Source organism: Malaya genurostris, chromosome 2 (assembly GCF_030247185.1).
Source record: "Malaya genurostris strain Urasoe2022 chromosome 2, Malgen_1.1, whole genome shotgun sequence".
Classification (NCBI taxonomy): domain Eukaryota; kingdom Metazoa; phylum Arthropoda; class Insecta; order Diptera; family Culicidae; genus Malaya; species Malaya genurostris.
In genome coordinates, this window is record NC_080571.1 from 201,322,946 (window position 1) to 201,611,303 (window position 288,358).

At 37.9% G+C, this 288,358-nt stretch overlaps 6 protein-coding genes and 1 non-coding gene across 9 annotated transcripts; 3 read left to right on the top strand and 4 right to left on the bottom strand.

Moving 5' to 3' along the window:
* Positions 1–892: 892 nt before the first annotated feature.
* LOC131427050 (translation machinery-associated protein 7 homolog) lies at positions 893–1,444 on the top strand. Its single transcript, XM_058589940.1, has 2 exons — positions 893–1,026; positions 1,085–1,444. The coding sequence occupies exon 2, from the start codon at positions 1,090–1,092 to the stop codon at positions 1,282–1,284; it is 195 nt and encodes a 64-aa protein (XP_058445923.1). The 5' UTR covers positions 893–1,026; positions 1,085–1,089; the 3' UTR covers positions 1,285–1,444.
* On the bottom strand, positions 1,433–2,210 carry LOC131427049 (dynactin subunit 5). Its single transcript, XM_058589939.1, has 2 exons — positions 1,763–2,210; positions 1,433–1,704 (listed from the first exon to the last, which is right to left on the bottom strand). The coding sequence occupies exons 1-2, from the start codon at positions 2,108–2,110 to the stop codon at positions 1,489–1,491; spliced, it is 564 nt and encodes a 187-aa protein (XP_058445922.1). The 5' UTR covers positions 2,111–2,210; the 3' UTR covers positions 1,433–1,488.
* A 27,379-nt stretch (positions 2,211–29,589) lies between these two features.
* Positions 29,590–31,271, top strand: LOC131427052 (zinc finger protein 391-like). Its single transcript, XM_058589942.1, has 2 exons — positions 29,590–29,790; positions 29,845–31,271. The coding sequence occupies exons 1-2, from the start codon at positions 29,680–29,682 to the stop codon at positions 31,168–31,170; spliced, it is 1,437 nt and encodes a 478-aa protein (XP_058445925.1). The 5' UTR covers positions 29,590–29,679; the 3' UTR covers positions 31,171–31,271.
* LOC131427053 (DNA-directed RNA polymerases I and III subunit RPAC1) lies at positions 31,269–32,453 on the bottom strand. The gene has a single exon (XM_058589943.1). The coding sequence runs from the start codon at positions 32,284–32,286 to the stop codon at positions 31,291–31,293; it is 996 nt and encodes a 331-aa protein (XP_058445926.1). The 5' UTR covers positions 32,287–32,453; the 3' UTR covers positions 31,269–31,290.
* A 189-nt stretch (positions 32,454–32,642) lies between these two features.
* LOC131427054 (leucine-rich PPR motif-containing protein, mitochondrial) lies at positions 32,643–44,778 on the top strand. Its single transcript, XM_058589944.1, has 5 exons — positions 32,643–32,845; positions 32,985–33,166; positions 40,691–41,036; positions 41,101–42,943; positions 43,028–44,778. Exons 1-5 carry the CDS (start codon positions 32,709–32,711, stop codon positions 44,636–44,638), a joined length of 4,119 nt encoding a protein of 1,372 aa, XP_058445927.1. The 5' UTR covers positions 32,643–32,708; the 3' UTR covers positions 44,639–44,778.
* A 42,582-nt stretch (positions 44,779–87,360) lies between these two features.
* On the bottom strand, positions 87,361–242,058 carry LOC131427060 (ras-GEF domain-containing family member 1B). Of its 3 annotated transcripts, none has more exons than XM_058589958.1 (11): positions 241,376–242,058; positions 215,523–215,947; positions 205,749–205,853; positions 147,707–147,820; positions 147,392–147,588; positions 147,179–147,302; positions 146,827–147,102; positions 133,305–133,448; positions 131,821–132,068; positions 106,254–106,417; positions 87,362–88,088 (listed from the first exon to the last, which is right to left on the bottom strand). In XM_058589958.1, exons 2-11 carry the CDS (start codon positions 215,676–215,678, stop codon positions 88,018–88,020), a joined length of 1,599 nt encoding a protein of 532 aa, XP_058445941.1. In that variant the 5' UTR covers positions 215,679–215,947; positions 241,376–242,058; the 3' UTR covers positions 87,362–88,017. The 3 variants fall into 3 exon arrangements, with proteins under 3 accessions (XP_058445942.1, XP_058445941.1, XP_058445940.1); XM_058589957.1 differs by having other exon boundaries at positions 240,965–242,058; XM_058589959.1 differs by lacking the exon at positions 205,749–205,853 and having other exon boundaries at positions 87,361–88,088; positions 240,965–242,058.
* Positions 242,059–272,912: 30,854 nt separating this feature from the next.
* Positions 272,913–273,031, bottom strand: LOC131433210 (5S ribosomal RNA). The gene has a single exon (XR_009230055.1). It is a non-coding gene; the product is annotated as a 5S ribosomal RNA (ribosomal RNA).
* Positions 273,032–288,358: the final 15,327 nt, after the last annotated feature.

Genomic DNA, 288,358 nt, shown 5'->3' on the forward strand with positions numbered 1-288,358 from the left:
AGGTGGTAATGTTGATCTTAATTCATTGTGCGAAAATAACCTGGAAATAACAAATAAAGTATCCAAAATAACTAGTACTCGATCGCTATACATTCTAGTACTCGAGAAATCAACATTACACTGGTTTCTGTTTAAAAAAATGTTGATCCGAAAAAACCTAACCTTACCCAATTTCACACATTTCTGAAGATGTTCCATGTTTAATCGTAGTAAAAAAGTAGTAGTAATCACTTTGAAATCGATTTTCTTCTACTCCGAGTGTACTTTTATTGCTGATATCTATTTGTACTATTGAATAAACGATAAAAATGTTGCAAATCACTACTGCCGATATGAAAATTTCCGAAAGAATCCTCCTTTTCTTGGTTTCATTTTTCATTGGCAGGTGTCGCTACCCATTTTTCACTCGCAGGTGTCAAAAAAAAATTTTTGGTTTGTGATCTCGAAGGGCGGCTTTTTATCGTTATCTGGTCGTATCGCAATCTTTGGTAGCCGCCGGTAAAAATTACAATATCTGTGTTAGGATTATTCAATTTTCACGAATGGTGAGACCCAAATTTAAGTAATTTTCGATAAGCGTGTTAAGACTCATTGGTCGACCCCTTGGGGCTTGGTAACAGCGCTGCCAACTATACCGATTTCTCGGTATTTATACCGATTTTTGGACTCGATACAGGAATACAGATATGCTCTCTCAAAATACCGATATTTCAATTTTCATACAGATAAATACCGATTTTCTGTTTTTGTGTTAGATTCCATAGGGGTAAACCGACCGTTTTTTTTTGGTCGCAAAATCAGTTTCCGCACTAAATCGATGTTTGATTTTTCGAGAAAGATATATTATATATTTTTAGATATATTTTCCCACCAAATCCAGATTTTTGGAAAAAAACAGTTGACAGCACTGCTTGGTATACTTTAACATTGTCAAAAATCATATGGCGTCCGCAAAAGCATAAAATTGTAAGAAACTTAGTAGGAAATTGGTTTTGGTACACATAGGAACAAACGGTTTCATTTAAGGTATTTTTCTAATTCAATTTAAATATAGATATGTTATTGGTATCTCTTGTATTCGTAGTTAAAATGACTGGACGCGAGGGCGGTAAGAAAAAGCCATTGAAGCAGCCCAAAAAGGATTCAAAAGAAACCGATGAGGAAGATGCGGCTTTCAAACAGAAACAGAAAGAACAGCAAAAAGCGCTTGAAGCTGCGAAACAGAAAGCTGCCAAAGGTGGACCATTGGGTGGAGGAGGTATCAAAAAATCCGGAAAGAAGTAATCCATCCTTTTAGATTAATCAAGGACCTCGTGATGTGACAATCTAACCTATCACGAAAAATGTGTGCATCTATTAAGCGCAGATTTCTTCAATTCCATAATGTTCTTTATACACAGCGTCAATAGATAACAAAATAAAACGGAATGCGTCGCAGTTTTAATGAATTTGTTTAATAAATATGTTTAACATTCTTAAAATAAAAATTTAGGCACCGGTAGCCGGAATGAAATGTTCGTAGTACGATTTGGTATATTCGACCATTAAATCCTGCATAGAATGTGGAACGTAATCCGGATTTCCCTGTCCTCCTTCAATTTTACCATCCGCTGTATATCGCATGTAACTTGCCAGCGTAGTTTCTGGAGGTAAGATGGCACCGTCTTCTATAATGCAGTTATCTTTAAGGACACATCTCCGACCCTAAAAATTTAAACGTGTTTAAAATTTATCTAGTATGATTCCGGTACCTAGTACTCACAACGACAGCATCCTTCCCAATGTAGACATATGATCCTATGGATGCAGCAGAAACTATTGCACCTTCGCCAATGAAGACATGGTCTCCGATTTGTAAGGGAAAAAATGCTACACCTTTACTAAATTGCTTGTACGGTGGCCGAACAACCGATCCTTTCGATATCACACAGTACCGTCCTGTTCTGACAGCGGCCAAGTCTCCGCGAATGATAGCTCCACTTTGGACGATAACTTTACCATGGAGAACGATATTCTGCGAGCCACAAAGGATTGTCTGTCGACTGACCTTATTACCAGAGGCAGTTTCGACATATTCATCCTTATTGTAATACGTGTCTAAAACGTCCATATTACCTTTCTGTGGATTTTCGATCGGTTTATTAATTTTATTTACAATCGTTTATTTTTCCACCATTGAACGTCGTTCAAGGAAAAAGGCTGTCATCGAATTTATAGTAATTATCCAGGGGTCGAACAATGGATATTACGATATCATTACCGAAGCCTATTGAACGGTTAAATGAAACAACCTAGAATCAAAGTTTAGTTCAACTCAAAGGAACTACTAAACTAATGATCCTAAAACCAGAGAACAGAGGAGTGAAAAATCATAGATCTGGCAACAAGATACCCAAGTAACCATACACTCAAATAAAAATTCACGTTCGATTTACTTGAAAAATCACGTAAAATGGTTTCAAATGTCAAATTGAATATTTTACGTGACGAAAATGAATGTTATACGAACACCCCCTAAAATGCATACAGTCATTACATAAGGGTTACGTGAATTAACAAAACGTCAAACAATCTACGTGAATTTCCGGTGTGAAAAACACGATTTTGAAAATGACGAACAGTGTAAGTAGTGTAAATATTTGCGAGAAATGTTATTTAATTACAATTTTCTACTACATCGACCGGACCATTCCAGTATAAAAGTTTCCATTTGTTCGACTGGATCCAGTGCGTGCGTGAGCCCGGAAGTGCGCCCGCTCCTGCCGAATGCTTTAATATCGGTAGGAAGCTAGAGACACTGGACCCAAGTAACAATTCGAATGCCTTATGGTTTTGATTATAATTTATAGGAGTTTTATAATTGATTTTTCAATCACTACCTGTTTTATGACAACTATAATAAGTGTCTCTTTTAACCAGTAATATCATAGTTTTCAAAGCTTCTATAAAACCCTTTACCTACACTAACAACAGAACTAAAAATAAAACAATTTGTACTAGAATAAAACCATGCATACACTCTTAATATTGCTTTCAAACATTTTCTTTAAAACATTATTGTCCGTTAAATTCTTTCATAAATCTAGTTTTGTGTGTGTGCGTGTTCATTGGATAACAATTTCACTCAGAGCAAATTTGAGGGTTTTAAAGTACATTTATGACACATTAGTTGTAGGCTATTTAATTTATTGCTTCTTAGGTTAAGTGTAATTTGCATTAAAAGAAATTTCATGGCCGCCATTATGATGTTCTATCCCGTAGCATTTATTGACATCAAATAAATTTCGAAATGCAAAAACGAGGGAATATGATGGACTTTCATGATTCGTTTTCAGAATATATGCACAAGTTTTAACGCCACGAAATAGTTTTATACAAAAATGACGATGAAGCACAAAAAATAATTTTCATAAATCATGAAGACTTTCGCATAAAACGCATTTATTTCAAGGAGATTAGTTATAATTCTTATTTTTATCCTTACATTCACGATAAAAATAAAAGCGCATGAAGTTTTTATGTTCGGAAAAAGCTTAAAACTCGTAAAAAAAAAGTCTAATATATTCTTACTGATTGCATTCAAAGTAGACATGACACAAACATAGTCAAGAAAAACATTATCAAAACGTCAGTTTATTCATAGCCGAATTCATTCCATCCAAATAAATTTAATGTTGATCGTAAAGCTGGTTTCAAAGTTTTCTTGAATTTGGAGTTTTAAATCAGGTTTATGCTGATTCTTCATTTTGATTTATAAACCTTATGAAGAATGGTCCACTTGGCAGGAACATGCTCTTATAGAGGTTTTCAGTAGGCTCTCGTGGAGTTTAAAGTTTTATTGCAAGATTTATTATGTAGCATGGAAGACAGCTACAAGTATTTATTAATATTAAAAATGTTACTTGGGGACTCATGTAATTGTGGGAGTTCTCGGATCTCGACTTCGATTTCGGTTGGATGGCAGTGACAACAAAAACGATTTCTGGCAGCTTGTTGATTCGAGATCCCACGACGTTATCAGTTGCTTTTTATTTTCAGCCATTGCAATTCCATGCTGATTTTCTGAAATAAATGTTTTATTTTTCATAGTATTTTTCATTTCATAGATTTATATGAAAACCTTAAATATCTTCCTTTTGACTTCAACCAATATTAAATATTAATTCTCTGGTGTCTAAATTTGATATGAACTGATAGGTAAATGTGATATGAACACTACATTACATTTTACCTATGAAACACGTAACTCTTACTGGATTATGCATGAAACAGCTTTTAAATGCCAGTCCATTAAAACCTACGTGGAAAGTAGGGCGGAAAATATTCACATAACTTTTCACGTAATTTCAACATGATTATTATTTTGAGTGTATGCATTATATCACTGCACATTTACAACTCTATTTTTACATTGCTAATGTATAATTACACTAATCCTACATACTTTAAAGTGATGTGCATTAAATTTGCGTTCAAAATGTAACTGAGCACCTTCCGCCGTGCTATATATCGACATTCAATGCTATATTTCGAAGCAACGAAACTTTAATAATAACAGTGCAATGAAATTGAATAGCTGCATTAAATCAATCTCTTGGTATTAATAAAAAGTGGAGTAGTTCTATAATTTAAAATTAGTCTAAGTTTTCCTTTATTTATCAATATGTGTCGATAGTACAGAAGTAAAATGGATTACCGAGGAAAATTAGCCTTATTTTTACTTACTTCGAAACATTCGAGAAAAAAAACATTGTAAGCATTCTGCAGCGTTATGCATTTGTAACATGTAAACATGTCAAGTGAAATTGTGAAAACACAATAATGCTATTAGTGATAAAATAAGATTCTTATCTGCGAACAAAAAATGTCAAGGTTCCAGGTGAAAGGTGCGAATTACGAAACCAGAGAGCCACGGTTCATGGGTTCAAATCAAAATAAATATAAAAATAATACGCCTTAAACAGCATTAATTGTGATCTTCATTCATCCATGATGAATATTAAATATCTTTTTCAATTTTCATTCGTAACTCCTTATTTAAGCACTCTTATTGCCTTGTGACATTTATAATCTACAGTTGAAATTGTTATCATCGATAAAGTAGATATTTACATTATAACTACTTTAATAATGTGCAATTCCTGCTTCACCTGTCAGATCCTAGAAGAGTCTAATAATCGCCATTTTCAGCTTTATAATAGCATTGTAAAAACATGTATAACTCCGCTGCATTTAATCAATTTATTTCCGCGAATTTTTAAAGCTGAAATAATTTTGAGTTATAATGCGTCGTGGTTACTTGGGTAAACATATCAACAATTCTGACTCCGCTAGCATTTGTTTTTGTGGGCGAGCGACTTTTTGAATGGTCGGATTTGTTTCCTTGTAAAGTGTAACGCTTCAAGCAAAATATGAAGTGCATCTATCAGTTTTGCTTAAATTCAGTGAGCATTTGTTAATTGGCCTTTCTGTTTCAACAGACTACGCAGTCGATTCTTAGCGTACAGGCATGGCTACCCTACTGAAACTATGAATCCATTCTGGTCGTGGTTCGAACATATGACAACTGGCTTGTAAGACCAGCGCCGTATGCATTGAACCGCCAACTCGGGTTGGTAGGGATTGCAATAAAATGTACTTATTTTTCAAATGTTTTTGGATCAATTTTATAAAACATCATTGGGTTAAATAATATTGGGTGCTTTCCACTCTTTTACAAATGTCAACAAAAGGGAGTAAGTTCTACTCAAATTTTGCGAAAGGCATATTCACCCAAAATTGCGTAATACCTATTGTAGGGTAACAGAGGTATTTTGGCCATTTCATATTAGGTTTTTTATCGTGACGACACAAATGAACAAGTATTCATCCTTGACAGTTCAGCGGTACTGTTTACAAACAAGCTTAAACAAAAATCGAAGAGCACATCTAAAGCAATCATCTTTACACTTTGCAACTAGTTACTTTTATTTTATAAATATCAAAAACGAACCGTATTCAATCGTGAACAAATGTTTTAAAACTTTATTTAGGCGATACGGACCGTAAATGGTCTGATCCAATTTGTCAATAAACAAACAAAAGAAAATTTTGTTTACAAACAGTACTGCTGGACTGTCAAAAAGTGTTCATCCGATTGAGGTTAGCAGTGACGGTAAAAAACCTAATATTATATTACGCGTCTTCAGTCGGTGTTGAACAGTCGTTCGCACCGCACGCGTATAGCTCTTGGCTCCTGGAATTTTTTTCTGGCTACCTAGAGTTTCATTGATTCAAGGCTTCAGTCTTTTTCAAGGCTACCTGAATCACTAACTAAGTGACTAAGTGATACAAAGAGTGATATTAGAGTGACTAAGTGATACAAAGAGTGATATTAGAGTGACTAAGAAATTAATCAGCCTTTTTTAAGGCTAGCTAGGAGTCTAATCGAAGACTAATTTAGCCTAGTTAATTTAATTTAAAATTTCATTAATTTCAAAAATGCCTGCGTCCAACCGGAAAGGCAACAAGCCTAAGGCTAAAAATAATTCAATACGGAATAAATCACAATCCGTTATTCAACATTTTTCTAATAACATTCACGATCTTATAGAATCTGAATGTAAAAATAAAAGACAACGGACGGATTTCCCTTCCGTTGATCCTATGCCGTCTAACAATATTTACGAGATTCTTCCTGAATCCGATTGTAGCGACATAGAAGAAAATTCTTCAAAAATTCCCAAAATGGACGCTTGTCGTTCTGGGAAGAAACATCAATCTATGCCACCAGTGACGGTGATGATTTCCGACTTCAAAGCATTCCGTACTGAGCTTTCTACTTTTCTCCCGGAAGTAAAAGTCTCATTTCAAATCGGACGAAGAGGAGAATGTCGAGTCTTGGTGGATGGATTGGAAGATTACGAACGTCTTATTCGATATTTGTCCGAAAAACTTCATAAATTTTATTCATATTATATAAAATCAGACAGACCCTTCAAGGCTGTCTTGAAAGGATTATCTAATGATCAAAGTATTGATGAAATTAAAAATGAACTAAAAGAATTGCTTGGTTTTGCCCCTTCCCAAGTAATACTTATGAAAAAAGAGCAAATGGTACTTCTAAACCACGCTCTGGAATTTCCCATGAACTTTACCTAATACACTTCAATCGAAGTGATGTAAATAATTTGAAAACTTTAGAAAAAGTACGTTTCATTTCCCACATTAAAATTCATTGGGAACATTATAAACGGCATAATCGTATTGCAAACTTAACGCAATGTCGTCGTTGCCAAGGCTTCGGTCATGGAACCAAAAATTGTCATATGGATATACGGTGTTTGAATTGTGGTAAATCGCATTCGAAAGACGTTTGTCCAATGAATGAAACCACTGATAAATTTTCATGTTCAAATTGCAATGGAAATCATAAATCCAATTATTTGAAATGTCCTGTCAGGGAAAAAATTTTAAACGCTCGTTCGCTTCGACAACAAGTCAAATCAACGACCTTAAATTTACAGAACATACCTGAAAATCAAAAAACCGTTACAAATGCCACGCCTAATTCTTTTAAGGCACTGATTTCTTCGAAACAAAAAACAGGTACGCCTGCCAATTCGTCTTCTAACGAAAACAATTTATTGACAGGTAGATCGACCTCGTCATCATCTTCTTCTAATGTCAGTTATGCTGGTATATTAGGTAGAAATCTATCACCTATTTCTTCTAATGTAAATAATCAAAACACAGGACCGCCTTGCAGTTCTTCTTCTAACGAAAACAATTTATTAATAGGTAGACCGGCCAAATCATCTTCTTCTAATGGCAGTCTACCTACAAATATTCCTTCAATGCCATTCGCTTCTTTAAATGAAGTCGATTTAGGCTATATAACTGAAAATAAAATGATCTACCTACAAGATCAACTTTTTCAAATGATCATCCAAATGAATTCGACTTCATCACTTTTTGAAGCATTTCAAATCGGATGGAAATTTGCAAATAATATTATAATGAATTTAAAATTTAACAGTGATGTTAAATAATTATTTGAATATTTTAAATTGGAATGCTCGATCTTTGAAATCGAGTGAAGATGAATTTTATAATTTTCTCAAAGTTCACAAAATTCATATTGCCATTGTGACAGAAACTTTTCTTAAACCAAATGTAAAATTGAAAAGTAATCCACATTATGTGGTTCATCGATTTGACAGGTTTACTGGAATTGGTGGTGGAGTTGCCATTTTTGTCCAACGGCAAATTAAACATCGAATTTTACCTTCTTTCAGTACTAAAGTTATTGAAAGCTTGGGTATCGAAGTTGAAACCATTCATGGAATTTATTTCATCGCTGGAGCATATTTGCCATTCCAATGCACCGGCGAACAATTAAATTTCTTTAAAGGCGATTTGCAAAAACTTACAAGATATCGATCGAAATTTTTCGTAATAGGGGACTTAAATGCTAAGCATGTTCAGTGGAATTGTAGGCAAAATAACAGTAATGGTAAAATACTTCATAATCAACTCTCAGCTGGTTACTTTACAGTTCTTCATCCCAGTAATCCTACTTGTTTCTCTTCCGTGAAAAACCCGTCTACAATTGATCTGGTTCTAACAGATCAAAGTCACATTTGTAGTGAACCGATTACTCATGCTGATTTTGACTCAGATCATCTTCCAGTAACATTCAGACTTTCCAACGAAGCTATAATTAATCCAATTAGTTCTATTTTCAACTATCATAGAGCTAATTGGTTGAATTACAGATCTCACATTGAAAATCATGTGGATCATGAAACTATTTTAGAAAATTCTGCGGACATCGACACAGCAATTGATAATTTGAATCATTATATTATCGAAGCTAGAAATCTTTCAGTTCCCAAAGCTCAAACTAAATTAAATTCTCCTATCATCGATGACAATCTTCAACTGCTCATTCGGTTGAAGAATGTTCGTCGACGACAATATCAACGTTCTCGTGATCCTGCTATGAAAAACATAGTTAAGGATTTACAAAAAGAAATTAAACATAGATTAACTCTTTTGCGAAATGAAAATTTCGCTAAAGAAGTTGAACAAATTAAACCATATTCTAAACCTTTCTGGAAACTTTCTAAGGTTCTTAAGAAACCTCAGAAACCAATTCCTGCTCTCAAGGAAGGAAATCAAATACTTCTTACAAATGGTGAAAAAGCTCAAAAGCTAGCTCAGCAGTTCGAGAGTGTCCACAATTTTAATTTAAACGTTGTGAGTCCTATTGAAAACGAAGTCTCACTGAAATATGATCATATTTCAACCCAAGTGTTATCACACGATGACATTATTGAGACCAATTTTGATGAAATTAAATCAATTATTAGGAAACTCAAAAACATGAAGGCTCCTAGTAATGATGGAATTTTTAATATTCTTATTAAAAATCTTCCCGATGTTGCCTTGAGACTCCTGGTTAAAATTTTCAACAAGTGTTTTTCATTAGCTTACTTCCCAAAAAGATGGAAAAACGCTAAAGTAATTCCTATCCTAAAACCTGATAAAAACCCAGCAGAAACATCAAGTTATCGCCCAATTAGCTTACTTTCTTCTATCAGTAAACTTTTTGAAAAAATTATCTTGTTGAGAATGATGTCTCATATAAATGAGAATTCAATTTTTTTACCAGAGCAGTTTGGATTTCGTCATGAACATTCAACTACTCATCAACTTGTCAGAGTAACGAACATGATAAAATCAAATAAATCTTCTGGGTTATCCACTGGAGTTGCTCTTCTAGACATAGAAAAAGCATTCGACAGTGTTTGGCACAAAGGTTTAATAGCAAAAATGTCTGATTTTCAGTTTCCTATTTATTTGATCAAAATGATTCAAAATTATTTAACTGATCGTACTCTTCAGGTTAGCTATCAGAATTGTAAATCTGAATTGCTACCCGTACGAGCCGGTGTTCCGCAGGGTTCGAGTGTAGCTCCAATCTTGTATAATATTTTCACTTCTGATCTTGCAAATCTACCCGTTGGTTGTCAGAAATCGCTATTCTGTGACGACACAAGTCTGTTAGCCACAGGTAGAAATCTAAGAGTGATCTGCAGTCGCCTACAAAGAAGTTTAAATATTTTCAGTGATTATCTGTCAAAATGGAAAATTAAACCAAATGCAGCAAAAACGCAATTAATTATCTTTCCTCACAAGCCAAGAGCTTCTTTTCTTAAACCAAACAATAATCACATTCTCAAATTGAATGGCTTGGAATTGACATGGTCTGATCAAGCTAAATACTTAGGTTTAACGTATGACAAAAAACTCACTTTCAAAGATCACATTGAAGGAATCCAGGCAAAGTGTAATAAATATATTAAATGTTTATATCCTCTTATAAACAGAAATTCTAAGCTCTGTCTAAAAAACAAATTGTTAATTTATAAACAAATTTTCAGACCAGCCATGCTTTATGCGGTACCAATTTGGTCAAGCTGTTGTTCCACCAGGAAGAAAACGCTTCAAAGGATTCAGAATAAAATTCTGAAAATGATTCTGAAGCGTCCTCCCTGGTTTAGTACAAATGAGTTACACAGACTCACAAATATAGAACCATTAGATGTAATGTCACATAATATTATAAGCAAATTCCGACAAAAATCGATGCAATCTTCAATTGAATCGATTCGCTCTCTGTATTAGTTAGTAAGTTAGTATATAAGTTCCTTTTCCCCATTACACAATACAAGTAGGTTTAGAATTTTCCCTACACAAAAATCTCAGAATTGCGGAAGCAAATGATGTCTTCATGGTAATAACCAAATCATATATATATATAACAGGGCTGAAAAGTCACCACTTGTGGCTGAACACCCAATTTAAATCTTAATAATTTAATTTTAACTCATATTCCAATAAATAGTTATTAAAAAAAAAAAAAAATATTACGCGTCTTTTTAGAACGGCCAATAAGCAACCTGTCGACTTCCACTTACGAAAGAAATTGCAAGCGGGCTATGAAAGATAGAGTATTAAATTTAAGACCAGACGAAAGACAAAACTTTTTCCTGTCGTTTACTATTATGACTTACTCTCAGCGAGGGCCGAGTCATTCCAAATTACACTTCAAAGTGAATGTTGATGGATGGCTTATTGGCCGTTCTCAAAAAAAGGCGTGATATATAGAATTTTCTATACAACTGGCATCTCTGATGGTTGAAAATAAATTCAGCATAGATACTGTTTACTATTTTTTGTATTCATTTTTCAAACTCATTCTTAGGTGTGGATCCTGGTCCTAGATGGTGATTTCATCGAGGAGGATGACACTTAAAAAATTCACTCTAGATTGAAAAAATATTGGTCGCTTTTTTCAGTTCGCACATTCTTGCTGTTACTAGATTATCTTTACTGAAAATAGTAATGGTTAGTTATAGATCGTCTTTTGTTGGTTTTTTTGTTGATTAGAAGTGTAACCGATATTACGATACTAATAACATTATTAACGTACTTAAATAAAGAAACTATTTTCACCAGCAGAATGCCAAAATTTACAGAACATTTAGTTCATCAGTTACTGCAGTCTGTCGATGAAAATACAGTGAAACATCATTCAATATTGTTCTAGTTTTAGATGTGGTCAATAAATTGAAATTACAATTCCACATTTCCGAATTTTTTCTGGGTTTCGCATCGCAAATCTATGGCCATAAAATTTCAGAATATGCTATTTAAGGGTTGATCACGATCACTACAGCTAAACTTCCAAAGAATCACAATATTTAGATATCAGAAATCCTGAGGTTATATTTTCCCCTGCTTTACATCAACTGGTAGAGATTAAGCCACTAAGCAGACGTAAAGCTTATGCTATTTGCGAAACACTTTTTTTATATTTCACAGAAGCACAATGTCTTTCCTGACGTACCGAAGGCAACGAATATGCAACTTAACTTGTCGACCACAGATTTTGGTTATTTAGGGGTTTGAACTACTGACGAGTCGAAGACAAAACGTAAAGAATAGTAAATTGATTGTGTTCATAGAACAAAAAAGGGCTTCCCTAAATAAATCCCTGAATAATCAACTCACAGGAAAAATATGGTTAAATGGGTTAAATATTAAAGTTGTAAATGTTATGTAATGGTATATGCTCCGATTTTTATTACCATAGATCAAATAAATTCGGAAACGGTTGTTGCATCTGATTCGGAATCTTTTTGGAAATCACGATTTAATTGAGTATATCTCTTAAACAGACTTCCAATACAACTTTTAGAAGAAGCACACTTTGTATGGGTATTGTAAACAAGTGCAACCAGTTTATCAAATTAAACTTTAAACATTTTATTTTTTCAATGATTTATTTTCAAACAAATGAAAATCTGTCTTTTTGTTTAAATCATGAAAATTTATCAATTTTTCGGCAATGCTAGATGGAAAACTTATTGGAAATTGCATACATTTTTAATATTTTTTTAAATTACCTACACTCTCATTGAACATAACTCAAAATTGAGTGACACATCGCTCAAATTCATAAATAGTGCACGTACTCTGAACTTGAGTTACCACCTATCTACTCATTTTTGCGTTAAGGGACGAAATTGTCAAAACTTGAGTAATTTTTACTCAAAATAAGAAAAAATATTTTGTTCAAAATTTGAGTAAGTGCCACTCAAAATTTGAGTTCCTCGCTCTCAAATGATGAAATTTTTCTACGTTAGTTTTCATATACAAAGATATTCTTCTTTCTTTTGAATGCGCAAAATAGTGATTCAAAACCGTTTCCTTTTGAACGGTTTGGAGTAAAAATTGAATTATTTTTATATCCTTATAATATTTCCTTATTTTGATATCTTTATGTTGCACTTTTCACTACTTGCGTGAAAAGCCCTACCTCAGAATCGAACTACCTGAACTATTTAGCCAACTGCTTGCAGCGCCACATGCGGCAAGCATTGCAATTAAAGTGTGAACTCCCCTACCAGACGTTTCAATAGATTGATAACGTCTGGTAGAGGACTTCACAACCCAATCAAAAACGTGAATTCGCCTACCGTATTTTATCTACCAGACATTATCATAAGACTTGCTCAGCAGCTTCATATACAAAACTCTCTTTTTATAGTGTTTCGTAAATCACTGCCTGCACAAATCGGCATACCATCTACTAAAGATTCTTGACTAACCAAAGGAAAGCTAAAAAGAATAGACTTGTTCATTCCGTCGACCGTATTTGGTAGTAATGACGCCTAGTAGATGAATAAAGAATTGATCACATTCATATACTGAGCTCAATATTTCGGATCTCGTGAATCTCTGCCAGCACAAATCGGCATACAATCTACAAAGGATTCTAGAACGGACCCTAAGCAAGCTAAAAAGTATTGGCTTGTTCATTCCGCCGACCGTTCTTGGTAGTAATGACGTCTAGTAGATGAATAAAGAATTGATCACATTCATATACTGAGCTCAATATTTCGGATCTCGTGAATCTTTGCCTGCACAAATCGGCATACAATCTACTAAGGATTCTAGAACGGACCCTAAGCAAGCTAAAAAGAATTGGCTTGTTCATTCCGTCGACCGTTCTTGGTAGTAATGACGTCTAGTAGATGAATAAAGAATTAATCACATTCATATACTGAGCTCAATATTTCGGATCTCGTGAATCTCTGCCAGCACAAATCGGCATACAATCTACTAGGAATTTTAGAATGGACCCTAAGCAAGCTAAAAAGTATTGGCTTGTTCATTCCGTTGACCGTATTTGGTAGTAATGACGTCTAGTAGATGAATAAAGAATTGATCACATTCATGTACTAAGCTCAATATTTCGGATCTCGTGAATCTCTGCCAACACAAATCGGCATACAATCTACTAGGAATTTTAGAATGGACCCTAAGCAAGCTAAAAAGTATTGACTTGTTCATTCCGTCGACCGTATTTGGTAGTAATGACGCCTAGTAGATGAATAAAGAATTAATCACATTCATATACTGAGCTCAATATTTCGGATCTCGTGAATCTCTGCCAGCACAAATCGGCATACAATCTACTAGGAATTTTAGAATGGACCCTAAGCAAGCTAAAAAGTATTGGCTTGTTCATTCCGTTGACCGTATTTGGTAGTAATGACGTCTAGTAGATGAATAAAGAATTGATCACATTCATGTACTAAGCTCAATATTTCGGATCTCGTGAATCTCTGCCAACACAAATCGGCATACAATCTACTAGGAATTTTAGAATGGACCCTAAGCAAGCTAAAAAGTATTGACTTGTTCATTCCGTCGACCGTATTTGGTAGTAATGACGCCTAGTAGATGAATAAAGAATTAATCACATTCATATACTGAGCTCAATATTTCGGATCTCGTGAATCTCTGCCAGCACAAATCGGCATACAATCTACTAGGAATTTTAGAATGGACCCTAAGCAAGCTAAAAAGTATTGGCTTGTTCATTCCGTTGACCGTATTTGGTAGTAATGACGTCTACTAGATGAATAAAGAATTGATCACATTCATGTACTAAGCTCAATATTTCGGATCTCGTGAATCTCTGCCAACACAAATCGGCATACAATCTACTAGGAATTTTAGAATGGACCCTAAGCAAGCTAAAAAGTATTGACTTGTTCATTCCGTCGACCGTATTTGGTAGTAATGACGCCTAGTAGATGAATAAAGAATTAATCACATTCATATACTGAGCTCAATATTTCGGATCTCGTGAATCTCTGCCAGCACAAATCGGCTTATAATCTACTAGGAATTTTAGAATGGACCCTAAGCAAGCTAAAAAGTATTGGCTTGTTCATTCCGTCAACCGTATTTGGTAGTAATGACGCCTAGTAGATAAATACAGAATTGATCACATTCATATACTGAGCTCAATATTTCGGATCTCGTGAATCTCTGCCAGCACAAATCGGCTTATAATCTACTAGGAATTTTAGAATGGACCCTAAGCAAGCTAAAAAGTATTGGCTTGTTCATTCCGTCGACCGTATTTGGTAGTAATGACGCCTAGTAGATGAATAAAGAATTAATCACATTCATATACTGAGCTCAATATTTCGGATCTCGTGAATCTCTGCCAGCACAAATCGGCTTACAATCTACTAGGAATTTTAGAATGGACCCTAAGCAAGCTAAAAGTATTGGCTTGTTCATTCCGTCGACCGTATTTGGTAGTAATGACGCCTAGTAGATGAACAAAGAATTAATCACATTCATATACTGAGCTCAATATTTCGGATCTCGTGAATCTCTGCCAGCACAAATCGGCATACAATCTACTAGGAATTTTAGAACGGACCCTAAGCAAGCTAAAAAGTATTGGCTTGTTCATTCCGTCGACCGTATTTGGTAGTAATGACGCCTAGTAGATGAACAAAGAATTAATCACATTTATATACTGAGCTCAATATTTCGGATCTCGTGAATCTCTGCCAGCACAAATCGGCATACAATCTACTAGGAATTTTAGAATGGACCCTGAGCAAGCTAAAAAGTATTGGCTTGTTCATTCCGTCGACCGTATTTGGTAGTAATGACGCCTAGTAGATGAATAAAGAATTGATCACATTCATGTACTTAGCTCAATATTTCGGATCTCGTGAATCTCTACCTGCATGATGTTCATGCATAATCCTGAAGAAACACAATAAAACGCTTTTTGACATGAACGTAATATATAGAAGTAACAGGAGCGCGGGGATTGAACACACAGCAGGTGCTGCACGGAGAACCCTTCGATCATAAAATACGATATCGCAGTTTTTGATTTTTGCGATAGTTGATTTAACTAATTTCTTTTTGATTCAACCAATATGGTTTTTGATCTGCATATATTCAAGTAGTTGAAAAATATGTTGTCTTGAATGCTGTCAAATGCCGGAGACAGTTGAAAGCAAAACAATAATCGCAATGCAAAATCAACAACGTTTTTAGTTGAAATCTGTTCGCGTCGCTTCAAAATGTCAATGAAAACAACATCGATGGTTAAAGCGTTTACTTAATAATTTCGCTAATTTACTCGCCCCTCCGGGCACTTTTGCTGATTAAAAACGTGTTTCTACATCAATCATTTCCGATCGAATCAGAAGTATTTTTTTAGAATTTAGACCTTTACTGATCTCGATTTGACATGATCATGATCATACAAAAATCAAAATCACTTAGAGATCAGATCAGTTCTGATTTCGTAATGATAATTTATTCCTTGGTTAATATCACTTGAAATCAACAGTGATCGATGGTTTTCCCAGTTCTAATGATATTACATGTCAATATAAAATACTGTTTATATTTTATCAACGATATTTATTTCATGAATCTCAACATACCGAACTTATTTCAAATAGATCTTGACGTGTATCAGTAAGTATATTTTGATTATTTTCGCAAATCAATAGCATGTTTCGAGTTGATTCAACTATTTGCAATGTCTGAAACAAATAAAACTAAAAAGTAATGACACTTTTAATGATCGTGTAAGGTCTGCGAATTCAGTAATGACACGAGTAATGATGGAATTCCGGATTTTCCATCATTACCAACATTATTTCTTCTTCTTATTATTTTGTGGAAGTGCTGAATATCGTCAGTTGTATTATAGATGAGAAAATTTGACAACCATGAAGCAAAACATTCTCTTCAGAAATGTACGTGAAAAAAAATTCTGGAAATGACAAACCTTAACGTTTCAATGGCAAATAAAATTTATTTTCAGCTAAACGAAGATAAAGAATATTGCTAATATTCTTTAATTGCTGAGGGAAAGTTATTCTGGTTACAAGCCCCGTGCTGGAATAGTTACAAATACTCATCATTAATAATGAACGAGTAATGCTAAAAAGTAATGATGTACAGTAATGCAGTAATGACGAGCGTTTGAGCAGAAGTGTCATTACTTAGTAATGACACTTTTAATGATCGTGTAAGGGCCGCTAATAACAACACCACTTATTTCAACTAAAATATTTGTTGAAATTGAAAGGTATGTGTCCTTACTAATTGACACCATTTTTTTTCAAACAGTTAAATTAGTTGTTTCAACCATCGTTTCTGGTAATAGAAAAACAAAAATTACAGTTTAGTTAAAACAACAACCGATTAGTTGTAGCAAATTTTAACCAATCGAGTTCAGAAAATCAACTAATATTCTGGTTGAAATGGGATCGCGGGTGGTTCCGTGTGCGTTTGAATTGTCGTAGCAAAACCTGCACTCATGTTATTTCTGTGTATGATATTCAAGCCTAAGACAAGACCTGACAAATGGCTTCTTATTCTTCCTTCCGAATCATCCTTCTCGTCATTTTCGCCCTGTGGAATAAATACCAACGTATCAGCTACAGTGTAGCTATATTTACAGATTTTTTAATAACTTTATGCTAGGAAAAAATTATTTTTTTATATTTAAATTTTGTCGTGAATACGACTTACTTTACTATGGGGTGCCTTTTCAAAATTAGCCATATGGAAGAATGGGCAGAACTTAATCGTAAATATCTCGACTTGTATTAACGGTAGCTACATAATTCTTTCACTATTTCATCAAAAATATGATCAGGAATTGAGGATAATATTATGAACAGTGTGAGATAACCACAAACAACTCAAAAATTAAGTTTACTCAAACTTTGAAAACAACGCGGAAAACTCTTTACTTTCGTTTGGGTTTTTCGCGCAAGGACGACGATTTTGTGGTAGTCAAGCACATATCATCAACTGACTGCGTATAAAAGGAGAATTGTGGTCAAAAATCGATCATTCCTTCTTGTGCGTTGGACGGAAGCAAACGTCGTGGGACTAGCAGCTTCGGAGAGTGCACCTTCTGCGTGATTAAAAACCTCAAACGCTCAGGTCGCAACTCTCATTTGGACTTCAGTCGTCAGGTGGAGCAGTCGTCAATGAAAGCAGACCTTTTGCGTGGTGCCAAACCTCAAACGCTCAGGTCGTGCTCTCATTTGGACTTCAGTCGTCAATGAAAGCAGACCTTTTGCATGGTGCCAAACCTCAAACGCTCAGGTCGTGCTCTCATTTGGACTTCAGCCGTCAGGTGGAGCAGTCATCAATGAATGCAGACCTTTTGCGTGGTATAAAGCCTCAAACGCTTAGGTCGTGCTTTTATTTGGACTTCAGTCGTCAGGTGGAGCAGTCGTCAATGAAAGCAGACCTTTTGCATGGTGCCAAACCTCAAACGCTCAGGTCGTGCTCTCATTTGGACTTCAGCCGTCAGGTGGAGCAGTCTTCAATGAATGCAGACCTTTTGCGTGGTATAAAGCCTCAAACGCTTAGGTCGTGGTTTCATTTGGACTTCAGTCGTCAGGTGGAGCAGTCGTCAATGAAAGCAGACCTTTTGCATTTTGCCAAACCTCAAACGCTCAGGTCGTGCTCTCATTTGGACTTCAGCCGTCAGGTGGAGCAGTCGTCAATGAAAGCAGACCTTTTGCGTGGTATAAAGCCTCAAACGCTTAGGTCGTGCTTTTATTTGGACTTCAGTCGTCAGGTGGAGCACGCCTGGATTAGATTTGTGCACTTTTCGCTGTGTGAAATTCACGGTAATCGAGATCAAGTGAAGCCTTCTTTGTTTTTGCGAAAAATGTGAAAAAGTGGAATGCTTGCATAATTAATCAATATTGATCACAATTGATCAATTAATTGATATTCGGAATTGTAAGTTGTTTTCGTATTCACGACAACCAGTTATGTCTCTGACATTACCCACTCGCCTTTTTAGACTCGGTTTTTGATTTAAAATAAATATGAAAAATGTTGTGGTGAATGCATTTTTAAATATATAATTACGTGACACCGTAGACACCAGATCAGCACATTATTCCTCGCATCAAACATCGAAGACAGCAAACTCAATCCATGCCAGAACATTATAGCCGGGTCAGCTGCATGCATGTTTTTCTTATTATTTTAATTGTTATTAATCACATATATGCGTTAATATTAATCGCTGGTTTGATTGATATTACTCCGCCAACATGGTATTGGTGAATAAATTTCAAATACATCAAAAAGCATGAAATTCCGATGCGACCGACCAAAGAAACTCATTAAAATTCTTTCGGTCATACTTCTAGTAAAGTGGCTAAGATTTTTCTCAATCGCTGTATCGAGTGCAATCAAAACCAAACACTGATAACAAACTTTCGTACCGGCACCGTGATTTTTCAATACCGTTAAAACTCGTGAACATGTCTATGTGCTCGGTGATGTTTTCAAAACCAAGCTTCGGTATAGGTTACCACCTATCATTAGATTCCCGAAGGTTCCCGGCAATTGGTGCACCCACACACTTAATTTTTTTAGCTGAGTCTCGGCAAAAAAATGCCGAGATTCGCACAGCCGAGTAATCAGCAATCATCTCGGCAAAAATAAAATTACTGAGCGTCTCGGCACCCTAAAATTTGACAAACGTCAAATATTGCCGAAATCGTCAGCATAAGATTTACTGTTTGCTCAGTGAAACGTTCACTGAATATTCGGCAATCCAATAAAACGAAAAAATGAAAAAAATAAATTACCGAATCATCAGTAATTAAAAATCTAGTCAATTAATTTTGTATTTTCTCAACATTATAAACACGCCATTCAGGATAAAAAATTCATTTTATTAACACTTAAAGGAGGCTTACAAATTTGTTGCCAGTAGTGCTTAAAGCCTACCTGAAAACATGTAGCATAAATAAAAAGCGGCGTTTCCAGATGCGGCCATCTTGAGTCGAGCTGGAAATATGAAAATAAAAATATGCATTGATTTTCGGCTTACAAAAATGTTCAATATTTAATGATGCATATACGGATTGTTCAAAGAATAAACTTACTTTTATCTATTGAATTATTCCTTGCATTGGGTTATTTTTTCGCATATCCCCCAAAGTTTTGTCTCGAGGACGCTTTCCACACGGTTCCTCGCTTCTTCGAAGATTCTCCATTTTTTCACTCGAGAATTTCATTAGAAAATAATCGCACAATGCGAAGCGAAAATGTAACGCGGCAATAAATGACAGCTGTCGTGCTGAATCTCGGCAACAGCTAGCGCATATTCCGAAATCTCGGCAAACGTCTCTGCTGATGTCGGCATATCTGTTGTTTACTGATAAATTCAGCAAGCAATTATGCCAAATTTCGGCAAAGTGAAGCATTTTACCGAAATATCAGTGAATGCATTTAACGAAGTTCAGAAACATGCGTATTGATTACTGAGCAATCAGCAAATTTACGTGTTGCTGATCAGTTTCGGCATTTTATTATGCCGAGCTCAAGAAATGGTTTTAAGTGTGCAAGCTCATATAAATTGATTGAAATTACCAGTGCAATTTAAGTTCAACCGTTTCAAGGCATCATTCAATACCCATATTAGGCAAATTTATTAATTTCGAAAGTTTTCTCGCCCCTCCGTGAATTTTTTCTGATCATATCAGAAATTATTTCCTACATCAATCATTTCCGATTGAATCAGTAGTGATTTTTTTAGAATTTAGATCTTTACTGATCTCGACTTGACATGATCATAATCATGCAAAAATCAAAATCACTTAGAGATCAAATCAGTTGTGATTTCGCAACGATGATTTTTTTTGCTAAGATCACTTGTGATGAAATCAGTAGTGATTTTTAATGCATGAGATCAGTGATCTTTATATCAGCAGTGATCTTAGATCACCAATGATTTTATTTTTGGTGTTTTTCCCAGCCCTGATAGAAACATCTTATTTTCAACCTAATACGAAATAAATGTACATAGTGTGATTTTCTTATTTTTCTTATTATTACTAACATGGCTAACGCTGTTGATATTTTATCTTTTTTAGAATGTTATGCGCAATAACATTCAGATGTTTAATTTGAAAAATATGAGGGTTTGAATACAATAGGTACGAATAATGTCTGAAACACATTGGAGTGTTGGTGAGCCTAAAATGAGTTCAATAAATATGTAAATATGGACAATGGAAAAATAAACTATATACGAATCTAAATCTTATAATCAGTAAGAGACCGAAAGTCTTTCGATTAGTTTGAGCCGGGAATGGTCGCTAAGAAACTTCTATAACTTCCGCAAAACACACTCACGCGCGCCTTCGCCTGAACATACGCTAGCACATACACTCACTTACAGTCAGATCTGATCTCGCTCTGTTCAATGCATTAGTTCGGAGATGAAAATTAGATGCGAAACAAAAATCTTTACTATGATAACATTGCAACCAACAAAATCACGTGGTGACTTGAATAATGAGATGACTGTTAGTACAATTGTACATTCTTATTTTCCGAATAAGAATTAGAAGAAAAATAAACTACTACCTATATGTTTTATAAAACTACAAGGATCAGCCCCTGGGGTTGTTCGAGCCGTTGATGTGGAACAAGGCAACCAAAATTTCTAATGATCGATATTTTCAATTAATCGTCAAACTTTTGAATCTGCTTAGTCTGCTTAGATTGATCTTTATTAGGAACCAACACCGAACACGCGAACCCAGAATATAGACTCTAATATTCGTGATTTGTATTTGTTTTGTAGCCGACGAAATTACATCAATAGCCCAAATGTATGCAATTATATATTCGTACATGCTTGCGATACGGATATCGATATTTAAGCTTCTCTTCACCAAGCTTGTGTTCAAGTTTTGTATGCAAACAGTTATTTTTATAGCGTTACTCTACCATTACTATCCTTCTGCGATTTTGGTTGAAGCGGTTATCTCATCATCAATCGAGTTCATCTTATATACATTACAAATTAATCTTATTCACTCAAAATTTACCCTGGGGTAGTTGTCATTTTCTTAGGCGAAACGACATAACATGGAATTTCATCCGTACTTGCATGACACAAGATCAAAGAATACCAGTTAAAGCTTCAAATCGTTTTATGGCACTTTTTGTCTTGCTTTCTAGCAACAACCTACCTCTAGTATACTACGCGTAGGACTGAAACGTTAGCTATAATTTTGCTTCTATTTATAGATTCGCGTGCTTCCAACAGCTTCGCTTTTAGATCGATTGACCAATCAGAGCGATGCTTTCCAATTGATATATCGCTTACTCCTTCAAAACCGTCGACTATGGCAGGGAAATCTGGTATGCCGGAGATTTTTTGCAGATCAAATTGGACACTGCATCAACATTTCAGTGATATACAATTAAAAATACATGGCTATGTACATTCAAATCAATACGTAGAAATATTTCGAATCAAATGGTGACATAATATTAATAATTGATACAAAATTGACTGAGCTGTAATTGTTCAAACCCTGACCACATTTCTACGTGTATTTTTCTTGAGTTTCTAGTTTGCACCTCTATATAGAAAACAAAAATGTGTTCCACATTAATACTCAATTTGAATACATTATTTCTAATGACATAACATATTACGGGATACAACAATAAATCTATTATTTGTGCACAATTTGAAATTGTAATTGTCTGCTTACGTTCAACACACATTACACGTATACAATAGCCTAACAAACGGAAACTTCATAAAAAAATAAAATAAGATTATGTTTCTATCCTTGCTTTTCACTCCCTTCCATGTCACGACGATGGCATCCGCTATTATATCATATCTCTGTTTACCACCTCCAAAGCGAGCTCACTGTTAACTTTTTTTTTTATTCAACAATACACTTTTTAAGGCACACTGCTTAAGCTCTAAGATGCCAAGGGCTTTTTCTAATTTTAAATAACGACTAACTTAAAACGTAGGTAATGTCGTCGATTCGGTAGTATCATTAGGTAATGTCGTCGCAGTGGTCGACTTTGGCAGATTCAGCCTTCAGCTGGCGATCGGAACCGGCCAGTGGATTGAATATATTATGAGAGTTTTCCAGATGACGTTTGTATGTATTGTATCTTGGCCGCATCCTTCGGTCCGTGTGGGTCCGCGGGAAACACCCCCAGGCTACGAATATCCGGCGGGTGGCCCGCATGCTGTATATAGACTAGAGCGGCCTTCCGTGGGCGATGATGGTGATGTTACGAAAGAGAATAAGAAAAAAATATATAGAGAAGTAAATATTGGCGAAAATGGAGTAAAAAGGGGATGTGGGAACGAAATGTCTAAAAACGACAGAGATCTAATTAGTTAACTCTACGCACGACCACACGACATGCTCGATGTCCTGATAACCATCGCCACAAGTGCAGAGCCCGGTCTCCACGATTCCAATACGCCAAAGATGTGCGTTGAATGTATAGTGATTTGACATGAGCCGTGACATAACACGAATGAAATCACGACTCACGTTCATCCCCCTGAACCAAGGTTTCGTCGATACCTTAGGAATAATGAAGTGTAGCCATCGTCCCAATTCGTCATTCGTCCATGAAGTTTGCAAACTTTCGAACGAAGCTTGTGGACTCGTTGATGTGTGATCCGTCAGTGTAAAACACCTTCGTTCGCGTTCGCGGCGGATCGGAAGCAGAAGCATCCATATTCCATTACGGACAATATCGTTGTTTGGTACAGCCTGACCAGGTCTCCTGGGTGGGCACCCCACCATGATCCGGTTATTGTACGAAGAAAGTTGATTCTCTGTTGGTATTTTTGTCGTGAATACGACTTACTTTACTATGGTGCGCCTTTTCAAAATTAGCCATATGGAAGAATGGGCCGAACTTAATCGTGAATATCTCAACTTGTATTAATGGTAGCAACATAATTCTTTCACCATTTCATCAAAAATATGATCAGGAATTCAGGATAATATTTTGAACAGTGTGAGATAACCACAAACAACTCAAAAATTAAGTTTTTTTAAAATTTGAAAACAACGCGGAAAACTCTTTACTTTCGCTTGGGTTTTTCGCGCAAGGACGACGATTTTGAGGTAGTCAGGCACATATCTTCAACTGAATGCGTATAAAAGGGGAACCGTGGTCGAAAATCGATCATTTCTTTTCGTGCGTTCGATGGAAGCAGACGTCGTGGGAGTGGAATCATCAACCAGCAGCGACGGAGAATGCACCTTCTGCGTGGTTAAAACCTCAAACGCTCAGGAACTCCAATGGACTTAATGAAATAATAAAGAAGTTTAATGTAAGGAACGTCACGAAAAGCAAGAATGTCGCGAACTGGGACATTGGATAGTCTACCTTGGGTACGCAAGGAATTTATTAGTTGAGATCTGACATCACGATACTCCACGCATGTCCAAACAACATGGTCAATATCGCGGTAACCTTCGCCACAAGCACAATGAATAGTCTCGGAAAGTCCAATTCGAAGGAGATGTGCATCTAACGTGTAGTGATTGGACATGAGTCTGGACATCACACGAATGAAATCTCTACTCACATCCAGTCCCCTGAACCATGCCTTTGTCGATATTTTAGGAATAATTTAGTGCATCCACCGACCCAGATCATCTTTATCCCAAGAAGCTTGCCAGCTGGCAAGTGTTCTTTGGCGAGACGCGCTGTAGAATTCGTTAAAAGCAATCGGTCTCTCATAAATTTCACCCTCAATAGCACCACATTTGGCTAAAATATCGGCTCTTTCATTGCCTGGAATTGAGCAATGAGCCGGGACCCAAACTATTGTTGTTCCGTAGAACAAGAACGCGGGGCGCGTAGGGATTCCAAAATGCTTTAGCAAATCAAACCACCGTTTTAGTGTAGTTCAATTTTAGCTTTAAGCTGTAATTTATTTTAAATTTAGATTAAGTTTTAGTAATAATTGCAATTTTACTCACACAAATCGGTATGCCTTAATAATTTTACGCAGTCTCCCGCACCTAGTGTAAACTTCTAGCTCTATGTAAGGAAAATGTAGGTTAGAATTGAATTTTTACATAAGTTTCAATTACTTACAATAATCTTTCTTCGTAGATTTAAGCTACCAATAAGTTTTAACTAGGTTCTAAGTTTCAACAAAATTTTAAAGATTGTAACTTTTAATTACTTTTAATATTAGGTTTAAGTTTTAATTCTTCACAGAGATAGCTTTTAATACTCGTGTTCGGTTTTAGATTAAACAATTTCTGACAGTTCTTTTCGTTACACGCTTAATAATTTTCCGCCACTCGCTCGTTAATTGTTTAATCGATAACAGTGCTGCCAGTTTCAACAATTGTGATTTGATAATTATTATTCAATATGACGTTCAGGCACAGACTAACAGACAGGACACTCAAATTAGATTCTTCAATCATCTTAACGGTCATTTCGAATATTCCTTTATTTGGGACAGTACTCACATGTGTCATGATGGCGCCACGTTACCCTATCAAAAACATCCTGTCTGTCATCTAAACTGTGTTTATTTTTTCATTTACCAACAGAGTTGCCGTTCATACAGAATTACCTGTAGTGTATTGATTTGTATATGTCCATGCGAATTTCATGCAGGATTCAGATTTAATACATATTGCCAAAACTATATACATAATTGTGCCTACTTCTCATCCTCCAACGCAATACAAAAACGAACCCTTTTTGTTACAATATTTACAATATTTTCTGGTCTGCCACCACTTAATTTCGAGTGAAAACTACCAACATAATAGAAAATAGTCTAGATGAACAACGTTGAGTCAAATAAACGGCTACCTTCCTACATTGCGAAAAAGTTAAATATATTATCAACGTAATCCAATAATTTATTGTGACGATTCATTTTCAAATATTTTGATGAAATCAGGCATCCCTGCAAGCAGCTGATCGGTGTTGACAAACGAGGGGAAACCAACTAGTAAAAAAACTTTTACATAACACAAGGGGTGTACAGATAGTAAATAGTTCGCGCAGTACAATATAGGTGGAACTAGTGCATCACGAAAAATGATTTTTATAAGAATTTACTCATACTGTCATGTCTGTTAGTCTGTGGTTCAGGCACTGTTTTATTTTGCCTATCTGTGAAAAGAAAACAATGGTTTGGAGATAATGTGACGATTACACTCAAACTATAATGAACTGCTGCTAACTCTGCTATATAAACAGATGCAGGTTCTTGAAGCCTAAATGAGATCGAAACATTATTGTTGAATATACCAAACCCAGTACCCTCTTCAATTCGTAATCCGTCCGTGTAAAATATTTTTTCAGAGTCGATATGTCTGAACTTACTTGTAAATATTTTTGGAAGTTCCAACGAGCGTAGATGTTCCGGGATTCCACGCATTTCGCGCTGCATGGATGTGTCGAAAAATAAAGTTGAGTCAGGGACATTTAGGAGGCTGACACGGATAGGAATACATCTTGAAGGGTTGATTTCCTGTGACATATGGGTAAAATATACTGTCATGAATCTTGTTTGAGATTGAAGCTCAACTAGCCTTTCGAAGTTATTAATAACCAGGGGATTCAGTACCTCACATCTTATTAGCATTCGCGATGAAAGCTCCCAAAAACGATCTTTCAATGGAAGGACTCCCTCCAGAACTTCAAGACTCATTGTATGTGTCGAATGCATGCAGCCTACAGCAATTCGCAAACAACGATATTGAATTCGCTCTAATTTGATAATATGAGAGTTTGCAGCGGAACGAAAGCAAACGCATCCATATTCCATCACTGAAAGTATCGTTGTCTGATACAATTTTATTAGATCTTCCGGATGAGCACCCCACCAAAATCCTGTTATTGTTCGAAGAAAATTTACTCTTTGTTGGCATTTTGTTATCAGAAACCTAATGTGTCCTCCCCACGTGCTGGAAGAGATTCACGAGATCCGAAATATTGAGCTTAGTACATGAATGTGATCAATTCTTTATTCATCTACTAGGCGTCATTACTACCAAATACGGTCGACGGAATGAACAAGCCAATACTTTTTAGCTTGCTTAGGATCCATTCTAAAATTCCTAGTAGATTGTATGCCGATTTGTGCTGGCAGAGATTCACGAGAACCGAAATATTGAGCTCAGTATATCAATGTGATCAATTCTTTATTCATCTACTAGACATCATTACTACCAAGAACGGTCGACGGAATGAACAAGTCAATACTTTTTAGCTTGCTTAGGGTTCATTCTAAAATTCCTAGTAGATTGTAAGCCGATTTGTGCTGGCAAAGATTCACGAGATCCGAAATATTGAGCTCAGTATATGAATGTGATTAATTCTTTATTCATCTACTAGGCGTCATTACTACCAAATACGATCGACGGAATGAACAAGCCAATACTTTTTAGCTTGCTTAGGGTCCATTCTAAAATTCCTAGTAGATTGTAAGCCGATTTATGCTGGCAAAGATTCACGAGATCCGAAATATTGAGCTCAGTATATGAATGTGATTAATTCTTTATTCATCTACTTGGCGTCATTACTACCAAATACGGTCGACGGAATGAACAAGCCAATACTTTTTAGCTTGCTTAGGGTCCATTCTTAAATTCCTAGTAGATTGTATACCGATTTGTGCTGGCAGAGATTCACGAGATCCGAAATATTGAGCTCAGTATATGAATGTGATTAATTCTTTGTTCATCTACTAGGCGTCAGTACTACCAAATACGGTCGACGGAATGAACAAGCCAATACTTTTTAGCTTGCTTAGGATCCATTATAAAATTCCTAGTAGATTGTATACCGATTTGTGCTGGCAGAGATTCACGAGATCCGAAATATTGAGCTCAGTATATGAATGTGATCAATTTTTTATTCATCTACTAGGCGTCATTACTACCAAATACGGTCGACAGAATGAACAAGCCAATACTTTTTAGCTTCCTTAGGGTCCATTCTAAAATTCCTAGTAGATTGTAAGCCGATTTTTGCTGGCAGAGATTCACGAGATCCGAAATATTGAGCTCAGTATATGAATGTGATCAATTCTTTATTCATCTACTAGGCGTCATTACTACCAAATACGGTCGACGGAATGAACAAGCCAATACTTTTTAGCTTGCTTAGGGTCCATTCTAAAATTCCTAGTAGATTGTATGCCGATTTGTGCTGGCAATTCATTCATCTACTAGGCATCATTACTACCAAGAACGGTCGACGGAATGAACAAGCCAATACTTTTTAGCTTGCTTAGGGTCCGTTCTAGAATCCTTAGTAGATTGTATACCGATTTGTGCTGGCAGAGATTCACGAGATCCGAAATATTGATCTCAGTATATGAATGTGATTAATTCTTTTTTCATCTACTAGGCGTCATTACTACCAAATACGGTCGACGGAATGAACAAGCCAATACTTTTTAGCTTCCTTAGGGTCCATTCTAAAATTCCTAGTATATTGTAAGCCGATTTTTGCTGGCAGAGATTCACGAGATCCGAAATATTGAGCTCAGTATATGAATGTGATTAATTCTTTATTCATCTACTAGGCGTCATTACTACCAAATACGGTCGACGGAATGAACAAGCCAATAATTTTTAGCTTGCTTAGGGTCCGTTCTAGAATCCTTAGTAGATTGTATGTCGATTTGTGCTGGCAGAGATTCACGAGATCCGAAATATTGAGCTCAGTATATGAATGTGATCAATTCTTTATTCATCTACTAGACGTCATTACTACCAAGAACGGTCGGCGGAATGAACAAGCCAATACTTTTTAGCTTGCTTAGGGTCCATTCTAAAATTCCTAGTAGATTGTATGCCGATTTGTGCTGGCAGAGATTCACGAGATCCGAAATATTGAGCTCAGTATATGAATGTGATCAATTCTTTATTCATCTACTAGACGTCATTACTACCAAGAACGGTCGACGGAATGAACAAGCCAATACTTTTCAGCTTGCTTAGGGTCCGTTCTAGAATCCTTAGTAGATTGTATGCCGATTTGTGCTGGCAAAGATTCACGAGATCCGAAATATTGAGCTCAGTATATGAATGTGATCAATTCTTTATTCATCTACTAGGCGTCATTACTACCAAATACGGTCGACGGAATGAACAAGTCTATTCTTTTTAGCTTTCCTTTGGTTAGTCAAGAATCTTTAGTAGATGGTATGCCGATTTGTGCAGGCAGTGATTTACGAAACACTATAAAAGGAGAGTTTTGTATATGAAGCTGCTGAGCAAGTCTTATGATAATGTCTGGTAGATAAAATACGGTAGGCGAATTCACGTTTTTGATTGGGTTGTGAAGTCCCCTACCAGACGTTATCAATCTATTGAAACGTCTGGTAGGGGAGTTCACACTTTAATTGCAATGCTTGCCGCATGTGGCGCTGCAAGCATTTGGCTAAATAGTTCAGGTAGGTCGTTTCTGAGGTAGGGCTTTTCACGCAAGTCTTTTCACTAAGCATAATTGAAACCACAAAACATCTATGATTGACGTTGAGTAATGTTTTCAAAACCGGATCTTCAAATGTTTAAAAACTCAACGCTTACTCTAATGTATGAATAAATGCGAGAGAACTCATAGCAACGAGTTTATTTTACTCAAATCCATACTCAAATTTTGACATATTGTTCCAGTTTATGAATTTGAGTAATCGCAACTCAAACCATGAGTTATGTTCAAAGAGCGTGTAGTATAAATTTTAGAAATTCGAGGGGTCCAAGATCTTCATTTATAAATTTATCAATAATATTACAAGCAATTACAGAAAACGTTGAAAACAGAATCTGATAACAGACCATATTTACGAATCATAAGAAAGCAACAAAGCAAAACAAATAGTTTACGAAAGTGATGAAAAAAGGTTCGTTTGAGATTTTCTGTTGTAAATCTAGCTGATAATAAAAATAAAAATTTGCCAATATAATGGATTTCACTAATCGTTGCCGAGGATGCCTGTCGAATGATGAAGAAACTCTGCGACCATTGGAAGAAACAGTAACCATACAACTATTTGAAGAATGCGTTGGTTTGAAGGTAAGTGATAGTACTCGAATGAGAAAGGTGTGTAAATGTTCATAAATTTTGCAGGCGAGCAATAAACTTGGATTCCCCAGTAACATTTGTGGTTCCTGTTATGGGAAATGCATATCCTGGAAAAAGTTTCGTCAGCAATGCTGGGAAACAGATGAGTTGTTGAATTTCAAACTCCATCATAACGAACAACAACAAATAGTCGCAGAAATCTCTTCGGTTCAAAGTTTCGAAGTTATTGAAGATAAAACAGAAATTATTTCTAATGACATACAGAGTAATGTGTTTGAAACGCATGAATATCAGTCTATGCAGTCAGAATCTGCCCCTGGGAAACTTAAATATTGTGAAAGCGAAGAAACATCGCACTTTCTGGAACAAGAGGTGGAAATCGAAGAATTGGTTGAGGAATGTGACACCAAGGAGACCGAGTCAGATGAGGAGACCATGGAAATATTTTTCTTGTCGGAGAATTGTGATGATACTGAAATTAATGAAAGAGATCAAGAAACCGTATTGGAGGTGAGAGTTTCAGAGGAGGCTTCTTCGGAATCTGTAAATGATGAAGAAATTATGAAAGGTAGAGATTTTACCTGTGAACAATGCAAAATGCGCTTTCGAAGTAATGAGCGATATCATGCCCATTTACGCATTCATAAAGGACTCAAACCGGAAGTTTGCACGGTATGCCAAAGTGAGTTCAATAGTTCGAGAGCTTTACGGAGGCATATGCATAAACACTCAGATGGTAAACAATACTCATGCAAGGATTGTGACAAGAGCTATAAATATGCCACCTCGTTAGCACTTCATCGCAAATGTCATAGAGATGTGGAAAGATTTGTGTGTGATCTATGTCAAAAATCTTTCATTAGATCTCACAGTTTAAAGAGTCACATGCTGTCTCATTCTACGGATACTCCGTTCGAGTGTGATCAGTGTCAGAAACGATTTAAAAGTGAAGTTATGCTCAAAAATCACGTTTTCCGGAAGCACGATGGCACAAAAAATTTCCATTGTTCGAATTGTCAGAAAGCATTTACCACGGCTGCGGAACTCCGAATTCATACGCGGAGTCACACAAACCAGAAACCGTTCAAATGCAAGCTTTGTGTGAAGCGATATAAAACTGCAAGTCACCTAGCAGTTCACTTCCGGACAGCCCACACATCGGAAAGACCTCATGCATGTGATTTGTGTCCGCAAACTTTTGCTCACAGTAAAGTGCTGAAGCATCATCGCCTCACGCATACTGGAGAACGGCCTTGGAAATGCGAAATTTGTCAGCGATCTTTCCGCCAGAAAAGCACCCTGCAAGGACATATCAAAACGCATGGCGAAAGAGGAACGATTCTAAATAATGTCAACTCTAATACGATGTAGTTTAGTTAATAGAATATTTGTAAAAAAATGACAACTGGCACAAAAATAATGTAGAAAATATTTTGCAGGGCAGTCATCATACGAATAAGAAAATTACATTTCACGGGCAAAGCGAACACTTTAATTACCTTTTATTTCATCCAGAAAAACCTTGCACTTCTTTTTCAGTACCTTGGCAGCTTCTACAAAAATCACATCCGGTTTCAGGGCTCCTAGCGATTCCACAGTAAATATGAAGTGATTCCGCACTCGGCTGAGCGTCACAGCATCCGCAATCTGTGGGTATCGATACACATTTCGGCTGCAACTGTCATATCGAGCATCTTTCACGTAAGCTTGCTCATCCTTGTCGATTCCTATCACCCCCGGGGAAAAGCATTTCTGCAGCAACAGGGCATCCCTTCCAATAACCGGTCGATTTAGATGAACTTCTGGCAACAGTCTATAGGAAGCAGTCGCCACTGGCGAAAATTTGGCATGATCCTTACCAATTCCTTTCACGGCAAACAATTTTATGTCGAACTCATGTCCAGGACGCATCTTACTGATCAGTATATCGTCATCGATGGGACCTACTTCGGATTCTTTGTAAATCGATGCTTGATTTCCTATTGGAACCCATTTGATCTGGCCAGAATAGATATTGTGATTTTTGTACATATTGTCGTTGTTGGTGATATCTGTCGATTCCTTATTTTTTCTGGTACATTTAACTTTCAGTTCAAACTCCAAAGTATCCAACGCATTTGCTGGGTCATTTTCGTTAGTTTTATACTCAAACAGACGTGGATCGGCCTTCAGTGGTATCAATCCCAATCGATGGGCAAGAACTTCATCCTGAATAATCGAAGTGTTGTTGTATATGTGCACCTTCTCTATGGCCATGCTAGGCACTTCACTCAGCATAAGACGACGGAATGCATTCGCAATCGCTGGACTCACGCCGATCATATCGAATTCCAATTCATTTTCATCATAGCGGACAATCACAACCTGTAGCTGCTGCTTGAAACGCTGAAAATCCCAAAATTCATCCGACAAACCATAATCGTTAGCATCCTGCTTGAGTTTGTGCTCCTCTAGATAGAGTCGTGGTTTTGCTGATAAATTTTCCATTATTTTCTTAACTTGTAAAACTAGAACGTTGAGAAACTCTAATTTCCGGTCTAACAAAAACTGTACCTTAACCCGGCACTTTGTTTACGATTTTCACGTGTTTGGTGAGGCTGATTTTGATTTTCGTTTTAATCCATATTCTCAGTTCTCGCTATCATGTGCTATTTCCAACATAACAAATTAGATTAGCATTTGAAACGCCCCTGGACGCATGCTGGTTGCCAGTATATGGAAAATTTCATAAAAGCGGTGTGAGGGATTTCACGAAACCAATCCAAATAAAAAACCTTGCAATAGTCACATGTTTATTATGCATTACTTTTATTCTCTCCAATACATATACCACCAGAGCAGTTCGTTCTGTCAAACGAATGTAATCGGAGCAGAATCGTTCCTCGCGTTTTTCTCCCGCAACACAAAACATGGCATCGATTCTGCGGTCAAGCAAATTTGTAAGATATTTCGCCGGTTTCGCTCGGAACGTCGTATTCAATACCGTGCGTGAGACTGAAGGAAACCTCGTTCAACAATCGCAGTGTTTGTGTATCAATTCTATCAGGTTAATAGTCGATTTTAGTTGACTTTATCCCAAACTGCTGTTACGCAACTAGCAATTCCGGTTGCGTTATGACTAAAAGCAATATTGATCTGTCAGCCTACACTTAGCTAATAAATATCCGATCATGTTTCACTTTCAGTGGGTTTGCAACGTCGGCTGCAAATTCGGGCCAAGCATTGGATCGGTCCCTGAAACGGCTCGATGACGACGTACGGCGTTCGGGGCGTATTTCTCGCCGTGACATAGAGGATGTTCTGGAAGAGATACGTGTGAATCGATCGGCTACCAGTGCCCAATCTTTGCTGGTAATTCGCTGCTGTGGTAAGTGCTTTCCGTTGGTGTAAAACAACTACTTTCGGTTTTCAACAATATACTGAGTTTGAACAAAAAGCCGGTCTGTACCAATTTTCAAATTGGGTTACGGTAGAGTACAACTATGAGTTGAGTATTTCTGGCTTCCGGGATTCTTCGGACAGTTTATGTGAAAAATATTCAAAATCAAACTTAAATTTAAAATATTTCATGTTAAAAATTTGACTTTAGTACTCTTTTGTTTGTTTCGATTATGGAAGTTTTAACCTTAAGATCATTCGTCTCTTCGGGCCAGAAAAACTCTGACTCTATGTGCGGGGTTGGGAATCGAACATGTATCATATTTCTTCAAAAAATTTCATTTATTTCCTCAGCGCATTCAACTTTTCTCTCCATTCCGACCACTAATTCCACTTTTCAAAATTTCAAATTGATTACCGATCGTTCGGTAATTGCTGAACTGTCAAACAACTACCGTAAACTGTAGACCAAATGGATCAGAATTTTAATGTCGATTATTTCATTTTGCATTTCATTGAAAGAAACTATCAGGATGCTGTACGGGATTGATTCCTGGCTTTCAGAAGGACCAAATTATGGAACTCACTACGATATTAAACACTGTTCGGAACATTGTTCTCGAACGATTTGTTGTACAGCAGCAGATATTTTGTTCTTTTCCTCAGAACCCGTTCTGATTGGCTGGTGTTGACATGGGTCAAATGAGACAGGCTAAATGCGCTGAGAACGAACGAAGCGTAGTACATCAATTTCTGCCGCGGTACATAAATGCGCGAATGAGTTTTTGAGAGCAGCTAATGCTCTTCGCCTGCGCATGGTTGTCTTCTGAGAATGAGAACAAATTTGTCTCGCTATAAAAGGAGCGAGTATGGATAATGTCTGCTGCTACTCTGTGTAATATACAATTCTCACCATTTCGATAGTCCCACGACAAAAGGGCGTAACTGCAAATAAGATCCTCTCTTTGTTTACTTTCTCTTTTGATTATTACGAAGCCATTATTGCAAATTCTCTTAAGTTTGCAATATAAATCGAAAGCTTGTAGTTTTACCTTGAAAGTTTTGCGAAGAGTAAAGCGTCAAATAGAAAAACTGTTCGGTAAATCGTAAAAGAAAAAGTAAACAAAGAGAAACTGTCATTTGCAGTTAGGCCCTTTTGTCGTGGGACGGTCGATTTAAAAACTAAACGTCATTTTTGTTTTGTTACCCAATTTTTTAATTCACGGTGTTCGGTTTTCTGATTCACAATCGGAAATCCTGATTCACATTTTCCTGCGCAAAATGGGCTTATTTCCACCTCTGCCTTGAACCTTAAAAAATTATTACATAATAATAATGTAATAATTATGTAAATAATCAATCATTAAATTATTTATGGCTGTATCGATATTTCTTAAAATAATTTCTGGGTTTACATTGCTTTCGATGTGAGATCTGTATTCTAACCGATTAGTTCTGAGGTGGTAGAATATATAACTAGTTGAACTAATCATTTCTTAATTTGAAACCTTGATTGTTATTGGTAGATGATCTGAATCAAAATCACCATCACTCGCTCCTCAGGAAACACGTGAGAAGACAAGAGAAACAAAATATTTAAGCATATTGCATAAAATGAAGACTATATTTCAAATAAACCGTTATTACAGCTTTAAGCTGCCGCTAATGAAAAAAGGGCTGCTATAAGGATTGTTTGTCCGAAAATCCGAACAACTACAAATGTTACATTGATCTGCTAGAATCAGATCAATTGTAGAAAGATTTCTCGTAGAAGATGAAATAGTTAAGCCATTGGAAATAAAACTAGCTTAAAACCAGTGGAGAGTTCATCCTGAAGAATTCGTACTTTCTGATTACTCTACGAGCATTTAGAATCTTGTCAGCAAAAAATATATCGATATCTTGAGCGTTTTTACAGCAATCATTTGATTTATTTGCTCATTAACGCATTGAAATCTTAAAAATGCTGCATTCCAAAAATGGGATGATATGACTGATGTACCTTAGCTATATGTTCATCTAATGATTTTAAATTGAATTTTGTTACATGAAAATTTAAAAAATTTGGTCTGGTAGGACACTGTTAATAATTGGTTTTATGGTTTCCATCACAATCGTAGCATGACAATACATCTGAGGGTATCGTTCATTGAACAGATGTGCTTGCAAGCGAATTACCACAATTTAAACATCGTATATCCGTATGATAATTTGTTGTACCATGACCGAAGCTCTGGCAATGACGATATTGTGTTAGGTTCCCTGTGCAATCATGCCGTTTATAATTTTCTCACCGAACTGATATTTCCACTTTCACTTCCGGAAGGAGCCAAGAAAACTCTGTATAAAATGCTTTGAAATTGCTTGCATAGATTGTTGTTGTTTTTTCAGAGTAGCAAGTGTCCGGTTTTGGGATTGTTGATCCTTATTGATTTATTTTCAATCATAAAGCCTTGGTATTACATTCCTGTTGTGGAACTTGACCTTCTGTTTCAACAGACTTCGGGGCCGATTCAAAGTGTACAACTGGTTTGTAAGACCAGTGCCCTATGCATTGAGCCGTCAACCCGGGTCATTTTCAATCATATGTATACAATAAATAAATAAATAAATAAATAAAAATGTCAAGTGCACTCGGAAGAAATCGGTTACGTGTAACCAAAATCCCTTCAAGGCTAGAAAAAGGCTTTACACTTTTCTTATATGCACATGTAATAATTAGTATATCCTATTTATACTTCGAGATGCCTGAAAAGTACTTCAATCCTCAATTGGCTGATCGTTTTTGGACACGGGATATCTGTTTAAAGTTTTGTGGGATGCGAACGACGAGTTGCATACCACCCTGAAACGTGGGTAGCGACAGATGTCAAAAAGAGTGAATTACCGCGTGCGCGGAGCTAAGCAAGAGAGAATAAATATTACAGTCTTTAATAGTAAAAACGTCTCTTATTCAACCGGTTCGAAACGCCACATTGGTGACCCGCGACGTCGCGAAACATTGAGTTCGGTTTAAAAAACCCGTTCCTGGCTCGAAAATCACCTTTCGAAGATAGACAAAAAAAATCTAACCTCAAATATGAACGACAACGACGGCCAACCTCAAGCCGCCGCGCTTGCTGCTGTGGTTAGTGTTAAACTTCCGGACTTTTGGAAAACAGATCCGGTCATGTGGTTTGCGCAAGCCGAATCACAATTCACTTTAGCAAGAGTTACGTCCGATGAAACGAAATTTCATCACATTGTGGCTAAAGTTGACCAGTCGGTAATTTGTCACAACGCGGATCTGGTCACAGCTCCTCCGGCGACGAATAAGTACGACACTGTGAAGAAACGTTTAATCGACCGATTTGCTTTGTCTCCAGAAAATCGTTCGGAACGCCTACTCGGGTCGCATGATCTGGGAGACTTACGGCCGACGCATCTGCTATCAAAAAAGCAGGAGTTATCTACCGGTCTAGGAGTAGACGACAGTTTACTGAAGATGCTGTTTATCCAACGATTACCATCAAGCATTCGTTCCATCATCTCTTGCCACGATGGAACGCTAGCCAAATTGAATGAAATGGCTGATAAAATCGTTGACACGATAGGTGGCCAGGCATCTGCAGTCACCAACGTCGGTAAGGAATCCGTCTGTGCAGTGGAGAACAATCTTAAATCGGAAATCGACTTTCTCACCGCTGAGATTCGAAAACTAAAATCATCTGGCCGCTCGCGAAGTAGATCTACCTCAAGGAATCGGTTACTGGCAAGCAGACAATCACAGAATGAAATTTGTTGGTATCATCGAAACTACGGCACTAATGCACGTCAGTGTCGACAGCCATGCTCGTTCAGTTAAAAAAAAATAGCTTCATCCCAACCGGTCTCGGCGGAGGTTGGAGGAGTTCACGATGGCCGCCGTTTAGTTATTCACGATCGCACCACAAACTACCGGTTACTTATCGACACCGGAAAAGAATGGAACGCTCGCTGCACATTCTTTGCACGCTGCAAATGGAACCAAAATCACAACTTACGGAACCAAATTCCTCAACACGGATCTTGGACTTAGACGTCGATTTCTGTGGAATTTTATCATTGCGGATGTAACAATGCCGATCATTGGAGCCGATTTCATTGCCCACTTCGGCATTTCGGTGGATCTGAAACATCTACGTTTGGTAGATGGTCGAACCGGTTTATGCTCTTCCGGAAATGTGACATCACCGGACTTGTACAACGTGACTACTAACAACTCGGATCATCCGTATCGGGATCTTTTATCCGAATTCCGAGAAATAACCCTACCGTCTACGATGCAGTCAGAAATCCAAAAAGATGTCATCCACCATCGTTACTCCTCGTTCAACATCGAAAGCACGACGGATGCATTCCGAAAAAGTGAAAGCAGCTAAAGAAGAATTCCGAGTGATATGTGACTTGGGGATCTGCCGCCAATCAAGCAGCAGCTGGGCAAGTCCGCTGCATTGTGTGCTGAAGAAAAACGGCCAATGGAGGTTCGTTGGTGACTACCGCTGCTTGAACCAAGTCACTGTTTCAGATCGATATCCAGTTCCTCATATTCACGATCTACTGCACTCTATCCACGGTAAATCCATCTTCTTCTCTATAGACTTAGAAAGGGCTTATCACCAAATTCCCGTGGAAGAAGACGACATTCCCAAAACGGCAGTAATAACCCCGTTAGTGTTATTCGAGTTCACGCGAATGCAATTTGGCGTGTGCAATGCTAGTCAAACATTCCATCGGTACATGAACAAAATTTTCGGAGACTTGGATTTTGTGGTGGTCTTTATAGACGACATCTGCATAGCATCATCTTCTCCGTCAGAGCATCGTAAACATTTGCGAATCGTTTTCGAAAGGTTGCATCAACATGGATTGGTGTTCAATGTCGCAAAAAGCACTTTCGGACGCAACGTTTAGAATTCCTCGGCTACCTCATCAGCGGTGTTGGAGTGCGTCCTCTTCCCGCACGGGTACAAGCCATTACAAATTACGAGCTACCTACGTGCGTAAAAGATTTGCGGCGTTTTTTGGCGTTGGTAAATGGATACAAGCGGTTCATAACACACGCAACGGATACACAAACGGAACTTCGGAAGCTGATTCCGGACAACAAAAAAAACGATTCTCGGAAACTGAACTGGACCGAGGCTGCTCGTTCAAGTTTTTAAAAATTGCACACGTTCGCTGCCAGAATCCACGCTTCTTCATTACCCCGATTCAGAAAAACGACTCAGCCTTATGATCGATGCTTCAAAAACGGCTGCAGGGGTAGTTTTGCAACAGCTCAACAACAAAAATTGGGAGCCATTGGGATTTTATTCCGAGAAGTTTTCCAAATCTCAGTGCAATTACTCCACGTTTGGCCGTGAACTGACCGCTATGAAAATGGCTGTCATTTCCTTGAAGGACGGAACTTTACTATTTTCACGGATCATCGCCCATTAACGTTTGCTTTGGCAACCGAATCCTGCTCACGTTTGCCACACGAGGAGCGATATTTACAATTCATATCCCAATTCACAACGGACATCAGGCACATCAGTGGTAGAGATAATATCACCGCCGACGCGCTATCGCGTGTTGACAGTATACTTGCTCCAACGTCTATTGATTTCGGAGCGATTAGTCGTGACCAGAAAAACGATACGGAACTATATGCTTCAATAAAATCCACCAACACATCTTTGAAATTCGAACAAAAATCCTTACCCGACCACAGTAATCAAATATATTGTGACATTTCGACAGGTCGGCTTCGTCCATTTGTACCAAAACCTCATCGCATGGATGTTATGACGCATTTCCATGGGATAGCACATCCCGGAACACGATCAACCAGGAACTTAATAACGCAACGCTTCGTGTGGCCTTCCATAAACTCCGATATCAACAGCTTCGTCAAGCATTGCGTGTCATGTCAGCGTTCGAAGGTACAACGCCACACTACGTCCCCTCTGGGAAAGTTCGATCTTCCAAAGGCTCGGTTTCAACATGTTCATATTGATATTGTTGGACCACTCCCTCCGTCGCAAGAGCATTGGTATCTTCTCACGATGATTGATCGGTTTACTCGCTGGCCGGAGGTTGTTCCACTGATGGACATCACAGCAAACACTACAGCACATGCGTTGTATTAGCATTAGATCGCAAGATTTGACGTTCCAGAAATCATTACAACAGACCAAGGCCGCCAATTCGAATCGGAACTTCCACGAGTTAACTAAAATGCTCGGTGTTCACCACATCAGGACAACTGCGTACCACCCGCAAGCTAACGGAATCGTCGAAAGATTCCACAGGACTCTGAAAGCCTCAATTATCTGCGTGAACCCGAAGAATTGGTACGTCGAATTACCGATGATCATGCTTGGACTACGGGTTGCATTTCGGCTAGACTTAAAGTGTTCGGCGGCAGATTTGGTATACGGTCAAAGTTTGCGCATTCCTGGTGAATTCTTCGATTCTCCTACATCCACAGTTGATCGGACGGATTTTTGTAAACAGTTGCATCGCACGTTCGAAAAGGTGAAGCCACCCAAACCAAGTCGACATGGTCATTCGAAAGCATTCGTCGCAGCAAAGTTAAATTGTTGTACTCACGTGTTTGTCAGAGTGGATTCGGTGAAAAGACCCCTTCAACACCCATACGAAGGTCCGTATCAGGTGGTGAAGCGTGATAATAAATTCATAGACTTGTTGATTTCCGGAAAAATCCAACGAATATCCATTGATCGACTAAAGCCTGCTTTCACATGCAACGCTGATTTGAAGGATTATCCTCCGGACGATTGTAAAACTAAAGTTACACCAAGCGGACACCGTATCAGATTTCTTGTGTAACTGGGGGGGGCTCTGTGGGATGCGAACGACGAGTTGCATACCACCCTGAAACGTGGGTAGCGACAGTTGTCAAAAAGAGTGAATTACCGCGTGCGCGGAGCTAAGCAAGAGAGAATAAATATTACAGTCTTTAATAGTAAAAACGTCTCTGACCTTTATTCAACCGGTTCGAAACGCCACAGTTTTAATTAAAGAATATAAAAACTACTAAAATCTACTCCAAATGTGTAACGATATGTTAGATTTTAATCTGTCTCTGTGGTCGTCTATTTTTCTTACTCGATTTTCTTACCTCGAAAATATCTAGAATTAACAACCCAATTTTAACCTTATAGGAGTGGAAATAACAAGTCTTTTTCACAATTTTTCTCTATTCGAAACTCAAGTTAACTGAAAAAAAAAGAAAAAATTTAATCTAACAATCCAAAATTTTAAAATTTTTAAACTTGTTAAGTAGTTGAAGGAATAATGTATCCAGAATTGACATTCGCCCAACAAAGAATGGGAACCACTGCTCTAGGTAATAAAAATCTGATTATTTCGATTTTAGCACCAGCAAAGTACTCTGAAAATCCCGAAAAAGGAATTCCATCGATAGCAAATTTTTGATTGAGTACTTACTAAAATACACGTTGCCTATCTTCATTCTTCTCAATAGGAAATCTGGTTCCCGAAGAACTGCCAGAGGTACGGACAGCGCTGGTACAGGAAATTTGGAACACACTCAACAGTCTGAATGTGGCGATGGACATTTCCCACTACAATGCACTTCTGCGAGTTTATTTGGACAACGAACACCAGTTTTCACCGACGGAGTTTCTGGCCGATCTGAAGGCCAAAGGAGTCGAACCGAATCGAGTCACCTACCAGCGACTGATTTCGCGTTACTGTCAGGAAGGAGATATCGAGGGCGCCACCAAAATATTAGAGTACATGCGCGAGAAACAGTTACCGGTCAACGAGTACGTGTTTAATGCTCTAATCATGGGTCATTCACAGGCTGAGTAAGTGATCATCGAGAAAGCGTGGGTTCAAATAGATAATATTTTTTTCTGTTACTTATTTTAGTGATCTGGAATCAGCAACGGGAATTCTGGCGGTTATGGCCCAAGCAGGACTGCAACCTACGGCGGATACGTACACTACGCTGTTGTGTGGATATGCTCGAAATGGTGACATAGACTACATTAACAAGGCGTTGGAGACGTGCGAACAGAAGGAAATCTACTTACTCGATAAAGACATACTGGAGATTCTACATTCGTTGGCAACCAATGGCCACGCTGACAAGATCGATCCGTTATTATCGAAAATCAGAAAACAGGCTGGTTATAATCAGGATGCTGTCAACGTCATTCTGCGTTTGATTAACAAAGGTCAAGAGGATGCTGCCTTGAAATTATTAAAGACTATGCCTAGAGCAACGCGAAATGATGGCGAGTTGGCTAACACTGGTGGATTTTTGATTAAACAGCTGGTAAAAGCGAAACGACCGGCCGAAAAAATTCTGGCTATTTGCAAAGAATTACATGATAATGGGTTGAACACAAATGCCTACGTGATTGCGTTGGAGAGCTCTTTGAAGAATGGAATTGTCGATTTGGCCATCCCCATTCTGAAAGCCTTTAACGAACAGAATCAGCCGATTCGTCAACACTACTTTTGGCCATTGTTGTGTGCTAGCAACCAACCTAGACCGGAGGGTGTACTGAATATTCTCAGAACGATGCTGGATGAGTTCGATATTCATCCGAACAGTGAAACTGTGCGTGAATACGCAATTCCCAATCTTGGACTTAGCAACTATGAAGAAATAATCCATTTGCTTCGTAGCGCTGGAATCTCTTCGGCAGTGGCGAGCGCAGGATGTGTTTACTCTGCGCTAGAGAACAACAACCTGAAAGAAGCGGTTAGCATTGCGTCTCGATATAAAGCTTATTATACACCTGGCATTTATCGCAAGGCTCTGGTTTCCGCACTTGTTCACTCCAAAGATTTCAATTCTTACATTCACTTTTCTCGCTATCTGTACGACAATTTGATGAGAATCACGCAAAGAGATGAGGCTAACGATGAAGCCGAAGGTAACGAAATCGACGCTCATAAGTTTCAAGCAGAAGTTCTTGGAATGATGATCTACGACGTACTAGTTTCTTTCAAAACCGACCGAGTCGAGGCTTTGACAAGAGTTCTAACAGGATTTGTCAATCAAGGGCTGACAATAAGTCACTCGCAAGCGGAAAGAATTCAGGAGAAACTTGGATCGGATATGACAACCAAGATCTCGACAATGCTGAGCCGTTTAGCTGGCGGTGATTTGCAACCGGTAGAACTGGAGCCGGCCGTTCCGAGAACAAGAAACGCATGGTTCGACATGTCGATTCCTCAGCTTGAACGATTGATCAGTGATTTGCAAAGTCGTGGTGAGAACACCAATTCGTTGAAAAATCAACTTATTCGAAACGCAATTCGTGCGAACGATGTTGCGAAGACTGACGAGATTCTGAAGCGACTTGAAGAGGAAAAGTACGTGATTCAACCGGGAATTTACGCCCAAATCATTGAGTTGTATGCCAATAGCGACAAATCGGAGGAGGCCTTCGCTCTGTTGGAAAAGGTTAAATCCAATGCACCTGATTTTGAGTTGGACGAAATAAAAATCGTAAAGCTTGCACAAGCTATTCTGAGCCAGGATCGGTTTGAGGACACTTTGAAGTTTTTGGAAGAGAACAAACCTACAACCGCTCGAGACGATAAAGAAGTTGACTTCAATTACAACAGTGTGGTATGGAGGATGCTCAACAGTCTGGCCGAGAAGGGAAATGTAGATCAGGTGAATGCATTGTTTACGAATTTACTGGATAACGGATTCATTACGCCGCAAAATGTTTTTCTGGGTTCGTTAATTAAGGTAATTATTTGACACAGATCTTTCATAGCTATATCCTTCTTTCTATGACTATGTTTTTTTGTAATATTTTTCTTTTACTTCCAGGTACATCTAGTAAGAAACGATGTACAAACAGCGATCAACGTGTTTGAAGATATCTGTCAAAAGTATCGTGCGACTCCGTGGAAAGCCGAACTCACTTCTCGACTGATTCAAGCCGAAGACGCAACAAATTTGCAACGCATAACCGATCTCAGCACTGAGGTACATGGCGAAGTTAACAGTCTTTACGATTTAGTGTTTGCATTTGTTGATTGTGGCCGAATTCGACAGGCCAGGAAGATACTGGAAACTCCTGGCTTGCGCACCAAATACCAGCGTATCCAGAATGCTTGCGAACGTTACCATTCGGAAGGTAAAACACAAAGCCTGGAAGGATTGATGGAAGCAACCAAGGATTTAAACCATATTGATCGAACAGAGATATATCACAAACTACTGAAAAGTTACATCGGTGAAAAGCAACCGGAGAAGGCACTTGGATTGTGGACTAAAATGCAGGAAGAGGATGAAACTCCATCGGAAGCATTTTTAGTTGAGTTGTCTAATTTCCTCAAAGATTCAGGATATGAAGTTCCGTTTGTTGTTCCTACCGACACGGCTACTCCTCCCAAGGTAACGAAAAAAGATCAATCCGCAACACCGAAACGATGGATTTCTCCGACAACTAAAAATTTCAAAGCGGCCATAAAAAGTAGAAATCCCGATCTAATATTGGAAGCAAGCAACAATTTATCTCCGAATGACAAGATTAATCTTACCGAACAATCGATGATTGTCGAAGCATTGGTAAACCGTGATCGCTTAAACGATGCTTCTAAGCTGGTACTGAAACTGCTTGAAGAAAATCTTCACCCCATTCCTCGAATTTTCAAGTATTACCTAAACAAATTAGCTTTGAGTGGCGATGTGGAAACATTCGAACAGATTAGCACGATGCTGCCAGATCAAGTGAAGCGGTTGATTTCCTTCGATAATCGCCTATGTCATGCCAATGTGTCCAGCGGAAAGGCTGAGCAGTACTTACAGCAGTTGGAAGCTACAATCGATGCCGTTTCTAGCAAAGAAGATGCAGAAAAAGTGGCGAAACATTTTCCAATCGGTGGAGCCGCCGGAATTCTTTCACAACATCCGGAATTGCACGACCGGTACCAAAATCTTGCTGAGCGTTACATCAAATGGGATATAATCTCGCCGATCAATGTTTTATGGGCACATCATTTTACTGTTGGCAATCCCGAACAGGCCAAAATTTTGTGGGATAAATATCTAACAAACAGCTCTCGAGTCATGTTTCAGAAAGTTATTCAACATGCGCGAGAAACCAACGACGATAAGCTTGTTCGCCGTTTGATCGATCAGCTGAAAAATTCGAAAGTTACCGAAAACGGTATTGGAATCATGTACAGCTGTTTGATCGACGCATTGATGTCTAAAGGCCAAACGGAAGAAGCTCTCGGAGCGCTTAAAGATGGTTTGAAGGATGTCTGTCTAGAGCATATTAACCGGTCAGCACTGAAAAGGTTAAAGCAAGGCTTGGCAGAAATTGGACAGGAATTTCCATACATAATTCCAGAACGGAATGTAAAACCAGAGGACACATCCAGCAGCAGCAGTAGTAGCAGTAGTGACGACGATGTAGGAAAGAAAAATTAATGTTTCTAGATAATCACATAAATATTTCATTACACGAGAAATAGTCAACATACCTTTGTTTTACGAAACAGTCTTCTCGTCATTAACCATCTCTCGTTACTTTATTGTCATTTATAATTTCTAATAGTTCTACCATGAGAAACAATAAATAAATATCTTTTTTTCTTTAAAATCACATTGCACATTGCAGATACAATTTTTCTATGTAATGTTGTTTATTTGTATAATCAACAGACACATTGTAGTCCTAATGTTAATTTCTAATACTAAGAAAAGAAAAAGAGCTGGCAAATTTCTTGAGTACTCGAACCGGTACGCTCACCGAATCGCAGTAACAATAGTAATCGAAATTCCTTCCTTTGCTCATTCACGTGCTTCCAGAAAGCTTTTGGGTTAGACTTCATCCTATGCTGTACCTTCTTTAAATAATTGGCATGGCAGCGCTTCACGGTTTTCTTGTATAACTTATTTATCTGAATATAATTGTTGCGCAAAACGTAACCTCCATACTTAGAGTATCGTGTCAGAGCAGCTCTTTAGGTCTTCAGAATGTTTCACCTGTCTTCAGATGTTTCAATTCAGCGGTTAGCCACGGCGGATGTTTGGAATGTCGGACGGATCGTTTCGGAACAAAGTAATCAATCGCGTAGATCAGTACATTGGAGAAGGTCTGTAAAGCTGCGTTAACATCATCATTGTCGAGAATGTCATCCCAATCGATACTCATTAGGAAGGCCGTCATGCTATTATAGTCGGCTCTATAAAAAATATAGCTGAGGATGCTGGAGGGGAAGCTGTCATGAGGTAAACGTTTAGTCTCGAGTACGATGTGTAGCGGAGGATGATGTCGAACACATTTTACTAGAGGAGACGGTGCAACGCAAATGTTGGGTGCGATGTCGGTTTTTACTGGAGAAGCAAAGGTCAAGCATTCGGCCATCCTCGTTAACGATGTGGTTAAATTGCCGCAGCAAGTTGAGATTATAACCGTCGAGCAAGGTAGAAATGCTGAAAGTGCGAAATCCATCAGAAGTGGCACACCAATTCAATTTAGGGAAGTTAAAGTCTTCAACAACCAGGATTTCGTCGATGGGCAGCGCTTGATTGGATGCAATTTCATACAATGACTCGATATGTGCCGTAATCAGCGGCACATCACGACATCGATCCGGAGGAATGTAAATCACGCAAATGAAAAGCGAGAAATCAGCCAGTTTAACACGAACCCACACCTGCTCGACACAACGTCCCGGTGTGCTCTCAACCAGTTGAGCTTTTAAACGACGGTGAACCGCGATGAACACTCCGCCTCCTATGCTCTTTGAACTGTTATGGGAGCTGCGATTGGTACGGAAAACATCATAATTTGACCCATATCCTAGGACGGATATCGTATTTTCGTTGAGCCACGTTTCCGAAAGAGCAATGATGTAACAATCATCCGCGCATGCCAATCGTCAATGCATGTATTAACGCCACCTACATTTTGGTAGTAAACATACAAATTGGAAAAACGACTGGAAACGGAAAGCGGGTCAGTGCTGGAAGTGTTCAAACCAGGCTCATACTTGCCGTCAACAGTGGTTTGGAAGACCCCTTCCACGCTCCCACGCACAGGACCGGGACGACTGGTGAACGCAGACTTCAGAGGCTCGACTGTGGAGGGCGTATCGGAGGCTTTCATGAAGCAGATTTCGGTGCGTCCCAGTGCAACATCTATTTGTGCGGTACGCTCAACACTAAAGCAAGACGGCAGCAGATTAAGTACCGGAGGATGACAACTGGAAATGCGAAGCGGGTCAACACTGGAAAGCGTCGTAACTATACTTGCCATGAAGTGATGTTCGGAAGATTCTCTCACCACACTCGCACACAGGACCGGGATGATTGGAGTACGCTGGCTGAAATAGCTCGACTGTTGCGAGGAGCTCGAGAACTTCCACAGTAGCAACTACATCGCGTCCCAGTGAACTCTCCTCATCGTACGATCACAAATCGTTTGTTATTCTAGGTGGTGTTCGCAACAACTACATCGACGGTGAAGAACCGGGCACCATATTTGCGCTTAGCAGTGGGATGAGACAAATCAGTGTTATTGACCCTCTTATCGTTTTTACGTCCCGGTGTCGAAACAGATACTTTGCGGGTAAGACGAGATATTTACTGACTATTTTTCGAAATTTCGACCATCAGCTCAGCACACACCGATTCCATTCTCTCGGAAATCGCCGAGATCGCTTATCCAACAGAAGATATAGATTCCCGGAATCGAGCGATTTTCTTTAATTTGCAACACTGATCACACATCCAAAACAAATTGGGGTTTTCAGAAAGTACCTTCAAGAACGGTCTGTTGAATCCGGCACACTTCATGTGGACCACATGATTGCAAAAACCCGAGCACGAAATGAATTCCTCATCGAAAGTGACGGTTTTGGCACACCGATCACATGCATTGGTCATATCGCAATGATCTGAGACAGATGACATTAAAGCACAGATGGCGCTGCAGTATCGTAAAAGCTCTGGAAACTGGATGTTTTACTGATGTGTTGACTATGATCAGTTATATTGTGCACTCAATGAATCACCAACTGCTACAAAAATGAACGAAAAACACTTTCCAAGCACTGCACTCCAGCACGAGACAGAAGCCAACAAAATCAGCAACCGAGTAGCGCACCACAAACCGAACATAAACGTTCAATAACAAAAAAAAAATAAAAATTTACTAGAGCTCACTGCACAGCAAACGTTGTGTTGTGTTATGTCGTTTTCGCTTGAGAACACTGAAACTGACCCAGGGTAGTTTCTTCAAACAAACACTTTTCACGAAACTGTGTTGTTTTCGCGCTTAGCAACGGCGGTTTGAGCAAACCTGATATAACAACCAGGTTCGAAACTGACTCGATTTTCAGTTCAACAACGTTAAAACTAGGTTCGAAACTAGCTTCAAACAAACGGTTTGACAGCAGTTAGGGTGGAAACTGGGTTAGGTTTGGTATCAAGCGAAAACGACATTAAATAGCTGGTTCAGTCCTCTCAACTTTCAGGTAATGAAGGGTAAAAGGTATAACCACAGACTAACAGACATGACAGTATGAGTAAATTCTTATAAAAATAATTTTTCGTGATGCACTAGTTCCACCTATATTGTACTGCGCGAACTATTTACTATCTATATACCCCTTGTGTTATGTAGAAGTTTTTTAACTAGTTGGTTTCCCCTCGTTTGTCAACACCGATCAGCTGCTTGCAGGGATGCCTGATTTCATCAAAATATTTGAAATTGAATCGTCACAATAAATTATTGGATTACGTTGATAATATATTTAACTTTTTCGCGATGTTGGAAGGTAACCGTTTATTTGACTCAATGTTGTTCATCTAGACTATTTTTTATTGTGTTGGTAGTTTTCACTCGAAATTAAGTGGTGGCAGACCAGAAGCAAGTAAATATTGTAATAAAACGGGTTCGATTTTGTATTGCGTTGGAGGATGAGAAGTAGGCACAATTATGTATATAGTTTAGGCAATATGTATTAAACCTGAATCCTGCATGAAATTCGCATGGACGTATACAAATCAATACATTACAGGTAATTCTGTATGAACGGCAACTCTGTTATTAAATAAAAAAAATTAAACACAGTCTAGATGACAGACATGATTTTTTTGATAGGGTTACGTGGCGCCATCATGACACATGTGAGTACTGTCCCAAATAAAGGAATATTCGAAATGACCGTTAAGATGATTGAAGAATCGAATTTGAGTGTCCTGTCTGTTAGTCTGTGGTATAACCTCTTAGGGCATATTCAGCAGTGTTCTAGTTCTAGATGCATAATTTATGTCAGTTACAAAATTTAAATCTGGATTTTATAACAAGAAAAACTGGCAGCCCTAGCAATGTTTTATTCGTGTTTCAAATATACAAAAAATAGAACGGCATCGTAGACCAGTTTTAAATTTGACAGAAGAACTGGTCGAATAAATAAAACTAGAACGGCTTGCTGGGGACACGTTTGTTCCAGTTTCTGTTCTAATATAGATCTTCCATATAGAACTTTTAACTGCTGAATTTGCTCTTAGACTATGTAATCTTGCGAACTCAAGAAACAGTCACAAGCAGCGATGCCAGATAGTAGTAGTGTCATTTCCGTAGATTGGCATATTACTCGGAAGCTCTCACAGTGAAGTTTTTTTTTGCTCTCCAGACAAAACTAGTTTCCGTAGTTCTCCGTTGATAAATTGTAATTTCCGTAGATTTCCGTAGAAAAAATTCAATTTCCGTAGATTTTGTCTACGGATCCGTAGATCCGTAGAAAATGTTCGAATCCGTAGATCTACGGAGATTTCCGTAGATCTGACATCGCTGGTCACAAGTGTGTACGAGAAGAAGTCTTGGTAGCTGTTCATCAACGACTGACAGCGAACTTAATTTAGATAGTCTGGCTCTTGCGCCGAACAGCTTTGGGTGGGAATTAAGTTAACTTCCTATTCCATTTTCAGCTGTGTGATCTCATATTATATTGTATCATAATTATAAGATTTGTAACTCGGTAGTTGACGAGGATAGTTAAATATAGGCACTCAAAAATGTGTACATCGTAACGTTATACGATGTGCAATATGCGTTCAACTTGTCGTAACCGCAATCGGTGAAGTGCGAAGCGAACAAATGTACGGCGATTCAGACAGCGAGGATTCCAAACAACCGAGCAATATTCGAGAGTTGAACGGACAAGCGAACAGTTAAGGGATTTTTTAACAGTGTACGTCTGGAAATCCTCATTAGAAATCCTAGGCCACAGGAAGCGTTAGTTACGATGTAACTGATGTGTTACTTCAATGTAAGGTGTTCATCGAGACATCATTGATGTATAGTAAAATTATCAACGGTCCAAAATGACTTCCTTGTGCTATTCCGGATGACACGAGGAATTCTTCGGAAGTGTGATCGCCAACTCTAATGGCTAGATGACGACTCTGAGATACGACTATAGTCAATAAAGAATGTTTGAACTGAATCCAAGTCTACCCAATTTAGCAACCGTAATGTCGTGATTGATTAAATTGATTGTTGGATGAAAAACTGACTTTTGATTCACATCGATCACTGATCATTTCAAGAGCATCACGTCAGTTGGAATTTATTTCAAAAAACGCTAAGGATTGCTTGAAGGCATTGTATCGCTCACTCGTTATTCTTGAGAACGCTTCATCAGCTTGGTTGCCGTATCTACTCTAGTTGTGTATGCGAATTAAACGAGTTCAAAAACGGTTTGTTCGTTTAGCATTACGGAACTTACCGTGGAGAGATCCCTCGAAGCTGCCGAAGTTTCCGAATAGATGTCAAGTAATCAGAATCCAATCGCTGCTACGTCGCCATAAAATACAACAGGCAATAGCTATGGCTAAACTGATCAACGAAGAAATAAATGCACTGGAATTGCAATACGAGCACCGAAAAGAATCCTGCGAAGTACACTGAGCTAAATTTTCATTTTCACATTATATGAGAATCTAATATATTTGCACTATTGGAAATAATAATAAAAATTACATGGTGTATCAATATCATGTCAAACATATAAGATAATCATATAAAACATAAAACTTTTCTTAAAGTTATTTTCATAATAATTTCATATAGCGAATGGAATTTTCAGATTCAATAAAATTTATTAGCACCCCCTATAACAACTATTAGACAATCACACAACATATATTAGGACAATTTATAAAGTGCATATTCTATTCAATCAGAATTTATATAGATAGATTCATGTAAAACATATGGCTTGTTGTATAACATTTATAAATAGCCTTTAATGCAGGCCATTATAGTTCCATATACCAGTAATATATAGATCAAATGATTACCATTGAATTAAACAAGTGATGCGAATATGCAATATTGTTAAAAAGAATGGGCTTGTTACATTGAGAGGAATCAAAAGCTGCAATAAAAGGTAGTTGCATTGTTATAAAAACTTTGTTATTTATTTTTATCATTTCATAATAATTTCGTTTTTACACTTACGTCGAACGGTGATTTTCTGTTATCGCGCTGTTCTTTCAGTATTAGAGCTTTACTACTGGTGAATCCCTGGAAGCACTTTTTGATATTAACGGTAAAGATAAATCATTTCACTAGTCAGTAATGAAAAAATGGAACATACCGTATTATTTCATGATTCGTAAATATATCCTTAATGGGAGTTGAAAGAGCTAACGTGTCTGCGATTAGAAATTGCTTTATGATGCAGAAATCCCAGGTAAACTGCCTGAAGCAGCTGATTAATATCGAGGATTCACCACATACATTACGAAATGAGATAAGTTCTATCGAGTTTTCATATAAATTGTGTGTGATATTCTTATCAATTACATTATTGTTCCACTAATTTAGGCTTCATGTACATTCTTCATGAAAAATATAAATTTTCATATGGCTTCAATGAGTTATACGATGCATACGATTCATATGACGAATCTAATGAATATAAAAAAGATTTTTATTTCAGTGTAGTACTATACTTCAGCAAAGATTTTTTAGAACTAGTTTTGGATATAATGAACCGATAACCGCGGCCATTCGATCATTCACTGCTGTAGAAGATCTTTTTGACTGAAGAACCATCCAGTCGCTTCGCTAGCAAAATCAAACGATCTTCTGTGTTTTGATGTTTTTCTAGTCATTACTTTTGTTTTTAATTTAATGTTGCACATATTCTTCGTGTAACTAATTTATTCATCCATCTACGGTGCAAATATCTTATATTACTCACGCCCGTCTCGAACAACGTTGAACAATTCACTGCACGAAAGAGAGAAAGGTGAAAATGAATAAGCAATAATCATAGAGATCCCGAATCTACTAATGCATACAATAATACTCGTTTGTCACTCGTCCATTTACTTAACTCTTCGAATTGTTTCGAATACCGTCACTGCGATGATCGTTGGATTCCATGTAATAAATTCAACATATCTCGTGAGGTAGCAGCAATGGAGGAGTGCTGGGATATTGTTCATCACACACATAAGACTATGGTACTGATACAGAGGAAAACGTTTTAATTTGCTTGTTTCAAAGACAGCATGGACGATCATAGTGAATTAGGTTTAGAGGATGAATATTCGTTCCACATTCGCGTGAAGTCATTCGGGGGTTTGTTCAATGCTAAAAACAATTGCAAGGAATAGATCTTCATGCGAGCAGCGTTGGCTTCGTTCGCACCCGAATATATGGACAAGTCCGAATATCAGAGCGATTATCGAACAAAGGCGAAGGGAAGCGAACGATGATCATTGGCGTTCGTTGCATTTTTGATATTCAAGCAACATTGCTTTGACAGTGTACCACTTCTCCTCGGAAATATGACGGTGTATTCCGCATTATAATTTGTATTTGGTATATCTGCAGGTTAAGCGATTGGTATATTGAATATTAAGTGTAGGAGGCTATCAGGTCATTGTAGACTACGTTTTCAGAACCTGACGTAATTCAAAACAGTTTGTTACATCTTTCGAATGGCGTTTACCACGGAAGAGTTTCCAACATTTAGAAAATCCTCTTATATGTATTTATGTATTTGCCTCATTTGGTATAAACACAATCTTGTACGAAGCTATCGTACAGAATGTTCTCTTCATGGGACCGGAGGAAATACAACAGATGTTGTTGGGCGGCCAGGGATCTTATCATGATCCAAGCTTGTACGACCACCTTTGAAGCGTTTATACCACTAGTATGCCTTTATACCACGATTCACCAAAGGCCTTTTCTAACATTTTCAATGTTTCGAAACACTTAAATCCATTTGCAACACAACATTTGATGCACGCACGTTGTTCTAAATTTTCATCTATTATAAAAATCGCCACACGAAAATTTTTCAACTTCTTTGTATAGACGCCAAACAAAAACTAATCGTACGATATGCGTCAAAATTTTACAGAATGTGAATAAAAGTGTTGCCAACGTTGAGAGAATAAAAGTTTACCGATTGGATGAGCGCGGGAATTTTAAAATGAAAATTCCTGTTCTTTTTTGATCATAAGGTACATTCAGAATATGCAATGAAATTGTGTATAGAAATCTGTAATCTACACACCTAGAAAAAATCGTGTAAATTTCGATCTTCTAAGACCGACATATTCGAGTATCAAAAATGACAAGTCTTCTTGAAAAGCGGTGTATGTTTGACACATATTCAAATCATTCTTGTAAATTTTAGTCATTTTACGAATTACGTTCTTATGAATTGTGTCATATGTGGATTTACGTCACTTGTAAAGTTCATAATTTTTTTTCTTCCGATTGGCATATTGTCGCAAAACTGAAATGTAGAGGCGCTGCTTGTTTAGAGATGATACTTTCAGCAAGAACTGTCAAATCGGTAGGAAAATTTCTAATTACTCCACCTTTTCAACGATTTCTTACGAAAATGGACAAATTCATTTGAAAAATTATATTAGAAGTTGAAGAAAAAGTTTTTACTCTAAGGTGTTAGTTAGGATCTTAGTTCATTGTGCGAATTCTACCGTTTATTCAGAATAGAGCATTAAACTTGGTTTGATACCATTTTTCAAATGCCTGGAAATAACAAATGAAGTATATAAAATAAATAGCAACATTACATTGGTTTCTGTTTAAAATAATGTTGATCCGAAAAAACCTAACCTTACCCAATTGCACACATTTCTGAAGATTTTCCATGTTTAATCGTAATTTACACTAAAAATTACTAAAGTAGTAGTAATCACTTTGAAATCGATTTTCTTCCACTCCGAGTGTACTTTTATCACAGACTAACAGACATGACAGTATGAGTAAATTCTTATAAAAAATAATTTTTCGTGATGCACTAGCTCCACCTATATTGTACTGCGCGAACTATTTACTATCTGTACACCCCTTGTGTTATGTAAAAGTTTTTTTACTAGTTGGTTTCCCCTCGTTTGTCAACACCGATCAGCTGCTTGCAGGGATGCCTGATTTCATCAAAATATATGAAAATGAATCGTCACAATAAATTATTGGATTACGTTGATAATATATTTAACTTTTTCGCGATATTGGAAGGTAACCATTTATTTGACTCAACGTTGTTCATCTAGACTATTTTTTATTGTGTTGGTAGTTTTCACCCGAAATTAAGTGGCGGCAGACCAGAAGCAAGTAAATAATGTAACAAAACGGGTTCGATTTTGTCTTGCGTTGGAGGATGAGAAATAGGCACAATTATGTAAATAGTTTTGGCAATATGTATTAAATCTGTATCCTGCATGAAATTCGCATGGACGTATACAAATCAATACATTACAGGTAATTCTGTATGAATGGCCACTCTGTTGGTAAATGAAAAAAATAAACACAGTCTAGATGACAGACAGGATGTTTTTGATAGGGTAGCGTGGCGCCATCATGACACATGTGAGTACTGTCCCAAATAAAGGAATATTCGAAATGACCGTTAAAATGATTGAAGAATCTAATTTGAGTGTCCTGTCTGTTAGTCTGTGCTTTTATTGCTGATATCTGTTTGTACTCTTTAATAAACGATAAAAATGATGCAAATCACTACTGCCAATACGAAAATTTCCGAAAGAATCCTCCATTTCTTGGTTCCGTTTTTCATTGGCAGGTGTCGTTATCGGTAAATCAGCTTTGCGACAATGTCCCAATTCGACGTGAACATTTCATAAGGGCACATAAACCAATGAGAGATTCTCTTTGTTTACTTTCTCTTCTGTTAATAACACCTAAATTTTCACGTTCAGCTACCAAATTTGCACATAGAATGAAAGCAAATATCTCCAGCTTTGTAATAGTATCATACACGTAAGGAGCAATTGCGTAATAACGCAGATATAATCGAAAGAGAAAGTAAATAAAGAGAATCTGTCAATTGTTTTAAGGCCCTTTTGAAATGTTCACGTCGAATTCTCGGGTAATTTTTCAAAAGGGCGTATAAGCAAGTGACAGTTTCTCTTTAATCACTCTCTCTTTCGATTATTGTGATGTGATTAAAAAGATTTTCTATGATATCACTGTTCTGTTTGAAAGTCGAATGTTTCGGGTATCATTTCGTGCAAAGAGTTGAGTGATAAACGTGGAAACCGCTTGGCAATTAATAGAAGAGAAAGTAAACAAAGAGAAACTGTCATTTGCTTATATGCCCTTCTGAAAAATCAACAGAGAATTGAGGTTCATAGCTATACACTTAAGATAATAATCATGTTATAGTTACGTGAAAAGTTATGTGAATATTCTCCACCCTACTTTTCATGTAGGTTCTAATGGAATGGCATTCAAAAGCTGTATCATGCATAATCCAGTAAAAGTTACGTGTTTCATAGGTAAAATGTAATGTACTGTTCATATCACATTTACCTATCAGTTCATATCAAATTTAGATAGCAGAGTATTACTATTTTATATATTGGTTGAAGTCAAAAAGGAGATTTCAGATTTTTATATAAATCTATGAAATGAAAAATACCATGAAAAATAAAACATTTATTTCAGAAAATTAGCAGATAATTTCAATAGCTTAAAAAGCAACTAATAACGTCGTGGTATCTCAAATCGACAAGCCTCCAGAAATCGTTTTTGTTGTCACTGCCATCCAACCGCAGCCGAAGTCGAGATCCGAGAACTCCCCCAAAACTACCGATGCAGTTTGATGTCGCATTACATGGTTTCAGTGTCTCTAGCTTCATGCCGATTTTGAACTCGTTTTTCGGTGGACCAACGGCATTTGAAGCATTCGGGCAGAAGCGGGCAAACTTCCGGATTCACGCAGGCACTCGGTCCAGTTGAACACATGGAAATTTTCATACTGGAATGGTCCAGACGATGTCCGTAGTGAAAAATTGTAATTAAATAACATTTCTCTCAAATATTTACACTACTTACACTTTGAGAGCCACTATTCGCCATTTTCAAAATCGAGTTTTTCACAATGGAAATTCACGTAAATTGTTTGACGTTTGGTCAATTCACGTAAACCTTATGTGATGACTCTATTCATTTTAGGAGATGTTCGTCTAACATTCATTTTCGTCACGTAAAATATTCAATTTGACATTTGAAACCATTTTACGTGATTTTTCAAATGAATCGAACGAGAATTTTTAGTTGAGTGTAGTATCAGGATTTGAAACTATCGAGTACCGGTTTTAACATTTAATATGCTTGTTCAAAATCACCAACTACCTATTTGATACGCAAAAAAATCGTTTTTTGGTTGTAATATCGTTATAAGTCCTTTTTTTTTCTTTTAAGACTCACCGTCGACTTTAGCAGAAAACCAGGAGGAAACTTCAAGCAGCAAAACGGAACGGAACCAAAGAAGATCCCAAATCCGGAGACACCAGAGAAGCAGGATTTCGGAGCAGGGACAAAGCACAACTTAAACGTTTAAAGATTGGAACTGAAGAGAAGTTCCAGTTTCCAACTTACTTTTTTTTTTCTTTGTATTGTCTTGATAGACGGCTAAGACTGATCACGGCCGATCTTGCCCCTATAGTTTTCGTGATGTTTTGCAGTTTTCCTTTGTTGTGCTTTAGTGGTTATTTAGATGTGTAGGTTTGTTGCTTTAAGGTAATGTACGATTTGTTTTAGTTCGTTTTCGTTGTTCTCGATGAGTATGTCAGTCAGGGGTTTGCAGTATTCCAAAATGGGAATCTTTTTGCGTTGTACTTCGGACAGTAGAATAGTAAATGGTTGAGGTTTTCTGGTTTCTCGCACTAGTCACAGTTGGAATCGGATTCTAATCCCCATTTGTGCCTTCTTTCTTTGCTGTTCGTGTGTCCGGTTCTAATGCAACTAATAGTAATTTTTTCTTCGGTGTTTAGATCTAAGCCTTGGAACCAACTGTATTCTGTCGGATCTTTCATTAGACAGAAGTGCCATGTTCCTATTTCCGCCGATAAATTTTTGTAGGCGAGTTTTCCATTCCTCAGTGGTTTCTGTTTTGGCTAGCGAGATTGTATCTGATAGCGTTAGAGAGTTGAACATGGTTTGTGGTCCACGCGTCGCGTTGATTTGCTATTTCATCTGCTATTTCATTTCCTGGGATGTTTTGGTGACTTGGTATCCATTGCAGTACAACACTCTGATTTTTTATCTCTTTAAGTATTATGCGGATTGTCGATGCTATGTAGTTTTCATTGCTCTTCGCTTTATTTAGTACTGTTTGACAAGCTCCTCGTGAGTCGGTGAATATGACTGCTTTCCTGTATTTTTAATGTGGAACACATTTTTGTTTTCTATATAGGGGTGCAAACTAGAAACTCAAGAAAAATACACGTAGAAATGTGGTCAGGTTTTGAACAATAACAGCTCAGTCAATTTTGTATCAATTATTAATATCATGTCACCATTTGATTGGAAATATTTCTACATATTGATTTGAATATTCATAGCCATGTATTTTTAATTGTATATCATTGAAATGTTGATTATTAGATAGCAGTGTCCTATTTTGTCTGCAAAAATCTCCGGCATACCGGATTTCCCTGCCATAGTCGACGGTTTTGAAGGAGTAAGCGATATATCAAAGGGAAAGCAGCGCTCTGATTGGTCAATTGATTCAAAAGCGAAGCTGTTGGAAGCACGCGAAGCTATAAATATAAGCAAAATTATAGCTAACGTTTCAGTCCTACACGAAACTTGCTAGAGGTAGGTTGTTGCTAGACAGCAAGACAAAAAGTGCCATAAAACGATTTAAAGTTTTAATTGCTATGCTCTGATCTTGTGTCATGCAAGATTGGATGAAATCCCATGTTATGTCGTTTCGCCTGAGAAATTGACAACTACCCCGAAGTAAATTTTGAGTGCATAAGTTTAATTTCTTATTTATATAAGATGAACTCGATTGATAATGAGAAAAAGTTTATCGCTTCAACCGAAATCACAGAGTGGTAGTAATGGTAGAGAAACGCTATAAAAATAACTACTTGCATACAAAACTTGAACACAAGCTTGGTGAAGAGAAGCTTGAATATCGATATCCGTATCGCAAGCTTGTATAAACATATGATTGCATACATTTGGGCTATTGATGTAATTTCGTCGGCTATAACACAAATACAAATCACGAGAAATAGAGTCTACATTCTGGGTTCGCGTGTTCGGTGTTGGTTCATAATAAAGACTAAGCAGACTCTCGTGCATTTGCGGATTCAAAAGTGTGACGATTAATTGAAAATGTCGATCATTAGAAATTTTGGTTGCCTTGTTCCACATTAATGGCTCGAACAACCCCATGGGGCTGATCCTTTTAGTTTTTGGTTTGAATTATTTCTATCGCTGGCAGGATTGCCAGTAATTCCGCGTTTATGATGGAATAATTGGAGTTAATTTTTTCTGAGACTGTCTGTTTGTCTGTGGTATCGTATATTGCCATAGCAGTTAGGTTTTGCACGATGACCACTCGAATGAACTACCAATGAACTGCCGATAAATCAAGTTCACCTTTTGACAGCTATCAGTGGTTTGTTTACATATCTATTAACACGTATTCAAATTAGAATGAACGCAATGAACACATAAACAAACCACTGATAGCTGTCAAAAGGTGAACTTTCATGATTCATTTTGTTCATTTTTGTGAGGTTATGTTATATTCGTGCAAAACCTAGTTCCCGTTGACGTTTTGGAGGCATCTGTGTACAAGTGGTTATATTCCCGATAGTTGAGTTCTTTGATTTAGAGGAATTTCTGTTTCCAGATCTCTTTGCTGTATACCGTTTTTTTCAACAAAATGTTGGTGGCGTGATGTTCATAATGACATCCAGTTCATTCAAGTAATTACTTTTGTAACAGAAGCGACTTTCGTAATAAGAACCTACATTCACTTCACTTGATTTCCACCGTGAAGTGATACCCATAATAAGGGTCACAGTCACTTCACTTGGTTTTCACCGTGTAGTGACACCGGTAATAAGGGCCACCGTCTTTCGTTCATTTCCTTCGGAAAGGTGTTGCTTGATGTACCTGTATAAGTTTCGGTCCGAGTATAGAAGTCTGTCACAGCGTTACATAAATTGTGTAAGCTTTGCGTCTGCTTAGCGGTTTAAGTTGAACTGCTAGGCACGAGATGGCAGTTCAATTTGAACTGCTTTAAGCACTGACGAGCCGAAGGCGAAACGCAAAGAAAATTGAAACAAAATATGTGCTTTTTGCACAAAACAAAAAAACCCCAAATGTTCAAATCTCTGCGGCGACCAGTTGCCAGTCGTCATTCGTTTACGCCCGAGACGTCAGAAAGGATATTTCACTTCTGTGTAATATCCAAAAGCGTTACATAAGTTGTGTAAGCTTTGCGTTTGCTTAGCGGTTTAAGTTGAACTGCTAGGCACGAGATGGCAGTTCAATTTGAACTGCTTTAAGCACTGACGAGCCGAAGGCGAAACGCAAAGAAAATTGCCACAGAATGCCAGTGAATGGTCCTTCGGGTGCATCTGGCTTAATATGTAGTTATACTTCGTGGCTATCTATGTGAGGAAGGTTCCGTTTCCTGAGCCGTTATGGATAGCTTTCCCAATGAATTCTTGGAGTTGATTGCTGTGGAATGAGCTTTTCAAAGCTTCTTTTAACGTGAGCCATTATCTTCTAGCATCCAAATCCAAATCCATCCCGTTTCGGCCAGCATGACGTGGATCGGTGTTGACATCATGTAACGCATTGCATTCCTGAGGTAGCTGTTGTGTACGGTTTGGAGTTTCTGAAGGTTTGTTATAGCTGCGCTACCGTAGATCTGGGCACCGTATTCCAACCTGCTGCGCACGATCGTATTTCCAATTTTTATGAGAGTATCAGGATTGGCATTTCTGTTTCTTTTGCCAAGAAGTTGATTATGTTCAATTTTCCGGCTGCTTTGTTTCTCATCTCTTCTATGTGTTTGCGGTGAGTTACTTTTGTTCTGGTTATGTTTTTTCTCACTTCTTCGGGATGACATTTGTATCGAAAGTGCTCTAATATGCACTGAGTTGAAAGAACTTTTAATTTTCATATTAATTGTACATAACAGCTCTTCGCCTTTTGGAAGTTCATTTTATAAACTATAAATTCAAAATTTCGAGCGAATTCATATCTATATATATATATATATATATATATATATATATATATATATATATATATATATATATATATATATATATATATATATATATATATATATATATATATATATATATATATATATATATATATATATATATATTATTTTTTTTAAATATATCTACTTTATATGTTATATAATATATATAAACTTAATCTAGTGGATCTCGTCGTGTTTTCCGGAAAACAAGAATGGTTCCTCGTCGTTTTCTGCATTTGCATTTCTTTCGGAAATTCCGACCGATACTCCAACATTCGGCCTTGAAAAACTAGTTTCGTTAACCATCCTCAGTTACGTACGATGTGCCATTAGCACCACGCTTTCAACCGTAACCTGAAATTTATTTTGAGAGTACTTTATTAAGATTTAAGATCTTTCAACCATCTAAACTGATTGCGGGGATCGTGGTTCTTATACCAGACTACATCTCTTGCTATCAGTTCGTTCAAGGGGTCGCTTTTAGTAGCATTCTCTTTTGGACTGTTACTTTTAGCATCATTCGGGATAGTGTTAGTAAGTTTCGTTTGAAATGCTTTTTTGGATGTAAAAGGTCCAATAATGTGAATGAGAAAATTTTCTCTGGCGGAAATTTACCGTCCTTCGTCATACTGTTATTTCTATAGTTTAGTAAAAACATGTTTATTAAATCTTCTATTTCTAAATTTGAATATATTGGTTCCATTAGGAACTTCTTCAAAACTTCTTTGACTGTTCTAACTAGCCTGTCCGCCTGTCCATTACTCGGGGGGTTATAAGGAGGACTCTTCATTACTTTTATTCCTTGATTTTCCAAAAATTTCACAAAATTATGTGAATTAAAAGGTGGACCATTATCCGATACCACAACGTCTGGCAACGCAAAACGAGCAAAAAATGATATTATTTTTTTAATTACTTCAGCACAATCCGTACTCCTCATGTACTCTACGTTCACCCACTTTGAAAAGCTATCCACTATTATAAGTAAATTATAAAATGAGAAATGAAAGAAGTCTATATGTATTCTGCTGAAATGTTTTGTGGTTGGAGTCCATTTAGATTCTATACTTCCAAAAATTCCTACAAGAGGTTTGTGGTCTGTATAAACCAAGAACTTTTTCTAATAAAGGAACTTATGAATTTTGTTGTGAATACGACTTACTTTACTATGGGGCGCCTTTTCAAAATTTACTCTCTGAGAGAGTGATAAGTTTTTGATCGTGAATATCTCATGTTATATCTAATGAATCAACATAATTCTTGCTACACGCCATCGGAAATATGATCACAATTTTATAATAAAATTTTCAGTTGTGTGACATATTCTCAAATAGTTCAAAATTAAACTTTTCTGAAATGTTTGGTATAAACGAGTATCAAAGAAGATAATTCATAAGGCGCGTTTGCCTTTCTCGTATTTTGAAAGCTCATAGCTCAGTGATCTGTAGAAGGATTTATATAATCTAACTACCAATAGAATCGAAAATTTTCAACTTGAACGTGTATTGCAACAACATTGTAGTTTTTCAATAGTACACTATTGAAAAACCTGTTTGATTTAACTCATGACTGCACCAGCCAATCAGAACGCGAGACGTCTGCTTCTGTACAAGAGCATCCATATAAAAGTTGAGTGATTCATTTTTCCTAGCATTTGCTGAACAACTGTTCCCGAAACAAGACACACGAGAGCAACATCAAGGACCTGTCGTGTCACAGTTTCCCGATCTGAATGCACGAGACACAATGACACCGAAAATCGGTAGAAAGGCAGCCAAAAAGTCCAGAAAGGCCCATTGCCGAAACAAGACACACACAAGAACCATCTCAGATCTCAATATTTCCTACCAAAAGATTCATCAAGATGGAAGTTAAATTAATTTGCACCGTCACTAACACATTCAATTACGAACGGCAATGCGAAAGCGAAAGTGATCTTTATACTAGTATACAAATATGCCGTGCGAAACAGAGTTGAACAAATTGAACAAATCGAAGAGATGAACAAATTGTTAGAACAAATGTTTGCGCATTCTACTTTCCAGGCGTATCAAAACTGGCTAACCTTAAAGCAATCCTAAATATTTCTTTATCATAGTGATGTGATCGTCCTGAAAAGGACGGGGTTTTCATCTCCTCGTCGTTATGGATGGCCAGCTGCAGATGGCGAGGGATGATTTTCGTTTTCTTGTTGTCACGGGCAGCATTACCGACCAATTCCAACACTTCGGCAGCCAAGTACTCCATCACTGCTGCCAGATAGACCGATGCACCGGCACCGACACGCTCTGCGTAGTTTCCCTTCCGGAGCAGACGATGGATTCTGCCAACTGGGAACTGCAGACCAGCACGGTTCGAGCGGGACTTTGCCTTGCCCTTAACTGTTCCTTCTGTGTGCGTGTTTCCGCGTAAAAATTCCACAAGATGCTGTTAACAGTTAGACAGCCAATTCAGTATTACTGACTGCTGCTCATGCATAAATATCTGGTTATGTTTATTAATCTTATTTTTGTGTATTACATCAACATTTTACAGTACAAGTGTTTTGACCCTTTGGCCTTTCATCTTTGTTGTTCATACGATTCGTTATTAATATTAGATGTTTTAGTTACTCTTGTTTTACATACTAATGTTTAATCATAATATTTATTTTAATTATTTATAAAATGTCTACCTACTTATAACTATCCCTAACCTAATACGTACAAATTTTGAATTATTTGTATTTCAGAGATTGAGCACCTCTCTTCAAATTTCGTGCAGTATTGTTCGAATTTTTGTTCTAGTATATCCAGGAAGGCCATCTCATGTACTTCACTAGTCCTTGTCCAAGGGGGTAGATTTAGAATCATCTTTAAGATCTTACTTTGAATGCGCTGAAGCCTAAGTTTGTGTGTTCGTGCACAGCCCCGCCAAACAGGGACTGCGTATTCAATTGCGGGGTAGATGATTTGTTTATAGACAGCCATCTGATTCTTCAGGCACAGTTTAGATGTTCTACAAATCAGCGGATACAGAGACCTAATGAGTATGCTGCATTTTTGAACGATTTTGTCAACATGTGACCTGAATATCAGATGTCTGTCAAAGGTGAGTCCTAGATAGATAACTTCATCGGACCATTGAATGACCTCATCACCGAATCGTATTCTGCATTCGTCTGATGGAACAAGTTTTGGAGATCTTGAATGTGGAAACAAGATGACCTGAGTTTTTGCTGCATTGATCACAATTTTCCAGCTTGTAAAATATTCCGTTAAAGCGTCCAGACCTGTCTGTAGTTTATTCATCAGAGCATTAATGACACGACCTTTGTAAAGAATGGCAGTATCATCAGCAAATTGTGACAGAACACCACCACCCGGAAGAGGTGGGATGTCTGATGTGAAAATGTTGTATAGAATGGGACCTAGGATACTTCCCTGGGGTACACTAGCAGGAATAGTAAATCTTTCTGAAAGTGCATTATTCAGAGAAACCTGGAATGCTCTATCTGCAAGATAATTTTTGATAATTTTAATAAGATACATGGGAAAATTATACCTATGCAGTTTGAACACCAGTCCATCGTGCCACACATTATCGAATGCCTTTTCAATATCCAATATTACCATGGCAGTCGTTTTGGACACTGATTTGTTTTGCTGGATGACGTTGTTAACCCTTGTGAGTTGGTGGATGGTGGATCTTCCTTTCCGGAACCCAAACTGTTCTTCCAGAATTATATCCTGTTCATCTGCGAAAGCAAGAATTCGCCTTTGTATTGACTTTTCAAACAGCTTGGATAGGGCAGAGAGTAAGCTGATGGGCCGATAGCTCTTGGAAAAGGAAGGATCTTTCCCTGGTTTCAAAACTGGGATAACTTTAGCTAACTTCCACATTGAAGGGAAGTAACCAAGCTCCCAGCACCTGTTAAAAATTTTAGCTAAGGAGACAAATGAGCGAATACTCAAATGTTTCAGTTCAATGTTGAATGTGTTGTCGAAACCGGGTGCCTTCATATTTTTGGATTTTTTCACAAAAGCCATCAGCTCATTCGCAGTGACTCTACTTTCCTCAGGAACCAAGCTGTCTGATTGGTCAACCTCAGCTACGCTATCAGCAACGGCTCTTTCATATGGACTAACAATGTTGAGTCCTAAATTGTGAGAACACACAAACTGCTGGCCTAGCGCATTTGCCTTCTCTACTGGTGTGATTAAAGGTATTCCTTCAGCTGCGTCCTGGGGTGACATCAGAGGAGGAATAGGCTTCGGTTTTTTCTTAAGCACCTTCGTTAAGGACCAGAAGGGCTTTGAATGTGGGAGAATTTCTCGAAGCTTTTGCTGGAAGTTCCTGTTGCGAAGCTCAGATATCCTTTCCTGGATTATCCTAGTTAAGTTGTTATAAGTAGTCTTCCTATCTAGGATGCCAGTTCGTTGATACTGCCTCCGGTAGATATTCCGAAGTCGGATGAGTTTCTTGGTGACACTGTCGATTTGAAGAGAGGAACTCGGCATATGTTGTACTGGAACCGTCCTATCACGAGCGACTGTGATTGAATGCTGGAAGGAAGATAGGGCTGCATCGATTTCCATCGGGGAATCAAGTGGCAAATCGATATTAATAAGTTGGTCGGCGATATGTTGAAATTGGACCCAATCGGTGCGATAATAGTTCCTCCGAGGTTGAATAGGCACTGTTTCTGGTGAAGATCCCAACGTCAATATTACCGGAAAGTGGTCAGAAGAGAGCTCGTAGAAGACAACCGGAGAGCTGTCTATGGCGATGTTGCTGATGAATATATCCAAAATGGAATGAACTCCCGATCTGGAAAGTCGCATTGGTTGATCCGGAGCGAAGATGTTGTATTGTCCAGCTTTGTAATCTTCGGCAAGTACGAATCCGTTTCGATTCTGTCTTCTGTTTCCCCACAGCTCATGCCGTGCGTTCAGGTCCCCAGCAATGATGAATTTGTTCTGTCGTCGAGTGAGCATAGCCAGATCTCGCTTCAATGATGCACACGTACCATCTCGAAGATTGGTTTGTTTGGGGCAGTACGCTGCAATGATGATGATGGGTCCCATCGTCGTTGTAATCTCAATTCCGATGGCTTCTATGAGTTGCAATTTAAAGGCTGACAGAAGCCTGTGCTGAATGGATCGTTTAATGGCAATGGCAACTCCCCCTCCTCTGGTAGTTGCCCTGTCGAGCCTGTGAATCCTGTAATTGGAAATAAAAATAGAAATTTCAGGTTTAAGATGAGTTTCAGTTAAAATAGCAATATCGGCATTCTTTTCTTGAAGAAAGTCGGACAATTCAGCAGTTTTGCTCCTGAGTGAGCAAGCATTCCAATTTACTATAACTAACTCATTATATTGCATATTCGATGATGAATTTGCCTAAGGCGTTGATTTGATCTAACCGCGTTCTGCAGTTTCGTAGTTTTGTTGTCATTGTTTCAAAAATGATGATCAGTTGTTCAGCAGAAAATAAATCACCAGAGTCATCCTTTGCTTGTGGTTGATTATTGCCCCATCCAGGAGGGATTTTTGAGGAAGATTCTTTTTGTGATCCAGCGGCTGAATCTTTTGGATTGCTGCGAGGAAGTGGCGGCAAATTCGGAATATCCCTCTTCGGTGGGAGCCGTGGGAAAATAACTTCATCCTTCTGTGGAACATTCTTGCGCGTTGATTGTTTGCGGGACGCCTGTTGTCGAATTTTTGTGAACTCAGCACGTTTGGGGCACGATTTGCTAGTAGATGGATGGTCGCCATCACAGTTCACACATTTTACAGCGATGTCATCTAGTAGGCAATCGTTGGTATTGTGTGGTTCGGCACATTTCCCGTACCGACTTTTCATGTGGCAATTCCTCGCTCCATGGCCGTAGTTCAAACAGTTCGTGCACTGTGTGACATCCCGATGTACCGGTTTATACTTTTGCCATTCGATAATTATGTGAAATAACGATTTAATCGTTTTCAGTTGACTCATGGTGATGGAGCCCTTCTCCAGATGAATCAGGTACAGTTGATCTCTAAACTTTTTGTCCGTATTATGTCGCTTCATTTTAAACACCATCAAAGGCTCAAGTCCAGCCTCCGACAGTGCCTGCTTTAGTTCGGCTTCCATCATGTCGGGTAGTCCTCGAAGTACAACCTTCATAGGTTTGTTGGCGGCAGTATCGTGTGTGAAGTATTCCGCTTTTGTCTGCTTCAGATAACATTCCACTCCTTTGTAGTGGTTCAAAGCCGGAACAGTTATTTTGTAGCCTTCAGTACATAAACGGATTGTTGCCTGTAGCCCTTTGCTGATCAGTGTGTTGAAATCCGAGCGTAGAATTGGTGAGAAGCCCTTCAGGTAGAAAGGCGGCATTTTTTCCTTCTTCTGCAGTTCCTCTTCGACATCAACTGGCAGATCAGCATATTGGTTTTTACTCAGCAAACGGTCGTTTACCTGTACATCACTTGGCTTCAGACGTTTAACATCCTTTGGATCCTTCTCGGATCTATGGCGGTTTTTACCCATAGCTTGGGTAGGTAGACAACTGCGAATAAAAAATAAAACAAAATCGAAATTAGTCGTAGTAGGTTATTCGTCTATACACATCGAGTGTTAGATGACGAATGACTGACTGCTGCTCTACTAACTCACTCTTTTATATCGTCTCACTGTTTCCCGTTCTGCGAAGGGGAGGTCCGTACACCGCTACCAGTATAAAATAAAATGTGATGTTAGAAATAACGTCATTTAAGTTAAAGCAGCTACTCTGAACGTACGAGACACCGTCATAACGATGGCACCGAAAACAGGTAGAAAAGCAGATTTGTACCGTCACTAACACATTCAATTACGAACGGCAATGCGAAAGCGAATGTTGAACACATCTTTATACTAGTATGGGGTCGTGTAAAAATATGCCATGCGAAACAGGGTTGTCATATATACAGGTTAATCTGTATTATTATTATTATTATTATTATTATTATTATTATTATTATTATTATTATTATTATTATTATTATTATTATTATTATTATTATTATTATTATTAATATTATTATTATTATTATTATTATTATTATTATTATTACTATCATTATTATTATTAGAATGACTCTTGCATACCGAAGATCGTCGATACATTTCCAGGCCATTGCAATTGCCTCGTACTGAAATTTCGAGAAGAATCAGATATCTTCGAACTTTGTAGCATCAATAAAAATAAACTACAAATTTGTCGTACCTAGCCTACTATATTATATTACTATATTAGCAAATTAACAAGGAATTGTTTCTAGTTTGAAATATATAGTTGTAGAATAGTAGCTGTTTAATGTAACTAATCTGTACTTTAATGTAGGTGCATCGCTTCAAACTCTATTAGTGAAAAAGAGGAAAGCTACAATCAATCAACTAACTGATATTCGAAAAAGTGATGGGAGCGTATCAGTTTTTTCGTATTCACGACATCCAGTTATGTCTCTGACATTACCCACCCACCTTTTTTTTATTGTGCATACTAACGCCAGAGTCTCCAAATGATGAATAGTGTAGTTTTTCTGTGCTGAATATAAGGAAAACGAAGCAAAACATATCGGTTTTTCAATTCCATCAATAATATGTGCCATAACTTCCCCTAGGCCATAGCCTGACGCATCGGTAGCTATCGCTATAGGCTTCAGAGGGTCAAAATATTCCAACAGTTTGGTGTTTACGTTTACCTTTGCTCTCCTCGAATGCCTTATTATAGTTTTCATCCCAAATGAACTTTACGTTGGACCTCAATAAATTATACAAATAAAATAACTTTGAAGATAATCTGGGTAAAAACTTATTATAATAATCAACTAAACCCAAAAAGGATTTGAGTTCCGTAACATTTTGAGGTACTTTGGCTGTTTGGATTGTTAAAATTTAAAAGGGAAAGGTTGAAATATAGAAGCACTGGAAGAAGCTCCCTGTGGTAACCTGTTGTATGTATAGAGACCTTTTAATGTATTAACAACCATAAATTTTCTAGACTTATTAGATAAAGATAGTTGTGTGTAAGCACCCCCTAAATCTAATGCCCAAAAAACTTTACATCCTGCCAGGCCTGCAAATATGTCGTGTGCTGTTGACAAGGGATATGAATTGGGAATAATTAATTTGTTTATGGACACTTTACAATCAATGACTAATCTAATGTCATTATTTTTTTTCATTACAACCACCACCGGAGATGTCCATTGGCTGGTCTTAATTGGTGTTATGACTCCCTGTTTCTCCACAAAGTCCAATTATTCAACAACTTTGTCTCTCAGTCGATATGTCCAACCAAGTTCTTCCCAATAGAGGAATTAGGTTATTATCGTAATATAGAATCAACAGCTTCAGTTTGGCTTGTTTATCTTTAAACTTCACCAAAACTTCAGCTTCCTCCTCAATTTTAAGTCTTTCCCCGCTTACTTTTAGAAAGATTGTTTGTGAAACAAGAGATATATTGAGCTTTGCTCATAACCGACACTGAAGACCCACTATCTATCTCCATCTTCACTTTGCTCAATTTCAATGTTTACTACAATTGGATTGGTTATATTGTTAATGTATGAATTTTTCATGCAATCAATGTCACCTGTATCGCGATCTTCCTCATCGCTCTCCGAATCACCAGCTCGCATTCTGCTGAATATTTCATCTAAATTAGATCCTTGGCTAGGTCCAGCTTGCTCGTAACTGTTGACAAATTTTACCGTACCACGCTGCGAGTTCTTTAATTTAAAACATTTTCGCTTAATGTTCCCTTTGACACCACAAAAATAGCAAATTATTTGGGAATAATCGGGTCTTCTTCTATCCCTGCTATCGCGCCATTCCGTTGGTTTGAATACCCATCTTGATAACAAGGGAATTTATTTTTATAATTATATCCTAATCTACTCTTCACATTGCTATTTGGAGCTTCATAGTTTTGCCCTTATTTAGGATTTTGCTTCATTGCCAATTCGTAAATATGTTTAAGTTCATTTAATTATGAGCCGCCTTCAAATGTGGTATTATGAGAAGCGATTCGCTCTTCACCAACAGGTACATTCACCGTAAAATTTTTAGCATTTATCTCCGCCATTTCCCAGGTTGTCAAAAACCTTTCTGTAGCCTCCAATGTTAACATGTTTTCATTGATTAATTTTTTTCGCAGACCACTCCATTCGGGTAAATTAATTTCAATTCGGTGTGAACAGTAGGCCCAGATGATGATATAAAATGTGCCTTTTTGTCAGGCCCTGGTACTTTAACAACAAAGAAGTAATCTAAACGCTCGGACCATTCCATGAAGGAACATCCTTTACGGAATGGTTCAATAGTTATACTCATATGAGCCATTTTTTGTAAAATATTCAACAATATACATATACAGGCAACTAAATTCAATATATATGTATAAATCAAGAAATCGGCATAGATGTTTAAATAAATCAATGAATTTTCAGAGTTAAAATTTAGGAAACTGAAACAGTATTGTATACGGGAAATAAAACTTCAAAAATTACTATTGCATCAATTAAAATTATTTAAATGTGATTTCACTGCAACATTTGTCATATATATACTTTACTCATAAAAGGATAGAAAAAAAACTTATCCCCCGTTTTTTATTGTTGAATTCAGCCAATTAGCTGCCGCATGCAAATGCAATAGAATAGATTACGTTTTTTCCCAATCTTCGACAAACGTCGGTCCTTTTTTATTATATATTTTAGTTCATCCTTTGGCGTCTTTACTCTTTTTATTTAAATCGTTGCTTTTATTTAAATCGTTGCACTCTCAAGTCTCAACCTACAAAACAAAAACTTTCAGTATAGCCGCCTTTTCAATATATCTTCTGTAATATCAATTGTTAAATTACAACAAAGGAAAACCGACGCCACCAAATAAAAAGGTGTAATATTCTATATTTCCAAGAAATAAATTAATTAGAATACACTCGTTTATCCTCGTCGCCACTGTAATATCTTTATAGGTCCTTTTTTATCTTTCCAAACTCACTGTCGACTTTAGCAGAAAACCAGGAGGAAACTTCAAGCAGCGAAACGGAACGGAGCCAAAGAAGATCCCAAAGCCGGAGACACCAGAGAAGCAGGATTTCGGAGCAGGCAAAAAGCACAACTTAAACGTTTAAAGATTGGAACTGAAGAGAAGTTCCAGCTTCCAACTTAATTTTATTCTGGTTATGTTTTTCTCTATTCTTCGAGATGACATTTGTATTGAAAGTGCTCTAATATGCACTGAGTGAAAAGAACTTTTAATTTTCATATTAATTGTACATAACAGTGGTCTAAAATTTTATTCTAATCCATTTGATTTTTGTATTTAAGTTTGTGAGTATTGAGTATATTATGTTAGCCCTGTAAGAGTATCTTGTATTCAATTATAATTAATTAAAGTGTTTGAGCGTGAAATCAAATATTAATTTGAATCATTGAACACATCGTGTTATCGGCTCTCACCTAGAGAGGAACATATTATTCGATATTACATCACATGTTCTTTAAGGGAGTCTTCTCGAACCGCGTGTGTTGGTGCTATTTGTGAATGATCTTTGCAGTGAACTGTCGTCATTTGAAGTAATGTATGCCGATGACCTGCAAATTAATCACAAGCTTTGTAGATTATTGAGTGCTACAAATGAACATTGAATGTATCGTAGATTGATGTGATAAAAACGGCATGGGTGTTAATGTTAATTAATGTAATACTAGATTAGTATCCAACTTTATTCAAATACTCGATGATGGCTAACTAGTAAAAAAACGTTTACATAACACAAAACGTGTACCGATAGTAAATAGTTCGCGAAGTTCAACATAGGTGGAACTAGCGTCCCTCGAAAATGTATTTTTAGAAGAAATTACTCATAGTGTCATGTCTGTTAGTCTGTGCGATGGTTCTTTCTTCAATCGAAGAAAATAAATATGAAGCATGATTTGAATGTGAACAATATGTTGATACAAAAGATGAGGGGATTTTATGCATGCTGGAGAGAGAAACTTATTAATTGTTAGTGGGGTTTTTGAGTGTTACAGATAAAAAAATACATAAACAGACTAGTTGTCTCATGCAACCACAAGTTCCACAGTATCTAAATAAATAACTTGCTCACTGCTTAAAAGTATACGTGAAGCTTTGAACAACGTGAGAGCACAAAACAAGTTCCGTCATCAACTTGAAAGTACAGAACAAATAGTTGAATTTCTATATTTCAAGACCAACATGTGGAAAGGGCATATAACACGATAGGCGGATTCGAGATTTACAAAAATAATGCTTTTCACTCGGGTTAAGGGATATCGTAATATCGATCGATAACCCAGATAATCGAGTAATATTTAATCGATTAGCTTGAAACTAATGTTCGATTTTTGAACTAATCGAATAATTTGAAAAATTCAATAGTTATAATTGAATAATAACAGATAATCGTTTAAAATTTAATCGAATAGAGCCGAGCAATGAAGATTATTTTGCAAAATTCGCGAGGATCTGAAGTACGATATATCCTAATCACATGTGGGTCCGATGTATTGAAATACTTTTTTTTATGTTTTTAAATGAAGGGTACTCCGTCGTATTAATATTTACTATGATTCTAAGATTGGGATCAGTGCAGTAAAACTTCATTCGATTCAATAGAAACCGAATGTGGCACACACTGATGATCACTTTGCTGCAGTAAACTTCTCGCTCTGGCACACACAACGTTCGTTGACGTACCGAACGAGCAGCATTCAGTTCTTCATTACTTTCTCTTATAATCGAAACTCACTCAGTTGATCTCTTGAAGTAAAATAATTTCTTTTACAATTTAATTTGAGAGCGGCCTTCAAATGAGGTTCGTGTAAACATTCATTACAGAATAAACATAAATTAATTGTTTCTTGTTTCAGTTTTCATTTTTAACTCATTGGAACACATCTCATTACATTTCAAACAGTTAAAAATTATCGATTCAAACTGGCTGGTGATAATCGAAAACTCAAATGAAAACCGCCACCCTGTGGTAATAATTCTGGCCGGAGAGAATTTTGGTTATCGAGTTGATGTTGTGCGTATTCATTCCAACTTGCTCACTACCAACAACGAAGATAATGAAATAGGTAGATTACTTGACACTTGAAACAGCGCAAGCAATACTTCAAATGACTAGGTACGATCATTCAATCGACTACAAAACTCAAATGGATGAGAAGGGATATATTGACATACAAATGTCATTTTCATCTGATAATGGCCATAAATTTTATTTTCATCTAATAATATTTAATTGAAAATGAAATTTTACCGTACTGATTGGGATGCTGATAGAACTTATATTCGGATAAATATTCAATTCATTAATTAGGAAGAAAGGCATTTTACTCAGGCGGGACGCTTTATACTAATTTCCCTTACTACATGTTGAAATATTGTGCTTGCAGAAAAAAATCGGAAGCGACGTCTCTCTCGCCTGATTATGTTGCTCCAGCGAAGTTCACTTTGCACCAATGGTATGTAGACTGTCATGCGATATATTAATCACTCATAATTGTACAAAAATTCTCTCCCTTGTAACGTTCAGTGTCATACCCAATTCCTAAACATACATTATCAACTTAAAGCGCATACAGAAAGTGATACTCCATCGCTATGTGCTCCGATAGTGGAGGCAAGACAATGTATTCATTCATGTTGAAACACGTGGTTCATAAACAAGACAACAAAATATGTAGAAAGTAACATGGTTCTATCAGTTGATGAATAGGAAATGGCAGTTCAACTGACGTCGCTCGGAAACGTCGCTGCGCTGGACTGTCCAGCGAATTGCAGATTAGTGCTGCAGTGACAATACGTTTTTATCCATACAAACACTGCATTTTGCTTCGTGAACTTTGTGCTTACGAGGTTACTACAAACATTACAGTTTGCTAAACTTCATCCATTGTTTGTTGTCGATGTGTGCTTCAATTGTATTGTTTGATGTGAACGCATGGTTGCTAATTAGTTTCTCGATTTCAGGCTTCCCAAATGTACCGCCGCGCGACATTATTATTGAGGATGTCATGCTACTCTTTCCATGACAGCCTTGTGATAGGTTTCATCACGACAGCCCTTAGACAAATAGTTCTGTACAGCCAACGTTGCCGTCATTCACTTCGTTCGACAGTTCATTCCATCTCAAGACATTTTGTCGTGGTCCACAACAGCCGAAGAAACATGAAGTTCCCGCTATTGCGACAGTAAACTTCGGGTATCAGTCACTGCGTTGTTTCTGTCGAGAGCAAAATATTACTCTCCCTTGACCAGGTCTGCGACAGTAGCCGGTGCGGTTCAAATTTGTTGCTCTTGGTTTGCTATGAAGATTCGAGGCAAGCAAATGGGTTTTAGTTTTGCCTTTGGTGATTGCTTTGCGCAGCGGTTGATCATTGCGCATAGCAATCACCGTTGTTAGGGCATTGATAACAATATAATTGATAATTAATAATATACGAAACTACTAATACGAAACGGATTGAAGAACGGGCTTTGGTTTTAATGAAAGGTAATTTTTATATTTTGGTCGATCTTCTATGAATCGATCGATCGATTAATTAAAGAGCAATGTATTTCAATAGCTGAGACAGTTCGGCGTGCTCCTTTCAGGCAGTTTGCGGTCGGTTTGTGGGCTGTAACATTCATAGTGTAGGCGCGTACTGATGTGCTTGGAGCATTATTTCCATCCTCTTTATCTTTTCCTTCAGAATATCAAAGGCGCGATCGTTTCTTATACAAGAGTGTATAAGTCAATTGAATCAGATTTTAGATGTAAACGGTGAATGAATGTTTGTAGCAAAAGATATATTCAAATTAAAGATTCTGTATTCGATACTAGTTAGCGTGATTCTGAATAGCATTCAACTTTGCGGTCGACTTGTAAGTCTACGGGACTATTGCATGGTCAGTGTTGCAATACTACGGACACTAAGAATCTTTCCAAGTCAGAGCTGAAACATACAAAATCTGACTCGTTAAGTTCGTTATATGTACATTGACCAATCGAATAAAAACCTTGAGTGCAAAATTTGGAGTCGGAATTAGCAATGCAAAAATCATTTAGAAACTTATTTGCAGGTACCGTACAACAAAGCTTTGAATGCAAAAACTGAATGAAAAATTGCGGATCTTTAAAAAACATGTTTCCAAGCGTGGAATGCAACATGGTTGCCCGTAACAGATTCGAATGTTTATTTCGTTTTATTTAGAAAAAAGTTTTAGTTCACCAAGTTATTTAATAATGTCTTTCTTGAGTAATATGGTCTCAAGCCTTCCAGACATATCCAGTTATCTTCTATATATGAATAGTATAGTGTTTCTATTAACCTGGAATATATTCCAAAATACATATGTGCTGATAATCTGGAATTCATTTTTTTCCTGTTATGCATTGAATTATCTTATCTCTAGAAACGGCATATTAACTATTATATTATTTTGGTCATAGCTACCAGAAGTTCGCGACTTTTACACACATTAAAACTGTCACTTTACATTGTAAAATTTAAAACTCGGTTAAAGCTTTCATCAAGTAGAAGCTTGTGTTCAGTATATTTTGAATTCTTTAGCTTAATGTCGTTGTTTACCACAAAACTTGATATAAAAGTAACTGAGGCCCAAATTTATAGCTACAGTTAAAAGGACAATTTCATGTAAACTTTGAGAAGTATCTTAATCATTTCCTCTATGTGCTTTTACGCTCAATCCAATTTTGGAAATGTAGATGTTGCAATCACGAGCGCACGCAGAAGAAGATGCGGTGCCTTGAAATTTCAAACAGCACATCCAGTTTCTATGCGCTTGCTACAATTCTCGTACACATTTTTGGTTCTTTGTTTCAGTCGGATCTCACGCCCTCACATTTCGATGCAATATAGATTCATCGTATTGAATTTCATTGCCGGTTCTGGTTGGGAAATTTGGGGATAAGTACGATTACCTATAAAGTACACTTATATTTCCAAAAATGGTAGGTAATAAAAACTACCTAAACATGAATTCAAGCTCAATTTGGTTTTGAAGAATCTTATATCTGCCATTGGAATTATAAAAATTTCATAGTGTGTATACATAGATTTTGATTTTGTCATAAAAAAAGGTTTTGAAATTACTTGCAAATTCGACTAGTGAAAGTTGACATTCGATTAGGATAAGTTAAGCAATTCCTCCGTGTGTATGTATGTGTATTGTATGTGTCAAACAACGTCACTCAATTTCTCAGGCATGGCACTGCACCTATTTTCCCAAATCAGGCTGAAATGAAAAGGCTGCATAGGTTACTATTGAATTTAATTCGGATCCGACTTCCGCAGTTACAAGTCTAAGAATGTCGAAAATTTTCTACTCTAATTGGCTAAGTAGCTTGTGTCCGCATTAAAAAAAATCAAACGTTTGAAACTTTAAATATTGTAAATGAATAGTGAAACATTCTGAGAGCCGAGTTCATTGCATATATTTAACAGTTTTCTTTCTGAAAAGAAATTATGTTAAAAAAATGAAAAATGATATATTGAAAAATGTGAAAAATTCCATGGTGAACGACCACAATTAAGTTTGAAAGCGGGAATAAATAAATATAATAATAATAATAATAATAATAATAATAATAATAATAATAATATTAATAATATTAATAGTAATAATAATAATAATAATAATAATAATAATAATAATAATACTCAGCACGTTGAATAGTAGCCATGTGATCATTGAGTTTGCTATGTCCAGTCAGAGCTCTGACCAGAATACTGCAATGATGCTTGGAAAAATACAGTAGACACTTTGACATTTTCAGATTTAAATCTGGTAGACATGCTTTTGTCTGAGCGCAAGCTTGCAAGCTGCGCCAGTAGCTGGCATGTTTGGATGCAGCCCAAGAACGAATCTTGTGCTTTATCCAACTAGTTGAAAGTGGTAATGCTGGTTCAGGACCAACGAAATCATTCGTTTCACCAGCTCTATCCAACTCATCAAATAATAATAATAATAATAATAATAATAATAATAATAATAATATTGTGGCTGTCATTTCCGACCCTAAAAAATTCATTGGTTTAGTTATCCTAGGAGAAACAGAAAAATCAAAACGTCGTTATTCAGAATAAGGGTGCATAAGATATTTTCGGAGTATTATCAATGAATGCTAGTGTATCTGTTTCTTTAGGAATAAGAAGGAAGCACTAAGGATGAATACTTCAGTAATTCAGATATATGAGCCGTTACACAAAACTCTGTGTTTATCTTTCAATATTCGTTAGTTATTAAAATTCATTGCCTTCGCCGACAGTATATATAAATCTAAAACAATTTCTTTATTTCACAATGGTAATGTAATGAAACCCTAAAATTTCCTGCAAAGGTAATCCCAACAACGCAATCGTATGTACTAGTACCATTTCATTGAGGCAGCCGAAATAGTGCGAGCGCACTATGAACTAGTGATGGGCAGAACCGTTCATTTAATAAAACCGTTCAGCCACTGTAGCACTTCTCCTATGTAGTGACTGAATGCCAAACAGGTCACAACTTGACAGGACCATTGTAAGGATTAATGTAGTGATGGGCAAAACCGTTCATTTTGAAAGAACCGTTCAGAACTAAACAGTTAAATCAAAAGAACTAGTTCTTTCGTTCTTTCGCTAGTTCTTTTGATTTAACTGTTTAGTTATGAACGGTTCTTTCAAAATGAACGGTTTTGCCCATCACTACATTAATCCTTACAATGGTCCTGTCAAGTTGTGACCTGTTTGGCATTCAGTCACTACATAGGAGAAGTGCTACAGTGGCTGAACGGTTTTTTTTAAATGAACGGTTCTGCCCATCACTACTATGAACCACAGCTCGTCTCCAGAAACAGCCGGTTTATTGCTTCAAGAGACATTGATGAGACAGCCGGCTTGCGACAGCCCTTCGTAACAGTAATTCCCTAAAAATCAAAGGATGTCTTCGATTTTCTAAGGCTGTCCCCGTAACATTTTATGCGAATGAGCGAACAGAAAGAAACAGGATACAAACAGCCCGTTCAGTTTGACTACTCTCCGGATAGAATACTCTCGTCAAACTGGTGAGTAGAAACTGTCTCAGTGACAGCATTCATTTAGGCATGCGAGCGCTGTTGCCATTACAGTTCGGCATATGCTTGCACACATATTGTAGACTGGGCTTTCGACTTTGCGGTCCGACAGTTCATGCTATCTCGTGGCGGATGTCATTGAAAAGCAGTACTGCTGGGAAGCCTGCTCGATTTTGCAACGGGACTATGTATGCAAACTATTGCCTTTTTTGTTTGCTCTTTATTCGAGCTTTCAATTATCAACGATTTTATTTGTTCGTTTATGTAACCTAGCATCAATCACAAAAGCTGAACCAATATGCTGCTATCAAATGAAAATCCACTTTTGAACTCATTGATTCTGTGAAAAAGTTGTATGCTACTTTGCAATCAGTAAACATGTTAAAGTTGTACTCTTCGTTGGCGAAAAACACATGTTGGCGTAGGAATGTGCCAGGAAAACTTTTAAATTTAATCTGCTCTCGTAATTTTCTTTTGCTTTGTTTAAACCAGAATTTCGCTTTCCAATAGCCCACCGACTTAAGAAATGTTTCATAGTTTGCTTTTGTGCGTTCAAGTTTTACTGTGCCGTTCTCCCCCAACCCAGCAGGAACTTGTAGATTCCAAATAAAAGTGCCTTTTAGTGTTCTATCAATTTAATCACGGCGGTTATCCAACTTATTCGTTCAGGTAAACTTTCTCAGAGCTCAGAGGAATAAAATACAAGTTACAGCCCGATCGTTTGTGGCAAACAGATTGTAAGTAAGCAGTTTGTTTACGGCAGCAACATGAATAGAATACCGTATGCGTGATAATATTTGCATCATCGTACAAATAAAGTTCACGTTTCACCTGTACGTACGATGTCTTGATTTTCTTTGCATGCACGTAAGCTATAACTCATATTATGGTAAGTTGTGTATAAAAGAAAACGACTGTTGACAGTTTCACCACGAGGAAGTCGCGGCGTATTCGTAATTTATTTCGCGTGTAAATGTCGCGAACAGCTTTTCAATCGCCGCGAGAGTGTCTCGAAGGACCATGAATTATTTGTTAATGTGACCACCGGTCGTCCGAGGTCAGCTTCGGTCCTGGGTATTATCACTGCCATCATGAAAAAGATTCGAGTGAATCCAGTGCGTTCAACGAGGAAAATAATACGGGATCAGCAATATTACGACACGAAAGATTGCGGGGTAACGTCGAGTGCCCCGGAAAATACAGATTTTCAACCGCATCCCGGAGCTACCGATCTAGTGATGTAAGAAAATTTTGAATTTGGAGATCATGTCCACCGACGAGAACGTGTTTGTCGTCTATCCCATATCAAATTCCAGAACCAGAGGCTGGGGTCCACTAGGAGATTGATAGTACCTATTAGCTCTCTCCGGACTGTACCAGCCTAGATGCCGTGTGGAATCCGGCGGAAAAAAATGAACCAAGAATAGATCCACTGGGTTCCTGCTTCCATGTCGTAAAAGGCGATAATTGCAGGAGTTTCTTTTTCCTTTCAGTTATAAGATATTTTCAATGTTTTACTTCTGATTACTCTATTTTTCTAAATCATCTCTTTATTCAACCTATCAATTTCCGTCTAGCTTCGGAGAAAAGTTTTATTAGGAATGATTTCTTCTTCCATGTTATTGATTGTCTTTCAGGATTATAAAATGAATGATAAAAATCAACCATTGCGCAAATCCGTTTATATTACAAAGTTAATAACAGAGATAACATATATCGGTATATTGAATACATAGTAAAAAACACTTGATATTAATATTGCAAACAGTAAATTAATATTTTTCTCGGTAGCCGGCTGCCCAGATCAACTAATATAACCAATTAATAATTTCAATAAACAATTCAAATAATAAAAATAATAAAGAATCGGAAATAATAAAGAATCAAGACGCGTGTGAAATCTGTTGACCTTTGTTTGGTGATTTAAAATGATTTTATAATATCTGTTTAGAATATTTCAATGCAATGAATCAACTTTTTTGTCTAAATCCTATTCGCTCGTTTATTTTGTATCACGTAGTTTCATTTATAAAAACGTGCTTAATCCACCTAGCAGTGAGATGATACCTTTTTTTTATCAATCGGAATGTGTTTTTTTGCATGACTAAAAAAAACGCGAAAGGTAGATGCATAAACGAGTGACTGCATACTCGACAGCCGGCTGTCCGGAGTTTTGTCAATTTCGGAGATTGACTGTTTCGTGCATTATATTGTCAGCACAAAGTAACACATGAAACGATAATACTTTAAAACATTCTTGGTAGCCGGCTACCCAGAGCAATAAACACATGATAACATTATTAAAACATTTACTAACAAAGTATCCTCTCCTGTGATGCATGTGGGAATGCAGAGGATTCCTCGGTTCTTAGTAGCAACATGCATCGAACTAACAATCCTTTCCCTCCCAAGTAGATCTGCATTCGGACGTGGCCGGCGTCGGTATTGATCAGCATGCATGGTTCAATACAGTTTGCACAGTGTGAAACAATGTGTTATTCCCAAACATGTTACTTCAAAAAATCATTTTGCAATCTCAATTGGTCCAGATCAATAACGGAGTAGCAACACACGGGCGGTCTCTAATGCTAATGCTAATGCTATCCCATATCAAATTCCAGAACCGACGCACTGTTTTTTATGTGCGTTCTGAAGCAAAATGTAGTATTTCTACAAGATGGGGCTCGGTGACACATCTCGGACCGCACTCAAAAGTAGTTGTCGGGACATATGCTGTGTTGATGGATATGTGGCCGCCATCCAGCCCTGATTTTAAACCGTGCCATGAATATCTAAGCCTGTTCTACAGGTCATCCGAGTACAGAAAGCCTCGTATAAGCATTAATCGATACTTGTAGAAAAATCGACTCCGGCTACATTTACAGACAACCGTGCGCTCCGGAAGCGTGTGTATGCCATAATTGCCAATCCATACTTCGTTCTCAAAATTTGTTTTATAGTGTCAATATTGTAGATGACACACTTTTTTCAAATTTTTGCGCCTTCCCCACCTCTTGAACCTCCACCCCCCTTGAACAACCCCTTTGGAACCCGCCCTTAAACCCCTTCCCTTTTATACATACCAAACTTTACTAAAGAAATCATGACGTATACCAATAAGTATATTTTGATTATTATCGCAAATCAATAAATTAATTCGAAACTTATTTTTTAAAATATTCATGAATTTACTTTCACCCGCACTGAAGAAACTACCCATGCAGCATCAATCGTAGTAACCCATGAGTCAGCAGACCGAAATTTGACAGCTTTATCAGTCGAACTGTAACCGTGATGGGAAAACAGTGAGGCAACTCCATACAGAAGTGTGCGCGTTCAAAAAACGGCTTAAGCTCATAAAGACGGATTAATCAAACTTAGATCGGACTGACAGTAATTCCGTCGAAACAAAATGTATGAGAGGGAAAGGCTTTAAAATATAACATCTTCCCACTCGAATAATGGTGCGTGGAGATGATATCGCGGAGGTTCATGAATTCATGTATTCATTCATTTATGACCGCGGATAAGGATACAAGAAAAGTAATACGTCACCATCAGAAATTAATCAACGGCGTATAAACCAAGGTTTCCAACAGCTACTTGGAGATCCACCTATCATACGTACAGCTGAAATTGGACAGCTACGATCGGCAGGGCATGTCATCAGGATAACAGACGGCAAACATTTGAAAATGATTCTTGAATGTGGGGTCCTCTTCAGGAAAAAGCAAAAAACTGAAAATAATTAGTTTAAAAGAACATGTTGTTTGTATAGAAAATACTTTAGCTAACCTCGAAACCTCCAGACTATCCCGCAAGATGTTGAAGTTAGACACGAATTACAGCCGTCTGCTGGCACACATGTTTACTAATGCATTCCCTACATCATTGTTTGGTAAATCGACCCAGGCGTGCGGGCGTGTGTATATAACATAAGGAATAAAAATTTTTTATCATTATTAATTACGTCAATACTCAAGCCCTGAGCTCAAGTTGTAGATGGAAACGCATGGTATTTAGTTCTAAGGGCATGTGATTTATGATTTTAGAACTAAATACCATGCGTCTCCATCGGATGATGACAATTTGATGGAGACGCATGTTTTTCCGAATGATTTATTTTTTTAAAGTCTAATATTATACCCGTCCACATTTTTTTTAAATCCGAAAAAATACAGCGTAATGTACTTATAAATGATTTATTTTGATGTAAAATCCAGAGTGGTACCAAAATTGTGAGCGCGATTAAAAAAAACTCGAAAATTTTGAACATTTTTTTCCACAAGAAATACATTTTGAAAAATTCTGAAAAAAATCAGAAAGGTTTCCCATAATTCCCAAAATATTCCTGATTTTTTTCAATTTTTTTGCTAAAGAAGTTTTTGGAAAATTTAAATAAAATGAAAATCAGAAGAACCACCCTAATTCCACAAATATGGCAGTTAAAGGGTTAAAATTTTGGGAAAATCATCTTCAATATAAACCCTTTCAAACAGCGTATATCAATTTTTGTTCTGTTTGGGTGCAGTTTTTATATAAAAACCCGGCTACACCCTTTCATGTGAACGACGTTTCTCGGACTATCAAATCTGTAACGAATGCATAAGAGCTGCTGCAGGGCGGTACAATGAGAAAGTAGGATTTCTTGCTAAGAGGATTTGTCTATATAATCCTGATATTTTCACGGGTTGTGACATTATCCAATCTGTGTATAGTGGAATCAGGAATCAGGAATCAGAACAAATTGGCTCAAATGGCACGTTCCCCTTGATATTTGGAGATTTGTGCCTTGCCATCAATTTGTTTTGAGCATCATTTTCCCGATATATAAGAGGGATGGATTGAAAGGAAATGGTAAGGGTTGGACTAGGAGGATGGGAAAAATTGACGACACAAAAACACATAAAAGCAGAAGTAAATTCTGCACCCCTAAGGGATGCTGAACAATCTGCTGAGGATCACATTTAGTGGAAGCAGAAGGAAATTCTGAACCTCTACGAGGTCCCGAACAGTCTGCTGTTAATAAAACCTCCAACCCCCGAGAGGATTTAGAGATCTTACAAAAGCGACACCATTCTGCACTCCCGGAAGAATGCAGAACGACTCGCAGTATGTACGAGCAGAAGTAAATTCGGTACCCCCCAAAGGATGCCAAACAATCTGCTAAACCCTATTCAAGGTGAATACAGAAGGGATTCATTCACTCCAGGAAGAACGATGAACCCTTCTGACTATAGCTCCTTACCACATTGGGTGAGAAACGAGAGAATATCCTTCAATTTTAGCTCCGCATACACAGACTCAACCATGTATGGAGAACCCAAAACCCGGATACGTAGCTGCGTCACTGCGGGACAGTTACATATCAGATGATATGAAGTACCATTAGCGCATTCACACAAATCACACGGATAATACTCAGCACGTTGAATAGTAGCCATGTGATAATTGAGTTTGCAATGTCCAGTCAGAGTTCTGACCAGAATACTGCAATGATGCTTGGAGAAATGCAGTAGACACTTTGACATTTTCAGATTTAAATCTGGTAGAAATGCTTGTGTCTGAGCGCAAGTTTGCAAACTGCGCCAGTAGCTGGCATATTTGGATGCAGCCCAAGAACGAATCGACCATTCAACAGAGAACCGTCCGTAAAACAAACTATGTGTTCATAAAGTTGTCGTTCCAGACAACCAGACAACCATTCCTAACGAAGAGGATAGCTCACATTGAATGTTTTGAAAGGAAAACTGCATGTGAGAGTTAGGTCACTAGGAGCGAGTAAATACTCATCCCACGTAACCATTTGAGACCACAAGCGAGTGTGGCTGGTAGCATAATCTAATGGGTTACTGTTCCAAAGCCCTGTAACCCTAAGACGGTATGCACAAGATAATGCTTCTTGTTTTAGGAACACATGTAGTGGTTTAATGCACAGTAGCGCCTCTAGAGCAGCAGTAGGAGTTGTCGTGAATGCTCCTGTCATCGCCATTAGGACCATCCTTAGGAGATGATTTAGCTTTGACTAAACTGTCGCGACTTCTCCTTTCTGCCACCATACAAGACATCCATATGCTAAAATTGGTCTAACAATAGTTGTGTAGATCCAATGAATATATCTGGGTTCGAGTCCCCATGATTTTCCAAAAGCTCGTCTGCATTGGCCGAAAGCCATGCAAGCTCTTTCAATCCTGAAGTCAATGTGAGCAGACCAATTCAGTTTTGAATAAAGAATAACCCCGACGTATTTAACTTGATCGACCACAGTGACCTCCGAACCAAAGAACTGCAACGGACGAGCTCCTGTAATTATCCTACGATGAGTGAAAAGCACCATTGATGTTTTGCCCGGATTCACAGATAATCCAACCTGACAACACCATTGTTCAACAGATCGCAGGGCTTGCTGCATTAAATCAAAGAGAGTGTTAATGCTTATACCGGTCATCAATATATGATAATCGTCGGCAGAACCATAAGTCGGAAATCCAAGGTTATTAAGTTTCCTTAACAAACCATCAGCGACTAGGTTCCATGAAAGTGGGGATAGTACACCACCTTGAGGACACCCACAGACACTCAGCTTTCTAATCTCTGGTCTGCCGAAGCGATGATCAAAGAAGTTGATTGCTAAGCATTGCGTGTATCCAGTAAGGGAAAAACCCAAGATATTCCGTTCACGACTGCAATGTTTAACCTCCTGCAGCCATTCAGCTATCGGCACGGAAATACATCTTGACTTAGGAGTTCCTATTTTTGTGGCCTTTTACGACATGAAACAGGAAACCAGTGGATCAATTCTTGGTAAAAAATAATTCCGCCGGATGCCACACGGCTTACTTGTTTGGTGGACTTATACCACCGGTACAGGTGGACCGTAGCGTTATTCTTAGCCAGTTAGGAAACCGCTACCGACACTACACGGCTATCTAGGCTGCTCAGAGAGGGAAGTTAACATTGATGGTCAACTTCCATGGATGGCCGAGCAGCCGGCAACTGCTACAGAAGAGTATTTGCAACACTGTACTGTCTTGATCAAAATGCTCCAGGAATTTATTCAGAAAATTAAAAATACAAGATTATTCATCAAAATTGATATTGTCCCTTTCGAAGTACTCTCGACTGCAACACACTGATGCCAGCGCTTGATCCAGTCCTCGAAATATTTTTTATATTCAATTTTTGGTATGGCCATGAGAGCCATCTGCAATTTTTTGATATTCTTAGCTCGTGTTTCCTGAGCCGACCGAATAGAAAAAAATATCAGGGAGTCAAATCAGGAAAATTCGGTAATTGCTGAATGGTATTCGTTTCGTTTTTAGACAAATGCTCAAGAATAACGATGGTATTGTGTGATGGTGCGGTATCGTGGTGCAAGATCCACGAGTTGTTTGCTCACAAATCTGGTCTTTTTTGGCAAATTACTTCACGCAAACGTCTAATAACGCCCAAATAATACTCCTAATAGTCAATTTGAGGTTTACGATCATCCATTCTTTGATTTTATTGATGTTATTGTCGGTTTTCGAAGTCGATTGCCTACCGCTTCTCTCATCATCATTCACTGACTCTCGGCCACTTCTGAAATGTTCGTGCCACTGATAAACGACTATTTTCTTCAGAGCATCGTTGCCGAAACACTCTTCTGACATTTGCAATATTGTCGCACCATTGAAGCCCTTTTTTATCGCAGAGTTTAATGCAAACTCGTTGTTATAAATTCAATTCTATTTTGAAAATTTTAAAAAATCGAGGACACGCACAATCGCAGTTGCTTTTTTCTTCAGTGACCTTAAAATTTTTAGTGATAGTTTATTAAAACTGATTGATGTTCCATTAAAATAACAATAAATAGTTCCATGTTTGATCATTTGAAATTATGTAAGTACATATTTCGTTCAGAATCAATTGTGGCCTAAACTAGACTACAATGGCTAAACCTAGACTACTTTTTTTTTGTTTTGTTAATAACTTAATTAATTTTAATTATAAGTTTTTTTATTTATACCCGGTTTTAACCTAATTTTGGTCTTTTCGCCGGGTTTGTATCAGTTGGGGGGGGGGGGGGTATTGTAAGGGGTGGAGGTTGGGGGAGGGGGTGAGTTTAAATCGAGTAGTAATTTACATTTCATAGAGTCGAGAGGGGAAAGAGAGAGGGAGAAGTGTGTTGTTTATTGATTCAAGAAGGAGAGGAAAAAAGAAGGAGAGAGAGAAAAAAAAGAAGACGGAAAGAGAGAGATATGTGTAAGGGGAGGGGGTTTTTAGTAGATTTTCGGTAAGCTGTCAGGGGTATTACAGTTTTAGGTCGTGGTGAACATATTTCTTGCTGTTCTTGGAGGCTCCACTCCAGGTTTCGGGGGGTTCGGGTATGAGTTGACATCATTCAGGGCCGCGGAGAACATCCCTGGGGGACTCGTCCCCAGCGGATGGCCGCTAGCGGGTGTTGGTAGAATCCGTCCATGTGTTGTCGTCTACGTTAATAACTTTTTTTATATAATGCACAGCAATTCACCCTAATTAGAAGTTTCTTATGGTAGTCCAAACTTTTATATATGACATGAATATTGAGAATATTCCAATAAAAACAAAAGATACAGGGCAAATTCGAAAAGTGGTCCAACCTAGACGACATTCAAGCACTAAATAAAACGCTCCAACACTATACAGGGTCCGTCATCTAACATTTTTTTTAACTAGCGGTTATTTCGACATTGGTAACCATAATGTCACTTCTGATTTGACAGAAACTTAGTTTTATCCTTCCGCTGAACGAAAAAGGTTGTGTATAGACCATCCGATGCGTTATCGCTTCGCCAACAGGGCTTGCGATCAGCTTGAAGTTGACGCCGATTTTTGCCAAAAAATCATCTTCTCGGATGATGCACATTTTTATCTCGGCGGGTTTGTTAATAAGCAAAATTCGCATCTGGGTGACGGAAAACTCGCACGTTATCGTGGAGAAGCCGATGCATCCTCAAAGAGTGACGGTTTGGTGCGGATTTTGGTCTGGTGGCATCATTGGGCCATTTTTCTTCGAAAACGAGGCAGGAGCCGCCACCACGGTCAATGGCGAGCGCTACCGCGCCATGATTTGCGATTGGTTTTTCCCGTTACTTGAAGAGGAAAACTTGGGCACCATTTGGTTCCAACAAGATGGCGCTCCGTGCCACACAGCCAACGCTATGATCGATCTTCTGCGCACAGTCTTCGAAGATCGAATTATCAGTAGAAATTCGGATGTTGTTTGGCCACCTCGGAGCTGTGATTTGACGCCGTTAGACTATTATCTTTGAGGGGCTGTCAAAGATAAGTGTTATGTGGACAAGCCAGAGATAATTCAAGCCTTGAAGGACAACATTCATGCAGCCATAGCTGAAATAAAGCTGCATACAATCGAAAATGTACTAAGAAACTGGACCGACCGTATGGCGTACTGCAAGGCCAGCTGAGGCAGCCATTTGAATGAAATTATATTCCAAAATTAACCGGAAGGATTTACTCTAATATAAAAAAATAAATTTTGAAATCGAATGAACCGTTTGTGTTTTATTGCATGTTTAAAAAAAAAGTTGCATGGCGGACTCTGTATATATTGTTCGCATAAAAATTATATAAACGTAGCTTAGCCTATTATTGACAACAACGCCACCAAAGCAAAATACGTCGGTTTCAGGAACCAGCTTTCATAGCAAGGAGGTGGGCTTTGCTCCGTTCGCAACGTGCTTTGTTCAATTTCGTATAGCGTGTAGGGTTGCCACAATAAAATTTATATTTTTCAGCGGTCAAAAAGTTTAAAACGAGACTCACTCAATTTTCTCAGAGATTATTTGATCGATTTCTCACAAACAGGTTCAAATAAAAGTTCCTATAGTCTCATAGGTTGCTGTTTAATTTCAAACTTCCGGTTCCAGAACTATAAGGTAAAGTGTGTTTAATCATTTAGTGCGACGATGCAAAATAAAGAAAAATTCTTATTAACTTGACAAATTGAAAAGGTTACGTTACTTTATACCTAAAGAATGTTTCTTATTTTGTTCAAGACTGAAAAAAAAATTTCTTCACAGAATCTACTAGTGATATTTTTGAAAATATAAGTTATATGAGAAAGGCATCATTACACCATTAGGTGAATTAAGAAAGGTTTTACTTTTGGAACACTATGATTTTTGCCATGAGCAATGCGAACTTTTCAAATAACCTAAAGGTACCTTTCAAACGTGTCTAAGATTTACGAAACTTTCAAACAAATGGGGCGAGTGCTTCAGAATTTGGGTTTATGAAAAATACTTAGAATAAAAATAAAACTTTCGTATGCGTATGAAAAGCGATATCAAATTAGAAATGAATTAATGCAAGAGCAGTTCCCAGTTCGCTCGCTGAAATGTTCATATCTAATGAAATACCGGATTAGTAAGAAATAAACTTGCAAACCTCGTCGACGTCGTTCTGAAACAATATTATTTTTGGGATACAAAGAAATAAAACACTCTTATAAACTATTACAATTAATTTCATAATTACTCACTTTATTATTCGTTTGGTTTGGTACAATTCGTTTTCCGAGATTCTTGATTGCACAACTTGAACTTTTTGCGGCAGATCCGTGCTCATGCTCAACATTCACAAATGACTTCCAGAAGCCAAACTTAGTTTGTTATAAATTGAGAGAATGAATCAGCTGTACTATTTCAAAGGAATCAAATCACCTAGCAGGAAACTTTTTTTTGCTGTATTATTGTTACAAGCTAATCACATACATTTCATTGAATTAATTGCAGCACAAAATATTTCTAATATTTATTCATTTCTGTTCGTTTGCACATACTTTAGTGTAGAATTGCTTCGCTACTGAGAGTGCATGTCTCGTCCTGATTATATATTGGCATATTAAAACTCGTTGCTCTAACCAGTTCGGCCCGACCCGCTACTGGTGCACCGTCTATCGAGCAGATGCTACCGAAGCCGTCCCGTCCCGGTCATAGGAAAAAGCAAAATCTTGGAATACCATCAGCCGCAGCACCAGCAGCTTCCCTTTTGCCGCAAAAAGACTGTGAATGGGTGGACAACAGCCCTCCAATCTGCGTATATATGCTAATAGTTTCCCCGGTCCTGATGGGCCCGATCGAAATACTGCCAATCTATGGGCAATGATGCTATGAAACATCGTACAGTTCCTTCTCGGCTATCGTAGGCTCCTCGCAATCGAATGATGCCAGCATGAGTTCTGTGGAAGAGAGAGAGAGAGAGAGAATGAGAAAACCGAAAGAGGAAAGATGAAAAATTTGATCAAGAAAAATGTTGGACTGGACTCTACTGCTCACTGCCGGGGGCCGTGCCCCATAAAATCGGTTCCGGAGTGCATTTAATATTTCCCGTCGTCAGAATTATGAATGTACAGAATGGCATTTTTATTAACTGTTATCCATCTATAGTTATTTTTATTCAGGTCTGCGTCCGTAAGTTGAATTGAAGTGGTGAAGGTTAAAGAAGAGCATCGTTCATCGGGGGAAGGTCTTGTGGTAAAGATTCCGTTTTTACTTTGTCGAATGCTATTAGCAAATTGAAAGTTTTGTTGAATTCATTGTCGTGTCTACGATAAAATTATATCAATAGTTGATTTTCGCATTTCGTTTTTTTCCTGGCGTTAGTTGCAATGCGGTAGATTGATTTTGTTTCTTAGTTAATCGCCTTGATACGATGAAACATTCTCGCTTGGCTGTTGAGAACATTCCAACAAATTGGATAGCCAAATAAATTTAATTTAATGACTTCAAACTTTATTTTAATTACTGCTCTCTATCGTGCCGACGTTAACTTTTCGAGATTGACTTAATTAGAAAGATGAAGTTTGGAATAAATCCAGGCAGACGATCGATTACTAATTATTTCTTGATTTTGTTCTGAGGTAGTTGAAAAAATCAGTTATATCTGAAAGGCCTGAGGGAAAAATCGGATAATGCAAATTAGTATGGAAATTTCGATGAGTATCTAGAGATTTGTTTGGAATTCGGGAAAGGATAACATATTAAGCTAATAAGCGAAGTCGGTGTTGAATAGTCATTCGTACCGCACACGAATAGCTCTTGGCTTTTGGAAAATTTGCTGGCAACCTAGACTTGCTTCGATTTTAACAGCCCATTCGAAAAACTAACAGTCTTATTCAGAGTTATTTTATTGAATTGAAAATCCAACAACGATTTTTGTTCATTATTTAAATATTTTAATATACAAAGATGATTTTTTTTACTTTATTAAAGTTGAAAAAAATCTCATATTGCTAGTGTGAATGGACGTTCTTATGCATTTAGTAATTGGCTCGTTGTATCCAAATGCAGTCCTATGGAATAAGTACTGAATCAGGTTTGTGTTACACAGTGATCTATTCGGTATTCGAAAATTAAGGTCATAAAGCAGTTCAGGAGCATCAATCCCTCCGTTGATCAACTTAGCAATTATCAACGCCTGTTGAGTTTTTCTACGTCGCTGTAGCGAGTCGATTCCCAACAACGGGCATCTATCTGAATACGGTGGCAATTTTACTGGATCTCTCTACGGTAAATTTCGTAATGTCGTACGAACAAGTCGTTTCTGCACTCGTTCAATTATAAGGCTCCACGATACTTGATGCGGACTCCAGATTACCGACGCGTTTTCGAGAATTGGGCGGACGAGTGAGCAATACAAAGCCTCAAGACAATGCGGATCTTTAAAGTCCCTTGCAATCTTAGCGATGATACCCAATTGACGTGTTGCTTTCGAAACGATGAGAACGATGAGCATCGATGAGCATCGAACGTCAGTTTAGTATCCAACTGTACACCAAGATCACACACTTGATCTACTCTAGAAATAGTTGTACCATCAATGTTATAGTCAAATATGACTGGAGGTGAAATCCTATGAAATGTGATGGCTTGGCACTTGGCTACACTTATGATGAGTTTGTTTTTCCTGCACTAATCGGTGAATAATGTAAACAGACATTGTAGTCGCTGGCAATCATCTACACTACGAACAGTGAGATACAGTTTTAAATCATCTGCGTAGACTAATTTACATCCAGCTCCCAAAAGCAACGCCACATCATTGAAGAATAATACGAACAACCGGGGGCCTAAGTTACTACCTTGTGGGCCACCTGATTTATTCGAGATCTCGGATGATGTGCTGTGGTCTAAATTAAAATTAAAAAATTTAAAATCAAACTCTATATTTATAGCACGAATACAATTTCTTTTAAAAATTGATGATGCGCAAAAATTCAAAGAGAAAGTAATAAACGAGAATCTGGCATTTGCTTCTATGTCGTAATGAAAATAATATACAAAATTGTCCTTGATCATGTAAAATGTTTATGCATAATTTGAGCCTTATCAAAAAACACAAACTGAATTCGGAATGGAATTGACGGGGATTGATAAGAAACTTAGTAAAACATTTTTTAGAAACCTGCAGTCTTAGCATTGATAACGACTCGGATTCATCTTCGTTTTTGTCAAGATAACAGCTGTTTAATAAATGGAGAAAATTTATTCACTTAAGAGACTTTATAACAATCGACAGCGAAACAGTTATTGTTTTGGTGCTGACCAATTAAGTTCCACACTGAATCGTGTTGAAAGCAAAACAAGTTTACCATTTATCAATTCTATACTGTACGGATATTGGAAATTTTCTCCAACAGAAAACAGGAAGTGCTTTAGATACGTCTCTTGTTTATTGTTTGCTTTACTGCAACTGACCAAACAGTTTCGACGGTACACGGAAAAACGGACCAGAATCAAACGTAGCAAACTCCGAGAGCCGCTTGGCAGCTTAAAAATTTCAGCTACCTTTGCAAACACAGGTAGATACCTATAGTTTGTTTCCCGAGCTTGTTTTTCAAGCAAAAACAATGCAAATGCTTGAAGAACAACAGTGAGCTTCGTTACTCATGAATATGATGCAGAGCAGCTGGAAAACGTGTGATGCAATATCAAGCCGCCGGTAACGGATGCTGTCTGTTCGCAGTGTGAAACTAGTGGGCTCAGAACAGTAATGACATCACAGGAACCTACATTTTCCTAGCGACCAAGTACAAATCTGGGTTAGTGCACTGTATTTATGCGTCGATGCGTCGACCCCGGGTGGCGGCATGTTTACGTAAGAGATTAATTGGATTTAGCGTTACTGGTCTGTGTTCTTGGTAAAACATGTGGCAATCGTGTTCAGCTTTAGAGGCCTAGGCCGTTTGTAGAACACTTAGTATTTTGAATAAATTATTTATAACTACAACAAGCTAAGCATTTCATATGGAGAGTTTCAATCGTTTCATGATAGAATAGGTTAGAGTAATAAAATGTAGGCACGAACATATTTTCAGAACTGCGAAGGAACGAAACAGTCCTGATTTTAGGCATTAAAAATGCCTTACTCTTCACTGTACGGATCCGGTGCCAATTATAAAAGGAAACCCCAACCACTTAACCCTTTTCTGTTATAATTTTGAACGCTTATAACTCAGTCATTTGTTACTGGATTTATATAATTTAACTACCAATCGATTCGGAAACATTTAACTTAAACATATGAGGCAACGTCGTAGTAATTCAATAGTATACCATTTGAGAATTGATTTGAATTGACATAGCCAATCATAGCTTGCCATAATGATGTCATCCTACTATGCGCAGTATGAACTATCGCAAAAAACGGATTTTATAAATATATGCTCCAACACGTTGTGCTCAGTCAACCCCTGGTTGGGAGCAGAGATGACCATCTGCTCTGTGTGACGAAGAGACTCCGTCTCCCCTCGCACTGACAACATCAACGAGAGCTCTTCTCTTTCACACATATACACCACTGCTATATAAAGTGTGCACGCATCATGAGAGCGCGTGTTTATTTTCTTTCAATTCTAGCGCTGGATCACACCAAATTGCTAGAGCAGAGCTTTGAAATTCTCTGAGGTGGATGAAGATATTTTCTCCGAAGTGTGCACGCCGGTGAGGACTCTGGTGTACGGTTCGCATAAGAGAAGCTTGGGGCACGCATATTCAGAAAAAGCGCAATTTATCGTTAAAATTTAGTTTTTCCTTGCTGCGAAAAAGATTGTCATAGCAATGCCATCGTTACCTTCTATAAATTTAAAAATTAAATCACATAAGTGTTCGCTCACTAGCACGCACCAGTGGTCACTTGGGTGTATTTAGGCGAGAGAGCGTGAAAGCGATTCATGCGAAGAGAATGTGTTTCACTTGCACCAGCTGCTTTAACCACAAGCACACACTCAAATTCTGTCTATTCGACACTGAGAAGAAGTGCGTTTTATTTTGTGTGATGTTCGTTTCTTGCATCCCCTGTGTAGACATAAATCTTACTCATCGTGTATCACTCTGGCGAAATGCCATCACGGGCTGGGAGCAAGGAAGGTAGTTTGATTAGTGAGTGGATGACAATACTGAAAGTTACATCTATTCGTTCGCTAGATAGTCACCTTTGGTTGTGTGCGATGAATGTTGATGCCATTTTCCGTCTGCTGCACACCCTGTTCACTTGAGTATATTGAATACCAATTGGCTGTTGATATTCATTCTTCGGCTACTAGCAGACCAAACTGCACTCTTATGTACATATGTTCCGACAAGAAATTTTCATTAATGAAATTAATCAACCTTTACGATAATTCAATCTCATGTTAAGTCTTTCATTTACACTAGAACATTATTTTTATTTCACTTAACCTGCTGAGCTATGACATTTTATAGTTTGTCCACGAGAGCTTTTACTTTAGTGTTTTGTTAAAAGCGAGGAATGCAAAAATTTGATTATAACTTTTTTGTGAGTAAAATATCTAGTCATAGTAAGTGAGAGAAATGTTACGGATATTGTTAGCTACAATATTTCTTAGCAATAGCAATGTCTTTCTTGTATGTAAAAGTAACCATTTGATTAATAATATTATAGGGTTGCATATGTACGAATGAAGCGATGTGGATATTTTTGGCTTCACGAATAAAAGAGGCAAAACAAATTTGCTATACTGGAATATGTCATAATTTTTATACCATACAACACCATTGTTTAAGGGGAGAGTAAGGATAATTTGAATCAAAAACACTTTTTGTGATTTTTTACGGAGAAACAGCTTAAGCAAACTTTTCTACATTATAAAGCATCATTTTAAGAACATTAGGTAAATTTCCGTATATTAATATAGAAAAATAAGTTATTCACCCCCTCCGTCGTTCTCGAGTTATTATTTAGATTTTTAACAGTTCGCGATCTTACGATAAATTATCCGCCAATTTTGAGGTGAAAAGCTGCAATAATATGAAAATGGAAAAATTTCTAAAACGAAGGAGGAAACATTTTTTATCAAGAAAGTATGTTCCAAGTTTGAAAAGAATCCGTTCAGTCGATTTTGCAGGATCGTGTTCACGGACTTTGATAAGTTGATTTTCAGAAAAACGCGTTTAACCCTCCGTCTGACTGATGGGTCCAGCCAGACTTTTTTCGTATTTTACCATCAATTTTACATATTTATAATTTATCTATCGACTTGAGGTTTCAGGTAGCTTCCTAAAATTTTATTGGCTATCTATTCAATTTGCAATATAGACACTTTTCTCGAAAAGGACGAAAAACGGATGGTTTGAAACATTACCTTCTGTCTGACTAATGCTATCTGGCTGGATCCCATACATTTTGTATAGGAAGACATATGATATAATATATGTTTATGATTTTTGTAAATGTGTCTATTGTATTTCTCCATTCTAACCTCCATTTATGTTCACATCGTACATATACAAGTGTTCATCCATAAACATACAAACGCGCGTTTGTGTTTGTTCTTGCTTTTGCGTTCTTTCTTTTCTATTATTAGCATTCTTTGCCCATTCACTGCATATATGCAACATAATGTGTAAACGAACACTTGACCTGTGGAAATGGCACTGAAACACACATACGTCTGAGTATTTATTTTGCGAGTGCTCTGTTAGTATTGGTTGCTAGATTCATCATATCTGCGTCTCAGTTGATGAATGAAAGTAGAACGCATATAACACGAGTGCCAGTAAACTTATTATTTACGCTCCTATTTATTTGATTGTTTACATTGCATTGATACTTTGTCATATAAATTAATGAGTGATGAAGTCTAGTTTTCATACAATACATGGTCACGAGCCATTATTCAACGTTACTTAAAGTCGCTGTCAGAGTGAAAGCGTCACGGGAAGCGTCTGGACGCGCGTGTGAGTTAGTTACATTCGATCAAAGCAAACCTGTCAGAGTGAATGCGATGCGAAAACAATACATCGCATTGAACCGCTTCGCTTCGGTCCGTGTTCCGCGCCCACTCTGACAACAACCTAATAACAGACATCAAACAGCAATCTCTTTTTACTAACGGAAGCGGAAGTTTGCAATAATTTCTTTGCTATAAATATTATTATAAATTCGTCTTGAACGCATTCGACACCATTTAATTCTAAGAAAAATTATTCTGGTGAAATTATTCTACTCAACGCTCAAACGCTGAAAAATAATTCCTAAAATTAGCTTCAGAATCCTAGATAGTGTTTTGCAATTATTTAACTATTTTTCAAATTTAAATCTGCTGATAGGAGAGTTTTAAAACTGCATTTTTTATGTCATCATGATCGGTCGTTTTTCGTACACAACATTGCAATTTTTCAACAAATTGTTGGATGTGATGGCATTGGCGGCCTATTGTATTTGCAAAGAACTCGACGATACAACAAAAACAATGCAAGATGCACTTTTCCCCATTCTTTGTCTAGAACTCTACTTCAAAAAACGATGAAAAAAATCATCATCATTTTTCCAGAATTATCGTTAAACTTTAAACAAACTAAATTCAAATGTTTTGCATGATAAAAAGCATCATTCAACATTTTGTAATTTTTTCGTGGAAAAATATTGAAAAATAAGTTGGTGAAATCATGATTTGCGGTGTTCACTGTATCTCAGTGCAGATTAAACAGAAGTGAACAAATGAACGCAGCATAGTTAGAGTAGAAGTTTTTCTAGACCCCAACGTTTCTGTTTGATTTTTTAATTTTTTTTTTAATTTTTGGTGGTTGTTCAAAGTGAAAACTGCGATTTTTCACGAAAAAAATCCGCCATATTGTAGCTGTAAAATCTCCCCAAAGTAACAAACAACGAAAAGGAAAACATTAGAGTCTGGTTTTTTATATGCAGAAAGTGTGTGCAAAATTTGAAAAAAATTGGTTCAGTAGTTTTTGAATGACAATGGACACGGACTTTCAGAACCTGCTTTCGAAAAAAACGCGTTTAAAGTTTTTTGTCTATAAAATCAATGGAAACAATTTCTTACTCCAGGGAGCCCGTAGGACCTAACACTTTCGAAAAATCATATTTTTTCTTTTATAATTTATTATAATGAAACATTTCAAGAATATTTTGTCAAGTTTTGAAGTCAATCGAAGTAGAAATCTTGGGCCTGTGCGCCGAGCTCTTGCTTCTTCGCCCAATGAGATAGACATAGATAAAGGTCCATAACTTCCAGAGTGTAGTTCCAATAGGCTTGAAAATTTCACAGAAAATTCTTCAAATGTTTTACTATAGGAAAATATAAAGAATATAATAAATGATTTTTCAAAAGTGTTAGACCCTACCCGCCCCTTAAGGTACTTCCAGAGCCGGTATTCAAGAACCAGCATAACCCAATTCGTATGGCCATATGACGAATAAATTGCAATAGTTTTAGGTCCAGCTTTTCGGGATTGTCATCTTCTAAATCGGTTTGAATTTTAAAAACTCCTCACCCTGTTATTCTAGAATCGGAAATTGATTTTGTATGGGACCATAAATCCTTTAATATGATTTTTTTTAAACTTGATTTGGCCTTCTTTTAAAAAAACGATTGAGCTTTGGGGAACGATACTGGAACCGGAATTCGAAAGTCGGTTTAACCGAAGTCAGTTAAATTCACCTGAGGAGCTGTATAGTTCACATTTGATTCGAAATGTTTTATAATCAGTGTAGACATCTTTGAGGAATTGTAGTGCGAGTTAAATTTTTGGGTGCCTTCCGGATCGAAAATTTAATACCGCTAAAACTGAAATAAGTTAATTTTGTTGTCGACTATTCAAATCATTAGCCGATTAGCCTCAATAATTTATGTGAAATGGACATTTTTATGATAATCATCATGTATCCCATAAACCGTAAGTTGGATCTAACTGAAAAGCAAGATGTTTTATAGGATCTTAAAACTTTTCGCTTGAATCTTAGATGGTTCTTAGATTTCATTTGAATCTTAGATCGGTTCAGCCATTTACGAGAAAAATGAGTTGCAAAATTATAATTTCGTTTCACATATCACCCTATAGTTCCAGAACCAGAGGTTGGAACCAAACATAATTCAGGAACCTTGTTTGGAAGCATACGACTTTTCATATGGATCTGAGTTTGTAGAAAACGGTTGAGTCATCTCCTAAAAAAATTGAGTGAAATTATTTTTTTTTATTTATAACAATTTTTATTAAGGCCAATTTGCGTATAGCTTTACGTGGCCGATTTACCCATGTTTTTGTTACATAATATAATTTGTATATTGTTGGATCTCGTTGTCACCCTTCTTCTAGGGGGAGAGGAGCTTCCATTTCCTTCTAGCGAAGATTGGAGGTCATTTTGTCCGTTGCTGATATCATCCATTGCTACATAGTTGGAATTGTGAGTGGTTTCCGTTTCCTTGTTTTCATTGTTGATCGCAGTTTTGGGTTCATTTGCAGTTGCTGTAGATGCGCTTTGTACATTGATTGCAGTTGATAGTTGGTTAGATGGTGAAGGTGCTTTTGAAACAGGAGCACTGCATTCACTAGTTTCCGTTGTTGGGTGGTTGTCCTTGTTTTTGTTTGTTTTGTTTGTTTTCGCAGTTTCAGTGCAAGGTTTGCCGTAGTGTGCAGGTTGTTCACAAAACTGACATGTAACCAATTGATTTTCATACGTAATCAACGTTTTACACGGATGTATCCCGTCTTAACCACAAATGATGTAAGATGGAATTGCTTTACGTAGTTGCATACGTACCACTCGCACGCCATTCAGGATACCCGGGAAAAAATTCCGCCATACTTCCTTTTCGATGGAAAGAACTTAACCGTACTTCGACATACATTCCCGAGCATACCCCTTCGCTGGTTTGCGGGGGAAGGTCATGCACGCGTACTTTTATGGCATTGTCCACCATGTACACAGGGATTTTATATTTAACATTGTCATGATCAATACTGTGCACCCAGTTATTAATCGAAGCAAATGCAATTGCATCTTTTTCACGTTTAAACATAATGTACACACAGTTAGACGCCTTGTTGAATTGAATCTCACTTACATCATTAACGTTTAGATGCATTCGTTCCTTAAGCAAGATTTCAATTTCGGTTGCTACAGGTCTAACCTTGCAGCGCTTGAAATCAATACAAATTGAATTTGGCCTTGTAGGCCAAGTTTCAGGCTTTGTTAAATCGTATTTGCCCATTTCGTACACTCTATTGTTCACTGAACTGTATTGTCTTTGTTTCTGTCGTCGCGACCGTAAGAAATTTTCGACTGTGTCGTTTGCGATGCGAGCACGAACTGCGAGTGAAATTATTATCACACACGCATTAGCTGATCTCGACGAACTGATTCGAATGGAATATGAGTGTTATGTTCTTTCAGCATTTATTGCTCTAAGTAGTTTAAAACAATATAAATATGGAATTGCTTTCAACTCGAAAACGATGCCATCATCTGATTTATATATGTCATATTCGAACGATTATGTTGCCAAAAACGAACCGTGCTAAAATCGGTCCGAGGTAAAATGTCATGAAAAAGGATGCTGTACACAGTCTTTTTGGTACTTGGAAACAATTGTATGTAACAGTATAGAAAATCGTGTTTTACGTTGCTTCCAAGCATTCCAAGCATTCCAAGCACTAAAAACTCTTATTGTTGGAATAGGGGGAAAGTCGCTTACACAAAAATGTCGATATCTTCGTTAAAAATTGACGGATTTTAACAATCTATGGCTTGTTGGATAGCTATTACCGGGCGGAATCTGCGTCTGGAAACATATTCTGTTTTCAAGGTCGAGTGTGACAGATACTGTCAAAAAACTGAAAATTTTGATATAAAACTTCGTATAACTCAAAAAGTAAACATCCGATCTCAAAACCATTCAATAGCTTTCTGGGTGACGGGGAGACCTTTCATTTGCGACTAGTTTGATCAAAATCGGTAGAGCCATCTCTGCGATCTCGACCTCTTAGTTGACAACACACATACAGACCCACACACATATACTTACACGGACATTTGCTCAGTTCGTCGAGCTGAATCGATTTTTATGTAACACTCGTAAATTTTTTCTTCGAGTTTGAGCGAATTCTATACCTATTTTTTATTTTTATAAAAAAAGGTAAAAAGATTATGTTAAACTTTTGCCAAACCAAAAAATAAACAAAATTGAGCATAATATAAGGGCTAAATTCGCGAAGCGTTTTGAATTTCTTTTTCTGTCAACGATAAATGGACCAGAATTTCAAGTGTAATAATTTCCTTTCAAAGTGAGTGCAGCGACTCGAGGTGTAGAAAATTGTCGAACGAAGCTCGACGCAAGCATCTTTCAATATGACATGTTAAGGTCAACAATAGTTAGTATATTCGAAAGAAACTCCACTCTCGGGCTGCATCAGGACCAAACTCTACTGACTAACTGACTATTACCACTAATAAATGAAGTTCTCAAAAGGCGGAAGAAAAATATCGCCAGTAGCCTTTGAACGCCAATGAACGCATGGCCTGGGTTGAAGGAAACAAAGAATGCGATTGAACAAAAGTTTTTTTTTCTGATGAAAAAAACTTTTTGAGTGTGGGCTCCCTGAAGCGAGCTTGGTCCACCAGCGGAACACTTTTCATCCAGCGTAGTGCGAAAAACTTTATTTCTATAAATTCTGTTCCCCGGCGAACTACCTATTATGGCTAAAACCGGGGTTGAATAAACGATTTATAATTATAATAATTTTATAAAATGTCATCCTTTATTTCCGGTAACTCAGACCGTTTATGAATAAATTAGATTTCTGAAAAATCAAATAAAACTCGCCAATGTACGTGTTCTTTCTTTTCGTTTCCCCAATCCCCTTTAAAGTAAGAAAGCAAAAATCTTATGATTGAGTTGAGAATCGCTTGTGTGAAAGGCGGTTGTCTAAATCATCAAACCATGTCCGCCTCCAATCTTCGGTTAAGGACGCAAATAGATTCACAGTGGTATCTAGCTGTTTCTACTCATTTCGATATGTTGCTTAGCGTCACTATGATGTAACAAACGAAAGATGAGTTTGCTCATCTTCGCCAGTTCACGTTCTGGTTCTACCTTCTATGAAATCGAGCACCTGCACCACAACGTTTGCCGGCTGCACTATTAGTGAAAAGCTTTTTATCTTCCCCTAGTGTTGAGAATCAAATCATGTTTGCAAAAAGCTACCATACTCTTCACACATAACTCTACCTATCTTATACGAGAAGCGTTAAGTGAACATAAAGTTTACATGGAATCTGAGAAAGCACATGTTCTTGATGCACGCAAAAAAAAGACAAATTCAGTTACTACTTTTTTAAATTTTTATTCGAACGCTACATGAAATAGTTTTTTTTTTCAAATATCTGTTATTTAAACTCCATAAACCTAAACGCAAATTAAAGATGAATCAGTAATGTTGTAACTAACGCTTGGCCTCAGCGGCCGAGTTGCTACGGATCATTAGCTAAGTATAATATTTTTTCCCTTCGTGTCCCTTTATCGTCTTATATTTTGACTCCCCCTATAATTTGCGCGGAACCTCAACCGCGCTATGGCAAGTCCATTAAATTCTCCCCTGCCCCCCGAAGATAAAATGGAAACAGATTTTAAATCTGCCCCAAATAGTAAGACTCACCGGGTTAAACAGTATCCCGAAGAGCCTTCACCCTCGGCCGGCCTTTATGTGGTTTATTTTCGGACCAAAGAGAAGAATAAACCGCTTAATATTTTGAAAATATCTAAAGACTTGGAGTCGAAATATACAACATTGAAATTTATTTCAAAAATTCGTCCCGATAAGCTCAGGGTCTCGTTGACCAGTCTGAAACATGCTAATGAGATCGCTCGAAACGATCACTTTACGCGGGACTACCGCGTTTATATACCAGCTCGCGAAGTCGAGATAGACGGAGTGATCACGGATCCAAGTCTGACATGCGAGGACATTCTCAAACATGGGGTCGGATGTTTTAAAGATCCCTTGCTTAAGAATGTCAAGATACTGGACTGCAAACGTTTGCATTCAGTATCGATCGCCGCGGATGGGACAAAGTCTTATCCCCACTCGGACTCGTATCGGGTGACCTTCTCCGGCTCGGCTTTGCCGAAATTCGTTCTCCTGGCCAGGGTTCATCTACCTGTACGACTTTTCGTACCACGGGTAATGAATTGCACTAGTTGTCAACAACTAGGACACACAGCTTCCCATTGTGGAAATCGGCCCCGCTGCTCGAAGTGTGGAGAGAGTCATGCGGATGGCGTTTGCGACAGAGACATTGAAAAGTGTCTTTACTGTGGGGCGGCCCCGCATGACCTCACAGCATGTTCTGCGTATAAATTGCGTGGAGATCATTTGAAACGATCTCTCAAGCAACGATCAAACCGCTCGTTCGCAGAAATGCTGAAAATCGCCACACCACCTGAACAGAACCCCTACACCTGTTTGTCTGCGGACGATTGCGACTCTGACGATCCTCAAGAAGGTACATCTTCAACTGTCCCTCGTAGTTTTAGGAAGAGGAAAAATATATCATCTCCTAAACTCCCTAGAAAGGGTTCGAAGATATCTCTTGAAGGCCCTCCAAAAGTAACAGCAGAAGGAAGTGTTGGTAAAAAAAACGAAAAGAAGAAGCCAAAAGCTCCTAGTTCCGGAGACTTGAAATCGGAGAAAGAATATCCAACACTTCCGGGGACACCCAAAACCCCGAAAGTCCCCAAGGAACCAGAAAACACATCAAGTGCTGGACTTGTAAAATTCAGTGACATTGTGGACTTTATATTTTCCGTCTTCAACATTTCTGACCCCCTAAAAGGTATTTTGATGACTTTCCTGCCAAAAGTTAAAATGTTTTTGATGCAGCTGACTGCAAAATGGCCCCTCCTCTCAGCAATCGTTTCCTTCGATGGCTAATTTTTCGAACGAGGTCAAGGATTCGATCACTGTTTTACAGTGGAACTGTAGAAGTATCATCCCGAAAATAGATCCTTTTAAATACTTAGTAAATAATCTGAAATGTGACGCATTTGCATTGTGCGAAACTTGGTTAACTTCTGATGTATCACTAAACTTCCACGATTTTAACATTATTCGCCTGGATCGAGATAATCCCTACGGAGGAGTACTTTTGGGGATCAAAAAGTGCTATTCCTTCTTTCGAATTAACCTCCCCTCGATATCAGGTATTGAAGTTGCCGCATGTCATGTCACAATTAAAGGCAAGGACCTTTGTATTGCTTCCATCTATATTCCCCCTAGAGCCTCAGTTGGGTACCACTGGCTCAGCAGTATCATGCAACTTCTTCCCGCACCGACGTTAGTTTTAGGAGACTTTAACTCTCACGGTACGGGATGGGGTTGTCTTCATGATGATAACAGATCAGCTATGATCCATGATATTTGCGACAACTTCAATATGACAATCTTGAATACGGGAGAAATGACACGAATTCCCGCACCACCAGCAAGACCAAGTGCGCTGGACTTATCCCTCTGCTCGACATCGCTACGGTTGGATTGCACGTGGAAGGTAATCCCTGATCCCCACGGTAGCGATCATCTGCCTATCGTAATTTCAATCGCCAGCGGATTAAGACCATCGGAAACAATCAATGTTTTGTATGACCTCACACGAAATATTGATTGGAAATGCTACGCAATATCGATATCTGAGAAACTAGAAACAACACAAGAACTTCCTCCGGAGGAAGAGTATACGTTTATGGCTGGCTTGATTCTCGACACTGCGATTCAAGCTCAGACGAAACGTATACCCGGCGCGAATACTAACATTCGTCCTCCCAACCCGTGGTGGGACAAAGAGTGCTCATCACTGAACGCGGAAAGATCTTTAGCATTCAAAAAGTTCAGAAAATATGGAACACCTGATAATTATAGAAATTACGCAGCGCTAGATAAGCAAATGAAGAACTTAGTTAAAGCAAAGAAACTAGGTTACTGGCGACGGTTTGTTGACGGATTAACAAAAGAAACATCGATGAGCACTCTTTGGAACACAGCCCGACGAATGCGCAACCAAAACACAACGAACGAAAGCGAGGAATATTCTAACCGCTGGATATTCGATTTCGCTAAAAAAGTATGTCCTGATTCTGTTCCGGAACAGAAGATATCCCGCGCCGCGACTTCGAATACAAACGAAACACCGTTTTCGATGGTAGAGTTCTCACTTGCGCTCTTGTCGTGTAACAATAAGGCCCCGGGGTTAGACAGAATTAAATTCAACTTGTTGAAAAAGCTTCCTGACTCTGCCAAAAGGCGCTTGCTGAATTTGTTTAACAAGTTCCTCGAGGGTAATATTGTTCCACACGACTGGAGACAAGTGAGAGTTATCGCCATTCAAAAACCTGGGAAACCAGCCTCCGATCACAATTCGTATCGGCCGATTGCTATGCTTTCCTGTATCCGGAAGTTGTTCGAAAAAATGATTCTCTTCCGTCTAGACAATTGGGTCGAGACTAATGGTTTACTTTCAGATACACAATTCGGCTTCCGCAGGGGTAAAGGAACGAACGATTGTCTTGCGTTGCTCTCAACCGAAATTCAAATGGCATTTGCTCGTAAAGAACAAATGGCATCAGTATTTCTAGATATCAAGGGGGCTTTTGATTCAGTTTCTATAAATATCCTATCTAAGAAGCTGCACCAGCATGGTCTTTCGCCGGTTTTGAATACCTTTTTACATAATCTATTGTCCGAGAAACACATGTATTTTGCACATGGTGATTTGTCGACAATACGATTCAGTTACATGGGTCTTCCTCAGGGCTCATGCTTAAGCCCCCTTTTATATAACTTTTACGTAAACAACATTGATGAATGTATCAACACATCTTGCACGCTAAGACAACTTGCCGACGACAGCGTTGTGTCCATTATAGGACCCAAAGCTGCCGATCTCCAAGGACCATTACAAGATACCCTCGACAACTTGTCGACATGGGCTCTTCAAATGGGTATCGAGTTCTCTACGGAGAAAACTGAGCTGGTCGTATTTTCAAGAAAGCGACAACCAGCACAACTACAGCTTCAACTAGGGGGTGGAACCATAGCTCAGGTCTTCACATTTAAATATCTCGGGGTCTGGTTCGACTCCAAAGGCACCTGGGGATGTCACATTAGATATCTGAAACAAAAATGCCAGCAGAGAATCAATTTTCTTCGCACAATAACCGGAACTTGGTGGGGTGCAAACCCAGGAGACCTGATCAGGCTGTACCAAACAACGATATTGTCCGTAATGGAATATGGATGCTTCTGCTTCCGATCTGCCGCGAACACCCATTTCATTAAACTGGAAAGAATTCAGTATCGTTGTTTGCGTATTGCCTTAGGTTGCATGCAGTCGACTCATACGATGAGTCTCGAAGTGCTCGCGGGCGTCTTACCGTTGAAAAACCGATTCTGGGATCTCTCATATCGATTGCTAATCCGATGCGATATCTTAAATCCGATGGTGATTGAAAACTTCGAAAGGCTTGTCGAGCTCAATTCTCAGACCCGTTTTATGTCCTTGTATTTTGATTACATGGCTCAGAATATTAATCCTTCTTCGTTTGTTTCCAACCGTGCTCATATCTTGGATACTACTAATTCTTCTGTGTTTTTCGACACATCCATGAGAGAAGAAATTCGTGGAATTCCGGACCACGTGCGCCCTCAAGTGGCCCCAAATATTTTTTATAATAAATTTAGAACAGTCAACTGTGAAAAGATGTTTTACACTGACGGATCAAACATCAACAGGTCCACAGGCTTCGGAATCTTCAATCAGAACATCACCGCTTCGTACAAACTCAGTGATCCGGCTTCAGTCTACGTCGCAGAATTAGCTGCTATTCAGTACACCCTCGAGATCATTGAAACCTTGCCCAAAGACCATTACTTCATTGTCACGGACAGTCTAAGCTCAATAGAAGCTCTCCGGGCAATGAAGTCAGGAAAGTATCCCCCATATTTCCTGGGGAAAATACGGGAACATTTGAGAACTTTATCTGAACGGTCTTATTTAATATCGTTAGTCTGGGTCCCTTCGCATTGTTCCATTCCGGGCAATGAAAAGGCAGACTCATTGGCTAAGGTGGGCGCATTAGAAGGTGATATTTATGAAAGACCAATCTGCTTCAATGAATTTTTCAGTATCTCTCGTCAGAAAACTCTCGAAAGTTGGCAAACTTCATGGAGCAATGGCGAACTGGGACGATGGCTGCATTCCATTATCCCTAGGGTATCGACGAAACCTTGGTTCAGGGGGATGAACGTGAGTCGTGACTTCATTCGTGTGATGTCTCGGCTCATGTCAAACCATTACACCTTCAACGCGCACCTCCGGCGTATTGGAGTCGTGGAGAGCGGTCTCTGCGCTTGTGGTGACGGTTATCAGGACATCGAGCATGTCGTATGGACGTGTACGGAGTATCGTGACGCCAGGTCTTTATTAAAGGACTCCCTAAGGGCCCGAGGTAGACCACCTGAAGTTCCGGTCCGAGATGTGTTGGCTAGTCGGGATATCTCTTATATGCTTCTTATATACCAGTACCTCAAACACATTAATATCCAAGTGTAATCTGTTATACCTCGCTCAGAAAGTATAATCTCCACCTACAGATTCGACACTAACATCCGCCCGATTCTCTCGATCACCGTCCCTGTCCACCATCTTCATTGGAACTAACAAGATCTTTTTTTGTCACTAACTTTTCGTTCCCCCTTCCCCCGTCTCTTCACCATCTCGATGTAGTTGCCATTAGATCTCTGTAGTTTTCAGACATTTTGTTTCCATACCCCCTATTTACCTCGGTTTCCACAATATTTACTTCTTTTATTTTTTCATCTCTTCGTAACATCACCATCACCGCCTACGGTCCTACGCTCCAGTCGATGACCAGCATGCGGGCCACCCGCCGGGCCTTCGTAGCCTGGGGGTGTTTCCCGCGGACCCACACGAACTGAAAGGAAGCGGCCATAGATAGCACCAACTGGAAGTCATGCAATATTCAATTCACCGACCACTGCCGAACGCCAGCTAAAAGCTTTTTCCAAAAATTCTAGACGACATAATCTAATGATACTATTCTAGTTTTAAGTTAGTCGTTAATTAAGATTAGGAAATACCCTTGGCATCTTAGAGCTTAAGCAGTGTGCCTGAAAATATATATTATACTATTGAAAAAAAAAAAAAAATGAATCAGTAATGTTCATCAAGTGGACCACTATGCGTTTTTTTTATTAAATCCCTTCATTCCTTTTAATGGAACAAAAACTGGTTACCCGCGGAAACAGCTTTTTCCTGTGCCAAATCGCATCGACGTTCAGTTCTACATAATTCGTTTTCCGATGGCTGTTGAGAGTAGATAAAAAATTTGAAACCTATTTTCGAAAACAATGTACCAGGAAACGGTAATGCACAATGGCTGATGTGGCTCAAAGGATTCGTCCGTTTGCAGCAGCGGGAAGGTTTCAAAGCAACACCACCCACCATTACGGTGCAATAATGGCAGAAACGAGTTTCGTGGATCACACGTTTTTCTCACTTTTTTTTTGCGTTGGGCATACTCCCCATGGTCGTGAAAAAAAAACACGGAAAGATGCGTTCATGCTCAAGATTCACGGCTGTCGCTCTGGAGTGATGCTGCAAGCTATTTACTCAAGTTCAAAGTGCAATTAAAATTTCATTGAATACACCTCGCTTGCGCGTTCATGTGGTGGACGATGAAACAGACGGCATAAATTATGAGTGGATATAATCGGGCAAAGGTCGTGATGAAAACCTTGTTCGATCCCCCTAGCGGTGCACTATTCACACTTTTACTTTTATGATTTCTAATAACATCGTATTCGTCACGAGAGAGTAAATCGAGGAACTCTTTGTAAATACAAAAAGTTTTGGATGAAAATAATATTTTTGAAAACAGACTTCCTTCGTCGAGAACGGCAAAAGAGTGTTTCGCGCAGTCACGACTCCACCCCGTTTCGAGTGTGACCTTTGGAAATAACGATGGGAAAATGTGCGACATCAGTTCCATCCTGTAGCGTTTTCCACTCACCTGTTTCGTTTAGCAGTTTGCACGATTGCATGTACTGGCAGAGGTGTACAAATTCGCCAACATCCGGCAGTGTTTGATTGACCTGGCACATGTGCCTCGTGAACGCACCAGTGATTGCGGCCAGCCGATCGAATGCTGCAATATTTATGTGTCCGTTAGGAAGCCTGCAAGTGAAAAGGAAGTGATGAGGTAAAAATACTCGAGCAGTCTGCTGTCATGGGCTTGGTACAGCGTCGGTTCCGTCGCAGTCGATATGGATAAAAACAAAAATGGATTTGGGTTCAAATTACGCGAATGCATAACTGGATACATGTAACAGTATTTTGAATCGCGAATCACGTCGTCCTGGAAATATTTTTTTTGCGTTTCACAAACTACGTTTTTGCTGATATTTACTCTGTAACCGAAATAATTCCGGAATAGAAAATTTTGCAGTTCACTAAAATGAAACTTTTCTCGCAACAGACATATTTGCTGGCAGTGTAAATATTTGTGATTTTGTTTTTAAAACTGTACAGCCTTGGTGTCTAGCATTTTCCCGTCATTCTATTGTGTTCGACAAAAAATCTCAACAATAGAAAAGGTCACACTTGAAAGGGTTGGGCAATCAAATAAATACTAAATAAAGACAACAGGGTGAAAGTAGAGTGTTGCAAAGGATTGATAAGGATAAAAAGATAGAAAAACTGGAAGTTGTCTCCTACCAATGTCTTCCAATTAAAGCTTGCTTCATATAGAATTGGAACAAATTTTTGCTCATATTGTGGCGCTCCTGGTGGACGGATTTGGAAGTTCTTGGCGCTCAAGTGTCTGGAATTTTGTCAGCTTCACGTATGATTTTTGACATTCCGCAAATCGACTGTACTTTGTAAACAATCAACATGGTGTAATATGACCATGTAACATTAAATCTTTCACACATCCCAGACCATGCAACATTAAATCTTTCCCACACTTCAGACCACACGCACTTGACAAATTTCCATAAAACACGTACTCGACAAATTTCCATTTGACACCAAGTCACGAAGCCCAGAAACCCACTTGAAATATAAACTTCACCTACATAAGACAATTAAATTGTCAGCACTTACTTCAACCCAACGAAAAATATCGCATTTATACAACAAACGTAAACACGGAAACTTGAGCATCAAATATCAACTAAAAACAATTCAGTTATGTCATTTCCCCGCTTCTCCACTTTCCACACCTCTACACCTCTCTCAAACAGTGCCATATGGCATGACCTAGAATAACGGTAACCCAGGAAAAGACACTGACTCGAACCGACACTCACGAGAGTTAAACCTGACTACTCTCAACCTCCCCTCTCCGCATCACACTCACACACTTGTCTAGAAACATTACTCACTCTCTCTCTTACTCAAATAGATTACAATGACCGAGACACGTCATTGGTTAAATCAGACTTAAGCTACGCGTTCTAACTCCTCCCCCCCGGATTTATAGCAATCCATACTGGAAATTTTAATTTAACAAAGTTAGGAGAGAATAGACTATAAAAGGATGATATTTAAATAAAGAAGACAGATTATGATTATGTTTGAAACCGTGCGTATTTATTATTAAATGGCGACCGTGTGTTTTTCCGACCAGCGATTCCGTGGTGTGCAAGTGATAGAATTTCTTAATGATTCGCGGGAATTGAACTTGTGAAACAATTCGGTTTCAGTTAAAGTACTATTGACTGTTTTATACGTGCAAGTGATGGAATTTCTTAACGATTCTCGGGAATTGAACTTGTGAAACAATTCGGTTTCAGTTAAAGTACTATTGACTGTTTTATAAGTGCAAGTGATAAGGCAAAAAAAAAAAAAAATTTCGAAGAAATAAACTCTAACAATGATCAGGATTCAAAATTCGGAACAGTGCAAAAGTGCCTATATTTTTTCAAAGGAAGTTACTACTGCTTCAAAGAAATTAACTTATGAAATAGTTGCAAGCCTGTAAAAAGTGTTCCTGACATTCCACAGTGATGGCAACAAGCTCCAATTATCGGTGATTTGGTGAAGTGTGCGATTTGGCTTAAGTGGCTAAACAGAATACAAGAAATACAACAGAATGCAATAACTGATAAACGAGTGTTTAATGATGAAAAGATGCAAGTGACGATCGTTATTATCGTTAGTTTGTTCGACTTTCGGTAATTGGTGCTCGTTTGATAGCAGTGAATAACCAGAAAACATCGTGCGACGCTAACTATGAACTACCGGAGAAATTCTGTGTGCAAACAGAATTAAAACAAAACCGTGTGTCACCAAGGAAGGATCCGCTACAACACGAAGAGACGACGACAACGCTCACACAGGAGTACCGGCAACATGAGGACGAAAAGGGAGTAAAACTAAGGTACTGTGCTTAAATTAGGAATTAGGGACAACTAGCTAGGAATATATCGAGTTGAGACAAAAACAACATTTGTGAATAGGATTATGGGTTGGTTTTCGTCAGACGAAACCATCAATAACACAATAGCCTCCCCGACGAGGGAAACGGAAGGCATCGCACTCTGCGCGTTGGTAGGGATAGTAATAGGCTATCTGCTACTGAAAGGCCTACTAAAATTACACAAACAATATACGGAAAAGATAGCAGTCAAGGCCGCACGTCAGGTACAACTGACCAACGTTTAAATTTAGACTACGTACACAAACATTTTTAGGCGACAATGGAAAATTCTTATAACGACAAATGGCCTTTAACGGTCAAAGAGAAACTTAATGAAATTAAAATTCGTGTAGAGGAAAAACGCAAACAGGCGATTCCTGAAAAACACAAATGTGGTTATGCATGTATATTCATGTCCAGAAGACTACACACTATATCTTATAATTGCGAAAAGAATGACTTTTTCTTTAAAAAAAAAAAAAAAAAAAGTTTTTTTTAGCGATAAAAATAATATAATGTCCACTTAAAATACGATAAATTTTTATATAAACGTTATATATATCCAAGCAAAAATGAAATGCAAAATTATAAGGAGCTAGAAAAACTCCACATTTATGTAAAAAAAGTCGATAAACACGAAACTATCAGAAAAATTACTCGACGAAAAATTGAATAGATGCCAAGAATTAAAAACAGACCTTGAAAAATTTTTTACAAAAGAACAAGAAACTATCGACGACAAAACTTTCCACAACTTAGTAAAAAATACGAGACTGTGGACTGACGAAATTTGCGAAATAATAAAATTTAAACTCGCATGTATTAAAGCAACCAAAAACGACACAATGACCCAAACAACAACCCCGTTCGACTTACGTCAGGCGACGGCTCTTATACAACCTTACGATGGTTCTCCTGAGAACTTATACACGTTTATCGACTCAGCTAGATTGCTGAATGAGTTAGTTCTGCCAGACCACATGGCCATGGCAATAAAATTTCTAAAAACCAGACTGTCCGGAAAAGCCAGACAAGGCATTCCTGAAACAGTCAACACAATCGATAATTTGATACAACTAGTCGAGGAAAGGTGTAAAATCACGACCACCCCCGAAAGTATCATAGCAAAAATAAACACATTAAAGCAAAAAAACTCAATAAATAGTTTTTGCGATGAAATTGAAACCCTCTGCACAAAACTCGAAAATACCTATGTCGAGCAAAATATCCCACTACCAGTGGCAAAATCAATGAGCACTAAGATAGGGGTAAACGCTCTAATAAAAGGGTGTAACAACACCGAATTAAAAATAATTCTCAAAGCTGGTAATTTCAGCAACATTAGAGAAGCAAACCAGAAAGCACAAGAATTGGGTACAGATGAAATAACCCACTCCCAAATAATGCACACACGTTTTGTTCAACAGCACCAACAACGTGTGAATAATTTTAATAGAGGGGCAAGACAATATAATGCACCCAGATATCCAGTGCAATACAATAGGTATCCACAAAAACAATTATTTTATAATAATAGAAATAATTATAATCATAATAATTTTAATAATAATTTCAACCATAACAATTTTAATGCAAATAATCAAGAATTCCGGCATGAAGGTAATATGCGGAATACAACAAATTACCGTGGAAGACCCCGCAGAGAAGGTCAATACCACGAAAATTTCCGAAGGAACGGAAATAACAGAATATTATTAACCAACGAGGAACAGATGGAAAATGCCTCACAAAATGAAACATTAAATATAATACCAAGTCAGTACGAACAAGTACAAAATATTAACCAATACCCAACGAACCAAAATTTTTAAGAAAGACCTTGTATACCATGAATATACACGCCGCTAATTTTATCAAAGTAGGTATAAGAATGACAAATTCAATATGCACATTTATTATAGATTCAGGTGCAGATATATCAGTATTTAAAGCAAACAAAATATCTCCGCAACAACCAATCAATATAAATAATAAAATTAAACTTACCGGAATTACCGATGGCGAGATAGAAACCATCGCATCGACAGAAACAGAATTAATATTTAACAACGAAGTTTCTATTAAACATAGATTCCACCTAGTAAGCCCAAATTTTCCTATTTCTACAGATGGCATCTTAGGTAGAGATTTCCTATCGGCTCATAAATGCCTAATAGATTATGAATGTTGGATATTAAACTTTACAATTAACAATATTCCAATAGCAATACCGATTCAAGATACAATCGATAAAAACTACATTATACCAGGAAGATGCGAAGTTATCAGAATAATGCAAAATTTAAAAATCAGTGAGGACATGGTACTACACTCACAGGAAATTAAACAAGGGTTATTTTGCGCAAGCGCAATTATTTCACCACAAAAACAATTCGTAAAATTTATGAATACTACTGACAAACCTATAAATGTCAGCCAATCTGAATTCAAGCCAATTTTAGAACCTTTAAGCAAGTACACAATTTTGAAAAACAACATGTACAAAAATAACACTAGAAAAAACAAAGTCCTAACTGAACTCGATTTAAGCAATGTACCCATATACGCTAAAAACAGCCTGGAAAAATTAATTTCAAACTATTCTGATATATTTTGCTTACCAGACGAACCAGTTTCGTCAAACAATTTTTATTCACAAAATATTGAACTGAGCGATAGAGTCCCAGTATACATTCCCAACTACAAAACGATTCACTCACAAAGCAACGAAATTGCAACACAAGTAAACAAAATGTTGAGAGATGATATTATCGAACCATCCATATCACCATATAACAATCCAATTTTACTAGTCCCGAAAAAATCAGAAAACAATAATACAAAATGGAGATTAGTAGTTGATTTCCGGCAACTTAACAAAAAAATATTAGCCGATAAATTCCCACTGCCAAGAATTGATGCTATCCTAGATCAGCTTGGTAGAGCAAAATATTTTACAACTCTGGATTTAATGTCAGGATTCCATCAAATACCCTTAGAAGTAAACTCCAGGAAATTTACAGCATTTTCAACCCAATCCGGTCACTTTCAATTTAAAAGATTACCGTTTGGTTTAAATATCAGCCCAAACAGTTTTCAAAGAATGATGACAATCGCAATGTCAGGATTAACACCTGAACATGCTTTTGTATATATAGATGATATTATAGTAGTTGGATGTTCAATTCAACACCACCTTCAGAATTTAGAGAAAGTTTTTGAACGCATTAGGAAGTACAATCTCAAATTAAACCTCAATAAGTGTAAATTTTTTAATACAGAAGTAACATATTTAGGTCACAAAATTACAGACAAAGGAATACTACCGGATAGTAATAAATACGAAGCAATAAAAAATTACCCTACGCCAACAAGTAGCGACGACGTACGAAGATTCGTTGCCTTTTGCAACTATTACAGAAAATTCGTCCCAAATTTCGCAACCATAGCCTACCCATTAAATCAGCTACTAAAGAAAAACCAGAAATTTTCATGGACATTAGAATGTCAGCATGCCTTTGTAACCTTAAAATCCTTCTTAATGTCACCAAAACTTCTACAATACCCAGATTTTAATGAACAATTTATTTTAACCACAGACGCCTCAGACGTTGGATGTGGTGCAGTTTTATCACAAATAATTAATGGCAATGACTTACCAATAGCATTCGCCAGCAAAAGCTTTACACCCGGAGAAAAAAATAAATCAGTAATTTTGAAAGAATTGACAGCAATACACTGGTCAATTAATTACTTTAAGTCCTACCTATATGGACGTAAATTTACTATACGAACGGATCACAGACCGTTAGTATTTCTATTTAATATGAAAAACCCAACCTCCAAATTAACTAGAATGAGGTTAGATTTAGAGGAATTTGAATTTAATATAGAATATATTCAAGGTAAAAGTAATGTTGCAGCCGATGCGTTATCACGCATAATAATGTCTTCCGATGAATTAAAGGCAAATAGTATTTTGATGGTTAATACAAGGTCAATGTCAAAAAAACAAGAACTGATAAAAAAGAAAAAAGAACAAGATAAATTAAATAATACCAAAAATACTAACTATAATAATAATTTAAGTAATAATCCTTGCATCAACAGTGAGCCTGATCAACTCTCTGTTTATTCAACGGAAACTCCTAGCGAAGTAAGAAACTTATTGAAAATGAGGTGTTTTTTCGAAAACAACCACATTATAATTGATACATACCAAGGGATACAAAAACAAAAACCGATGCATCGTGTAATTACAGAAATAAGAGATATCAGACAAACACTCGTGTTTGCAATCTCCAAATATGAAGAAGAAATGAGAAAATTAAAAGTTAGCAGAGTAGCAATCTCTTGCAATGATAAAATATTTGAAATGGTACCTATGGAAATGTTTAAAGGTCTCGCCCTAAAAACAATTAAAACATTACAAATTATTATCTACAAACCACCGAAGTTTATTAGTAAACCTCAGGAAATACAAACAATATTAAAGAATCACCATGAACTACCAACAGGAGGACACATCGGACAAAACAGATTGTACCTCAAATTAAGAGAAATATACACATGGAAATTTATGAAAAGTTCAATTGCTAATTTCATCAAGGCCTGTGAAATTTGCAAAAAGAACAAAATTATTAAACATACTAAAGAAAAATTACAAATTACTAATACACCTAACAAACCATTTGAAGTAGTGGCAATCGATACGGTTGGACCATTACCCAAAACAATCCATAATAATAGATACGCTGTAAGCATACAGTGTGAATTAACCAAATACGTTGTATATATACCTATTCCAACCAAAGAAGCTAACATCGTAGCTAAAGCGTTAGTAGAAAATTTCATTTTAACTTACGGTAAATTTCTTGAGTTAAAAACCGACAGAGGAACCGAATATAAAAACGAGGTTCTAGAACAAATTTGCAAATTATTAAAAATTAAACAAACATTTTCGACAGCTTATCATCCTCAGACAATTGGTTCTTTGGAAAGAAATCACAGATGCCTCAACGAGTTTCTGCGATCTTTTATCAACGAACATCAATCTGACTGGGATGATTGGTTACAATACTATGCATTTTCATATAACACAACACCACACTCAGATCATGGGTATACACCCTACGAACTAGTTTTCGGCGTAAAAGCCAGACTACCACAAGAAATTTATTCAGACAAAATTGAACCAATATATAATTTCGACATGTACAATAAAGAGTTACAATACCGACTACACAAATCACACGAAATAGCAAACAAACATTTAATACACCAAAAAGAATTCAGAAAATCAACAACAGATCACCTATGCAATCCGATAGAAATACAATTGAACGACATAGTGTATCTACAAAACGAAAATAGACGCAAACTAGATCCATTTTATATTGGTCCATTTAAAGTTACACAACTTCAAGATTCAAATTGTGAAATACAAAATTTACAGTCAAAAGAAAAAACCATTGTTCACAAAAATAGACTCATCAAAGCATAAAATACAAAATTGTAACATAAACTTTTAGAATTAAGATTTAGATACCGAGCTTAACACCACGTAAAACAAAAAAAAAAAAAAGAGAGAAAAATCAAAAAATAATTGCCGTGGATGTAAGTGAAGTTTTACTCAGCTTCTCTGAGAAAAACTGTAAAATTCGGTTATTTTAGATATAAGAAAACACTGTAATATATATTAAAATTGTTAGGGAGTTCGAACGCAACAGTAAACTAATCCCTTAAAGCACTACAGAATGATTTCCCTTCGTTACATCATTCTTCCAAAAGGGGGATGATGTAATATGACCATGTAACATTAAATCTTTCACACATCCCAGACCATGCAACATTAAATCTTTCCCACACTTCAGACCACACGCACTTGACAAATTTCCATAAAACACGTACTCGACAAATTTCCATTTGACACCAAGTCACGAAGCCCAGAAACCCACTTGAAATATAAACTTCACCTACATAAGACAATTAAATTGTCAGCACTTACTTCAACCCAACGAAAAATATCGCATTTATACAACAAACGTAAACACGGAAACTTGAGCATCAAATATCAACTAAAAACAATTCAGTTATGTCATTTCCCCGCTTCTCCACTTTCCACACCTCTACACCTCTCTCAAACAGTGCCATATGGCATGACCTAGAATAACGGTAACCCAGGAAAAGACACTGACTCGAACCGACACTCACGAGAGTTAAACCTGACTACTCTCAACCTCCCCTCTCCGCATCACACTCACACACTTGTCTAGAAACATTACTCACTCTCTCTCTTACTCAAATAGATTACAATGACCGAGACACGTCATTGGTTAAATCAGACTTAAGCTACGCGTTCTAACTCCTCCCCCCCGGATTTATAGCAATCCATACTGGAAATTTTAATTTAACAAAGTTAGGAGAGAATAGACTATAAAAGGATGATATTTAAATAAAGAAGACAGATTATGATTATGTTTGAAACCGTGCGTATTTATTATTAAAATGGAAGCCGAAAGAAGGAAAAAAATTGTGCACAGTTATTTGGAAAATCTATTGTGGTCTTTATTTAGGCTAGCAAAACAGCTGAAATTGCCCTGAAATACCGTATGACGCGTTATCAAACGGTATAAGGAAACATTGATGACGATTCGGAAGCCTCAAGCCAATTGTCGCAGTGGAACTGGTGACCGGAAACTGCGTGGTAACATTTTAAAGACGATTAAAAGGAATCTTAATCTGTCGGACCGTGATTTGGCCAGAAAATTCGGTGCTGCCAAATAGTACCGTGAGGAGAACTCGACTCCGGGAAGGAATCAAGTCGTATCGAGCTAGCTAACAGCCAAATCGGACCATAAAACAGAATAGTGTGATCAAAATGCGTGCTCGGAAACTACATGACCAGGTTCTGACCAAGTTCGACTGGTGTCTTCTGATGGACGATGAAACCTATGTCAAGGCTGACTTCGGGCAAATCCCAGGTCAATAATTTTGCTTGGCGACGGCTCGGGGGGATATTCCAGCCAAATTTAAATTTGTTTTGGCCGACAAATTTGCAAGAAAATTTATGATTTGGCAGGGCATTTGCAGCTGTGGCAAAAAACGAATGTTTTCGTTACAAATAAGACAATGACATCGGAACTATACCAAAAAGAGTGTCTCCAAAAACGAATATTGCCGTTCATTCGATCCCACGACCATCCCGTAATGTTTTGGTAGATTTGGCAAGCTGTCATTACAGCAAAGTCGTTCAAGAATGGTATGCAGAGAAAGGGATCCAGTTTGTTCCGAAAAACCTTAACCCACCCAACTGCCCCCAGTTCCGCCCTATTGAGAAATACTGGGCAATCATGAAGAGGAGACTCAAGGCAAAGCGAAATGTTGTCAAAGACATCAATCAGATGACGACCTGGTGGAATAAGATAGCTAAAACGATGGACAAAGAAGGTGTGCGCCGCACTTTTCTTAGAAGTATGAAGAAAACGCTACATTTTTATAAAAAAAATCTTGAATTCAATAATAAATAACTGAAATACAAGCAATTATCTTTGTTCCAATTCTATCTGAAGCAAGCTTTAGTGTCATTATTAGCAACAAAATTGTGAAACATCGGCAAAAAAGTATATCAAGTTTTTCAGTATCTAACGATAAATACCAACTGGATAAAGGAACTATACAACTATACGTTGCGTCGTGACTATGGTCTTGACGGATTGCATACCAATATCAACATGTTTTCTACTGATTAACTAATAAGAACAAATGGTTAGGAAATAGTATTGGGATTGATACCACTCCAACTCAAACTGAACATATCAGCAGTGTGATAGCCACCATTGCCGACCGCCTCCATCTTCATCGTTCACAGGAAATGATTAATAATGAAAAGAAGGGGAAATGTTAATGCTTTACTTTTATTCCGGAGGGACAACGACTCATTATTCTTTTCCCTAGGTGTCGCAGAGTTCGTGATTTGGGTAGATATGAGGTCTAGGATTCGCTCTAAGCTAGCAATTCTCCTTACGTAACTATTTTTACGAACAAAATCTCAAATAACGTAATTTTTTCCGGTTTATTGGTATTCCTTGAAAACCCTTACAATGAGTATACATTTCTGAAGGCCCCCCATTTTTCACGAGGTAACCGATTTTACAATAAGTGTTATTGTTTTGTAGTATTAGTATCTACGAACATGTTCGTGAAATATTTCGTCGATATTCGAATTTTCTATACTATTTTTAGTTATATTAACTTTTATATACCTTTTCATTGTAATGCTTCCTGAAACTCAAGTTCTCTTTCGAGTTATACGAAACTTTGCAAATGGATAAACAACTATTTTTGTCATAGAATGACGGGAAAATTGTTTAAAAATGTTCAATTTTACTCAAATTTCTACTTAAATTTTCCAAAGAAATATCTCCTCCTCTTTTCTGGCCGGATTTGGCTTCAGTCCACTACGCCAACTCCGTTCTACAGTGGTTGTTAAAAAATAATGTACAATTCGTGGAAAAGGACATCAACCCACCGAACTGCCCGGATCTTCGGCCAATTGAAAGGTATTGAGCAATTGTCAAGCGGCACTTTCGGAAGGAAGGTACAGTGTTCCAAAACATGCAGGGGTTAAAAAAACTGGACAGCTGCCACCAGGAAAGTCACAAAAGTAACAGTGCAGAGTTTAATGAAGAATTTCAAGTCCAAAGTGCGAGCGTTTCACAGAAACTAGGAATTTCTTCAATATAATCAGTGAAATGCATAGAAATGTAATTTTTCTACAATATATCGAAAACTGTTGTCAAAATATGTTTTTTTTTTCGATTTTTTATTCAATAATCAATGTTGTTAACTACTTTTCGGTACACCCCTTATTCATCAAAAAATAAAAAAAATAATTGCTATAATTTGCATTTTAAACCTACGGATAATGTTCCGACTGAAGTTCATGCCCACACAAATTCCTATTATTTTTTTTGAAATTTTTCATGAAATACTCTCCAATACGCTATTTTCATTCAGCTGCACGAAACAAAACATTCGCTCATGACCAAGGATGCCAAGTGATTTTTTCAAAAATCTGTGTTTGATTCAAAAATCAGTCTGTGCAAAATATATGTCCTCTTTCCATAAAAACACAGCCAAACGGGATAATTTTCGTGAATAAAAAAAGTATCGGCACTTTCATGCGCCCTGTACATTATTATTCTGTTTTCCCTAGAAAATTGAAGACTTTTAGAGACTTATTCTCGAGCAGCAAGAAGTTCCGCAAATACTCACTTAATTCAACTTGAAAGTACAGAACAAGTTCCACGTGAACTTTCCCGCTGCTTAGAAACTGAACAATTAGCTTAGATGTTCGTTCAGTTGCGTCGCGCGAACTTCGAAGTGTGCATAATTACTTAAAAAATGGGCTGCTCGTGAACTTCGTAGGTTGCTTAAGACAAATCAGTCCCTTTTATCCGAGCTTTTTTTAGTTGGGTTTCCATTCTGCGATCGCTATCGGAAATTTGTGTCAGTTTTTAAATTCGTGCAGCATATTGAAAATATGTGAAACACAGACTAATCTGTGAATCTGGCATCTCTACCCATGGCAACAATAAACGTAGCTCGCACTTGTACACACAGAGAAAAATATTGTCGAACTAACTATACTTGGGCTTATCACATCGATTCATTTTACAATAGTAGTAGCAGCAGAAAACCGGGTTCGATACTGTAAATATTGTTTCTTTTAGCAACAAATGAAATTTTTACCTATTTTTATATATATAAAAAATAGGTATAGAATTCGCTCAAACTTTAGAAAAATTTTCCGAGGCCCGGATCGACCAATCGATTCAGCTCGACGAACTGAGCAAATGTCTGTGTGTGTGTATGTGTGTGTGTCTGTATGTGTGTTGTCAACTAAGAGGTCGAGATCTCAGAGATGGCTGAACCGATTTTGATCAAACTAGTCGCAAATGAAAGGTCTCCCCGTCACCCAAAACGCTATTGAATGGTTTTGAGATCGGATGTTTACTTTTTGAGTTATACAAAGTTTTATGTCAAAATTTTCAGTTTTTTGACAGTATCTGTCACAATTGACCTTGAAAACAGAATATGTTTTCAGACTTAGATTCCGCACGGTAATACCTATCCAACAAGCCATAGATTGTTAAAATCCGTCCATTTTTAACGGAGATATCGAAATTTTTGTGTAAACGACTTTTCCCCCTATTCCAGCAGTACAAGTTTTGAGCGCTGTATGACAAAGAAATGCTTGGGAGCAACGGAAAACACGATTTTTTATACTGTTACATACAATTGTTTCTAAGTACCAAAAGGATTGTGTACAGCATCCTTTTTCATGACATTTAGCCTCGGACCGATTTTGGCACGGCTCGTTTTTGGCAACATAGTCGTTCGAATATGACATATATAAACCAGATGATGGCAGAATTTTTTTTAATTATTTTGTTTTAAACTACTTACAGCAATAAATGCTGGAACAACATAACATCCATATTCCATTCGAATCAGTTCGTCGAGATCAGCAAATGCGTGTGTGACAAATAATTTCACTTAATTTTCTCGGAAAATTTCTTTTCTACAAATTCAGATTCATACGAAAAATCGTATGCTCCCAAACAAAGTTCCTGCATTATGTTTGGTTCCGACCTCTGGTTCTGGAACTACAGGATGATATGTGAAACGAAATCAAAATTGTGTAACTCATTCTTCTCGTAGATGGCTAAACCGATCTGAGATTCAAATGAAATCTAAGAATCATCTAAGATTCAAATGGTTCAAGGTTCTATAAAACATCTTGCTTTTCAGTCAGATCCAACTTCCGGTTTCGGGGATGTCTACTCCACATAAATTAATCAGGTTTATCAGGTTAGCAGATTTGGATAGTCGATAAAAAAATTAACTTTTTTCAGTTTTAGTGGTATTCAGTTGTCGATCAAAATGCACCTAAAAATTTAATTCGTGCTATGATCTTTCAAAGATGTCTTAACTGATTTGCAAATATTTTGAAACAAATGTTAACTGTACAGCTACTCAGGTGAATTTATCTGACTTCGGCCATACCGCTTTTAGAATTCCGGTTCCAGTATAAAAAGCCTAATCAAATTTCAGAAACAAAAATTCAAATTAAAACAAACTTATATACAAAAATTAATTAATTTTATCCAATTATGACTTCCGGTTCTCGAATTACATGATGATGAATTTTTAAAATTAAACCGATATAGAAGATGACAATCCCGAAAAGCTTCAAAGTTGGACTCAAAACTGTTGTAATTTATTCGCCATATGGCCATACGAATCGGTTTGGGTTATGCTGGTTCCTGAATACCGGCTCTGGAAGTACCTTAAATTACAGTAAACTCTAGAGTGGAACTTACATATCATGGCATGTTTAATCGATTATCACACTTCTAGATTCAAATTCGATCCGATTTGCAGTTTCGACATTACAGAGTAATGAGTGATTAAAATCTCAAATTGTCGCTTAAAACGACGGTCATTAAAATAATATCATGAAAACTTAAACACCGAAGAATATTCATGCAAAAAACACATGCGGATTGATAAAAATAGGTATCATCTCACTGCTAGGTGGATTAAACACGTTTTTTTATTTACTAATGCTTTGGTTTCTTTCTACGAGTTTTTCAATTTTATCTGTTCCACTAATTGTTTTGTTATTTCTAACTGGCCTAATTTTTCGATGTGTAGCAAAATGGCTACGCAAAGCGCATTATTTTTGATCGCAGCTTGCGCACTATTTGAAAATATGAAAATTATGATTTATAATTACGATTATGATCTGAAATTAGATGTGAAAATTAAAATAAAACGACGATATCTTTGTTCTGGTCTAAAAATAGTTACTAAGCCAAGAAAAACGCGATTCAATAGGAATTTTTGATATAAAGCTTATTCTCTACGAACCAAAATCGCTAAAATAATGACAGATTTTATATTTACGTTTGCCGTATTGGTATTAAAACAATACGGAAGGTGAAATGTTAATAGGACCCAATCTCAATGTTCATCGCAAAAAACAGTGATAAACATTAACAAAAGCTCACAATGAAATGCGCACTAATATGTTCCGCGCACTATTACCCGCCTTTCCCCTTTGTGATATCAATTTCAAACAGGTACAGAGGGGTCTCGTATAACGCGGTACACCGGGGGCGTGAAAAGCGAATCCGCGATAAACGGGACCCAGAGCATATGGGATTTCGACTGATTGGGGCTGTGAACGATTATCTCGCTTCGGTCGACAGATAGAGCTATACTGTCTTCGGCAAACTTGTTGTAGATACTTAGACTAACAATTTAGTGTAGTTTGACCGACAATTTGTTGAGAACTGCTTCGCCAGGGGCGCTTTGAAAAGAGCATGAAATAATTCATATGTTCACAATAGTAAAACAGTTTGAACATGAAATATTGCGAATATTTTACTTCCGGTGGTGTCAGTGTTTTCGGAAAGAATGTTCCGGAGGTCAAAACAGATCAAATGGTGTAAACAGTAATTGAAATTTCTCGCATGGCTGACTCTAGTGTGTAATTCAGTGTTCGAAATTCCTGCAACTCAAAATCATGTTGACTTATTAAGATGGTTGTTTCGAGAAGATGTTTTAAGTTCTGGTTTCGAGAAGGTGTTTTAAGTTCTTGGTTTCTTCGAGAAGGTGTATCAGTTCTTATTGTATCTACAATGTGATCTTCTGTAACTGAATACCATACTTGTTTATGAGAGTGATCTTATCGATCAGGTTTTGAATAAGTTGATGAAGGAGAGACAGATTTTAAACTGTTTTTTCTAGAAGGGAAAACTCTTGATTCTTGATAGAGTGAAAACTCGAATTTCATACTTAATGTTTTGATTATTTATACAATTATATATAATGTTAAGTACATAAAATGTGACATATATTGCTCATATAGTTTCATTTTATTTTTTATTTGAATTAAATCTTTTTTATTGAACAGGGAAAAGCCCAATGGAGCGAAAATTTCATAGTCACACTCTTCCTCAGGCAGTAAATCTCTAAATTCAGTTTTTGTAACAAATGTGGATAACCAATTCGAGATTGTAACAAAAGCTGCTACGTAAACGACCAAAGATATATTCCGGTAAACTGATAAAAAGTAAAAATCGATAAATTTATAACACTCCTGATAGCTGGAAAGTTTGTAGGGAACACTGCAAGGGAAACTACGAAAAGCAAACCGAAGAAGTTTATTCTGAATGGCTTCGACGCGGTGGATGTCGAGTTAATAATAAAGAGCCAAAAAGACAGTACCATTTTCAAGAATCGCAAAAAAAGTTCACAATATAGTGCCTTTAGGCAATACATGTTTTTAAAAGCCTTTGTGATGCTAAATGTAAACCCTAGTACTTCAAAAATTATGTATTTGATGTTATCCTCAAAATTAAGTTTTGTTTACAACAGAACTCTCAAATCGTCTACGGTCGAATTCCGTTTGAAAACATTTCGGGAAACGATATGGTCGAATACGACTGTTGAGCGTTTGCGATAGAAAGAATTTACGAATTATTTCGTAATAATTTTATATTATTGAGACCGCATCAATTGGAGAAAAAAATCGAACTGTTTCTGCGGGAATTTGGTATTACCCAGATCTTTGAAAAGATTATTTAATTTAAAATCATTAGCTAATGTTAGTCTTAGGAATTGTTGTGAAAGGTCGAATTTATTCAAATAATAAATAGTATCAAAAATAGTCGAAAATGAAAATATTCAAATTATTAATCGTACAGTAAGTTATATTTGTGGTTAGTTTTCTTCGCTCTGATCGTTTTGTGGTTAGTTTTCTTCACTCTGGTCCAATCTTGGAAAAGTTCTTGAGTCATCCAGCCTTTTTTTTCTCCGGTAGTGTACTGGGAGATTCGAACGCTGCAAATTTTTTAAAGCACGTGGATTAGCTACATTATTAACACTCCAAATACCAAGCCTGAAAAAAAGTTGGAACGGTAGCTTCGAGCTGTCATAGCTCAGCTGTTTTTCAACGAATCTCAATAAATTTTACACCCTCGAATTTTGTGAAGTTCGTAAATTGATTCAAAAACTTTGTAGCAGACTATTGGTAAAGGAAAACCAATGAAAATTGGATTTTTCCCATTCCAAGTTTTTTTTCACGCGCTCAAAATACCCTATCTGCTTGATTTCTACTGGATGATCAGAAAGTTAGCTACAACGTATTTATAGGAATCAATTATATATTCACGTCTCTAACACAACCAAATGAAACGAAAGAAAGAATGTATGATCGTTCTCTCAGTTGCTCTGTAGTTGTTTTTATATTCTAGCTTTCAACGCGACTCAATTAGTATATAGTAGTATGTATGCGAGAAAGTAATTCTGCAGAAACACACTAACACAATTACGATAGCGTTGCTTAGTAGATTTGTTAGAGAATCGCATGACACAAAATCATTTTATGACGGATGCGAATCCTCTGAAATAACAGCTGTTTTAGCAAACCGAAAAATTCAGAAAACTATACTGAAACGGCATATTTCGAAACTTGAGAAATCCCATAAAAGTAATCATATTTCTTATCAAGTTTATCCGCGACCAGACAGCTATAAATTCCTACACAAGCATTGTATAAGTAATCTCTACCGTCAACTATTCTAAATCACGGAACAAACAAATATAATTTTCCCATGAAATAGCTTTCTAAGTCATCATGATCGCAATAGCGCAACCTTTTTTTCGAATACTAAATCACTGTTCACATTAGAGATGGGCAAAACAGTTCATTTTAAAGAACCGTTCAGTGATGCAGAGTTCTGTTGAAAGAACTAGTACTCCAGAGCCGTTCGTTCGTTCTTTTCATAGTTGGTTTGTTTGTTCAAAGACTGAACGAGAACTCACTTTTGTAAGCTTAAGCGAGGAAAAAAAGGTCCTCGAAATAGAACTGAGGTTTTGTGACGAAACTTTCTTATTAGTACCGTTATTGAAAAAAGATTGAGCGAACTTAAAAACAAAAAAAAAAGATCCCTCGACTTTGAACTGAGGAACTACCGTTCTCGAAAAAAGAACTATAGCTCGTTCATTCTTTCAAAAGAACAAGTTCTTTTGAACCGTTCGCGAACGAATTGCCCATCTCTTGTTCACATTATCGTATACTTTTTGATATCCCAAGCAATGTTGAGGAAGATACACTGCTCTTAAATTATCACACACACGCTTTTATCAATCTTCTAACCAGTTTGTAAACCCTCGAAAAAACGATATTAATAAATAAAAATTAATCAAGATTACAGGAATTTCCAACCCAGAATTGCACACCAGCGTCACCGAGTGAGAAAAATTTTTATAACTGCTCACACTATTTAATATGTTTCTACCTCCTCTACTTTCTTTCCGAAAACACCGCCAATCTATATCATCAGATTTTAGAGATATCACATAATAAATTTTATATTGTAAGATTGTGATCAACTAACATAGTTTTCATAATGTAAACTATAACATTCCTAACAACTTTCCAACAAACAAAACCGCTCTATATCTTTTAGTTTTTTATAAGAACATTCCCGCATTCTTCAACATACTATAATTTGCGAGTTACTTGAAGCTCAAATCGTTTTGTCTGTATTGAGCGAATAATTTATATCATGCATTTTTCAAAGCGCCTCTCGCGGAGCAGTTCTGAACTAATTGTCTGTCAAACTACACTAAATTGTTGATCTAAGTATCTACAACAAGTTTGCCGAAGATTGTGTGGCTCTATCTGTCGACCGAAACGAGATAACCGTTCACAGCCCCAATCAGTCGAAATCCCATATGCTCAGGGTTCCGTTTATCGCGGTTATCCGGCCAAACCGAATCCGCGTTGTACGAGACCCCACTTGTGTGGGATGCATAAGTGTGTACCATCATTCCTGTATTACCAACAGTGTACAAGGTGCTGAACTGTAAGGCAACATGAACCGAATGCCCTAACTGACGGCGTCGCGTCTCAACCGTGGCTACCAACATGAAAAGAACTGAGGCCAGCACATATTCCCCGCGCCAGCTCAGTTCCCTCCGAGACCACACGAAAGTCAGGTAAGCCACGTCGTGCTTGAAACGGCATCAAGTCGAAGGTGCTTGCTATTGGCGAGAAGCGTAAAGTTCACATTGGCGATCCTGCCGGACTACAGCAATTATTGGACAGATGATCCTTTTTTTGTTTTTATTAATTTGGTCTAGTAACAAAAAAAGCAGCCATCTTGAACAAACATCTCCATACTAATGTTACTTTGTGGTTATGTGATACTTTTAACAATTGACTAAAGTGCAAGCATGGAGGAATATCCGCAGAACAGGTGGAAATGTATAAGAGCGTGACCGAATGTCCGCAAGAAAAAAAAAAAAAACAAAAAAAAAAACCGCGAGACCGGAAGTCCGCGGAGAAAAGTTCATAGCGAGACCGGATGTCCGCAAAGAAAAAGTACCCGTATGCGAGACGGGATGTCCGCAGAAAAAAAAGCATGCGAGACGGGTTGTCCGCAGAGAGAAAAAAAGCATGCGAGACGGGATGTCCGCAGAGAAAAAAAAAGCATGCGAGACGGGATGTCCGCAGAGGAAAAAGTATGCGAGACGGGATGTCCGCAAATAAAATGTTTTGTATGGTGTAATATTCGAATATAATCCTCGGAACTTACTTCTATCAAATAACAGTTCAGTTACGATTCGTTTGTGCACCGCATCTCTTTTTTTTTCCTTTCAGATTATTGAAATCGAAGAATAACAAAAAAAATGTCGGGCGACGGCAAATACGTTCGAGCTCCAAGATACTCCGATACAGAAGTCAGCTGCGAAGAGTACGAACAGATCGAATTAGGAGATTCATCGAACGACTTTTAAAGTGGTGATGATAGTGAAGTAAGAGTTGATTCGAACTTCACCGAAGACCCTGTCCCTCCAGAAGCAAGCAAAGCGGTTGGCTCTAACTCTAGCATAAACAAAGACACAGATCCAACCACCATCGAACCAATAAATGAGCTGGAAGGTAGAAATCCAGGTACTAGCGAACGCCTCCAAAGAATGGAGAACATTTTGTCTGATATAACGCAAGCAATAAATTCTATGCAAACGATGCGTCCTTCCAACGACTATGACCAAACCTGGTGCACATCTGTTAGTAGTCAATCAGAAGTCATCCTACCTAGCATTCGTTGGGATAGCATTAAACCCTTCCCGACTGCAGTACCGGCAAATAAAATGTGGGAAGAATGGAATCGATACATAGAAAATTTCGAAATTGCCGCTTCTCTCAGTAACGCACATAATCCCATTCAACGTTCCCAATTACTATTTCTATCAATCGGTGAAGAGCTTCAGAGTATTATAAGAGCAGCAAAACTCAGACCTAGTCTGGATGACGCAAACTGTTACCGTAATTTTGTTAATAATATTAAAAACTACTTTCAGTCAATGACTGACACGGCGGCTGAACACGAAGCCTTCTCCAACATGCGCCAAGAAAAAACTGAATCGGCAATTGCTTTTCACGCCCGGTTGATGGCAAAAGTTCGACTGTGTGGGTACAGCCTTATTGACCAAGACAGATTTGTACGAGCACAGTTACTGAAGGGCTTAAGAAACAAAGAACTGGTGAAAGCAGCCAGGGTATATGGTCATGATGCCAATTACGTGGTACAAGCAGCTACTCGAGATGAAGCTTACGAAGCAGAGACAATCATAACAGATCAGTCTCCGGTGCAAGCGATTAACCATGTATATCGTCGGTCACCAGATTCAACAAGAAAACGCCCAAGAACTAGCCAATGGGAAAATGGACCGAATTTACAGCAGTTCCGTAGTAACCAACTGCCACCGCGGCGAGAGATTCAAAATCGTGGCCGGCGCTCACGTTGTCGTCGATGTAATGGGTTTTTACACACTACTTTCCCATGTCCAGCACTGCGGAGAAAATGTAACACTTGCGGAGAACTTGGACACTATGCCGTAACCTGCAGGAAATCTCGCGTTCGTCAAATTGAAGCGAAAGCTAATGTACCTTCTCCACTCGATAATCATGTGGATCATACCGAGGTACGAAATGATTAGGTTTTGTGCTAAACTCATAATAAAATGAGACGATTCAATGATTTGTATTCGTTTTTTTTTTGGTCTAAACTTCTTAATTGATATATCACACAAATTTCCTCTTACAGCACGTTAATATGCTCTCACTTCAAGATGTCTTGGTGGATTGTTGTCTAGGTTTGTCCAGCCCAATACAATTCCTCATAGATTCTGGTGCAGACGTGAATGTCATCGGAGGAAAGGATTGGATTCATCTCAAACATGAATATGATTCAGGTTTAGCTAATTTCAAGTATGTTGAAAATTCCAACACAAAAAGTCTCCAGGCGTATGGTGCAGAGTCACCTATGATAGTAGAGTGCGTCTTTGAGGCTGAAATCGTTAGTCCAACATACAATCAACCGGCAGTAACAGCATTATTTCATGTAGTACGGAATGGATCGAGGTCTATTTTAGGCCGCTCAACAGCAAGCGATATGGATCTGTTGCATGTTAAGACAGTTAACAATGTTCAACACGAAAAAAAATCAAAAAAGTTTCCAACAATGCCGGGGGTCAAAATTAAATTCAGTTTAGACCATACCGTACCACCAATCAAGAACGCATATTACAATGTGCCCGCTGCCTTTCGAGAAGCTGCTAAATGTCGCTTAGAGAAAATGGAATCCGACGGAATAATCGAAAAAGTAAATACTGCCCCTAAGTGGATAAGCGGCATGTCTGCCGTCGCCAAAGGAAAAGACGACTTCCGTTTAGTAGTTAACATGCGTGGACCGAATAAGGCTATCAACCGTGAATATTTCCGACTTCCTATAATCGAGGAAATGAAAGCCAAGCTCTATGGTGCGACGTGTTTTACGAAGCTAGATCTCAGTAGCGCATATTACCATCTCGAACTACATAACGAATCTCGCGACCTCACCACATTTCTAACAGATAATGGAATGTACAGGTTTACTAGGTTGATGTTTGGAGTGAACTGTGCACCCGAAATCTTCCAGCGAGAGATGACCCGTATACTTAAAGGCGTGAAAAACGTAATCGTTTATATCGATGATATTCTGATTTTCGCGAAAAACTTCGAAGATTTACGAAGAACCGTAAGTGAAGTGCTGAAAGTACTTAGAGCCAACAATCTAACGCTCAATACAGAAAAATGTGAATTTAACAAAACTCGTATAAAGTTCCTCGGTCATGATCTGGATAAAGACGGTTTCCATGTGGAGGATGCAAAAATAAAAAGCATACAAAATTTTCGTGAGCCTGCTACAGTTTCTGAGCTCCGAAGCTTTTTGGGATTAGCTTCATTTGTTAGTCCACACGTGAAGAACTTTGCGGATATCACTAGTCCGCTGTGGGAAATCATCACAGCAAAATCGTGGTACTGGGGACCTACACAAAGTCACGCGTTTCAAGTTGTAAAGAACCGAATAGTACACTGTTGCGTGTCGTTAGGTTTTTTCTCCGAAAACGATAGAACTATTTTGTATACAGATGCCTCCCCTCTAGCCCTGGGAGCAGTCTTGACACAGGAAGACAAGCATGGATCTCAGCGAATTATAAGCTTTGCATCTAAAGCACTAACGACGACTGAAAAAAAATATGCTCAAAACCAACGAGAAGCTCTTGGTGCCGTTTGGGCTGTTGAGCATTTTTCATATTTTTTACTCGGTAGACGATTTACGTTGCGCACAGATGCTCAAGGGGTATCCTTTATTCTGAATAGGACCCGCGAAGTATCTAGAAGAGCTTTGACACGCGCAGATGGTTGGGCGCTACGATTAAGTCCATATAATTACGAAGTGGAATATGTTCGTGGAGTAGATAACATAGCTGATTCCTCTTCGCGGCTATATGAAGGTGACGATGAACCGTTTAACGACGATTCGGGATCATGGGAGATAGCATCATTGGAGGCTAGCACTGTAGGATTCCTGACTGAAGACGAAATCAAGAATGCCACAGCTAGTGATCGAACTCTCCAGGATGTTATAAATGCTCTTGATTCAAATCATTGGCCAAAATCTGCACATAGATATAAGCTTCTTGAGAACGATTTGGCACTACGCGATGGAATGCTGGTGAAAACAGGCTGTGTGGTAATTCCAGAAGCTCTGCGGAAACGAACGCTTGAGATATCCCACCAGGGCCATCCCTCGGCATCTAAGCAGAAGAGTATATTGAGACAGCGTGTTTGGTGGCCTGGAATGCCTAATGATGTTCAGAAATGGGTTGAGTCTTGTTCCACTTGTGCTGTCACTGGTAAACCTGAAAAACCTACTCCAATGCAGCGTATTTTTGCCCCAAAAGCAGTGTGGGAAATGATCGCACTTGACTATAATGGACCATATGTGAAATTCGGAGGAATTTCCATACTTGTCGTAGTCGATTACAAGTCCAGATATCTTTTTGCACGTCCAGTAAAATCAACAAGTTTTGAACAACTGAAGAAAGTATTGGATGACATTTTTGATCGGGAAGGTATTCCGAAGTATATCAAAACGGACAATGGTCCGCCTTTCAACGGAGACGATTATAGGCAGTACTGTGTTGGTCGAAGTATCACACCAATATTTTCTACTCCGTTATTTCCACAGCAGAATGGGTTAGTAGAAAGATATATGAGAATAATAAACAAGGCTATGATTAGTGCGTCAATAAACAAGACAAACTACAATGATGAATTGAGAGCAGCAATAAACGCTCACAATTCGGCACTCCATACTATAACAAAAATAGCCCCAGAAGAAGTATTATCCGGTAGAAAGATTAAACGCTGTCTTCCATTGCTTGACTTGGGGAACACAATTGACGAAGAACTATTCTCTAAGAGAGACCGCGAAGCAAAGCTAGCAGGGAAAGAACGGGAAGATAAAAGACGTGGTGCCCGCGCCGCACAAGTTGGCCCTGGAGACACGGTTATTGTCGAACGGAACACACACGTAAAAGGCGACTCACGATTTTCACCGAAGAAATACACAATTGCTGAAAATAACAACGGAAGCCTAACACTCCACGATGATTCAGGTCATATACTTAAACGGCACATTTCACAAACAAAAAAAGTATCCAGTTGGCGAACTGATGAGTCATCCGAATGTGAAAACACAGTAAATTCAGGCTTCGATAGCAGCACTAGGGAAAATCGCAATAGGAAAACTCCAACATATCTAAAAGATTACATATGTAAAATTAATCAATAAAATGGAAGCGTTACCAAAACAATAATTGCTCTTTCACAAATAAAACAAGCAGCTATACAAATCATACAAATTAATGGAGATTCTTGTTTGTTGTTTTATTCAATATTCGCAGCAGAGATGCCAGCAAAAAAAAAGCAATCATATAAACAAAATGGTTCCAAATTTGCAAACCCGAAAAATTGTCTGCGGTTTCCGTTTCTATATAAAGCATGACACACAAAACTAATTTACGGAGTAGAGGAAACAGCGCTGTCATTCTAAAAAAAAAAAAAAAAAAAAACAAAATCAAATTTCGTCGAAAGTCGAAAAAATGCCTGCAACACTTCATAGGAATTCTACAGACTTTCATACAAATCTGTAGACCTGGCATCTCTGATTCACAGATTTAATGACAGCAGTGATGCCAGATAATTTATTTTAAATAAAATATATTATACACTGAAAAAAACCCTTTCTAAAATGCCACTTATTTTGTCAAATTCAATATCACATCAATGAGAATGATTGTCGTGAATGTATACAAAGCATAAAATCTAGTGCATTAAAACTATAAAATATTAGTACCGTTGAAGCGTAAACTACTCATTGAAAATGGGATGGTGCTATCGACTTTTCACGTTTATTGTAAACACCAAACTAAGTTTGTATATTCTATGTCATTGAAAGGGTCTCTCACGATTACACGGTAGTCAGCAATAAAATAAAAGATCATTGTTCTTGTATTCACTTTGTTTACAAGAATAGTATAAAATATCTACAGTCTACCGAAAATACAATGTTAAAACTATAATAAAATGAACTTCAGTCAATTTGATGCTTTCTCTTGAGGAGAGGGAAGATGTGTGGGATGCATAAGTGTGTACCATCATTCCTGTATTACCAACAGTGTACAAGGTGCTGAACTGTAAGGCAACATGAACCGAATGCCCTAACTGACGGCGTCGCGTCTCAACCGTGGCTACCAACATGAAAAGAACTGAGGCCAGCACATATTCCCCGCGCCAGCTCAGTTCCCTCCGAGACCACACGAAAGTCAGGTAAGCCACGTCGTGCTTGAAACGGCATCAAGTCGAAGGTGCTTGCTATTGGCGAGAAGCGTAAAGTTCACACCACTGTATTCGGATTGTTCAAATAGTTGACCAGCATACAATTGAAAAACTTTCGAAACTTCAAAAAACATATCAACATCTATATACATTACGATTACTTGATAGTGATTATCAGCAGTTATAATATAATCTTTATTCAACACTCCGTTTGGAATGAGCATGGGAGTTCTATTTCCATCGAATAGATACTCCAAAATTCACGATGGATATTCACATATTCACAGCCTATTCTCCTACCCTCTCTCCCATGCCTAGAAGTGTAGCAATAAACGAAAATTCTAGGCACCACATGTTGGAGCGGAAATGGAATATTCCCTACCGAGTGCACGATCCACTTCCAGTAATGCACTGTCGGGAATATCAAGCCTGCTGATGTATTTAATAATTAATGCCGAATATCTCTAACGGGTAGCTAACAATTGTAATCCGACGGGTCCGGCCGATGACTTTTGCTCGGTGACTTCAATAAAGATAAAATTACGACGCGCGGTCGAAAGCCAACATTCCGATATCGACTGGATGTCGGTGAGCCCACTCGGTAATGCTTCAGGCTGTTAAACACGGTTACTGCATTTATCTAGCTCGGAGGTCCGGTGATAAAACGCAACAGCGCTCCATTCGAAGTGGACCGGAATGAAAGCTGCAAATTTCAGATTTACGCACTCTCTGTCTCTCTGTCTCGGCTGACTAGCGGGACACAGTCAACGAACGATAAGCCACTCTGCTAACAGTGCCCAGTCAACCTGTGCCGCGAATTGCCGCAGGCAAAACTACACTTACCTAATGCAGCAGTCCTCTCTGGATTTTAGGGCCAGTTTCACAATGTCCACGAAAACCGGTACGACCACCCACTCGTTGGGTTTTGACTTGGAGATGGATGGCGTGGATGCTGATGCAGGCGATGGTTTTCGCTTTTTATTCACACCGGTGCCACTTTCCGTTTGTTTGCTCCATAAATTGCCGCAACCTTCCGCGTGACGTTGCATGCAGTCCAATTGTTGGCTGGTCGTCGTCGAAAGTTTACTCCACTGTGAAATGCCATGTCGAAAGGAAGAAAGAGCGGAAGATTGCTGTATAATTGTTCGCAAGAGGAGGCAGGAGTGAGATCAACTTGAAAGACAATGCATCTACATTATGAAGATAAAATTAATTAACGCTACCAGAGAGGCATGCAGATTCCAACAATGCGACGCAACGAAGAGCTGTAATAGTTGAGAGCCTTGTTGTGCTGTCAGTCACTTCCGACAGGATAATGAATTTTATAGAAAGAAAAAGTATCCCGTTGCGAATTTCTGCGAACTGTATTTGAACCCACAGGTGCTTCACTAGAGATGGCTTCAAAGTCCGTTTGTCGGATATGCAATGACTGAGAAGGTACTTGAAAGCATCTGCCGCCATTGAAAATACTTGAGCTGCTGCTTCAGGATCGTTAGGCGCTTTCGTGGGAAAGCAGCAACGGAAACGTAAACTAACTCGAATGAAATGGTTCCAGTTCAAGTAGACCGAACATTCAAACAGATTAGGGGCCGTGGCAAGAACGCATCACAATTGTGCAAGATTGAATGAGCCTTGATTCTACCTACATCACGTGACGTCCTGCATGTCGAAATCGTTTTCATATAGAATATTGGACGCATCACAGATTGTGATGATAGTTTCAAGCAGCACAGTACGTGGCATTAATATAATAAATCACCCTGTGGCGTTGCTAGGATACATTAGCTTAGATAATTCACAGATACTGGCTATTGTTTGTACAAATAACCATTAAAAACTATAATAATGTTAAATTACACTAATCAATGTACGGCAAACATGTGTTTTAACATTATTCGCAACATAAAGATACTATTCATAAAAAAAGCTGTTGATCGCACGTACGGTGAAGCCGCGCTAGCAAATTACACTTGACAAGAGCTGCGGTAATTACGCTAAAAAGTTTGCCACGAATATTTTCATTCCATATTTATAGCTTTAGCAATAGGATTTTTCCCCCGCAGTCCCGAACTGCCACCCGTTGTAAATGTATGCATTATTAATAATTTATATGTACCACCGGAAGCTTCTTGCGTTTCGTATTTCTGTGTTTTCATCACCCATGGAGCGATTGCACCACATGAAACCGCATCTCGTCTGCACTCCTTTAGTCTGCGCTTTATAATATCATAGCAATAGTTATACTGTGAACATTGTGGGAGGGACAGGGAACCGAAAAGGGGATACCGATGGAAAACATTAATTTAATTTTTCTTGCAATATATTACCGTGATTTGTAATCTAGCGATGGGCGGCATATCCAGTGACTCCAGTATGACCGTGGCGCTGTTGTAGTTCCCTACCAGAAGGCAGTACTGTGCCGCCCCGCTCCACAACTCAACCATGTTGTTGCGGTCCTGAATATTTTGGCACTGTAGAAATGAAAATTGTTCATGAATATGAAACATGGTGAGGTACAACGAAAGAGAGAGAGAGAGAGAGAGAGAAAGACACTAGGCACGAGAACAGACAGCGGAGTATGAAAAATGTACGAAATATATGGTTTAATAAAGCAATGTCTTGGTTCAGAGGTCGATGAAGAATTCAGTGCATCATTTTGATGCGATTAATTCATAGCGTGTGTGGTTATTTCCGGTGCCATGCATTCTGATATTTAAAACTGATAAATGTTACTGGTACAATGTTACAATTGTTCAAGATAGTAATGAATTTTAATTCTATACTTCGAGGTCAGTTACTTAATATATTTTCATGATGTGACGGCAATGTCCACTAGAAGCGATTCGTAGTAAACTTCTTCTGTCGCGAGAGTTTCAAGTCCAAAATTATTTGCACCACGGTGTGTGATTTTTGGGAAACACAAAAGTGAATTAATTGCTACTATTCAACAACATAAAGCCTTTACAGGTGCTTTTATTCAGGTAAGCAGTAACATGAAATTTTAATCTATGTGATGTAATGATGCCTTTCTCATATTATTCATTATCTACAGAATACTACAAACAGAAAAAGTTTAAAAAACAGTTTAGAAGACTTTTGTCGTGAATACGACTTACTTTACTATGGGGTGCCTTTCCAAAATTACCCGTATGGAAGAATGGGCAGAACTTAATCGTGAATATCTCGACTTGTATTAACGGTAGCAACATAATTCTTTCAACATTTCATCAAAAATATGATCAGGAATTTAGGATAATATTTTGAACAGCGTGAGATAACCACAAACAACGCAACAATTAAGTTTTCTCAAACTTTGAAAACAACGCGGAAAACTCTTTACTTTTGCTTGGCTTTTTCGCGCAAGGACGACGATTTTGAGGTAGTCAGGCACATATCTTCAACTGACTGCGTATAAAAGGGGAACCGTGGTCAAAAATCGATCATTTCTTCTTGTGCGTTGGACGGAAGCAGACGTCGTGGGACCAGCAGCTTCGGTGAGTGCACCTTCTGCGTGATACCAAACCTCAAACGCTCAGGTCGTGCTCTCATTTGGACTTCAGCCATCAGGTGGAGCAGTCGTCAATGAAAGCAGACCTTTTGTGTAGTATAAAGCCTCAAACGCTTAGGTCGTGCTTTCATTTGGACTTCAATCGTCGGGAGCAGCGGTCGTCAATAATGAGAGCAGACCTTTTGCGTGGTACCAAACCTCAAACGCTCAGGTCGTGCTCTCATTTGGACTTCAGCCGCCAGGTGGAGCAGTTGGCAATGAGAGCAGTCCTTTTGCGTGGTATCAAACCTCAAACGATCAGGTCGTGCTTTTATTTGGACTTCAATCGTCAGGTGGAGCAGTCGGCAATGCTTTCATATGGACTTCGATCGTCAGGTGGAGCAGTTGGCAATGAAAGCAGACCTTTTGCATGGTATAAAGCCTCAAACGCTCAGGTCGTGATTTCAAGTGGACTTCTATCGTCGAGAGCAGCAGTCACTAGTAATGAAAGCCGACCTTTAGCGTTGTACAAAACCTCAAACGCTCAGGTCGCAGTGCCAGTTTCCCTTCGAAGAAGATCGATTACATCATCCTGTTGGTGGTCGTTTACATTGGAGCAAAAAACAACGGGAAATGGACAACAATGTGGAACATTATGCAAAATCAGCCCTTCTAATGGCTCTAAATGTTACCTGAAGAACTATAAAGATTGCTTCTTTGTAAATCGAAAATTAAAATTGTTTTATCGTAAAGAACTATACTCTTTATTTTGTAATATTTGTGTGTCAGAATGTTTGATGTACCTAATCTGTACTGTAGTTTGGGTGTATCGTTTCAAATTCTAGTAGTGAAAAATGGGAAAGCTTGCACAATTCACACAATCGATCAACTAATTGATATTCGGAAGTATAAAGAGTGTCAGTTTTATTCGTATTCACGACATCCAGTTATGTCTCTGACATTACACACCTGTACTTTTTTTTTTACATAATACTACTACATTTGAGTTAAATTTAGTGAAAATCGGTACAATCATATTTGAGAAAATGAAATGAGCTCAATTTTAAAGATTTTGACCACTTTTTCCGGAACCGAAAAATCTGAAACAGTTTTATGAATTTCAAAAATTTTTTGCCTATTCGATTTATATGGCATTTTGATATAAAAATGGCCATTAACTAACATAATCTACTAATTGGAATAGTTTTGAGCCATACTTAGAAGATTTTTTACGATTTTCTATGACGGTTTCAAATCAGTGCGGTAAAATTTATTTTTCAATCGAATAATATAAGATGAAAATGAAATTTAGGGCCGCTGACCGTCAGCGTATCCCTACTAATTCACTTGACTTTTGCTGCCATTTTCAAGTGAAGCTCCCGGAATTCATCGTCAGTTGAATAATCGTACCTAGTCATTTGAAGTTTTGCTTGCTCAGTTTCGAGCGCCAAGTAGTGTAGCTCCTTCATTGCCTTCGCTCTTGGTAGTAAGCAAGTTCGAACGAATAGAATTATAAATGGATTAAAGTACTAAAAATGAAAACTGAAGGAGGAAACAATTCATTTATGTGTATTCTGTGATTGATATTTCAGCTATCTGGTTTGTCTTTCATCTATTATCTTGAACCAATTGGAATGTTTACATGAACCTCATTTGAAGGCCGCTCTCACACTATTGAAAGAGATATTTTGTTACTTCAAGAGATCAACTGACGGTGAGTAAACTGAGCCTCGATTGAAGAGAAACAAGTGATGAACTGAATGCTGCCCGTTCGGGCCGTCAGCAAACATTGTGTGTGTCAGAGAGTGAAGTGTACTGCATTAGAGAGATCAGTTTCAATTGAATTGTATGAAGTTTTACTGCACTGTTACAGTTGTTTGTCAGACTTTAACATTTTCATGGTACTATCAGACCTGTTCATTTGAGATCGATTTTTGAAAATCTGATATAAGTTTATTTGGCCCTTGAACTGCAATTTTGAGAAATTTATTAGTCTATTTGAAGAATTCTCTACTCATCATATGTATACTTAAGGAAAAAAATAATTTCGAAATTGCCATTTCTACTCTAAACACCCTATCTACTGTATCGGAAGTTGGATCTGAATAAAAATCAAGATTTTTTTATGGTATCTTTAAATTAACTGACATCATTTTTATTTTTTACAGGGTGATATGTAATTCCGGAACCAGATGTCGGATTCCATCAAATTTGGTAACTTGGGATGAGATTTCGAATCCTTCCATTTGAATCTCATGCCGTTTTTCATTGAAAAACACTGGTGGCGTGAATTGCTCTGGTTTTGCACTTTCGAGCAGAAATGCAACATTCTGACGGTGTTTCATTGCGATTTCTGCTCGAAAGTGCAAAATCAGAGCAATTCACGCCACCAGTGTTTTTGCAATAAAAAACGCCATCAGTTTGCGAAAACCGGTTCAGCCGTCTTTGAGAAAATTGAATTTCTTCTCTCTCTCACACACACACACATTCGGCCTTCAGGGTCTCGGTTGAAAAGTCGGGTTTTACAGTGATTCACAACATAGTCTATATGAGACAGGCAAAAACTAACCTTTAGTGTCAATATGCTTCGTGAAATGAGCAGTTGTTTTGAAAATGAAACGTGAAACTTATGCCGTTTTTCATTGAAAAACACTGGTGGCGTGGCCTGCTCTGATTTTGCACTTTCGAGCAGAAATGTTGTTTTATTGCTATTTCTGCTCGAAAGTGCAAAACCAGAGCAATCCACGCCACCAGTGTTTTTCAATGAAAAACGCCATTATTATGAATTATGTTTATGTTTCTGTGAACACCAATGAGCAATTCCAGAAAAGAGTAGAAGTGAAAAAGTGACAAAATCAGAATCGACCTTCTCCGATTTGGATGAAACTTTGCACATGGCTTCAGTATGGCAAACCATAAGTTTTGAACCGATGGAGAGGTCAATCCGACTGACGACTGATTTTTAAAAAGGGCGTATGTATTTTTGCATTTCACAAAAATTGCCCTTTTCAAATCGTTGTAACTCGGAAACCGTTAATTGTACAAAAATGGCGTTCAGGAAGAACTTGTAGGGAATCGATCGGGCACTCTAAAAAAATATACACTGAAAAAAATTTTTCATTTTTTTTTCTCAATAATTACAAAATAATCCGAAAATGGTAAATAAAAAAATCAGGGTTTTAATTTTTGTCTGATAATTTTTATTTTAAAGCTGCTATTAAAACCTACAGATTGATGGCTATCCCATCCGTGCCTTTTGAAAAATGAAGAAGTTACAGCTACAATAATTTACAGATATATTTGAAATTTCAAGTTTTCGTATCATTTAAACTCATTTAAACAGTAGAATATTATTCTACAGGTTAAAGGCAATAAATTTGTTCATGATATCCTTTCTTCTAAAAGTGGCTGTTCTTGAGATACTTGGATATTTAATTATAACACCATTTTTTTTTATATTTCCATGAATTGTTTATTTGCTTGCTATATCTACAATTATTACATGTACATGAATATTTCTTAATTATATTTAAGGTTTTAAGTTTTTGAAAATTGTATGAGTACTACGTGCATCGTCATTCGAATACAGTCTTGTGCCGATTGTGGTTTCTGAAATCGGAACGAAAGAATGATATTTCTGTGTGCCTGGAATCATTTTGGTATCCTTATAAACACTGCTCCACTCGGTCACACCTTGTTCATATTCTTCTTGTGACACGTAACAAAAAGACATGGTCGTGAATGCATCTCGACGTCTCTGCTCTGCTTATTCATATAATTGTTTTACAGTTGTGATTGTGTGTTTATGTAGTTTAGCCAAGCTTTCACGTCGTGCCATTCACTTTGAAGTACCCGAGTGCATCACATGGTCCTTTACCATGAGAAGTTGCAAAAAAATGCCACTCAGCACCAATGTTATACATTGATTCAAATTTATAGAGACTTGCAAAATTTTTAATGTTTGTGTACCGCGAGGCAGCTCCGTCAGATAAATATTGCTTTTTCAATTTGAATTTTGTCTTTCAAAAATTAAATTAAGTGTGAAATAAACACTTGAACCGCGATGGTATCGCGTTTAAGCACTTCTGAATTAACAATGAAACTTAAATGTTTAAGCTCTACTGATTCACTATAGTAAATTTCAAACGGATGAATGGTTGCTTGATCATTGCTCCAATAGTGGCTTTGAACAGCGTCCTGAAGCAGAAATGAAAAATTTTCTGAAAAATCGCAAAAAATTACAATTTCTCCTGTCTTTATATTAGATTTTGCCTTTTTAAGAAAATCAGATTGCTGACTTTTAATAAAATCATGGGTCACAAGTTGTACTAATTTTTCGCAAAAATATGCTGCGAATTCTTCTACTGGTTTGAAAAATTTCTCTAGATCACATCTGTCAGTAGAAACCCATTGTTCAAATCTTATCTCAGTCAAATCACTTTCCACGAAATTGTCTAAAACGCTTATCTCCAGATCTTGTGTCGCTGGACAACTTTTGCATTCACGGAGGATCTTTTTGATGAGTCACATAATAACAGATCGGCTGAAAAGTTCGTATCGTTTCTATGAGAGGGCCCCACTAGAATTAAATCCATACCATTTTCAGTTAGCTACTTTTGTTATTGTGAAAAAAATGGAAAAAAAGGAATTTCGTGTGTTGATGAAACACTACTTTTTGATGAAAAAAAGTGCCGCCGATACCAAAAAATGGCTTGATTAGTGTTATCCAGACTCTGCACCGGGCGAAGCAACAATTCGTAAGTGGTTTGCAAAATTTCGTGCTGGTCGTATGAGCACCGAAGACGATGAACGCAGTGGACGTCCAAAAGAGGCTGTTACCGATGAAAACGTGAAAGAAATCCACAAAATGGTTTTCAATGACCGTAAAGTGAAGTTGATCGAGATAGCTGACACCCCAAAGATATCAAAGCAACGTGTTGGACATATTATTCACGAATATTTGGATATGAGAAAGCTTTGTGCAAAATGGGTGCCGCGTGAGCTCACAATCGATCAAAAACAACAACGAATTGAAGATTCTGAGCAGTGTTTGTAGCTGTTATATCGAAATAAAACCGATTTTTTTCGTCGATATATAACAAAGGACGTAACATGGCTCCATCACATCCCGCGGACCCACACGAACCGAAAGGAAGCGGCCATATATAGCACCATTTGGAATTCATGCAATATTCAATTCACCGACACCTGCCGAATACCAGCTAAAAGCTTTTTTCAAAAATTCTAGACGACATAATCTAATGATACTATTCTAGTTTTAAGTTAGTCGTTAATTAAGATTAGGAAATACCCTTGGCATCTTAGAGCTTAAGCAGTGTGCCTGAAAATATATATTATACTATTGAAAAAAAAAAAAAAAAAAATGGCTCCATCACTTCACTCCGGAGTCCAATCGACAGTCAGCTGAGTGGACTGCACGCGATAAACCGAACCCAAAGCGTGGAAAGACTCAACAATCGGCCGGTAAGGTTATGGCGTCTGTATTTTGGGATTCGCATGGTATAATTTTCATCGACTACCTTGAAAAGGGAAAAACAATCAACAGTGACTATTATATAGCGTTATTAGAGCGTTTGAAGGACGAAATTTAAAAAAAACGGCCTCATTTGAAGAAGAAAAAAGTTTTGTTTCATCAAGACAATGCACCGTGTCACAAGTCGATGAAAACCATGTTGAAATTGAACGAATTGGGCTTCGAATTGCTCCCTCATCCACCGTATTCTCCAGATTTGGCCCCCAGTGACTTTTTCCTGTTCTCAGACCTCAAGAGAATGCTCGCTGGTAAAAAATTTAGAAGCAATAAAGAGGTAATCGTTGAAACTGAGGCCTATTTTGAGACAAAGAACAAATCGTACTACAAAAATGGTATCGAAAAGTTAGAAGATCGCTATAATCGCTGTATCGCCTCTGATGGCAATTATGTTGAATAATAAAAACGAATTTTGGCAAAAAAATGTGTGTTTCTATTAAGCGATACGAACTTTTTAGCCGAACTGTTAGCTTTTTTAAATAATAATACTTATCATAATACTTGAAATATTTTTCAACAGCATGAATCATTAATGAAACATTCTCATGGATTGTGCAAACACATATGATATGTGAACCAGAACTTCCAAGCAACTTGCAGTGTTTTGGTCTTAATGCTGCAAATGTACTAAATCCGATATTTCGATCTGGAAATTCCTCCTTATAACCCAAATAAATTTCTTTCAATGATGAATGAAGCAATCGTTTTTGTTTGCGTTCACCTTTACCATTCATTTTGACTGTGACGCAATCTCTTGATCCCGGCATTACTCTACTGACGTCATCGCTCTTGAAATATTGAAGCACCTCGTTGTCTATCGTTTCGTTCCTGCTGCGTCCCGTTTGTTTCTTGGCTTTTTTTTCGCCTCCGACACAATGTATTTGTTTGCTTTGAATTGGGTGGCTATTTTCTCCTTTGACCACGAGTTTGGCAAGACTGACAACAAACGCACTTTTTCATTCCTAGTGCAATCAGGCTTAGCAAACTGCTCTATCATTTTAGTATTTACTTCATCCAACTCTGCTGCTTTCGTTTCGAGCAATTCTGGATCTTCTTCATCCGCCGGGAACCAGAATATTTGTTTTTTTATACCTCTTGAAATATCCAAATATTTTTCTCGAGGATAATTAACATTCCGGGTTTTCTTCGTTTATATCGGAGACACGTTGATTCCTGCGATACCCTTGTTGAAGAGTTCAATGTTGTGTGCTCTTGAATACTCCACCACGACTGATGCTTCAGAAGATGCTGAGTTGATTGAAGCTGCTGAAGGTACTTCCTCTAAATCGTATTGCGATGTGGATGGTTGTGGTTCCGTTGTTGACTGCCCTTCTGTTTCCGACGTATGACTTTCCTTATAAGCCCGCCTACGATAGCGATCACAAATGCTTAACGTGGTATTCAATTTAACCTTGCACTTTTGAGCTTCGAATTTTCCAATTATGGTTTCTGTTAATTGGAAAAAATTTTCGGAACACACAAAACCAGGAAAAGTTTACAACACTTTGGGAAAACCATATTGTAGAATTGTAACTGTTTCGAAAGAGATTTGTTATAAACTGATATCTGTTCTACGATGCATAGCTGTTTATATGTGAAACAAGTAGAATTCATGTAAGCAATTCGCCGGTAGGTACGTTGGTTGTAAACAGTAGGTACTCAACTGGCACACCTCTTTGATTCTACATGTGTTTATTGTTTTTGACGTAGTTACGTTAGTTCTACTGTTTAAATGATTATCTTTCAACAAGAACTGGAAATTTCAAATATATTTGTAAAATGTTTTAGCTGTAACTTCTTCATTTTTCAAAAGGCACGGATGGGATAGCCATCAAGCTGTAGGTTTTAATAACAGCTTTAAAATAAAAATTATCAAAAATAAAATTAAAACCCCGATTTTTTTTATTTAATTTTTTCGGATAATTTTGTAATTATCGAGAAAAAAAATCAAAAATTTTTTTCAATGTATATTTTTTTAGAGTGCCCAATCGATTCCCTACAACTTCTTCCTGAACGTTTCCGAGTTACAACGTTTTGAAAAAGGCAATTTTTGTGAAATGAAAAAATACATGCACCTTTTTTAAAAATCAGTCGTGAGTCGGATTGACCTCTCCATAGGTTCAAAACTTATGGTTTGCCATACTGAAGCCATGGGCAAAGTTTCATCCAAATCGGAGAAGGTCGAGTCTGATGATCTGCTAAGCATTTCTGGAATTGCTCCAATGCAATTCTTCTTCACATTACATAGTAATTTCCATCAGTATTACAAACGTTTTTTTCACTGATTTTATTACTGCTTTTGTAATATGATCAATGAATGAGTTTTTGTATGAGTAGCACTTCCGACTTCCGATTCCGGAAATACAGGATAAAGAGTGTTCAAAATTTCAAACAGTTATCCAGACCGGTGATGCAAAACATGAAAATATATTGAAAAACGTGCTTAATCCACCTAGCAGTGAGATGATACCTTTTTTTTTATCAATCCACATGTGTTTTTTGCATGAATATTCTTCGGTATTTCAGTTTTCATAACATTATTCTAAGGTCCGTCGTTTTAAGTGGCAATTTGCGATTTTAATCTCTCATTACTCTGTAATGTCGAAACTGCAAATCGGATCGAATTTGAATCTAAAAGTGTAACAATCGATTAAACATTCCATGGTATGTTGAAGTAATTTCCACTTTAGAGTTTAGGATAATTTAAGGTACTTCAAGAGCCGTTATTCAGGAGCCAGCATAATCCAAACCGATTCGTATGGCCATATGACGAATAAATTGAAATATTTTTGAGTCCACCTTTAAAGCTTTTCGGGAATGTCAGCTTCTATATCGCTCTGATTTTTAAAAATTCATCATCCTACAATTCCAGAATCGGTAGTCAGTATTTTTATAAAATAGGATTTATTTTAATTTGAACTATTGTTTCTCAAATTCAATTTGGCTTCTTTTGAGAAAACGATTGAACTTTGAGAAACGATTCGACACTGGATCCGGAATTCGAAATTCGGTGTAGCCAGACAAACTCACCTGAGTAGCTGTATAGTTTACATTTGTTTCAAAATGTTTGAAAATCAATGTAGACATCTTTGCGGAATCGTAGTGCGAATTAAATTTTTAGGTGCCTTCCGAAACAAAAACTGAATACAACCAAAAATGAAATAAGTTTATTTGGTTATCGACTATCCAAATCTGCTAACCCGATAAACCTGATTAATTTATGTGAAATAGACATTTTTACACTAATCACTCTGTATCTCCGAAACCGGAAGTTGGATCTGACTGAAAAACAAGATGTTTTTTTAGAATCATAAAACTTTTCATTTGAATCTTAGATCGGTTCAGCCATCTACGAGACAAATGAGTTACACAGTTTTAATTTCGTTTCACATATCATCCTGTAGTTTCGGAACCAGAGGTCGGAACCAAACATAATTCAGGAACCTTGTTCGGGACTATACGTCTTTTCATATGAATCTAAGTTTGTAGAAAACGGTTGAGTCACCTCCGAGAAAATTGAGTGAAATTATTTATCATACGCATTTGCTGATCTCGACGAACTGATTCGAATGGTATATGGATGTTATGTTCTTCTAGCATTTATTGCTGTAAGTAGTTTAAATCAATATAATTATGGAATTACTTTCAACTCGAAAATTCAGACATCATCAGGTTTACATATGCCATATTCGAACGATTATGTTGCCAAAAACGAACCGTGCTAAAATCGGTCCGAGGCAAAATATCATACTGTACACAGTCTTTTTGGTACTTAGAAACAATTGTATGTAACAGTATAGAAAATCGTGTTTCACGTTGCTCCCAAGCATTTCTTTGCCAGACAGCGCTCAAAACTTCTACTGCTGGAATAGGGGAAAAAGTCGCTTACACAAAAATTTCGATATATTGTTGGATAGGTATTACCGTGCGGAATCTAAGTCTGAAAACATATTCTGTTTTCAAGGTCAATTGTAACAGATACTGTCAAAAAACTGAAAATTTTGACATAAAACTTCGTATAACTCAAAAAGTAAACATCCGATCTCAAAACCATTCAATAGCGTTCTGGGTGACGGGGAGACCTTTCATTTGCGACTAGTTTGATCAAAATCGGTCCAGCCATCTCTGAGATCTCGACCTCTTAGTTGACAACACACATACAGACACACACACATACACACACACACACAGACATTTGCTCAGTTAGTCGAGCTGAATCGATTGGTATATGACATTCGGCCCTCCGGGCCTCGGAAAATTTTTCGAAAGTTTGAGCGAATTCTATACCTATTTTTTATATATATAAAAAAGGTGAAACTGGACTGAGATCGGCAATTGACGGTCAAGCAAATCGACTTCGACTATAGCAGTCCCTGGCTACCGGTTCCGGGAGCACCGGGAATATTTCTCACAAACTCTAAAATCGAAATCGCTTTGCTTAGCTGGATCAATTTTCACGATATTAGTTTCAAATGAAAGGTCTTATGATTCAATTCTTACATTTCATACCGATCCAACTTACGGTTTCGAAATTATAGGGTTATGAATGTAAAAATTTCAAACCTTCATATAAAGTGTACTGGTACGAGCATGTGCTGGTACGGAAGAAGTAAACACAACACTGCCTCTACGAACGAAGCACACAGCGTGCGATGTTCAATTTTTTACACGCGATAAAGCAAACGAAAACCGAAGCTTGGGGTTGAAAGCACAAGCGAGTCCATCGGCACCGAACACACATGAACAGAAGTTTGCTCAAGAAACCAGAAACGCGGTCTGTCTGTTACCGTGAGAACACGGTGCTGAGATTGAGCCAAATCATATCCACTTCACAGGATTGAAGTTTATTTGAAAAGACACGAGTTGGATTTCCATGCTACGTGATGTATAGGAAATTTGTTCATCCGGGAAAATTTTAATGATAATTGGATTGAAAAAAATCCAATCAAACAATGGTTCAAAAGTATTAATCCATATAGTACGAATTTTTTCTACAAAAATAACATGAGCGCAGGATTTTGCATGTTCAACCAGCTTGGATTAAAACGAAGTCATTGTCTCTATAATCAATATTCAGAGTAAAATATTTTTGCCTCTCTCATATATAAAAGTTATGCAATCATTTGAAAATCGAGTAGTAAAAATTCGGAGGGCCAATTTTCATATACCGTTCGACTTAGTTCGTCGAGCTGAGCACTGTCCTAGCGTGTATGTTGCAAATAATTTCACTAGGCTCTTTTGGAGATGGCTGAGTCGATTTTGATAAACTTGGGTTCGTGCGGTGTTGAAGCATCCTCGCCCTTGCTCTCTTCGACCAACAGCTGGTATTTGCAGTCATAGCAGTCATTTCCTCGTTTCGATTAACCTTGTGCCTAGTACAGTTACGGTAGTGCTACTCATGGTGGACTTTATATTTCTCTAACCATCTTCAAGAGTCGCCGCTCCAATGTGCTCTTGCATTGGTAGCGCTAATTCCAGCTGATGCTTATATTCCTCGGTAGTACGAAATTTTCGTAGCTGCTTGATATTGAGTGTCGGTATTCTTGTGCGACGATAGAGACCGTGACAAGATAGTGGTCCGTATCAATGTTTGCACTGCGGTAGAAGCGGACATTGATGACGTCAGAGGAGTATGTTGGTCAGGTGATTTACAGGTAGCTGGAGCCGAAAATGTTTGAATTCTGATCACAGTTTGTATGGTTTTATATGCCATGTTTTTGCATCTCCATATAGAAAACGAAAACGTATCGTCCACGAAAGACCGCTCCAATCGATTACCAACATGCCAGTCACCCGCCGGGTCTTTGTAGCCTGGGGTTTTTCCCGTGGACCCACAGGCACAGAGAATTCCCACCATCGATAGACACCCACGTCATCTGGACAATCCTTATGTAACATCCGACTGCCAACCACCGATGTGAAACTGGATCCCCCAGAGTTGGGATGATCAGCATACGAAAATATGAACCAAATACAACAAGATAAAAATTCAAGACATTATCTTAGTCTTAAGTAACGATAAGAAATGTCCTCGACATCTTAGAGCGAAGGCAGTGTGCCTGATTAAATAACATATATCGTTAAATAAAGATTTTTGAACTATCAAATATAATTCAATTTTATCAATATCATTCCAGTTGACTATCGCAAAATTTTTTTGTGAACTCAATTTAGCTCAAAACGTGGTTATAATGACGAAATTCTGTTCAAATTCCAGCTGGTTGATTACACTGCCCTATTTAGATTAACCCCAATAAAACGGTATTTAGCATGAATTTGTTTTACAGAAGTAACAGGAGCGCAGCATTTTGCATATCTCTCTCTGCAAACTACGATATAAAACTATACGATGTCCCGGGTTTAGTAGCCCATGGAATTTTATTTATTGAAGAATAAAATCTTCCGCGAGTTTCCTCAATTATGGCGCTAAACTTGACACCGTTTTTTTAGCGTCAAAAGTGCAACATTTTATTTTTATTGGTTATTACTACGAAGATCAAACGTTCCGATATTAATTTCTATTAAACAAGTTCCGCTAGACGGATGAAAGTTTTCAATTCAATCATTTTCCGTAGACAAACAACCCATTTCAGTGAAGCATTGGAAATCGATTGTTGAAAGTAGGTGAGGTTCTCACAAGAAAAATAAGACCAATGCTTTTGCAATCACTGATTTTCTGATAAATATAAATAAAAACGAAACAATCATCGATTCTGGCGCCCCTTCAAACTTTACACACACCTGCTGGACTGCCATCTGTTCGAATGCCAAGAGTTCAAGTTTTCTGTATAATGATTGTATCATTACGTACCTTCAATATTTCGTTAGCTACCAACAGTCGCAGTTTGGCGGACCATTCCAAGTAGCTCTCCAAATTGCAAGTTTTCTTCCCATCTAGCGATACTCCACCGATGGGTACACTTGAGCCGTGGGGTTTGGGGGTAAAATCCTCCCGGTTGGGGTCTTTCAGCAGATTGGCACTGCACTGCACAAACTCCTCCGGTCCAACATGTTTCGCTAGGTTTCGTTCGATTCTGCATAAAACTTGGGCTAATTGTGAAGCGTTTGGCCATTTTATTGATTCAGTCTGTTCGGAGAAAATTTAAGCAATATTTAAGCGAACATCGAACCGAATTCGAATAAACTGTATGAGCGATACGTACCTTATTGTCAGCGATTGATTGATAGCGTTTGAGTTCATCTTCGTGTTTCTCGAGTTCAGTTAGCCGAGCTAACAAGGCACACAATAGTTCAGACACCACTTCGGCTAACTTGGTGTCAGCGCATCTGCCACAGTAATAAGGACAAACAGAAAATATAGTAGAACTCACGAAAAAAAAGTTAGTTTTTTGAACGGGCGATCTCAGAATATTTACCTAGCTACGATATGTTTAACATGATTCATCATCCGTTCGTCTCGGAAATCGTACGGAAACATCTTGGTCCAAACGGCCAGTAAGGGCACGAGACAATCCAACGGTTCCGGCTCGGGAACCGTGTCTAGCAGCTTCCCCAGTAGCTCGTGTGTTCGGATGAAAAATCGGCACGACAGCAGAAAGGAGAAAACGTATTCCTGTTTCCGAATGGTAAACCGGATGCGTTGAACAAGATGGATAAGACATAATTTAATTTCCATTTGATGTTTACACTTCGTTACGCTCGTTCGCATTTCCACGGTCATGAAGTCTTACCTGGTCCAATTCGTCGGCGGTGGCAGGCATCAGCAGATCAATCAACGAGTCCATCGGACCGGACACAATGTTGCCATTTCCGTACATCACTCCGCCGGTGCCGAGGACTGCGTGCTGAAAAACAAGCCAAACGGTGGAATGTCGGAAATAGTGTTATTGAGCTAATTCAAACGATCTGAGATTAAGGATGTTAAATGAAGCGTGATGGCAGTGATTGAATCGAGAATTCACAGAGAATTTGTTTGACACTGTATGCCAAATGTAGATGCATGCCTGATGGAAAGAAAATAATACCACGACTCATGAATATGCGGCAGCATAAATTTTCAGAGCACACGAAATTTAAGATTTCATCCCAGATCGTGAAGACGGGAAATCATAGCTTTTGTCTGAGGTCATTAATGTTAATTTGAGTGTTTGCGACAAAGCGTAAATATGTCGTAAAATGTGAACTGCTGAGATTGCCTTGCTAATGTGGATCGTGTTCAGCAATAACAGAAACCAAATTCATATTAATTTATTCATAAACGGAAAACGTAATGTCAACATTTTGAGGTGAGGTATAAATTTGCATTTTCGTGTTGAACATTCTTTCTGCTTACAGTAATGTAGTTACCAACAATGGTCGTTAAAGAATGTTTTATGATGGAAATAATTTGCGTTTTCTGCTTTCACACAGTGCATTTTGGTTTTACGCATAAATAGGCCTAATCGTATTTAATGAATTGCTGGAAACTAGTTGATTAAAATGGAAAGAAAACTAAAAAAGAATTCGAAAATATGCGACACGTATTTTTTTTTATTTCAATATGGTACGTGGAATTCACGAGATATGATTTTTTGAAGTTTCGCGGTAACAAATAAGAACATTTTCTCAACAGCCTATACTGTAAAATTTAATAAAGATACAAAAATTCGCCCAAGACTTGTAATGTGCGTCTTTTTCTTAGCTTTCAAATAAGTGATTCCATAAAACAACCTTTATAGTTTATTTAATGAAAAAAGTTTTAATAAACAAATAAAAAAATTTCCATCTCGGGCCTAATTTTTTTCGTATTCTAGTTGAATAAAGAAGCCTTAGAGGTTTAACTCAATCTTGGGAAAGTTTTAGAGTGGAACGATTAATACTTTCGGGGCAGTGAATTTTTCAATCACGACCTGCACGCGCGGAGTGTACGGCAGCGCAACTCGCTCGAATACGGACTTAACTTGTCGACACATGTCGCGCCACTGATCGAATCTGAACTTTGACAGTTTATTGTTAGCAACGTTTTAGTTAAGATCGCGGTGTAAAGGACTATTCACACATATTCGGTCCGGTTCAGTGCCGGCACGACACCGTGCACGGATACTGATATTATTTCATTCGTTTTCTATACGCGCATTTACACCTATCCGGCACCGTGCCGTTTCAGTGCAGCTCGCCGTCAGTGTAGTGTCCGTCCGGCAAACTCAAATTCGTCGTCACCGATATTTTTTATTTTCACTGAAGTCGGTATGTTATTACATTGACTGTGCCGGAACGGAAACAGTACGGAAACGTAACGGAAGGGCTCCGATAAAAAAGAACACTGACGGCGCACTAAAGGCACTTTCACTGAACCGTCACGAAACTTAAATGTGTGAATAGTCCTTAAAAATGAATTTTAAACTCCTCCGTACGTTGTTCCATTCGATTCGATTCCAAATCAAAATTTGGATGTATACTGAGATCGAATCAAATGATAAACAGTTTTCCCGTCTCGAAATCCACAAGCCGCACGGAAAATGGACTGCCAGTATTTGGATCAGCTAGCATATAACCATTCTCTTGAAAATAAAATATAATGTTATACATGCTAGAAAAATTTGAGCTTTGCAAGCAAAATTTGCATAAACCAAGTTTTTGAGTAAACAGTATCTGAAAAATCTCTAAACCTCTGGGAGCTTAAATGTATAGATTTGTCGATTTGAAAGCTAGAAACAAGCTTCGTGTGCACTTTCGTTGCTTAACAAAACGTGGAACCTAAGGTAGCTTGAAAGTATAGAACAAATTCAGCGTAAACTTTCTCGCGGCTTCGAAGTACTCGTGGACATATTCGCAATTTGAAAGTTCAGAAAAAGCTCAGAGCACATTTTCTTGCTTCTTAAAAGCTGAAAAATGTATTTAAGCAATTTCACGGCAGTTCATTAAAAGAATAATAATTAGAACCTGTTTTAATCCACTTAGTGGTGTAAGGATGCCTTTCTCATATTACTCATAACATCATGAATGTTACTTGTGGAATTAGAAAAAAACAACTGTTCATTGAAAAGAAATAGGAAAGTTTGGTCGGATTCAATCAAACAAACTCTACAAATCCTGTTTAGACTGTAGTTCCAAAGCCGGAAGTAGTATCCACAACAAATTAAGGAATTCCGTATAAAACTGTAAGACTTTTCTTTAAAAACTTTAAGTTTTTGGAAATCGATTTTGTCATCTTAAAGAAAAGTGAGTGAGATCCTTTTTGCAGTTTTTAATCACCATTTCCAATTCTTCCGAAACCGGATTAGGAAGAACGGAATACGGAATACGTGGTTCGTTTGCCAGTAACAAATATGACCTACAAATTGGAACAGTTTTGAACGTAGTTAAACCTATACTTACTATTTCATGCTCTATTTCGATTAAACCAATTAAACGAAATTTAACAAACGAAACGAACCTGCGTTTCTGTTACTTCTGCATATGTAAGTCAAGCTAAACAGAATGAATCAGCAGCATAAAATATGTAGTAGGATTATTATTATTATTATTACCAGCACGGTATTGCTGCAGTGAAAATTGCATATTTTTTCAAATATTTTCTTTTGTTTCAATTATAGAGGCTTTAACATTAATGTCGTTCGCCTCTTCGGGCCAGAAAAACTTTCTGACCCTATGTGCGGGGATGGGAATCGAACCCAAGAGGGAGGCGTGAAAGGCATCGACTTACCCATCACGCTATACCCGTCCCCGCAAATAAATTTCAATTCATTGACATTCTTCTATTCTTTCGGTCACACTTATCATAAAATAGCTAAAATTTTTATCAAACGAAGCATAGTCTTCTACCAATATCGCACACTAGTACCAGACATCCGTAACCGTTTCGTTTTCTTTATAGCGTTTACGAACGCATCGTTCGTTATGTGTCCTCTTCTTCCACTGAACCACCACGTACTGATGTTGTATATAATGTCATTTTATATAGCGGAGGTTAGATCCGGATGTAAATTTACAGTAGCTTTAAATATAATATGAGCTTCAATTCAAATCAAGAATTGTGGAGATCGGTTCAATCATCGCAGAGAAATCGAAGTGAATTCGCTTTTTGAGTTTTTCTTCACAACTTTCGGTGCTTCCGGAACAGGAAAAGGGGGAACCAGTAGTGCCGAATTTAGTCTTCATGCTCACAAACTAACAATCTTTGCAAACTGGAAGAATTTATCAAACAGTTTTATCGGGTTTGTACCTATTAAATCTTTGAATCTTAGTTAGTTAAAATCGGTTCAGCCATTTCCGAGAAAAGTGAGCACACACACACAAACACACACACACATATGCTCAGTTCGTCGAGCCGAATCGAATGGTATATATGAGAATGGCAAAAAAACGAAAAAAAGTAAGCTTCGAAGGACAAATTATTTACTTCTATCCCAACTTTGGTTTCTCGGGTATGTTCTTTTATTTTTTTTTATTTTTGTTTCTCTCATATAGAAAGATTATGCAATCACTGTGAAAACTGACTTTTTAACCGAGATTCGGAGGGCCGAATGTCATATACCATTCGAATTAGCTCGAGGAACTGAGCAAATGGTCTATGTGTATGTATGTAACCAAACTGTGCACTCGATTTTCTCGGAGATGGCTGGACCGATTTTCATAAACTTAATTTCAAATCAAAGTTCTCTTGGTCCCATAGAGTGCTATTGAATTTTACTCTTATCGGACTTCCGGTTCGGGACTAACGGGGTAAAATGTGCAAAAAAAATTAATTAAAAGTTCAATCGATTTTCTCAGAAACCACTCAACCGATTTTCTTCAACTAAGATTTTAATTAACGGTCTTGAAGTCCCATGCATTGCTATTGAATTTCATCTGGATCCGTTTTCCGGTTCGGGAGTTACGGGGTAAGATATGCAAAATGTATTAAAAACGTGCAATCGATTTTCTGAGAATCCACTCATCCAATTTTTACTAGCGTAGGTTCAAATGAAAGGTCTGGCAACCCCATATAATCCTCATATCAGACTAATAGGTATAAAAACTTCATTTTCAGGGACGTGTTTTTATACATGACACGGAAAATTCAATCGAACACATTCAAATAGCCGTCAAATTCTTGAATTAGACTGATTTGGTTGGTTGATGACATAATACATTGGTTTTTGGGTATGCCGGATCTTTGTTCCAGATTCCGGAAGTATCGAAAAAAAGGGATCGTATACTCCGAACCGGAAATCACTCCAGTTTCTTAGAAACGGCTCTCTTGGTACCATAGCGTGTTATAGAATATTACCCAGATCGAACCTTCGTCTTCGGGAGTAACAGGATAAAATGTGCAAAAATATGAAAAAAGTGCACTCGTCGTGGTTTTTTGTCATGAATTACCATGGGACGCCTTTTCAAGTTTTACCCTCTGAGAGAGTATTAAATATTCGATCGTGAATATCTGTTGTTTTTTTTATAACAATTTTTATTCAGGCCAATTTGCGTATACACAAGCTCTACGTGGCCGATTTGCTTATGTATTTGTTACACAATATTATTTTTTAATTGTTGGATCTCGTTGTCACCCTTCTTCTAGGAGGAGAGGAGCTTCCCTTTCCTTCTAGCGAAGATTGGAGGTCATTTTGTCCGTGGCTCGTATCATCAATTGCTACATCGTTGGAGTTGTGTGTGGTTTCCGTTTCCTTATTCATTGTTGATCTCAGTCTTGGGTTCATTGGTAGTTGCTGTGGATGCGCTTTGTACATTGATTGCAGTTGATAGTTGGTTAGATGGTGAAGGTGTTTTTGAAACAGGAGCACTGCATTCACTAGTTTCCGTTGTTGAGCGTCTTTGTTTTTGTTTGTTTTGTTTGTTTTCGCAGTTTCAGTACAAGGTTTGCCGAAGTGTGCAGGTTGTTCACAAAACTGACATGTAACCAGTTGATTTTCATACGTAATCAGCGTTTTACATGGATGTATCCCGTCTTGATCACAAATGATGTAAGATGGAATTGCTTTACGTATTTGCATACGTACCACTCGCACGTCATTCCGGATACCCGGAAAAAAATTCCGCCATACTTCTCTTTCGATGGAAAGAACTTCACCGTACTGCGACATGCTTACCCGAACGAACCCATGGCTAGTCTGCGGGAGAAGGTCATGCATGCGTACTTCTATGGCATTGACCACCAAGTACACAGGGATTTTATATTGTCATGATCAACACTGTGCACCCCGTTATCAACCGAAGCAAATGCAATTGCATCTCTTTCTCGTTTGAACATAACGTACACACAGTTAGACGCCTTGTTGAATTGAATCTCACTTACATCATTAACGTTTAGATGCATTCGTTCCTTAAGCAAGATTTCAATTTCGGTTGCTACTGGTCTAACTTTGCAGCGCTTGAAATCAATACAAACTGAATTTGGCCTTGTAGGCCAAGTTTCAGGCTTTGTTAAATCGTATTTGCCAATTTCGTACACTCTATTGTTCACTGCACTGTATTGTCTTTGTTTCTGTCGTCGCGACCGTAAGAAATTTTCGACTGTGTCGGATGAGATGCGAGCACGAACTTAATATCTCTTGTTGTATATAACGTATAAACATAATTTTTGCCTTTCTCATTAAAAAAAGTTATACAAAGTTGTGTTATGTCGTTTTTTTGCACTAACTTCTCTCGGAGATGGCTGAACCGATTTTCACTAGCTTAGATCCAAAAGCAAGATCTTATGATCCCATACAAAATTTTTGAATTTTGTTTGGATAGAAATTCCGATTTCGGAGTTATGGGGAAAAATGTGCAAAAGAATTTTTCTCAAAGATGGCGTTATCGATTTTTACAAATTAGATTAGATTAAAGGTTTTATGATTATTTACAAAATTTCTGAATTTCATCTGGATCCGACTTCCGGTTTCAGAATTATAGGGTCCACCATGCCTCAAAAACAGTCGGAACGGTATTTTTCAAATGGCTGTATCTTCGTTGATACTGAATCGATTTGGTTAATTTTGATCCAGATGAATGTCTACATTAATGTTAATTTATACTGATTTGGATTTAAGCATTGGTTAATGTTGTAGAACTGAAATTGTCGGAGCAAGTACTGTGAAAAGTTAAAGGTTTCGCAATCATTGCCGATTTTCATATGGAACAGTAAAGTTTTCCGATAATTCCAGTAAGTGCGTGAACACTCGCGTGAACGTCGCTATTGAATAAACTGTCTGCTTTCACACCTTGTCCGAGACAGTCTATACAATAAACTGATAACAACCGAGAACGATAAATACTTCTGTACGAGAAATTGAATTGTTTTTAAAGATAATCTGGTTTCAAAGCAAATGCATTTTCGTCGGCTGAATAAAATTAACGGTGTTATATACATTCAATCCCAAAAAGTAGATCAAAGCAATTGAATTCACAAAAGCCAACATCAATATGCACTATATGGAGAATAAGAAGTTCACATATAGTATGCCAGAGTAGATTGTGCTATAGTGAGAATTAACAGCCTACATGTTAATATTGCCAAAAGCCTGTTCTCAACGGTGAGTCTGGCGAGAAATTGAACAAAAAACCGTCTGCACTCGAAGAAATCGACATTTTTCCTACACCGGCTACAGCCCAAGTAGCAAATTATGTTTTGGTGCAATTTTGTAACTAAATAAACGAGCAAATTTTGTTCCAAACTAGTCAACTGCAACATAATTTGTTACTTGGAAAGAGACACCAGTATTTATGTACACACAGGAGATTCTGCTTCACCTCACAACGAACAAACGTCTGGATAAATAACAGTAAAGGCAATTTCACATTGATGTTTCCACCACCAACTGCGACGCCGAATAAATGGACGAGAACGTGAATAGTGAATTTTCTCCCTTGTATTCTCGACTTTTTTGCGGCTTCCGGCATTCGATTTCTCATCGATCCAGTCTTCCTGGTTGCCGACAAACGTTCTCCAATCACTTGGAATACGTTGGTAATAATTGATTTGGTCACATTCAACAACTCCATCATCTTGCCATGAAAGTAGATCGGAGTTTTACGGAGCGCTAGTTAACTTTCGACGCTTCGCTCTTACTTTGATGCCATTGTCTCAACAGCTGCAGTTTTACATGGAGAATGGACCAGCGCTTATACTTCGGTTCGGGACAACTTCCTTCGCCCGGAAAATCTCTGCCAGTTTAGCCTAAACCCATCGACGGGATGTGAGTAAGTAGATTATAACGTGGCACTAATTAGGTTTGTCGGTGTGCTAGTGAATCGGAAGTCCATCGATTCTAGTTAAAGGAGCTTTAATCAGAATCGTTGGACTGACATCCTGGCATCCATTCAGTCGATTCGTCGACATGTAGCGAAGAAACCTATTTCTGGAGAGCTTCCTTCGTCGGGGATCTCTTCGTCATTGTAGGCTAGATTCAAGTAGCCGTCACAACACCGGGTTTTAGTCGTTGAGGCACCAGTGACCCGGAAACCGCCCTCCTTATGGAATCGCAGGACTGACTTCGGAATTCTTCTGTTCGATTCTGAAACGGGAATCGGAATTACGGATTCCGAGAGTAAGCTTCGTCGAGTAGGCTAAATCCGTCGTTGAGGATTAGTTTCGTGACCTAGTCGGGACGCCTGTAAATCAAAAGCTATGCCCTTAGCCGGAATCACTTGACCGACCTGGAATTACGATACGTAGAATTACATAGAAGTGCATGAGCAAAGCCTTCCCCCCTTTTAAGTAAACGATACAAAAAAGCTTTCCCCGAATAGTTCCGTGGGGGGCACACTTCGATTTACAATTTGCAACAGTTCGAAAACTACCGGAACACGTGAACTGAGCAGGTACGCACAGTATTCTGCTTTGCAAAAGCCATTTACTATACTTTATAAACTATACAACTAGAAATACCACCAAAGTAGCTTTAACATGATCATTGTCACCATTCTATCAGCATCGTCATCATACAGGTAACAATAATAAGAAAAATAATTCGCTCAATAGGAATCTAAACTCTAGCGTAGCCTGAGTAGTCACTGTCAAAAAAAGGGAGTAAAGCGCACGGCGAAATTAGTTCAGCATAAGTAAATTGCTACTATGCTAAAAATGTTTAAATGTTAATTCTAAAACAACGTGAGTCCTTATAGTGCCTGCTCACTTTTTGTGCTGAGTTTTGTCTGTTTAAATACTGAATGGTTCTCGCTTTGATGTATCCTATTCTCTGCGTTACAAATCCGATGGATATTTAACCTGGTCGTGAATATTCGACCGTGAAGCCAGCTTTCTCTGTTTGATATTAATTGAAAATCAAACCATATTATACTTTCAAAAATCATTCAAACTTTTTTTAAATATTTAAATATTTTAAATATTTAAAATTTTAAATATATAATATATAATCTATGACTGATGTAATTTTAAACTGATGAGTAATATCTTTGCCTTGTTTCAGTTCAAATCTCACCCGGAGTAGGAACGTGTTTGTATGATGCGGAGGGTAAGACTCATTTCTTTCTTTTCGGTGCTTCAATCTCAAATTCCTGAACTGCACTTGAATATGCCGAATGTCTCTAGAACTAAGCACCATGCGTTTCCTTGTAATATGATTTTAATGGAGACGCGTGGTTATGCGTCAAATTTCATCTCAGCCCTAAATGAATATTGTTGCCATTTGGCATCATATCGGATAAAATGAAATAATGCCTAAACTTGTGGCGTAAATCATATCATTAGAGAGAATTAAAAGTTTTTCAGATCTTTTATTTCCATTTGTGGACAGACAAAGTGCGCCAAAATCCAACGCTAGCGTACGCCGTCGATGGTATCTCCCACCTTTTGCCTTTCTTTTATAGAAAGGCTATGCAATCACTGTGAAAACCGACTTTCGAAACTAGGTCCGGAGGGTCGAATGTTCGACGAACTGAACAAATACCTGTGTTTGTAGGTGTGTGTGTATGTGTGCGTGACAAATATTATCACTCACTTCTCTCTGAGATGGCTGAACCGATTTTCACAAATTTCGATTCAAATGAAATGTCCTATGGTCCCATACATAGTTCCTGAGTTTCATGTAAATCCGATTTCCGGTTCCGGAACTACAGGGTGATATGCACCAAAAATATGACAAATATGTTACTCCCTTTTCTCGGAGGTGGCTGAACCGATTTTCACAAACTTAGATTCAAATGAGACGTCTTATCGTCTTATACAAATTTCGTGAATGACAGGGTGAAATGCACCAACAAGGTTAAAATAATGTCAGTAACTTCTTTCACAGATGGCGCAACCGATTTTTACCATCTTAGATACCACTGAGAGGTCTTCTGATACCATGGGAATATACCGATTTCCAACTTCCGGTCCCGAAGATAGGGTGCTTAGTGTAAAAATGTTAATTTCAAGAGAATTTTTATAAGGGGTCATAAACCATAAACCACGTAGACTGTCTGGGGGGTTCTGTGCACGTAGTCTCATTTAATTCATTTTCGAAAATAAAATTACGAACATCAGTCAACCAAGCCAGAATAATGTTTCATCAGTTTAGACAAGACAAATTTGAAAAAAAGTAAATGTCTAGCATTGCGGAAGTGAAAATTTGCGAAAAATACACCTCAGAGGCAGAACTAGAGTCTTTCTAGTAAAATTGTTCCTTTGAATCTCTTTAAAAAGAAAACCCATTTTGTTCCTATTGTTCATCTCGTAGAGACGCTTAAGAATCATTGTATCTCTCAGCCGATTATGTATCTGTAATAACTACGAATTGATGACACCACCGGTGAACTACTTTCAACGTTAAAAAACGATATAACTAAACTAACTTTCAGCACAAATTGTATATTGCTTTGTTCGCTTTGGGGCTTGTAAAGGGTGATTTTTTAAGAGCTTGAGAACTTTTTTAAACAATAAAACGCATAAAATTTGCAAAATCTCATCGGTTCTTTATTTTAAACGTTAGATTGGTACATGACATTTACTTTTTGAAGATAATTTCATTTAAATGTTGACCGCGGCTGCGTCTTAGGTGGTCCATTCGGAAAGTCCAATTTTGGGCAACTTTTTCGAGCATTTCGGCCGGAATAGCCCGAATTTCTTCGGAAATGTTGTCTTCCAAAGCTGGAATAGTTACTGGCTTATTTCTGTAGACTTTAGACTTGACGTAGCCCCACAAAAAATAGTCTAAAGGCGTCAAATCGCATGATCTTGGTGGCCAACTTACCGGTCCATTTCTTGAGATGAATTGTTCTCCGAAGTTTTCCCTCAAAATGGCCATAGAATCGCGAGCTGTGTGGCATGTAGCGCCATCTTGTTGAAACCACATGTCAACCAAGTTCAGTTCTTCCATTTTTGGCAACAAAAAGTTTGTTAGCATCGAACGATAGCGATCGCCATTCACTGTAACGTTGCGTCCAACAGCATCTTTGAAAAAATACGGTCCAATGATTCCACCAGCGTACAAACCACACCAAACAGTGCATTTTTCGGGATGCATGGGCAGTTCTTGAACGGCTTCTGGTTGCTCTTCACTCCAAATGCGGCAATTTTGCTTATTTACGTAGCCATTCAACCAGAAATGAGCCTCATCGCTGAACAAAATTTGTCGATAAAAAAGCGGATTTTCCGAATGGACCACCTAAGACGCAGCCGCGGTCAACATTTAAATGAAATTATCTTCAAAAAGTAAATGTCATGTACCAATCTAACGTTTAAAATAAAGAACCGATGAGATTTTGCAAATTTTATGCGTTTTATTGTTTAAAAAAGTTCTCAAGCTCTTAAAAAATCACCCTTTAGTATCGTCTTGTTGAAAAACAAATTTTATCTAGACCACTTATTACAAATTTCTAGTAACACTAAAACTGTGGATCATCTCGCGAATTATTTTAACTTTTAGTTAAAACTTGACAGTCGATCCGTTAGCGGTATAATAACCCTGCTCGAGAGTATGGTTAGTTTTGGCAGTTTGATAGTTATTTTCTGAAATTGAAAAAACACCATGCAAATCAATTATAATTTTGATTCTTGAGTAAAAATTAGTTCTGTGTAACTTCTTTTATACTTACAGTAAAAGAAAATAGCCCAATAAGAAGTTTCAATACATTGTCAAACTCGAAGTTCTTACGTTCTCTGTATTGCAATCAATATACCAGTTTTTATCGTTTCATTTTCAGTGCAGAATAAATCCAAATAACTTTACATCCGTCAACCTTTTCCGTTTAATTTGACTAGTAGATAAAAATAATTCGATAGTTATGTCAAATTTTAACCAAAAGTTAAAATCATTCGCGAAATGGTTCACAGCCTAAGTGAACAAACAAAAATTTAAGTTAAAAATGTTCCAAACTTTGGTCTACGTGGTTTATAAACGGTTACTAAGTAACAATGTGATTAGCAGCGAATTCTTCGAATTAGTTTATAAATTTCTTTATATTGCAGCTGTTCAATACTTACCCTTTATTTCGTAATAGAAACCTGAAAACAGAATGAAATTTTATAAATGTAAATAACTTACCTGTAAATACTTATCTAGTTATAAAAAGTGAATTTAACCCTAGATTTAGAGAATGAAATGTACCTATAATCTTTACACACCTTGCTTGGAACTGGATTCTACCACACACGATACAACTGTCAAACAGTTTCAGTCTTACAGACACACTTATACAATATTACCAGCAATAAAGAGATCGCAACAAGTATTCATTGGTGTTGGATGCAAATCAAGCTACGTCCGCCTTTCCGTTAAACCGCGAAATCCGAAGTCCGTATACTACCGTGCTCCGTCGGTCTTTTTTTCGCGTCAAAGTTTGCAAGAGCATGGAATGTGCCAAGCCCTGCCGAATCAGGTGAAATTTCATGTACCGAAGTGAGAAGAGTAGTGAAGTGCTTAAACATAATTTGGTCCTTCGAGCCGGATCTGTGTAAAAAGTTCCGCAAGTGAATATAAGCCGTCTAGAATAGGCGCAGTCGAAACCGGTCACTTCAAAAGAGGCATAAAAAACGGTGCGCGAAGTGTGTCTCGGTATATTCCAAAGTGAAAAAGAGCCATTTTAGTAAGGTAGTGCAAACAATACCGGGTGCCCGCAAAGAATCCACCATTGTGTAAAAAACCGACGCACACGCCAGATAGTGCGGGTCAGAAACAGCCAGTTTTAGATCAATTGTTACTTTTGCTGCTTCTATGTGATCGGTGCGCGCCGTGTTGAAACGCAGATTTTATTAAATAAATTTTCCGAAGTTTCGAAATTATACTTTTGTGGTGCAAAATCATAAATTGGTGAAAATTGGATGCTAGCGGTGGTACCTGCGTAAGTGCAAGAAACAAAATGGCGGATGAGAAGAAATTACGTGAGTTGGAGCAGACGAAGGATAACATTGTGGATTCGGTGGCTTTGTTGGAAAGTTATGCGAAGGAGTTCGAGGACAGCAAATTTGCGGGTCAAGTAGAAGCATGGGCGGAAAAATTGGAAAAATTTTACGACGAGTTTCATCGAGTTGTGGTGAAGTTAGAAATGTTTTCCACTAAAGAGGAGCCAATCGAACTAAAAAAGGAACGGCAACGGTTCGACGGTCGCTATTATGCTCTCCGAAGCTTCTACTTGACAAAGATGGCGAAGCAGTCACGGCCTACCCGTTCCACTACCCCTGCACCGCCGAAACCACTAAGTATTCGACTTCCTGAAATCAATCTCCCGAAATTCAGCGGTAAGTTAGAAGACTGGTGTGTTTTTCGCGATTCGTTTGAATCCGCTTTAGGTTCACGAAGCGACATCAGTTCTGTCGAGAAGATGCACTACTTGAAGGGTCTTGTTCAAGGAGAGGCAGCGCGCATACTCGACCCGATAAAGGTAAGCGAACAGGGCTATAAGGATGCCTGGCGTACGCTTCGGTTGCGCTTCGAAAACAAACGGCTGTTAATTAAATGTCACATCAAAACGTTATTCGACAGTCCCGCTATGCGCAGAGAATCCGCCGAAGAACTTCTCGCGCTGATTGATCGATTCGAGCAGCAAATTTCCGTGTTGAAGAGTTTAGGTGAACCAGCAGACCGATGGAGTTCTATTCTGGTTTATCAAATGTCTATTCGCCTTGATCCGTGTACGCTTCGGGAATGGGAGAACTATTGTAGCAAACTTGATGCCGACAATTTGGGAGGAACCGCGATCACATCCGACAACATAGAACCTGACGGTTCTACTTCAATGCCATCGTACGTGACAATGGCCATTTATCTCCAAAACTATGCTCGAGTATTGCAAGCCGTGTCTCCGTCGATGTCGAACGTATCTTCTCGAAATAAGCCAAGCCTAACAACCAAGGCTATAGCCTTCCCCGTCACCTCTGGACAACCAGCCGAACCAACCAACGCATCGTCTACAAACGTCGCTAAGCCGAAGGCGTGCGACATGTGCGGTGATAGTCATTACCTGTACAGTTGTCCGGAATTCCGTAAGATCAATCTTCGTCAACGAACCGACCTGGTAAGACAGAAAAACCTTTGTATGAATTGTCTACGCTCAAACACTCACTATGCCCGGAACTGTTCTGGATCAAGATGTCGCACGTGTTCCAAAAAGCATCACACACTTCTTCATCCCGAGTCTGTCGATCCAAACCCTGCGTCGGGTGGTCATACCACTAAATCTACGTGTTATGTAGCCATCCAATCGAATTCAGAACCTTCCGTTTTACATTCTTCACAATCTCCATCGAATACCAGGGTTCCGATTCAGCACCAGGTTACCTCTTTGGTCACTGCCACTCAGGCAGCGCTAGTCTCGCCGTCCCAAGTATTAGTTCCAGGAACTGTTTTCCTTCCGACGGCGCTCGTAAACATCCGTAACCCTAACGGCCATATCGTAACAGCTCGTTGCTTGCTGGACTGTGCATCCCAACGCAATTTTGTTTCTACATCCTTCTGTGAACGACTGCAGTTATCCCGAAGGCGATTGCTTCACGCTATTCCGATCAGTGGAATTGGTAACAAGACGACACGGGTTGAACATCAGACAACGATAACCATCTCTTCTCGAGTGACTTCATTTTCGATGAAGTGCTCCATGCTAGTTTTACCCTCAATAACGGTAAAACTTCCCCAGTCGACGACAGAAGCTCGTCACTGGCCGATTCCGAAGCACATAGAGCTTGCTGACCCCACTTTCGCAGTGTCGGGTGACATCGACTTGATCTTAGGCGCCGTGCATTTCTTTCGTATTCTTCGATATGGTAGAATATCTCTCGGCGATGATCTACCGCTGCTTCAGAACACCGAGTTTGGATGGGTGGTTTCTGGAGAGTGCCTGTTAGCCCATCACGACCAAAGTGATCCGCACAACTGTCAATTTAGCAACCCTTGCGCAATCGATGAGCTTGTCAACCGATTCTGGCAGCTTGAAGAAGTACATGACACGAAAGGATGGTCTCCATCAGAACGATATTGCGAAGAACACTTTACCAGAAACACCACTAGAGACACTGACGGTCGCTACACCGTCAAGCTTCCCAAACGAGATGAACTGCTCTGGCAGCTCAAAGATAACCGGTATAATGCAATCCGTCGGTTCTTCTCTCTCGAGCGCTCACTTGGATTGAGCCCCGAACGAAAGTCGATGTATCAACAATTCATCCACGAGTACTTCAGGCTAGGACATATGCGAGAGATCCGCCCTGATGAAGATGACGTGCAACTGCAGTACTTTCTTCCGCATCACGCCGTAATGAAGCTTGATAGTGCTACTACAAAGCTCCGTACCGTATTCGACGCATCGTGCCGTTCCAAATCTGGCATCTCGTTGAACGATGTCCTACTAGCAGGTCCCACCATTCAGGACTCTCTAGTTACGATAGTCCTTCGGTTCCGTATACATCAATTTGTCATCTCTGCGGACATTGAGAAAATGTACCGGCAGATTGTTGTTCACCCAGATGACCAACCGCTTCAACGCATAGTCTGGCGCGATGATCCTAGTTCTGACCTGAAGACGTTTCAGCTACGCACCGTGACATATGGTACGAGTTGTGCTCCATTCCTAGCAACTAGAGTGTTGCAACAGCTAGCCGATGACGAAGGACATCGTTATCCGTTAGCCGAATCATCGTTACGCCATGATTTTTATGTAGACAATTTACTTTCCGGGTCAGATAACGCTCAGTCTCTCGCCGCTACCTGCGAACAGCTCATTTCCATGTTGACTAGTGCTGGATTACCTCTTCGACAGTGGTCTTCAAATTGTCAGATGGTTCTTAACACCATCCCGTTGGAGCTCCGAGAAACGCAAACATAACTCGATTTAGACCATGAATCGTCGGTGACTACGCTTGGTCTTCGCTGGGAACCATCCACCGACCTTCTTTCGTTTAAGACTCCCAATTGGAAGGAATATACCGTGTTAAATAAGCGAGCCATTCTTTCTCAGATCAGCAGTCTGTTTGACCCGCTAGGGCTGATTGGTCCTACAATTTCCAAAGCTAAGATTATGCAGCAAAATCTTTGGAGACTTCAGCTGGACTGGGACACACCCGTGGCGAAGTCGTTTGCTTGTCAATGGTATGATTTTCAGCAAAACCTTTCTGCATTGACCGACCTTCGAATTTCCCGCCCTGTAATTAGTCCAGGGTATGATCGCGTGGAGATTCATGGATTCAGTGACGCATCGGAAGCTGCGTATGGTGCCTGCATATATCTTCGCTCAATACAATCAGAAGGTTCATGTACAGTTCGACTACTAATATCCAAATCAAAAGTCGCTCCGATAGGTACTCAAACGATCCCCCGCCTCGAGCTGTGTGCAGCTCAGTTGTTGGCCAGACTTCTAACGCAGGTTCAGAACAGCACAAACGTTATTGGCACTGTGTATTTGTGGACCGATTCTTCAATAGTGTTAAACTGGATAGCAACTAGTCCATCGGCATGGAAAACGTTCGTTGCAAATCGCGTAGCTGAAATACAAGAGCTAACGTCACACGTCGAATGGAATCATGTTCCGTCCAAGGATAATCCCGCCGATCTTATTTCTCGAGGAATGGATCTTCAAGAGCTCCTCACTAATGATCTGTGGTGGACCGGACCTCAATGGCTAAATTCAACTCTCGCACCTTGGCCAGAAAAATATACTGGCGCGTCTCAGCAAAGTACGGAGTCCCGGAAATCTAGAAAGACAGTTGCTTTACCGGTCATAAATCAAGATGGACCAGATATCATCGATCGATACTCTAGTCTTCGTCAGTTACTTCGTATTGCAACGCTTCTCCGACGATTTACTCAAAACTGTGTTCGCCGCAGGACTCATCAACCAATCCTCTCTGGATCGCTAACGCCACTTGAGATCGATTGTACTCTGCTCAGTCTAGTTCGAAGAGTACAAGAGCAACACTTTTCCCAAGACATACAGGAACTTCACAGCACTGGAAGAATCCATCGAAAATCTAAATTACGATTCTTGCATCCGCAAATCGTCGATGGCATAATTCGTGTTGGCGGCCGGCTTCACAATGCAAGAATCACTGTCGAAGAAAAGCACCCGATTGTACTACCAAAGCATCGTCTCACTGAAATGATCGCCAGGAGAGAACACCTTCAAACGCTTCATGCTGGACCAAGCCTGCTGCTATCATCACTCCGTCAAAGATTTTGGCCTCTTAGTGGTCGAAACTTAGTTCGCAATATTGTGCATCACTGCATGATCTGCGCACGGGCAAAACCCAAGCCTCTGCAACAGCTAATGGGTAATCTGCCCCCTGTTCGGGTCAACCAAGCTTACCCGTTTCAGAACGTTGGCATCGATTTAGCTGGTCCAATTTTCGTACGTACATCACTGAGAAACAAACGTACTCCGTTCTTCAAAGCGTACATCACGGTCTATGTGTGTATGGCTACCAAAGCGGTCCATTTGGATCTAGTAACAGATTTAACTACCGCAGCATTCATTGCTAGTCTGCGAAGGTTTGTCAGTCGCCGCGGAAAGCCTGCTCATATATATTGCGACAATGCTACGAACTTTGTAGGCGCACAACGAGAACTGGGAGAACTCCGGAAACTTTTCCGCAGTGAGCAACACCAGAATGCAGTTGCTAATGAGTGTTCAGACGAAGGATTTCATTTTCACTTTATTCCACCCCGTTCGCCTACGTTTGGTGGAATCTGGGAGGCCTGTGTTAAGTCTGTCAAGACCTTACTCCGTAAAATTCTCGGAAATGCTCATCTAACTGAATCTGAACTGCAAACAGCGTTAGTTCAAGTGGAAGCCATGTTAAACTCTCGCCCAATCACTCCGATGTCGGACAATCCCTCTGATGAAATGGCTCTTACTCCGGGACACTTTCTGATCGGCCGTTCTCTTAATTCGATCCCAGATCCCGATTATCAAGAACTTCCCGAGACGCGACTCTCTCGTTGGGAAAGAGTACAACAGATATCTCAACATTTCTGGTCTCGTTGGCACAAGGAGTATCTTGCAACGTTACAAAACCGTTATCGCTGGACTCAAGCCACAGATAATTTAGTTGTTGGATCCATCGTCGTCTTAAAGGATGAAAGAAACCCTCCACAGAGATGGCCCCTGGGACGTGTACTCAGCGTCCATCTAGGACCAGACGAGCTGGTTCGCGTCGCAACCGTCAAATGTGGCCTCGGCATCGTTAAACGAGCAATTTCAAAGTTGTGCCTGCTGCCAGTTGAAATTGATCCGTCCACTATAATACAAAGCGGATCTCTGTCCAGTAATTCCACCGCCACCACGCCAGAGGAAGGTCCTTGCTTAGGGAACAGAGCCGCCGGACACGGTCCCGGCCCCTACTCGGGGTAATGAGTCGCCAGACATAAGCTGGCCCAAGCTCGGGGGAATCGAGCGGTTCCTGGTTCACCTGTAAAGAACCAAGCCTCGCCGTGTGGGTTCTTTGAACCCCCGGCTGGGACTTGACTCGAGTTAAGTACCCTGTGTATTTCAAAGTCAACATTTTGCGTACAGATGTTCCTCCTTTACAGCATACCCTCCCAGGACACTATCCCGCCATCCAGATCGAAGCTATTTAGTTCACTCCTCTTGGGTTGTATGAGGAAGAGGAAGGCTTATAATACAACATTTGTTCAACTAGCCAGAAGATCATTCCCGCTGAAGTCACAAAATTTCATTGGCGGCCGGAATGTTCAATACTTACCCTTTATTTCGTAATAGAAACCTGAAAACAGAATGAAATTTTATAAATGTAAATAACTTACCTGTAAATACTTATCTAGTTATAAAAAGTGAATTTAACCCTAGATTTAGAGAATGAAATGTACCTATAATCTTTACACACCTTGCTTGGAACTGGATTCTACCACACACGATACAACTGTCAAACAGTTTCAGTCTTACAGACACACTTATACAATATTACCAGCAATAAAGAGATCGCAACAAGTATTCATTGGTGTTGGATGCAAATCAAGCTACGTCCGCCTTTCCGTTAAACCGCGAAATCCGAAGTCCGTATACTACCGTGCTCCGTCGGTCTTTTTTTCGCGTCAAAGTTTGCAAGAGCATGGAATGTGCCAAGCCCTGCCGAATCAGGTGAAATTTCATGTACCGAAGTGAGAAGAGTAGTGAAGTGCTTAAACAGCAGCTCAAGATAGTATTGAAATTAACAGATCTGATAATCCCATAAAAATATCCAAGTCTGACTAGCATTACAAGGTGAAAAGTTCTCAAAATTTCAAACCGTCATAGAAAATCGTAAAATGTCTTTTAAGTTGTGCTCGAAACTCTTCCAATTCGTAGGTTATATTGGTTAATGACCATACGAACCGGTTTTAGTTATACTGGACCCGTCATTTATTTTAAACCACCATTTATTTTAAACCGCCATTTAAATCAAAGATGCAGAAAAATTTGTAAATTCTTTTGAATTGGGATTAAAACTGTTACAGTTTGTATAAAAAATGTACACTAGATTTTATCACAGGTGGCCAATTTACACAATCAAATGAAAGCGCTAGATTGCTATTAAACATTCAGATACGGCTGCTGGCTCCAGAATTGCAGGCTACTAAGTGTGAAAAATTTAAATTAGAAGAGTGTGTTTTCTCTCATGATGCTTAATCCTTTCAACTAACCGTATAATTATTATTTAGCGCAGATATAGTTAGTTGTTGACCACACAAATCAACAAGAACTCATTTCACTTAGGCTCAAATGAATAGTCATGGTTTCATAAGCTACTATTGGGATTAAACTATCGAGTATTGAACAAAATATCCAAAAAAACATAGAGATGATCCCTGATTTACTTACGACAGGGTTACTTAAAAACTAACACAAATCAAATGAGAACCGCCCTAACTCCGTGGGACATCTCACATCCACATCTGGCTGTAGCATTTATTCAATTGATTTTACACATAATTAAAAAAAACTAGTATATTTTCAAGCTCCTACAAATAACATAACTTATGACTGCACAGCCATGGCTGTAGCAGAAAAATAGTAGGTGCCGGAGAGCTCAGATCGGTCGGATCGGCCTAGTGCGGGTCAACTTTTATGTAGCCCCCATGAGTTCGATTCCCATTCGATTCTGATTCGAAAAGGCGAATTATATTAAGATTAAAACGTCTATAATCGAAACAAAAAAAAAGTGAAGACAAGACTAGTTAGGAGAATGCTAAAAAATCTCTCCTATTGAGTTCTACTATTTTCACACTCTAGTAACATTTATCGATTCCCGTTATCTGTTTTGTGATCGACTGCACATTGCCCTAGGTTTTATTCTCAGCAAAAAGTAAGCATCAGGTAATCTAAAGATAACGAAGTTACAATTTGTTGGGATGTTGGTAAAATCTCAAATTTTCTTTTATGGCGTTTTCATAATTCGTTTGTCCAATTAGAAATCAATTTCTGAATAGTTTACTTCAATGATTGTTATGACCAAAACGAATCTAGCTCACAAAGAACGTAGCAGTAGTACGACCTATGAAATAAAATTCTTCAAATCAATTTTTCACTGTCTGTGCTGCAAGTGCTTCACACTGCAATCTTAAAAGTATTATTCAATTTTCCAGTGGCCCCATATCACTACCCATTTCACGTCCAAACAAAGTTCTTCTTATTCTACCCTGGTCGAGACGAGCTTCTAACCTCACGATGCTACTGGGGAAACTCTTTCCCATCCATTATTGCTGTCTAGTCGTTTTCCAGATAAATGAGTTTCTTTAAGAGAAAAAGAACATAATTTATTTGCTGGAGACAACGTCGATCGTTAATTCTCAGTCACAGGTTAATTTAAAATTTTATTCCACGCGTAAATAAAGCCCCTGAAAATGAATTGTAAATTAATTCGACCACACTTGGATTGAACAGACTCTACCAAAAAAAATATGAACGGGTGGTTCGTTCAATAAATTGGAAAAGCAATAAGCCCATGTAAATATTTGATTATCTTTCTCCCCTCATAGGAAAAATTCCCAAGCCAATCATTATTACTGGGAGGCGATTCATTTGAATATGATGGCGCACCGGTGTTTTTCTCCCCTCGTCAAAGAAAGGCTGTACATTCATTGAAAAACTTTTTGTTAATTTAGACGGCGGCATTTTTTTTTTTTTTTGTTTCAATTATAGAGGCTTTAACATCTTAGGTCATTCGCCTCTTCGGATCAGAAAATCTTTCTGACCCTATGTGCGGGGTTGGGAATCGAACCCAGGCGGGCTGCGTGAAAGGCATCGACTATCCCATCACGCTATACCCGTCCCCGGGGACGGCGGCATTTAAATCAGTTCGTTGGAATAAAAAAAAAGAATTAAGAGGACTGACGTGGGTTCAATGTTAGGATTCTTCCTTGTCAAAGCCAGAATTTCAGTTTCCGCGAAAAAGGTTGATAAATACGGTAACGTAATTTAACTTTGTTTTGTTTGATTGCCACATTTGAAAACATTTTTAATAATACTCTATGACTTAATTAATTACAAAATTGTTATTTAAGTTTTCAATCACCACATCTTTTAGTCACGATGAATTAATTATCATTTAGAAGCTACCGTTACCTAATTCTACCATATCTTTTATCACGGCTATGCTTTTAGCTACTAGTCGAAAATAAGTTCATTTGACGTTGCGAAACCATTATAACCATGTGAAAATTGTTATCGTAAATAGAGGTAACTGTAGCATATATATTACAAGATTATAGGGGGTGTTACTGAAAAAAACCTTTTCTTGATCCATCTAGTGGCGTGATTATGCCTTTCTCTTGGCATTCAAACAGTCTCATCAAAACATATTTGGATTGATTCTTAACACAAATTCATTCAGATTGTTTCGGTTTTTTTTCCAGAAAATCGTAACTTCATTCTCGAAATCAAAAGTATCAGCAATAATACATTTGAGCTCGTTCATTGGTTACCTTCGGAAAAAAGGCAGATAGAAAAAACGCGTTCTGCCGGTTACGTCACTTATGCCAATATATATCCTGAACCTGAACCAAAAGTGACAGTCAATTAATCTTTGAACCTGATTTACAATCCAATGGTAGCTTTCGTATGAGCTTAAGCTTGTAGAAATCGGCTCAGTCATCTCCGGGTAAATTGAGCGGAGAGAAAAATCATTTAAAAAACCTGTTTTAATCCACCTAGTGGTGTAATGATGCCTTTCTCATATCAATCATACTATCATGTATAATACTGTTATATTCTTCAAAATAATTTTCACACATACACACACATATACACACACACATACACACACAGACATTTTGCGTACTCGACGAACTGAGTCGAATGGTATATGACACTCGGCCCTCCGGGCCTCGGTTCAAAAGTCGGTTTTCACAGTGATTGCATAACCTTTCTATATGAGAAAGGCAAAAATAAGAACCGGGATTGGAATAGACTACCCGCTTCGGTAGGCAGAGGAACAATCTTTTCTTGATCACAAAAACGAACGCCAGTTACAGTTTCTTTGTACAAATACAATAAATATAGAACGGATGAGGTACAGATAGATTTTTTACTTATTATTTTCGAAAAAATATATATCCCAGTGAATTCTGTAGAGCCGAATCGGTCCGATCATCGGCCCGACTCAGCACAAGATCTAGTCGATGATCGGACCGTCATCGGCCAATTCTTCACCATTTACATCAATCGAGTCAGCTTAGAAGCTATACATACGATTACATTATGCATCGCTAGAGCAAAAGAGCGAAAAGATACCAAATCCAGGTCTTGTTGGATCGACTTCTCCCCGATAGAGTGATGAAGATCATCGAACATTGTTTTTTGTTTCGATTGTAGAGGTTCAAACCGTAAGGTCATTCGCCTCTTTGAGCCGGAAAAACTTTGACGCTATGTTCGGAGTTGGGAATCGAACCCAGATGTGCTGCATGAATGGCAGCGACAAATCATTTATGATATATCCATCCTCTGAGCATCCGCCGTGCTCCTAGTTTTGGTATCTCTTCTTACTTTTGCACAAGTGATACACAATGTAATCGTCAATCTAGTGTATCCTTTGTAGCAAAATTGTTCAAGGAGACCCAAGCGACTCGGCGACGAGCTGATTAAAAGCAAAGAGATGCAATCCTGTGAACGCAAGGAAGCCGAGGGATTTCTTCAAGCACAATCCGAAAAAGACAAAAAGACAATGGAGCGGGTTGAGCTTCACATCCTTAAGGTAACGAAGGGGTCCAACCGAACCTATAAACAGAATAATACGACTAAATTTCATGCCAGGAAGCTGTTCCGAAATGCATCGTAATGGAAGACAACACCTATATTAAAACGGACACCAAGAAAATTTCCGGTCTGTAGTTTTTCTTCGTCAAGTCCCGCATGGATGTTCCGGAGAGGTTTCGGTCGTATATTTCACCAAGAAGTACTTGATGTGGCAGGCGATATGTATAAAAAAATGTATAAAAAAATGTACTCCAAAAGCACTTGTTACCTTTCCTCCGATCCCAAGAATTTGACACTCTGTTTTGGCCGGAACTTGCATTGTCTCGTTACAAGATCCCGATGATGAATGGCACAAATCCAACGTTGTTGTTTTTGTACCGACACCAAACGAACGATTAATGACGGAAAGCTTCGACAAACAGGAAAGGTAATAAAAATACTTGGGACCTTAAGATCATTCATTTGAATCTGAGTTTGTGAAAATCGGTTCAGCCAACTCTGAGAAAACCGAGTGACATTATTTGTCGCATACGCACATACATGCATACATACACTCCCATACACACACATACACACATACGTTTGCTCAGTTCATCGAGCTGAGTGGAATGGCATATGACTGGGCCTCGGTTCAGAAGTCTGTTTTCTTTTTTCTGTATGAGAATAAGTTGTTTCTTTTTTCTATATGAGAAAGGTAAAAACCTCAAGGTTTCGACGAAAGAGTGAAAAAAGTGTGTAGAAAAGATGGCGCAAGTGATGATGGGTAGTGTTGAATCCAAAATACGGGTTTTTACCCTAGGAGAGGAGGTTGAACAAATCAATTTTGAAAAAAAAAACATAGGTAATGTGATTTATTAATTTTTAGTTGGTTTGACGTAACGTCGCTATAACTAAGTTCAGTTTTTGCAATGACTGAGTGGAAACATATATTGGAAGAGCCAAATGAATGAAAAACTTACAGAAAAGATGATTTTTTTGGAAAAAGATACGCTCAGAAACAGGACTCGAACTTGCGTTCTAATGCATTCCGTACATACGCGCTACCATTTCGCCACCCCAAGCCTTGTGATAGACACAGCTCTACCACACGACTGGGTCTGGTAAGCGTACATCGAACATGGTCTATATACACGGTCGGTCGTGAGACGGCTAGGATGTAGACCATGTTCATCGTACGCTTTATCACACTACGCTTTATACGTCGTGTTTTTGAGCCATAATCGAAGCCAGGTAAAATTCAATATAATTCTTGCTTTATGTTCTCTATACAACCCGTAATTTGATTTTCTGTCGAATAAGATCTGAACTCTTGGTTATTCTAATTTGATTATATTCTAACAAAACTGATTCTGGGCGGGTATAGCGTGGTGGGTTAGTTGATGCATTTCACGTAGTCCACCTGGGTTCGATTTCCAACCCCTCAGAAAATTTTTCTGGTCCGAAGAGGCGAGTGACCTTAAGGTTAAAACCTCTATAATTGAAATAAAAAGTAGGTATGATAACGTAAATCTGTTCGAAGATGGCTGAGCTTTAGGTGTTGTTTACCCCTTTCTTGTGAGTGATTTTTCGTAGGTATTTGGAATATGTTCCCTTGTATTGAAAACCAATACGATGCCCTGCGTCAAAAGTTATACATTTATCTCGACAGTGCTCGGATGAGCTCGTGGTTTGTGTGTGTGGGTGTGTGTGTTTTTTTTTTCAATTATCGTCATCGTCGGCTGCATTGGACGACCTCAACGACTTTGTTTTTTAACACTGAATAAATAGTGCAGCGTATTGATCCGTCTGTTCGTGAACATTCTGGTACTATTATTCAGATAGCTTACGAGTCCAACGTTTTGCTGCACATTTTTCGTCTGATCATCTGTTCCCTGTATGAAATTCATATTGATACAAAATCGTCTTTGGTTGACCTTAACACCTTCCAGTTTAGCTGCCGAATCTGTTCCTAGTTCTATTACGACTTGTGATCCTTCCTGCAGTTGATCTCTTCACTTTGAACACTTCAGAATTTGTTTTGCGTTATTTTTGGTTGTTGAAAAAGCAAATTTGTTCAAATTTGTATACACGTTTCACCGTTTTTCGTTTTTATCCGCCGTTGAACTACAGATTTGTGCATACCCTCTCAGCAAGCGGTTCTATTTTGTTGGTCGTTGAGCGCATATTGAACGACATACTGCACGAAATATTCGTTCCGTTTGCTGGAACGGTTTGTTGTTATTTTTTCTCTTGCAAAAATAGTGTGATATGAATTATATGATATATGTGATATGTTGCCTTCATACAGAAGTGAAATGTGTTGTTATTCTACGTGAGTTAGAAGTATTGTACAGGTATGTAGTGTTAGTGTAAAAAATAAGTGGAAAAACATTCAGAAAATCTCCAGTAAAATTAGTCCAACGGGGCTCCAACTCCTCATATTAAAATTGGTTCAACAATGGACCTCTGTCTGCCGGGATTGTTGAACGAATGACCTCCCATTGAACGATTGATTGGACGTTCATTGGACCAATGATTTAACGTATTGGACCAACGAAGGACCACCGTTGAATGTTTTTTTCTAAGAGGGTATTCATTTGGCATCAAAATAACAGCGATAACGAAACTTGAAACTTTGAAAATTTAATATAGGGTAAGGGCTCTCTATTTCATATCATTTGTAAGGACGTTACCTTAAAAACCTGATTTAGCCACTAAAATCACAACGTTTTTTTTTCCATATTTTTGCTTAATTCGTCTTGCTCCGCATTGGGAATTGATTCACATTCCTTGGAAATTAAAATAATATTCAAAAAATCAGATAAAAACACTTCTGATATGTTCACTACTGTGCTCCTAATTTCATCTCAAAGGTTAAATTAGCAATGGCGACAGCAATCAAAACCAAAATATAGCATGTGATGGACCATTATCTATGGCTACCTCATTCTTCGAAGAAGCAAGGACACAGCGCACAGGTCGAAGATTTCTACTTCGATTGACTTCAAAACTTGACAAAATATTCTTGAAATGTTTCATTATAATAAATTACAATAGACAAAATAGGATTTTTTGAAAATGTTAGACCCTACTGGCTCCCTTGAGTAGGAAATTGTTTCCATTGATTTTATAGACAAAAAATTTAAACGCGTTTTTCTCGAAAGCAGGTTTGGAAAGTTCGTGTCCATCGTCATTCAAAAACTACCGAACCATTTTTTTTTCAAATTTTGCACAAACTTTCTACAGATAAAAAAAACCGACTCCAACGTTTTCCTTTTCGTTGTTTGTTACCTTGGGGAGGTTTAACAGCTACAAAATGGCGGATTTTTTTGAGAAATATCGTAGTTTTAACTTTGAACAACCACCAGAGATAAAAAAATAATAAAAATAAATCAAACAGAAACGTTGGGGTCTTGAAAAACTTCTACTCTAACTATGCTGTGTTCACTTATTTTTAACGAAAAAGTTACAAAATGTTGTTCGAATGATGCTTTTTATCATGCAAAACATTGGAATTTATTTTGTTGAACGATAATTCCGGGAAAATAGCAAAAAATGATGATTTTTTATCGTTTAGAACCCTACCCCCCACCCCCTCCGTGAAAAGGGCCTAAAGCCAACTATGAGACAACACACGATAGTTTTAGAAACAGTTTGGATTCATCTTAGTTTGTTTTAAATGAAATTAAAAACTATCACCGAAGAATTTAAATCCATTTCTTCTAGTCTAGTGTGACAAAAGCTTGAATGATCATTTTAAAACATTCTACAGTTTGGTTCAGGTACGTTGTAAGATATCATTCATTTTCAAAGTAATGAGGAGAAGGGATGAGATGGAAATATGAGCTTAGGTGAAAAAGGGAGCCGTTACCCTACGAGTACCATTAAACTTCGATGTTGAAGTTGTTTGCTTGCGAATTTTTTACTGATGAAACAAAGTTCTCAAATCACGAAACGAACAGTTTGATATAACAATTTCAAATGATCTGGATGGGTTGAAAAAAATGAACCAAAATCAAATGAATTTATGGTTCTTCCACAATATCGGAAACTACTCAAGAACAGGGGAAAATAAAAAATTGCATTTCAGCCTTGACGACGCTGACGTGTACTTTTTATGATTGATGGTAGGATTCTATCAGGTATGGGAATACAGTAGGAGAACGTTTCCGTTTCACAGCACCTTATTTTGCACACCTTCTACAAAGACTGCTGGATACTATCATCAGAGAATGCAGAGCACCCGCGAACACCTTCGAAAGAGTTGCGGGACAGGAATTCTTTCATACGGAGAAATCATTTTTTAGTTAGTGTTGCCTTGCTAGTATCTTACAATGTGCGGAGTTTTTAGTTCCGGATGGAAACGCATAGAAAAAATCTTTCGAGCCAGACTTATAAAAACGAACAAAATGATATTTTTAAAAGATTGATCTTACACATATTTCATGCATTTTAGTTTTTATCTAGTGTTGATGCGGTTGCTGATGTTAAACGTCATTTTTATAAAATTCATTCATTTTCATGTGCACAGACACCAAGTTTATCAGAACGTTCTATCATTGTAGAGTGAGATGAACCGAGATAGAAAATACGAATACGATCTCAATCCAATTAATGCTATTGGAATTTATTTCTTCTTAAATAATAAAGTTTCTTGCATCTCTTCTCATTCAATGTTCTCAATGTCATAAAGAATAGTTCCAGAACATGCCAGAAAATCAAGGTGTGCTTGTCCTATAACAGAGCAGTTTTAACTAATAGGGACTAATGGTTTAGTCGACATTGGAAACAATTCAAATTGACTCAACACTGTCCGTATATGTATAGAAATTTATGCAATATTTAGTTTACCCCGAGGGGAGTTTAGCTTGCACATAGAATAGAATAGGGTCTCTGTTCAGGTTGACCATACGTAGAAACCAGTTCTGGCGATGCCACCTTTCTCATTTTCTCTCTCGCTGTCTCTCTCCAAATCTGATTGGTTTATTTTCAGTCACCGCAAAAAAAAAACTTTATGGTTGCCTATATCCGGTAGGAATGATGTTGGTAGTGTGAATGCGCCATGCTACACGAAGGCCGCAAATTGGATTGAATCGAGGCTGTTCTCATAGCAGCATACGGAGTAATTTAATACCATCCGTGTGCAATGTTTCCGCAATTGAATCATCGATGGACTAAACTTCATAATGGCTTGCCCGTACTCAGGAACATCCATACTTATATTGCAGCCACTCAATTCTGGTAATGGATGCAAAATTTGCTTTTGGAATGCGATTCAGTATTTTGACGAAAAAAATACTACGCCAATTATTAAAATTTGTATCGTTGGATGATTCGATGGAAATTATCTTTAATGGAGAGCAGTCTAGAACTAAAGAAACAAACCTTTTTTAATCCACCTAGTGGCGCATTTTCAAAAACATCACCAGAAGATTCTGCCAAGAATTTTTTTTCAAACTTGAATAAATTCTAAAACTTTCTTTAGGTATAAACTACCATAACCTTTTCAACCAATTCAAAACGTGTGTATTTAAACATAATACAATCTAGATCCTATTTGGCAACTCATTTTCTAAAAAAACGCAGTCGAAATTTTAAATTTTTGAGCTATAGTAATTGGAAACGAAGGTGTTTTTAAGGATACCGCACGAAACCGTAAGAAAGTTCGAGAACTTTACTGGAAGGAGGATTATTCAACTGGTCTGTTTCTAATGTACCTATAACTTTGTTATTATTAAACTAAACATCCGGATTTATTGAATTATGGGTAAATCTTGTTGTTGCTATGATTTTGGTGTCCGAAATTGATCGTGGATTGGCTCTATCAAATGATAATGTTATCGATGACCTTAAATGAGGGTTACCCCTAGTTTCAGGTAATCCGGGCAAACGCCCGCAACTAGATAAAGGTGATTTCATCGGGTTGGTGGACAAAAATTGCCGGTTTTCCTTGGGTTTACCTTCACCCACACAGACGAAACTACCCTTGCAGCTTCAATCATAATAATCTATGAGTCAGAAGATAAAATTTAACAGCTCTATCAGTCGAACTCTAACCGTGATGGCAAAAACAGTGATGCAACTTCGTTGAGAAGTCTGCGCGTTCAAAGAACTGCGACCCATCGCGTCGAAAACGGACATTGTGCGGCAGGGACGGCCAACGACCCTGAGCGACATGAAGCTCCAAAGGAAACTAAAACGGAAGATCGAAGGAAAGTCACACACCAAGTTTCCCCCTCCCTACTTTATTCATCGGGATTTATTGCAACAATGGGATGCTGTATTTCCCAATTGTTTGCAATTGGTGCACTTCATGACCCGCGACACAAAAAAGGCGAACAGGTAAACGAATTCGATCCAGGAGGACGTAATTAGGCAAAACAGAGCCAGCGAAAGTCACCCGATACGAGTCTGATGGGATATAGGACTTAGTCCCATCCTCAGCGGTCGATACTGAACGCAATTGCTTGCAGTCCAGTATCTTAACATTTTGGCGTAGGGGGTTTTGAAACCTGCCCCATGCTCAAGAACGACCCCTCGACTATCTCGACTTCGCGAGCTGGTACGTATACGCGATACTCCCGCGTGAAATGCTCACTGTGAACGATCTCATTAGCCTGTTTTGCACTGGCTAACAAGACCCTAAGCTTGTTCGGACGTACTTTTTCAATTTTTTGTACTGTATTATATCGCGAGGTCAGGTCCTTTGATAGTCTAATACCGTTTTCGTTTTTGAACCTAGACGCGGGCTACTCTGACTCCGAGTAAAACGAACACGTGGTACGCGCCCTAAACAACAACTCATGAAAAAAAGATCAATTAAACAAACTCGGCTGGATGCGTGGTGCGACCCGAGAAAATTTTCAGAGCGAAACTACGCGATTGGAGTCCAATCTAGAGCGACCTCAGGTTGCTAAAACAAACATATCAAACGTTGTTTGGGCGACTCTGGGTCAGCTTTCGGGCTGCTCTGATTAATAAACGAAAACGGTATAAGAAGGTGTAATTTTTTTCCGGGAGTGCAAGCCCATCGGGATAGCTTCTAATACGAGTTTTATTGCCATCAGAAGCATCCATTTGATCATCTGGGGGAAGGTCAGGCAATTTTATATCGCTTGTCATGTCACGGACTTGTGTCCGTGACGTCAAAATCGGAGGTCAAATAAAGTGGTATTAAACAACAGTTTAACTTAGCTTAAACTCCACAAACGGTGAACGGCTGCCAAGACCCGGTCCGAGGCAATCGGTAAATATTCCTTCCAGTAGAGTGCAAAAAACCTCCTTGAGGAAAAAGCACTTTTTTCAGTCTCTTACTGCACTGTGCAATGAAACGTTTCTCTTTTTATCATTATGTATATTTATCACTGTTTTTAATGTATACCCGATCAACAAGGGAGAACAAAGTTGTATCTGGGGTTGTTTCGTTTTTTCTATCTAAATTAGTCAAAATCTTGGTCTCGTTAATAGTTAAAATAACAGAAATTATAACTCAATTTAACCTAGGTGGTAACAAAATTGTAACAAACCTTGATATGTTAATACCAATATTATATCTAAATTTGTTACAAATTTAGTACGACTTTTCAGCTATTATTACCCATTTTTTGTGGGGAAAGGCTTTACCGTGCAAATCTAAAAATAGATTCGCCACGTAAGATGAACCATATACCAGAGCTGCGGCAACACACACGAGCTGGGAACAGCTTTTATGGTGGTGGGGTAGATGCAAAAGCGTGTGATCGGATGGTGGCCGGTCAGCGACAGAATGTGCAGGATCAAGGGCCGGTTCTTCAATATCAGCATAATTAACGTGCATAGTCCCCACCTCGGAAGTAGCGATGATGACAAAGACGAATTCTACGCGCAGCTGGAACGTGAATACGATCGCTGCCCAAGACATGACATCAAGATCGTCATCGGCGATTTCAATGCTCAGGTTGGCCAGGAGGTGGAGTTCAGACCGGTGCACAGTGGTTCGAATCAATAAAAACGTGGACATAAATCAGTAGCTGCCAAACCGTTCTTTTAATGCATATAGTTGCTTTGAAGAAATTATTTACAAATGTATACCGCGTAATTTGATCCTATCATTAATTGTTCATGGCCTACTTTGAGAAAAAATGTAACCATAACTTTTTTTTCTGAAGAGATAGAAATTTTTTTTCTTCTACAAAGTTTTAGAACTATTAAAAATAGTTTACTTTGTCAAATATACCAAAAGTCTAGGTCGCACCGTTTCGGATATACAAAGCGTTTTTATGGCAACCCTCTTAAAATCAGTTTTTTATTCATAAATTGTTTCGAGTTATTTTGTTATGCATACTTTGTTTGGAATAATTGTAGAATTTATAAAATCGCATATTTTTGTTGAAGATAGTGCATAGCTTTATTCTTTCCTGGCAAAGTTATGCAACATTTTACCTTTTTTTACCTAGGATAAAACCTTGTACCGAAGCGAAATATGCAACTTTATGCAGCTGATTTTTACAAAATTTGTAGGAAAAGATGTGCCCAATATCATAAAAAAAAAATCTAAGTGGAACTCCGTGGAACTTTTTTTTTAGGTCTTTTCAAAGTTAGTTTTAATTACTGAATTATGGCAACACCCTTAAAACTAGTTTTCTAGTCATAACTTGTTTCGAGTTATTTTTTTATGCATACTTCGTTTGGAATAATTGTAGAAAATATAAAATTTCATTATTTTGTAGAAGCTAATGCATAAGTTTATTCTTTTCTGGAAAATTTATGCATAATTTTACTTCTTACCTAGAAAACCTTGTGCGAAGCGAAATATGCAACTTAATGCAGCAAACTTTTATAATACTTATAGGAGAACATGTACCTTATCAAATTTATTTTCCAATGAGAATATCTCGAGTAATATTCGTGTGACTCATTTTCACTATGGCCATGCTGAAACCATGAATGGTTAAGAAACAGAGGGCGCACAGTGGTCCAAAACTGGAAAAAGACGGTCACAAGTCTGTACAGACTTTCACTGATTTTTAAGAGCTAACGTGTCTTCGAAGAAGTTTTACAAAATTATATAACGCTTCTTTTGAAAGTAGCACCTTAATTTTTGTTAAGGGGGTAGTACCGATTTCGAAAAATAATAATTTTGACGAAAAAAATTTTTCTTTCTATCTCATTTCAAAGAAAAAAACATTTCAAGTATTTTTGCTGAAGATATGAATAATGTAAAAAAAATTATTTTTTGAGATATTCGCTTTATTTTAAAAACAGTTTTTTTGGATTTACCTACGTAGAATTTATCTCTACAGGGTCCGGCACTCGAAGTGTAACCAACTTCAGACCTTCGAGCCTGGCGTCGAGGTAAATGAGACATATTATCGGGAAAGTATTCTGGAGGTTGCTTTGAAGCCGTGGGCAGACAAACATTTCGGTGGCAGACCATGGACGTTTCAGCAGGACTCGGCACCGTCTCACAAAGCTCGAGTGAACCAAGAATAGCTGAAAAACAACGTTCCGAACTTCATCACTTCCACACAATGGCTCTCGAATTCACCAGATGCGAATCCAATGGATTATTCTCTTTGGGCCATTTTGGAGAGCAAAGTCCGAACTAAAAGATACACCAGTCTCGAGGCGCTGAAAAAAGTTATTGTCCGCGAGTGGGCCAAAATACACCTGCAAGTCACATTCGGGCAGCTTGCGATTCGTTTTTTGACCGTCTCAAGGCCATAGTCAAGGCAAAAGGTCATATCGAGCAAAAGTGAATTGATTCTGAATTTTGTGTTATTTTTACACATTTTGTACTTTGAATTAAGTAAAAGTAATTTTCCAAACTGAATTTATGGCCTTTTTAATTGGTTACACTTCGAGTGCCGGACCCTGTATTACCTAAGTATCTACTACAAAGTTAGCATTTAAATGAGTAACTTTTCCCAATACTTTTCTCAACCTTATCAATCAACTAGGTAGTTAATGTTACCTAATAAATCATTACAATATGTCACTTAGCATTCGATCAATCAGTATCAGTCACGCTATCGTCCGAGTTTTCCGTATCGCTAATTTCTTGTTCTGTTGTAAGTTCTAGCATATCAATTGCTTCAAGTGACAATTTCTTTCCAGTTTTGATAGGTTTGTAATAAATATTCGAAATCAGTGGGTCAGACGCTACTAGGAGTCTACAAAAAACATCTGTCATCGTTTTTCCACCGAGTTCCACTTAGATTTTTTTTTATGATATTGGGCACATCTTTTTTTACAAATTTTGTAAAAATCAGCTGCATAAAGTTGCATATTTCGCTTCGATGCAAGGTTTTATCCTAGGTAAAAAAAAGGTAAAATGTTGCATAACTTTGCCAGGAAAGAACAAACCTATGCACTATCTTTAACAAAAATATGCGATTTTATAAATTCTACAATTATTCCAAACAAAGTATGCATAACAAAATAACTCGAAACAATTTATGAATAAAAAACGGATTTTAAGGGGGTTGCCATAAAAACGCTTTGTATATCCGAAACGGTGCGACCTAGACTTTTGGTATATTTGACAAAGTAAATTATTTTTACTAGTTCTAAAACTCTGTAGAAGAAAAAAAATTTCTATCTCTTCAGATAAAAAAGTTATGGTTACATTTTTTGTCAAAGTAGGCCATGAACAATTAATGATATGATCAAATTACGCGGTATGTATTTGTAAATAATTTCTTGAAAGCAACTATATGCATTAAAAGAACGGTTTGGCAGCTACTGATTTATGTCCACGTTTTTATTGATTCGAACCACTGTGCGGTGGTTGGAAGGTTCAGCGCCCACCAGCAAACGAACGAGAACGGCCTAAGACTCATCGACTTTGCCACCTCCAAGAACATGGCCATAAAAAGCACCTTTTTCCAGCACCGCCTCCTGCACCGATACACCTGGAGATCACCCATGCAAACGGAGACACAAATCGATCACGTCCTGATTGATGGACGGCATTTCTCGGACATTATCGACGTACGAACCTATCGGGGCGCTAACATCGACTCGGACCACTACCTTGTGATGGTTAAGCTGCGTCCAAAACTGTCCGTTGTGAATAACGTACGGTACCGGCGCCCGCCGCGGTATAATCTGGACCGACTGAGGGACACCGAGGTCGCGACTGCATACGCGCGGCATCTCGAAGCAGCGTTGCTAGCGGAGGAGGAGCTCAATGATGCTCCCCTCGAGGACTGCTGGACCAGAACTAAAACAACCATCAGCAATGCTGCGGAGAGCGTCCTGGGATACGTGCCAAGGAGTCGACGGAACGAATGGTTCGACGGCGAATGCCAGGAGATATTGGACGAGAAGAATGCAGCACGCGCAGCGATGTTGCGTCAAGCCACCCGTCAGAACGTGGAATCGTATCGACAGAGACGAAAGCAGCAAACTTGCCTTTTCCGGGACAAAAAGCGCCACCTGGAAGAGTCGGAGAGAGAGGAGATGGAGATGCTGTATCGTTCTCAGGATACACGGGCGTTCTACAGGAAGCTGAATGACTCTCGCAACGGCTTCATGCCGCGAGCCGAAATGTGTAGAGACAAGGAAGGTGGCATCCTGACGGACGAACGTGAGGTGATCGAAAGGTGGAGGCAGCACTACGATGAACATCTGAATAGTGCACAGGCGGACAATCAGGCGTTGAAGGAGGAAGATTATGTCAGTGTCGCAGCCGACGGAGATGTACCAGTGCCCACTATGAACGAGGTCAAGGAGGCTATCCAACAGCTCAAGAACAACAAAGCAGCTGGTAAGGATGGTCTAGGAGCAGAACTCTTCAAAAGGGGACCGGGGAAACTGACGGAATGCATGTACCGAATAATCGAAGAGATCTGGGACAGAGAACAGCTACCGGAGGAGTGGAAGGAAGGGGTCATCACCCCGATATACAAGAAAGGTGACAAATTGGACTGTGCGAACTACAGGACAATCACAGTGTCAAATGCCGCCTACAAAGTGTTATCCCAGATCCTGTTCCGGCGCCTATCACCACTGGTAAATGAATTTGTCGGGATTTATCAGGCCGGGTTCATCAACGGCAGATCAACAAACGACCAAATCTTCACTATACGGCAAATCCTCCAAAAATGCCGTGAATACCGGGTCCCGACGCATCATCTGTTCATCGACTTCAAAGCCGCATACGACACGGTAGACCGTGTAGAGCTATGGAAAATTATGGACGAGAACGGCTTCCCTGGGAAGCTGACAAGACTGACTAAGGCTACGATGGATGGTGTACAGTGTTGTGTCAAGATTGCGGGCGGTTTCTCGGAACCGTTCGAATCACGTAGGGGATTAAGACAAGGTGATGGGTTATCCTGCCTGCTGTTCAACATCGCACTTGAAGGAGTTATGCGAAGAGCGCGGCTCAACATGCGGGGCACGATTTTCACGAAGTCCGGACAATTGGTGTGCTTCGTTGATGACGTGGATATAATGGTAGAAACAAGAAGACGGTAGCAGATCTGTATACCCGACTAAAGCGCGAAGCGGCACGAGTAGGACTGAGGATAAATGTGTCTAAGACAAAGTACATGCTGGTTGGCGGAACTGAAAGCGATAGGCAACGTCTGGGCAGCAGTATTACGATCGACGGCGACGGGTTCGAGGTGGTTGACGAGTTCATCTATCTTGGCTCACTGGTGACTGCGGACAACGACACCAGCCGGGAGATCAGGAGGCGCATTATATCCGGAAGTCGTGCCTACTATGGACTCCACAAAACATTGAGATCCAGGAAACTTCACCCCCGCACGAATTGCACCATGTACAAATCACTGATAAGACCGGTGGTTCTCTACGGGCACGAAACGTGGACAATGCTCGAGGGGGACCTGCAAGCACTCGAAGTCTTCGAAAGGAGGGTGCTGAGAACGATCTTCGGTGGTGTGCAGGAGAATGGAGTGTGGAGGAGAAGAATGAACCATGAACTAGCGCAACTCTACGGTGAGCCAAGTATCCGGAAAGTAGCCCAGGCTGGAAGGGTACGGTGGGCGGGACATGTCGTGAGAATGCCGGACAACAGCCCCACCAAGTTGGTGTTCACCTCTAATCCGGCAGGTACAAGACAAAGAGGAGCGCAGCGTGCACGGTGGCTGGACCAAGTGGAGCGAAACCTGGATAGTATCGGGCGCCGACGTGGTTGGAGGCAAGCAGCCATGGATCGAGTTACATGGAGAAGAATTGTTGATCAGATAAAATCTTAAAAGATGTAATATCAGAAATATATATACGTAAGATGAAATTGCATACCTTTAGGCGTTTTGACTTACCATAAAAAAGCATGCAGTTACGCGACTTGTGATTTCGAACCGGGAAGTTTTGAGATGCTAGCATACGCTACGATTGCATAGGGACATGAGAACCCACTGAGGATAGGAGGATATATTGGCATCGTATAATAACTAGTGTAAGTCTATATTGCTCCCCAACTCTTTCGTCGGGGCTATTTTAGAACTATGAGCAAGCTTTTTTTGGTACTGAAGAATAGTAATAAATGAACGTAAATGACTGAATTCAGTGAAACAAATTTCTTACTACCTTACAGAATATGAGGAAGTTTACTAATGAAGGACAGTTTTTCAGTTTTTTTTCTTTTTTGTACCAAGAATCAGTTCGCTCGTTCAGTTGAAGTAGTGAATTGTCTGTACGTGTATGTATGTCGATTGGCGGGCAGATTTGATTTAAATGTGCACTTAATTTTCTCTGAGATGGCTGAAACGAATTTCTTAAATTTAGATTAGAATAAAAAATTCGTTGGAAAGAAACTCAACATTGCAAATTTTAAATCCCACCTCACGGTTCTGGATTGGAAGTAATCAAAATACTACGAAATGAGACTATCATAAATTTATCAGATATGAATAGATTGAACTTTTCAAATTGAAGGTGCTATAAACCGTTTTTGTCTGATTCATGAATGTAAAAATGTTCATGCAAAGTTCGGCAATTCGTAGATCTAATTAATTAATGACCTAACCAACTTATTTCGATTTTACTGGTTTTGAATCCAAAAATTGTGAAAGTGATTCGATATTACTTTAGTTTGCTTTAGGCCATGATATCATCAGCGCCACCAGTGAACATTTTTCAATGTAATATTAGCAAAACTTTGTATTTAGATTCAATCCACAAAGCATACCAATCAAAGGTTGAGTAAAACAGCTATCTTATTAGCAAAATCCTTGTTACCTTCTAAGTAGATGTTAAGAATTTATGAATGGGAGTGATAAGCATCTAATATGCATCTCTACAAAATCGGCATATCACAAATAGATAATAATATCCTTGACCCATCACAACTACGCGAAGAATCATCAGATTAACATAGTATAAAGTACAGCAAGAACTAAAGATAAATCCATACGAGTTTTTTTAAAGAATTTGTTTTCTCTTTTTCCAGTATTCCCGGGGTCCGGTAAAACTAAAGTCGCTATTTTCAATCTGCAACTAAAGCTCCTAGACATCGAAAAAGTATTGAGCTGAGTTTAGATTTTGATTTGAGCCCAGTTTAGATTTTGTTTTTCGTTTATTACAGCGTCACTTTTGAAGACGTTTTGAGATTTTTAACACTTCTCACTCTGTTTTTTTTTGGAAACAATCGGTCACCGATAAAGTTACAGAATTCAAGCATTAATTTGACTCCAAGCTTATGAAAATCATCTCTGAGGAAACATTGCAGAATTCAATGAACTGAGTCGAATGCCATATCACTTTATCCAATATTTATGACTCGAATTTTAAAGCTTTTGCCTTACCCTTCTTTGTTCGAAGGAGAAAAAGCGCAAAATCATCTTAAAAAATATTTATTTTCAATTTAAAATTAATATTTGAATAAAAACTTTACATAGTTTAAGTAAGAATTACTTAGGAACGTTCTCAAATTTATTTTTTTCCGTTTTTTTTTTAAATCAAATACCAAATAATTAAATAATAAGATCGACAAAAGTGTTTGAACTCTTTTTTTTCAATTCTCTACTATAGTTTTACCTGATATATAACGGCCCCTAATATAGTATCTGGACTTGCTATAATCTTAATAAAATCTGAATGTTTGTTTCTGATTTGGAATCATATTTATAACATAATTAGATATAAATATTAAGATCATATATAATTTTGATAGAATCCTGTTATGCTCTGTTGATCGGGTATGTAAACGATATATCAGCAGCACCCAGCGCTGGCACTGGCTAACGGTACCACACGCAATGCTGCTTTACACAAGCTCACAGTCGGCCTTGAGAACGGATTAATTCGAATTATCACTCGACCGCACTAATGCAGACACAGTTGAATATGGAATGATAACGAAATAAATCACCTCAATACACGATTGGAGAAACGCGAATTTACGTCCGATCGGTCCGATAGTTACGGTACGAATGCTGTCACCTTGTTTTAACCAGTATAACACTAAAAAAACATGTTCGTGCTTTTGTTGCAACATAGTTGGGCTAAGTGATATCAAAACTAGTGACGGGTTGCTACTATTGAAGTCAAATAAACTTATTTTCAACTAGTAGCTAGAAGCATAGTTGTGATTAAAGACATGTTTGGATTAAGTAACGATAGCTCATAAATTAGAATTAATTCAATATAACGAAAAGAACCAGTACACTGGGGTATTTTTTACGCGGCTTTTCCTACGCGGATTTCCGAAGTTACGCGGTTTTTACGCGGATTTTCGAAGTTCGGCGGTATTTTTACGCGGATTTCCCAACTTACGCGGTTGTCATATTTTGTCTTAGAAATGCATCACACGTCAAGATCTGGTGTAATCTTCTAAGACATTTGGCATACATTTGTTTTCCATTTAGCGATTTTTTTCTTCGATTTCCCGAAGTCGATTAAAATTTGAATTTATTCGAGATTTCACTAAATCTGGACGTTTCATGCATTTCTAAGACATTGGCATAAAAAAATTTGTTTTCTTTAGTTTTGCGGTTTTTTACGCGGATTTCCAAAGTTACTCGGCTTTCTTTACGCGGATTTCCGAAGTTACGCGGTTTTTCTACGCGGATTTCCGATGTTACGCGGTTCTTGTTTACGCGGTAGGTATCCCCCCCATAAAAAGAGACCGCAGTGTATAACACAAAAAAAACATGCGTACTCTTGTTGCAACATAGTTTGAACTTAGTCGTAGACCAATAATCTGGTCGCGATAACTATGTAGGAATTGATAAATAAAGTATTTTTTTCGCCGTTAGTCAACACTGAGTCGCTACTCGCGACCACTGCATCGAAGCGTCACCATAATAACAACACGCTTAGATAAAATTACTCAGAGTTTGAGTACTAGTTACTCATTTTCAAATGATACATGGAAACGTCAAAAATTGAGTAGTTATCATCAATGATATTGAGAAACTCCTACTCTAAATTTGAGTTTAACGCAATAAATCGTTTTTTTGTTACTATTCGCAAGATCAGTCTAAAAGTTGTAATAACCATTTGTAGCAACATATTGTATATTTTGTTAGTGACATCGCGTATTTCGAGGGTTAGTCGCTCAACACAAACGGTGTTGTGTCTGCAAAAATCGGAATGATAAACTCCGTGTTGTGGTTTAGAATGAAACCGAATATGCTCAAATGTCATATATGAAGAATAAGTGTATGATTGGTGCCTGAGCATAACTGACATGTATGTTAATTTGCAAGTGACACACTACTCCAAGCAACCACCACTTGATATAGTATTGAGTTCAATTACTCAATATTTCAATACAATACACTCAGAAAAGGAGCAATTTTTTTTGCAAATTTGATATATGTGAAAAAAAATTTGAGTGATAGTTACTCTATTTTTGGTACATGTACAAATAAAGTATTACTCAGTAAATCAGTAGATTTTACCCAAATATCGTTTCCAGTGGAAGAACTCAAATTTGAGTAACTTCGGAGTAACTCTAAATTAGAGTTGTTCCACTTTTTCTGTAGATGAGTGAGATCTTACTCATTTTTGAGTAACTATTTTTAAGCGTGAATGATTCATATCATTCATTCAATGATGGCCTGTCTCCTTGTTTGAGTGAGTGTGTGTGTGTGTGTGAGGCCGCGTGTTAGATCATGTTTCGTCGTTGATCACTGTTAATCGATCCTACAATAGGCGGAAATTGATTTGTTGCGTTTAAACATAAATTGCGTTTATCGAATACTATAAAAAATTTCGACGAAGATATGTCTTAGACTTGAGAAAATCCGTATCCGTATTTTTCACTGACGGTATTCAGCATTGTTATTGCGCAATAGTGGCAACAGCTCTACGTTCCGCTCCTTTGAGCTTACCGGTTTCTTCATCTTCGTAAGATTAGGTACTAGATTTTTTATCGTGACGTCACAAATGAACAAGCATTCATCCTTGACAGTCCAGCGGTACTGTTTACAAACTAGCTTAAACAAAAATCGAAGAACACGTCCTAAACAATCATCTTTACACTTTGCAACTAGTCACTTTTAAAACCTTATTTAGGCGAAATGGACCGTAAATGGTCTCATCCAAATAGTTAACAGACAAACAAAAAATCGCTGTTTACAAACAGTACTGCTGGACTGTCAAAATGTGTTCATTCGATTGAGGTTAACAGTGACGGTAAAAAACCTAACTGGGAATTTGTTGTTGTTTGAACGGTGCTCGTTTGTGTGAAGGTTACTATTGCCGTTTCTGCACTCAAAAATTCCTGGCCGTTTACGTCAGTAAAGCTTTGTGACCGCAAATCTCTCTCTGCTGACACTTTTTCATCTGAAATACCGTTAAATAGTTTTTTGTCATTGTCAAATTTCATGGATGAATTTGATGTCCTTGTACCTAGTATGGCCGTTGAAATGCCAAAGTCACTTTTATTCCTTCAACCGTTTTCATGATCTACCATTCTGTCTCCTCGCTTGGCCAACAAAGTTTATACAGCGCTGCGAAATCTTAACTGCGAGATTATGCTTGTTGTTCAATTTCAATCCATTGCACCTTGGGAAGTTTAACGATGTATAATCTCATGTCCCAAGCTTCCAATCGCAGTCCTCTTTAGATCAACCATTCCTTCAATACTCTGTGTATCGAAAAAAAACATACTTCTTCAGAGTGCATTATCTTTCTAGGATTGAAAATTTCAGGGAATTGAGTTGTATCCATTAGTCATACATAGACTATGCATGTGCTAGTCTTTCAGTTCGTAATGCTGTGCTCTGCCGATGTATCAGGAAAAAGTTTTCTATCTGACCTCTCTTCCGCTTGTTTCCACCTAACTGCCGAACTGATGGTTCAGACAAATGAGACTAATGTATTTTCCGTAGTAGATTGGCATATCTGAATGATAGATACTAATGTGGAGAATCGTTCGAAATAGTTCGAGATATTGGCATGTTGGAACGATTAATTACTGAAAATTTGCTGATAGTTTTGTATTCACGTCGGCTGCAATCGAAAATCTTTCCATTTCATATCAGTTCGTATCTACTAGAAACCACATTTTCAACCTTAATTCAAGCACAGTTGTCGAGTGGTTTGCAATCGTGATTTGCAATCGAATCTCTCGCCCCTGTTGATGCAATTTCCTTCCACATGAATACTTGTACTAACGAGTCCATATTCGGTTTGTTTACAGCTCGCCAAGAGATGTATATCTCATTAGCACCACTACCGCAAATTGGGTCATCAATCTTCCCTATCGTGTAGTTCCGGTAGTTAGGTGAAACCATTCCGAGACGTGTAGACTATAAGCTCAACTTGATCAGCTGCTGACGGTCGAACCACGCGATTCAATAGTTAATAAATGATAACACGAGCTTCTACCCTAACCAGGGATACTGTTTTAAGACTTGTACCTTTCGAAAATTGATTTTATACGAAGAAAAGGTAAAGCAATTCTCAGCCGTTGGTTGAGCAATAAAGCTGTTCAATAAAATAATCGTAAAACAAAATGGAAGCAGGTACACTATAAACTACTTCCCGTAAAAGTTTCCTTATGCTCTTCTCACATATAGGCAAATTACGATAGTATTGCTGGTTTTATGCAGCATGAATTTGAAAATAAAATTTTATTACGTGACTTTGAACTGTACTGTAACTGTAGAAGTCGACTAATATTAAACGAATTATTTTCAACCGAAAAAATCTTCACACCGTTTTTTTCTTCTTTAAATAGAACAATGTAGTCAAGCTATGGGAAATAAAGACCTTAAGCAATATCCATTCGATTGGATTATTTAAGCTCAGAGAAAATCTCCTTGAGGGTGGCTCTGATCCACCCAAACGATACTGTGAAAGGACAGCGTCCATCGTTGGTTTTTCGTAGGCAATCTTTATTTATTTTGCACAAATTGGTCTAAACTCTTCCGCTCTAAAAATTCTCTACTATCTTTAGTATTGTTTTATTTTTTTAATTATAATGATTCTACTCGATACTGTACGATAATCGAAACGTTTGACATTCGGTAGAATCTTCAACAATGAAAGTTAGTAACATTAATATAACGAATCAAAATTTTTTTTCGTGATTGCTCAAAAATCCCAGCAGCCCTTTATCAATCTGATTTTTCTATACTGTCTGAATTTTTTTCGCTTTCTACTCCAAGGAAACTTTAAACCTATAAACTAAGCTTAACTTTATGTTGATCCAAATTATCGTCGAAAACATGTAAGTGTTACTCGTAAATTGAAATCGAAAATCGTACCGTCCATTAGCAGATGCTACTTAATTGTACTTTGCCATTCAACATAAACCTGAGTTCTGAATTTCAAGTTTAAATATCAGGTGTACAATTTTGCTTCCGCCGTTTTCCGATAGGTGGCTATACCGGCTGAGGCTGGTCAAAATACATAGATGATAATGCCTTTAAAGTGAGAGTGTACAGTGCCTAACGAATTATCATCGCCGTTTCAGTGACAGTTGTTCTTGTTTTCGTATTATTCACGCTCAAAAATGTCTGTTTATGTGTCCAATTTTCGTCATTTGAGGGAAGTTTTACTTTTCTGTTACAATTCGAAAAAAAAATGCAGCTGAAGCGCATCGAATGCTCTCAGAAACTTATGGTAATGCTGCTCTGAGTAAAAGAACGTGTCGGGAGTGGTTTCAACGTTTTAAAAATGGTGATTTCGATGTCGAAGACAAACATGGTGGTGGAAGAGAAAACCTTCAAAGATGAACAACTAGAAGCATTGCTAGATGAAGATTCGTGCCAAACCCAAGAAGAGCTTTCCGAATCGTTGGGAGTGAGTCAGCAAGCCATTTCAAAACGTCTCAAGGCCCTGGGCATGATTCAGAAAGAAGGAAGTCATCCTCCAACACGTCGGCTTCACGTTGCAAAAGTAATCAAAAAGTACCTGGAAACGCTGAAATGGGAAGTCTTGCGTCAGCCGCCGTATTCCCCAGATGTCGCCCCTTCTGACTTCCACCTATTCCGTTCGATGGCACACGGCCTGGCAGATCAACATTTTCAATCCTTCGAAGAGTTGAAAAAATGGATTGCTTCATGGATAGCGTCAAAAGAGGACTCCTTTTTTCGAACCGGGATCCGAAAATTGCCGGAAAGATGGGAGAAAGTTGTCGCTAGCGACGGACAATACTTTGAATAATACTGTAAGCACTTTTTCGCAATAAAGCTTTTAATTTTGGAAAAATAACGGCGGAAGCAAAGTTGTACACCTGATATTTCGAGAACGTCTTCTTCTACAAGAAAGGTAATTGGTCGTAGATTTATACCTTTCAATCTGAAGAATAATATTTTTGTACTTTAATGAATAGCTCTTGCCTTACTCTGTACCAGATGTACACCGAATTCATTTCCGTTTTTTTAATAATACACATTAATTTCAATCTAATAATGCTTGCAATGGATGCTTGTCTTCATCCAAAAATGCTTACGATTCAAGCGGCGCACTTCCGCTTCCGGAGATATAATGATAAAAGTGAAGTAGTCTATAAACTAAATTAAGATGACTAAACCGATTTAGACAATTTTAGGCTCGTTTGAAAGCCATTATCAAGTTTGGAAGACAAACAGTCAACAGTTTGGATATATAATGATATAAGTGACGAAACCGACATACAGCATTAACTGTTCGCTTACTTTCTCGGAGATAGCTCAATAGATTTCGACAAACTGAAGCTTATTTATAGGCTATTATTTTACTAGAAAACCGGTATAAAGTGAGCGTTGTATTTTTAAAATGAAACACTATTTTCACATCGTTTATTTATACCCGGCTTTAACCTAGTTGCGGTCGTTCGCTGGAATTAAAACACTAGTTTTGAATGAGAAAATTAAAAATAAAATACACAAAGTATTGACCATAGTTTTCTACACATCTAGACCACCATTCTGGCAATTTATGGAAACCACACCAACAGAAATGTTAGTATTTTGAATCAATTTCGACTTATTCGTAAGAATCGAAATGCTGTGCAGCCGATGCGTGGTGATTTGTCGTTGCCATTAGGGTATGAATAGATACTGTATTTCATGGATAGTGAGACGTGCTTTTTGTTTTTCTCATTTCGAAAAGCTATGCAATAATTGAGGGTGTCCTTGTGCTACTCTCAAAAAAGTATAATTTCAATGTGTTGTTTGATACGTATAGTTAAAAATTTGGTTGAAATAGTTATTTTTAGTGATAGTGCAGATGTGGCAAGTGTGTGTTCAGTAGTGAGAGTGCTATTCATTGAAAAATGTTGTTCCGCGAATCTAATGATGCTTAAGCGGCGGAAACTGAGAATTTACCGCCCCAAAATTCAACGATGTTAACCTGTTAACCGATCGAAGCGGCGTCTGCATGTCATTGTCGGTGTTATCGGATTTCTATGGAATGTGTGAAAGTTTACAAGTCGATCGTGTCATTCAGACTGAAGGTCTAAGGTTGGTCTGTAGCGGACCCATTCGCGAGTGTTTTTATTTTATTCTTTCAGTGGTCGTGCTTAATCTCGTGTTACTGACAGCAGAGCGAGCAGGAGAAAAGTAATACTGGTGAGATCGTTCCTTGGAGATATTTTATATTTTTCTTACTTATTATATTTCTCCCGAGTATCGAATATCAGGTTTTGTTGAGATCACTTTGTTTGCCAAAACATATCCGGATCTTTTTTTTGCCCTACTAAAAAATCTCCTATCCCGTGATGCTCGTGGAGATATAGTGGTACCCGCGGTCTCTAGAAACAACGAGTATCGGACTAACATTCCTTCCTTTCCCTCAGTAGCACAGCCTTTGGTCGTAGCCAGCGTCGTTATTGATCATTCAATAAAAAGTTAGGAGTTAGTGGGTATGTACAGTGAAAATGATTTGCTTCTGCCAAGCTTCATTTTCTTGGTTCATTGTACATTTCCACTCATTCGGTCAATCACGAAGTGCAACTACGGGCGATCTACTTCAGCTCAGCTCAGCTCAGAATCGAAATGCTGTGCAGCCAATGCGTGGTCAATCGATGAAAACAAATGGAAGTCGGAAGGGGCCAAATCTGGTGAATACGGCGAGTGGAGTAGCAGCTCCCAGTCTAGCGATTCGATTGTATCTTGAGCCGGTTTTGTTGCTAGGTGCATTATCGTGTAAAAAAATACTTTGCCGTGACTTCTGGCCCAATCTTCGATCGATTTATGGTTCAAAGTGATCATTTGTTGTCTTTTGCGATTAGTATTAGGGTTCTTTTCAGATTCCCCTATGAAAAAACTATTTCGTTATGATATTAACGTAACGTAGTAACTGTTTATGAACTTGTTTGCTTTTTATTTGTAGGTAGCAACTTGAAGAGACAGGAATATTTGTTGCTTGGTCATGATTCAATAAAGAATATGGATTGTTTTTAAATATTTCTAAACGTCTAATTTCCATGGGTTGAGAATTTGTCTTAAAATTTTTATTACATTTGTAGGAATTTCATGATCATCGATAAATGTATGTTCTGCTACCTTTGATTTGAAATGGTACGGTAAACCTTTTTCAAATTCTTTAGAGGCTTTCGCTTTTTCTGTGAAGTGCACTTTAAACCGGATTTTCAAAGCCCTTTTCATCTGTTCAATATATTTTTTATAGCAATGAGAACACGAGATTTGATATATTCAGGATTTTATCAAATTTTCTGTATGATATTTTGTCGATTCTAATACAGTTTTCAATTGATAGTTCTTACAATTGGAAACCAAATCCAAACCAAACTTTTTCAGTTTGGATTTGAGCGGATGTGTAATATCTATCTATCCACCTACATTATCGCAAGAGACACAACACAGTGAATCTTCGTCAACAGACTTCTAAGACTCTGAGGATGAATGCAAACAGCATTCGAAATACCAGTATCTGTCGTTCACTATTACGTTAGTATCATAACAAAATAGTTTTTCATAGTGGAAAAAAACCTTTTTTTCTAGAAGTATTAGAAGCTCATTATACATCAAACCTTCCTGATTCCACCAAATACAAAGCATTGCCTTTGATCTAGTTTTTCAGTCGATGTTGATGGTTGTCCCAGAATAAACCATGTTTTTCCATTTATTTATTTATTTATTTATATATTTTAATCAACAGACAAACTAAAGTCCTAATGATTATTTCTAAGAATATTCAAAAAATTCGCTTTTATTCTGCTACGAGGAAAATGGAAATCGAATCCCATCGATACGCCATTGAAGGTTCGCTGCAATCCAATAACGGCACCGTTGATTCCGTAGTTAGTACGACGTAGAGGCATTCTGAGGAGGTTGTTGTTGCGAAGAGCTCTAGAACGAACGTTGATGTTGATTTCACTAAGTAGTGCAGGGCAATCAATATTGTTCGTCAAAATATCGGCAATCAGCATTGCACGGAACAGATCTCGGCGTACTTGTAGAGTATCGAGTCCGATGAGCATCGCACGGCTTTCATAACTAGGCAGCTGGTGAGGGTTATTCCAGGGCAAACGACGAAGAGCGAAACGAACGAATCTGCGCTGTATTGATTCAAGTCTTAAAGCTCCATTATGAAAGTGAGGGTTCCATACTGACGAACAATATTCGAGTGTTGACCGTACAAGCGAGCAGTAGAGAGATTTCAAACAATATATATCTGTGAATTGCTTGGCGGTTCTCATGACAAATCCTAGACAACGAGAAGCTTTTGCCACGATGTACGAAATATGCTGCTTGTAATTCAATTGTTCGTCGAGAAGAACGCCAAGATCTTTGACACAATTGACTCTATCAATCACTGATCCTCGAAGACAATAATTGAAACGAATTGGTGTTTTTTTTCGTGTGAAGGTGATAATCGAGCATTTGCTGATATTTAGCGACATTTCATTAATTTCACACCACTCGGAGAAAATTTCAAGCTCACTTTGAAGGAGACAGGCATCTTCAAGAGTCTTGATAATTTGGAATAACTTTAGGTCGTCCGCGAAAGATAATCGTGCACCTTTCAATGAAAAGTTCACGTCGTTGAAATACAGTAGAAATATCAGTGGTCCGAGATGACTGCCTTGTGGAATACCAGAAAAAGCAAAAAATTCCTTGGAAACATTTTCATTGATCTTAACCGCCAGCCGTCGATTGCAAAGATACGATTGAATCCACCGAAGAATGTTGGAACCGAAGCCCAGTCTGTCCAATTTGGCAATAGTGATAGCGTGATTAATTTTATCAAAAGCAGCAGAGAGATCCGTGTAGACAACGTCCGTATGATGACCTTTAGACATAGCATCCGTTATAAACGTCGTGAAAGTTAGTAAGTTAGTGGCCGTTGAGCGTTTCGGCATGAACCCGTGTTGAGTTTCAACGATGTACTGCTTGCAGTGATTAAAAATAGGTTCCAAAACGATAAGCTCAAACAATTTAGGAATGGCGCTAAGAGCGGTGATACCACGGTAATTGTCGACGTTCTTCTTGTCTCCTTTTTTGTGCACAGGAAACATATAAGCAGATTTCCAGATATCAGGAAATACTCCAGTCATGAGTGACAGTCGGAACAGAAGACATAGAGGTACTATAATACCATTAGAGCATCGCTTCAAAATAACTGCCGGGATACCGTCGGGTCCAGCAGAGTATGAAGACTTCATTTTTGCGATTGCTGTTTTTACGGAACTTGCGCTTATGTTCATTGAATTCATTGACTGTCCCAAAACGGGAACGTTAAGTGCCGCCTGGGTGATTTGGGAAGGTGCTAAGATTTCTCTAGAAAATACCTCAGAGAATTTTTTCATGAACATTTCGCAAATTTCCTGCATGCTAGAACTTGTCTGTTCATTGTAAAACATAGATGAAGGAAGATCTGACTCCTTCCTTTGCTCGTTAACGTGCTTCCAGAATGATTTTGGATTAGACTTTAATCTCCTCTGTACACAGCGTAAATAGTTGGCATAGCAACGTTCAGCTGTCTTTTTGTAAACTTTGTTGATTTCTACGTAGTTTCGCCGGAGCAACAAACCTCCGTTCTTAGAATATTTCTTTAGTGCTGTCCTTTTTAAACTTTTCAGTCGTCGTAGTTCGACGGTTTGCCACGGTACTTGTTCGGGTGGCTTACTAATTTGTTTAGGGACATATTGGTCAATAGCATACATCAGAACGTTGGAAAATGTTTGAGCTGCAAGATTAACATCGCCATTGTCAAGAATTTCACTCCAGTCAATGCTTGTGAGAAATGCAATAATACTATTGTGGTCAGCTCTTTTAAAATTATATCTGACGATGTGAGATATCTTGCAATTGTTCAACGATCGATTCCATTCAAGCTCAATGTGCAGAGAAGGATGATGCCTAACGGACTTCACCAGAGGAGAGGGTGCTGCGCTGATTTTAGGTGCACAGTCCGAGTTGCTTGAAAAACATAGATCGAGGATTCTATTGTGCTCATTTTTAACGTGATTTACTTGACGCAGTAAATTAAAACTGTACCGGTCAAGCAAGTTGATAATACCAGCGTGAAACGAGGAATGCATTGGATCTGCAAACAGAAAACCATCGGAAGCTGTGAGCCATTTCAGGCTTGGACAGTTGAAATCACCGACGATAAGTATTTCATCTGCCGGATGCATATGGGCAGCAATGACATCTTCTAATGATTGAATATGCGAGTCAATCAATGATAAATCGCGAGTCCGATTCGGTGGAATATAAACCACACAGAGAAACAACGAACAGTCGCTCAGTTTAATTTGCACCCATACCTGCTCGACACAACTCCCAGATGCGCTAATAATTAGCCGTCCTTTCAAGCGGCGGTGAATAGCAACGAGCACGCCACCACCGAAACTCTTCGAACTGTTGCATGGGTTACGATCGCCACGGAAAACTTCATAATTGGTGCCAAATGCTTGCGTAGAGAGGGTACTATCACTCAGCCAAGTTTCCGTTAACGCGATAATATCAAAACATTCATCCGAACAAGCCAGTAAGTAATCGGTCAGGCATGTATTCATACCGCCGACGTTTTGGTAATACAATAGAACCGATTGCGGGCTGGAAGCAGGAAAGAAGTCAATGCCGGTATTGTCCAAACGTTTTGTATACTTGCCGGCGGTGGCGGGTTGGAAGACCTCATCACCGATCTCGCACACAGGACCGGGACGTCTGATGAGCGCTGGCTGCAATGGCTCGACTGTAGCGAGCGGGTCAGAGGCTTCCATAAAACCAACTGCGGTGCGTCCCGGTGTCTGGATTGAAAAAATCGAACTGGAACCGGAAAACGAATCAGCACAAGCAAAACTAGAAATTGACGAATACTTGCCAAGGTGGAAAGTTTGGAAGCCCCCTTCACCACATCCGCCCGCAGGACCGGGACGACTGAAGAACGCTGGCTGCGGCGGCAGGACTAGGTCGGAGGGGTCGGAGGCTTCCACATTGCCATCAACAGTGCGTCCCAGTGTTCTGCATTCAGTTATTGCTGGACAGCTACGTCCGTTACTTCCGTTAATGTAGGCGTTGGAGACGAATTCGCAGGAGTAAGGTTCCGGAATTTTTGAGTGGACTTTTCCTCGAATTCTCGAAAATATATACCTTGTGGCCAAGTTGCTGGATCCAAAGCAACGGATTCCAAACCAGGATCGAGGCCAACTTTAAACGAGACAAACGTCATGTTGCTAATGTCAGAACCTTTGGCAACCAACTTGACTACCACTGGATCCTGAGTCATTCCCAAATTGGCACGTACCATAGCTGAAATGTCATTGTTGGTGACATCCGGGCGAATGCGTGACAAATACAACCAAAATTTATCAATTGGTTGTTCACACACTGGAACACAAACGACACTTTCCCCTATTTGTTTCGACCCGGTTTGACACGCAAAACCTTCGAGATCAGGTCCGCGAGGCCTCTTGGCTGGACGACGATATTCAGAGGATGGCCAGGGCCGATTGAGCGGTTTAGGTGCTTGTGGTGTTGGCTTGGACAACGATTTGATCTCGCTTTGTAGGCCGTTTATTGCTTCCGTGAGTGACATCAATGGAGACTTTTCATCTGCTGCTTTTGTAATAGATCGAAGATGTGAATTCTCGAATAAATTCGCACAGTCATCACACATCCAAAAGAGATTTTTACGATGCGTAGTGAAATAGCCCAAAAGAGCACGGGAGACACCAGAACATGCCATATGAAACATACGACCGCAGTATCCACGACAGATTTAGGAATCTTAAAATAAAACCATTTTTCATCATTAGTAACAATTCGATGCATCTTTTGTGTCTTGAAGCAAAATTTCAAAAAAATATTAGTCGGTTCCTCATATGTCTTTCATTCAATTCATGTGGCATCCACTATCCACTCTTTTGAACTTTTCCCATAGCTTACAGTTTTAATTTTTTTTCGTGCATTGACAGTACTTTCGCTTTTCACTAGAAGTATCATCTTCATCCAATCTTCAAACTTTTTTGATTGTCTTGCACGTTCTTCATTTCTAACTTCAAAATCATTATCACTGAATCGTTTAAACCATCTTATGCATGAAGCTTCTGATAGAGCATGATCATCATGAGTCTCATCAAACATTCTATTGCACTTGGTAGAATATTTCTTCAAACGAGAAAAAAACGTCAATCCATTCTGCAAGTCATAACTTTCGGGCACAAAATTTTGGACGCGATGAAAAAATATGATGTTGTTTGTTCAATGACTTGATGTATATTAAATATTTCTTAGCAGACGTCATACTAAACAAACAAACTAATTTAGCAAAGCTCAACGTGAACATTTTCAAATCCGGAGATATAATGGAAAAAGCTATGGAATCAAAATACCGCACTTTCTGTCTTTCTCATATAGGAATGCGATCACGAGAATGAATAGAGCGGTTTTCACAAACATAGATTCAAATGAAAGGTATAATTTTCCCAAAGAAATTGTTTTTTTTATTCAGGTCTATTTGCGTACAAGCTTTACGTGGCCGATTGAGCCGATTTTTTAAATAAATTTTTTTGAGTTGGATCTCGTTGTCACCCTTTTTCTAGGGGGAGAGGAGCTTCCATTTCCCTCCTGCGAGGATTTAGGGGCATTTCGTTCGTGGTTCGTCTCGTCATCCATTGCCGCATCGATGGTATTGTTGTCGATTTCCGTCTTGAGTTCGTTGCTAGTTGCTGTGGATGCACCTTGTTGTATATTGGTTGCAATTGCTGGTTGGTTGGAGGGTAAGTTGTTAACTGCAGCTCGTGTACTTTGTTCTATAGGGGATGATGATGGATTCGTTGAAGGGGATGCTTCATTGTTGTTGATGGCTGTCACAGATGTACTGGGGTTGCTTGGGCTTTGTGTGAAGGAAGCACCGTTATCCTTTGGTGTAGTTGTCTCCTTGTCCAGTTTATCACATGGCTTACCGTAGTGAACAGCTTTTTGGTAATATTGACATGTGGCCATCTGATTGTCATATGTAACAAGTGATTTGCACGGAATTCTTGTATCTTGACCGAAAATCACATAAGAAGGTATAGGCCTTTTTAAGCGCATGCGTAACAAACGTACGCCATTTAGAATACCGGGGAAAAGTTCTTCCACTTTTCTTTTTCGATAGAGAGAATCTCTTCGTATTGGGACATAGTTTTACGAATATAAGGATCGATGATGCTTGAGGGAAGATCATGCACACGCACTTCTATAGCACTATCTTCCATATATACTGGAAAGTTGTACTTAATGTTCTCGTGCTCCACATAATGCTCTTTATTATTTTTTTTTGCGAATTGAATTGCATCAAATTTTTTATAAAACTGGATGTAAACAATATTATTTGTCTTATTGCATTGAAGTAAATGCACACGTTTAATGTCAAGATGCATTTGCTCCTTAAGCAAACCTTCATGTTCTCTTATCGAAGGTCGAATTTTGCACTGCTTGAAGTCAACAATAATTGTATTCTTTCGTACCGGCGGTAGCTTTTGTTCATTTGGTTCACTCATTTCGAGGTCGTTCTATTGTTCACTACACAATACTGTACTTGGTTTCTTCTGTCCCGAACGTAAGCGGTTTTGTTTTATCGACTGACTTGGATGAGATGTGAAACCGAACTGAAAAGAAATTGGTTGATTTTCAATCGAATCTCAAATCCTGTTCCGGAATTACAAAACACGTGCAAAATATGAGAAAATATACACGCATTGAAAGAACTTAGAGTCCCATGGAAAATTCTTGAAATATATTGGATACCGATTTCCGGTTCTGGAATTACAGTGTGATTAAAATAAAAATTTTAATTTCACGATAGTTTTGTCTTAAGTAAGTTCCTCACAATTAGTTTATAAATTTTTCTAGTTGGTAAGAATTCGTTAGTTGATGACCAAATAAACTGAATTCAGTTATACGGATCCACGATTTACGATTCCGGAAGTACCAGGAATAGTGAATAACAACTCTATAATGGAACTAATTCTGATTTCTTAGATATAGCTCCACCGATTTTTACTAAGTCAGATTTGCATGAAAGACCTTCCAGTTGCAAAGATGACTGTATTGTCAACCCCACCTAGTGGTGTGATGGTGCCTTTCTCTTGTTACTCATACTCTCATAAATATTACTATAGCATCTTTCAAAAAACTTTCTGCTGAATCTTGAATAAAATCAAGAAATTTTGTTTGGACATAAACTATCAAATCCTAAAAATTGGAACAGTTTTGAATAGAGATTGGCAAAACAGCGCATTTCAAAGAACCGTTCTGAACTTGATAGTTCTATCGAAAAAACAAGTTCTCCGGAATTGTTTTTCGTTTTTCTGAAATTTTGAATGGTTCTGCAACTCTTTAATGGAAACGCAGCAACTTTTTGGCGTGTATTTAAAGTATCAATCGTCCACTTTTGTCTGCTTTATCTGAGGTAGCAAATATTTATAAATTCTGTCGCATTCTTAAAAACTACGACCGTTTCGAAATATACAGTTATCAATACACTTGAAATCTATATTCAATCACTTTTATTTCTTTTGAAAATATTAAAAAACTATCTTTCTTCAACAAAAAACTGTTGTTCAATCATTCTTCCAGAAGACCTAGTTCTTTTGAAAAGTTCGCAAATGAATTGCTCATCGCTAGTTTTGAATAACCTAATTTAGAAGAATTTCTCCCGATTTCTTTATCGTCGCTCTAAATGATGGTTGGAAATTATGAACACACTTCATCTTGTAGTTCCGGAACCGGAAGTAGGATCCGGGTGAAACTTAACAGCAGTATATAGAGCCGTGAGGCCTTTTATTTGAAACTAAGCATTTGAAATTCCATTCGGTCATCATTGTAAAAAAGAAAAGTTTCAGAACTGGTGCTTTTGGAACCGGAAACTGGGATTGTTTGACCACAAACTGACATAACTTTTAAATAGGAACACTTTTGAAAAAAAATTTAGAAGAAATATTCTTCTATTTGTTTCATTGCTCTGAATGACTGAGGATTTTGACTACTGTTTCCGGTACTTTTATCTTAGATATTTCAAGATCTGATATAGGACAACTAGTTAATTTGTTACTGGATGTTCACGTTTCGACTTTGTCGAAACAATATTTTCGATGCTTCCAGAATTAGAAATTGGGAAATGGGATAGAAATAAGCTCATTGAATGAATATTTTTCTAGTCATCACCATGTAATTTCGGTACCGGAAGTAGTATCCAAATAAAGTCAGTGTTGTTATACGAGTATGTGAGACCTTTCATTTGAATCTAAGTTTGTAAAACTCGGTTCAGCCATCTACAAAAACATGAAGTGCCTAAATTTTGCATTTTTTGCACATAGCACTCTGCAACTCTGTAACCGGAAGTCAGATCCGGATAAAATTTTAAAGCATTTTATGGGAAATATGATAGATAGTAAAGATAGTAAAAACTCTATGGAACTGCACTTCAAACTATTCCAATTCGAGGAATTAGTTATTAGTTGTTGCTAGTTAATGCAATGTTGCACATATTTGTCGTGTAACTAACTCATTCATCTTCAGTGCGACCTACTCTCATGTCATGTCAGTAGCGATGCAGCATCGGCTTCATTCGCTCCCGAACATACGAACAAGTCCGAATACCAGAGCGATTATCGAACAAAGGCGAAAGTGAATTTATTAACTCTTCTCGCAACGATTATGCGATTGGAAAAGCGCACTTTACTTGTGTGATGTGCAACAAGTTTCTTGTTACATATATTTCACAACAGTAATATTTGCTAAGTTGAAAAACCGGATGTGTAACCTAATCCATTCAGGTATTTGAGCTGGTTTCACAAGCAGTAATATGAATGAATTTTACATCCCTTACAAAAACGTGTTGAATTAATTGTCGAACATATCTAACAAAAATAACCGATATGGAGCAATTGTGAAACATGCCAATTATAACAAGTTTTAATTGCTACTTGGGAACATTGAGTTAATGCTTTTGCTGTTTGCAGAAGTACCGGAAATTATGGTCAAAAACTCCGATTTCTGAACGATGCACAGTGGGAAAAAAGGAACCAAAAACGCGACGATTTTTTTGGAGACATAATACAGCTGACCACAAAGCACTTTTTTGGTGTGAAATGGTCAGTAAAATCAATTCCATGTATTTAGAAGAACCGCACGAAACGCTATCATGTTTATTTTACCCCAATTTCCCTTTTTATACGGCTTTGTATTCAAGCTTAACTATATAACATAAAACCGAAGAACTTGCAGAAGAGCGAATAGAGTGTTTCCGATGTAAAAAAGTCTAACAAATCAATTGCATATCGTTTTATTGACAGCAGAAAACTCGTTGCACCGTTTTACCCCGTTTCTTTTCTAGTTATAATATTCAGTTGAAATATGATCTACAATCCAGAAGCAGATCCAATGCGAACTATCAATATTGGTTCATAATACGTGCAAAACATCTGTGATTCAATTAAACACAATGGGAATGACAGTACTAGCCTGTTTAACCCGTTTTACCCCAATTTATATCAAAAGTCGTATTTCTGGTTAAACTTTCTCTCGCATACCGAAAGCGGGCTGATTGTGGTTGATGAAAATCGATTGATATTATGAAGAAAGACCTGGAAATAGGATGAAATTAAATGAATGCAATGATCGCACGAAACTTGTTTTACCGTTTTACTTCAATTTATCCTTTAACTGAGATTTTGCTTCACATTGAATTCATTTGTAATCCAATTTTCAGGTCTTTCTTCGTAAAATCAATCGATTTTCATCAACCGCAATCAGCCTGCTTTCGGTATGTGAGAGAAAGTTTAACCAGAAATACGACTTATGAATTAAATTGGGGTAAAACGGGTTAAACAGGCTAGTACTGTCATTCCCATTGTGTTTAATTGGATCACAGATGTTTTGTACGTAATATGAACCAATATTGGTAGTTCGCATTGGATCTGCTTCGGGATTGTAAATCTAAATTCAACATAAAATTATATTTGTCCGAAAATTGGGGTAAAACGATGTAGCACGAAGCATGCGATCATGAACACTATCTGTAAATTATTATTTGAGGCTATATGCGAAACATATAACTGTCTTGTTTAACCAAAATTGGTCCAAACACCGATCAGCAGAAATTTTTTTCTGTAAATTCACGGAAGAAGATGACTGGGGGTAAAACAGAATACAGTTGTTTGCGGTCAATCTTATTAAAAACAATCCATTTATCTAACGTATGAGCATGTCAGGAATACATTCCGATTGGTGGAATTGATTTTTTTCTGAGTTTCACAGTTAGTTTTCAAAGTAAAGTCAGAAAAAAGAGGAATTGGAGCAAAACGGGCATGAGTTTAGGTGAATTTTGCGGATCTTCTAACTATCATCAATCGATTTTACAGAAAAATTTGCATAAGAAATACTAATTTTGAAAATATTTGCTCATGTTTTTATAAAATTATTGAGCAAAGTCGCGTTTTTGATCGTTTTTTCCCCACTGTGCGATGGCTTAACCGATTTTAATAAGCTTAGATTCAAATAAATGCTCTCAAAGTTCCGAAAGTGGTAGTTAAAGTATAGCTGCTTCCAACTTTTGATTCCAGCATTATAGGATGATGTGAGTTAAAAATCTCAAACCTTTGTTTGTAATAACGTTTCGAAAACCGAAAATTCCAATTACAATGGTTACAATACATAGATTTTGTAGTTGACGTCAACAGACATTTATTTCTAAGTCTGTCTCGGGATCCGATTCCGGAAAACCCGAGAGTAGTGGTTTATCAAAAACAAATAACGAATAGAATTTGCTTCAAATCCCCGTATTAACGATTATGAGAAATTAATCAGGTGCCACAAGGTTTTTCTATTCACATTCCATTTTCTTTGATTGGAGCCGATGATTTAGTTCACATGTATTATTTCTGATACTTTCGGTTCCGTAAATGTTCCCAAATAAGCATCTTAAGATTGTAAGAAGAGGTTCTGATCATCAATTTGAAGTTTTGCAAACACTTATGATTAGGTTTATCAGCTGTTATTTTTTTCTTAAAAAAACATTATTGCTGAATGATGTTTTTTAATTCAAGTTTTTTAAATTTAGAGATTAGAGACGTTTCCTTTTCTAAATATGAACTCTACGGTAAATAAGCATTGAACTTTTTTCAGTGCATAGTGTTTTTAGAACGATCAATCGATTTGCTGCCACTTCTTCCAAGAAACAATTTTTAAATAGTTGACACTTATTATTGTTATCAAAAGTACGGATTAGTTCAGTCCGTTTTTTATCTGATTCTGCGCCTTTATTATTTATCAACTTTTTATGTGTGTAGATTGCATTTCATTCGAATGATTGTTTTGCTACATAAACTAAGTGGCAGAACCAAATGGCACTACGTTATATGACACATAAAATGTTTCACACGTGTAACTTATTACATTTGGATTTCCTCTGAACTACCAAGAGCACGATTCCATCATAAAATTCTTACTCATTTGTGTTGTTTGAAGAGCTGGTGTTTATACGAAATCCATAACATCTAGTGCATTAAATAGTATTTATTTATTTTATCCCCTAGCAATAAAAAGTTTCTAGAACGAGCATGGCAATATACCCAACGCTAGGGCTATTGTTAGTTTTATCCGCTTTCTTAACTGCCATGAGCTACGAAAAGTGAAAATACTACAACCAAGGACGTGTTCTGAAAGCAGTCAACATAACAAAGTACTTCATCAAGTTCTTCTCTGTTTTGTCACTACGAACACATTCACACTCCTGCTCCAGTGGAGAATAAAGAACTGACCTGACATTTCCCCAGGCATCTGCGGTCCAGGGACGCTGTCGGATCACAATTCGCCCAAGAATGGATTGTGTTTTCGTGCCACCCGCTTGTGGGGATTACGTAAACTATGGGAAATGTTATTTCAGAAATCATAAATTTTCGCTGCGTTCTGCGGTTTCCGGGGGAATTCCTTCAGTGTCGATTTTCTCTTGCGTTTAACTCATGGTCTGGCTCAGCTTTCTGCCTTAAGTTCCCTTCTCAATAACAATACCGACGAGAAGATGTATTATGAAAGTTTTCCGCCGTTTGATTACGGAATGCCGCTCGGGGCACGAGCTTTTAACAATGCTTCAAATTGAATTCGAAACTGTGTATGGATGGATTCGGATGGGATGCCTCTGTCAGTTTCGGTTAAAGTCCAGGAGAAGCGATTCTGTAGCAAAACTGAAAATCAATGTTTCCCACTTCTCACGTATAACGGCTTAGTCAGGGATTTTTGTACCGCCTAGGTGAGTGATTAAATGGGACTCAGAGTTTCGGGAAGCTTAAGGCTACAAAATAATTTACTTGCTCAGTGAATTGCAGAACAGCTTTACGCCTGTGGCGCGGCACCATCAGCAACTTACCGTGAACGTGGGAGTGCTCTCACGACAGGCTTCTGGTTTGTCCAATGCTTCCACCGATATCACGATTGTGTCATCTGTGCTGTCGTATAACACCGAGGACAGGGTCTGAAAGTAGTAGAGAAGAAACGACACGATTTACACTTGCCGAGATTTTCTGCGAATAGCGACATATTTGAAGAGAGGTTTTCGGTTTTGATGCGATTACGTCACGATATTTTAGTTATGCCGGCGAACCGTATGGCAGCGAGATTTACTTTTGCTGAATAATTAAATCAAAGATCTATTTGCATACCCATCTGTTGTAGACAGTGTGGTGTTGCGAGATAAACAATTGGGCACAGATTCTCCACTGAACACGTGTATTCTCACTTCTATTTTGCAGGGTGCTTGAATAGGACAACTAGTTAATTTGTTACTGGATGTTTCACGTTTCGTCTTCGTCAAAACAATATTTCCGATGCTTCCGGAATCGGAAATCGGAAACAAGGATAACCGGAGCTAATTTGATACAGCTAATTTGTTAGAGTAAACTAACAATGACTAACGATTGGAATAGTTAAAAAAACAGTCTAGAAAAGAAAAAAATATTTTGTTTCACCACATTGAGTGACGGTATAACATTTTTAACACTCTTCACCCTGTAATTCTGGTACCGAAAGACGTACCCGGATGAATTTTTTAAGTTTGTGAAAATCGATCACGCTTTATCCAAGGATAAGAAGGAGTGAGTAATTAGAAATTCAACGCTAGTCACCTAGTAACTCCGGAACTGGAGGTCGGATGAATTTGAAATTCTGAAATTTGCTATGGCATCTTAAGATCTTCTATATGATTCTAAAGTTGAGAAAATCGGTTCAGCCAACTCAGAGAAAAGAAAGGGCACAGAAATATTACATACACACTGACATTTTTCGTACTTTAACGAACTGATTCTTAAAATAGCTTTTTCTCAACTAAAATCACACACCAGTAGCAGACATTTGTAGCTGCACCGTGATTCTGGTTTATTCAACGCGATTGAAAACTTCTGGTCATGTGTTTACGGTTTTGATGGACTCGGTTGTGTTTTCAAAATCAAACTTCGGTGTTGGTTTTCACTTTCTTTATAGGGTGTAAGAAATTGGACAAAGCACGTTGCGTACATCGGTCGTAAAGGTGTGTTGTTTTTATTTTCTTCCGGCACGTACCGGTTTTCTATCGTTTTTTTTAGATGACGGTTTGAAAGTTTCGACCCTCATCGCCCCGTAATTGTGGAACCAGAAGTCGGATCTGAATGAAATTTTGAAGTAGCTTTGGAGACAATGTGAGCTTTAATTTAAATAAAAATATGCGGAGACCGGTTCAAGAAATCAAAGTGAGTTCTACTTTTGGAATTTTTCTTCACTACTTTCGATGCTTCCGGAACAAAAAACGGAAGACCTGTAAAACCGAATTAAAATCTGTTACCTACAAATTTATAAGTTTTGGAAACTAGATGTTTTTGACCATCGTTTGTGAAAAAATGCTTATCAAATTAAAATTTTTCCACTTATCGTGCTTTAGTTCCGGGACCGAAAGTCGGATCCGAACAAATTGTTCTAAACTTTTTAAAAGAACTGTTATAAGACCTTTCATTCGGGTCTTGGTTTATGACAATCGGTTAAGCCGTTCCCGAAAAATTTGAGTGCACATTTTTTCTTTAACTCTCTAATAATACTCTATAACTCCCGAACCGGAAATCGGATCCGAATAAAATTCATTGGCAGACTATGGAACTGTAGGACCTATCATTTGAATCTAAGTTTGTGAAAATCAGCCATCTCCATCGGTTGAACAGTCGGTTTTCACAGTGATTGCATAGTCTTTCTTTATGAGAAAAGCAAACACGATGATGAACCATTAAGAAATTGTCCCAATAATTTTTCAAATGAATACAATCTCTTAATGACTCTCTGTGCAGAGATAGTGTGGGTAAATAAGTTTGAATAGTAGTTATTTGAATTTATTATTCATAATGCTAGGAACACTCAATGACAGATCATGTTTTGAATCTTTAAACAGAATTTGAACTTAAATTTTTGAAATTAACTCACATTTTCTCCTTTCTAGTAATCTTACCTCCATCTTCTCTCTAATAATAACAATTGATTATCAATTCTATCAATCTTACTGAAAGTACATAAATCAATCATACATGAATTTATGAGAAGATTGTTCACGAACTCTAAAATCGAACTCGATTTTCTCAGCTCGACATATTTTCGCAAAATTAGTTTCAGATTCAATGCGGAATTTCAGGATTTCATCTCGATCCCACATTCGGTTCCGAAATCACAGAGCTATGAGTGTCAAAAATTTTAAACCTTCATATAAAGCGTATATGCGCTGGCACGGAAAATGAAAACACAACACCTCCTTTAAAAATGAAGCACACAGCTTGCGTTGTCCGATTTCGTTCACGCGGTAAAGAAAACGAAAACCGACAGTGGATGATGTGCAGCAGATTTTCGAATGCGTCACAATAGATTAAAGTTTATTTGAAAAGTCATTCGTCGGACTTCCATGCTTTGTAATGTACACAGATAAAAATATTTTGTGATTTTACATTTATTTTCATGTACATATTTGGAGCAGGCAATTTAATGGAAATTTACATTACAAAACGAAGCGATTTGTAAATATACAGTCTTGTGCAATGAAAAACTAAATGAATTTTAATGTAACTTTACATCAATAATGATTTTAAATCAGATTTTTGTTTCAACTGATGTCTATTTCATAGTACTATGTCGTGTAAGTTTCATCTTCTCTTTCTGTGTATAGGAAATTTTTGCAGCCGGTATAATTAAAATGATAACAGTAATAATAAAAATCCAATCATAAAGCATATTATATAAATAATATATATCATAAATAGATTCGCAAAGTTAATGTGTTAGTGTATGTATATGTTTATGTATATATGTTATACAAATATGTGTACGTATACGAGCAGACATGAATACTTATAAAGAGCGTAAATCGAGGATTGGGTGTAGTGCATGGGATGTAAATCAACCAGCTTTAAAGATCATTAATATTGTGATTTTTTTAAATCAGTACAACACAGTAAAAATTGTTACTACACGAACATTCCAAGCACAGAAAATCATGGAGTTGAATATTCAAAAGAAGAAAATCTTACTGTCCATTTAATAGAATTAATTGGCCTAAATTTAGTTTCTCGTTCCGGATTAAACCATCAGTAGTGATGTATAAAGACGACAATTGATGCGTTCGGACAGAGCAATTCAGGCAAAACGACCGCAATATAGAGATCGTTACGATAAAGCAATTTCGCTCATTGCAATTAAAACCTTTTGTTTCGGAAGTCGTAGAAACTTATTAGGAATCGTTTAAATGGGAAGTTCTGCTCCACACGTTATATTCACCGAATACTGCTCCATTCAATTACACTGTGCTAAAAAAAACAAGAATATACTTTTAAAGTGACATAGTAAAGATTGCTTATCTGATCGAACATAACACAAAACCGTGTTTGAAATGTTTGTAACACCCTATAAATCTATATTTATTATTTAAAACGTTTTTGGTACTTCTTTCATTAAAAATTACTAGACGAGATTTTTCCAACTGATTTTAAAATTATCGGTGATTTTGAATAGTTTTGTACTGCATCTTTCGAAAAAAAATGAACTTTGTTTGTTTTATACAACAAAAACAAAATTTTTACGTAAAAATCAATTTTAGCCTTTTTATTCCTTTTTTTTGCAATTTTGGCGCCATTTTTTCTTGCAGCTTTCCAAAAATGCTCGATTTAGGACATATGTCGGGTTTGTCCAATTAATTCTGAATAAAACTAGATAAATTTCAATTCAAAATAATAAGAATTTTTCGAAGTTACAACGCCATTCCCAAAAAAAACTAGACTCACCTCTCCACTTGGTTTAAACACATTAATTACTCACTTTTGCAATAACCGCTTAGAAATAATCGCCAATCTTGTGGACAGTACTTGTGATCGATTTCAGCTAACAATCTATCCACATCTACGCAATACACAAGGTTGTTATCGTTGTTATCAATTTCAGAAATTTTTTTAAACGAGGGTAGGCTTCTATCTCGAACAGACATTACTTTGAAGTCACTGTCTACTATTTCCACTGCTTCAATCTGGAAGCCAGAATTTTTTTTTTTTTTTTGTTTCAATTATAGAGGTTTTAACACCTTAAGGTCATTCACCTCTTCGGACCAGAAAATCTTTCTGATCCTATGTGCGGGGTTGGGAATCGAACCCAGGTGGGCTGCGTGATAGGCATCGACTATCCCATCACGCTATACCCGTCCCCCAAGCCAGAATTTCTGTTTGTCTTAAAGACAGCTCCATATCCCGAACAAGATTAAGAAAATCCTGATTTGACACAAAGCGTAACTCGGTTTCTAACGCTCCGTATAGAATATAAGGTTCATGATTTCTCTCAGCAGGTTCGTTGCTTGATTCAAGAGAATTTTCTGGATTTTTATCTGTATTTGGCAGATCTTGTACTCTTCTTGGGACTTGTTAAAGCATATTTTATAAGGTGGCGAGTTTTATTATGGACTTGTGATATATTTGATAATGCCAAACCATAGGAGTCACGAATGGCAACCGCAGGTTATCAAATTTTGAGGAATTCCATTGTTCCAATGTTATACAGCATGTTTAACACATATATTCGGGTTCATACCTAGAACTTTCCAAGTATGAGCAGCTAAAAAAAAGGTTGAATGCTTCAACCACAGCAGCTCAACTACTCGAACCGATGATGCTTGTCTACGAATAAACTGCAGGTGCAACAAAAGTAGCTGCGCTTATCACACATCTTTTTGTTGCAGCAAAGTACAATTAAAACAAAATAGTACCTGCTTTTTTTTATAAAAATGTTTTATTTAGGCCAATTCGCGTACAAGCTTTACATGGCCGAATTAGCCGAGAAGAGCTTCCATTTCCCTCCTGCGAGGGTTGAGGGACACTTTGTTCGTGGCTCGTCTCGTCCTCCATTGCCGCATCGGTGGTTTTGTTGTTGATTTCCGTCTTCTTTTTGTTTTCCGTGTTGTTCGCAGTCTTGAGCTCGTTGCTAGTTGCTGTAGAAGCGCCTTGTTGTACATTGGTTGCTGTTGTTGGTTGGTTTGATGGTAAAACAGGAGTACTACGCTCACTAGTTTTCGTTGTTGAACGGTTGACCTTGTCTTTGGTTGAAGATGTCCTTTTCGCAGTTTCAAAGCCAGGTTTGCCGAAGTGTGCAGGTTGTTCACAAAACAGACATGTAACCAGTTGATTTTCATACGTAATCAGCGTTTTACACGGATGTATCCCGTCTTGATCACAAATGATGTAAGATGGAATTGCTTTACGTAGTTGCATACGTACCACTCGCACGCCATTCCGGATACCCGGAAAAAAATTCCGCCATACTTCCCTTTCGATGGAAAGAACTTCACCGTACTACGACATACTTTCCCGAACGAACTGATCGCTGGTCTGCGGGAGAAGGTCATGCACGCGTACTTCTATGGCATTGTCCACCATGTACACAGGGATTTTATGTTTAACATTGTCATGATCAACACTGTGAACCTCCAAAACTCCAGAGAAACAAAACCATTGCTTCGATATACGAATTTTTTTATAACAGTCACTCAACGGACATTATGCTTCGAGTTAAAATATTGTTTTAAAGATTTATAACGGTTATTAAAACAAAATGTGGCGTTGGGAGGATCAAAAATGTTGGTTTCCAATTGTAATTAATCGATTATGCAATTGATTTCTGTTGCAAAAAAATATCTTCTTTATCTGCTTTTCTTCTATATCGACATTTCTAGGGGCATATTGCATCATTGTTATGGGGCGTAATGTCTCTTGTTGTGGGGCATACCACTGATTTGTTGTGAGGCATGTTATACGATTACTGGGGCATTATGCCTACGGCAAGCGAAAACACTGAGAAAGTGGTCGTTTTGGAAAATGTGTTTGTATCAATCAATTATCATCACTCATCACTATCGAAATCATTGAAAATTATATTCCTCAGGCATATTGCAAAGAAATACCTACATGCTCGAAGAAAATATGTCATTAACTTTAGAAATATCTCAATGTTTTCTTAAGGGGGGCATATTATAACAATTTACCCTATCCAGTTTGAAATGAATTCCGAATCGTTTTTTTTCGTAGCTTATGTCTTGGCTCGTGTTCGTGTTGTCATCAAGCTGACTGCATGTGCAGGTCAGTCATAGACGAAGGAGAAGAAATGGAGAGCAGATTGGTCGGATCGGTGCAATGTGGATTGACTTTTAAACTCTAAATTGCCTTCCACTGTGCTTATTCCTTTTCTTTAGGGGTAGATGGGGTAAAACCACCCCCTAAGGAAATGTAGCTATATCTTAACTATAGAGAATAACACGGAAGAGTTTCATGCATGACTATCTTCCGTAATCATTATTTCTTAAAATTACGTACAAATATTCACTGAATGCATAGAAAAATACATGAAATATCTTGTTTTCCAAAACCCTTAAAAATTGTCTATTGAAATATATGCGGGGCATGATGCCCGATCGTGGAAAACATGAAAAATATACATTTTAAATTACGCGAAGTGACGATTATCTGAACATAGAGGCAGGATGATCTTAAACAACGGGTAAACATCCATCAAAGCAACGAATTAAAGCTCATGACAACCACGGGGCAATACGCACCCTCATAAAGATTCTTCTTATTATTTAAAGAAAGCTTTAGACTTTTCGTTGACGAAATATTTGCCAGGTGGAAGATTGCTCACTTTTATTCCTTAAACTGATAACTTTTGGATAATTTTTGTAAGCGAATTCTTGAGCATTTTGCCTCACACAATTCGGGTCGTTTTGCCCCCAAAAATATGAGACGATATATTCGACGATTTTTCTATAAAATTGCAAATACATCGTCTGTATTAGAACTAATTTTAGAAACCCGAATAATTGCCGAAGAAGATCACTGGTTACAACATTAAAATCGTCCTCCTCACCCTAGAAAATTACTATGGAACGAACATCAAAAATTACTTATTACATAATTGGTTTTTTAATTTTTTTCCAGATATGATTGAACCATCGCTACCTAAATTTTATAGTAATCTGTTGATATGGCGGCCTTTCAGTTTCATTAAAATTTCAGTGTAAAAAATTGGTAATTATTGAGAAAAGCAAAAGGTTCATTATGCCTCGGGGGTCCGTTTTACCCCATCTTCCCTTATACACTGTTACCCCAGAGCGCTCCTAATGCTGAATTTTTGTTTTTGGGAATAGCGTCTTAACTGAGCAATTCCAGAAATGCTTAGCAAATCATCAGACTCGACCTTCTCCGAAAAGGGCGTATGTATTTTTGCATTTCACAAAAATTGCCTTTTTCAAATCGTTGTAATCGGAAACCGTTAATTGTACAATAATGGCGTTCAGGAAGAAGTTGTAGGGAATCGATTGGGCCCTCTAAAAAAATTATACACAGAAAAAAATTGATTTTTTTCTCAATAATTGATTTTTTTCTCAATAATTACAAAATAATCCGAAAAAGTTACATAAAACAAATCAGGGTTTTAATTTTTTTTGATGATTTTTATTTTAAAGCTGTTATTGAAACCTACAGATTGATGGCTACCCCGTCCGTGCCTTTAGAAAAATGAAGAAGTTACAGCAAAAACAGTTTACGGGTGCATGCAAATGATCAAGTTCTTCTCGTTGTAATTCGGAAACCGTTCATCGTGCAAAAATGGCGTCCAGGAAGAAGTTGTAGGAAATCAATAGGGAACTCTAGAAAAATATGCACTGAAAAAAATTGAATTTTTTTCAACAATTTCAAAATGAACCAAAAAAACTAAATTAATAAAAATCAGGGTTTCGATTTTTTTGATAATTTTTTTTAAAGAATTATTCATCTACATGTAATAATTGTAGATATAGCAAGCAAATAAACAATTCATGGAAATATAAAAAATGGTGTTATAATTAAATATCCAAGTATCTCAAGAACAGCTACTTTTAGAAGAAAGGATATCATGAACAAGTTTATTGCCTTTAACCTGTAGAATAATATTCTATTGTTTAAAAGATTATCTTTCAACGAGAACTTGAAATTTCGAATATATCTGTAAATTGTTTTAGCTGTAACTTCTTCATTTTTCAAAAGGCACTGATGGGATAGCCATCAATCTGTAGGTTTTAATAACAGCTTTAAAGTAAAAATTAAAAAAAAATTAAAACCCTGATTTTTTTTATTTAACTTTTTCGGATTATTTTGTAATTATTGAGAAAAAAAATCAAAAAATTTTTTCTGTGTTTATTTTTTTAGAGGGTCCAATCGATTCCCTACAACTTCTTCCTGAACCCCATTATTGTACAATTACCTGTTTCCAAATTACAACGACTGAAAAAGGCAATTTTTGTGAAAAGCGAAAATATATACGCCCTTTTTAAAAATCAGTCTTGAGTCGAATTGACCTCTCCAATGGTTCAAAACTTATAGTTTGCCATACTGAAGCCATGTGCAAAGTTTCATCCAAATCGGAGAAGGTCGAGTCTGATTTTGTCTCTTTTTCGTCTACTCATTCCAGGAATTACTCAACTTTGACAATTCAGTTATTTTCAATTAGATTATTTTTAATTAGATTATTTTTAATTGAAGTGTGTCTAGTTTTATCCAGAATCGATTGTACAACTACGATACGTTTCCTAAATCAAGCAATTTTATTAAGATTTGCCAAAAAAATAACGTCAAAATAGAAAATACGGGGAAAAATCATGCGTACACTATCTTGGTAAATGAAATGATAATGGTATCGAAATCTGAAACATTTTTATCTGAAAAGAAAAGCAACCTTTTTCGATACTTATTCATAAAATACGTCATAGAATCAGTTGAATCATGGTATGAAAAATACATTACATTAATCAGTGAATTCAACATGAACAGTAAGTCAAGCCCCACATCTGCAGTTAAATTTCTTTCGAAATTGTGTAACATAATTTTCAACCTAATCCAGAACAAGAATATCTGTACAAGCTGTGATCCCAGAAATCCCGAATGGGTTTTAATGATTCTTTACACTCTTACATAGCCATCTCCATAGCATAATTCAGCTACAACAAACAGGAACGCTCCCACCCGTAGGGTAAATGTTCTACCAACCATAGAACGTGACTGCCTAGTCAACAGAACACCTTAGGTTCCGGTGGAACCCACAAAAATCGTGAAAGATCATAATAAAAAACAACGTCTGCTTCTATTCATGCCCACACGTTTCCCTTTTAGTGCCAGACACTTTGGTGGCCTGCGGGACGTCAATATTGTTGGCGTGCATTCGCTGACTGGCAAGAAGTCAAAAAGGTTCCACCGCCATAAATATAATAATCTATTCACGGCAGCAGAAATAAAATTCTGCTCACCTCGGCGTTACGTTGTAGAGGAAAACCTTCATTAATGCTGTATCCAGCTCCCGAGCGGTAATGGGCCGTTTCCGTCGCAAACCCAACCCACAACGGAGGGATGCTCGGTTGGTTCGTGAATGTTATTAACAACTTTTTCATTCAAAAGCATCATCTTCTACCGATCACCATCTTCCACTGAGCTAGCGGGAGAATAAACCATGGCAGCAGCGTGGATTGGCGGTTTAACATTATCTGACCTGCTGTCTAATCTGGGGCGGCCAGTCGGCTCAACGCAAAATGATATAATGTAGATAAATTATGTATTCATACGTATCACAGCAAAATTACCTTTTTATCTTTGTTATTATCGTCGGAATCTTCATCGTCCTTCTTCTTGCCCTGGTGCCGGCCGTTACGATTGCGTTGTCGTCTGGTTAATCCTTGTCGGCAACGAGTGCCGCATGCTACTGCTGATAATTTGCTTGCATAGTAGTACATAGCCATACGTCAAGACGATGGTAGAATACATTTATGGGCACACACAGTGGAGTCACAAGGCATCGGCTTTCACAATATTACGGATCACGTTGTTCAGCTCGATGTTGCTCCAATAGCATCTTCGGAGCTTACCAACCGTCGTCGCCACACAACACGCCTTGCCGCTGCTGTTACTGTCACTCTTCATGCGGTCCAGAACGTGTCAACGAGTCTACTCACGGTGCTGCCCCAGCGAATACTTTGCTCCCAAGTGATGACGGGTTGTGCTTGATGTGCTGCGAATGGAAGCGAGAGGAAAAGTTTTATCATTCGCCAGTTGCATTTTCATAATTACAATGCTGCATAATTGCAAGTGGAAATTGTGCTAGTTGGATCTACTTTTCCCTTTATCTAGCACGAGTTGTATTCGATCCCAATTGGCTGATGTGAACTTTTCGTTCGGAAATATTTTCAATTTGATATCAAATTAGAACTTTTTCATTTTCGCATACCAAGGGATTATGTACAGAGAGAAGCATCGATAGTTATTATGAATAGAGTAAAGTTGAGCTCTACAACGAGCATCATTCATACATTCTGATCGATGTCGTAACCGCCTTAGAATTTTTTTTTCCTTGAACGGATAATTGTAAGCCGAAAGTGTTTCGCCGTCTATTCTCTACAACTACGCTTCACTAACTGAATTCTAGCGCAATTTTATCGCCCGAAGAACATCCGGTTCACACATTTCGCGTTTTCATTGCGTTACATTCCGTCCGCAATGCTGGTATTAAGTTTGCGTTTTCATTGCGTTACCAACTACCCTCTCATTTTTTTCCGTCAGAATAATATTTTTTTTATTTATTTTATACAGATATATACTTTATTGAAAATGCAGTTATTTCTCATACCTTAAATAGATACTACCCATTACTGTATACACTATAATAACAGTGTATTTACTTTTATTTATTCTGCAAGGGTTTCCTAGTTATCTTGCAAACTAAACAATGTCGACTCACATCCTTATCCAGATAATCATCCTATTTGACAGTTTTCAATAATGCTCTTCTTGTTTTTCTTTTGTTATATTTACTACAATCGAGTATTCAATTGATGAGAAAAATTTGAAAACTTTATTCATCTATTTTATTGTGACCACTCGAACGGCAAATTCAAAGCAATGAAACTGAACAATCCGTAAAACCGTTGATTTTCCACACCAAGCAGTTGAAATTGTCAGCTTTTGAAAGCTGAAATGTGCAATCAAAATTGCTCAGTGATTTGATTACAGTTGCTGATTTTTAATAAGAATCAGTAGTGCATAGCCAAAGCAGAACGTTTCGATAGGATGGGCCAATAAGGAAGCATGGGTTGTAGGAGACAGAAAGAGGGCAGGTTTTTTTTTAGACAGGAAGGCATATAACCGTAATTTTAGTATGGTTGTCTGTGAAGAACCTGGTTGTTGTCCTAGATTCTAAGTGGAATTTTATAGAGCATATTAAATTTACTATGTGCAAGGCCTTCAAGCATTTCGGGCACATTTTCCGCATTACTAGATATTTTTCTGCTGTAAGTGAAGTGGGGGTAAGCCACCTTTAGTGTTCCACTAAATAACTTTTTCCAACTCAATTAATAATACACATTATTCCTATATTTCAGATTTTCAACACTTCGAAATGCGTTGGACTAACTGTAAGCTTTCAAATGTCAAGTAAAATAAAAAAAACGCATCGTCACGGTAGAACGGATGTTATTTTTCTACGCTTATCTTCAAGCGTGTATTATTTATTATTTTTTATTTATTTATTTGGGAGCAGAGAAAAGCCCGGTGGAGATGAAATTTGGCAATCTCTTTCTCCAGCAGGCATAAAATCTCCTCATTATTTGTATCAACAGATTACAATGCTCCAACAGATACATTTAGGCTTAACACTAGAATTAAAACTAACAGTTGAAACAAAATTTATAACATTATAACTAATTGAAGACACCAAACATAACAGATTAGTAATAGTGCTCTTGCTAAAAAGGTGAGAGAGAGGAGAAAAGTGGATAGATAAATGGTATACAAGGGTTGGCGGAGGGGATCCTAAACGAGCGCAAACGAACAACGGGGTTGATATCAGCATCTAGATTTAATTAGTGATCAAAAAGATGTTGGATGACAGAAAAAAACGACGGGGTTAAAATAGCATGTAGATCTAATTAATGATAAAACAAAATGGATGGTGAAAGACAGAAAAAAGAGGAAAGAACGACCGGGTTAATTAGGCGAGCGAAATAGTTAGTTTACAAATGGTACAATATAAGACTTAAACTGAATTACATTACAAATAGCTGTATAGTATTTGCTTGTAAAATTGCCCTAGCTCTACAACTAGATAGATAAGAAATCACGGAACAATCGCTTTATTGCATTTCGGGATAGATGAAAATCAAAACCATCGGAGCAACTATTAAACAAACGACACATACTAGAAAAAGGCTCATTATACCCGTAGTTGGTTTTAGCAGCGGGAATTCTAAGAAACGGGTGTGAACGAAGACTGCAAAGATGAATGTCGAAATTGACCAACCGTAAGAGATCAGCACAATCGATACGCGATTGTATTAAGTCAGCTATGAAAACGGCCTTGTGAACATTCCTTCGAACAGACAGCAGATCCAAGTCAATAAGGCGGCAGCGATCCACGTAGCTTGGAAGGTTAAATGGATCACTCCATGGTAGATTGCGAATAGCGAATCTAATGAATTTACGTTGAATAGCTTCAACACGATCGATGTCAGCTTGGTAATGAGGTGACTAAACAATAGCGGCATATTCGAGGATTGACCGAACCAGTGCACAATAAAGGGCTTTTAAGCAGTGTATGTTACGAAAACTTTTAGCAATTCGAAACATAAAACCTAAGAGTTTGGAAGCCTTTGAAATTACTCAATCGATGTGGTTCTTGAAATCAAGTTTGCTGTCTAAGATTACTCCTAAGTCTTTCACAAACGATTCACGTTTGAGAACGCTTTGCGAGAGGTTGTAGTCATACAAAATTACTGAGTGCTTTCGGGAAAAGGATATAACGGAACATTTGGAGGCATTCAGTACCATCCTGTTGACATGATACCATTTTGCAAAAGCATCAAGTTGAACTTGTAGAAAGCATGCGTCATCCAGACCATTTATTAGATAAAATAGTTTAAAATAATCAGCGAATGATAGCTTGAAACATTTTACAGTGAAGTGGAAATCGTTGAGATAGAGTAAAAATATGAACGGTCCTAAATGACTTCCTCGAGGAACTCCAGAACTAACAGCAAATGGTGTTGTTATCCTGTTTCCTATTTTCACAGACATCTCACGACCAGTTAGATATGACTGCATCCATTCCAGTAGAGCACCATTATAGCCAAGTCTGTCAAGTTTGGCTATTGCTATTTGATGATGTATTTTATCAAACGCTGCCGTGAAATCAGTGTAAATTGCGTCGACCTGTTTGCGTGATTGTAGGGATTGGATGATAAATGAAGTTGAGGATACTAAATAATTTTAATAATTAATTAAGAATAATTTTTTCAAATAACTTTGAGACAGTGCAAATTGAAACAATTCCGCGATAGTTAGTTATGTCGGATTTGTTGCCTTTTTTAAACACTGGGAATATATATGACTTCTCCCAGGAATCGGGGAATACTCCCGACTCGAGAGATGCGTTGAAAAGTATTGTCAGTGGCGTTAGGAGACTGTTCAGGCATCTTTTCAATCCTATACTTCATGTTTCGTTTTCGACTCGTCAATACATAACAGTTTATGTTGAACTGTTATGTAACCTAGCAGCTCAACATAAACCTCTAGGCAGACATAAAGTTTCTGCTACTTACAGAACACTTTTTTTATTTGCACCGAAGTGCAACGTCTTTACTGTCGTGCCGATCGTAAACGAGTTTCGACTTAAACTGGCCGACTTTATGTCTGCCTAGCGGTTTATGTTGAGCTGCTAGGTTACATAACAGTTCAACATGAACTGTTATGTACTGACGGGTCGAAGATGAAACATAAAGTATAGAAATCGGTTATGTGCCCAATGCACAAAATAGGATAACCCCTAAATGACCATCACCTGAATCGGCCAGTTAAATCAAAATCCGTCACCGGAATCCGACCTGAACCCGAATTTGGATAAATTACTGGTACTCGAACCTGAAAAATCCTCACTTCAATGCTGCGTGAAAACGTATGTGATTTTTATCCATAGAACTTTTCTTGTGATACTTATGTGAAGTATAGGTAGCACATAATGAGCTCAAGAACTCTTAGTTCACATTTGTATCACATAATATCTACGTAACTTTTTTCGTAGATTCTATAGAACAATTTTGGGAAATTTATACGAAGTTCATTTGAATTGTACTGTAAAATTAGTTTCAGCTGATCTTATTTTTTATCAGAATTTTACTTAATAGTCACATTATTTTCATGTAATTGTTACTAAGGTCTGTATATAATCTTAATAAATCATATTGTATGCATTCGGATGGATCAAGTAGTTCAAGAAGGTTATACCTTATGATAAAAAAAACCGGAATTTTCATTTTTAAATTCCCGCGCTTGTCCAATCGGTAAAGTTTTATTCTCTAAACGTTGGCAACACTTTTATACACATTCTGTCAAATTTTGACGCATATCGTACGATTAGTTTTTGTTTGGCGTCTATACAAAGAAGTTGAAAATTTTTCGTGTGGCGATTTTTATAATGGATGAAAATTTAGAACAACGAGCGTTCTTCAAATTTTGTGTTGCAAATGGATTTAAGTGTTCCGAAACGTTGAAAATGTTAGAAAAGGCCTTCGGTGAATCGTGTCTAGGAAAAACACAGGCATACGAGTGGTATAAACGCTTCAAAGGTGGTCGTACAAGCTTGGATCATGATGAGATCCCTGGCCGCCCAACAACATCTGTTACTGATTGAATCGGCGAAGCAAATCGTGTTGCAAAATCGTTATGTACCGATTAGAGAGATTGCTGTGTTGTTGGGCATTTCTTATGGATCAACCGAACACATTTTAACTGATGTTTTGGGTTTGAAACGCGTCGCTTCTTGGCTGGTGCAAAAAAAGCTGAATTTCATTCAAAAAACAGCGTAGTGTTGATGTGGCCAAAGAGATGATTTCCAACGCAGATAGTGACCCCACATTCATCAAATGCATCATAACTGGTGATGAGGTGTAGATCTATGAATATGACGTCGAAACCGCACATCAATCGACCAAATGGCGCTTCGAAGGGGAGCCGTTGTTCTAAATTTTCATCCATTATAAAAATCGCCACACAAAAATTTTTCAGCTTCTTTGTATAGACGCCAAACAAAAACTAATCGTACGATATGCGTCAACATTTGACAGAATGTGTATAAAAGTGTTGCCAACGTTGAGAGAATAAAAGTTTACCGATTGGACAAGCGCGGGAATTTTAAAATGAAAATTCCGGTTCTTTTTTGATCATAAGGTATATGTGCTTTCGTTAATCCACTTTTAGAAGATTGATGTGCTAGACCATAATCTAGGGGTTTTGTCTTTTAAACTCCACTGTAGAAAAAAAAACTAATTGCTGGACTCGTTAAAGCGGCGAATCATTGCGAAAATCGGGCTGTTTGCAGCGTAGTTGGCATTGCGTAGATCAGTATTGTTGGGAGACCCCCGGTCACGGTTCACCACATGGGCTTATAGCTGACAGGTGTCAGCATGACATATGCCGTCGAGGTCATCGGCGACCGGATGTACAGGAGTAGCAGAGCTACACGCGTTTTTGTACCGTCAATTTTAAGTCGTATTAAATATACCTTTCATCACTAAACGCGAGTCGATCAATCTACCGAACCCCCACTATTGCAACAAGTATTTAGTAAAGGTCGCGGTCGAAGAATAAGTGTAGGACAAGCTCACTTGGGATAAAAGATTACGAGCATCATATTCAGCCAGTAGTAGCTGAGATATGAAAATCGCTTGTGATGCATGTCGTCGATCGGCTAAAGATTTAAGTCCTAACGGTTGACGACGATTTTCGTACGGCGGTAGACTCAACGGGTTGCTCCAGGGCATTTAACGTAATGCATAACGCACAAATTTTCGTTGAACAGTTTTTGAATCCACGTGGCGTGGTAAGGACACCAAACAACATTCGCAAATTCGAGCTGCAATCGTACCAAGGAACAATATAGCGCCTTTAAACAGAGTGGATCACGAAATTCTCGTGATATTTTGAATATAAATCCGAGTAACCGATTTGCTTTGTCAATCGTAGCCGCAACCTTAACTGATACAAAAGCAGCCTTAAGGTCTGTGTGAATCACATCAATGTGGTATTTTTTAGACATTTGCTCGACACCGTCACGTACCCAGAAGGGGGGGGGGGGGGGTATTCAGGAACCGGCATAACCCAAACCGATTCGTATGGCCATATGACGAATAAATTACAACAGTTTTGAGTCCAACTTTGAAGCTTTTCGGGATTGTCATCTTCTATATCGGTTTGAATTATAAAAATTCATCATCATGTAATTCGAGAACCGGAAGTCATAATTGGATAAAATTAATTAATTTTTGTATGTATGTATAAAATTAATTAATTTTGTATATAAGTTTATTTTAATTTGAATTCTTGTTTCTGAAATTTGATTAGGCTTTTTTTGATATAATATAATTTAAAAAAATCTGCCATCATCTGGTTTATATATGTCATATTCGAACGATTGTGTTGCCAAAAACGAGCCGTGCTAAAATCGGTCCGAGGCTAAATGTCATGAAAAAGGATGCTGTACACAGTCTTTTTGGTATTTAGAAACAATTGTATGTAACAGTAAAAAAATCGTGTTTTAGTTGCTCCCAAGCATTTCTTTGTCATACAGCACTCAAAACTCCTACTGCTGGAATAGGGGGAAAAGTCGTTTATACAAAAATTTCGATATCTTCGTTAAAAATGGACGGATGTGCTATCAACGCATACAGGGTTCGCCATGTATTTTTTTTTTAAAACAGGCCATAAAACACAAACGGTTCATCCGATTTCAAAATTTATTTTTTTATATTAAAGTACAATCCTTCCGGTTAATTGTGGAATATAATTTCATTCAAATGACTGCATCGTCTGTTCTTGCAGTACGCCATACGGTCGGTCCAGTTTTTTTAGTACATTTTCGATTGTATGCAGCTTTATTTCAGCTATGGCTGCACGAATGTTGTCCTTCAAGGCTTGAATTGTCTCTGGCTTGTCCACATAACACTTATCTTTGACAGACCTCCAAAGATAATAGTCTAACGGCGTCAAATCAAAGCTCCGAGGCGGCCAAACGACATCCGACTTGCGACTGATAAATCGATCTTCGAAGACTGTGCGCAGACGATCGATCGTAGCGTTGGCTGTGTGGCACGGAGCACCGTCTTGTTGGAACCAAATGGTGTCCAAGTCTTCCTCTTCAATTAACGAGAAGAACCAATCGCTAATCATGGTGCGGTAACGCTCGCCATTGACCGTGGCGGCGGCTCCTGCCTCATTTTCGAAGAAAAATGGCCCGATGATGCCGCCAGACCAAAATCCGCACCAAACCGTCACTCTCTGAGGATGCATCGGCTTCTCCATGATAACGTGTGGGTTTTCCGTCCCCCAGATACGACAATTTTGCTTGTTAACATACCCGCCGAGATGGAAATGTGCCTCATCCGAGAAGATGATTTTTTATCTAAAATTGGCGTCTTCTTCAAGCTGATCGCAAAGTAAAACTGCACTATTTTCACGCGTTCCTCAAGTGTATACACAACCATTTTCGTTCAGCGGAAGGATAAAACTAAGTTTCTGTCAAATCAGAAGTGACATTAAGGTTACCAATATCGAAATAACCGCTAGTTCAAAAAAAACGTTTCGCACTATTCCGGGATGAGCGGGACGGGACCATCCGGGAATATCCGGGAGGTTTTATTTATTTATTTATTTATTTATTTATTTCTTATTGGGTTCATCGGACATATGTCTAAATGAACCGACAGAGTGGGAAAAGCCTATATGAGTTGAACAAATGTCATGCCATTCTCAGACAGGCGCAAAAACCACTATCTTTTAAACAACAAACACAAAACAAAAAGTAATTACAATGCGTCAAGTGAAATAAATTAACTCATAGAAAAAAACAGTCCTTATAATATAGTTCGTTTCATTCTTTCTGCGAAGCGACGGGAAGGCTCATCAAACTCAAAAATTGTTTCAACAGAAGTAAAAGCTCGTGTGCACGCAGTTATAGGTTCGTTACTTCCAAATAAAGTCCTATGGAATCCGTTTTGAAGTAGAGTCGTATATCGCAATGATCTGCTTGGTACTCGAAAACTAATTTTGCTACGCAATTCTGGAGCATGGATCTCCCCGTTTATTAATTTCGCAATGGTCAATGCTTGTTGAATTTTTCTTCGGCGCTGTAAAGTATCGATTCCCAATAATTGGCATCGGTCCGGGTATGGTGGCAAGTTTACAGGATCTCTCCAAGGCAAATGTCGTAATGCCATGCGAACAAAACGTTTCTGAACACATTCAAGTCTAAGGCTCCACGATATTTGATACGGACACCAGATTACTGAAGCATTTTCCAGAATCGGGCGGACGAGTGAGCAATATAAAGCCTCGTCGGCGATGACTGAGCTGCCGCTTTGTGCATTTATTGGAATCCCGTATCTGGGATAAAATCCATTGGCAACCAAACCGATATTCCTCGCCGAGTTTTTCCCGATGCCGACGGTCGAACCCGTTCACTGGGTATTTGCAACATACTCACACTAGCATTCACCAAACAACCACTGAAAATAGTCACACCAACACGTTCACACGTGGATTGGACAATTGTACTATAGCTCAAGATGGAGAAATAATGGACCAAAAAGTTAGTCTTTTGTATATAACGAAACGTTACGTAATCTACTATTTTGAACAGTTTTTAGTCAAATTTAAAATAATTTTTCCCTATTTAGCATCGTCGCTCTAAATGACGGTTTGCAATTTTTAACACACTTCACCATGTAACTCCGGAACTAGAAGTCGGATATGAATAAAATTTAACAGTGTTGTATAGGAAAGTATGACCATTCACATAAATATAAGTTTGCAAAAATCATTTAAGCCATCTCTAAGAAAATCAAGTAGATATTTTTGTCACACAAACAGACATTTTGCGATTTCAACGAACTAATTCGAATGGTATATGAAACTCGGCCCTCCGGGCCTCGTTTTTGCAGTGCTAACATATCTTTTCTTCATGAAAAAGGCAGCAAAACTGTTGATTCAATTAAAACGAATCTTTACTCATTTAGTAAGATAATAAACTCGGAGGTTCGAGAGTGTCTTAATATGTTTATGTCGTTTTTTCTTGCCCTCACACTTACATCTACTAAGACTCCAAAAGAATTTTTCTTCCTATTTCTGTTTCTGTGCAGTAAAATAAATAAAATTGAACATTTCCTCTAAAGTTTCATGTAGCGACCCCTTAACTGAGTTGGAGTCGAAATTTTTGTCAGGATTGCAAAAAGAGTGACTGGATGAGTTTTGTATTTGTTTATGATCAGTGTTATTTCAAAACATGGTTTTCCTAGTAAAAAAAAAATGACTAATAAAAACCTTCGTTCATATATTTCAATACAGTTGCTGGTTTTCCGAGTTGGATTTGCATGAGTTAGACCAGCAAAGCAGCAATTTCTGTCGTGTGTGCAATAACATTCAGCGGGCCAAGGGAAACATCATTTCATGGGCTTTACATCTGCCGGTTACGGTTGATGACTCTGCACTCTTCTCCGAACAAACCAACCGACCAACGTTTTCCGAACGAACGGTTGGTGCTGACACAAACGACCTACCTGCTGCAACAGTCGATGTCAATAATGTTTGTGGTTATATGTTTTCATAAATGCCAACGTATGATGATAATATCACGTACCTACACTCCTTCGTGACAACGCTGTTATTTGTGTTCAGCCAATTTTTGCTCATGTTAGCCCATAATTTAGCAGTCGTTTGGTATCAGTTTGCATTCCCACTTGAGAAGCTTCTTTGAAGTTGTACATAATCGGAAACAACTCTCGATGTAACAGGAAAACAGATTCAGCGGAACAACATACTGCAAAATATACTGATTGCATTCAATTGTCCATGCATGCAAGGGAAGTGCAATATTGCAGTACAACGATTACGTTAACAGTATAACGTACTGAACATGTTTTGCTCATCGTCATTTTAGTGGTTAGTGATTTATCGGAAATATTATTGGGAGTACAAATTGATTCGGTCCGTTTTTTTTGGGTCAAAGATACATTTATTTCAACATAAAAAGAATTTGAAGAATAATAAAAGTATCGTCCATCACTAGTTTCTACTTTTTCCAACCTCTTAGGTAATTCCAACTCGAAAAAATATCTCGTCTTTTGAGGTGCAAATTTACACTTTATTTTTCTCATTTTCAGTCAGTTGTAAAAAAATTGCTTGTTTAAAAATTATGAATTTTGTAGGTGATTTAATTCGCTGTGGAACCTAGCCCGAATTTGGATTTGGAACATTCAAAGTTTTTTGTTCGGTTCGTGCAAAAAAGATGTTTTGTCTTAGGTTTTTAAGGTCTTGTCTTTACTGTCTTTCTTTACTCTGCTCACCTTGGTGCATTTTCAAAATTTCACAACACGAAAGTGTAACAACATTATTCCAGATTTATTTCCTAAAAACTTTTTCCCTGTTTGAGTATTTTCTCTATTTCTTTCACGAATCGAATGGAAGAATGTGTAAGATTATTGTTAATACCACGTTTATTACTAAAACATTGTTTAAATAGTGAAAAAAATTAGAGGGTTGTATTCAAGACACGACCAAGCACAATAACATTAAAAATGGAACGTTTCTAGGGTCTTCATAATAAATACAAAAATAAAGATGATAATGATGATGAAACACTAAACTAAAAACTTATTCAATTGACTAATTAAAAACTTGCTCTAGTTTAAGCACTTAGATTGTTAGCGAATGATGAAATTGACAATTAGATTTTTTCTTGATAATTGATTCTATTCAATTTTGATCCCTTTAAACAAATTTTTACATTATTAAGTTTTTGAATAACGTCCTTTACAAACAACCTAAGGATTTGAGCCCGAACAAATAAAACTATTTTATTTCATGATAATAATTTTCGAAAAACGTACAAACTTATTAATTTTATAAACAGTTAATCGATCCAAGAGAAGATTTTATATATTTTAACGAAAAATGTTGTGTTGGAGTTTACAATCAGTAATAGTGTAATTTTATTAATCCTTCTTCAAAATCGTCGATAATCTTCGGAAAGTGTCGGTAAATAATATGGCAACAATACGAGGAAGAAAACATGTGAAACAATCCGCATAAAATATTTAGTTACTTACATTGATTTTCGCTTTGGCATATTAGGAATATACGGAATGGATACGTAACAAAATTCAGAAATTTTGCTCATATTGTAACTTGATGTTATTAACACATGAATGAACATTGTCATAGTTACAACGCGTGTAGTCATCAGACGCTTATTGTTTTGAAGCAAATAATAATTAAACTGAAACTGGCGGTTAACCAAATTCTACGAGGGTTCCTATTCAAACGATACTTTGAGTTTATATTTAATACTATATGATATTGCATCTAATTGTACTGTATATGTGGAACTCATTTATACTACTAAACTGAAGAGGCCGCTTTTAGATAAGTTTCAGAATTTAATTTTGAATCTTTTGAAGCGTTTAATTCCTGATGGGACAACAACTTGTTCAGTCACATTGTCACGTTTTGTTCGTATGGGAATTGAGATTTAAGTATGCAAACCGATCCGTTGGCAAATTAAAACATTTTTAAGTTTACAATATTGAAGCTTTGGAATCATTTAAATTAGGAAAATCCATTAACAAATCATCGAGGAGCAAGCGCTGCAAACCAATTTTCCAATGGGATGCAATTGAAATATTCAAATGTCGTTATATCATAATAGGCATTTTAAATGGTAGAATCGACCAAAAATTTGCTAAATACATGGGATATTTCGAAAGAATCGGTAACCACGCTGATTCGGATTTTCAATGGCTAGATGATATATAAGATACTCAAGCGAACACGGTGTTGCGCAGACAACAGAAAATTTCACCAACACATAATGCAAAAGCGACAATCCAGCAAGTGAACGCATATACAATTCAGTCATCAGCTCACTGGAGGAGCTACTTGTTTCATTCACAGTCAAACATCAACTAGGCAAAGAAATATTGTGCAGCCTATATTTATAGATTTCTCTTCATACTACGCATAACGATGCGGTGTTTTTTATGCATGACGCAAAGCCTCCTATGCCGAACAAGAAGTTGACGTCATTTTGTACAACAGGGATTGGTGGATGAAAACATAGGTCGATTCCAACAATTTTTTCAATAGTATGCTATTGAAATACTGAAACGACGTCATCATACATGTTTAAGTTAAAAGTTTCCGAATCGATTGGTTGTTAAATTATAACAATCCATCAACAAATGGCCGAGTTATTAACGTTAAAAATTATGCATTAATTATGGTTTCGGCTTTAGCGGTCTGTTAAATAAGAACGGCTGTTATATACTACCCGACGTTTCGACCACTGGTTATGGTCTTTTTCAAGGGAAATATCTTATCGTTCCTCGTCTAAAAATCGTATGCCAGTGGTCGAAACGTCGGGCAGTATATAACAGCCGTTCTTATTTAACAGACCGCTGAAGCCGAAACCATAATTAATGCAAAATATTTGTACGGTCGTACTAATCATCTTTCGTTAAAAATTATGACACAAAAAGGTTACGCGACTATTTTTAAAACTTTTACCCGGCCCCATATAGTGAAGATGCCAAAAATTTTTAATGCCAAAAATAGTGGGCTACCACGTTTGGCATAAAGTCGTTTGGCATAATGTTTGTTTACACTCTTCTCTAACCACTTGTGCAGTTGTTTATTCGTTTTCATTAGCTTGTTTCGAAATGCGTGGACTTTCAGCAGAACAACGTCGATTAATTGTGTACTGTCACTGTCACTGAGAAAGATAGCAAAAATGGAAAGAGTAAGTGAAAAAGCCGTGCGAAATGCAATCAGGAAGTTCGGTGAGGATAACACCTTTGAGGATAAACCGAAAACGGGTCGAAAAAAAAGGTCCTGCTAACCCTCAGTTGGATAAACGTATACTGAAGGCGTTCGAGCAAAAGAAGGAGGTTTCAGTTCGGGATGTGGCCAAAAAAGTGGGCACTTCGAAGTCAAATGTTCTTCGTGCTAAAGAACGTTTGAATCTTCGAACCTATAAGAAGCAGAAACAAGCAAAACGTAGTCCGAAACAAGAAGCATCGATCAGGCCGAGGGTTCGAAAGCTGTACAATACGATTCTTGCTGGAAATTTGAACTGCATAATCATGGACGACGAAACCTACGTGAAACTCGATTACAAATCCTTGCCTGGACCACAATATTATACGGTGCGATAAAGGCAAGTGTTAAACCCGTCCGAGACATCGATTGAAGTCGATAAATTTGATAAGAAAGCTATGGTCTGGCAAGCAATTTGTAGCTGCGGTAAGATTTCGAAACCCTTCATCACCACTGCTTCAATGAACAGCAAAATATACATCAAGGAATGTTAACAAAAACGACTTCTACCCATGATTCGAAGCCACAAGGATCCTGTTATCTTCTGGCCAGATCTTACTACTCGAAATCAACAATAGAATGGTATACTACCAAAAATGTCACTTTCGTCCCAAAAGACATGAATCCACCAAATTGCCCACAACTTCGACCAATTGAGGAATTTTGGGCATTAACGAAGGCACATCTTAGGAAACATGTCTCGGCAGCCGAAACCATTCAACAGTTCGAAAAAGATTGGAAAAAAGTGTCAAAACTTGTCGCCAAGAAGTCTGTACGGAATTTAATGAGGAACGATCGCAAGACTTGTGAATTATTTACAGCGAACTCAAAGTGCGTCCATACTTTCTGGGACAGTCTTTAGTACTACGGGTACTTACCGCACTCAATAGCCATATAAAAGTGATTATATACAATATTTGTTTCGAAAAATTTTTACTTTCTTTGCCTTCGTCATACCAGAATCGAATAAAATGGTTTTAAAAAGTGGAGCATTTTGATACCAAATTTTGAGAAATTCGTATGGTCATTTATAGCAAAATTCGACTGAAATCAATCACCCTGTAATTTAATTTCGAACTGGAATTCGGAGTCAAATAGAATTTAGAAATTTTGTGAGGGATTGTAAGAAGTAAGTACATTGTCAAATTTTATTTGAATCTAAGCTTTTGAAAAAGACATAGCCATCTGATTCCAAAAATTAGATCTGATGGGAATCAAACTAAAATTCTTTGTGACTCTAAGGTCTTTTATTTGATTTCATAATTGAAAGCACAAACTGGAACGCACCGATGTCTGACATAAATCATCCTAGCATTGAATAAAACAGAAGCGTTATGGTGAGAGTTTCCAAGTGCGTACTCAAGCTCGTTGTGCTCTCAGAGATGCAGTGATTGGCTTGTGCAAACACGAGTCAGTTTATATACAGTTTTTCTATAGTGATGCTTTGAAAAAATAGAAACACCGTAGTTATGTACGTTTAGATGAATGTTTTCAAATCGATAGGTAGTGTGATCATTCAAATCTTACTGCATATCAGCCATTTAAAATTATGAAAGCAAAATATGTCTCTGGAAGTTTTGGAACATTTGCGATTTTTTTTTTACATTTGCATTTGCGTTCGATCTCAATAGAAGTGAAACCTTTTTATTGCGAAAACTGCAAACATTCTATCTTTTCGTGCTTCGAATATACGGATGACACAAATAATGAAAATTGAGAATCAAAATCCTCGCACTGTGTCATGCTCACTAATTCTAAATCTTAATTTTATTCTATTACTAATTCAAACTATTCCCTGCATCTCGCACTATTAAACATTCTAGAAGAGAAACGCTTAAATTAATAGATTCGAATAATTTCACTGTTTCGCTTCTACTACCAAAATCGAGCCGTCGCATTCTATGTTGCTGCATATAAATCAACTTATCCGGTAATTAGAAACGGAATAGCAGATTTAGTGTGCATATTTCAAGATAATGATCGCAGAAAATAGGTCATTTTATACATACGACTGTGGTTATCTACCGAAATCGTTTATTTATTGAATCGAAAACTGATGTTGAGAGAAACATACGACCGACCTACAATCGATGGCTTCCGTTTCATTTTTGCTTCGCTCTCAAGACAACCCGCATTTAACGGATACCATAAATTAACCATACCAAATATCGTTGCTACTTCGATATTGAAGAGGGAAAATTGGGGCTGCGAATAACTCGGTATGTCCCAAACATGCTAACTAATATCAACGAATGCCTCGTTTTTCGAATCTACATGTTTTCTTTTATTCTTTGAAATTATCAAATGAAAGCTTCGTTCATCCTTTTCCATTCTTATCGTGCACTGGCCGCACGAAACGTTTTGACGAAACGTTCTACAGACTTTTTTTTTATAAGATAAGCTAGATTTAGTAAACTTCCAATAAATTTTACCATGATTTAAGACCGATTTACAATAAAATACCATAAAATTGAGGAAATGGGGTAAAATATTCATCAAAACGTTTCGTCTAAGGATTGGTTTGCCGCCCCTTTAAATACTTTGCGCCCGGAGCAAATGCCTCCTTCACCCTCCCCCAGATACGCCACTGAGCAGTGGGTAGTTAAATAGAATACGAGGGTTGATAGAGGGGGAGGTAAATGAGCGTGAGCGAACCAAGGGGGTAGAATCGGTATGTATATCTAATCAGTGATCAAAAATATGGTGGAAAAAAGAGACGACCGGGTTAATTTCGGCGAGCGAATCTAGTTAGTTTCCAATGGAGATGGTGAAGAGACTGAGTGAAGTTTGAACGAAAATACAACATTAACGGTTACAAACAAATACTGATCCTGAAAAGTGACTATGGGACAATCGTTTAATCATATTTCGAGATGAATGAAAGTCAAAGAGACATTCCGGTGAACAAATAACCGATCCAGGTCAATAAGCTTACAGCGATCTTTGTAATTAGGAAGATTAGCAGGATCTCTCCATGGTAGGTAATGTTGGGCAAATTTAACAAGTTCATGCTGAATAGCTTCGATCCGCTCTATGCCGGTTTAATAATGAGGATACCAGACTGTTCATAACGTTCTTGAGATTTTAGCTACTCGTTTGACAACAGCTAGGACTGCTGGGAACCTAAACAACGGATCTCAGGAAACACCAGAAGGACATGAGGTGAAGCAAGTATTGCAAAAATGACCAGATCTTTCGGTACGTACTATAGCTGAAAAAATAAAAATATCTCCAAATTTCGTGCATACTTCTAAGCTCCGACAAGAACCCGGTCTCACAAGTTATATCACGAATATTTCACGAAGTTTCCCTGTGTGAAAATGTACGATGAAACTTATGTGATGGAAGACTTTAAGCAGCTTCCCGAAAAGTATTTTTTTACTGCCATGCGACGGAATGGCTTAGAGGAGCGTTTCAGGACGAAGAAAAAGGCCAAGTCTCCTAAAAATATTGGGTTTAGCAGGCATTATGCAGCTGTAGTCGAATAAGCCAACGCTTCATCGCTACCGGAACGATAAACAATGATAAACAGTGAATAATGCCGAAAAAAGCGATTGTTACCATTCCTATGCCGACATAACGCTCTCCCGTTATTCTGGTGGGACTTAGCACCTTGCTACTACGTCGAAGATGGTTTGAAATGCTATACAGCTTTTCTAATTGAAAATTATTTCGGTAGTAGAAACGTTTAAAACTGTTTAAAACTTCAAATGAAAGGTTTTAGTATACCACCTTACCTTCATTTTTTTTTATTTAAAAGATATTTTATTCAGGTCTATTTGCGTACAAGCTTTACGTGGCCGATTTGGCTGAGTTTTTAGATACAATTTTTTTTTGTATTGGATCTCGTTGTCACCCTTTTTCTAGGGGGAGAGAAGCTTCCATTTTCCTCCTAAGAGGATTGAGGGGCAGTTTGTTCGTGGTTCGTCTCGTCATCCATTGCCGTGGTATTGTTGTTGATTTCGTTGCTAGTTGCTGTAGATGCGCCTTGTTGTACATTGTTTGCAGTTGCTGGTTGGTTAGATGGTAAGCTGTTAATTGCAGCTGGTGTACTTTGTTCAATATGGCGTTTCGTTGAATGGTTTCGTTGAAGCGGATGCTTCACTGTTGTTGGTGACTGTCACCGTTGTCCTTTGGTATAGTTGTCTCCTTGTCCGGTTTATCACATGGCTTACCGTAGTGAACAGCTTTTTGGCAATATTGACATGTGGTCATCTGATTGTCATAGGTAACAAGTGATTTGCACGGTATTCTTGTATCCTGACCGAATGTCACATGCGTAACAAACGTACGCCATTTAGAATACCGGGGAAAAAATTCTTCCACTTTTCTTTCTGGATAGAGAGAATCTCTTCGTATTGGGACATAGTTGCGCGAATATAAGAATCGGTGACGCTTGAGTGAAGATCATGCACACGCACTTCTATAGCACTATCATCCATATATACTGGAATGTTGTGCTTAATGTTCTCGTGCTACACATAGTGGACATTGTTATTGTCTTTTGCGAATTGAATTGCATCCAACTCTTTATAGAACTGGATGTAAACAACATTATTGGTCTTATTGCGTTGAAGTAAATGCACACGTTTAATGTCAAGATGCATTTGCTCCTTAAGCAAACCTTCAAGTTCTCGTATCGAAGGTCGAATTTTGCACTGTCTGAAGTCAACAATAATTGTATTCTTTCGTACCGGCGGTAGCTTTTGTTCGTTTGGTACACTCATTTCGAGATCGTTCTATTGTTCACTACACAATACTGTACTTGGTTTCTTCTGTCCCGAACGTAAGCGGTTTTGGTTTGTCGACTGACTTGGATGAGATGTGAAACCGAACTGACCTTCATTTTAATTTTTGCTAAAAAGATTCTTTTGTAATTTATACATAAAAATTGAACTTGAAAATTTTTTGACATATGGCCCTAAGCATTCTCCATGGCGGGTGTCTATCATAATTGAATTCTCAATCGATGAAACTGAATATGGCTGTTCCTTGTGAAGAGCAAAATAATTAAAGTGGTATTTGTTGAAGAAATTCATTTTTGTGATTAATTTTACTAGAAGTAATATCGTAAATTATGATGTGCAATGTCATGCAAGTAAAAATAAAAAAAAATATTTGAAGCGAAATTGGTTTCTACACTAGAGGTGTGCGAAACAGCTCATATTGGTGAGCAGCTTCGAACCGATCAGCTCACCAAAATGAATCGATTCGATGTATCAGCTCATCAGCTCATTCAGATTGAACTGATGGTTTATTTTGTAACTCGTTTTTCTTGCGCCGTGAGGGGTAAGATTTCTTACTGATAATGTCTCATTCAAACCGTTAAAGAAGGATAGATGCAGGCATGTTAGATAGAGAGATGTGACATGTTAGATAAGAGCCGAAGTTCAGCTCAGCTCGTAGCTTATCCCCCTCTTTACAATGCGGCGAACTGGGTAGCAAATGAGTGAGCTGTCATCTCACTTTTATGATTCGATTCATTGGAACAGCTCAGAAGCGAATTGCTCATCTCTATTCAACACTTGACGCAATATACTCACTTAACGTTTATATTTTTAACTATTTCCTAGGTGTTGAGGATTACTTATGTTTTTTGTCCGAAACGTAACATTTTCGGGCTGTAGCTGATTTTTAATCCTTTTATCTCTGCAGTGACCCAAGGCACCAGATTGTGCATTCTAATAGATTTTTATTTATCAAAAAATTTTTGCAACACAATAATTGTGACGAAATCTGTAAAATCATATGTTCTGATACTCAATTTTAGTATTCTCTGCTAAATTGAAAAAAATAACTTACATTTTGTTAATTTAATGATAAAAAATCCTTAACCAAAAATGTATATTGCGGTCACAAAAATGAGGTTTTTCCGTATGAAGTAATTAAATATTTTTAATGAAATTTGGATGGAGGTCACTAAAATTACTTTCAATATTTTTCGATGAAACACGAGTGGCCCAAGGTACAAGCAGGCCCAAGGGTGCCGACTCTCCACTATGGCAGATTCATGTGTATTAATGAGATTGTGAAAGTAACATATTTTGCGAGATGATTTTTATCATTCTAACTATAATTTTGAAGATGAGTTAACTAGGGGAGCGTGCCACTTGAGCCAATTAGTTTTGATTCTGAACCATAATATTTTACCAATAACATACTTATGTGATGTTCAAACACGGCTCACCATAATCTCATTCTCAAACAACACGCCGTAGTAAGAACTTGTTTCGTGCAACCTTGGTCAAAGACGGATTCTTTTTGGTGGTCCTACTAAATATAATGCGCTTCCAACTGAGATACAAAAAAAAAATTAGAGGGTTGTATTCAAGACACGACCGAGCACAATAACATTAAAAATGGAACGTTTCTAGGGTCTTCATAATTTATACAAAAATAAAGAGATTATGATACACTAAACTAAAAACTTTTTCAATTGACTAATTACAAACTTGCTCTAGTATAAGCGCTTAGATTGTTGGCGAATGATAAAATTGACAATTAGATTCTTTCTTGATAATTGATTCTATTCAATTTTGATCCCTTTCCACAATTTTTTACATTGTTAAGATTTTGAATAACGTCCTTTAACTAGAATTCAAAGTTACTTGAAAGCTCAATTTTAGATACAAACAACCTAAAGATTTAATCCTGAACAAATGAAACTGTTTTATTTTATGACAATAATCTTCGAGAAACGTACAAACTTATTAATTTTATAAACAGTTAATCGATCCAAGAGAAGATTTTATTTGTTTTAACGGAAAATGTTGTACCAGTAAGCTCAGTAATAGTGTAATTTTATTAATCCTTCTTCAAAATCGTCGATAATCTTCGGAAAGTGTCGGTAAATAATATGGCAACAATGCGAGGAAGAAAAATGTGAAAGAGTCCTCATAAAATATTTAGTTACTTACATTGATTTTCGCTTTGGCATATTAGGAATATACGAAATGGATACACAACAAAATTCAGAAATTTTGTTCATATTGTAACTTGATGTTATTAACACATGAATGAACATTGTCATAGTTACAACGCGTGTTTTGAAGCAAATAATTATTGAACTGAAACTGGCGGTTAACCAAACTCTACGAGGGTTGCTATTCAAACGATACATGTAAAATCGCAAGTAAACTTACCTTTAGTTTATCTTTGATACTATATGATATTGCATCTAATTGTACTGTATATGTGAGCCTGTGGAACTCATTTATACTACCAAACCGAGGAGGCCGCTTTTAGATAAGTTTCAGAATTTAATTTTGAATCTTTTGAAGCGTTTAATTCCTGGTGGGACAACCACTTGTTCAGTCACATTGTCACGTTTTGTTCGTATGGGAATGGAGATTTACGTATGCAAACCGATCCGTTGACAAATTAAAACATTTTTAAGCTTACCATATTGAAGCTTTGGAATCATTTAAATGAGGAAAATCCATTAACAAATCATCGAGGAACAAGCGCTGCAAATTAGATCCGAATTAGATCTATTGCCGATAATACTAAATTAGCCTGATAGTTACCAGAGAACCAAAATAAAATACTCAATTCAAATAAATTTTTCAATGGAATGCAATTGAAATATTCAAATGACGTTTTCTAATAAGTTTAAGTTAAATGTTTCCGAATCGATTGTTTGTTGAATTATATAAATCCATCAACAAATGACTGAGGTATGAGCGTTCAAAATTATGGCAGAAAAATATTACGCGATTAGTTTTGCATGTTTTAATTTGACACCCAGCCTCGGGAAGCGAAGTGTAAGGCATTTTTAATGGCAAAATCGACCAACAATTTGCTTTACATGGGATATTTCAAAAGAACCGATAACCACGCTGATTCGGTTCTTCAAAAGCTAGATGATATATAAGATATTCAATCGAACACGAAGGTTGTGCAGACAGCAGGAAATTTCACCAACACATAATGCAAAAGCGACAATCCAGCAAGTGAACGCATATACAATCCAGTCATCAGCTCACTGGACGAGCTACTTGTTTCATCACAGTCAAACATCAACTAGGCAAAGAAATATTGTGCAGCCTATATTTATAGATTTCTCTTCATACTACGCAGAACGATGCGGTGTTTTTATGCATGACGCAAAGCCTCCTATGCCGAACAAGAAGTTGACGTCATTTTGTAGAACAGGGATTGGTGGATGAAAACATAGGTCGATTCCAACCATTTTTTCAATAGTATGGTATTGAAATACTGAAACGACGTCGTCATACATGTTTAAGTTAAAAGTTTCCGAATCGATTGGTTGTTAAATTATAACAATCCATCAACAAATGACCGAGTTATTAACGTTCAAAATTATGACACAAAAAGGTTACGCGACTATTTTTGAAACTTTTAATTGACACCCGGCCCCATATAGTGAAGAGTAAGGCATTTTTAATGCCAAAACGTAAAAAATTACTGACTGACCAGAAGTCATAAATAAAAAAGTAAAAAGTAAAAAGATTTGATGGGATTCCATCACACACAGCGATGAGTGGAGCGCTGTCCGTGCGCCGCTTGCACCCTGGGACGCATAGCCATACGCTAAAACTCCAGGCACTCAAGCAATAAGTTTCGGACAAATCTTCCATTCCGGTGTTATAACTAACTGTATGAGAAAATATCAACACAATGAAAAACACATTGTGTGAGAAACCGTCGTGGGCAGAATGTGACAACTTCTCGTAACTTTACTTTTGCCGGTTCGGACAGTAAATGGCAAATGACCTTTGCCTTTACTTTCTGACATATCAGAGACTCGGATAACTCGTATCGCTAAGATGCCTAAGTTCGACTCCTCTGGTAGAAGGTAAAAGTTTAGATACGAGAAGCCTTCTGCTTACTTAAATGACCCTTGTCACGTCTCACTTTTCCGCACTTTATTCTTCACATCCTTGCTCTTCCTTGAGTACTATGGCTCTATGATTTCATATTCTTTCTCCTCTTATAATCTCCAGTTAGTTTGATATCGTTAAAAAACCGAAAAAAAGTAAAAAATTACTGACTGACCAGAAGTCATAAATAAAAAAAAAAAAAACCCTACGCGCTCCTCTGCAAAATAAATTATTTCCTCCGATACTTCAAACTTTTTCTCGAAAGCAGGTTTTGAAAGTTTGTGTCCATCGTCATTCGAAAACTACTTCACTACTTTTTTTCAAATTTTGCACACACTTTCTATGTGTAAAAACCAGACCTCATCGTTTTCCGTTTCGTTTTTTTGTTACAAAAAAAATTAAACAAAATCAAACAAAAACGCAGGAGATTAGTAAAACATCTATTTTAACAATGCTGCTTTCATTTGTTGACTTTTGATTAGTCTGCGCTGAGATACAGTGGACACCGCAAATCATGATTTCTAAGAAGCGAACTCAAAAATACTTCTTCACCGATTTATTTGTCAATATTTTTTCACGAAAGAACAGTGTTTTTCACAATACGCCCTACGATAGAATGGGTAGAAGTTAACCGTGAATATCTCGAGTTGTACTAAAAGCAAATACCTACTTCACGTCTTCAGAAATATGATCAACAATTTTAAATCGAACTTTCAACAGCCGGAGATAACCATAAATAACTCAAAAATCAAGTTTTCTCAAATTTTTGAAAACGATGAGAAAACTCATCACGTTTGCTTGCCTCATGTTGCGCTCTAATTTTCTTTTCGGACGACGCAAAAACATTTTTTATCAGCAATTGCTTTCAATGTTGGAACCCAATTCAGAACCTGGATTCTGGTTAACCGGGTTCTGAGCTTAATTTCATGTTTATATATCTTTACATCGTTTATTTTTATTAATCATATCGTTTAAAATTTAGTTTCAGATTACTGGTTCAGATATTAAAACTATTTTTCAGGAACTGAATCCTAGTTCTAGATTTTGAAATCAATTTCTTGACAAGATTTTGGAATTGAATTTAGTTCCTTAATTAATGTTCGGAAATCTAATCCAGAATTTTGATTTAGGATTTCAACTTCATAATTCTGCAACAGAATTCACGAAACGAATTTAAGATTTAGATTCCGAAAATAAATTATAGATCTGGACTCATAACCTGAATTTTGGAACTGACTTCTGTACCAGAATTTAATTGATGAATTCAGGTTCATAATTTAATTCCTAAATTCAGTTTCGGAATTTATTTTCAGAATTTGGAACCTGCAAACTAAAACTAAACTCGGAATTTGGACTCTGAAAAGGAAGTCAATTTCAAAATTTAGTTCTAGAACTTGATTCGAAACCTGGATTCTGAAAATGAATTCAGTTTCATAATTCTAGAACTAAATTTATGAACAGAATTCATAATTCCGAATGTAAACTTTGCTACTGAAATCTGAGTATGTTCCATATTTCGAATTAATTTAACTCAGTTTAAGTTTTTGAATCCTGCTCCAGAATTTTTGTTCTATTGTAGATAAATGAATGATTACGAAATGTACACATCAGAATAATTCCGCAAATCGGTTCTTTTAATAACGATTATAATATTCCCAAAAAATTATGCGAAGCTTTTCTTTACTGAACACCATTGTTTTTTACTCTCATTTGATTCGTGTTGTTTAATTGTATTGTATCGTCAAAAAGTCTTACTTTAGTATATATGCACCGTCACAATTCTAGTAGCGAAGCAGTAAAATTTGATAAATTCACACAATCAACTAACATTCGGAAGTGTGAAGGAAGCATGTCAGTTTTATTCGTCTTCACGACCTCCAGTTATGCCAGTGACATTACCCACCCGCCTTTTCAGAATTCATTTTCAGATTGCAGGTTCAGAATTCAAAACCTGCGTGCTTTAACTTAATTCAGGTTCAGAATTTAGTTCTAGACCCAAATTCGGAATCCGAATTCTAAAAAGAGGTCAGTTTCAGAATTTTAGAACCTAATTCTTGACTAAATTCCAAACCTGAGTTTTATAACTGAATTCTGAGCCTGTTCCAGGTTACAAATTAAGTTCCTGAATCCTGGTCCAGAAATTTGTGTATAAATAAATGATGAAAAAAGTTAGCAATAGTTGTAAACATCGGATAAATTCCACACATCGGGTCTTCTTAGAACCAATAAGATATACCGTATTCGTCCTCCAGTTATGTCTATGACATTACCCACCCACCTTTTTCACTCATCACTCTGTTATTTCGGAAACGCAAGCTGTACCCACATGGAATTCAAAAAAAAAATTATATGTTGGTTGAACCTGTCATTTGAACCTAAGCTAGTCAAAATAGGTTCAGCCATCTTTGAGAAAAGAGAACGTTTGTTTCTTTCTTATTTTTGAAAAGCAACATGATTACAAATCCATTGCCGGTACCATGATCAAGAAACTATGAAAATCATGAAACATGTCTTCTTATAAGATCATACCTAATGATTCTATGAGCAAATGATTCATTTCGAGCAATAACTCAGTAATAGGCATGATCTTATAAGAAGACAAGTTTCATGATTTTCATAATTCTTAGATCATGGTACCGACAACGGATTTTTAACCGTGAAAGTCCTGGCATTACATTATTCTTCTTGTGGCATTTGGCCTTTCTGTTTCTTAACCGAATTTTAGTGTACAGAATCATTTATACAACGACCCTACTACGACCCTACTGACACTAAGAATACTTCCAAGTCGGGACTCGAACATACGACAACTGGCTTGTAAGACCAACGCTCTATGCATTGAATCGCATACCCGGGCTAATTTTGTAGCTCTGCAACCGGAAGCAAGATCCGGATAAAATGATTTTTTTGTAAAAGATTGAAATTCTTGTTTGAGTCAAGTTGGACGAAATTGGTCCACCCATCGCAGTGAAAATTTAGAGCACATTTTTGCAACACACAGATATTCTGCGATCTTGTCGAACTTATTCAAATGGATAGCAGTTTTAGTGATATTAAAAACGTAATCGAGAGCTATGAACATTCTGGTAAATTTCGGCTCGAGAACATTTTTCCGTACACTGCTGTTCCAGATATTAGTCTGAAACGTTTTCTAATGATGTTTGATTTACAAAATCTAATTACCAGCTTAGTTCGAAAAATTTTAAACTTAAATTTTCATCTAGCTCGCAAATAATGCGCTGCACATCATACTTCTATTTCGTTAGTATAGTCACCTCTTTTGAACTCCTTTGAAAAACTATCTACTTCTTCCTCATACCATGCGACCAACACCAGAACCTTTCTGGAAAAATTTCACCATCACGAAACTCACGTCCACTTCAAATACACTTTTCACAGACCCGAACAGTCGCAATAGCGAGCGAACAAATTTTGTTTGTATCCAACACACATAGTTCAAGTACGTGGTGTGAGAATTTCACCGCCTCATTAACATACGTTATTTGTGACAATTGTAAATTGGAACTTTTTCGAAACAGAAAAAAATCCTCAGAAAGCTTTGTATCTTTTCAACCAAACTAGGTTAACCTTTCCAAACAAACGAGGTGAGCGATGGATTTCTTCATCTCAACAAGGGTCACCAAACAAATAAACTAAACGAGATGTAAATTTGTTTTCCACATTACCACAAATTGTATCCTCAGCGAGCACCACGAAAGCTGCCGACTCTGGCGATTAGAGCTCTGGTCCTCGGTTGCTTTCCTATTCATACATGACACGGATATTAAAGAATAACACTATTTACTTCCAGTATATATTTATAGCTTTCCATTAGCGCTACCATTAGCCAGGATGTTTATACCTCATGCACGTGTTTCGTCATTTACCATACCGTTGACCGAGGTCGCGAATCCATGTGAGAACTGTACTTTGAATCCCGAGAAGAAAACCGGTGGTGGTACCGTTTACCAGGCACTAGCTATTTTCCGGTTCACTTGCTTTCAATGTAACGAACCAATTTTCCGCAAAATTCCATTAGCACTATCTTGCACTATAAATGTATGTACATACACAGGACTATGGGAACGCACGGTGATTTATCACATTCGCCTATCACACTCAACTTGCCACACTCCATCCGCACTGACAGTATTCATTATCCTGAAAATTGGTTTTCAATTTGCGCTTTTCTTTCCCGTATCTGTGAATGGTATTCCGCTGACAATCCTCGCATTTAATCCAACGGTAATCCCCAAAAATCAGCTCGAACCTGATTCGAATCCTATCAGCATCTCAGTGGACAGCAGTTCATACTCAGTAATACCAACAGTGAATAGCAGGAGCCAGTTTTACAACCATCCGAAAAGACCGTTTGCGAAAGACTGAAAGAATCCTGAGCTTGAAGCTGTATGGCTACCTGCAGGTACGAGAGTTCATTGGATTCATCGTTCATCCAATGATGGAAGAAACACTCATCTTGTATGCAATATGCAACCGACTCACAACCTAGAATGAAAAAGTCAGTCGCGTGAGTGGAAATCGAATGTCCTGATGTTACAGAGGAAAAATTTACTTCAGTCTGATTGGTAGTAGGAGATAAGATGAGCTTAGATGAATATCTTAAAAATTTTCGTCTACGATGGTAGTTCAGATAAAGAGCATTGATTTTCTTAAACTTTTGTCAACAAAAACATCTTTGCATGCAATGAGCCGCAAACCAAAAAAAATTGATCGAATACTCAAGACACATACACAGTTCAAAAAAGTCTTGTGATTTTACATCTAATGAGATGCACATAAATGGAGCGTCGTATTTCATACAAATTTATATTCGAGAACATGTGAAATTGTGTGATTTGAAAGCACGTGGCTTGAAATCTAATGAAATAAAAAAAAAAACAAAAGATCGATAGCAGCAGCGCGACTTGAACCGAGAAACATTAGATCACAAAGCACGTCAGTTAATCGACTGAACCATGGAAGCCCACATTTATTTGATGAATAATGATACATATAAATCCATACAGCGCCACTTGATAACCGAGTGCAAATTACTTTCAGAGCCTGTAAAATTATGTACGAAGGGAAAACCTCCGTTTACGTAAACGTATTTTACGGTACCTCTTTTTACGTAACTCTTTTTACGATAAGGTGACGATTATACTCAAATTATAATGAACTGTTGCTAACTCTGCTATATAAACAGATGCAGGTTCTTGAAGCCTAAATGAGACCGAAACATTACTGTTGAATATACCAAACCCAGTAGCCTCTTCAATTCGTGATCCGTCCGTGTAAAATATTTTCTCAGAGTCAATATGCCTGAACTTACTTGTAAATATTTTTAGGATTTCCAACAAGCGTAAGTGTTCCGGGATTCCACGCACTTCGCGCTGCATGGATGTGTCGAAAAATAAAGTTGAGTCAGGGACATTTAGGAGGCTGACACGGATAGGAATATATCTTGAAGGGTTGATTTCCTGTGACATATGGTTAAAATATACTGTCATGAATCTTGTTTGAGATTGAAGCTCAACTAGTCTTTCGTAGTTATTAATAACCAGGGGATTCAGTACCTCACAATGGGTCTATATGAGTTGTGATTGGAAGCTGGTTTCCCCGGCTTTTGAATGGCGATAACTTTCACTTGCTTCCAGTCAGGTGGAACAATATTTTGTCCAAGAAACTTGTTGAACAATTCCAATTCTTTTTGCGAGCTCGGGCAGATTCTTCACCAAGTTGAATTTAATTCTGTCCAACCCAGGAGCGTTATTGTTACAAGACATGAGTGCTATGGAAAATTCCATCATTGAAAAGGGGCTATCAATGGAACCATTATTTGGAAAAGATTCCCTAATAATGCTATGCGTAGGAACAGAATCTGGACAAACTTTCCTCGCAAAATCAAGTATCCATCGGTTCGAGTATTCCTCACTCTCATTTCCTACGTTACGATTCCTCATTCGTCTGGCCGTATTCCAAAGAGTGTTCATTGAGGTTTCTCTTGACAAACCTTCGACAAAATGTCGCCAATAGCTACATTTCTTGGCCCGAAGTATGCTCTTGTACTTGGTTTCTAAAGTCAAGAATTTTTCAAAATTTCGCGTTTCGCGTGCTTAGCATCTGAGCACTCTTTGTCCCACCAAGGGTTTGGAGGCCTTCTGTTAGACGATGGACCAAGAAATCGTTTAGTTTGGGTTTCTTCTGCGGCCTCCAGAATCGAACAAACGAGGAAGTCATATTCTTCAAGTGGGGGGAGCTTTTCCATTGAAGTTAAGACACTTGAAATATTACTTTGGTATTTAATTCAGTCAATATTTTTTGTCAAATCACATGGAATATTAATTGAATTAGCAATGCTTTTGTTACTGTTAAATGATCGCTACCGTGTAAATCAGGAAATACTTTCCAGGTGCAATCTAGTCGAATTGAAGTCGAGCAAAGAGATAGGTCTAATGCACTTGGACGTGCAGAGGTCTTGGAATCCGTGTCATGCTACCCATATTCAATACCGTCATACTAAAATTGTAGCAAATATTATATATTAAAGATGATCTACTATCATTGTAAACGGAACCCCACATCATTCCGTGCGAATTGAAATCTCCTAAAATCAAACGTGGAGCAGGAAGGGCTTCGACAATTTCATTAAGTTGTCGCTGTCCAACTTGAGCTCTTGGAGGAATATATACCGAAACAATGCAAATGTCCTTTCCTTTAATGTTTATTTGACAAGCAACAACTTCTATACTAGAAGTCGAAGGAATGTTTAATCTATAAAAGGAATAACATTTCTTAATTCCTAAAAGCACTCCACCATACGGGGAGTCTCTATCGAGACGTATAATGTTAAAGTCATTAAAATTTAAGGCTATGTTTGATGTAAGCCATGTTTCGCACAAAGCAAATACATCACATTTTTGACTATGCAACAAAACTTTAAAGAACAATGATGGAATCATTTGCGGCGGATGATAAATTATCCATCAAATGATACAAAACCTGAGAGAGCTGGCCAAGTTGTATTTTTCATTGTTTCAGTCCTACATTGTTAGTGACTTTTATTTCATGTTTAAATTTACATCCTTGAAATTGTATAGTTTTATCTACTTAACCAAAACTAACCTAACTCTAGCTGTAAAGCGCTCTAATAATGGCATGCTCAGAAGTTGAACATTTTATTGGCTACCAATTGCTGCTGTATCAATTACACATCAAATAGATATGGGCTTCTGTGGCTCAGTCGATTAACTGACTTGCTTTGTGATCTAACGTCCCGGTTGGCGGTTCAATGCATAGGGCGCTGGTCTTACAAACCAGTTGTCGTATGTTCGAGCCCCGACCCGGAAGGATTCGTAGTGTCAGTAGAATCGTAGCACCAGCCATGCACTGGTTATGTACACTCTGAATTGGCTGCGAAGTCTGTTGAAACAGAAGGTCAAATTCCACTACAGGAATGTAATACCAAGGCTTTGCTTTTGTGATCTAATGTTTCTAGGTGCATCTTGTAAGATGTAAAATCAAAAGATTTTTTCGAACTATGTACACTTTAAAAATTGCTTGGTAAACTTTTTTTTACGGTTTCCGGTGTAATCACCTCATTTAGCCGTCAGTATTAATACGATCACGTTTAAACTTAGCATACCACCGACAAATGGTTGTTTTCGATGAAGCAGAGCCACATTAGCACTTTTCAATCATTTCTGAGCTGGTACTTTGTTTCTTCTTCAAAAATTTATATTAAATCAACCCGAGGATTCTCTACTTTTCCTTCAGCAAATGATGGAAAAAAACGGAAAGGAACAAAGATTGTTCAACCCCCAGCGTACAATCCTCCAAAAACTCCCGTTGCGTACAATTATGGAGTGATGGCAACGCCACGACTATGATCGCGAATAACTTTTGTTTTCTGGGTCGATTTTTGAACTTTTTTTAATGTTGTAAGAAATTTTATCCAGCCTTTCAAAATTTTATTTGTGTTTTTGGTCTCCCCTTTCTCCATTTTGGAATTACACGATACGAAAAAAAGTTCCCATGGTACGCGGAAAATTGATTTCCTAATTTCAAGGTTTTCACAATATTACGTGGTTTGGAATAGGCTTTGATCTGAACATATCGAACGGCTTCTCAATGCGTCTTCGTACTGAACAAATGTGCTAACATATTGAAAAACCAATCCACAATGATGGCAAACAGGTGCAAACCCAATTCTTTTGTGAGTTGCATAGCAAAGTAGCGAATCAAAACAAAACAACACTTTCATCAAAACACGATATGTAATCGTGTTTTTTCCTCTCCGTTAAAATATTCAAATGTGATTCTTTTTTTTGCATTCAAAGCACCGAGGCGAAAAATGTTGAATAGTGCCAATGTAGCCGGTAGCGATTCAGGCAGCATAAAAACATTGCTACAGAATAAGAATAAGATTTTACATGTCCCGCAACGATTGTTTCTCAGTTGTTCCTCTTCGACTCCGACCATCCACCGACGACGCCAGATGTCGTATAATAACGGAAATTTACTCACAAGATTAAACCCTCGAGCACCCAGTTCCCCACCGTGTGAGGACTTAGTATGCTGGAAAATCCTCGAGCAGGGTAGGTAGATCGGGCGAGAGTCAAAACAACCGACATTTGTACAGGATTTAATATTCTCGAACTTGAAACTATGCTTTACCGTATCCACCGACAGCACGGGGCCCTTCTTAGATGTAGAAATTATGTTTAAATAAATATTATTCCAACAACGTTGATCTCATTCGGTCCCCAATGGGTCTTCTGAGAGTAATATTTGCCGCTTCACGTATTCCGCTTATGGGTGGAGCAAAGGAATCTAGCGAACCAAAATCAACAAAATGTATCACCAGGGATGTTCATCCCCGCAGATTTGCAGTACCTTCAGCGTACCGAGCGTGCATCCCTTTGGCAAATAGCATTCGTGCATTATCCATAAGAAGAAGTCGTACCAGTTTGCCTGGGACGGAGAGAAACGGCTTCACTACATCCGAAACGGATGCTTCGGTGTAGGCCAATTTTTTCTCGCAAATGTAAATAATGTAAAAGTTTTCCCGGTGTTCTACGAGCCGTGCTGAACACAACCACGGAGGCATAATTCCGCTACAATACTACCGTTTGAATCCGGCCTAGTGACAGTAGCGGTAAATGCTGACGACTATTTTTACCTTTTTATTTATATGAAGATACGGCCGTTAAGTTTTTGCTTTTTTCTTCTGTGGCTATGATATTGATAGATGATAGTGTGTATAGTTCACAAAACGATAGTCCTAGCAAGTACAATCACGACGCAGACAGAAAAAGTAAGATATATTTCCGAAGCTGTGTGACGGTGGTTCATTTTGAAAAGCTACCGATTTTACTTGTCACAACTGCTGAGCAACTGCTTTGAATGCTTTGTAGTATCTTCATTAATGGTCTTTTATCATTCATTACATTATATCAAGCGATGCTTACTGGTTTTGTTTTTTTCCATTGAAAGGATACGAAATTGTTGGAAAAATCACCTCTTGAGCAGGGCCCCGGAGACCCTTTATGTTACTAACCATTCGATTCAGTTCGACAAGATAAAGGAATGTTTTTTGACGTGAATACGTCTCGCTTCACTATGGGGCGCCTTTTCAAAACGTACTCCCTGGGAGAGTAATAAGTTTTTAATCGTGAATGTCTCTTGTTGTATCTAATGTATTAATATAATTTATGCTACACGCCATCGAATATATAATCATCAGTTTACGATCAAATTTTCAGTTATATGACGTAATCACAAATAGTTCAAAATTATAGTTTTCTGAAATGTTTAGTATCAACGAACATTAAAGAGAAAAACTCATGGCCTTTCTCGGGAGCGGGTCATTCCGCCGCAAGCCATTTCGCCGAATGCCATTTCGCCGAATGCCATTTCGTCGGAAGCGGCGGCTTCTTGCATACAAACCTGTAACCACCTCGCTTGCCCGGTCTACTCAAAGCTAGGTTTCTTTGCTTTAGTTAGGTGGCACATGAACCAAAACGATGTGGCGTAGTCGCATTAGATATTTTTTCATTTCCACTTAATACCACATACATTTGTCTGGCCTGACCCTGATCCACCTTTCTCTAACCTGGGACAATAGTTTTGATATAGTAAGCAACATTTTATTACTGGGTAGGTATAACAGGTTTTTTTATACTTAACAATATATTTTATAAGGCACACTGCTTTAGCTCAAAGATGTCGAGGGCATTCCTAACAGTACCTATGACTAGGATAATTTATTGAAATATAACGTAGTTCTTGTTGTCGGGTACTGACCACCGCAACTGATCACTGATGGGATAGATCTTACATGAAGACTGTATTCGTTTGTTCTTGAGTGTCCACGGGAGACGCCTCCAGGCTATGAAGACCCGGCGGGTGGTCCGCATGTTGGTCATCGACTGGAGAGGCCTTCTGCGGGCGATGATGGTGATATTACGGAAGAGAATGAAAGAAACATAGAGAAGTATAAAACTTATAACTTATAAAATCGATACACTGAAGAAGGATGTAAATAACATTCCGAAATACGTATCTGTATTATAACGTTTGATACACTTTTATGTAAATAGTGAGTTTGTGAGAGTGTAATGCCGTGACATAGTGGAATTAAACGGTACAACAACAGTACTATTAGTGAGAATATTCTATTAACAGCTCAAACAGAAATTTAGTGACAATGGTTACCAAGCCAAGTGAGGTTTATTAAGTTAAGAAAGAAAATTGTGCGAATGTCGAGAGACATTGCATTTTTGAAAAAATGCAGTAGATTTGGATTAACTCCCACATGCTGCAAGGTAAAGGGTGGGAGATCTTTTTCTAAAAATATTCAAAATAAAATTCAACACGAACTTCTGAAAGAGAAAACTAAAAAATTGTTAAGCATTCTGAACGTGAAAACTTTGGAATGTTATAATCTTCATTTAAAATTAGCGAAACGATATCCTCAAGGTTTCGAAATTTTTCTAAGCAAAATTAAATTTGCAGAATATTGCGAATCTGAGCGCACACGAATTCTTCTTCACAAGAAATTCGAAAATTTACGTTTCAGAAATTCCACACGCCGCACAGTGGTAAAAAACTGGAAAAAGACGGTCAAAAGTCTGTACGGACTTTCCCTGATTTTTAAGAGCTAAGGTGTTTTACAAGATTGTATTACGGTTCTTTTAAAAGTGGCACCTTAATTTTTGTTCCCAAAAAAAAATTTTTTTCTATCTCATTTTTTAGAAAAAAACATTTGAAATATTTTTGCTGAAGATATAAATAAGGTGAAAAAATTATTTTTTGAGATATATTCACTTTATTTAAAAAAAAGTTTTTCTTTTATTTATTTACGTAGAATCTACCTCTATTACCTAAGTATCTACTACAAAGTGCGCGTAAACAGGCATAAACAAGCAAGCTCATGCTTGCACGCGCAACTTAAACAAATTGTTGTGATTTTTGTTTTGTTTACTTTTTGCCAATAAACAATATTAGAAAAAATCTAAGTGGAACTCGATGCAAATTTTTTTATGCCTTTTCAAAGTTAGTTTTAAATACTGAAAATACAAAAAATTATCAAAAGTTCAACACATATTAAAAAAATGGAAAAACGTTTTCCAAACAAAATATGAAAAAGTATTGCAAAAGTACAAACCTTTACGAAGTGATTTTATTTTTAAACGTGTAAATAAATTGAGTTATCGCGAAGCAACACGTTTTTTAAGACGATATGTTGATCGTGCGACGCTCACTTAGAGATGTGCGAAACAGCTCATACCAGTGAGCAGCTCCGAACCGATCAGCTCACTAAAGGGAATCGATTCAATGTATCAGCTCATCAGTTCATTTAAATTGAACTGAAGGTTTGTTTTGAACGCCGTTTTTTGTGCCGTTTTTCTTTCATATGCATGATCGAAATCATTGATGCACAAAGAACAATGCTATGCGAACTAACTTGTTTGCGTATAATTATTATGTCATATTTGAGAATATCTGCAAAAGTGGCATCCCTGAATATACCTTAGCCTACTGAGTAAGAGGTAAGATTTCTTATTGACAATGGCTCATTCAATCTGTTAAAGAAGGATAGATGCACATTTTGAAGAACTGACAAGAGCTCATGCACACATTTCTTCTCATTTATAACTCTCTTCAAGAGCTGAAGATCCGTTCAGCTCGTAGCTTGTTTCCACCTTACCAGCAGGGATGCCAGGTCATTTATTCAAAAATCTGTGATCAATCCAAAAACCTGTCTGTGCAAAATCTGTGCACGTTTTCCCGTTTCCATAATACCTGATCGGAATCATTTTGGTAAGCAAAAAAAGGTCTCACTATTTCTTACCGCTCTGTAATTTTTGGTGCTAAACTGAGATCAATTTTTGAAATCTGTGATCGATTTCAGAATCTGTGTAAATCTGTGACCATTTTCAGAATTCTGTGAAAATCTGTGCCAATTTTTAAATCTGTGCAAAAGGTTGAAATTCTGTGAAACACAAGTTAATCTGTGAACCTGGCATCCCTGCTTACCAGTGCGGTGAACTGATGAGCTGCGGTTCTTTTAAAAATAGCTGTGAGCTATCAGCTCTCTTTAAAGATTCGATTCACTGGAATAGCTCAGAAGCGAATTGCCCATCCCTACGCTCACTGCAAAAGTGAGTTACAGAAATAGCAGACGCGTGACGCCCTCCGTTTCTTAACCATTCATGGTTTCAGCATGGCCATAGTGAAATCTGGTAACGAAATAAGGGAAATCATTCCAACTAAAGCCCCAACTAAAAAAATCTCCAAATGGCTAGTAAAAGAATTCCAATCTATGCTAAAAAAAATCTTCAGTAAATCGGTTCCTAGCACACAGGTATTCTCTACTCAACTTCAGAATTCATGCGAAATCGAAGATGACGAAATGATGGTTTCTTTCGATGTAACCGCCTTATTCCCAAGTGTCCCGGTGAAGGACTCAATCAATCTGTTGGAAGATTGGTTACTTCAACAAAATAGTAGTAGTTTATGGAAATGCAAAGTACGGTCTTATCTTACTCTAACCCGGCTTTGCATGGATGTAAATTATTTCAAATTCGGAGGGGAATTTTATAAACAATTACAAGGGGCATCAATGGGTAATTCACTCTCCCCGTTTGTATGTGAATTATTTATGGCAAACCTTGAAGAACTTTTAAATAAGCAGGGATTATTACCTAATCGCTTGGGACTTAGAAAAAATATCAGGAAGTTGATATTAAAAATTAAATTTTTTTTGAGATGGCACTAAATCTCGACGTTTCGGGCAGTTTTAAGAGTTTCGGCATAAAAAAAAATTGGATTTTGGAAATTTCATGTACTTTCCCCTATGGTACTATTTCAAGATCGAAAATTTTAAAACCTTAACCGCTGGGCAGCACCCCTTACGCATGTCCGATTTAGCTCTAATTTTGCATAAGGACATTTTTCGAGGTGCTTAAACTTTTGAGCACTAGAGCTTTGCGAAATTAGAGGTGATCCTCTAATATATATATATATATATATATATATATATATATATATATATATATATATATATATATATATATATATATATATATATATATATATATATATATATATATATATATATATATATATATATATATATATATATATATATATATATATATATATATATATATATATATATATATATATATATATATATATATATATATATATATATATATATATATATATATATATATATATATATATATATATATATATATATATATATATAAATCAACATGTATTGTCGGTAACGTCACTTATTCCATCATATCTCTGGAACCAAAAGTCACAGCCTTTTGATCTTTGAGCTTGATCAATGGCCCGACAGTATCTTTCAAACGAGCCCAAGCTTGTTAAAATCGGTTCAGCCATCTCTGAGAAAATTGAGCGCGTTCAAATATCTTCGAAAAGTGCACACACACACACATTTTCCGATCTCGTCGAACTGAGTTTTTATTTATTTATTTATTTATTTATTTATTTATTTATTATAAACCGTATATAACACTACGGGTCTCCGAGGCTCCGTTCGAAAGTCGGTTTCTCCAGCAATTCTAATACTTTTGTATAGAGAAAGGAAAATAGTGAACTCGATATTCTCTTACACCACTGAATGTTGAAAATCGTTCAAACTGATATTATTCTTGATTGCTGGTGGCCATAGATATCGGTATGGCTATTCTGATACTAGAAATAGTTGTGAAAAAATCTAAAAATGATCTCGCATAAAAAAAGCAGCATTACACCTTTGATTATAAAACATTAAACTCGTTCACTTGTAGGATCAGAAAAGCTTGACTTTGAAACTTAATTTTGACTCGAAAATATTGCGATTTTGGACTTTACTAGTTAACGGCAAAACAAACTTTTCCATTTCTATTCAATGAGCAGTTTTTTCAAGAATACCCAGTAATATTACTGAGAATACAAGCCATATGAAAAAGGAATCATCATACCATTAGGTGGATTCAAGCAGTATTTGTGTATTAATATATACATATATAACGCATAGGTGTCTTGATCTGCAGGATCTTATTCAAAATGGTGATAGTGAGGTTCAATAAGCTTTAAAAGCCTAGTCTGTAGAGAATTGGAATTGTATGGAGCTCACTCTGCGTTTCGTGCATAACCACTAAACATACTCCTTACTCGTTTTGTGCCTTGATGTTCCCGGGGCCAATTGATATGATTGCTTCGAGAGCAGGCCAGTGCCTAAGGACTACGGTAATTTCAGCCTTTATCTGAGCAGCCACTGGCCACCATTATTAGGCCTCTGCAGCCTGATGTATGCTCTTAAGAAAGGACACCGAGGTCGGTTCAGTGAGATAGTTGAGATAGCCCTGGGGTGTCGTTTACTGTATCAAGCATACGTATCTAACTAATGTCCATGTAAAATTTTTAAGATTAGTAAATACTTGCAGCTGTCTGCAATGGTACATAATCAATCTTGCATTAAAACTTTAAACTCCACGGAAGCCTATTGAAAACCTTTATAAGAGCATATTCCTGTCAAGTGGACCAGTATTCGTAAGATTTACGTATAAAGCAAAGTAAAAGAATCAGCATAAACCTGCGTTAAATCTTTTTCGAAATGATTCCAAATTGAAGAAAACCATGAAACCAGCATTACGATAAATATTAAATTTATTCCGATGGAATGAATTTTGCAATGAATAACCCGTCATTTTGATAACATTGATGTCGATTTTGAATGCAATCAATCATAGATTTTAATTATGAGTTTGAGACTCTTTCTGAATGTAAAAACATCAGGCACTATAATTTTTCAGTTCAGTTGTTAGTCCGGGTAAATGGTTTTAAAGAATCTTATTACTTCTCAAAAAAGGCACTAAACATAGTTGTCATGAATTACAAAACTCTTATATTTGTATTTTTTAAGAGCTTGTTGATTTGAAATTTAAGTAAAACACATACCAAATTATGAAATGGCCAATTTTTTTTGGATCGATAATTGCTTGACATTTTACATTTAAATATAACTTCGAGCATATGGTCACCACGACTATTTTTCACAAAGGTCATTCTGGAGGTCCAATTTTATTTTTAATTTATGTATTCGCTCTGCGGTAGGGCGAACAAACAATAAAATATAGCTACTTAACTGTTTTCGTCATGGTTGCTGAAAATCAACTGGCAACGCCATCGTGTGTCTTTTCTTCACACAACAGGACTGATACGATTGACGATTCATAAATGAAAGTGAAAGTGCACATATATTTTTATTTTCTTCCGACAACCTTGTCGCTTGTATATATATATATTTTTTATCGTATCGCGTAGTGCAGTATGGCAAAGTGCGGTGTCATCAATTGTGCACTGAACGATAATCGTTCTCTTTGGAATTGCAGTGGAACCTGCGGAAGGAAATTTCACTCCGCCTGTATTGGCGTTCAGCGAAATAATGAAAAACTGCTGCGTACATTCATGCTTCCTTTATGCATCGAATGTCAGGAGGACTATTACGAACAATTTAATTTGAAGGAACTCATACGCCAGCAGAAAAAATTAACGGACAGTATTAAGGTTCAGTCAGACTCGAATCAGTCCCTTATTCAGTATTTAAAAACCACGGCCATATCTAATGAATCGTTCAATCATATCGAGTCATTATTGACTGATATTCAATCGAAGCTGACCAAAATAAACAACATTAATACTGCAACCGAAAAAAAAAATCATTGAAATTTCCAAGCTATCAGAAACCTGAATCTTGTATGCCTGAATCTCTTGCTGAAGATTTGAATAAATCAAGTAATACACAGGCAATTAATGCGCAGTCGGCAATCGAAAAATGCACTGCAGATCTACTTCACAAATTTGACGAATTCGAAACAAGATTCGATGCTGACGCTAGTAATCTCAGCATAGACACGAACAAAATCGTCTAGCAAATTATGGACTGAACTCGACAGCACAACTTTAGAGGAGGAAATTCAAGCATGCGACAGTGGCTGGCGCTTCATTGGAAGTAAAAAAATCTGGAAACGAGACTGGAGTGAGTATGACAAGAAACAGCGCACTGGACGGCTTCAAGAAAAACAAGCAGACAAAGCAAAACCTCAGACGGAAACATCGGAAGCGGAAACAACAAAATAATACAAATTTCAACAACAACAATAACAGAAACAAATATTACAGTATTCGCAGTAAAAATAACAACACCACCAACAGCAAACACAACAACAACAACAACAACAACAACAACAACAACAACAACAACAACAACAACAACAACAACAACAACAACAACAACAACAACAACAACAACAACAACAACAACAACAACAACAACAACAACAACAACAACAACAACAACAACAACAACAACAACAACAACAACAACAACAACAACAACAACAACAACAACAACAACAACAACAACAACAACAACAACAACAACAACAACAACAACAACAACAACAACAACAACAACAACAACAACAACAACAACAACAACAACAACAACAACAACAACAACAACAACAACAACAACAACAACAACAACAACAACAACAACAACAACAACAACAACAACAACAACAACAACAACAACAACAACAACAACAACAACAACAACAACAACAACAACAACAACAACAACAACAACAACAACAACAACAACAACAACAACAACAACAACAACAACAACAACAACAACAACAACAACAACAACAACAACAACAACAACAACAACAACAACAACAACAACAACAACAACAACAACAACAACAACAACAACAACAACAACAACAACAACAACAACAACAACAACAACAACAACAACAACAACAACAACAACAACAACAACAACAACAACAACAACAACAACAACAACAACAACAACAACAACAACAACAACAACAACAACAACAACAACAACAACAACAACAACAACAACAACAACAACAACAACAACAACAACAACAACAACAACAACAACAACAACAACAACAACAACAACAACAACAACAACAACAACAACAACAACAACAACAACAACAACAACAACAACAACAACAACAACAACAACAACAACAACAACAACAACAACAACAACAACAACAACAACAACAACAACAACAACAACAACAACAACAACAACAACAACAACAACAACAACAACAACAACAACAACAACAACAACAACAACAACAACAACAACAACAACAACAACAACAACAACAACAACAACAACAACAACAACAACAACAACAACAACAACAACAACAACAACAACAACAACAACAACAACAACAACAACAACAACAACAACAACAACAACAACAACAACAACAACAACAACAACAACAACAACAACAACAACAACAACAACAACAACAACAACAACAACAACAACAACAACAACAACAACAACAACAACAACAACAACAACAACAACAACAACAACAACAACAACAACAACAACAACAACAACAACAACAACAACAACAACAACAACAACAACAACAACAACAACAACAACAACAACAACAACAACAACAACAACAACAACAACAACAACAACAACAACAACAACAACAACAACAACAACAACAACAACAACAACAACAACAACAACAACAACAACAACAACAACAACAACAACAACAACAACAACAACAACAACAACAACAACAACAACAACAACAACAACAACAACAACAACAACAACAACAACAACAACAACAACAACAACAACAACAACAACAACAACAACAACAACAACAACAACAACAACAACAACAACAACAACAACAACAACAACAACAACAACAACAACAACAACAACAACAACAACAACAACAACAACAACAACAACAACAACAACAACAACAACAACAACAACAACAACAACAACAACAACAACAACAACAACAACAACAACAACAACAACAACAACAACAACAACAACAACAACAACAACAACAACAACAACAACAACAACAACAACAACAACAACAACAACAACAACAACAACAACAACAACAACAACAACAACAACAACAACAACAACAACAACAACAACAACAACAACAACAACAACAACAACAACAACAACAACAACAACAACAACAACAACAACAACAACAACAACAACAACAACAACAACAACAACAACAACAACAACAACAACCAAAAAAACAACAACAAGAACGACAATAATGTGCACTACAACCGCAACTTCAACACTAATAGTAACAATACCTGCCACAACAACAACAATAATATGTCATTACAATTTACCTTACTCTTGGACAAAGACTTACTAGCAGCTGCACGGGTTCATTTCTCCGGGCATCCAGGTGCAGATATGGCCTCAAAATTCATAAATTTTCAAAAAGGTGAAACAGTCAACCCTTACAAAGGAACAAGAAGTCCTTCCAACAACACCTGACCACCTCCTACGAATCTTCATCGAAGTGCATCAGAAATATGGAATAAAACCTAAGGAAGCGCTGGCCGACTTGGACTCTTATGGAAAATTTTTGACAAGTGAACACATTCGCCGACTCCAACTAATCCGGGAAGCCGAACACAATTTTACAAGGTCGAATTTTCGGAAATAACGACGCCCTCTATATCAGGACAAAAACAAATTTTGCCTCTGTGTATTTTCCCCCTGAAAATGCTAACAAAACAACTTTCGAGCTATTCTTTCAAACCGTAGAAAAAATTATGTCGAATATGGAACCAGAAGTTAAGTTACACATATACGGTGACTTGAAACGCTCACTTCATCACCAATGAACAAAATGAATCCATTCTTTTTCCAATTGCAGGAGAAAATGAAACACTTCAATTTCTTTTCGACAAAATCTCTTTATTCAGTTTGAATCAAATAAATTCGGTGAAAAATAAACAAAGTTCATATCTAGATCTTCATTTCACAAACTGTACCGAAGACTTCTGTGTGAATGCCTCACCAAATCCACTCTGGAAAAATAAAGCATTTCACACAGCAATTGAATACTCCATTTTTATGCATAACATGTCTCTCCCTAACGAAATAGAATACGAGGAAGTGCCGGAATACCACAAAGAAATATATACATCATATGCCGATACAGATCGTGAACGTGACTACTTTTCCTTTATACCGGAGCTTTCTAATGACATCAGTGCCAATCAATTATCAAAGCAAGAAATATTCAATGCACACGCCGCAAAGCTACAATGCTTTATTTTATCAACGACATTATTTCTTAACGAGTACAATCTGAATCATTGCTTTCACAACTGAAATTTTATGCTCCTAGTCGCCATCTCAGAAGTCGTCAAATATTCTCGGGAAAAAAAAAACAAATTATGCCAAAAATAATCCTAATAATCAAATGATGCGCTTTTATAACGAAAACTATCAAAAAATCGATCTAACTATGTCCAGGAAACAAATAAAAGAAAAATTGAAACCAAATCGTAGAAATAATGTATAGCATATAAGAAACCATTGTAACTTTTTTTTGTCTGTAGTCTACATTTGTTTGACGAATAAATAAATAGATTCATCACAAAGCTGATCGCATGGAAAATATTATAAAGAAACAGATACAATTTTATCCTGAATTCAGGTATTCCAACGAAATTTTAGAAATAACTTTTCAGTATTTCTTCAAATTACTTGGATTTTCAGAATATTTTCAGCAAATTCGCCCTTGGCATCAAGCTTCAAGCGGGCTTAGGATCCCATAAAAACTGAATTTAATTTAGATCTGACTTCCGTTACCGAAGTTACAAGGTGATACGTTCAATATCAAGAGTTTCTCATAACCGGAAACCTGGAACCGGAAATCACATACTTTTTCCAATCGACTAATAAGACTTCCATATTAAAAAAAATTTAATACAGTATCCCTCTGGGTTTACGATTTTCGGTTCCGAAAGCACCGGAAGTAATGATCCTTACCTCCAAAACAAATGAAACTCACCTCGCACAAATTAGTCTCATAAGTTGCAATGATGTTCTATCTGGACCCGCCTTCGAAATTGTAGGACAAAAATTTCACACTGTCATTCAGAAAACTTTAAAACCTTGAATCTGGATTTGAAAATGGTAGATTTTGTTAGTTGATGATTAAACGAACCGGTTTTCGCCTTTCGGTTTCGGAAGCACCGGAAACAGGTGTAAAAAGTTCCGAAAAACAGAGCAGGTTAATTTTTAATGAAAAGTTAAAGTCGAACGATCGTACGGTCTCGAAGCTTTCTATGGAACTATATTCGAATCAAACTTCCGGTTTTGGAGTTAAAGAGAAGTCAAATTATCATTTATGGTGAAAACTATTTGAAATTGAACCACACACAATTTCAATATCTTGGCCTTTTAAGTTTAAGTTCTTACAAATCGACTGCACTATTTCGATACCGAAAATAGTAGCCAAAAGTTATTACCAAAATAGAGAGGTATCGTTGGATTGAAACAGGTTTTTTTAGTTACTTGGATTTTGTTACCGCATGGGATTCGGTTTTGTGCCAAGTGCACATAACTAATTTCACTTTTTACGTTTCACCTTCGGCTACAATCTAACAGAACGTCGTCACTTAGTTTCGTTCTCTGCCGGTATGTTAGTAAGGAGTATCGAAAATAAGTTATCCACATATTTTTCTTTCAAATTATGATAAAAAACGATATTTTATTCGAACTAAACATTGATCCTTTATTGTACGAGGTTAAACTTGAGCATAATGAAAACCGGCTGAAATTTAAGTTATTCCTTCACAAATTTTCGAAATTTTGATCGAACGCCCTTCATCAAGTTCCGAACAAGCGTTGCATCGCATTTTTTAGACGCTTGAGCACAGATGTTTTTGCACTCCTGCTGCCTTACCAGTCTTCTTGAAGACCCTCTTCACGATTGCCCAGTAACGTTCGATGGGTCGAAGCTGAGGGCAATTTGGTGGATTGATATATTTCTCAACGAAATTTATACCCTTTTCCGCAAGCCAATTGAGAATGGTTTTGGCATAGTGAGCCGAAGCTAAATCCGACCATAAACAGTGGAGATGTACTATATCTACCTTACCTAACAGCTATACGCCTGAGGTGTCTTGCTGTATCAAGAATACGTCTCCACATACCTCGGTCCATGGCTGCTCGTCGCCAGCCACTCAAGGCACGGATGCTTCTGAGATCACCCTCCACTTGATCGATCCATCTTGCTCGCTGCGCTCCTCTTCTTCTTGTACCAGTCGGATTAGATTCAAGAACCATTTTCACTGGGCTGTTGTCCGACATCCTTATGACATGCCCAGCCCATCGTAGACGTTCGATTTTAGCTGTCCGTGCAATAGGTGGTTCTCCTAGCAGCTGTTGCAATTCGTGATTCATACGCCGTCTCCACGTTCCGTCTTCCATCTGCACTCCGCCATAGATGGCCCTCAGTACCTTTCTTTCGAAAACACTGAGGGCGCGTTGATCCTCTGCCAACATAGTCTAGGTCTCGTGGCCATAGAGAACAACCGGTCTAATAAGCGTTTTGTAGATGGTCAATTTCGTGCGGTGGCATACTTTTCTCGATCGGAGGGTTTTTCTGAGTCCAAAGTACGCACGATTCCCTGCCAAAATACGTCTTTGTATTTCTCTGCAGAATGTCATTGTCGGCGGTCACCAGTGAGCCCAAATACACAAACTCGTTAATAACCTCGATATTGTCACCGTCTATCAATATTCGTGGTGAGAGGCGTAGTGTTTCTTCGCTAGAGCCTCTTCCTCTCATGTATTTTGTTTTCGACGCATTTATGGCCAGTCCGATACGCCTAGCTTTAGCTTTCAGTCCGATGTAGGTTTCCGTTATCTTCTCAATGTTACGTGTTACAATATCAATAGCGTCAGCGAAGCCAAAAAGTTGTACGGACTTTCGGAAGATCGTGTCACTCGTGTCGATCCTCGCTCTTCGAAGACAATATTGAACAAGATACAAGAGAGTCTATCACCTTGCCGTAGCCCTCTCTGAGATTCGAAGGGACTCGAGAGCGTCCCAGATACTCGGACGTAGCACATCACTTTATCCATCGTTGCTTTGACCAATCGCGTCAGTTTATCCGGGAAACCGTATTCGTGCTTGATCTGCCATAGCTGTTCTCGATCGATTGTGTCGTATGCCGCTTTGAAGTCAATGAATAGGTGATGCGTGGGTACGTTGTATTCACTACACTTCTGGAGTATTTGTCTTATCGCGAATATATGATTCGTAGTGGCGCGGGCTCCAGTAAATCCCGCTTGGTACGGCCCTACGAATTCCTTAGCTATTGGTGATAGGCGACGGCAAAGGATTAGGGAAAGTACCTTGTAGGCGGCGTTGAGCAATGTGATTGCGCGGTAATTGCAACAATCTAGCTTATCGCCCTTTTTGTAGACGGGACATACCACTCCATCCATCCATTCCTGCGTTAGAATCTCCTCCTCCCAAATCATAGAAATCATCCAGTGCAGCGCTCTAGCCAGTGCCTCTCCACCATGTTTGAGCAGCTCGCCTGGTAACTGGTCATTGCCCGCGGTTTTGTTGTTCCTCAGCTTGCCGATCTCCTCACTTATCTCCGACAGATTAGGAGCTGGGAATCTGCCGTCGGCTGAGCGTGCACCCAGATTGATTCCTGTACCGTTCTCTGTATCTTGTGCTTCGCCATTCAGATGCTCGTCATAGTACTGCTTCCACCTGTCGATCACCTCACGTTCGTTCGTGAGAAGGTTACCACTGGTATCTCTGCACATTTCGGCCTGTGGCGTGAAGCCTCTACGTGAGCGGTTCAACTTCTCATAGAATTTCCATCGCTTCACGATCTTGGTCTTCCTGGTGGCGCTTTTTCCTCCGGAAAACCGTGTTCTTTCTGTTCCGTGCCTGTCTGTATCGTTCCTCGTTCGCTCTAGTGCGGTGTTGCAGCATCCTCGCCCTTGATGCATTCTTCTCTTCGACCAACTGCTGACATTCGCCGTCAAACCAGTCATTTCCTCGATTCGATAACCTAGTACCTAGTACGGTTGAACCAGTGCTACTCACGGCGGATCTTATATTCCTCCAACCGTCTTCAAGAGTCGCCGCGCCAAGCTGTTCTTCCGTTGGTAGCACTAGCTCCAGTTGTTGCGCGTATTCCTCTGAAGTACGAATGCTACGTTGCTGCTCGAGATTGAATACCGGCGTTCCTGTGCGACGAGTATTGTGCACCGTCGATAGTTTTGAGCGCATACAAACTGCAACAAGGTAGTGGTCAGAATCAATGTTGGCACTGCGGTAGGTGCGGACATTGATGACGTCGGAGAAGAATCGCCCGTCGATGAGAACGTGGTCGATTTGATTTTCCGTATGTTGATCAGGTGATCTCCAGGTAGCTTTGTGGATATCTTTGCGGTGGTAGAACGTGCTTCGAACTACCATTCCTCGGAAGGCTGCAAAGTTCACGCATCGTTGGCCGTTGTCGTTTGTTACTTCGTGCAGGCTCTCCAGCTCGATCACAGGCCTGTACATTGCCTCCCGGCCTACCTGAGCATTCATGTCGCCGATGACAAGTTTTACATCCCGCCGTGGACAGCTGTCGTAGGTTCGTTCCAGCTGCGCGTAGAATGCTTCCTTCTCGTCATCGGGTCTCGTCTCATGTGGGCAGTGCACGTTGATGACGCTGTAATTGAAGAAACGGCCCTTGATTTTCAATACGCACATTCTATCACTGATTGGCTGCCACCCAATCACGTGCTGGCGCATCTTGCCCAACACTACAAATTCAGTTCCTAGACGTTAGTTGTGCCACAGCTCTGGTAGAAGGTAATTGCTCGATGCCCACTTTTCCACACCTTCTGTCCCGTCCAGCAAAGTTCCTGCAGTGCTACGACATCGAAGCCGCGGATTAGAAGCTCATCATGCAGCATTCGGTCGTATCCTGGGAAGCCAAGCGATTTGCAGTTCCATGTGCCAAGCTTCCAATCGTAGTCCTTATTTCGTCGCGTAGGTCTTTGCCGATTATTCCGAGTCGTACTTATATCCTGATTATTTGAAACAAATGTTTTCCGGGCGGCTTGTTAGGCCTGCACCAACCTCCTGTCTCGCCGGATGGCCATCGTGTCAGCACTGTTTAGAGTCCCATATTGACACAAGGATGGTAATCAGCCGCTCCTAACATGGAGAACAGACGCTGTTTCGAGCCGCCCCAACATGGGGAACAGACGCTCGGGTAGGCTTGCTCTCTGTAAAGAGAAAGCAAGCCCCTCCTTCCTTGTCAGCATACGACCAAGGTCCCACCGGGGTTGGTTACCCGATCTTTCCTATGGTTACTCGCACCCCAGCCGGCACCGCGGGGAGGTAGGGATAGGAGTTACTGAACAAGAAGCTATGAACCACATTGGGGCCTGAATTGCGCATTGTCCAGTCGTTTACCAACCAGATGTACTATGCTTCTTATATTAAAGCAACAATCTCATCTGAAGACACTCAGAACAATAGATTTTTGCATTTATAGCTCCGGTAGTATAAAAAATGGTTGACTTCAAACCACAGGAACATATTGCTTGCCATACCAGTACCTTTCGACCGAATTTCTTCACTGAATCGACCTGTCCGCATCGCTCACATCCTCCCCAACGACGATAGTAAAGTATTGTGGACCTGGAAGGGTTTTTGAGTCCTCCTTTACATAAGTCTAATCGTCCATCAAAACGCATGCATCCGGACACTGCAAAAGACGCAAATACAATTTCCGGGCCTTTGATGCTGCTCGCTTCTTCTGTTCTACATTTTGTTTCGAGATTTTCTGCTTCTTGTGGGTCTTCAGGTGACAGTTTTTGGTTGTAAGAACCGGGTTTTCTGCCTCTTCCTGGTAGCTCATCCAAAGAATAATGTTCCCCAAACTTATTATTGATGGTTTAACCACTGGCATGAAGAAATCAAAATTGCTCCGCCCTTCTCACTTAGCCATGTGTCCAATACTTTAATTTTCACTTTCTTTTCAATACGCGACATTTTGAAAACGCAGAATTTCAACCGCACAAACAAGTAAACAAACGAAAGCTGACAGCCAAACGCACAGCATGCTGTGATCTGAGCATAGAAAACCATCACAAATATATGCGTACAACATAAATGTATGTAGATTGCTTATTTTCGATACACTCCTTAAAGAGTTCATTTATCGCATGGCACTTCGGTGCAATAAGTGTTTTGCAAATAGCATTATCGTCACGTCTGCTCAGCGGCTTATGTTGAACCGTTAGGTGGCGTTACCAGTTCAACATAAACTGCTGACGCACTGATGAGCCGAAGGCGAAACGTAAAAAGTGAGAGTTTTACTGTTTGATCCTCTTGTTGTATGGTATGCTAATAAAATTATGCATGATATTCTGAGAAACCTTGAATAAGAATATACTAATCACATTTTCTCGAAATTACTTGGATTGTCCTTCAAGTAATTATGTTCAAGTTGGTACTCGTTTGAATATTGCCTTTCTCATATAGAAAGGTTATGCAATCACTTGAAAAACCGACTAGTGAAAATTGGCCCGGAGGGCCAAGTGTCATATACCATTCGACTCAGTTCATCGAGCTGAGCAATGTCTGTGTGTGTGTGTGTGTGTGTGTGTGTGTGTGTGTGTGTGTGTGTGTGTGTGTGTGTGTGTGTGTGTGTGTGTGTGTGTGTGTGTGTGTGTGTGTGTGTGTGTGTGTGTGTGTGTGTGTGTGTGTGTGTGTGTGTATGTATGTGTGTGTGTGTGTATGTGTCAAATAATCTCACTAGGTTTTCTCGGAGATGGCTGAACCGATTTTGACAAACTAGGATTCAAATGAAAGGTCTCGTGGTCCCATACGGAATTCCTGAATTTCATCCGGATCCGACTTCCGGTTCCGGAATTATAGGGTAAAGTGTGTTCAATATTGTACACCGCCACTTAAACCGGCGAAGCAAAATATGTGAAAATTTTTCTAAACTGGTCTCAAAACTACACAAATCGATAGTCATTATCAGTAGGCAACTAATCAAACCAATTCCGGCTATCCTGGTTCCCGATATCCGGTTCCGGAAGTACCAGATATAGTAATCATATATACCAAAATGGATCTCACTCACTTTTCTCAGCGATGGTTTGACCGATTTCCACAAACTTAGATTCAAATGAAAGGTCTCCCGGTCCCATACGGAATTTCTGAATTTCATCCGGATTCGACTTCCGGTGCCGGAATTATAGGGTAAAGTGTGTTCAATATTGTACACCGCCACTTAAACCGGCGAAACAAAACACGTGAAAATTTTTCTAAACTGGTCTCAAAACTACACAAATCGATAGTCATTATCAGTAGGCAACTAATCAAACCGATTCCGGCTATCCTGGTTCCCGGTATCCGGTTCCGGAAGTACCAGAAATAGTGGTCATATATACCAAAATGGATCTCACTCACTTTTCTCAGCGATGGTTTTACCGATTTCCACAAACTTAGATTCAAATGAAAGGTCTTCCGGTCCCATACGAAATGCCTGAATTTCATCCGGATCCGACTTCCGGTTCCGGAATTATAGGGTAAAGTGTGTTCAATATTGTACACCGTCACTTAAACCGGCGAAACAAAAAACGTGAAAATTTTTCTAAACTGGTCTCAAAACTACACAAATCGATAGTCATTATCAGTAGGCAACTAAACAAACCGATTCCGGCTATCCTGGTTCCCGGTATCCGGTTCCGAAAGTACCGGAAATAGTGGTCATATATACCACAATGGATCTCATTCACTTTTGTCAGCGATGGTTTGACCGATTTCCACAAACTTAGATTCAAATGAAAGGTCTCCCGGTCCCTTACGGAATTCCTGAATTTCATCCGGATCCGACTTCCGAATCCGGAGTTATAGGGTGCGTACTAGAAGAGTTTGTGTGTCATGTTAGTTGGTGGCCGTACGAACCGACTTCGATTATACCGGTTCTCGGGTTCCGGTGCCGGAAGTGCATATAATAGTGAACCCATTTCGTTTTCTTAAGGATGGCTTACGCAATCAAAGCACTGTTTTATTCTGTATGTTATGCATAAACAATCACTTGGTTTCTTTCAAAAATCGAAGAGAAATTTTTTGAATAGAATACCACAATATTATATGTACATGAGAAAGGCATCATTACACCACTAGGTGGATTAAAACAGGTTTTTTTTCATGTAAATTCACATGTATATTAAAATTAAAACGTATATGTAAACTACTTTTGACAAACATTCACACGGCGATATAATGAGAACAAATTTCAGACAAAATTGAAAAAATGGATAGTATGGAAAGTAAACTCTGCATCCGATAGAAGTGAAATATTTTTCATGCGAATTCTACATGATTCGACGTGCCGCAGATGCAATTTCACTGCGTATACTGTAGGTCAAAACATACGATGCCATATCTGGTGGCATCTCGCCGTTCACGTAAACGTACTGTCAATTTGCTCAAACATGTTTGTTTTATCTCTGATCTATCTTCTACCTGCAACTCAAAAAACCAAACTCAAAATTCTTAGGTAAACGGTACCGTGTTCCAATGGAAAGTACACACCGGGGAACGGCCGGGAGTAGATGATGGTAGATCGAATGTGACACAAAAAAGCATTCCTCCTTATCTTGATGTCGAATCTCGGCAGATGTCATAGTGAGATAGACACATGCCATCCTTTGAGCATGGTGGTTGTGCGCTTCAAAGTCGCAACGTCTCCTGAAAGCACTTACTCGAACTACCGAACTAGACGAGAGAAGAAAAATGAATGCAGTCGAAAAATTTGATCGACTCAATTGTTTCTGCGCTTCCGTGAAGTGGAACAAATATCTGAAAACCGGATGCATGCAAATTTATGCCTCAGCTGATTGCGAATTTTCGCGGCAAGTGCATTCGATACATGTCACACAAGAAAATTGAGTCATTGGATCGTGGGAAAACCTGTCACAACTTCCCCCAAATTATTACGCTCGAATAGATTCGATATAGACTAGATGAGGCATAATAAGGCTTCGTTTTTTTTCATTTGGAAATTTTTCAGGGTTCATTTATCACTATAATTGAGCGACCGAATATGTTATACGATTATTTTTTGGTTTTAGTGGTATTTGGGTTTGGTCTTTTTCAAGGGAAATAGGTTAATAGTTCATCGTTTAAATAACGATTGGTTGTTCATAAATTTAATCTTCAACGGCAGACATTTGTTTAGCAGAGTATGTTAGATTTATTTCCGCTAGTGAAATCGCATTTGACACTAGAATCTTTGTAGGCGTTCCACAGTTTACCGCAGTACAGGACTAGCTTTATTAGATGGAGTAAAACGCACGCCTTAAGGAAATGTGGCTATATTTTGTCTAAAGAAAATCAAATGTGAAAGTTTCATACATGACTACCTCATTCACTATTCTTTCTCATAATTACAAACGAGCACTCACTGTATGCGTAATAAAATTTAGAAAATATATAAATGCTGAGCAAAATGCTCGACAGTGAAAAAACATGAAAAACATACATTTCAAACTACGCGAAGTCGCAGGTATCTGAGTATAAAGTCAGAATTTTATTTTCAAAAGCTGGTCAAAATTCATCGAAACCACTTGATAAAACGCACTATATCGGAGCAAAATACACACATAAAAATATTTTATTATAAATTTAAAAAGTTTAAATCTTTTCGAGAATAGAATACTTTACGAATAAAAGATTGTTCACTATAATTCATTATACATTACTTCTAAGCATTTTTCTTCGCCCAATTTAAATAATTTTGCCCCCATAAACATGAGACGATAGCTTTGAAAAATTTTCAGTTTAATGGCAGAAACAACATCTGTATTAGAACCGATTTCGAAAAAAGGAAGAACTGGTACAGAAATATTGGTTACATAACTAAAATTATCTTCATAACGTGAGAAAATTGCTTTTATTCGAGCTCCGAAAATGACATTATAATAACGCGTATTTTTACGTAAACTTACGAGACTTACGACACTCGCATATTTACAGATAAAAGTGTATACAATAATTTATACTAATCATTAGATGTTTGAACGTCATCTGGAAACAACAAAGATTCATCAAAACAGTGCTTAGACTTTCTAAGATATCCTACACGCTTGAAAAAAGTTTGAGTACTAGTTACTCATTTTCAAATGATATATGGAAACGTCAAAAATTGAGTAGCTACTATCAATGATAAAAAGTAACTCTTATTCTGAACTTGAGTTTACCGTAAGAACTCGTTTTTAGGTTACTATTCAAGAGATCAGTCTAATAGTCGTAATAACCATTTGTGGCAAGACGCGACATTTTTTGTTAACTGATAAGCTGTGCTCTGGGTTGTGCCATCGACGCAGATATTGTGTCCAAGAGGGCTCCGTATTGTGCTTCAGAATGGAAACTCAAATGTGTCATTTATGAGGAATAAGTGTCATATTGATGTCTGAGCATTATTGACACACTACTCCAAGCGACGGCTTCTTGATATGATATCTCGAAGTTAGAAATCAATTGTAAACGGAATAATATTTAAACGCAGTAGGGTTACTTCAAGTATTGAAAGGAGCATTTTTTAAGCAATTTTGGTATATGTGAAACAAAATTTCACACGAAATTTGAGTGCTAATTACTCAATTTTTGACTCATGTATAAATAAAGCATTACTCAGTAAATGAGTAGATTTTATCCAAACATCGTTCCAAGTACTCTAAATTAAAATTGTTCCACTTTCTTTGTAGATGTGTGGGATCTTACTTATTTTAGAGTAACTGTTTTTAAACGTGTATAGTTCCGCTACGACGTTTCCCGCGAGCCTGCCGATCTACACCGGAAATAATTTTTAGCCTTTTTTGAGTAGAAATCACTCATTGTCAAGCTCTTCTATAAGCTACCCAAAATTATCTACTCAAACTTTGATTTGATCGTTAAAAATGGGTAGCGTGCTTTGTTATGGTATAACACTTTGGTAAACTTACATTTACCTAAATTTTTAGGTCACCACTCGTTACGTAAAAATGGGGAGATGCACTTTAGTTAATTTGGATAGGTTTTGACCCAAAATTAGGTAGCGGCTGGTAAGAGTGTATAGAATACCACTGTACGAATTTTTAAATACGATTCAGACGGTCCATCTCCTTCTGTCACCGACACCGGAACGTTAGTGTGCGTCGAAATTAGTCTAATACTTACCCTACGTTCACACGTGCCGGCTGTCAAGACGTTCGGTTACAGTGACGTCTCCATAAGAATGCTTCTAACTAATTTTAACGGTAACGTTGACGGAGGTTGACTGTGGCGGGAGGTGATGGACCGTCTGAATCGTTTTTTAAGCTGACCACGTTCGATTTTCGAAATGGTGTGTCCAAAATTAGTTTACGGTACGCGACTTCAAATATCCCCAAATGAAAAAACGATAGCGAACTTATATCAAAGTAACAGTTTATTTTTCTATCATTGTTTATTTAGGCATTATGTTATTATTGGAATGGAAAAATAATGCTTGCTTGTTTCGCTATTATTCCGCAACTTAGAGATAATATAATTTATGTAGGTGTAAAACCAACATATTTTAAAAGTTACTAGAAAATTTTAATAACTTTAGTTTTAAAGAATTTAGTAAAAATAAAAAAAAATAATTTTGTGTGATATTCAATAAAATTTTGGATTATAAAATCTACAAAATTAGTATTCATCGTTTTATTTTATTGCGTCATTTGTTTGATACGCATTAACAAGAGAAACATATTCTTCGAAACCGTCAATCGCGTTCTCTCAACGATAGTTTAAATACATTTAAAGTTTAGTCACTGTATTCTACGTTTAAATGTTATAGTGCTATTATTAGATATTACTCTGCTCATGCGGGTGACAATTCTAAGGCTGTGAACCATTTCGCGGTTAATTTTAACTTTTGGTTGAAATCTGACACTCGAGTGGTTATTTTGATGTTGTCAAAAATAACCCTGCTCGAAAGTATGGTTATTTTTGACAGATCGATGGTTATTTTCCGATACTGAAAAAAATCTTGCAAAGAAAATTCTAATATCAATTCTTTAGTTAAAATTATTTCCAGTGAGAAATAAACCCAAATAACTTTACATCCGTCAAACTTTGAAATGGGCCGCAGTTTTAGTTAAATTTAACTACTCGACACAAAATAACCACTCAAGTGTCAGATTTGAACCAAATAGTAAAATTAACCGCGAAATGGTTCACAGCCTATGTTCTGTATACTGTTTAGCTATTTTGGCTATTATTTCAACCTCACGAAAGTCACTTTAAGCTCTTTTGAAAGTCGGAGACAAGGGCACGATTTTCTTCTGATCGGGTAGTTCTTTGGAAACAAAATGAATCGCGACGAAATTTTCAGCACTGAAACATTTTAAAACAAACTACTGCCAAAACATTCCAGATGCGATAGCTTTGAGCACTAACAATAAAATAAACAGAGTGTCCAGATATTGAATGCGTCAAGTTTTAAACTGTAGCATTTGATAAAAAATCATCATCGTTAGGACTCTATAATGAATGACGTCTAATTTACGTAAATAAATATAAATTGCACCGGACAAATTTAACCAACCTGAAATAACCATAACCAAAACCACGTCCTCGTATGTGATTTGATGTGGCTTCCCAGCAAACCATGGCAAAGCAACCTCTTCTAATAACAGTGCACAATGGTCCAGAAAGCAAAATTAGCAGGAAAGTATTTTTGTTCGCTTTAATCTCTGGACTTAGAGATTTAGTGTTTACGAGATATCAGTTGTTACAGAAAAACCATTTTTTTCTGGTTCAAGTGATTTTAGGGTGGCCCTAAAATAAAATATAATTGGTAAAAATGTTTTAAAAATTTGGATGTGAAAGACAAAAAGTATATTTTAGAATAATTCTCAATCTGTATCGCAAGCCGTTATTATTTCAGAACGATTCCTTCGTATTATATTAGTTCGTTTCTTAAAATAACAGTTTTCCCAGTATTACATTTTAATGTGATAATTATTTATGACGCAAAGTTTTACAAAATTAAACACCTCAACGATCCGCAACTTTGATTATCATTTTTATGTTGTCTGGCTCAATAGTTACGGAAATTTATCACATGAAAATAAGTTTCTTTTTCAAACAACAATATCTTAAAATGGCGGAAACGATAAAAATTTCATTTGATTGAGTTTGTAAGCTCATACTTTTGTGTACAATGTACGGGAACTTTAGAAAACAGCTTTTGTTTAACTTTTTGTAAATTTACGTCTTTTTAGATGTACATAAAAAGAGCGTCGTAGACTTCACAGTTAATTTAGCAGAAGCTTACGTCTATCGAGACACAAAAATCATTTTAGCATGTTAATAGATGTAATATTACTTCACCACCGAAGAAATTATGGCTTGCTTGAATTATCGTCAAGCGTAAATTTATTTTTTTCTAAAAGTGCAAATGAAAAACTTGTACATGAAGTTTTGTATATTGTTGTATGGCATTTATGGTATGTCTAAGTACGATTTGAAAATAATACAGCCTTAGTTTTTGAACAAACCAAAGTTTTTTCATTGTTATTTCCTTCATTATACTCTACGTGACAGTTCCGAGATATATTTAATTGTATTATAAATTTTACAGGCGATTAGCAAAGACTGCGATGCGACAAAATGCTACAGAGATAACGAAACTGAAACAAACCACTAAACTATTTTTTAAATGAACCATTGCAATGACAATTTTTTTACTACCACAATAATGTGTAATAATTGACGTCTTTGTCTTCAAAACCTCGTTCTGTACTCAACACATATTCACATATATAAATAAACTACACAGATGAAAATATTTTGTGATTTTACATTTATTTTAATGCACATATTTGGAGCAGGCAATTGAATGGAAATTTACATTACAAAACGAAGCTGTTTGTAAATATACAGTCTTGTTCAATGAAAAACTAAATGATTTTTAATGTAATTTTACATCAATCATGGTTTTAAATCAGATTTTCGTTTCAATTGATGTCTATTTCATAGTACTATCGGTTTACATGTCGTGTAAGTTTCATCTTTTCTTCCTGTGTACTATAGAGAAAATTGTAATTCGCCTACTTTAAAAATTCATTCTTCTTTGACAGATATATATTTGTTGAAGCTTTTAATGAACGAACAATTAATTGTAGTCGTTAGAGAATATTACCCTCTGAATCTGTTATTGCTATCAATCCAGCAGACGATTTGTTTTTCTATTCGCTCTAAGGCTTGATATTTAGCTATAAACTGTAACCTGACATCTGCGGTTCCCTCATTATTTCGCAATTAGGCGACGACGATTCAGTCGCATGCCTACCCTCGCTGAAAACCACAATACGCTGAGGAACGCTGCCAATTAGTTTCAGCACAAACTGTAGGTCAACGATTGTTGATACTTTTTTCTATTTAGTCCTTCTCAAGTCCTTGGCATGCATATACACCTTTGTCAGGACCCAAAATGTTACAAATGGCTTGGGACCGTTGGGAGGATTCATCTTCTTGGCTACGAATTTGACTTCGTTTTGTGTTTTCGAATCATGGAGAGTGGGTGTCGCTGCAAGCATTCCCAAACGTAAACATTCGCTGGCATCGTAATAATAATAAAGCTATTAGCTACTAGAACACTAGAGAAGACAGAGTTCCCTATAACTGTTTTGGTGTTGTTTCACAATTTCACATCTGGTTTGTCGAAAGCATCAAACCATTGTACACAGTATGAACTTTTTTACTCATCCAGTTGTAGACCACGCGGGTCTCCGCTGTATACAGGAAGCGTCTCCATTCAACTTGATTCATGGCTGTTCTCTGCGAGCCTCGGTAGCTGTGAAGGATCCGCAGTTCGTCCTCAACTTGATCGATCCATCTTGCCCGCTGTGCGCCTCTTTTTCTTATACCGGTCGGATCATTATCGAGAATCATTTTAACCGGGTTGTTCTCCGACATTCTAATAACAACACGCACGGCACACCGTAACCGTGGTCCTCTCAGCAACTGGTTTAGTTCATGGTTCATTAACCTTCTCCGCGTGCCGTCTTCCATCCGCACTCCACGAAAGATGATTCGCAACACCTTCCGTATAAAAACACCCAGTGCACGTTGATCCTCCACAAGCATTGTCCGGGACTCATACCTCATAACCCTCTGCGAGTTTCGAGGGGATTCGAGTTTATCCCCGATACTCGGACAACGCACATCACTCGATCCATCGTAGCCTTGACCAATCGTATCAGTTTGTCCGGGAATCCGTAGTCGTGCTTGATTTGCCATAGCTGATCTCGATCGATTCGAAAACGATGAATAAGTTATGTGTGGGCTCATAGTATTCGCGCACTTTTGCAATACCTGGCGAATGGCTAACACTTGGTTCGTGGTAGCACGTTCGCCCATAAATCCTGCCTGATATTGTCCCACGAATAGGTTTGCAATCGGTGAAAGTCGACGGCGTTCAGCAGAGTGATCGCGCGGTAATTGCAGCAATCCAGCTTGTCGCCCTTTTTGTAGATTTTTTTTTTTTTTTTTCATAAATACGTTTATTTCTTAAGGCAGTTTACATAGGTTTTTCTTCGCCGTAGCATCCCTTTTACATAATATTCTTATCTTAATTTAATTCTAACATAGTCACAACCTTTTGAATTTATTAAAACATATTCTCTTATAGCTTAAATATCATCTTAGGTAACTCGTCATTAATTATGCTTAAAAAAGCCAACGACACGCGACGTTCCCAAGCGGTCACCCATCCAAGTACTAATCGCGCCCGATGTTGCTTAACTTCGGTGATCGGACGAGAACCGGTGTTTTCAACATGGTATGGTCGTTGACATCCCTTTTTGTAGATGGGACACACGATTCCTTCCATCCATTCCTCCGGTAAAATAGTCCACCCAGATCTTGGTAACGACCCAGCGCAGTGCTTTCATTAGTGCATTACCACCGTGTTTAGTAGCTCGCTTGGTAGTTGGTCAACACCAGTGCAGTGGCCTTATTATTTCAAAATCGGCTTACCTTCTCCTCGACTTCTTGAAGGTCTGGGGCCGGCAGTTCTCTTGAAACTTTCTTGTGTCATTAGCACAGAACAGCTGTTCCATCGCTTCGCGACCTCGGTCTTCCTGTTGACGTTCCTCGTTTGCTCTCGCCCGGTGTTGCAGCGTGCTCGCCCAAGCTGCATTCTTCTCGGCCACTAACTGTTCGCATTCGTCGTCGACCGAGTCGTTCCTTTCGTTCGGAGCCGCCGTACCTAATGTGGCTGATGCAGTGCTCCCTATGGCAGAACCGATGTCTCTCCAGCCATCTTCAAGAGTAGCTGCACCATGCTGCTCTTCCGTTGGTAGTGCCACTGCCAACTGCTATGCGTAATCTTGAGCTACTCCACCATCCCGAAGCCGCTCGATGTTGAGCCGCGACTTTCGGTTTCGACGTTTGGTACCCTCCGTCGAAAGTTTTGAGCGCATGAATACAGCAAGCAAGTAGTGGTCCGAATCTATATTCGCACTGCGGTAGGTGCGAGCAGTCCCGGGTTGGCGGTTCAATATATAGGACGCTGGTCTTACAAGCCAGTTGTCGTATGTTCGAGCCCCGACCTGGAAGGGTTCTTAGTGTCAGTAGGATTCATAGTACTAGCCATGCAATGATTCTGTACACTAAAAATCGGCTGCGAAGTCTGTTGAAACAGAAAGGCCAAATTCCACAAAAGGAATGTAATGCCAGGACTTTGCTTTTAGATGCGAGCATTGTTGATGTCCTAGAAAAATTTCCCGTCGATCAAAACGTGGTCGATTTGGTGTTCGGTCTGTTGGTCAGGTGATTTGTGAATATTCTTGTGGGAAAAAACGGTGCTTTTGACTACCACTCGTCGAGAGGCTACAAAGTTCACACATCGTCGGCCATTGTTGTTTGATGCGGCATGCAGGCTGTTCGGCTCGATTAGCGGTCGGTACATTGCATCCCTTTCTACCTGGGGATTCATGTCACCGATGAAAATTTTTACGTCTCTGCATGGATAGCCGTCATAAGCTTGTTCCAGCTGCACGTAGAACGCTTCTTTCTCTTCGTCGGGTGGGCAGTGCACGTGAATGATGTTGTAATTGAAAAAAACGGCCTTTAATTCTCAATTTACACATCCTAGCGTTGATTGGCTACTACGCAATCCCTCGTTGGTGCGTCTTACCAAGCACTACGAAACCAGTTCCCAGCTCGTTCGTTGTGCCACAACTTTGGGAGAAGGTGGTTTTTTTTTTTATTCAATAATATAATTATTTTTAAGGCACACTGCTTTAGCTCTAAGGTGCCAAGGACTTTTTCTAATTTTATTAACGACTAACTTAAAACTAGGATAGTATGATTGGATAATGTTGTATTGGGGTCGCAGTGGTCGACTTTGGCAGATCCAACCTTCAGCTGGCGATCGGCACCGGCCGGTGGGTGGAATATATCATGAGTCTTCCAGATGACGTTGGCCGCATCCCTCGGTCTGTGTGGGTCCGCGGGAAACACCCCCAGGCTACGAATACCCGGCGGGTGGCCCGCATGACTAGAGCGACCTTCCGTGGGCGATGATGGTGATGTAAATATAACGAAAAAATATAGAGAAGTAAATATTGCGGAAAACGAAGTAAAATGGGGATATGGGAACGAAATGACTTAGAACGACAGAGATCTAATTAGTTGACATCGAGATGGAGAAGAGACGGGGAGGGGGGAAGCGAAAAGGTTAGTGACAGCAAAAAGATCTTGTTAGTTCCGATGAAGATGGTGGACAGATGAGGAATCGGGATAATCGGCGGAAGTTAGTGTCGAGCCTGCAGGTGAAAATAATTCTTAGCCACAGTTGAAATAACGTCGATAAATAGGAGGAACTTTCTAAGCAAGATGTAACAGATTACACTTGTATATTAATGTGTTTGAGGAACTGGTATATCAGAAGCATATATGAACTATCCCGACTCGCCAACACATCCCGAACCGGAACCTCAGTCGGTCTACCTCGGGCCCTGAGGGATTCCAATAGCTCCGATCTGGCGTCGCGATACTCTACGCACGACCACACGACATGCTCGATGTCCTGATTACCGTCGCCACAGGTGCAGAACCCGTTCTCCACGATCCCGATACGCCGGAGATGTGCGTTGAATGTATAGTGATTTGACATGAGTCGTGACATAACGCGAATGAAATCACGACTCACGTTCATCCCCTTGAACCAAGGTTTCGTCGATACCTTAGGGATAATGGAGTGTAGCCATCGTCCCAGTTCGTCATTCGTCCATGAAGTTTGCCAACTTTCGAGAGTTTTCTGACGAGAAATACTGAAAAATTCAATGAAGCAGATTGGTCTTTCATAAATATCACCTTCTAATGCGCCCACTTTAGCCAATGAGTCTGCCTTTTCATTGCCCGGAATGGAACAATGCGAAGGGACCCAGACTAACGATATTGAATAAGACCGTTCAGATAAAGTTCGCAAGTGTTCCCGTATTTTCCCCAGGAAATATGGGGGATACTTTCCTGGCTTCATTGCCCGGAGAGCTTCTATTGAACTTAGACTGTCCGTGACAATGACGTAATGGTCTTTGGGCAATGTTTCAATGATCTCGAGGGTGTACTGAATAGCAGCTAATTCTGCGACGTAAACTGAAGCCGGATCACTGAGTTTGTAAGAAGCGGTGATGTTTTGATTGAAGATGCCGAAGCCTGTGGACCTGTCGATGTTTGATCCATCAGTGTAAAACACCTTTTCACAGTTGACTGTTCTAAATTTATTATAAAATATATTAGGGGCCACTCGAGGGCGTACGTGTTCCGGAATTCCACGAATCTCTTCTCTCATGGATGTGTCGAAAAACACAGTAGAATCAGAAGTATCCAAGAAATGAGCACGGTTGGGAGCAAACGAAGAAGGATTAATATTCTGAGCCATGTAATCAAAATACAAGGACATAAAACGGGTTTGAGAATTAAGCTCAACTAACCTTTCGAAGTTTTCAATCACCAGAGGATTCAAAATGTCGCATCGAATGAGCAAACGATATGAGAGATCCCAGAACCGGTTTTTCAACGGTAAGACGCCCGTCAACACTTCAAGACTCATCGTATGAGTTGATTGCATGCAACCCAAGGCAATACGCAAACAACGATACTGAATTCTTTCCAGCTTAATGAAATGGGTGTTCGCGGCGGATCGGAAGCAGAAGCATCCATATTCCATAACGGACAATATCGTTGTTGGGAGAAGGTGGTTGTTCGATGTCCGCTTTTTCTTTCTGTTCCGTCCAACAAAGTTCCTGCAGCGCTACGACGCCGAAGTGGCGAGGATTTAGTTCGTCGTATATTATCATGTCGCAGACACTTAGCGACTTGCAGATCCATGTTTCTAGTTTCCCAGCATATATGACAAAGCAAAAACTAGATCATTCTCAAAAATCTCTAAAAACTCTTGAAAATCATCCTTAATAGCAGAACTGCGCACATATTTCCAAATTTTCCTTACGTTTACCCAGCAACAGAATGACAAACAATTAAACATCCTCGCACCTTTCATTGGCTACACGCTAAGTTCATATTGACTCAGCGTAAACTCAACCACTTGATAATTCAATACCATGTCACCGTTTATAAAACAATAGCTTAATCATAAATATGATCAGAATCTAATGGGGTAACAGATTGAAATATTGACATGTGAATGCAATTATGCAACGAAAACCGCGAAAATGTTACCGCAGAGACTGGACTCGAACCCGTAGTTAACTCCTAGTCCTGGTAATTGTTTTACCAATCAACACTCCTAATACCAAGCCTGAAAAAAAGTTGGAACGATAACTTTAAGCTATCATAGCTCAGTTGTTACTTGATCAATTTCGATAACTTTTACACCCTCGAATTTTGTGAAGTTTGTAGATTATTTTAAGTATATCATTATTGACGATCGTTTAGGAAAAACTAATGAAATTCTGATTTTTCCCGTTCCAAGTTTTTTTTCAAGTGTCTACAGTTTTCATTATATCTTTGGGTAGACAACCCTATTTTTCGTTTTGCCTTTCTCATATAGAAAGGTTATGCAACCACTGTGAAACCCGATTTTTGAACCGATCTCTCTCTCTCTCTCTCTCTCTATCTCTCTTTCTCTCTCTCTCTCTGTGTGTGTGCATGTTACGTTTTTTTTTGCACCAACTTTTTTCGGAGATGGCTGAACCGATTTCCACAAGCTTAGATTCAAATGAAAGCTCTTTAAGTCCCATACTAAATTCCTGAATTTTATGTTGATCTGATTTCCGGTTCCGGAGTTAAGGGGTAAAATGTGCAAGAAATGAAAATATGTTTTCTAACTTTTCTCAGAGATGGCGTGACCGATTTTCACAAACTTAGGTTCAAATGAAAAGTCCTGCCCCATACGTAAATCCTGAGCTTCATCCGGATCCGACTTCCGAGTCCGGAAATATAGTGTAAAATGTGTTAACAATTTTATACCATCACTGAAAAGGGCGAAAACCCGTAAAAAAATTTCCAATCGACCTCAAATCTTCTCCAATTGATAGTTTTTATCAGTAGACAGTCAAATAAACCGAATTCAGTTATTCTTTTAAGAATAGAAGAACATTATTTTGAAGAATAACACAGTATTATACATATATGACAGTATGATTGATATGAGAAAGGCATCATTGCACTACTAGGTGGATTAAAACAGTTTTTTTCAGTGCATTTTATTTCTGGAAGTAGTACCTTTCCAATGGTGAACAAATTTCGAAAATCGGTTGACTAACAATAAAGTTATGACTCGGTAAAGTTGAAGTGTTCAATATTTTCTATGCGACGTTTATCCCAAAGGAAAGAAAATAGGAAAGCAGACAGGGCATATTGGGCGCGTAAAATAAACCTGGAATGGGAAAAATGAAATTTTCGTAGGTTTTCCTTTATCAATCGTCTTCTACAAGGTTTTTGAATCGATCTACAAACTTCACATAATTCGAGGGTGTAAAATTTATTGAGATTCGTTGATAAACAGCTGAGCCATGACCGCTCGAAGTTACCGTTCCAACTTTCTTTCAGGCTTGGTATTTGGAGTGTTAAACTACCCTGCATACGGGAACGCATGTAGAGATTGCCAATTTGATTCGAAAAAAACAAGCATGCTTCGCTGTATTCGGTCGCCAAAGCATTAATTTTACATTTCTATATCTACGGAAACAAATTCAACAGGGCATTCACCTTTGCCGTCGACACTGGTTCGAGATTTTGTTTTTGTCTATTTTGCTGCCTGTCGAGGCTTACCCCAGCTTCATACATCTACGTGACGATTCCATTGACGATTGTGATCTCAAACACAATAAATAGAAGATGATCAAACCTTCGACTGACTTTCAACGATTTGTGTTTGATTAAACATAGAGCCGTCTTGAGCTAGTTTTAAATTTAACAATTGTAGTTAGGGAGTGTATCGAAAATAAGCTATCCACATACATTTGTGTTGTACGCATGTATTTGTGATGGTTTTTTATGCTCAGATCATAGCATGTTGTACGTTTGGCTGTCAGCTTTCGTTTGTTTACTTGTTTGTGCGGTTGAAATTTTGCGTTTTCAAAATGTCGCGTATTGAAAAGGAAGTGAAAATCAAGGTTCTGGACACATGGCTAAGTGAGAAGGGTATTACTATGCGAAAATTGGCGAAGCGGTTTGGAATTCATCATGCCAGTGGTTAAACCATCATTAATAAGTTTGGGGAACACTATTCTTTGGATGAGCTACCCGAAAGAGGCAGAAAACCCGGTTCTTTCAACCCCAAACTGGACCAGAAAGTGGTATCTCTATTCATGAAGAACAAATCAATGTCAATACGTGATTTGGTCAAAAAAGCAGGAACGAGTGTCGGAATGATCCAACGTATCAAGAGGCGAAATCACCTGAAGACCTACAAGAAGCAGAAAATCTCGAAACATGGTGTAAAACAGAAGAAACGAGCAGCAACAAGGGCCCGGAAATTGTATTTGCGTCTTTTGCAGTGTCCGGATGCATGCGTTTTGATGGACGATTAGACTTATGTAAAGGAGGACTCAAAAACTCTTCCAGGTCCACAATACTTTACTGTCGGTGTTAGGGAGGATGTGAGCGATGCGTACAGGTCGATTCAAGTGAAAAAATTCAGTCGAAAGGTACTGGTATGACAAGCAATATGTTCCTGTGGTTTGAAGTCAACCATTTTTTACACTACCGGAACTATAAATGCAGAAATCTATCGATTTGAGTGTCTCCAGAAGAGATTGCTGCCTTTATACAAGCAGTATAGTACACCTCCACTGTTTTGGCCGGATTTAGCGTCGGCTCACTATGCCAAAACCACTCTCAATTGGCTTGCGGAAAAGGGTATAAATTTCGTTGAGAAATATATCAATCCACCAAATTGCCCTCAGCTTCGACCCATCGAACGTTACTGGCAATCGTGAAGAGGGTCTTCAAGAAGGCTGGTAAGGCAGCAGGAGTTCAAAAACATGTGGGCTCAAGCGTCTAAAAAATGCGATGCAACGCTTGTCCGGAACTTGATGAAGGGCGTTCGATCAAAATTTCGAAAATTCGTGAAGGAATAACTTAAATTTCATCCGGTTTTCATAACGATCAAGTTTAACCGCGAACAATAAAGGATACATTTTTCGTTTGAATAATTTGAAAGAAAAATTTGTGGATAGCTTATTTTCGATACACTCCTTGGAATTGTAATTAGCTACAACAGGTATTTAGTCGGTAGTAGGGAGTCATCGCGAAAGAAAAACAAATTATATAATGAAACGCAGAAATTGACTGAATTACTTGTGATTTTGTGAAAACATTTGATTCCTTTGAAGTCAAAATTCGAATAAAAATCTGATAACTTATCACAAGTTTCAAAAGATTTAATATTTAAAAAAACGTAGGTTATCTATTCGTGATAGATGTTGAATTTCTGTTGCGATGCATAAAATAAAAAATCCATTGATACCAAAATTATTCAAATCGGGTTAGTATCAACAAAGATACAACCATTTGAAAATACCGTTCCGACTGGTTTTGAGCCTTGGTTTTTTTTTATTTGTTTATGAATTTTTAACATTGAGTGAACAATAAGGTTGTATTTTTGAATCGCTTATTTGAAATCTAAGGAGAAGACGCACATTTCATGTCTTGAACGAATTTTTCAATTTTCATTAGATTTATCAGAATAGGATGTTGGAAAAAGGCTCTTTTCTATGAACGTGGAACTTCAAAAAACTATTTCTCGAAAATGTCACTATTATTGAAATAAAAAAATACGTATCAAATATTTTTGACTTCTTAATCAAAAACAAGAAATTTTTTTTGGTGGATGATTTTGTGTGGAATGTTGAAATTAGCAAATTTCGCATACTGGACCACAGTGCAGTAGCATCACGTGTGCTCGATTCCTGATTCTAATCTAGCGGTCTTACACCAGTGCCCGGCTAATGATTAACAGATAACTATGCTAGTTAATGTATGTTATCACACATGTGAAGGCCGATGATGCCCTCCTGCGCTATCACATAATTGGATTTTTGGTTAATCCTCAATAAGCTGATGATCAATTATGAAACCATGGATACTATATTACTAGAATAAGAGATATTCACCTATTCTCAAAAGGTAAAATAATAAATCTTTCTCCTATCCCTAAGAAGATGGTATAATTAAAAACGCACAGAAGGAAACGCAAAAACATAGGTCTAATAAACCGCTAATGCCTTCTATAAATTCTCTCTGCAAAGATATTCTTTATCATACATCTGGTGAGAATTTGGGGTCTGTTCTTTTCGCTAACATCCATCTGGGTTCAACTATGAGCCACTTTATCATAAAGATTATCCGTAACCCAAACCTAAATGTATCAGCAGGTGTATCGAACTTTCTTTCGTATTATCGTATGAATTTTCTTTGTTGTCTAGTGCTTTATTACGTAAATCTCTGCTTTCAATGCATCAAATTCGTCGTTCAAATTATTTGCGTGAACAATAAATGGAGGCGCTTTATATTTCACCGCCTATCGCAAAGCTTTAAGCGGACCAGGTTCGCGTTCAGTGTTTCTTGGTTCCTATAATTTCTAATGCCACTTAACGAGAAAATTGAGAGACCCGGCATGAAAATGTTCAGTGGACCGCAGCCTGAAAATGGCAGTCGTATCTATAGTAGTGTGGCATGAACAGACCAAACGCTGTGACGCAGCATGGAGAGAAGAACCCATTGGGGAGTTCGAAAACCGAACGACACATAATTGTTGGAAATGGATATTCGTGTTTGGGATGTCGAAGTTTTAGCCGGTTTCTCTGCATATCTGAATTGAACCGGAAACCGGTCAAAAGCAACAAAAAAAAAAAAGAATTCCAAACGTGCACGTACTCCAGACGGGTGAATTAATATAATTGAGCGGTTTTGTTCTAATGCTGTTGGCCGCATAGCCTAATCCAACTGAAATTTAAAAAATTGGAAGAATTCAAGCCTGTCATACAGAAGCAAAAGTTACAGATCCGATTTTAATGGCCACCGTTGGAAACACGCAATTAAGGATGAAACGAATTTGATGAAACTGGCAATAGCTATCAATTTTGATGTCGGTGCTGAGCGCGATGACAGCTTTTCCAATTTCTTCCGATCGAATGCTATTAAGGTAAACGAATAAAGGAGCGATCGGAAAGCCTAGCAGTTGGACCATGCCTTTCTTGAACGTAGTGTTCGGTGGAAAAAGGTTATTAAATCAATTACACTTTTTTGTCTTCTTCTAATTCGACTACATAACTATCACGTCACTATACACTTGCACTGTGTGTATTACGTCGATATACAGAAATGTGTATTTTTTTTTGTTTTTACAGTCACCCACAGATGGTTTTTAGATTATTTATGAAAGCATAAACTTTCATACAATGGATATTACCTAAATCTTCGAAGAAATAGGTGGATCTGTTAGCAGAGACATCTGCACTTACACGATAAAGTAATTTACTATACAGCAACCAGATTAATTTAAGAAACGAATAAACAGTAATTTCAGACTGCTTGGAATTTGTTTTTTTTTTTGTTCATTTGGAAAATTGCATGTGACTTGTGATAGCACAGCTTTTCGTCCAGGAGATTGCCAAAAATAATACATCAGGTACGCAGCTGTTTGATTGAAAAAGGTTCTCGCTATCTTTCTTCTGCCACTCACCAGAGCGGATTCGACGGCAATGTTTAAAGCATCTGGTGCTGTGGGAATTAATTTTAATTAATTTCGACGCAACGCTTAAAGAGGTGTAATTTGGATCTCTCTTAAAATTTTACTAGAGATTAATTGTTGTTTTATCCCCTGTGAGGAATGTTTTGAATTTGAGATGATTATGTGTGCCTAAGCTAACAAACTCCTTGTTCGTGATTAGGTGCTTACCACGGACAATTTCGCTAAGGGTGGTGCGAGATCCAGCGCTGAGCACGTAATCAAATTTGGTTTATGTATGCAGTTCTGTGGTAATGTTTAGTTTAACAGGTTTTGCTTTTATTTGGAAGCTTACCGTTGGATTTAGAAGAGCTCCTGAAGCGGCTCCCATCGGTATCCCGGCTTTGTTTTACTCTGCTTGCATCGTGATAATTTCAGGAGCGGGTCTATCCGTTGTTTACTGTTTGGATGAGAAGCACATAGGGTGATCGTGCCAGTAAGAGGTATTGTAATGAGGTGTTTTAAGTGATTTTGTATTAGCTTCGGCCTGATTAATTCTATGTGTCACAATCGAGTTAAAGACCTTTCCGCAATTATGCTGGATCATTTACTGAGCCACAGATCACGGAAATGTTAAATTTCTTTTCGCTCGAACAAACGAAAAAATAGGTAACTATTATTGTTGGCATGACAATAAAATTATGATACCAATCGTTTCATATTGTCATGAAATCATGATACATCCGAACCTCCGTTTATGTACACTTTTTTACCTTTTTTTATATATATAAAACGTGATTAATCCACTTAGCAGTGAGATGATACGTTTTTTATCAATCCGCATGTGTTTTTTGCATGGATATACTTAGGTGTTTTAGTTCTAATGACATTATTTTAATTATCGTCGTTTTAAATGGCAAATTGAGATTTCAATCACTCAATACCCTGTAACGTCGAAACTGCAAATCGTATCGAATTTCAATCTTAACGTGTGACAATCGATTTGAACATTCCATGAGATGTCGGAGTAAGTCCCACTTTAGTCATTATTTATGGTACCTCCAGAGCCGGTATTCAGGATAAGCATAACCCAAAATGATTCTAATGGCCATAAATTAATACGCCAAACAATTCACATCTTCTATATCGGTATGAATTTCAAAAACTCATCATCCTGTAATTCCAGAATCGGATAAAATTCGCTAATTTGGTATGGGACCTTAAGTCCATTAATTTGAATTTTTGTTTTTGAAGCTCGATTTGGCCTTTTTGAGAAAATGATTAAGCTTTGAGAAACGATTCGATACTGGAACCGGAATTCTAAAATCGGTGTAGTCGAAATCAGTTAAATCCACCCCAGGAGCTAAATAGTTTACATTTGATTCAAACTGTTTGAAAATCAGTGTAAACATCTTTGAGAAATTGTAGTGCGAATTGAAATTTAGGAGTACATTCCGAATCCAAGAACGAATTCCGCTTAAGCTGAAATAAATTTATTTGATAATCGACTATCCAAATCTGCAAACCCGATAAACCCGATTATTTTATATGAAATGGACATTTTTATATAATCACCCTGTATCTCCTAAAGCAGAAGTCGGATCTGACTAAAAAGTAAGATGTTTTATAGGATTTTAAGACCTCTCATTTGAATCATAGATGATTCTTAGATTTCGTTTGAATCTTAGATCGGTTCAGTCATCTGCGAGAAAAATGAATTGCATTATTTTAATTTCGTTTCACATAACATTCTGTGGTTCCGCAATCATACTCCCAAACAAGGTTCCTGAATTACGTTTGGATCCGATTTCTGATTGCGGAACCACAGGATGATATGTGAAACGAAATTAAAATAATGCAATTCATTTTTCTCGTAGATGGCTGAACCGATCTAATATTCAAATGAAATCTAAGAATCATCTATGATTCAAATGAGAGGTCTTAAAATCCTATAAAACATCTTACTTTTCAGTCAGATCCGACTTCTGGTTTAGGAGATACAGGATGATTAGTATGAAAATGTCCATTTCACATAAATTAATCAGGTTTATCGGGTTTGCAGATTTGGATAGTCGATTACCAAATAAATTCATTTCAGTTTAAGCGGTATTCGTTTTTGGATTCGGAATGTACCCCAAATTTTAATTCGCACTACAATTTCTCAAAGATGTCTACACACTCCTCAGGTGAATTTAACTGATTTCGGCTACACCGCTTTTCGAATTCCTGTTCCAGTTTCGAATCGTTTCTCAAAGCTCAATCATTTTCTCAAAAAGGCCAAATCGAACATTCAGAACAAAAACTTAATTGAAGGACTTAAGGTCCCATACAAAATTGGTGAATTTTATCCGATTCTGGAATTACAGATGATGAGTTTTTAAAATTCATACCGATATAGAAGATGTAAATTGTTTGGCGTATTTATTTATGGCCATTCGAATCATTTTTGGTTATGCTAGTTCTTGAATACCGGCTCTGGAAGTACCATAGATAACGACGAAAAACTCTAAAGTGGAACTCTCATGGAATGTTCAATCGATTGTCACACGTTAAGATTGAAATTCGATACGTTTTGCGGTTTCGACATTACAGGGTAATGAGTGATTAAAATCTCAATTTGCCATTTAAAACGACGATAATTGAAATAATGTCATGAGAACTAAAACATCTAAGAATATCCTTGCAAAAAACACATGCGGATTGATAAAAAAAAATTTGATTTCCGACTCACTGATATGACACGAAAACGATGTTCGACCTTGTTTCGAATTCCGAAATGATGACCTTCGGTTTATCGATTTTTCTTGAAAACTCTTACAATACATGTGTTTTTGAAATAGATTGGATGATTAGATACCAGAAAACGATATTTGAGTTCCTCTCGAAATCAAATATGGCGACTTCATTGGTTTATCAATATTCCTTGAAAATCATTATACTATGAGTATATTTAAGGGTTTTCTAGGAACATCAATAGACCGGAAACCGACATATTGGATTTCGATACGACCACAAACATCATTTTCAAGCATCTACTTATTTCAAGGATGTTCCGAAAATACCCACATTGTAAGAGTTTTTAAAGATTATTAATGAACCGGAAGTTGCCATATTGGATTTCAGATCGACCTCAAACATCGTTTTTTGGCATCTACACATCAAATCCAATTCGGACCAATGTCATAAGGGTTTTCAAAGAATTTCAATTTCGTCATATTGTGAATGAGCCTAGGTTTGTCGAAAACTAAGCGGTAATTAACCCATTATAACCCAGGGGTTCTCAAATTTCATTCAAATGAGCAGATATCATAAATTCCATCATATTTTGTGTTGAAGATGTTGGGGAATGCCATTACTATTTAAAATCTTTTCCAAGCGGAATTATCCTATGTATGATATATCATACGCTGGGTCAATACAGTAGCAACAAATTTATAAGATATACATATGCCTATATTTTGAGAAAGCTAATTGTATCAGGTGTACAACGTTTCGGGAGTGGTTTCAACGTTTTAAAAATGGTGATTTCGATGTCGAAGACAAACATGGTGGTGGAAGAGAAAAAAACCTTCAAATATGAACAACTAAAAGCATTGCTTGATGAAGATTCGTGCAAAACCCAAGAAGAGCTTGCCGAATCGTTGGGAGTGAGTCAGCAAGCCATTTCAAAACGTCTCACTAAAAGAAAAACGGCCACAATATCAAGATCGACATGACGAAGTCATCCTCCAACACGACAAGGCTCGGCCTCACGTCGCAAAAGTGGTCAAAAAGTACCTGGAAACGTTGAAATGGGTAGTCTTGCCCCACCCGCCGTGTTCCCCAGATGTCGCTCCTTCTGACTTTCACCTATTCCGAGGACTTCTTTTTTCGAGCCGGGATCCGCTAGCGACGCACAATACTTTGAATAATATATCTGTAAACACTTTTTCGTAATAAAGCTTTTAACGGCGGAAGCAAAGTTGTACACCTGAAATATACGATTCAAAGTCTTATAAATAGTACCGGTAGAAGTACTATCAGAGATGAAGGCATAATATAAAACCCTTCTTAATCCACCTAGTGGTGTGACTGTGATAATGCCTTTCTCTTCTTTCATAACAGTTTCATGAATATATATTTCATACTTTTATTAAATAATTTCGGATACTAATTTTGACACCAATTGATTCAGATTGATTCGAGTAGTTCACAAAAGCATGCTTCATTGTTTATGTCACACAGTCAGCATCATTTTTCCAAACTAGTGCTTGACATTTGCGTTGCCTATTTAAATGAGAAGAGTGATGCTAATCTAAAAAAAACCCTTCTTAGTCCACTTAGTGGAATGTTCATATATCATGAAAAATCACCATAGGGAGCCCCCCTCCCCCCCATTAAATGGAACATGAATTTTCCGAAATCGAAAAAAAAATTTTTGATGCCAAAAGGCTTAGAATTGCATGAAACGTCGAGATTTAGTGTCGTCACGAAAAAATTTTTTTTTGAAAAAATCGACTTTTTGGGACTATCAAATATATCAAATATATCAAAAATATCAGTCCCAGAAAATTGATTTTTTCAAAAAAAGTTTTTTTTTGAGATGACACCAAATCTCGACGTTTCATGCAGTTTTAAGTGTTTCGGCTCAAAAAAAATTTTATATTTTGGAAATTTCATGTTCACCATAGGGGGGAGGGTGCTTTTTCAAGATTGAAAACTTTCAAACCTTAACCGCCGTGCAGCACCTCTTGCATGTCCGATTTAGCTCAAATTTTGTTTGAGGACATTTTTCGAGGTGCTCAAACTGTTGAGCACTAGAGCTTTACGAAATTAGAGGTGATCCCAAAATATTGGCACCCTTATATAAAAGGTGATTCTTTTGAGGTTAGGATTTTCATGCATTAGTACTTGCTCAGATTTTTTGAGGTTATGCTTTTCATGCATTATTATTTGCTCAGTATGCTCTGACATTTCATCATGAATAGACTTACTAACGAGCAACGCTTGCAAATCAGTGAATGGGCCCTAGAAAAGTTGGCAGAAAATCCGCTTTTTTATCGACAAATTTTGTTCAGCGATGAGGCTCATTTCTGGTTGAATGGCTACGTAAATAAGCAAAATTGCCGCATTTGGAGTGAAGAGCAACCAGAAGCCGTTCAAGAACTGCCCATGCATCCCGAAAAATGCACTGTTTGGTGTGGTTTGTACGCTGGTGGAATCATTGGACCGTATTTTTTCAAAGATGCTGTTGGACGCAACGTTACAGTGAATGGCGATCGCTATCGTTCGATGCTAACAAACTTTTGTCGTGAATACGACTTACTTTACTATGGGGCGCCTTTTCAAAATTTACCCTCTGAGAGAGTGATAAGTTTTTGATCGTGAATATCTTCTGTTGTATCTAATGAATCAACATAATTCTTGCAACATGCCATCGGAAATATGATCACAATCTTATGATAAAATTTTCAGTTGTGTGACATAATCTTAAATAGTTCAAAATTAAACTTTTCTTAAATGTTTGGTACAAACGAGTGTCAAAGAGGATAATTCATATGGCGCGTTTGCCTTTCTCGTATTTTGGAAGCTCATAGCTCAGTGATCTGTAGAAGGATTTATATAATCTAACTACCAATAGAATCGAAAATTTTCAACTTGAACGTGTATTGCAACAACATTGAAGTTTTTCAATAGTATACTATTGAAAAACCTGTTTGATTTAACCCATGACAGCACCAGCCAATCAGAACGCGAGATGTCTGCATCTATACAAGAGCATCCATATAAAAGTTGAGTGCTTCATTTTTCCTACCATTTGCTGAGCATCTGTTCCCGAAACAAGACACACGAGAGCAACATCGTGGACCTGTCGTCTCACTGTTTCCCGTTCTGCGTACAGGAAAGGAATTCTGAAAGGCAGCCGAAAACTCCAGCAAATTCAAATAGCACTTTTAAGTGCTAAAAATAATCATAAAGAATTAGTTGAATTTTATCGC

Coding starts and splice junctions, on each gene's coding strand:
- LOC131427050 (XM_058589940.1), top strand. CDS start 1,090: ATGACTGGACGCGAGGGCGGTAAGAAAAAGCCATTGAAGCAGCCCAAA.
- LOC131427049 (XM_058589939.1), bottom strand. CDS start 2,110: ATGGACGTTTTAGACACGTATTACAATAAGGATGAATATGTCGAAACT. Junction 1,705..1,762: donor TTGGGAAGGATGCTGTCGTT/GTGAGTACTAGG, acceptor TTAAATTTTTAG/GGTCGGAGATGTGTCCTTAA.
- LOC131427052 (XM_058589942.1), top strand. CDS start 29,680: ATGGATTTCACTAATCGTTGCCGAGGATGCCTGTCGAATGATGAAGAA. Junction 29,791..29,844: donor AAGAATGCGTTGGTTTGAAG/GTAAGTGATAGT, acceptor TAAATTTTGCAG/GCGAGCAATAAACTTGGATT.
- LOC131427053 (XM_058589943.1), bottom strand. CDS start 32,286: ATGGAAAATTTATCAGCAAAACCACGACTCTATCTAGAGGAGCACAAA.
- LOC131427054 (XM_058589944.1), top strand. CDS start 32,709: ATGGCATCGATTCTGCGGTCAAGCAAATTTGTAAGATATTTCGCCGGT. Junction 32,846..32,984: donor TTGTGTATCAATTCTATCAG/GTTAATAGTCGA, acceptor TTTCACTTTCAG/TGGGTTTGCAACGTCGGCTG. Junction 33,167..40,690: donor GCTGGTAATTCGCTGCTGTG/GTAAGTGCTTTC, acceptor TCTTCTCAATAG/GAAATCTGGTTCCCGAAGAA.
- LOC131427060 (XM_058589958.1), bottom strand. CDS start 215,678: ATGGCTATGTACTACTATGCAAGCAAATTATCAGCAGTAGCATGCGGC. Junction 133,449..146,826: donor TAGCTAACGAAATATTGAAG/GTACGTAATGAT, acceptor TCATTTCTACAG/TGCCAAAATATTCAGGACCG. Junction 88,089..106,253: donor CAAACTGCTAAACGAAACAG/GTGAGTGGAAAA, acceptor TCTCTTCCACAG/AACTCATGCTGGCATCATTC.